Genomic DNA, 259038 nt, shown 5'->3' with positions numbered 1-259038 from the left:
ACACCTGGAATAACTCTTTGTTAGCATGCATGTGTCACATTTGTCATTCATGTAAAGTGTTGCCCATTATGTCCTTTGAGGACTGGGAAATTAGTTTCTCATCAGGGGGTCAATTTCAGTAAGTAGTCTCACTCTGACAGATAATGATTGAAAATAAACATGTTTTCTATGGTTCATATATTCACCAGGAGGGGGCAATATGGGCTAAGCAAAAATGAAGCTGCAATTCTTTTTCAACTGCTTAAGCTGCTAAACCAAAGAGGCTATAGATGCGTTTCATTTTATCAGTCTTTTCAGAAATATGGTTCTCAATTGCTTTTCATATGCTCCATTGATTTTCATACTCTGTGACAGCCAATAGACTGAAACGTATTCTTTTTTTTTAATATTGTGTGAGGGTAAGCCAGGTTCAGTGAGTCAAGAAAGACTCGGCTTCCTTTGAAATCAAACTTAAAAAATGAGGGAACCTGGGCTAATGCACTCCAGGGCTGGTTCCAACTCTCCCACATGTTTTTTCCCCTCCTGTACTACACTAAACCACATATAAACACACACACACACACACACACACACACACACACACACACACACACACACACACACACACACACACACACACACACACACACACACAATCATATAAATTTGTGGTACAGACAGTCCCTCCAAATACCCAACAATAACGCCCTTCACAGAGTCAGAGCCTCGTATTGGGCACGTTGTCATTGTTAATATGGATATTTCCACTTCATATTTGCTTCTGTCAGATTTTGTCATAATATGTGCCCACACACATAAATACAAGTGCATGAGAACACTAATGTGGTCTGGCTGACTAGCATTTAGCTGGAAATGCATAGTGAGTAAACACTGAGCTCATTCCTTAAAGGGGTGGACAGATTGATTGGCACTGCAATATAGGACCATACATCATGACAGCCTTTTATTTGCCTGCCAGACAGAGGCATGGTCCACATCCTTCTCCTGTCTCAATTCCGGTGCAGATGTGCTTGAATTGAAAGAAAGAGAGTGTAAGACAAATTGGTCAAATGAGGATCCCTGGCTCACAGTTTCCTCACCTGAGTGATCTCTCTAGTGATCTCTCACACACATGCTTCAGCTGTCATAGAAACACAAATAGACTTTTTTTTTTTAGACATAATTTGTCTTAAATGTGTTTTGCATAATGTATTTTTTAGATTTTATGTAACACAAGTAATGTACTGAAAAGAAATGAACAGCGCTCATGCTAAGGTTTTTTATTTGTATATTTCAGGTTTATACAAAATCTTCACTGGCCCCAACACAAAATAGAAAATAGCTGTTTTTACCATCATGCATGCTTTAAAAAATTTGTCTGAAGTTAAATATTTGTAATATTTATTTTAAAGTTAATTTTCACCAAAATTGTATCACATTTATAGTTGCAAGTTGAATGAAACACATACAGTATAAGCAATTTACAGACATGAATTCATAAATGCATGATATAACCTCAGCCTTCCTGACATTTAAATGTGTTTTTCAGCGAAGAGTTCAGTGGTTTAAATGATGGGTTTTCAGTCACACATGTTTTCACAAGCAGGATTTAGTCTCTGAGTTAAAAAAAAAATGTATTTGCTGAATGTAATAAACATTCAAATTCTGAGAGAGGAGAACTTGCTACTAAATCGGTTGAGACGTGTAACATGTATAGGGTAGGTAGATATAAGGCCTAATCTATGAACTATGACAACACAAACAAGACCAAAACAGACTGACGCACAAAGCACAGAAAGAAAATACCTGTACAGTCCAGAAATTAGACATGTAACAGGTATTTTATAATGATGATATAAAGAAGACTGTTTTAAATGTCATGAAACCGTCATGTACCGTGCAAACATGTCTGTGGATGATGCTGTCAGTATGGGACTGTAAAGATCCTAATTGTGGACTTCAGTTCAGCCTTCAATACCATCATGCATCATACCTGATCTTCTCTCAACCAAACTGACCCAGCTCTCCGTGTTGCTAACTTATAATGATTTTATTTAATTTGGCGGAAAAGAAAAGAAACAAACAATTCAGTAAACAAGAGCTGGATGTTCTTGTTGAGGAACTAACTGCAAGTTAAATGTTATCCTTGGGAAGCTTGATAATAATGTCATGTCAGAAAATAAGAGGCGGGTAAATGGGAAAGGGTGAATGAGGCTGTCTCCGCTGTGCCCAACTCCAATAGGGATGGGGGGTTTAAGCATTATTAGTCACCACATTTAAAAGCTTCAAAACAACGTTTATTGTTTGAATTTGGTGATAACCTTTACATGGTTTACAAGCTGAAAATAAAAATATAATTAAACACAAAACAGTCAAAAATATATATTTTTTGGTCTAAAATCACATTTCTACGGAGCCCCTGAAGTGACCTGTGCAAAAAAAAAACATCACAGAGACTTTCGCGTGTGCACGAGAAACTTTAGCATGCGCACATGAAACATTTCTCGTGCACATGCTTTACAGTTTCCGGTGTGTGTATAGCTCTTTTCCGATTGTGTCATTGCCATCATTAATTTACTCAAAGATACTGAGAGCATGGATGCGCATGAATTTATAGAGATATATTTTAAACTTGGCCTTCAATACAAAGACATTACTGTCCATGACATTTGTAATACTATAAGTGTAAGTATGAATATATACATTTTATATATGGATTTCAGATAAAAGAAACATGCTAAGCACAGTTTATAATAAGGTTAATATCTCATTCCTTAAATGCAAGTACAAGTCTATTGTTTGATTAGTGTCCTTTGGAAGATCAAAGCGTGTCTCAGCCATGACAGTATTACAAATGTCATAGACAGTAATGTCTTTGTATTGAAGGCCAAGTTTAAAATATATCTCTATAAAATAATGCACATCCATGCTCTCATGCAAACGTTTTTCGTGCGCACGCGAAAGTCTCTGTGAAGTTTTTTTTGCAAGGTCACTTCAGGGGCTCCGTACATTTCTATGTAACCAGCCCACTGCGACTTCAGACTCAACATGAAAAACCCAGTAAATTCATTAAACATCTTACCTTTTAGGATTTAAGACAACTGTTAGGTTATCCTAACTTTAAGATGTTATTTGCGACGATATTTAAGAAAAAAAAATTCCAGACTTTCCAGACAGAACAATCTTAAGAAAAAAGATAAGAACATTCTTAAGAAGGTTATTCGGGAATACAACATATTCTTAACTTTTTTCTCAAGTTACAAATTAAGAAGAAAATGGTAGTTAAGAAGAAATTTCTTCTTATGAACATTTTGTGAATCTGGCCCCTGGGCTCTACCATCTCTCAGGACCTGAAGTGGGAGACCCACATAGACCCCCCATTGTGAAGAAGGCTGAGTAGAGGTTGTTCTTCCTTTGCCAGTTGTGAAAGTTCAACCTGCCACAGGAGCTGCTGACACAGTTCTACTCAGCCGTCATTGAGTCTGTCCTGTGTACATCTATAACTGGCTGGTTGACAGAAGAAAAGTACAACAGACAGTCAGCACTGCTGAGAGGATTATTGGTGCACCCCTGCTCGCCCTCCAAGTCCTGTACGTCTCTGGAGTGAGGGCATGTGCAGGTAGAATCACTCTGGACCCCACACACCTTGCACACTCCCTTTTTTAACAGTTGTCTTCTGGCTGGCGGTACTGAGCACTCAGCACATGGACAACCATGTAAACTGCCTCAGGGCTCCCCCCATAGTGCAATAATGTAAACATATATCTTATGTACATATGTAAATTCACATATTTAATTCACTAAATGTACATACCCCTACCTTGCACATACATTACCAGTTGCACATGTGCATACGCCATTCTGTTACATTATATATCCTATTATTTGTATGTCTATTTATACTCTTACCTTGTTTTATATTCTGTGTCTCACTTTAATATTCTGTGTGCACTTGTTTCTCCTCTCACCTTGTGTACGTGAGAACACTTGGCAATAAAGCTCATTCTGATTCTGATTTAGTGTACACGTCAGATTTCCAGCCACATGTATAACTGAGGTTTGACAGAGTTTATTACTTTTCATCCAGCACATCATATCTAAAGCCAGATTGTTAGTGCTCTCTTGCTGGTGGTCCGCTTGCACTAACTTGTAGTACTGTCCCGATCGGGCAAGTGATAGTTCTAGTAACTGTCCTGAATCTCTCACACAGTGACCCCGGGCCATCAGGCAGTCCTTATTGTCAAGTCAAGCCCTGTAACTTAATTAAAATTCAGCAACTGTAATCGGAAGAATTGAAATTGTTATGAGTTATAATACTTTTTTATTAAAAAAAGTAATTAACTTACTGTAATTGTTTGGATATCTTTACTCCAACAGGATAAAAATAATTAGGAAAATGATTATTATTATTATTATTTTACATTGTGATACCTATAGTCACCTGCCTCACAGGTTCCATTTGTATTTTTTAACATTTTTTAATCTAACACAGAAGTATGCATATTCAGACATGGTTGTGGTCAGACAAATAGGTCATAACAGAAAAAACTGCAAAAATGGGAAGGGGTTGTTGGGTTTGTGAGTGAGGCTCCATTTCACTTCCCCATGACAAAAAATTATCTGGTGGCTGGCACAAATGCCCTGGGCTTCACCCAGAGCCTTTTAAAACATGTTAGCTGTGTCATTGATTTTGGATCAACCCAGCATTGATTGAAGTCCAGCCCAGTCGGCCTGCATTTGCATAGATATGTCCCATCAATTGTTAATTGGTTGTTTTCCAGGAATAATGGTTGAGTGATGAGAACAACCACTTTGAGCTGATGTGAGGCTATTGTGGTTTGTTTGCTGTAAAGGGATATCCATGTCAAATAAAATATCATTGGTATGTTGCCCATGATTTTTGCTTATATAAGTCACACATTTATTGCTGTGTCTAATTGAATGCTCAAGATTCAGCGCAACTCTCTGTCTCTTAGTCCAAATATATCTGAGGGAAACACAGCCATGCATATCATGCCACACCTTGGTTTGGCAGTGTTAACAAACACGTTCTCACTAATTAAACCAGAGAAAGCAAGATATAGGGATGAAAAGAATGAACAAATAAATAAATAAATGTATTTAGAGTTTAAATAAAATATTTTACAGGCCATAAAAATGGGCAACACTGCAAACAATTTCTTAATCAGCATTTTTCTCTTGTTTTCAAGTAAAAGTATCCCAACATAATTAAAACAAGATACATTGACTTGAAGCTAATTGGTTATTGTTTTCTGAGAATATGTCTTAAATTAAGTTTTTATTTATTTATTTATTTTTTTTTTTTGCTTTAAGCACCGTTTTTACTATGTTTAGTTTGATTTGTGCTTAAAACAAGAAAAATAAATTTGCCAATGGGGTAAGAAAAATAAACTTGCAGTAATTCAAGATATATTCTCTGAAACAAACTGATCTTACCAGTTATAATGTATCTATTTTAAAGGATGTTTAGTTATTTTTTTATGGAAAACAATACAAAAATTCTGATTAAGAAAGTGATTTTGTGCAGTAAAATATTCCAATTCATTCTTATTAAGAGTCAAATTCAATCTAAATTGGATCTATTCTAATTGAGCTTAAATACAGCCTGCTCAGTTGCTATGCAATTTCTTAATTTGAATGTGGAAATGGATGCTCTGCTGTGTAAAGAAACGAGGTGTACACTGGCCAAGCCACTATTACGTAGCGAGGTAGGCAAGAATGAATTTGAGCATTTATGTAAGAATTCCGTAATTTCTGCTGTGGTTTTAGCCCTGTTCCCTATACAGGATTTTTAGGGCACAAATGATCGAAAGCATCTGGGCAGCACAATTTTTAGGTCCCTTTTAAGGAGTTTCTCAGTGAGTTCATTTGACCTTTGCTTTCTTGCAGAAACCGTACAGAAGAAGCAGACAGAGAACAGAATGCATAAGGACTCATCGGTCAGCCGTTGTGCTCATTCTCCAGAACATCTGGTTCTGAGCAAGCTAAAAACAGGTACCCAAACAAGCCCTGCCAGCCAAGGGGGGCTTGTTAAGGAAAAAGGAGACATTTAACATGAGCTAGGGAAATAGACCTGTATCAAAATGTAATGGGCCAGGTTGTAAAAGCATTAAATTGTACTCAACCTAGCCGTAGGATACGTAGGCTGACCCTGAAATGAGTAAGTGCAGCCACGCAGAGTTATGTATATAAATGTATAACTGTATATATATAAAATATAATATAGTTTTTTTTACAGTTTTTTTTTTATATGATATTATTTATTGATAAAGTTGTTTCATTGCAATGGATATGACAGGTATATCATTACTTCATTGTAGATAAAAAAAATATCTTTATACATTTTTATAAAAGGTTTTGAATCACTTTCAATAAAAAAATGGTTTATCCTGATATATCTCAAAATCAACAAAGAATTTCAAGAATATTGCAATATAATTGATTTCTTATATCAACCACCTCTAACTCAAATGAGCTTGACTAGCAAAGTCGACCAGCTTTAACAGAAAGACAAGCAAAGGTTTTCTGGCAAACATCTTGGCTATTCTGTTCTACCAGCATAAACCATCCTGGACAACATGGAAATTCAGGGCCTGGAGATTGTTGGTGATGTTATCAGCCTCGTCAAACTTGTGATATGTGATACTTTCAGCAATCGGCAAACAAAACCATTATACCAACCTACGCAGAGCACTAAGGTCACTCAAACTGACCTCTTTGTTTTAAGTGTGTTGAAAGTTTTTGACATCAAAGTTATGACATCATCTACATTATGTTATAACTTTTTGTTTTCTCAATGCAATCAGGCCAATCCTTTTTAGGGCCTGCCAGAATGTGTCAGAACATTTCTACCACCACACTCGTTAAGATTATGTTTACCGCAACACTCCACACAAGTTAGCACACAGTTAATTAATTATACAAACATATAGGCCTGCTGCTTAAGTAAATGTGTAAAAATGGAAGAGACAAAAATAAAAATAAATCCATCTAAATGTTTTTGTTATGTGCAGCAGGGTCAAACTGCACAGGACTAACAGTGTTTTGTGAACAGCGGTCTAAAAGATTGTTGCCGAGAGGTTGGATTGAAGATTTATAGCTGTGCTGTTACCCAGTCACACCCATCAGGCTGGTAAGATGCATGTTGCTGCATTTATGAGAAGAAAAAACAGAAAACGAAACACCCACTGTTCGTGCTATAAGGTGCCAGCATTATCAGAAGTAAATAACCTTAAAAAAAAACTCTTCTAAGCACCCAGTCTTTGATCCATATTCGTTTGCCTACCTGTAAATCATCTGTCATGATCCATACGTATCAACAGCATGTCCAGTGTGAAAAATGTATTAGCTTTAAGCCCCACAAAAGCATTCCACAGTGATGTCGTTGCAGTAAATTATAATGCAGTACATTTTAAAATTCTTTATTTTCCTATATGCCTAGTGTGATTTAAAGCACTCTTATTTTAAAGATATTTTTGTGCCCCTTTATGTGAGATTACTTTCCTCATTTTATTACTTTATGGGCTAATTTAAGCTCTTTGCCCCGCAGTACATAATATTCAGTCTCTTACCTGGAATTACAAACCTTTGGCTGCAAAACCCTGTCAGTTTCCTTAGCCAGCATGTTTCTCAGCCAGTATTGTTGCACATAAACTCGCCGCCGGCCAGGATGGAGTGTGTGAATGTTTTGTGCTTGTTTAACCATATCTCCAACACCCTGTTTTTTCCTGACAAACACTTATGAGACAAAAGCACTTTTTGTGTAGAAGTACTAAAGATTCATTCAACTGTTGAGCCTGTATGGCTGTGCCGACTGCAGCAAGTCACGCTACCTCTATCAAGGAAGATAATCTGGGGAGGGAAGGTGACTATCATTGCCAGTGTTCCAAGCTTTCCTCTTCCTTTCCCTTTCAGGATGTGAGGCCAGTTCCCTCTGGCTGAACTACACAGGACTCAGCGTGGCGGGCCGATCTTGATCCCACCGCAGGATAACATACTCTCTTGTGGTCAGATCTCCAACGCTGATATGAGTCAAGTCAGTAAAAGGGCATTTTCTCTGCACAACACCTCCAACAATTAGTGCTTTTCACAATGGTGAGTGTTGCTAAAGCAAAATACACCCTTTGAAGTGCAAGCAGGTTGATGAGTGCAATCTACTTGCTGATGGAGGAGATTCACAGAAAATAGGAAGATAAGTTTTGGTAGAGCACCCTCAAATAGCTGATAACACACCCAACAAGATGTTTGTTGCTGTTGCCATGCACCCTGTTTCTTTGATCCGCTGTGTCTGTCTTTGCACTCCAACCCCATTCATGTGTGTTGTCACCCAGTCACCGCTGTTTACCCTGTTGCTATTGCTGCCTATGTTGTTGTTGTGTCCCTGTATTTTAAGAGCTCTTTAATGAGAAGGTGCAATGCTTCAGAACATTTTATAAAGATTTCCAGCCCTGGCATGAATCACTTCAGCATTTCAAACTAATTCACAGAATCCAGGCCCCATTATGGGGGGTGTGATATCTTTATTTTTTCTTATGGGAACAATAATAATGGAAAACATGAAAAAGTTCACCATTTAGTGAAATTCCAGATTCAGTATTGGATGATGAGTCTGTGTGTGTTTGTGCAAATTAATATATATATTCATATATATACATATATATATTATATATATACAGTATATAATCTTGTACTAAGCTGTTACCAGCCTTTTTAATCAATAATCAAAAGAGTGTGATATTTCAAACATGTTTTCCTTGCAATAAATCATCTTTTTTAAATGGAATAATATTTTTCACACAGTTTGCAAATATATGACAAGTACTTAATTTCTCACCTTTAATTCCTGAAACATTCAGTAATCTGCTTGAGATAAGCAATTTGTTTGAGTTACATATTTGATTATGTGCCAAATATGCTTTTCACTTTGGCATTCCCAGAAATAATATGGCAATTATCCCCCCTCCCACACAGACACACACACACTCACACAGGAGGCAGAAATGTTTCATGTGTCATAAAACTTAAGAAGCATGTTATATTTTAACATAATCAATCTCAGGAAAAGACAATGTTTAAGGGACTTGCATTCAATAAAGTCCTCTAAAAACCATTGAGAAAATGATTATAGCCATAACAGCTTTCCTGTTTTTCTAGCTAAGAAATGTTTTTGGTAATGAGCAACTCCTTTGTAATAGCTCAGGCTGTTGCTGCCAGAAAATTGTCTGCATTCTGCAAAGTGAGTTGTGCCAATCAATTACAAGTTGTTAATTAAATCCAGTCATTGTCCACATTTAATATGACAGATGTAATGATATCATAGAATGCCATTCTTTTTGCAAAGATCCAACAAAAATATCGGAGACACAATCAAAACTTGCTCTTTCGTGAATTTCTGATTACGTTTATGGCTTGATTAATTCTGATTGATTCATATACTAAAAGTGACAAGTAATAATGCATACAGTAAATCAAAACCAGAATTTACACAGAAGTGTTGGAATTACACAATACCAAAATGCCTTTGTCAAGTTGAGCTATTTAACAAACCAAGGCTCCATTCCAGAGTGGTGAGACTGAGATTGATGGCCAAGATTTCCAAGCCTTTCCATGACTCCATGGCCTATAAAAATGCTGACATGCTACTTTTTTCAAAAGTTATCTGTGTAAGGAGGAGCAGGGGGCTGGGAGAGGTGGCATCCTGGTCCCTGTGCATACCTCCTGCAGTCTAGATGACTGTTTCCACAGTCTTTATCTTCACCTCACTTCTGCCCATTGTGATTTAAGGGAAGCATTTAAGCAGAACTGTGCGTCTTTAACAAAACAACAGTGTGGCAAATAGCAAGTGTCTAGGCATGCAGTGAAAGTATTCTGAAATATGGTGCCGCAGGAGGTTGTGGTGGATTTCTGACCAAACAATGTTAACATGCCTCAAAGGGTAAAAAATGTCTGGTCAGTTGCCAAATTGAATGCTATGTTGATTTTGGGGAAGATCATTTATTTTAGACCACAAGGAGGCAGTATGATCAAACAGGCAGCTTTGAGGCCCACACAAAGGTGAACAGGTATTTCTCAACAAAATCATTGGCTAAAAAAATGTGTAATGTGTGTATTGTATTTTCAATTTTTAAAGGAAATCATTCTACTAAGCAAAGTGCAGTGTTATCCCCACTTTTTAGTTAACTTCACTCTATATCCGTATCTGGATCCATTCATAACATTTCACTGTGAAAATACTTTTTTTCATTACAACATGTTTCTATGCACATATGTGTTTGTCAGAATATCAGAAATCAGAGAGTAAAGGAGTGGCCATTTGGGGAAATTGATTTATACAATCTTGCTTTGGAGCTTGTTTGACTATGTTGGGAGTAGCATATTAATACTTTTGATATTTCTAGTTTTCTATATGAATACTGTGCATAGTATTTACATTTTCTGTATGCATGGAATTTCCAGATGACCTACAACCACATTTTTATTTTCCAAAGTTTGCAAAATAAATAAAATTAATAATTGGGATTCAAGGATGGATTAAGAACTGAAAGGCCCATGGACCAGTACACCATGGAGGCCCTCCATGATGTGTAATTTGACTATGTTGACTATGTACTTTTATGCTCTACGGGACACTTGGCAGATTTGGTTGGGTTTTTCAAATTGATGGAAGAAAAGTTTAGAGCAATGTCTTACACAGCCAGTTATATGTATTTTAATTATGAACCGATCCAAAATCATGCGTTACTAATAGGGATGTGTATGGTATTTAAATACCAAAATCACTATTCGGTTATTCTGTTCGTGTTTAGAGGTCTTCCACCCAATTTGAGTCTAACGGTACTCAACAAACCTACAGGTTTTGGGCCAGGTTTCGGAACAGTTCTTCAAGTAGGCTATAGAGCGAGTTACGGGATGTTCACACGTGCGTCGAGGCCATGTAAACACGCACTGGATGGACATCTTTGATCATAAACTTAACTCACTGTTAATTTTAAAATAAGTTAAATATTAATAAAAGCATCTCAAGACACCTGCTGTCTATTTTACAATTTGTTGTGCAGGACCATAATTTTTTTAGGAATAATTTTAATGTTATTAACGCATCTCGAGACACCTGTATTCTGTTTCAAAATGTTTTGCTCTGCTTCAAGCTTTTTCAGCGCTGGTGTCACAAATCGAAAATCAGAAGAAGTTCAGGTTGCAAAGAGGACTTAATGTGACTGTTTCACATAATTCCAGATGCTGAATCATTTAAAAATCAAAGCATCCCAAATAAGTCCTATAAACGATAGTGTTTGCTGTCTCGTGGAAAGTGAATCTGCCCGGGCAGAATTACAGATTTGTCATTTATTAAGAATAGGCCTACTGTGTTCAACTTTAATGTAATTTTATTATTCGAAGATCTATGTATTGTGCCATATAGGCTCATTGCTATCTGTGCTCTTTATTCACTGCTATTTGAGATTGAGTCTGACACATTCATGGCAATAAACGTTATTTATTCCCTATAACACAAAAACCTTTCGTGAACTCTCGTGGTTAACCAAATATTACAAAATGATACCGTGCACATATTTATGGTATTAAGGCATCTTTCGCATTATCATTAATCATTAAATGTGTGCAGGACTTAAATATTTTAAAGTCCTCTACACTGTTGAATTGACAATGAATCACTCTACAAATGAATTTTTACCATCAACTTTGTGCACAGCCAGGGTAAACTTCACCTTATCTTTGTGTTTGGAAGTGTTATGTTAATCAGACGCTGTTCTCTATAGTGCTTAAAATAAATGTGCTGCACCTGTGAGATGCAGATTTCCCGAACATGCACTCGAGTACCTGTGCTCGCACTGCTGTCGTCCAGCACACATTCAGCTGAACTAGTAGTATTTCACATAAGGCTGACATTTACGTGAATTTATAATAGGTATCGTAAAATAAATAAATGATTTTGAGCTCGGGGCCCGTTGGATTTAGAGGCAACTTGTCAACGGCCCAATATATATATATACACTCACCTTCAGGATTATTAGGAACACCTGTTCAATTTCTCATTAATGCAATTATCTAATCAACCAATCACATGGCAGTTGCTTCAGTGCATTTAGGGGTGTGGTCCTGGTCAAGAAAATCTCCTGAACTCCAAACTGAATGTCAGAATGGGAAAGAAAGGTGATTTAAGCAATTTTGAGCGTGGCATGGTTGTTGGTGCCAGACGGGCCGGTCTGAGTATTTCACAATCTGCTCAGTCACTGGGATTTTCACGCACAACCATTTCTAGGGTTTACAAAGAATGGTGTGAAAAGGGAAAAACATCCAGTATGCGGCAGTCCTGTGGGCGAAAATGCCTTGTTGATGCTAGAGGTCAGAGGAGAATGGGCTGACTGATTCAAGCTGATAGAAGAGCAACTTTGCCTGAAATAACCACTCGTTACAACCGAGGTATGCAGCAAAGCATTTGTGAAGCCACAACACACACAACCTTGAGGTGGATGGGCTACAACAGCAGAAGACCCCACCGGGTACCACTCATCTCCACTACAAATAGGAAAAAGAGGCTACAATTTGCAAGAGCTCACCAAAATTGGACAGTGGAAGACTGGAAAAATGTTGCCTGGTCTGATGAGTCTCGATTTCTGTTGAGACATTCAGATGGTAGAGTCCGAATTTGGCATAAACAGAATGAGAACATGGATCCATCATGCCTTGTTACCACTGTGCAGGCTGCTGGTGGTGGTGTAATGGTGTGGGGGATGTTTTCTTGGCACACTTTAGGCCCCTTAGTGCCAATTGGGCATCGTTTACGGCCACGGCCTACCTGAGCATTGTTTCTGACCATGTCCATCCCTTTATGGCCACCATGTACCCATCCTCTGATGGCTACTTCCAGCAGGATAATGCACCATGTCACAAAGCTCGAATCATTTCAAATTGGTTTCTTGAACATGACAATGAGTTTACTGTACTAAAATGGCCCCCACAGTCACCAAATCTCAACCCAATAGAGCATCTTTGGGATGTGGTGGAACGGGAGCTTTGTGCCCTGGATGTGCATCCCACAAATCTCCATCAACTGCAAGATGCTATCCTATCAATATGGGCCAACATTTCTAAAGAATGCTTCCAGCACCTTGTTGAATCAATGCCACGTAGAATTAAGGCAGTTCTGAAGGCGAAAAGGGGGTCAAACACAGTATTAGTATGGTGTTCCTAATAATCCTTTAGGTGAGTGTATATAGTAGGTAAAAATTAATGTATGAAATGCAGTCCCTTTCATTTGAATGGAGAAAGACCAAAATTCTTTCATGCATATTTCATGCTTTCACATGTCTTACACTGAGGAGAGGCTTCCATCTAGCCACTCTGCCATATAGCTCAGATGAGTGATGGTTGTCCTTTTGCAAGTTTATCCCATCTCCACACATGATCTCTGGAGCTCAGCCAGAGTGACCATGGGGTCTTAGTCACCTCTCTTGCCAAGGCCTTTCTCCCCCGATTGCTCATTGAAGCGTCCTGGCTGTTCCAAACTTCTATGAAATAATTATGTTTTTGAAACATTGTATATAATCATACACATTTACTTAATTACTAATTTTAATCACTAATAGTTCTGAACATAACTAATATATGCATTATATTAATTGATTTTCTGTTATAGCATAATTTCATGTACAGCAGCTTTGAAACAATGGCTGTTGTGAAAAGCGCTATTCAAATAAATTTAACTTGACATGACTTATAAGATTGAAGTAATGGAGGTAGCCTACTACCCAAGCAGGTATTTGACACACAAACACAAACAGAGACAGTACTGGGTTGAAGTGGTGATAGTTTACGTGATGAAGACTGATGCTGATAGAGATGGTGACTTTCCTTGAGGTGGAGGGTTTGCAAAAACGAAGCTTGCATTGAGGAGATGGGCACAGGACTGCGTAGATCGGTCCATCCTCAAGGAGCTGGTATGTGACTGGGTTGATCTGTCTGGTGTTTGTGAAGGGACCAATGTAACGGGGACTTAGCTTTTTGCAGAGGAGATGCAGCCTGATGTCCCTTGTGGAGAGCCACACCTTCTGTCCAGGCTGGTAGATAGGAGGAGATGATCTTTGGGCATTGGTGGGGAATCTCTGGCAGTGCACTGCCCGTTGCAGGTGGTGGTGAGCTCAGTCCCTCTCACTTTCTCTGAACCAATGGTCAACTTCTGGGACGTCAGATGGTTTGCCGGACCAGGGGAAGAGAGGCAGTTGGTAATCGAGTATGCACTGGAAGGGTGTGAGGTTGGTGGAGGGTTGACAAAGGAAGTTATGCGCATACTTGGCCCAGGACAGGAAGCGGCTCCAGCGATGCTGGCGGTGATCACAGAAAGTTCTAAGGAAATGGCTTACCTCCTGAATCTTCCTCTCTGTCTGCCCATTACTCTGCGGGTGGTAACCAGATGAGAGACTGATGGACAATCCCAAGAGAGAGAAGAAGGCTCTCCGACTTTGGAGATGAATTGGGGACCACGGTCAGAAACAATGTCTTCAGGGATCCCATAGTTCCAAATTATGTTGTTTAAGAGGGACTCTGTTGTCTCCAGAGTGGTGGGCAGACCCTTGAGGGGGATCCATTTGCAGGCCTTGGAGAAATGGTCTATAGCTACCAGCATGCATGTATAACCCTCAGAGGGAGGAAGGTCAGTGATATAGTTGACCCCTAGATGTGACCAGGGTCAGTGAGGAACAGGCAGTGGAAGGAGTTTGCCAGCCGGTAGTTGTCATGGTGTTCTGGATATAGCACATTCTGGGCATCCTTGGATGAACATTCTGACATCTTGAACCATGTGGGGCCACCAGAACCGGTCCTGGATCAGCGAGAGGGTCCTATTGGTCCCAGGGTGGCCAGTGCCCAAGGAGGAGTGTACGGAGTCGATGAGTGTAAGACGTTGAGAGGAGGGTACATAGGTCTTGTTGGTAGGGCATCCCGACGGAGCTGGTTCAGTGGCGGAGGCTTGCGGAGGCTTCGCGGATGCTATCGTCCAGGGACCATTGGATAGGACTTACTATGACATGTGGGGGTAGAATGGTATGCAGTTCCTCTGAGTCTTCCTCTGGAGCAAAAAGTTGGGAAATTGCATCTGCCTTGGAGTTCTTGTCACCTGGCCGATAGGAGATGGTAAAGTTAAAGCGAGTGAAGAAGAGGGCCCATCTCGGATGCCGGGGGTTTAAGCGACGAGCCTCTCGGAGATGCTTGAGGTTCTTATTGTCTGTGAGCTCCAGGAATGGATGTTGAGCTCCCTCCAGCCAATGCTGCCACTCCAAGGCCAGTTTAATTGCCAAAAGCTCTCAGTTCCTAATGTCATAGTTCTACTCCACCGGGGAGAGTTTCCTGGAGAAGAAGCCACATGGATGAAGTAGCGGCTGTTTCCCCTGCTGCTGAGACAAGACTGCTCCTACACCATTGGTGGAGACGTCTACCTCAACGATAAATGGATTATTAATATAGATTTATAGGGGTGGGAAATGTAGGCCACTAAATATAGCCTATGATAGAAGGAATAGAATTTTATAGGAGTGGGACTGAAAAATTCACGCAGAACACTGCCTACAGACAAAACATGAAATTTGCAGGTGGGAGCAGGACAAAATATTACATGTTTTTTTGCGGGACAGAATCTCTCAGGAGCAGGTCTAAAAAATCCATCCCACACAGACCTCTACTTTATAATTCAGGTCCAGTAGTCCTACTTAACAAAATATCTCTTATTACTTTTCTAATTTGGGAAACATCTCAGACGCTTCTTGAGTGTGTCGTTGCTTTAGAAAATAGAAAAATACTACACATTTCTGGTGCTGTTTTGTGATTGACTGGGCAGTCTACAGCTCACCCCAATGTTTGCAACACACAGCCTGCCCACATATTGCTTTTAACTAATACACAAATTGGAAAAAAATTATATTTTATATATATATATAATATATAAAAACTTGGTTCCCAAATGTTTGATTGGGTGGGCAAGACTCAGCCCACACCTGCCCATGTTGATGTGATTTAAAAAAAATATATATATATTTTTTAGCATAAGGCAAAAAAATAAATTAAGTGGTCTGAATACTTTACCTGACAACAATAGTGTCATAAGTTGTGCTTCTTTAGCTTAGATCATGCTAAAAAATGCTATTTTTCAGGCTGGTCCAGCTACTGAATATGCACGTTCTGGAGTTGACTGACAAGCGAATTCTCTTTCTAAAAGGTGATTGGCTATTTGACCTGTAGGAAGTACTTCCATTTCTACATCCGCCATATTGGGTGTTACTATTTCTCCAATTCATTTTAATACAAATGCTCTTTCTTGGGCTGAATAGTCTCTTGAATTTTGCATAGGCAGTATGATAGTTTTCCATTCCAAGCATAGATTTTGAACAATCAAGCTCAAAACTCCCATCTTTTTCCTATTTATCAAATAGATACATCTACAAGTTATATCCATATTACGAGACTGGAATCAGTAAAAAACCAAGGATTATTGTGAGAAGAGAGTTTATTCTGGAATCTTAGAGTTAGAGTGGATTTCTACTGAGCGTCTGAACATTCTTGTGAAATCCAAGCTGTGGAACATGAACGAGGGCAAACAAATCACGGCCATCGGATCGCACACTAAGACAAATAAACGCTGTTTACAAAATAGCAATGTGATCCAAATATATTTGGGGGATCCAAAAATGACAAAATCATGTCAGCTACTCTTTAAGTGGATTTATAGCAATGGCTTTCATTGCAAGTCATGCTATACAATTATGTGGTGGTTTGCGGTTGCATTTATGCCTCCAGGCAACTACGCCAACCCCATTCTGTTTAAACAAAGCCTAATTTTCTCTGAATCTTTAGCCCTAGACTTGCTTCTTCACTGAGATGAGCTATAGAAGAGGCCACGGTCCAGGGGAGCAATGTTTAAACAATAGAATTGTGTCTACAGAGAGCCCTGAACATAAGCCATATTTCTTTTTCCATTCATCTCAGCTACAACCAGTTCAGCACCTCTTGATTTTGGTCAAATGTTTCAGGATGAGGATCTTGGCACAATTATATGTAAAGAGCCTTGGGGTAAACCTGAATGACATGTTTTGATATAAGCTATTGAAACCTTTTTGGTCTCTCTACGCCCATATTTTTTCTCACTAATGCTAAACTCTCATCCTTGACAAGGTCCAGATGTTGCCTTTAGAGGTGCTGGAGCGAGACTCACTTTCTCTCCGCCCAATAAAATGTCTGATATCTGTTGACCAGGTCAGCATGTCTACATTGATCATTTATTACTAAAGGCTTTCCACAGCACGTTGATAGAAAACAATCCGTGCGGGAGTGCTGTGTTATGTATTATAGAATATATAGAGTGATATATATGTAGCCTATATACCTGTACTGCACTCATAAACTGTTGCTTAAATTAAGGTGTAGCTAAAATGACATGCAAGATCTAAATGTACAGCTTATTGAATACAACAGAGAAATTTCTCTGCCTTTTTGCTCTGTTGACCAGTCTTTATCCCTTCACAGTTTAGTGGTTTGTGGTTGTACGATCCATCACTCAGTTTTGTTATCTTGCTTTATTATTCTAAAGAGACAACAGCTGGCTCAAACTATATTTGATGCTGAATCACGAATTTGGAATTCTTCTGAAACCTTTCAGCCAAAGGATGAAATGTCAGACCAAACGAGACCCTCAATGATGCTTTTCTTCATCTTTCTGACCATACGTTTTCACTGGTGTGGAAGAAATCCACTCTAAAACACCCAGATCACCAGAAATGTATTGCTTTGGAGGATGCTTGTAAAGTGTACAGCAGGTATGGTTGTCTTCACCATTGTCAATAAAGTCATCATATGCATGATTATGGCTGGAAAAATAAAACTTTATTTCAGAATGCTTAATGAAGAAATCCTTAATGAAAGCATGTGAAAGCATTTGAAATCTTAAAGGAGTGATTCACCAAAAAATGAAAATTGTCATTTCTCGCCCACATTGAAGTCGTTCTTCACGCCTTTGGGCATCATACATTAGGTTGCAGCTAACTAGTAATACCAATTGACATTTTAAAAACACGTCCACGCACGAAAGCCAGAACTTGAAATGACACTTAATTCTCAAGCAAGATTAATTTTAACTGCAGCATGACTGTTTTGTGAAATGAACGGCTCCCGAACAGACATTCAAAAATCATTATTTTTTTCTAATAATATTTGCGATTTAAATTTTGCTTGCAATACATTTAGTTTCGTCAGGGTACACGGTTATGCTGAATTCCATTCAAGTTGGATGTGAGATATTTCTACTTGATATCTCCGACCATAAATACATTCCCTGATATTCGAAACTGCAATGCTCCCGTTAGCTTAGCAGGGGTTTGAATCTCATAAGAGATGTCTCCTAGCAACCCAACTGATAAACAGTGCTGCAGCGGTAACATTTGTGCTCCAGGTGTATGATTATCAAAAGATTACAATGTTTTATACACCTGTTTCTGCAGGCATAAACAAGCTTTAACATCATGAAATGTGGAAACTAATTAATTGCTCAATATTACTTAATAAAGTGAATGTTTATCACTTACTTTGTTTATCTCCCTGAGTGTCGACATGTTTGTTTGATCATGCCCCTGCATCTCGGCGAAATCAGAGTTGAGAATTTCTGCATGAGCCTACGAGTTGTAATTCTGACTACACTTTTCCGAGTGGAATTGAATGCAGCACTACTTTTCGACACTGAATGCTCAAGCAGCCTAATTTATACTTAGAAAACTCCTGATGTTGCTATAACAATGCAACTTGTACATCACTTAAAGCTTGTTTGCATCACTCAAGGCCAGCTAAAAGGCCTCGATCGGGACATATCCTAAAGATCACACAAAAAAGAACAAATAAATCAATCTGATTTGCTGATGAATCTGACAATCTGACTTTAGTTGCCCTTTCATTTGCACTGTTGAGGGATTCTGTGGAAATTCTGAAGGCCTGACGGGGTAGAGCTCAAACTCACACGCTGCTTCGGGCATGTCATTTGTGAAACAGTTGTCAGACTTTGCTTGTAAGCATCAAGGAATAAATTCTGACTGGATACAATTTTAGTTTTTTAGTTTGTAGAATTCATAAGAGTGGAAAGTGATTAAAAATACAAAGGGAAAAGGGTGATTGAGAATGAAAGGATGGGCTAGAAGAGAAGGCTTTGCTAGCCCTGAGAATTTGCCACTGACCAGAGTAACATTGTATTACCATCTGATACTATTGCTGAACCATGCTGATGCCACTGTTTTTTTTTTTGTTATTGTTTTTTAAGGGTCTTTCTCTAGCTCTCTATCTCTGTACCAGTCTATTTATTCTGCTGATTGTGCTATAAGTAATACTTTTATGTTATGTATGTTTCAAGGAAAAGTTTTGACCTAGTTTATTTAACCATTTATTATTTATAAACTCCGGAGAATAGGTGGAAAAACAAATGTGAAATTTGGCTTGAGGCATGCAGCTATTTGCTGACCACAGACGCATATAGGCTAGTACATTCATTTAAAACCAACAACAGAAGTACAAAGCTACTGCAAAGGAGAATATGCTGTTGCTTTCTACTGTCTTACAGGCCATAAGTGCTGAGGCATCCACGCCTGTTTAATTGCATGAGGAAGCCGTATGCGTTTGTTTTTCACGCCACTTCTTCCTTAACTCAAACCAGTCCAGATTTGGTTGCCAAAAGAGTGGTTTTGTGGGGTTGGTTATTTCCCTTTGGACCCTAAGAGCTGGCGGTCATAGATACTACAGGAAGAGAGATTTAAAATGATCCTCAGGAGCATTTTAAAACATTTTTATTTTTATTTTAGAGAGTACGTGTTTTCCACTGCCAAATGTGTTTTTGGCCAACTGTGCTCCTGCAACACCATTTGGCAATAAAATGTGCAAAAGAATAAATGTTGGGCTCTTGTGGGCGCAAACAGCGCTAGGCGGGAGTCGCAATATGGACTGCTTGAATGGATTCCTGAGGTGCTGCTTAACAATGGTAAACAACTAAACCAGCAGCAGAGGCAGCTTCTAGTCTAAGCTCTTTTTCAATGTGAACAATTTATTTTATGACTTCTAAGAGACAGGCCGATTAAAAGCATGTTACTAAATGTATGCTTGTTAAATAACAAGTTAATGCGTCCAATAGGAGGACGCAGATTCATCAGAGGGTGGACTAGCATCCAATCTCGCTTGGAAACTGACTATTAGGGGTATTTAATGTTGGCCCCAAGCAGAGGGGCTTCTGGAAAAGCTCAGCAGGTGTGGTGCTGATTATGATCTGACACCCCAGTTTTAAATAACAAGAATCGTACCATACTCTGCTATAGCCATTTCAGCAAACACACTGGAAGCGTTAGCTTCCTGAACACACATGAACTTTCTGCAGTTGTCCGCCACAGGTGGTGCTGTAAATAGGAATTTAACACAGCTTCTTTTTGTTTGTAAAATCTGAGACAAAGGATTTGCTTAATCCTTTCAGTTTATTTCTATGATAGTTGGTAAAGTTACCCAGTCACGAGTGTTGCAAGATGTTCTAAATTAAGAAAAAACATAATTAATGTCATATTTAACTTTCAACCAGATTATCCTCCCCCATAATACCAGTTGTTGACATCTCCCTGTTGTCAATCTATGGATAAGGTTATGCAGTAAAACCCAATCTACGGCAGAACAGTAGAAACCTTTCATCCACAATGTCGTTTTCTTCACTTTGAAATCTGGGAGAAGGGAAATGCAAGATAAATATCTTATCACGCCTCTGTTGGCATGGAGTGCGTTTTCTGGAGTTTGATGTCTGGGTATTTCATACTCCCCCGCCAGTTGCGTTGCCACTGAAAGCCTGTTTACAAATATCAACCAACAAGATGTTATCCCACCCCCAGCAGATCCATCAATAATAAAGTGGGTAGAAATAGCCCTAAAATTTGCTTTATCTGTAACGCAGACCAGATGAAAGCACTGGGAGGTGAAGCACTGCAAGGGGTTCGGGGTCTCATGATAAAGCCTGGCTTTTGAAGAAAATCTGAAATGAAATCCGTACGTCTTATCTGCAGTTGCGTTGGCTCTTTGATCAGATCGAAGCAGCATGGGATGAATGCAAACGTCTGCTCCACAGGACATTACATTCGCATTCTCTAGCCCCTGGCATGGCTCTTTAACCCAGATGCCCTGGTCCTAAACCTTGCTTGGTACGCTGGCAACCCCTTCTCCTGAGCCCAATATTCACATCTGAAAGCAATTCCTGGTTTGTGTGTGGGGGGGGCTGCTGGATTCCAGCAAGACCCCCTCATGGGCAGAGAGGAGGTAAAGCATTGGGAAATACAGGCACGGCAATTAAACAATCGCTGGCCTTTTGATCGAATTTGAGTTAGTCAAGTGCCATTAATCACGGGACTGATCCTGGTTATCCCACCAAATATCTTTTTACAAGCTTGTGCCATTTCCTCATTATTATCCTGGGAAAGGAAGTCTATAACAGATCATGAAAACTGAAAGTTTATGAAGGTATAAGAGGGTTTTTATATAACCCCATGTGTTTATGCTATAGGCATTCCACTCAGATTTTAATTCAATAAACTTTGCTAAATAATTAAAAACTTAAACTGAAGTTAGGGACAAAATCAAGTATTAGGAATTACCACTGCTTAACTGCCCAAGTTATCAGCACACATCAAGCATTCTATTACAACCAGCAATTTAGTTTACATTCTACCCATGAAACTGGATAATTACATAGATTTATATTCAAAATGACTACTTTCCCATCTGTAATATCAAGATAGATGCATTTTCTTTTTCTGTGTCACACAAATTTTACTAACTGTACATTCAAACATATAATTTTTCCTGTTTAATGTTACTTCAGTAAAATATTAAAAACTCGGAAGTTTCCTGCTTTTCAAACACAACATCATTTATCAAGCCTTTAAGATGGCGTGTGTGTAATTGTCGGATATGTTTTCAGTGACACACTCAGACAGACACATATGGCTGTGATCACTCGTTTGTGTGTGTGTGTGTGTGTGTTTCCTCAATGGTCTTATGTGGCTATGAGTCAGACAACAGCACTGATGTTTTATGATACAGATCACCCAGGCTTGGCAGGAGTAGAGACAGAGCAATACGCAGGATGAATGTTTTACCTCATGTGCTTTACAGCCTCATTTGGAGACAACAGCTTGTACCATGACCTCAAGACAAACTCCACTCCAGAGGCACCCCATCTTTAGACAGAGAGGGAGGGAGCAAACTTTTGAGAGAAGAAAAGAGGATGCCCCAATAAAAAAAAAAAAAAAAAAAAATGTCACACCTGGAGCTGAGACTGCATGGAGACATCCGATACTATAGCCCTGGTTTCCCCCTCGGCCTGTTAGAGTGAAGTTCTCTCAGTGGCCAGACTTCTGCTGTAAGTTAAAGCAGGTGGTGAGATGCAGTAGCCCAGTGCTGGGACCACTCACTGTTTATGAAAGGGGACGGTTTCATTTGATAAAAGGAGTTGGAGATTAAAGGGACCTGAATGGAGATCCTCCTGTGGCAGGTCCTGATTTATGCCGGTAGGCTGAGACGGCAGTATGACAAATGACCTGCTGAGGAATTGGAATGTAATTTCTCTTCTCCCCGAGCCTGGATGCATTCGAAATAAGGCGCCATGCTCTCAAATATTGGACTGCAGAGATGAGGTCACTGTTACTGCAAAGTTCACTACTTCTACTCAGTATATTCTGAGTTCCACCAACAAGGAACCTGATAACGGCAGCTCTGTTTCTAAACCATGTGAGCTGCCTGCCTCACTGCCTACATAGTTGGGGTTGAACCAACTAGCACAAACGCATAAATGTGCAAAGAAAGAGAGAGTGAAATTGCACATATACCACGTACTGTACAGTAAAACTTGTAAAAATACAAATTCACATGCTATGGTTTAAATGGCATTCTTGCTTGTATTTTATCCATCAAAATTATGGTCATTGTATGGAATTATCCATCAATGTTTAAAATAGCAGAAACAATTGGTTAACATAACCTCATTTAGAGTCATTTACATAAGGTAAACATTGACTCACTGAGAAACCGCTACTTTTCTGATCTGGCACTAGACTATTAAAAAAATCTTAGCTTTGAAACCATTCTACATAATAGGGGTGTGCAGTGAAGCATTATCATTATATGTATCTGCATCTGTTGCAGTGGCAAAATGATCTGTTTCTGTATTGGGGTATAATCAGATGTGGGTGGATTCTTCATCTTCTTCACTGTTATTGTATTTGAACTTTTTTGGCCAAGAAAATAGCCATGGAAGCATATATTGTTTTAAATCACAAACAAACAAACAAAAAAAACACATTGTCTGCCTTAAATCTGGGCACCTTAGGAGAAATATTCTGTTAGAATCAGAATCAGAAAAAGCTTTATTGCCAAGTACGTTTTTTTAAGCATACAAGGAATTTGCTTTGGTGTTGTAGGCGTGTCACACATTCTCTAAATATAAGAAACAAGTATTAAAATATAAGTAATATAAATATAAATATAAATATATCCACACAGTATATATTAAAAGTAAGAATAAAAATAAAAGAGAGCAGTACAGCAGAGCAAGTACAGTAGCATGTAGAGCCAGATGTGGAGTGTGGAGATTGTCAGGGTGGGTACCTGGCCTTGTTGATAAGGCAAGTGGTGGATGGGAAGAAACTATTCTTGTAGCGTGAGGTTTTTGTCCTGATGGACCTCAGCCTTCTGCCAGAGGGGAGTGTCTCAAAGAGATTGTGGCCGGGGTGGGAGAGATCAGCCACAATCTTTCCAGCACGCTTCAGGGTCCTGGAGGCGTACAGGTCCTGGAGCTGTGGCAGATTGCAGCCAATCACCTTCTCTGCTGACCGGATGACACGCTGCAGTCCACCCTTGTCCTTGGCAGTAGTAGCAGCTTACCAGATAGTGATGGAGGATGTGAGGATGGACTCGATGATGGCTGTGTAAAAGTGCACCATCATTGTCTTTGGCAGGTTGAATTTCTTCAGCTGCCGCAGGAAGTACATTCTCTGTTGTGCTTTCTTGATGAGGGAGCTGATGTTCACAGAGGGTGATGGGGGCAGGTGCAGCTGAGGCTGAGTTCTTCCTGAAGTCCACAACCATCTCCACTGTCTTTAGAGCGTTGAGCTCAAGGTTGCTTTGATTGCACCAGGTCACCAGGTGGTCAACCTCCCACCTGTAGGCGGACTCGTCACCATCAGAGATGAGTCCTATGAGGGAAGTGTCGTCCGCGAATTTCAGAAGCTTTACGGACTGGTGACTGGAGTAGCAGCTGTTAGTGTACAGGGAGAAGAGCAGAGGAGAAAGAATGCAGCCCTGGGGGATCCAGTGCTAATGGTCTGTGAGTCAGAGAGGTGTTTACCCAGCTTCACATTCTGCTTCCTGTCAGACAGGTATAGTCAGGCACACTTAGCTGGGAGAGATTCACCTGGAGCAGAGCCGGGATGATGGTGTTAAAGGCAGAGCTGAAATCCACAAACAGGATGCTGGAGGATGTAGTGGAGGGCCAAGTTGACTGCATCATCTACAGACATGTTGGCTCTGTATGCAAACTGCAGGGGGTCCAGGAGGGGGTCGGTGATGTCTTTGAGGTGTGAAAGCACAAGGCGCTCAAAGGACTTCATAACCACAGAGGTCAGGGTGATGGGTCTGAAGTCGTTAAGTCCTGTGGTCCTTGACTTCTTGGGAACAGGGATGATAGTTGAGGACTTGAAGCAGGCTGGCACATGACATGTCTCCAGTGAGGTGTTGAAAATGTCTGTGAACACTGGAGACAGCTGATCAGCACAGTGCTTCAAGCTGGATGGGGAGACAGCATCCGGTCCAGCAGCTTTCCGGGGGTTCTGTCTCCTGAAGAGTTTGTTAATGTCCCTCTCATGGATGGAATGAGTCGTCACTGAAGTGGGTGGGGGGGTGGAGGGGGGTACCTTTAAGGTGGGCATTGGTGGGGATGCCCAGGCCCCTGCTGAGGTGGGGGAGGTGGAGGTTAGGCAGAATGCTAGGCTCAGTCACAATTCACTTTCATTGTATGGAAAAAAGATGCAATGTCTCTGTCTCTATCATTCTGACTAACATCTCCTTTTTTTTCCACAGAGAAAGTCATGGTTTGGGACAGAAGCTTTTATCCAAAGCGACTTACAAAAGAGGAATACATTATAAGCGAATCATCTTAAGAAGACAGTGGTATGAAAAGTGCTGTATTACAAAATTTCACTAGTATCAGAATAGTAGTATAGTCAAGATAGATTAAAGTGCCACAATTTTTTTTTTTTTTTTTAGTAACTGCTTAAGTGCTCATGGAACATATGTGTTTTTAGCCATTTTTTGAGACAGAAAGTGAGTCAGCTTCATGGGTGGAGTTGGGAAGGTCATTCCACCAGTGTGGTACGAAGAAAGCGAAAGTCTGGTAAAGTGTTTTGGTGCCTCTTTGTGTAGGTACAACAAGGCGCTGTTCCATAGCCTTCTGGTGGGAACGTAGCTCTGCAGAAATTATTTTAGGTATGCTGGAGCAGACCCAATGACTGTCCTGTATGCCAGCATCAGAGCCTTGAATTTGATACGTGCATCAACCAGCCAGTGAAGAGAGACAAGGAGTGGTGTGGTATGCGCTCTCTTTGGTTCATTAAAGACCAGGCATGTTGCTGCATTCTGGATCATTTGCAGATGTCTAATTGCATATGCAGGGAGGCCTGCAATAAGAGCATTACAGTATTCCAGTCTAGTTATGACAAGTGACTGAACAAGAAGATGTGTGGCATGTTCAGAGATTAAGGATCTTATATTCCTGATATTGTAGAGTGTAAAAATGTCTTTAATATGTAGTCTGTAAAACATTTACATTTATGCATTTGGCAGACGCTTTTATGAAAAGCGACTTACAGTGCACTTATTACAGGGACAATCCCCCCGGAGCAACTTGGATTAAGTGTCTTGCTCAAGGACACAATGGTGGTGGCTGTGGGGATTGAACCAGCGACCTTATGATTACCAGTTATGTGCTTTAGTCCACTACGCCACCACCAATGAAAATTTTCTAAAATTTTGTTGGTTATCTATGCTTACCCCTAGATTTCTGACTATTTTGTAAGGCGTTACTGTAGTTGAACTCAGCTTCACGGTGATGTTGTGAGCAACAGCAGGGTTGGCTGGAAAGACAAGGAGCTCAGTCTTGGTTGGGTTAAATTGCAGGTGATGTTCTTTCATCCAGGTAGAGATGTCTGGCAAACAGGCAGAGATTCGAGCCGTTAGCATGGTGTTGTTGGGCTGGAAAGACAAGTTGAGCTTTGTGTCATCTGCATGGGAGTGGTAAGAGAAACCATGTGCCTGAATGATGGATCCCACTGATGTTGTGTATATAGAGAAGAGAAGTGGCCCAAGCACTGAGCCCTAAGGTAGCCCAGTATGGGCGGTTGTGGCTCAGTTGGTAGAGTGGGTCGGCCACTAATCGCAGGGTTGGTGGTTTGAATCCTGGCCCACACGACTCCACATGCCAAAGTGTCCTTGGGCAAGACACTGAACCCCAAGTTGCTCCCAATGGCAGGCTATCACTTTACATAGCAGCTCTGCCGCCATTGGTGTATGAATGGGTGAATGAGATGCAGTGTAAAGCTCTTTGAATACTGTTAAGGCTTAAAAAGGTGCTATATAAGTGCAGACCATTTACCATGTAACTTGGACACGTCACCTCTCCAGGCTACCTTGAATTACCTACCTGACAGATAGGAATTAAACCAGTCATGTACAGATCCTGTGATGCCCAAAGTAGAAAGGTTGGGGAGTAGGATCTGATGGTTTACTGTCTCAAAGGCTGCAGATAGGTCCAGTAGAATGAGGACGGAAGATCTGGATCCAGCTTTTGCCAGTCTCAACGACGCAGTGACAGAAAGCAGGCCAGTCTCGGTGGTGTGTCAGCCTGACTGATTGCCATCCAGCAGCTTGTACTGTGAGAGATAGGCAGCGATCTGATTGAAAACTGCCTTTTCAAATGTTTTCACCATGAATGGGATGAGAGATACTGGTCTGTAGTATTCTACTTGTGTGGGGTTAAATGCAGTTTTTTTTCAGCAGCGGGCTTACTCGAGCCTGCTTAAATGTAGAAGGAAAAATGCCTGTAAGTAGAGATGTGTTAATTATGTGTGTGAGTGCAGGTAGGATGGAGAGATGGCCTGGAGAAGGTGGGAAGGAATGGGGTCAGGGGAACAGGTGGTGGTGTGGTCCTGAGAATGTATACATACAAGTGACATTTTTTTGGTAAACTCTCTTTAAAATGCTTCTCATTAGATGTTGTAACAGATTATTGCGCTGGTGTGTTGTCTGTATGTCTGTTTTGATGTGTCAGTGTGGGTGTTTACAAGAGTGCTACAGAAATAAGCTTTTATTGTGCTTCAGCAGCTCTTTCCAGAAATCCCTCATTCCCAGACTACTGCAGGTGCTCTGTACTGAATCCCACACAGCACTACATGTTCAATATCCGTCCAGTGTTTGTCTGAAAGCCCCTTTTGGCATAGTGCATTAGAGTCAGCTGAGAAGTTCATATCCATTACTCATCATTCCCTCCAACCTTAGAATCCAGTACAAGTTCCTGTCTGATGGTTTAATTACTCATATGAGTGTCCGTATCACTGACAGAGATTGTGTCCGACATTTGTGTCGGTTCATGTGCTTGCGTGTATCAGTGTTAGTGTGTGTATTAGGGATTCCGGTCAAATGAAAAAGGGATGGGCTTCTGCAAGGCATCTGGTGGGTAGTGCTGATTACATTCTTTCCAATCTTATACAAGCTCTTATCGGTCTGAAATGGAGGTGCTAAGTAGGAGTTATGTGTTGAGCTTTATAGTAACATCAACACATTCCTACACATTACTCACAGCCAGTGAAAACACTGCCTGTCCAATAACAGAAAGGACAATCAAAACAACTATAAATCGTGCCGGATATAAAGAGCAGCTAACTAAAACTTTGAGGCTTCAAACAAATACTTTCACTGGCACTGCTTAATGCCTGTAATACCCTCGACTGGGGCCATTTCAGCTTCACTGACTGTGTTTTCTCGGGTCTTTGTCACAATGTGCCGTTTCTAAACCCTGGCTGGGTTACTGGAAGGTCCTCCTTGGGTCTGTTCTAAAACCTATTGAGCTGCCTCCAGAGGGAGCATTTTAAGGCACCATTAGCACACTCCTGATGTAAAGACTGTTTCAAAAGGTTCCTCACTTTGGCCAAATTGTAAGGTACCACTATGTATCCTTTGCTAGTAAGACAATCCCAGAATGCATTGATGGGTTTAGTGAAATATAAATCAACGATAAAATAAGCTTGTAATCCATTCAATACTTCAAGGAATGTTCCCGGTTATATATAAATTAAGCTCAATCAACAGCATTTGTGTCATAATGTTGATTACCACAAAATATTGATAATAAAAATAATAATAATCATGTTTACAGTAAGGCACATACAATGGAAGTTAATAGGACCATTCCAAAAAAATTGAAAAAGAAATTGTTTTAAGAGTACAGCCACAAGAAATAAACAATATGTGTGTAAACATGATATTAGTGCTATAAAATCACTTACTAACCTTCTCGTTGTAAATTTATATCCAATTTTACAACTCCGTTGCCATGACGAAATAACAGCGTAAACAATAAAATTACTTTTAAAATGCAGATTTAACCATTACAGCTCAAATAATTTATAATTATTTTACTCAAAAAATAATAGAGTTTTTACAAAAGAGTTCATGTAAGTTCTTTTAGAAAATTACAAGCTTCACATGTTTGCCATTAAACCCTCCAAAAATTGCCTTGATATATATATATATGTATATATAAAATGATGGATGAGTCAAAATGCATTGTATGTTTAAATCAACAATATGCTAAAAATGCTACCGATTAACTTGTACTGAACCCAGAACATTAACGTAAAATTTTTGTTAAAATAGTACAACATTATATAAAACTGACCCTTCTACCCAGAATGTGTGTGCTATGTACTGTATATTTATACTCAGAAGAGTATTGAGCCATTCCTCTTGCACGTGATGAGCGCTATGGCGGTCAGAGTTGCTGCCTATGGAAAGTGAATAAAAACGCTCACTTGTAAGGCTCCATTTCTGTTAGGATGCTGTTATAGAAGGCAGCTGCCTAAAGTAGTCAGTAGGTGGCGAATCAGCTCAAAAGATTTTGAAACAGACATCCTGTCTTATCATTGACTACTGCTCAGCCTGTCCACTTCCTAAATGACAAGGCATACTGTAGGACTATCACTGCTCCAGAATGTAGAGTAGAAATGAGGGCTTCCTGGCCCGACTCAACCTCTTGAACTCTTTTTGAAATCTTCCACATGGTCACTATGACTGATGATCTGGTTTATTTGGAATTGATACGCTGCCAGTTTGTCATTGTTCTACAGATGTGTTTTCATTCTGTTCAGACTCTTTGATACACAGTTCTATCCATTAGCATGGAGGGGTCTTAATGTCAAGCTGCAGGCCTATGCTGGTCTCATGTTCCCTCCCTCCTACGTTGGGCCAGGCCAGTAATGGGGATCAGTGGGAATAGGTCCGTGACAGGAGAACGATGGCTTTTCATTGATCCACCATCTCCCCTCCTATGCCACTCCCACTTCAAAGGCACATAATGAGAAGCACCTGCACCAGCCGGCCCGGGGAAGTCTTTAGTAAAATGTGTAGATTGAGATAAAGGACAGGAAATGCTGAAAAGCAGGAGCTTTAACTGAGCTCAGTGGTGATCAACAAGCCGGGGAGATGCACGGTGAAAGCAGGAAGGCCATAGACGCCTTGTCTCGGCAGAGGCTCAGTGGAGGTCTGGTGGAGACCTTGCAGAAAGCCCTGCTCACATTAGATTAGTCTGGGTTCAGACACCTATTGAGCCCCTTTCATCTTCTTCTGCACAGCCTGTGAGGGGTGTTCGCTTTCCGCTGATGATCCATTGCCTTTATATGTGCCACAGTAATCAAAGACAGTTTTCTCATGAGGTGGACTCTAAATAATGTGGGGATTTCAGCATATTTATTCAGCATATAATATTCATAGCACTAGATTCAATGGGGTAAAAACATTCATAACATACAATTCTAAATGTCAATACACACCTAAGCTGATGGAAATTAGCATATATGGAGATTATATGGCACTCAAATTGTTATTTGATATTCTGGAGGGAAAGAGTGTATAGATGGAAACAAATATAGAGATAAAGAGAACGCGTAGATAGTAGCATGTGTGTGTTTGGGTCATTTTTGGAAGTCAAAGGTAACATAACATTATTTTTATAAGGTTACAATATATATATATATATATATATATATATATATATATATATATATATATATATATATATATATATATATATATATATATATATATAAATAAACATTTTTACTTATAAATACAAGACAACCTCTCCATACTTATAACTTCGTCATATAGGCCAATGCATGTGACATGATGCTATAAAACAATGCTCCAATAAAAATGAATGCATAAAGGTGAATGATGCAACAATGTAACATATTTGGTCACATCTTTTAGGGAGTAATGCAATAATGTAAAATGCTCCACTGGTTGTGAATCTAATGAAACACTGGCCATTGCCATTTCATTACATCTCTGTTCACAGCATCACACAAAGCTACAGCTACAAAACCTTGCACATACACAAAGGATAACACTTTGACTTTGAAATGTTGAAAAACTGAATAGTTGGTGCACAATTAACCTTGATACTTTGAAGATCATTAAACCTCATGCTGGAACAGCAAAATTTATTTAGAATTTTAGTTTGAGATTTGTAAGCACGCTGTCTGGTTGTGCAGCTTTCTCTGGGTTTGCTCTCTGATTTATCATTTACAGAATTTGGAGTGATGGCGAACCCCAGAAACAGTCATAACCTCTGACTCTACTTCATGACTTTATGGGCAGTAACCTATTCACAGACCACACTCACAGTGATATGGCCAAGTGTAATTAACAAGACTGTAACCTTGACCAGGCTGCAACTCTAAATCACTGATGTCATCATGTGGGGATCCAGAATGTAATAGAAGATATGTGCTGAAGTGGCCAGGAGCTTCTGAGCAGTTAAAGGGATCATTCACCCAAAATTGAAAAGTCTCTCATTATTTATTGCCATCATGTCATTCTAAACCCACTAAAATTATTCTAAACCCACCCTTAAAAGTTCACTATGTTCCTCACGCAAAGCTATCGAATGGCTTCAGAAGACTTATACGTTTTTTATACTGTTGTAAATAAATAAATAAAAACATCACACACACAATAAATTGGCTATGGGAGTAGGCTAAGAAAAATAAACTTGTTTTCTCATTTTGTTCATTCAAAAAAAATATATTTTTTCTCCTCATTTGCAAATGTATTTAGTTTTAGGCAGTGCTGTCATTAAATGGAAAAAGAGTGACCAAGATGTTCTTCAGAAATTCACCTTTTGAGTTCTACAGAAGGAAGAAAGTAATACATTTTTGGACCAACATGAGGGTAATGGAATTTTCAGTAACACTTACAGTTGTGAAAATTAGTTAACATGAACTAACAATGAAGAATACTTTTACAGCATTTCTTAATCTTTGTTAATAATTTGTAATTGTAATTTAATCTAATATAAACACATTTTTAAATCAAAAGTTGTATATGTTAACATTAGTTTATGCTGTATGAACTAACATTAACTAACACTGAGTAATTGTATTTTTACTAACTATCATTAAAGATGAATAATTACTGTAAAAATGTATTGTTAGTTCATGATACCTAATACATCATTTTTATTGTTTGTTCATAATACCTAAGGCATAATATTTATTGTTAGTTCATAATGTAATGCTGTCGATGGCAATGACAAATATGATGATGTGTGATGAACCCAAGTGCGGTTTTATTATCAAGATTTATTATCATAGAAACTCCCAACGTGAACAAAATACAAAAACATGAACTTCACTTGATTAAAATTGACTTGACATGAACCATTCATCAAAGTTACACTCACAAAAAATGTTACATTAACAATACCTGACAAAGAACAATGGCAAACATGAGGCTTAAATACATGGAAAGGGAGAAACATGAAAATGATAACCAATGACAAGACAGAACTGAAAAAAAGGTAACAAGACAATAAACCAATGAAAACAAGACACATGAAGATGGAGGGAAACATGAAATCACATGACCAGGGGAACACATGACATAAAACTCATGAACAAACACATTAAACATTACATATAATACCTATTGTATATAATTTATTGTTAGTTCATAACACCTAATGCATTTACTAATGTTAACAAATGTAACCTTATTATAAAGTGCTACCGTATTTTTATTTTTGTGTGAGCTATGCATTACAATTTTTTATTTACTGTCATTTAATTTACTAGCTTTAGTCACACCAAATTAATACTGTTTGATTTAAAGACTTTACATATTATGAAGAGTGTCACAAAGGCAGTGGTGGTTTAGGTATTTTACTGAAAAAGGTTACATCAGTATCTAAAACAAAAAATTATCTGGTCACCAGCTATGCTTGTCTTTTCAGCAGTCTCCTCAATGGTTACTGATAACCACCTCAGTTTGGTGAAGACCAGACATAAGCTATCATTCAACACCACACGACCTCCAACTACACCTGACCCACTTTTAGTGCCACCATTGTGACCTTTGTTTCCGTGGCCTCCTTGATAAGTGTAGGAAGCTAATTGCTGTGGTTTGTCTCTCTCAGAGTGTGAGTAGGTGGGCCAGTTTCACTCCTTGGTATGTGTGTTGTATAAAGTCCCACACTCCATCACTGCCCGCTACACACAACACTAACACGCTAGCATAACAGGTTAAGAGCCGAGTACCTGGTAATATGGAGCCACACGACAGCAACTTCTAGAGTCATTCGAACTTGGGGGTCATGAAGTAGCTTGTGACTCTGGAATTATAGTGATAGTTCACCCAACAAGCAAAATTATGTAATAATTTACTTACTCTCATGTTGTTCCAGTCCACACCTGTATGTCTTTCTTTTTACGTGGAACACAAGAGGAAATGTTAGGCAGAATGACAGCTTCAGTCACCATTCACTTTTATTGCATCTTTTTGCAAAAAATAAAATAAAAGTGAATGGTGACTGAGGCTAACGTTCTTTTTAACTTCTCTTAAAATCTTTTTTTTATAAATATATATTCCATGGAAGAAAGTCACACAATTTTAGTTCAACATAAGGTTGATTAAATTCATTAAATTATGATTTAATTAAACTGATTTTCTTTAATTGGGTGAACTTTCCCTTTAAATTACCATGGACATGATACACTCTTCTTTATTTAATCAACACTTTGACAAAGACTATGGACAACTTCACCTAAATCCGCATAGATTTCACTCAACTTTCTGTTGGAACAGCACTTTGAATCTTTACATACATTCGGAGAAACATTTACAAGCTAAATATGGCTATAATACACTATTGACTATAATACTTATCCCCCTCTGTGGCGTTTGCACCTATTGAATGTGTTTCTTCCTCTTGCAAGTCACATCCATCACTCAAAACAATGCTTTTGGGAATAGCATACTTATTAGGGGCACTCAATGGATAAGGAAAGACACTGTTATTTCAGGAACTAGTGAATGACAGCTGGGCATTAAACAAGGGTCTCTGGGAGCTCCATATCCCTCTGTGGTTCTGCCATCATACTACAGAGGACCTGAGTGGAACTGGCAGTACAAACATGGAAAGAACAATTTTTTGCTGGCCCCTCTTTCAACTTGGAGAAAGTGACATGTGTAAATGTGGTTACAGAGCCTCCATTTCTTGCTGTGGCTATTTCCTTCTCTGCATTGAGAAAGGGATTAAATGCCAGCTAGCTGTTGGAACCCTGGCTTAGAGGTTGGTGCACATGGTCAGACACATTGAGCTGTGCTGCTCACATTACATTACAGCATTTTTTTTGAACTGCACCACCAAATTGTTACCCTTAAATATCACTATGATGCAGTTTTTCAATACTTTACCCACCATTTACTAATTGCTTAATTATTTGAATTTATTTTGTTTGTGGGGAACAAAGGGTATTTTTGGTTTTTAGAATGCCCAAGTTGAGGCTAAAAAAAGCAGAAAAGCACCATGAAAATGATCATAACAGTAATCTGTGCTATTCATGCACTGTATTCTGGATCTTTTGAGGTCATGGGATGTCTTTGAGTGAGGACTATGTCATCTTTTGATATTATTGACAGTTGGTTAGGTTTAGGTGTAAGCGTAGTGTTAGGTGTTCAGAAATGTCCACAATAATGTAATAGTGTAATAATGCTGCATAAATTATCATGACTAAATGAATCTGCCTTATATTGCTGATAAGTGTTATCGATTATAAAAAGGATTGGGTTAGATGATCTAAAATGTTTTACAAAATTCTCTGGACAAATGTGAGAACGGAATGACACACATTTTCATGATACCTTCAAAAACTCGCCACAGTGACACCTCAGTGTGTTGAAATTTGATGCACAAAATGTCCATATTTCTCCCTTTTCATTTTTTCTCTCTATACTGTACTATAAATACAAATGGAAAATCTACCTAGATAGATGATTAGGCATGCCCCTACTCATAGTTTTCATTTTGAAATTTGGCCCCTTACACCTAACTCATTTCCTGAGCATCTCTTGCCAATCCAAGTTAAACAAAGCCAGTCCATGAATTCTTAGAAGATTGGTTATTTACACACTATTTGGATTAATCAAAGCATGGGATGGGCACAGCACAACAGAGAGTGTCCCCCCACTCATAGTGATGATACTGAGTAGTAATCAAGTTTAAATTCAGCTAAAACACATCCCGACAAGTTGAAACAGCCGTTGATAATAATCTCCTTCACCTCGCCGCCACATCCAAAATGCACACAAGCCTTCACTCAAGAGAGAAAAAGATAGAGAAAGAGAGAAAAGCAAAGCTATCACATGAGACCAATGCAGTAGCAGCACACAGCTTGCTGCACAAATATTTAGGCAAGTGGAGTATTTATGAAATCAGCCCTGTAGATCACACCACCAATAATCAAAAGCATATCTAGCCCTTTCAGTGCAATGGGGCTGCTTTTATAAGCCACACTCGGAGCATCCACAGTGAATTGGCACATTTAACATCCTATGGAATCCTGTCAAATTCCTGTTTCCACATATGTCTCACAACACTTGTGCCATTGCTAAAGTGCAGTGTTTGCCAAAGTTTAAAAAAAAAACTTTCAAAAGCACTGAGATCCGCACACAGTTTCCCAAAGTAGGCCAAGCGATCTGGTTCAATCAGCCTCAAGACTATTGCTTCAGTGGCACACAATTGCGGTGTTATGGCCTGGACTCCTTCCCCAGTCATTTTATTCACCACACAGTGTTGCGTTTCTCATCTGTTTTCTCCCCTATTTGTACAGTGAAGCTGCTGTAAACATAATATCAGGCTTGATTTAGCCAGAGGTTCAGTGTCGATGTCGGTGACTGTGGCCCGCTTGGTTGCTGAGGGATTGAGTTCCCACTGCCAGTTCAGTGCTGAACATTGTTTTTGGGCCTGGGCATTTCCAGCCCATTTAAAGTAAACAGCAACACAGCTGCTAAACTTTCCAGTCAATGAAAAAGTGCTTGGCATTCGACCTCCACCTTCCAGTGTTCTCCTCATAATGCAAAGTATTTCTAATTTTCTCATGTTGACAAAGTCTGAGTGAGAAAAGGAGGTCATTGTTCAGCCTTGTTGAGTCTTTGTGTGATTTCACCCTCTATGAACTGTGAAGCTTTTTTAACCAACCTCTCACTGCTACCAACAGAGACCTCTTAGCCCTCTGTCCAAAATCACTTTTTTCAGAACGGGTTAATTAAAATGCCTTGCTGGGGATTTCAATCCTTGCTTTTTCTCAATGGTTTGTTCCACACACACCCTTTCTGCCTTGCAGAAAAAGTTGTTTCTTTGATTTAAATCTGTGAAACCCTCTAAAGGTCCACTTGTGTTGCAGTTGGCTTCATATCGGTTCTCTGAAAACAAAACAAAACAAAAATCCAGTTGGGGAGGAAATGGTGAGGCCAGCCAAAGAGGAAAGTGATAGACTTAGCAAAGATGTGACAATTAATAGAAATTTCTGGTTGGATAGACTTTCTAGAGAGACTATAAAACAGACGGTCAGGTAATCACATTGCTGTGAGAGATGGATGCTGGCCAGTGCAAGGTCAGCTCTGTCGAACACAGTCTCATGAAGACCGAAGGCTACATTTTCTACGGGCCTGGCTGTGATGTCTACAAATAGCTCTCTAATGGCCAATCGCTAACGGTTGCTCCTGGCAACATTTTTCAACTCAACAACTTCAACCCAAAATGTTCTAAACCCTCCCTATAGAGAGTCTGATGAATGCTAGTAGGACATCCGTATGTAAACAGCTCAGAGCTGAAGTGCTGGATGAGGTGGAGGTCAGTGCATCTGGCCTGCATGTGCTGGACTTAATCAGGATGGGTGATCTCAGAGGCTGGTGTTAATTGCAGATTATTAGTGAACCAAAAAAGCAGCTTGGGCAGTGCAGTTTGGCCAGGAAGAAATCATAATAATGAGTGATAGCTCTGCAGTGTGTGAGTCTTAGGGCTATGAAGTCACAGTTGGAAATGTCCAGAATTTTTTTTTTTTTTTTTGGGGTGTTGTTTTTGCATTTGATTAGATTAAAGCACCTTGTGATGAGTGAGACCATTAGCCTCTTGCTAAGACTTCCACTCAAGTTCAGCCTAGAATCATTCCATCACAAAAGCCATATTCCCCTGGATGGATATTGGTCTAGCCCTGAGTATGGCTCTGGGAACAGTCACAGGGAGGAGTGTAAAGTTTATTAACTGCACCGAGAGATGTGCCTGACCACACCAACATTACTTTTCCATCTCCCTGTATGCAGATGAAATTCCGGCCGAAGGAAAAATCGAAGCAGAAGAGCCAACAGCTGGCCGCTCTGCATGGCTCTTTTGAGTATTTGGGTCCATGATAACTCACTAGTAAATTGTATCATCAATCTTCCAGTCATACTAGGGGAAAAAGTCTTACATTGTAGCGTCAGGGTTAGCCCTACATATGGAACTGTTTATTGGCTAATCCTGATAGAAGCTCGAGGAGCGGAAGGGCACAAGATAGATCCCAAATCCCACCCATCCATTCCTCATCCCATTCTCTGAATAAGATCAGCCATATTAACCACTTCCAAATTATAAAACCTTCTGATTGTAGCACTAAGCCCATCTAATTGTGCACTTCCTACAACTGGAATGAGGAGGAATTCTGAGCTTGGATGTTATTGTTGGAATTCTTCCATTGATTTCCATTTCCATTGTTTCTGTTGAGCAGCATTACGCAGGACACGCACAGTTTTAAACATTCTTTTGCCTGCCAGCCGTGAGTAATTGAAAAGGAAGGAGTGAGAGTCTTGACATCACATGTAGCAAATTCTGATATCAGAGCCAGGTCAAAGATCAACTAAGATCAAAGATCAATAAAAAATGCCTCAGGTTTGGCATAACCAATGATGTCTGCAGGTCTTTAGCTGTTCCCATGGAATGTGAGCTTGTAGAATTACAAACAAATCATTTGAAAAGCTGTGGCAACATCTGATGATAGTTTTTTCCATGTGTTTGTTTACTAAATCCAAAGAACTGAAATAAAAAGAACGAACATACAGATAAAGATCATTTACTGTTCTGTGGATTCAATACACGGCCTGAACTGAGCATTTCTGGCACTCTGAAACACACAGGGACACAGCGTGTGTCCAGTGGACCCCAGGCTGTTGTTGTTGGCAGGCCCCTGTCACATCTCTCCACCTCCAAAGATCTCTCCTTACCACTCTGGTTTCTACAAGCTAGGACAATGTGCATGTAATTAGCAGTTGTATGTGGCAGAAGCAGGTCTTGCTGCCTCATGGGCACATGTAGAGCCCGCTCTAGAGTCTTATGCATATTAAAAATGGTCCTCTGGTTGAATTGACCACTGTGCAAACAGCAGGATTCTACAGGGTAGGTCCTCATTTCAATTATCACCCAGCACCAATTCACCGAGGTGCCAGACAACAATGCAAACTGATGCCTGAGAGACTTAAGCAATTTCCCATTCATGTTCCGTTTGCCCAACTCTTGTGGGAAAGAATTAAGATCCATAATGTGGGTTAATGGCTGTTTGCTTAGCTGCAAACAGGACAAAAGTGGGAATCTGTGACCCATAAAGTAAATTTTGCTGTGGAATTAAATGTTTGACTGTTTTTCTCAGTCCTGGGTGTAAGTAAGGGAGGAAATTTCCACCCAGGAAGATGAGAAATCCTTCTCTGCTCTTTTTGGTTACAAAGCTACTGAGTAGGGCAACAATGTAAAATGCATACAATCTGACAAAAAAAAGGAATATATAGACTGAGGTAAAATCCCCCCCAAACATGACAAAAGGATATGCTGGGAGATTTAAGTAATTGCTGATACGTTTGGATTTCTCTTTATGTTCAATTGTTCCATTAAAAATAAATCTCATGTCTCATGGTATGCTAATGGATTTTTTCCTCTGACAGGTCTTTGGCAAGGCCTTTCCCATCCCTTCACTGCCAGAGGCGCTGTTCTACACAATCCATTCCAAGTTTCTCTGTAATCTGGCCATTCGATTTCCATTGGGTGCAATACCTAAAATGGAAAGGTCAGTATAATGTCAACTGTCCAGTCTTAACTCACAAAACTTATATCGTTTTACAAATAAGATCCTTTGTTTTGACATTTATAGTGCATATTTCACTGCTATTTGTAGTTCAATGAAATTGCAGGTCAATTTGATTTGAATAGTAACCTTATAACTTGTTTCAGTGTTTTTCAGCACAGTGAAGTGGTAATGAAGATTGCTGTCACAATCTATTTTCTAACGCATTATGACATATTTGTAATGTGTTATGGGCTGTTTTTTAACATGTTATGACTGTTTGTTTTGCTAAACATGTTATGCATAAGGGCACCACTTTTTTCTGAATTCTAAAGCAATGGTTATCCAAAAATTATTTACTCAAACACATGTTGTTCTAAATTAATTTCTTTCATCCATGGAATACAAAAGGAGATGTTAGGCAGTATGTTAGTCTCAGTCACCATTAACTTTCACTGCATAATTGTTTTCAGATTCATTGAAAGTGAATGGTGACTGAGACTAGAACATTTTGTCTAACATATCCTCATGTGTTCTACTTAAGAAATAAAGTCACATGGTTTTGAAACAACACGAGGCTGAGTAAATTATCAAATAATAATTATGTCATTGTCATTTTTGGTAAAACTATTGCTTTAAAAGGCTCCAGGATTCTGTCTACAATCTAACTCAGAGAGCATCAGAAAATTTAAAGAATGCAATATAATGCCCTATCTTAATGAAGACATTCATCTGAGTGTCAAAGACAGAAATGCTTTTCTGCTGCTGTTTTGCCTGATCTTGCTCTAGAGTACCGTATGCTGTTTGAGGGTCACTCTGTCGGTAACAGTTCTTTGCTTAAAGGTCTGACCCTACAGGAACTGATAGACAGCTCAGACACATGCGGAGTAATGCTCACCCTAGCACACTCATTCTCCACAGTGTTCCACAGGTGTAAACTGTGTGGACATTCCTCACTCCTGACGCAAACAAGCGAAAAGAATGAAGCAGTCTTTAAATCTGGCACATCACCCTTATTGACACAAATCACAGATATATGGACTCATGGCCATGTGTGTGTGCATTAAATGAAGTGATAAGCATATGAGTGTTGGTGGGATAGTGGGCTAAAGCACAGAACTGGTAAGCAGAAGGTTGCCATTCAATCCCCACAGCCACCACCACTGTGTCCTTGAGCAAGGCACTTACCTCCAGGTTACTCTGGGGGGATTGTCCCTGTAATAAGTGCACTGTAAGTTGGTTTGGATGCAAATGTAAAATGTTTTGCAGCTTAACCTCATGCACGTACCTGCTGTCTTCCAGCCGGTGTTAATGGACCTCACTTTGCTTTCAGGAGGAATAATGTAAGTGAATTACACTGGCAGATGGGAGCTGATTCTATCTACTCGTACAGCGTTAAACAACATTATTGAGTGAAGGCCCACATTTTCACATCTGTTGTCTTCTACTGGCTGTTTATCAAGCTCACAGTGCTTCAAAATCTAATTTTCTTGTCACATTATTTAACACTTGCTTTACTTAAACTTAAAATCAAAATTGGAGACTTTTGGCTTTAAGTTCATGTCTGTTAGCTTTAAAGCCATAATGTGCTAGCATATTTCTAAAACTTGGATAAAATAATCTGTGTAGTGCAACATGAGCTGTCAATATTTGGTCCACTCTTGCAGTAGAGAAAGGCTCTACATTTTAAACTAATTGTTAGCAGATATATGCATTTAAAATGTAGAGCCTTTCTCTACTGCAAGAGTGGACCAAATATTGACAGCTCATGTTGCACTACACAGATTATTTTATCTAATCAAATGCTCTCTAAAGTGTGAATTTCCCTCCCTTTAATACAATCGACAAACCTTCTGTGTCTATAGCAACTACAACAACACACAAAGAAAACCATGCTTGTCCAAAGTCCCTTTTGCAAGGGAAGTCCATTCTCGGCCATCTTTGGACTCCAGGGCAGTCGCATAATGGGACTTCCATTTCAATTACATTATTTACAATTTCTCCCATGCATTTAAATGGAAGTGCTCCATCTCTGCTAAATAGTCCCTGGCTTGTCATACAATTTCATGTCTTTGATGCCTTTATAAAAAGCCTTGTTGTTTGTATTTTCTTAAAACATGCAAATGTAATATTATGCATGAATATGCAAAGAAACCTCTCTGGCATGACAAATAAACCATAGCTCAAACTAATTAAACCCTAACCATACTAATCTTCTCAATGTGGTAAAACCGGTGGTCTCTCATCATATGGAAATAGTCTTGGAATTAAGATTGAAGTTAGAATACATTTCTCACCAGACGGGGGCACCACGACTGCAAAATGGGGACCAAAAATTATGGAGAAAAAAGAAAAGGTCATATGAAAGTATCAGGACACACATTATCCACACAAAAATATATACTTAGAGGACATTTCTATACTCTGTGAATCATTGGATGCTACATTTGAATATAGTGTTAGTAAAACATGCGTCAGCATGGATCAAAGTCACAATAATGTTTTATTAACTATTATTAACAGAATAAAAATACTACAATTCATCTATACACTGCAAATAGTTAGGCTAATGTTGGCTACTTTGCTCATTTTACACTTATAGTTCATTTTTTATTCGTTAGCTTTATTTTTATTGAATTGGGCTTTTCATTTTCTTTTTTAACAATCACTTTAATTTGAATAAAAATCGTCACTGCCAAAATATAAAATCTGATCTCGTCTTATAAAGCCGTCTGGATTTTTTTCATCTCAGAGTGCCCATGACAAGCCTGTCTCCTCTTTTAGCACTGCGGTTTCTAATTCATAACTCTGTGTTCGTCCTTCCGATTTAACGAGCATTTTGTGTGGGCTTGAGCGGAGTTTTTTTTTTTTTTTTTTTTGAAGCAGTCCCAAAAACGTCTCCTCGAGACTCCAAATATCCCTGAATGACATCACTCGGATGAACCAGTAGGAGTGCGGAGCGCAGAGTTTGGGGGCTGGAAATCAAATAGGTACAGCTCCGCTGAAGTTTCTCAATCACTATCAATGAGGATTAGCATGCTGGACCTAAAAAAGCGGAATTGCAGAAGATTGAGGGCGAATCACTTTTGACATTAATGGCTTTTTGGAGGATTTCACTGAGACTTTCATGTTCGTCAAATTAGTGTGTTCTTAACTTTTGATGCGCATCTGTATGTTTCAATGGTGTTGAGACATGCAACTCTACATTTGAACAAACAACGCTTGCCTCCGATGTATTTTGAGAAGTTTTCAAAGTTGGAACTATCTATTTAATACTTTGTGTTCGCGCTGTTTCATATTTTCCACGTCTCACCTGGAGAATTTTGCGCTCACGACTTCATTGGCTGCGGATAAGACGCGGATTACTTTTGTTTTTCATATAGCTTAAGCATTAGTTTGTTTTATGATAATTTTGTATTATTATTAAAATAAGGCTACTATCAGCATCAAAGGATATATCATGCGGTGGGTGAAGTCGTGGGGAATATTGGCTGTGGTGCTGTTCTGCGTCTCTGTGAATGGATGCCCACATAAGTGCAGTTGTTCGGGCTCTCATGTGGATTGTCAGGGTCAAGGCTTCAGGACTGTTCCCAGGGGAATCCCGAGGAATGCAGAAAGACTGTAAGTACCCCGGTTTTTGTCTTATCTTACTAACAGAACTGACAGCAACAGTGTTCATGCAGTGACACATCGCCGCTACTTTTCAGTCTTAGAGCGAGAGAATTAAGTTTATTCCAGGGACTATAGGCTCCTAAACTTGGTAAAACTTCATTATACATGTTGAACATATTGCATTCTACTATGACTAAATATTGCATTCATAATACACGGTAATTACATGTAGGCAAGTGCTTTAGTATTATAGTATTCTATAGTTATTTAGAGTGAAGGTGATAGGACGAAATTACAAAATGTGTCATTTTCATGCTGGCATATTAATTAAACAGGGTTTCTGTATCTTGGATTAACACTTGTGAGATGCAATCATTTAGGTTGTTAAAGTCTTTAGAGTACACAAATGTAGACTAAATCAGGTGTTCAAAATGTTTTTAGAGCTTTAATATCAGTGTCAGTATGGGACATTATTCATATTATTCTGCAAATGTATTACATTATAAATAAGATTAAATTTGCAATTGTTCATATCTCATAAATAGTCTCATTCACAAATAATTTTCCTATTTCATAGATTAGATTCAATATTTTTTAATAATTGAAAAGTTGTATATGTTTGAAGTCAAGTAATACTACTTTTTAAACTTACAATAACATAATTCATATCATATTGTCTGATGCATAAAGAGTAGATTTCATAGATGCAGTATTTTGTATTAATTTGAGATTTTGAAGAGTTTATAGTCATGTAACGTTGCTTTTTTGTTTTTCGCATATATAATTGATAGAATAAATAGTCTCATGCAGGAATTTTTAAATTTTTTACTTTTTAACTTTCTGCATTTTGTATTGCGTTGAGAATTTGAGAGTTTGAAGTCAATGCTTTCACACGAAATAACATTTCTCTGATTACCACAAATGACTGTGTTCAGTTGTTAATGCCTCTTGATGTTATACACTGCATTGCAATACTGATTTAATAAGTGTACACAAACATTTACATGAATAATGGCCATATGGTGTTAGTGTGTGTGTGTGTGTATACCTTGTCTGCATTAGTTGGGGAACTACAAATCCATTGAGGGGCACACTGCAACTGAAGCGCAATTGCGCTCTCTTAAGTGCTTAGATTACATACCATTGGTGGATTTCTCTGTGAAAATGTTCTTAATATCCTTGTTTCTACCTGCAGCACATCTGTCACAATAAGCCATGACAGTTCTTAAAATAACACTTCCATCTGGTTTAAGAACAAGAAAAGTAAATATAATGATTTCCTTGGACTTGTTATGAAAAAGACTCTGTTCAATAGCCAGAGGCAGTAGTGTAGTCTAGGGCATACACAGGCATATGCCTTATGCCAACATATCTTTCTTAGAATTTGGCATATTCCCACCTGAAATAATTGATGATACATATGGTCGCCAGAACAAAAGAGTAGTCTTTTGACCTTGAACTTTTTCATTTACATATATATATATATATATATATATATATATATATATATATATATATATATATATATATACACACACACACACACACACACACATTCTGAATGTTATTGCGCACCTGCTAGTTTGTAATGCTCTTTTTTTGCCATATTTCTAAATAGGTAAACAATTTCACTATACACAGAAAAGCGTATAATAGTACACAAATAAAACAAATAACCATAAATTTTTATAAATAACCATTAAGCTTTCATAAATTCACAGTATGCCCACCTCATCAGACACTACTACACCACTGACCAGAGGTCTGGTTAAACCTTATAACCTTTGAACCCTAGAGGGCTTTTCAGTGGGATCTTTCATGTGGAAAGAAAAATAAATAAGGATCATGGCCCTCGGCATAATGAATTTGTTTTAAAATAAACCATGTCAGGTTCTGTCCTGTTTGAAGTAGGCATAGCTGCTAGCCATTAAATGTTTCAAGTATTTCATTAGTAGTTAAATTGCTTTGAAGATGGAGTGACAGATTTCTTCACTGACAACCAAGTGAAGTTCTGTCTGAAGTTGCAGCATCCATATTATAACAGCAGTTTTTCGCAACTGCTTGAAATCCAGGTGGAAGTGTCTCTAAGTCTCCTGGGTATGATTAACATGCCACCTGCATTCCCAGAGCACCCTGGAGTATTGATATAAGGTATTGATTTAACTGTAATGACTGCACCTCTGCCCTAAGCAAGGCCCATTTACCCACAATTCCAGAGTCCAGGCCCATTTCCCTCTAATAAATTTGCCTTTATTTGAAAGGCTTTTCTTTCTTTGAAAGCTTATTTCATTTTGAACTCATTACTTGCTCTTGTTGCAACTGTAATATCCCCTTTCAGTTACTCTCTCTCTCTCTCTTTCACTCTTTCATCTCTCTCTCACACACACACACACTGTAGAGTTTAATAGCAAATTCTGTCCGCCGGCGTCTTCATAGCATCAGACCCTCTTGCAGTTAACACTTCAGGAACAGAGGTAGCATGTTCTGTCTGATGGTTCTTATCAAGCACTGGATCATGATAGAGAATGGTAGCATTTCCTTCCTCTAAGTTTCTCCTAATAGGAAAACTCTAACAAAAACCTGCACCTCATTTACTAATCACCGACAGTCCAGTTTAACTAAGTGACATCTGCAGTGGTTCATCACAATCACGCCTCCTTTCCAAGTAAAAGAGGCTTATGAGAGTGCGCTTTATTCACAAAAGGCATCAATACTTGTCTGCCGCAATTAATGCTGTACAAAAAACGCCCATGGTAAGCAGGTAGAGAACTGAATTTTACTGGGATAAAAACTCCTCAACTTTCTGTGAAATTTGCCATTTTTGGTCACTTTTTTGCTTTGATGCCAATTTGTGCATATCCGCAGTGGCATAATAGCACAAGCAGCAATCTGTAAGTATTCTGCATTTTTTTATTTGTTGACTCTAAAATTGAATTGAGCAATTTAAGGAGCTTGGGGATGTTAAGGGGTGCGCCACGTTGAAACTTGCCTAGGGCACCAAGTAAGCCAGAACCGCCACTGACCTAGTGGCATCTCCAGGAAGGTTCACTAAACTAATCAGTTAATAAAACAGAACAAATTTGTGAAACAGAAGCAAGCCACACCAGGATACTGTTAATTTTTTACAGCTAATTCTACCACAATAACACAAAAAAAAATTGGATGCTTCCCTCATGTTTGAATATTCTTTGATCAGCATCTTCTGAGCCTCTGACAGAAGTTTAGCCTGTTTTTATTATGCATAATGCTTGCAGAGACTCAGCGGGACTGTGTGTGTGTTTGTTGTGTTGGTGTTGGAGCGAGTCGGGAGGTGGGTTTGTGGTCTCCACTGCCCTGTTGACCTCGCAGGGCATATGAGGAGCATATGTGAAGCCTCTCACTCAGCGAGCGTTCACACACTGCAGCCTGCCAGACAGCTGTTGGCACTGCTTGTGGGCAAAGACTTAAGGAAAAGATCCGCCACCCAACCTTAAAAAAAGAAAAGAAAAGATTTTTACATGTACGGAAAATATTTCATGTGCCTCTTTTCAGCCAGTACATCAAAGCGTAAATCTGGCAGAGAAGGACATGCACTGTCTTTGGGGAGTCTGGGTGCCAGAAGACCTCTCGTCACAAACGTCTCGAAGAGGTCACTTCTAGGACAGGGACACAGAAGTCCACAAATCTTCCAAGTTTGTGTCATGCGTCTATGGTAGACTGGAGTTGACAATGTGCACGCCTCAAGAGTCGTTTCAGGTTAACGAGGGCTCTTGTTTTGGGGGCTTTGTCACCAAAGCAACACATCAAGGGCTTCTCATCAGCACATCTTGTTAGTTACAGCTGAATGTAGCTGAAAGTGACATTGTTTATCCTAAGCTAACAAATATGAATAAAACTGCGTATGGTTTTATGCTTTTGTGGCTGTGATGTAATCCATGTCAGTAACCCAAACACTGGGTTGTAGTTAGCAACCGATAAACAAAAGAATTGAGCCATAGTTTATGAATGATTTGATCGAGATTTTACTAGGCCTTCGGTTTGCACATACAGAAGTAAAGTGGAGTAAAAGAGTAAAAGATAGATAGAATATTAACTCTTGGGCGAAAAACAGTCTCTATAGTTATCTGCACGAACAGAAATTTTGAAGGTCGGTGACCTTTACACATGAACCAATAGGAAGTTGCTTGGTTTGGCAGTGACCTCTGTGTTTTCTTTTTGAATCATTGGGATGTCAGTTTCATTTTAGTGAATCGGTTTGTTTGGATGGTTTTTGTAAATAGAACTGGGAAAAAAATGATGAATTGAGTCTCTGCATTGGATTTTACTTTATAGCAAAACATTTAATTAAATACTGCATTAACAATATTTTTGAGTGATTTATATAAAGTAGAAGGACGAAGCTGGATCCGGGTTGAACAGTACACAGGGGCATATGTTGTTGCACTTTTCAGTCGCACACAATAACACACTGCTTTACGCTGACACGTAGACACACACACACACACACACACACACACACACACACACACACACACACACACACACACACGCCACGCGTGTGTCTGTCTCTCCCTCTCTGGCGTCCCCAGCTCTTCCTTATCTCTCTCTCCCACTGATTGGGGCAACTCAGTGCCAGACGTGCACCTTCCCAACTGGCCATCCCTCCTCCTCGTCACATACCCCCTAAGCCCGATTCAGGCCATAAGGAACCAACCTTACTGGAGGGGAGGAGTTACCCCTTCGGTAGTTATGCTGCTGGCTGGTCTTCCCCGCCTCCTGGAAACATGAGTAGGAAGAGGGGAGGGAGTGGGGAGAGAGAAAGAGAGCGGGAGAGCCCCAGAGAGAGAGAGAGAGGAAAAAAGGAAAACTTCTCCAGTTCGCCAGTCCCCGAGCACACTGTCACATGGTCCTCAGCCAGCTGCACTGCCTCCCGACGGCAGCGTCGAGGACTCCCTGACAGCACATCTTCCTCATTCCCGGGTTTCGGCACCAATTTAACAGGTTTCGCTGGTGTGTGGGAAGGAGGAAGCTGGGACTGTGTTGAACAGTACACATAGACATTTATTGTTGCACTTTTCGGTCGCACACAATAACACAATGCTTCACGCTGACACATAGACACACACCGCTGCATGTGTCTCTTTCTTTCTTTCTTTCTCTCTCTCTCTCTCTCTCTCTCTCTCTCTCTCCTGCTGATTGGGGCAACTCAGCGCCAGGTGTGCACCCTCACGGCCCAGCCACTCCCTCCTCCTCGTCACAATAATGTTTTATTATGTGCAAATGTATCTGTTCAAATGCTGTTTTATTTTGTCAGACAATTTCTGATTGATTCTAAGCTATTCTTAAATAGCTTCAAAGAAGTTTTCAAACTGCTATTTGTTTGCAAAAGTTTAGCTTTACTAGTTTAACTACATGAAATTATAGGTAGCTTGTAGATTAGGAAACTACATTAGGCCTCAGTTACAACACAAAAAGATTCCCTTTGATGTTCAAATATGTACAGTATATGCCACACAGTGTAAATAGTGCGGCACAGGTTTAAACACATCCAAACAAATAAACCCATGGTGGCTGGGCACAGAGTTCTATTGTTAGATATGGACAACATTCAGTTGGGACACTCATATCTGACTGTTTTTCCTGGTAATGACGTCTACAGACAGACTTGCTGGGTGGAGGGTTATCCTTGGTTACCCCTGAAGTCCAAGATGAGTGTGATATGGATGAGCATTTTGTAGCTTGGCTGTCATATTGTCTTTCACACTGAAGTGATGAAGATGCCCTTGTCACCTCTCAGCCAAGCGTTACTCTAGTAATTTAAGAAGTCATAAACTGTGCAAGAACACCAGACTGTCTGCGCTATTAGCTGTCAGGCTTTGAAAATAAACAATCAAGGGGGTGCACAGTCAGAAAAGAAATATGAAATCATTCATTTTTGCCCGCTCTGCTTTCTGTGAAGTAATAGCCCTTCAGTGGGGAAAGCATCCAGACATGGGCGTAATGAAAATATTTAATAAATGAAACTCTCCCTGAGATGGAACCTGCCAACATTGCTCATAAACAATGGAAATACCCCCCACCCTCCCATCACTGGATTTTGCCTTTACCCCCATGCAAATCCAGTTTTTGTTTTTAATCCCAAATGCCATTTACCAGAGATAATATACTATCATCACTAGCTAAATCCAAGCCAAGGTAATAAGGGTAAGGATTTTTGTGCTTTTGATTACTAGCATTCTGAGTTTTATTACAAACTCTGAAATATGTTCTGTATTACTAGGTCACTTGCAAAAAATAGGGAAAATTAGTTTCTGTATCGAACCTTTGTGACAGTTTCAGTGTTGTTCAGTTACATGAACTAGTGTACAGAATTGATAAGAACTTTAAGTTGGTAGTTCAGTGTGCCAGGGGGTACCCATAAAAATGTCTTGAATAAGACTGCATGTGTCCAGTAGAGATGTGTGGTAGCCACATGGCTGTTGGTTTCATGGCTCATGAGAGATGAAAGACAAGTGTGCGGTAATAATCCCAAACCCCAAAATGAGACATCAATGCATTTGATACACACAAAACAACATGATAAAATGCATTAGCGCGCTGTTTTATGCATTTAGAAGATGCTTTCATTCAAATTGACTTACAGTGTATTAAAAATACACACTATATTGGGAATGAACCCAAGGAACATTCTTTTCAAATAAAGTAGAAAGTGCTATCAACTATTGTCACAATCAACCAGTTGAGATACAGGAGACATGCCCCAAACATTCTAAATAGTGATTGGTTGATCAATATGGGGGTTTAAAGAATTGATTCTTAGACTTTTAGATTTGGTCCCCCAATCTTTCCTTGATTAAAATCTCCCCATTTGAATCTACGGTTTAACATCTGCCTCATAATATTCATTGATAGTCTGATGCCTTAGTGAATTACCTCAGTGATGAGAAATCATAATTAACACAATAATTTAATGAAGAGATAATAGGATAGAGAAATTATTGAGTTGCGCCACTGACAGTTATGACAGCGAACTTGTTAATTTAAATGCGAACACAAGCATAATTTCATGATATGCTTTGATATCCGTGAGTCGTTTAGCTGTAATTAATCAATCAAGATTAGAAACATTTGCTCTTAATGATGTATCCTGTATCTGTTCTGATGATAATTTGTGCATCGTTTGTGGTGAATATTAATGTGTGGTTAGTGTCAAAGTTCCTAAAGTCCTTCAGTAATGGAAAAACACCCATGAAAGAACTCCTAACCAGAGTTCCAAGAGGAAAAAGCTCATTTAAGATTCCAAACAGTGATGAGAGGCTTTCAAAAGGAAATGGAGCATACCTATCAGCTTTTGTGGACTGGACTAGCATAGCTTTAAGGAAAATAGCAGAAGATTACGACAGGAAATGCATTGTGAAGAAGAGCATCAAATGGGAAAAGAAAAAGCAACTCTTTGATTTTCATAAACCACTTTGAAGGTTAAGGGCACCTCTGTCACCTGTTGTGTCACAATTTCAAGACTTTGCATCACTACACAGTCAAAATATCCTCCAGCCGAAATTGCAAAGATGTTCTCTTTGTCTGATGCTGTTCTGTAGTGCTTCTGTTAGAAGAAAAAGTGCAATTTGGCAGAGTGGTCTGCAGGCTTATGACCTGGATGAGTCGGGCCGAGGAGTCTAACGCCATGTGTGGGTGGGGTGGGCCTCCAAGGGGGCATATTGTTAGCAGAGAACACCTGCCGTTTGAATGACCACATTATCCCCTCAACAAATTAAAACAAACAATAGCCAGCAGGGGGCTGCCATATCTGTGAACTCCACCTTGTCAGTGTGACCGGAGGTTTGATTGAGTTTCTAGAGGAAGTTGGACATAGTTAGCTCCCCAGGCTGTTAACAAATACTGTAAAAGTTGTTTAGCCAGAAGGGCTCCCAAAATGAGCCTTTATTATCACAAGGTTATTTTTTTTCTTCATTAACCAACATCTTTTATAGTTTTGGGAGGTTCTTTCTTACCAAAGTGGCCTTTGGCATGCTCACTGGGGGTCTAAATAAAAAATATTATTTACTTTTAAGGCAGAATATAAAATCACATATTTATCAAACAGAACAAAATAAAATGACGTGACTAGACTTGAAAAACTGGCAGGGTGAAAGATGTGTAGAATGAAGTGCAGGATAGAGAGAAGAGGAAATGTGCAGTGTTATTATTATATTGTAAGCAGGTGAGATACAAGATGAGAAAATGTGAGAGAGAGTGAGATACTGGGAGATAAGGACAAGCTGCTGGAGATTGAAAAAGAGAGAGAATTTGTGGAAAGGGGATAACAAGTGGGTTGGAAAGAAAATGAAGGTTGAGTATCAAAACTTAAGCCATATCCATACTAACACGGTTACTGTTTTCTGTTTGCTAACATCAAAGCATGTTGTACTAGAGAGCATTTTATGGAGGAAAAAGCTGTTCCATTGTGGAAAAATTTCAAAATCAATGTATTTCCCAGCCTTTCAATGCTATATTTTGACATCTAACCACTTTTAGTATAACGCAGTAGCGGATCCTGGCATAGGCATTATAGGCAGGCGCATAGGGTGGTAACACTCTCTGGGGCGGCACAACAGGGTACTTTCAGCATGAAGTTATAGCGTCATTGTGGGCCACTGTTTGAATTAAGTTATGAGACAGACAAATCTTCCACATCACAACTCACACCCAGCCTTCGGAACTGTCGAGCTTTAAAAAAGACAAGCAAACAGAAATATGCATGTATTTACAGTGAATGTGTAATGGGGAAAGGAGAAGTGTGCAGTGGAGCCAAAAATAGAGGAGCCACCCATGGTGTTTAAAGACCAGCTCTTAGTTCTGACGGGAGTTCAACCAAAAAAGACAGAAAGTCACGGTGAAAGGAGGAACACTGAAGGATGACGAGTGGGGAAATATCAAGCTAAAGAACGGGATGACCCTTCTGATGATGGGTTCTGCTGATGCCCTGCCTGAAGAGCCAGCTGTACAACCCATGTTTGTAGAGGACATGACGGAGGAGCAGCTAGCATCTGCTATTGAGTTGACATGTGGATTGACAAATCTGGGCAACACGTGATGCATGAATGCAACAGTGTTGTGTCTGTACTCTGTGCCTGAGCTTAAAAATGCTCTCAGGAGGTATTCTGGTGCCGTGAGGTCTTCTGGAGCTAACGCAGCCTCCCAGTACATCACAGCGACTCTGCGTGATTTGTATGAGTCCATGGACAAGAACTCCACAAGCATTTCACATATCATTCTGCTGCTGTTCCTGCACATGGCCTTCCCACAGTTTGCAGTGAAAGGAGACCAGGGCCTGTACCTCCAACAGGAGTCCTTCAGCAGAAATTAGAACTTCTAGAACCAAAAACCCCAATGGAGACTCTACAAAAAATAAGAACTTTATTGATCAGTATTTTGGTGTTGAATTTGATACTAATATAAAGTGTACTGAGTCAGAGGAAGACGATCCAACCAAAGGCAAAGAAAGCCAACTGCAGCTCAGCTGCTTCATCAACCAGGATGTCAAATATCTCGTCATTGGACTTGTGAAAATCAGCCGTACCTGGTGGTTCAGATGGTCCGCTTGAAAAAGAGTCTGGCTTACTTGAGGTCAAAGTTCAAGGAGGTGGAGGGTAAGAAACTGGAGTAGCAGCAGCAGCCGAGAGTGAATCAGAAGGTTGATGCATCTAAAGAAACTAAATATGAACCTTTCTGTTTTCCTGATGACTTGTGCTCAAACAATAGCGGTTACTATGACCTGCAGGCGGTTCTGAGCCCGGCACAGAGCTTTCAAGATCGCAATGGGAGAAAGGTGCCCCGAATTGTGAAGCTACTCAGTATAAAAAGCTCTTCATGTTTAGGATTATAAATGTTCATGATGCATTCTTACATTCTGAACAAAAAAAAGATATATATATCTTTTTCTCTAGCAGCGAAATTACACTTTATGTTTTGTGTCCTTCCAGTGCGGATGCTACAGACTTCAACTTTGCAGCTTATTCCATTACCAAGCACTGTAATATCTTTAACAACAGTAAACGAGTGAACAGTCTGTATATGTTAACGTGAATCCCTTTCTCACTAAAGGCAGCGTGTGGACATTCAGTTTCCACGGCAATCCCTGAATAGATAATTACATAATCGCACACATTTTAAGGTTACTGGGCTCTAGCGCTCTCTGCACATTCCCTGTATTTGTGTGTAAAATAGAGAGAGAGAGAGAGAGAGAGAAACAGGCATACAGCACGCAGAGAGAGAGAGAGAGAGAGAGAATTCACGTATATGATGCACTAGATTTAATTAAGTTGTTTTGTTAAGCAGTTCAATATGAAAACAGCCAAATCGTGGGCATTTATGGAATCTTGAATTCCCGACTGATCACTTTTTAAGGTTAAAAAAAAAGAGGAAACGTGAAAAGAGGACGTATAGTCATAATAGGTTCAATTGAAAATTCTTCAGATTTGAGGCATGTAACTTTGCATTATTTCTGCATTAACAAGTGCCTTCTCCCGCACTCTGCCGAGAACAACTTGGTCTCTCCCTCATTCACATACACTCACAGAGCGACATGGGATATGAACCTAGTAAAATTATTAATGAAACAAAGGCTTTGGGGCCTGGGTAGCTCAGCGAGTAAAGATGCTGACTACCACCCCTGGAGTCACGAGTTTGTATCCAGGGCATGCTGAGTGACTCCAGCCAGTTGTCCTAAGGAACCAAATTGGAGGTAACGTCCTCGTGGTAGCTATAATGTGATTCTCGCTCTCGGTGAGTTGTGCGTGGATGCGCATGAGAAAGCTTCATGTTGTTCTCCACAGTAACACGTTCAACAAGCTACATGATAAGATGCACGTCTGAGACATGGAGGCAACTGAGATTCATCCTCCACCACCCGGATTGTGTCGAGTCACTGCGCCACCATGAGGACTTAGAGTGCATTGGGAATAGGACATTCCAAATTGGGGAGAAAATAAAAAAATAAAACAAAGGCTTAGTTTAAATGTTTTTCATCTTTGTTATCTTCCAAAATGATGGACAATGTATGGAATTTTGAAATTGGCCAACGTTTAAATAAAAAAAATGGCAAGTGACGGAGAATTAGTTTAATGCAACCTCTGATTATTACATCTGGTTTGACTCGGATATAGATTAATATAGAAATTAAGTAACAATATACGTATATTGTTACTTCATTTCTATTTTCATTTTCTAGTTATACACAAAAATGAAAATTCTCTTATCATTTACTCACCCTCATGCCATTCCAGAAACATGGTTGTCTTTATTTTGTAGAATGCAAATGAAGATTTTTATAAGAATATTTCTGTTCTGTAGTTCCATATAATGAAGTGAATGTTGGCCAGAACTTTGAAGCTCCAAAAAGCACATAAAGGCAACATAAAAGTAATTCATAAGACTCCAGTGTTTAAATCCATGTTATTAGAAGTAATATGACAGGTGTGGGTGACAAATAGATGGATAATCCCTTTTTACTCTAAATCTGCACTTATACTTTCAGATCTGAAAGTGAAGCTAAACAGGCATCAAATAAAATTACTTAAATATGTATCTGTTTCTCACCCACACCTATTATGTAGCTTCTGACGACATGAATTTAAACACTGGAGTCTTATGGCCTATATGGGTTTTTTGTAGCTTCAAAGTTCTAACCAACATTTACTTGCATTGTCTGGACTTACAAAGCTGAGATATTCTTCTAAAAATGTTTTCATTTGTGTTCAGCAGAAGAAAGAATGTTGGGATTGGGAAGTTGGGTTGGGAAGTTAAGGGGGGTGCCATGTTGGATCTCATCTAGGCCACTGCTATAACGTATGGCGCTTTTGTGTTTTTCATGCTACGTTTGCCTTTTATGACACTATTGGTCAGGTTTAGGTTTGAGGGTTTAGGGTAGGGCGGTTGGTTTTGTTGATTTAAAGCTCAATAAAGTATTAATCTTAACTTTATTAGCTTGAGAGTCTTTGAGCATTACTATGGACATTTAATGTCTGAACTGCCACAAAAAGGAACCACGTAATAATGTGTGCATGGCTTTAGTGAGCTGCCTACATAGACAGATTTCTTTAGCATCATGTGCAACTTTCAAACATTAGTGAGTTACCTATTAAGAAAGCATTTCTTTGGATATCTTGGATATTCTTTTTATGTGCCTTTGATGCCTAAAATGCTGTCTAGGTGGGCAGCTCACAAGATTTTGAAACATAGCTGAACAGTACTGAAGAGTAGGAGAAGATAATGTTAGAATCCAGCATTCGTAAATGGCCTGTCCCCTGTAATACGTTTTCTACTATGGCTCATGTTAGTCTGCTTGATGTGCGTTTTGTGGTTCTGGGAAAATCTTTTGAAATCAATAAAAATTTAAATCAGATGTATAGATTTGTATGTATATTATGAGAAACACAGTGAGACGTGCATAAGTGTATGTGTGTGCCATTATTTGTCTGTGTATATTCCTCAACATTAATTTTTTCAGTGTGGTGGAGATTCAGTAAATGGCACCCAACAAGAAAGTTGGTTTATTTCCATAGGCACACATTTTTGTGAAATGTATACATTTATACACATGGTTGAAACTGATAAGATAACAGTCTGGGAAAAGGACAAGAGTTGCGTGGAAAAATACTTAGTTGGGTAAAATGTATTCAGATGCCAGGAGAGATGTTTCCCAAACAGAATTGTTTCCATGCAATCTGTCTCCCTCAGACAGTTTATTCTTACAGACTAGTTCACTTATGCACAGAACACGATATCAGGCCTTGGGTAAACATGCCACTTTGAAATTTTGAACATTTAGCAGTCTTGTTTTTCAATGTGGACAAAAATGTCCCAGACAAACGAATAAAGAAAAAATTATTGGATTGGATACATGTTATTGTACAACAGTCAGGTGTACAACTATGTGTGCGTGTGCGTGTGTGTGCGTGCGTGTGTGCGCACACGTGCATGGGAACATTTAGAATCAAGGCTGCTCAATAGCAGCTTGCTGAAAGGGAGTCGCTTCCAGCACAATTAATTCAAGGCAGAGGAAAAGAGGTAGATCTGAAGTTGGCTTCTCATATGCAGTACTCCGCAGCATGGCACTATGGCTCCCTGGCAGTCAGCAGCTTTGAATAGTGTTGCCCTGCGGGCATCTGGTGAGGCCAATGAGGACTGCCAGGCAGTCTGCGTATTTAAACTCTGTTTACTGAGTTTGCTTACAGCAACTGTGAACTGAGACTTTAAAAACAATGTTTGAAAGATTAAGCAAAATGAAAACTCTCCCACAAATGAACATTTTGGTCATCATTTGCTTACCCTCATTTTATTCCTAAACCCATATGACATTCTCTCTTCCGTGCAACACAAAATGAGATGTTAGGCAGCATGTTAGTCTCAGTTGGTAAGGACATGAGGGTGAGTCAATGATGACAGAATTTTCAGGATGAACTATCCCTTTAACTTTTTTTTTCTCTGTCTCTCGTTCTTTTTTCTAGGGATCTGGACAGGAATAACATCAGCCGGATCACCAAGGTGGACTTCTCTGGCCTCAAGAACCTCCGCGTGCTGTAAGATGTCATTCTGTATCTTTCACTCTCACACACGGTTAATCCTGCCTTTAACTCCCAAGTGCCCCTCTTCTTCCATGTTGTCTTTACAGTCAAATCCATTAAAGCATTCAAGGCTAAAAGCAGGGAGGATTACAGCACAAGTCATAATAAAACAAACAGATGTTTTAGACGAGTAAATCCGACACATTTAACTCAACCCCTTTTACTGAACCTTGCATTGGCTTAGACTCAAACTTTAAACTTGTTCTCAAGTTTGAAGAAAATGTAACTGTATATTCCACACTAGAACTTCATTACCAAATCCTAAAATAAACAGATGATGGATGAATGCTCTGAAAGGTGAAGAGAGGCCGTGATCTGGTGTCATATTTTTGAGGGTTTGGCTATGACAACTTCCTTTTTTTAAATATCTTTGAACACAAAAAGAGATGTTAGGCAGATCGACAGCCTCAGTCACCATTCACTTTCACTGTAAGGAAAAAGATGCAAAGAAAGTGAATGGTGACTGATATATTTCTATTAGGCATTTGTACATTCTATACCAGAAATACTAAACCTCTCAAATGAACCAACGACGGATGACTGCTCTGAGCGGCTCAGGGCGGCCATGATCTGTGCTCTTCTAGAGAGAAAGTGTGCTAGCCACTTAATGACAGTAATCATGTATTTCTCTGTGCTGTTTTCTTCCTGAATGAGAGCCTGTAAAGAGAGAGAAATGGAGTTAAATATAAACAAGTGAAAAAAAGAAGAAAAAATATAAACGCCCAAGAGAGTAGTAGTAAGCAGTGGCAGTGGCTGGCGGGCAGCGCTGAGGCAGTTTAATGTGGTTTGTGATTAACAACCATGGCATGCACCAAAACCAGCATCTCCCTGGGCCTCCTGAATAGCCTCTGCAGCCCCTTATCTCTCTGGAAGACTTACATCATGATCCCCTAAGTCTGATAGCACAGAACAAGCCTCCAATCACACCTCTGCACTCTCCCATAAAGGGGCTTCACCCAGGGAGGTTATTCCTGTAATGCAGAACCTTTTGAACTCTGGATCTTTTAAAAATAAATATATTTGTAAAGTATTTCTAAAAAGAGTACAAGGGGACAAGCTCACGCAGTTTATTATATGTATCCTGATTTTTTATAAAGTAGCAATGAAATTAACAGGCAGGAAAATTAAAAGCATGCAGCCATTGCTCAGTGAGGGAGTTATATTTAATAAGTTCATTAACAAATAAGATAAATACCATTTTTATCGTTTTTAACCAGCAGGGTTCCCACGGTTAATATTAGGGGATTTTAAAATTATGTTTTCCTGGCCAGGAAAAGTAATACAAAATTATATAAATCTTAAATGCGAATGGGTGAATATCATGAATATCCAAATATAGTAACTAGCCATTTTTGTTCTAAAATAATTAATTTGCTAGAAATTGCTCTTTTACAGTAGAAATCTTGCTCGCAAGTCATTGCGATTTCCGATTTGTCAGTGAATCGTTCTTTTGAGTCACTGTTTTTAAGTGAATTAGATTAGAAATGATGGGAACCCTGTAACCAACATTTGAAATTTTGATAATATCATACAGTTTTTGTCATTTTATATAATTGATGTATTATTTTAGAGTTAGACAAGCCAACTGATACCGCAATACATCGCAGAACTCATAAAATCTATTACAAATACTTACTGACATTTCTGCCGTTGTTTTTCCACCAAAAATGATGTCACTTCCTGGAGGATAATACCAATAATTTAATCATTTTATTAGTTAAATGGACAAAAACTAAAAGTATGGAAAGTGATATTGGGGACAAAACCTAAAGACTGATTGCCAATTAAAACAATATTCCCAAGAAAACATTTTTTGTTGAAACAATTTGATTAGAGAAAAGACAAAAACGTAATATTATAAAAGAACCCCCGGAATATTTCTTATCAAATTGGTTTTCATGTTAGAAGTTAGTGCATAACACTTGGACTTGACAAAATTGGCAACATCCACTTACCAAAGTAGTGAAATTATTTAAAATTCAACCCATATGCACTTTATTTTCATATTCTGAAATAATTTAAAACTAAATATTAAGCTGTCCATCTTTAAAAAAATATGAGTTAAGTACCTCATCCAATGTACAGTATTACTACATACAGTGGGCCTATATGATGGGGACATGAAAATGTACTGCATAACTGGACTGACCCAGAAAGATACTTTCTTACCCACTCTATGGAAATCCACAGGGAAATGGTTGCTGCAGTGACCTGAGCACTGCCTAAAAACAAGCAATTGGTCAGTGCTTAAGGCAAGAATAACAAAGACTATTCCAGCAATACTGTGTGTTGCCGCACCCCTTTAATTGAGAGGTCTTCTGCTCTCCTTGTCAGCCCCTGTGAAATCATAGGTATTTGCCTGTGTCCCATATGTTTCTATGAAAAACTTCAAAACATTTCTATAAAGATGAGAGAGACGAAGAACAGAGAAGAGAGAGAGATGTTGAAAAATGAAGACCAAGAACCATTATTATTCATCAGCACACACCGAAAACCATCTGGTTGGGATTGTACGGGATTACTTTTAATGCAAATACATAAACCTTGGTGGAGTTGATCCCCCAATTTAATGAATGAACCAGATAGTTACTCATACTCAAATTTTTGTGAGGCACAGGCTATATGATATGTTTGTTATCAGCAAAGAATGCAGTTATTACAAACAAATTAATTTAGGTGTAGTTGGACATGTTGGTGGCCTCACCAGGCTGGATCATGCCTCAAAGCAGTGGTGTTCATAAAACCGCCTTCATCTAGTGCCTCACTGAACATAACCAAGTGTGACAAAAATATAGATTAATGGCTGTAAAAAAAAACATTACATGTCTAAACATTTGCTTTAAATAGATTATTGTGGGACTGCAAAAGGCAAATTCCACTTTAGAGGCACTGGATGTTTTTTGGTCTAAGTTCACCTCTTTTTCAGAGGGTTGCTTGTATTATCTGGTGCCGAGTATCAGTTAGTGGCCAAAATGTGTCCGTCCCATACGTGTCACTGCATATTTGCACTAATTCAAAGAGACAGAAATATAAATAAGAAATAGCCTGGACATGTGCTCTCGTTGTAATGCATCTGGAAAATTTTCAGAGTCTTCAGAGTAGAGGAACTTTGTCGCAGGCAAGCTGGACACAAATGCATGCCTGCTGAGGCATGCTCCTTCAATATCAGTTGAAGGAGCTGATTGGATAATAAAGTTGTTATTTTTATCTCACAGGCATCTGGAGAACAATCAAATCAGTGTGATTGAGAGAGGAGCATTTCAGGATCTCAAACAGCTGGAGAGAATGTAAGCATCTGTTCATAAAGATAGAAGAAATGATTGTCTGAACAACTCCCTGTTGAAAAGACAGCATATGTTGTGTTTTGGATGCTGGGGCCAGATTTTTGAAATATTCTTCCTATTTACTTTTTTTATTAATATGATTATTTTCTAGATTTTTCATAATAGTTTTATTCCGGAAAATTCTTCTAAGAATGTTTTTCTAACACTCTGTCTACACCGGTTGTGTCGACACCAATGTTCTAAACCGTTAATGACTGAAGTGGCGCCAGTGCGTTGCAGTATCCTACCTTTCCAAGAGTATTCCTCAAATAGTCCTTAGCCTGCATATATTGTAACTGAGGAAATAAATTCCTAGCTTAAATATGAATATATTCATTTGGGTGTGCAAGCTGACATTTTGGGTGGCATTTGTACACCCTGGCACCCAATTAGCTACGCTACTGTTTATGACAAAGATCTAGTTATGACAAACATGCTGGTCTTTTCAGCAGGGCTAACATGCATGCCCTCACAATACAGTACATATCTTTCAAGTTTCTCTGTGTGTATGCATATAAGATAAAGAGACTGAATTTTATGAGTCTAAATTGCCTTCGCAAATACAAAAGGAACTCTGAGAATTTGAAGGTGACCTTCATAACGTTCATCTCAAGTCAAATTGGTTTTCAGATGCTTGTTTGCCCCGTAACATCTGCAAAGCAGCCATTTGCTCTTTTCTGGTGAGAATATTCACACTTCCCAGTGAAACTGACCACTGAGTCAGACCAAACACACAAGCTATTACTGCAGTTGGACAAGGTCAAGGACTGTCTGGACCGTGGTTTGTCTATGTTAGCAGCCCTGAGATTGTTTATGTGTGAATGTCGCAGAATGTTTCTTTCTTTGTAAATATTTGCTTCGTTTTGTTTAAATGAATCTGTTGGCAGCTCCCGCCACGTGTTGGTGACGAACCACATCAGAATTAGCTGCCATTGTGTAGGAGACCAATGTTTGTCAGTCTGTTTACCATGACTGAAAAGTCTGTCTCCATCGCAAGTTTTGCAGGTTTATGAGTTTATGGTTTTGGTTTATCCGAGTTGTAAGATTGGCATTCCTCGTTGTCACTTGAATTCAGAATTTCACAGAGTTCACCTCATTGACCCACTTTTAAAAGTGAGATGGCCAGTACATCCAATTACATTCCCTCCATCCGACACCCCAGTGTGACTTTTTTTGGTTGTTATATCCCAGCAGACACATAAACATAAGTAGCTTGTCTGATCCCACTTCCAGAGTAAATTGCTTTAGAATTAATGATACGAGAACAGAAATGGCGTGAGGTTTTCATGCTACTTGTGACTTTACGTAATGCTTTGTAACAAAGATTAATGTTGGAAAAGGAGGAGGCGGGAACTGTTTGAACAGTCAACTGTTCTGAACCCTCTGGCCCCGCCTGCATGTAGGACAGAAAGCAGAGCGACAGCGAGAGAGAGAGAGAGAGAGAGAGAGAGAGAGAGGAATAACCTGGTTCGCCAGCACCAAGATACGCTGTCGCCCGGCCCTCAGCCACTCCCCAACCTCTGGTGGACGACAGTTCGCTCCTCCCCCGGTGGACGATCACACTCCTCCCCCTCTTTTCTCTCTTTTCTTTTTTTTCTCTATTCTTTTTTTATGGGGAGAAATGGGAGCGTGACGTCTCTGTTCCCGGGCTGACGGCCGCGGATACTCCTTGATTGGCTGGTAGTGGCAAGGACTCCACGACAGCGCATGCTTCCCGGGCTTCGGCATCAATGTAACAATAGTTAAGGTTGGGAAAGGAGGAGGCGGAAACCGGCTGAACAGTCAAATCAATATTTAATTTAAACAAAAAGACACAAACTCAAATACACACACGGCAGCTGCATGTGGCACTTTCACTCTTGAACTGCCGTGTCCCGCTGCACTTATCCCGCTCCTCGACTGATTAGCCCGAATGAGGGCTGGGCATGCATAGTTAAGGCCCTGCCCCAACCTCCTCCTTGTCACATGCTTATAACAGGAAGGCCTCTAAATTTATTAACCATGGTTCAACAAGGGTCGAGTTTTGATGTTAAACTTCCTCTCGGTACCTCAAACTCTAACATCAAAGCATGTGTTCAGATTTGTGTAGTGTCTTTACAAGATTCCACAGCTACAAAGTCATACAGAATGGATGGCCGTGGTTATGTTGTGTCTAGAAGGATCAATCTGGAGTTGAGTCCTCCACTTTAACTGATAGTGCTGAGAAAGGCAATACTGTATACTGCAATGAGAACCCTTTCTCTTGTAGAACAACTTACTTTTAAAGACTAGAAGAGTAAGGAAATAAATGTCATGGGATTGAGATCTTCAGCCATGCTCCTCCTCCGCATACCTTTGGTTTGCTCCATGACACTGCATACTACTCTTAAAACCCCTACTCCCGTGATAAGGGTCATCCTATGAAAGCCCACAATCCGTCTGGCCAGTATCATGTGCTCTGCTGGAGATAACCTATTTAATCTTCAGAGGAAGTGCCCTTTTTTCCCATCAGGCCCGGCACAGCTGTGACCTCTGACCCCAGGATGTAACTATTGGCCAGTCTTGATACTGCCAATTGTGATAGCAATGCTTACCCACCTCATTGCTCTAATCAGAAAGATGGAATGGTCTGCCTTTGTGTCTTTTTTGTTTACCCTGTCATCTCATTCATCTAGTTGCTTCGTACCAGTTCAGATGCTTGTGTATGTGTCAAGTCAAACAGCCTTTCCATCTTTGTTTCCCTTTGTTGGTTTGCACTCTAGCTTTCTGCCTCAGATACTCTAATCTAACCACCCACATGGAGACAGTTGCACACAAACTCGTACCCATACATCATTAACTTATCTTTATGTCATTCCAAACCTCTATGACACAAAATTTAATTTGCTGAAGAATATCCTGGTCGACTTTTTTGAATACAATAAAAGTGAATGAGTATTGGGGCTGTCAAGCTCCCAAATTACCAAAAAAAGTTCTGTAAAAGTGGACTTGTACACTCTGTTCTGATGTCTTCTGAAGTAATTCAATAGGTAGAGTGAGATTCAGACAGAAGTTATTATTTACTGACAATCTTGACATCCGCCATCACTTTTGTGAGAGTTAATGAGGGCAGTAGCGTGGTCAAGTTTGCAAATGAATTATTCTTTTGAGTCAGATCTCTTCTATGAATCAATAAATAAGACTGGTCTGAATTATCCATGAATCAAACTGTTTTGGTTCACCCTCATGCCATCCTAGATGTGTATGACTTTATTTCTTCTGCAGAACACAAAGATTTTTAGACGAATATCTCAGCTCTGTAGGTCTATACAATGCAAGTGAATAGTGACCAAAAGTTTGAAGCTCCAAAAAGCATATAAAGGAAGCCTAAAAGAAAAATATGACTGCATTGGTTTAATTCATGACTTCTGAAGTGATCCAGTCAGTTTTGGATGAGATCAGACCAAAATGTAACTACTTTTTCAGTTTAAATCTTGACATCAGCAGTCTCCTTGGCGATTTTGATTTCAAGCTCGATTACACTTCCTTGCGCCATCTAGCGCAGGCTTCGAAAATTAGGAAGTATAATCAAGCTTGAAATCATGACTGTGCCTAGAGACTGCAATGGCAAGATTAATAGAGAAAGGGAGTTACATTTTGGTCTGTTTTAACCCAATATCAATTAGATCGCTTCAGAATACATGGATTAAACCATATGGAGTCATATGGATTCGTTTTATGTACAGTATGGCCCTCTTAGTTCTAAATGTAAATTGTCTGCTGTATGTCCCTCTTGGTTCTAATGTAAATTCTTATCTTTCTATTAATAAGTAACTTGAGGACATTAAATGCTGAATGACAAGAAATGTTCTCCAGTTAAATGAGAGCAAGACAGAAATTGTTGTTTTCGGACCCCCTAGTGATGTCTCTGGTGTCACTTGCAACCTAGGGACTGCCTGGGTGACAACCTGGGTGTGATTTTTGACTCAGGCTTAAGTTTTGAAAACTGTGGTGAAAATCGGCTTTTACCAACTTAGATTAATTGCTAAATTAAAACCTTTGCTCTCATTTAAAGACTTGGAGATAGTTATCCATGCTTTCATCCTATCCCGGCTTGATTATTGTTATGTTTTGTATACAGGTCTTAGTCAATCATCTTTACATTGCCTACAGTTAGATCAGAATGCAGCCACGAGTTTACTGTCTGGAACTAGGAAGAAAGAAAGTATTACACCTGTTTTAGCCTCACTTCACTGGTTACTAGTCAAATTCAGAATTGATTTTAAGGTATTATTGTATGTTTTTAAAGCTATAAATGGCTTGGCCCCACTTTATCTTTCTGACCTCCTTATTCATCATCACTCCTCCTGGAGTCTCAGGTCGTCTGACAAACTTCTCCTACATATACCACGCTCTGTGCTTTTTCTGTAGTCAGCCCCAGATTATGGAAAAATGTACCTTTGTACATTATGTCAGCTTCTTATCTGTATTCCTTGGCTTTTGAGTGATAGCGATTTATTTTATTGATTGTCCTTGTATCTTGTACTGTATTATTCTGTCTACATTATGTGCTTTGTTTTAATTGTATGTGAACAGCACTTTGGTATACACTTGTTTTTTTAAAATGTGCTTTATAAATAATTTGACCTTGACATTATGCTTCCTTTATATGCTTTTTGGATCTTCAAAGTTTTGGTCACCATTAATTTGCATTGTATGGACCAAGAGAGCTGAGATATGCTTCTCAGCTCTGTATGCACATCTGGGATGGCATATGGGTAAATAAATGATAAGAGAATTTTAATTTTGGTGTGAACAATTCCTTTTATTATCTAGTTGCAGTGGTTATCAGCCAACTTGCGGAAAAGTTTCTCAGTGAATTTTGACAGTCTGTCTATCGAATGGCTTCAAAAGACTTGGGATATAGTGCACAAATCATATTGACCATTTTTATTTGAACTTATAGTGCTTTTTTGTCATTTTGGAGCATAACAGCCCTAGTCCCTATTCACTGTCTTTATATGGGAAAGAAAGTTGCAGTAATATTATTTGAAAAATTCACCTTTTGTGAAGAAAGGTTTGGCACCACATAAGGGTGAGTAAAAATTACAGAATTCATTTTTGGGTGAACTTTACCATTAAGGTTATACCCTTGGCGCTGCCCTACACTTTTTATGTATGTCTCACATTTCAGTGTTCTTCCTGACTGTGTTTTTGACCACACTAACTCATGCCCTTCCCCTGTCATCTCTCCCTCACAGCCGCCTGAACCGGAACCGGCTGCAAGTTCTGCCGGAGCTGCTGTTTCAATCCACACCCAAGTTGGGCCGCCTGTAAGTCACCGATTTTCTTTGATATCATTGCCTGTAAAAGCTTGCGGTCAAACTTCCCACTGTTTTAATTTTGATCATTGTACTGGAAAGGATCTTGCTTAAATATTTGCCTTTCCCAAACACTGTTTAAAGAGGACGCTGTCAGTGTAGGAATATTCTCTGTGTTATTCCAGATGTGACTCTTTTAAATGGCCCGGGGGTCTGCTCTGAGCTTAATGCGACAGAACCTAGTTCTGTGCTCTTGATGGGGAGGTGAAATTGTACTCTAGGAAATGTTTTGCTTGGACAAACTACATTCTTATTCTTGAATATTTTCCTGCTCTGTTTTGAATCACAGACCAGGCTACACTACACTCTTTGGCCTAGCAGTCAGGGAAGACTTAATTTATGAATTTACAATCGTCAGTGAAACTATCGTGCTCAGGTTAGGTCCGAGCTGGGCCAGGGGTTAAGCTTTACAAGTGTTTATTTTGGGGTGCTCCTTACAAGTGAAGGGTAATGTGACACGGGAGTCACTGTAGGGCACCATTAAATTGAGCAGTTTTATGTTTCTGAAACTTTTCCATGATGCAGCTGAGATTAGATTGGCTAGCCCTGATATCGGCATTTAAAGTTGTTTGAAAGAATACACAGACACAAGCTTCTTCGGTCTTTATTCACAAAATGCAACAGTGGCTGTATGTGGCTCAGTGTTGGGTAAGTTACTCTAAAAAAGTATTTAATTACAAACTACTTATTACATCTTCTACAATGTAATTAGTTTACTCTACTAATTACTCTGCCTGAAAAGTAATTGCATTACTTATTACTAATTACTTTCTCAAACCATTATCAACCTCGACCAGATGAAAAATACAAGGATAGACATGAAAATGTTCTTTTAATTCTTTCAAGTAAATCATATAAAATCAATAAATTAATACATTTTTCATGAACTGCCAAAGAATATAAGGGGGCAGCATTAAATTAGAAAATGTATATTCAGGGTTGGGAGGGTTATTTTTGAAATGTATTCCACTACAGATTACAGATTATTTCATTAGATTACTCAAGGTCAGTAGTATTCTAATACTTTGGACTACTTCTTCAGCACTCTGCAGTACAGTGAGACAAAATACACATGTTAAAAATACATTCTCTGAAAAGCCTATATATCTTATGCAGTGTTGTTTCTAAAAGGACTAAATATTAAATGAAACAAATTACAATAAAATGCCAAGTAACCTCTTCAGTAATCAAAATACATTTTGAATGTAACTGTATGCTAAATACCAATGATTTAAATTGTAACTGTAGTGGAATACAGCTACTTATATTTTGGATTTTAAATATGCATTCCCATTAATTGTATTTCGTTACTCCCCAACCCTGTGTATATTTTAACATTAGACGTTAAATTCCTATTTTAAATTCACTATTGTTTTATATAGAATTGCTCTATAGCCTGAACCAAATTATCAGTAAATCTGACATTAAACAATAATCTATAGAAAAGTGTAAAAGTGTGAACATTGATAAAAATAAATAAATAAAAATAAATATCTCTAGCATTGATATTCGTATATTACAGATCCACGTATTGGTGGAGTGAACAGGTTGAGGCAAAATTCCAAAAGTTTACACTAAATCTTTACACTAAAACATTTTTAATTACAGTTTATAATGTTTGTTCCCTCTCTTTTTTGTTGTTTTCTAAATGTAAACTGGAGTATGCTAATGAAGGTTGTCTGGGCAGGAGTGGTTTATGGTGGGGTTTGTAACTTTGCCTTGTCAGGGTTCATTAGGCTGGTTGACGTTAGTCATATGAATGGCCTCACCCGTAACCTTCCCATTAAAAACCACAAACCCGGCCAGCTGGGTAGAGCAAGCCAACCATGTCACACACGGGAAGGGTTTGGGGCCGACTGTGGCCAGCAGGCTTGGAAACACCGTCAGGGGTCAGGGAAAGGTAAAGAGCACATTTTAACGCTGAGTAAGACAGAGGAAGTAGTGGAATGAAATGGGAGCAGAGGGCATTGTGGATTAATCATGGAGGAAAGAGTGAGGATGGGAGCTGAGCATGGCTGGGTGTTGTGCGATGGAGGCTGGGATGGACAGACAGGTCTGTGAGCCACAGGATAAAGCCCTGCAGAGACATGTGCAGTACTTCAACTGTAACGACTGGCATTTGTGGTCGGCAGCCTGGAAAGATTGTGGTTACAGTTACAGATTTCACTGTGTGGGCTTAGAAATGTACCTCATACTAAATGCAAACACACGCGTGCTTACTTTATCTGTGGTTTGGTCCAGCTCAACTCAACGAAAGTTTGCCCTTCCTTGCCCTGTTCTTAGAAGGATAGATCATTCTGTCTTGCCATTTAAACCTCCTCACTGATGGATAATGAAAAGCGAATGCAGAATTGGAAGGCATGCCTGCTTCTATTTATTAATGGTGTAGCTAAATGGGCCCCTATATTAACTTCAGTTCCTGTGCAGAGTCGGGCCCCAGTGTTGGTAATGCAGGATATTTCGGTCAGTGATACCCATGAGACCCGGACACTTCCTGCCATTTCTCCAAGCTCAGGTTGCACTGATTGGTTCATTAAGACAAATAGGGAAGCTGAATGCATCATCTTGTCTTATGTCCCCTTCCCCTTAGCCAAACTGACGCTTTCTAGTTCTTTAATCTTCCAGGCGCAATTAAATCCACAGCGGCAAGCATTTAGTCTGCATAAAATGACCAGTGGAAATCAGTGAATTCCCCTCAGAACTATAATCATAGATTGACTAGATCTCGAGTTTGCCTGATGACTTTGTTTTTAATATTTTAATTAGTATGCTTACAGAGTGCTGTGGTTTAGCTGTTAGAAGGTTTGCTTGGTAAAACCCTCTATGAAATGTTGCATCTTTAAATTCATCCACTTTAAAGCACTGTTGCTTCAACTATACATATTCAGACAGACATCTTTTTTTGTTTGTCTAGGCATAAGCATTACGTTTTTAAAGTTGAAGTGTGTAATTTTTGAGCCACTTGTGTCACCAAACAAAATCTTGAACAATCTTACTTTATACTTAATAAGCCAATAATGAGTGTGTTCACGTTAATGCCTTAACTGGCTTTCCTTTATTAGGGTTTGGTCATAAATGGTTTAATCCCAGTTCAAACCCAGCCTGATTTTAACCCACTGACTTGTCAATTTTTAAAATAATTAGTTTTCTATTTATTTATGTGAAACAAATCAATATCCCACACATCAAGCTCGCTCCCCTCATGCTTTGCCCCGCTCCTGTTGGCCCAATGTGGTGAAGTTCAATGCAACAGATGGGAGGGGGGTCTGGCCCTTTCAGCCTTGCAAACTCAAACCATCTCTCAACTCCAGCCTAGATCACGAACATGACTCCAGAAGTCTGCAGCCACTCTCAAACCATTCAGCTCATTGGTTGCCCTAATGAGCTCCCCATAATGCTTTCCAACATGTTTCAAAACAATTGCTGTTTTTACTGAGTGTACTGCAAGTTCAATGCCTTGTAATGACTTACTTAAGGCAGAGTTAAATGATTGGTTAATGGCTTATTAACCCTAGTTGTAGCTTCACCTAATGAACTTATTTAAGAATTTGAGCTAAGAAAAGAAAGTTGCTCTAGTGCTGCTGTACAATATAAATGGTTATTAGCAGGTAATTAGGATCATACTGTAACTCAATGCCATTATATTGCTGTGCAAAGCAATGCATAGTTTTTGTACCCACAATAGCTGACTAATAATTCAACATGCCCCAAGCACATAAACCATAGAGCTATGGCTCAGAGCTTTCAGAAGTGGCCTACTGATTGTTTTCAGAGAAATGAACCCTCACAGAATCCAGCCAAGTGTCTTCCAAAATAGGGCTGTGCTCAGCCGGTTTCAAAAAGCTAGACAGCTTTGTGATTTACTCCAAAGACATATTTAGATAAATACAAGCTACAAAGACTTTGGAGTCCTGACAGAAAGCCAACTATATACAGAAAGCTCAACTAAAAACTTAATGTTTTTTTCTTGAATGATGCTGGTTTCCAAGGGTTGTTAGCTGATTGATGTACATCTGGGGAATTTGAAATTCACAGTTTGTAATAGATGAAGTAACTCCCTGAAGAAAATGAATCAGACAAGGCTAATATTCCAAACTAATTTCAGCTACTCAGAAAACTGTCAATTACTCACCATATACCTCAGTACTGTTCTTAGAATCAGTGGCATAGCCTGTAGCTTCCTTGTCAGACATGGGGAAACCAAGTTCATGTAGGTCAGACAAAAACCAAAGCAAACATCTGCCCAATTCACTTCCCAAACAGCTCTTTTTGTTTCTGCTGACAGGAGGAATGCATAAATAAACCTGTTTGCACTGTTTTGGAGAAGGCATTGAGTTGCTTTGCTTTTTCTTGTGCTGTATAGAGAATATCAAGTTCGGAAAGTGTAAAATGTAGAGTCAGCCGTTCATTAAATATTTTGAATATGTTTTATATGTAAATACATGTACACTAGTATCAAAGTTAGTTGATCCAGCCACATTATAAGTGGACCCTTTTTTTTTTAACTCTTCTATGCATATGTGCATTAGCTGGACTAATGTGTGAGTTTAGCTAAAATTAGCTCAATTTATGATACCACTGTTGTCATATTTTATAATTTATTCCTGATTTAAAATAGGTTATTGGAATTTATCTTGACAAACAGCTTTGGACATTTTAACAATTAAAGTAGATAAGAGCTGTATGGCTGAAAATAACTGCCAGAGGGTGATGCCAAGATGGTTGCTGAGTAAACTAACTTGCTGAGATTTAGTTCAGAAATTCATCCAATATGCTGATTTGTTACTCGATTCCAATTTGGAAGCTCACACAGCCTCAGGATAAAATACATACAGGTACCTGCCAATAAATTGCTACCAGGAAGTTTTTCGAACTTCTGAAAATTGTCCACATGAGGATTTTTATGCAGATGTGCTGTGTAAGTCAGCAGCCAGATTCTCACCTCAACCGCATTTTGTACTTTTCAGCTGAAGGCAAAATCTAAAATGCAGGCTATATATTTTTTTGGACAGGAGGTTTATGTGTTTGTTTTGTGCACTGAAATATCCCATTACATGTGTAAGCAATTTAGCATCCAAATAAAGGAAAAATATTTGCGTTAGAGGGAACTTTTAGTTGTTAAAATGTAGATATAATTTAGGCCTCCTTTGCACATTGTTGGCAAGAGATTACAAATAAATGTGTTAGCAAATGCGTGAAAACGATTTTGTGAAGTATGTTTATTTTCCTCTGTGGCTTGTTAAAAGACAATCCAGTGGCAGTTTGTTTGCCGTTGTGAAACAGTGGTAATTTAATATCAGACTTTCATTGCTAAATCTGTAAGGTAAAAAAAAGTAATTGCATTTTACAGAAGGTTATTGGCTTGTAGTCTTATTATATATTTCACAGCATGTTTTGGAATCCTGTCATCTCCCTGCACTCTATTTATGCCTATATCAGACACATGAGACCAGGTGGAGGGGATGGTTTTCTAAAAGGCCCAAATGACAAGTTGACTAATGTCAGATAATTGGTGGCCTGTGGGAACACTGTGTGCTGTATTTATGGAAGAGATGGGGTTGGTCTGTAGCATGAATAAATCTCCAAAATTGTGTGGGGCCTACAGAACCACCCAGTGTTCCAAAAACTGCACTGCTGTGAGTGTTGCAGTAAAGGGATTCTTCTAACGTCTTCTACTATGGGTGCAGAGCAGCCCTTTGTCACTCATACAAGCCTGTGAGGTCTGCTGTACAACTACACAGCGCCACCAGAGAGAGAATGAGAGAGAGAGAGAGAGAGAGAGAGAGAGAGAGTTATAGATCACTGAGTAATGTAGATAAACAAGTGATTTATTTTGTTTTAGAAAAGTCTGATTGTTAAAAATTAACCTTGCAATCTGTGCTGCTCCATTATTGCAATACCAGATGTTTTTAATACTAAGTATTATAAGATAAATCTATACAGTGTCAGAGATCGTTGTAGAAAATGGTGTTGTACAGCAGTATTAATGTTTAAAGATTGTGTGACTTCCTGGTTATCTGATTCGTTCTCCTCATAACTCTATTAATCAGCTTAGCTAGAGGCAGGATTAATTATTACCATTATTATGTTATAGATTTCTTGTTACCCCTCATAAACGTTGTTGATAAAATGTCTTGTTTGGCTGCTGAAGAATGTTAGAGTAAAACTGGAGGGAAATGCATGTAATGACGATTAATCAGTGTTGTTTAAAGTATCCATTTGTTATTCTTGAGTAGAAGTAAAGATACCTTCATGGAAATTGACTCAATTAAAAGTTAAATTAGCTCATGAGAAACCAACTTAAGTAAAAGTATTAAAGTAACTGATTTTAAATGTACTCAAGTATCAAAAGTATAAGTAAATTACATAAATTATGGAACAGTTCATTAAACCCATGGAAACATATTTGATTGGTGGTGCTCATCATTTAATCACACCCAGATTCAGTCAGTTTTGGGTGAGAACAAACCAAATTGTAACTCATTTTCAGTGTACATCTTGCCATGATCATGATTTCAAGCTTGATTTAATTTTCTAGTGCTTGGCATGCGCAGAGCCCTAGATGGTGCTATAGGAAGTGTAATCAAACTTGAAATCCTGATCGCCAAGGAGACTGTTAATGACAAGGTTTATAATTAAAAAAATATATATTTTGGTCTATTGTCACCCAAAACCAACTGGATCCATTCAGACGACATTGATGAAACCACTGGAGTCTTATGGACTACTCTTATGCTGCATTTATGTGCTTTTTGGACCTTCAAAGGTCTGGCCACTGTTCACTTACATTGAATTGACCTACATAACAGCGATATTCTTCTGAAAATCTTTTTTGTTCTGCAGATGAAGAAAAAATGAGAAAGTCATACACATCTAAGATCAAATGAGGGTGTGAAAACTATGAGAGAATTTTCATTTTTAAATGAACTATCCCTTTCATGGCTCATTCAAGTCACATAAGAATGATCACTTTAGCAACCACCAGAAAACTAGTTTTGCTTAGGCGAAGACCATTCACATCTTCATAAAAATAGATATTGTTGGACATTTTAATGAGCGCTGGAATGAATGTTGGACATTTTTTACACATCGCACCTTGGTTAAAAGTAATATGTGAACACGTGATTGACTTTTATATGAACAGGTCTCCTGGAAAGGTGGGAGACTGATCGACTGAACTTAATTATTTCACAGCTTTCATAATGCTTATGACAGAACACATAATCTGGCGTGCGCTTCAATTGTTATTTTGATTCAGATTCATGATTCCGCTTTTTGCATTTTTTTGTTCAGTTCAAATGAATACATTTGAAAAGATTTGACTCAAATGATTCTGTCAACGAATCACTTATAATTATTGCTGATCTGCACACATTTTCCACGTACAGCTTTTTTTTTTTTGCGGTGTTATGTTGCTAAAGTAATGAGTCTGGAGAAAAATATCGGAGTAAAAGTATCAATTTTCTCTTCAAAATGTAGTGCAGTGAAAGTAAAAGTCCAAAGAAATATTTATACTCAAGTAAAGTACAGTAACAAAGTATTTGTACTTCGTTACTATATACCTCTGCGATTACTCAACCACTCGGAGACCCATAAATGTCAACATGAAATCACAATTGACCCCATTTACTTTCGTAAAACATTTTCCTTGTTTTATTGTACACATATCATCAGTGAATTATTCTGAAGACAAAAATGTTTGTCAATGTTTCCTGCTAGAAAAAAAAAATTGCTTAAACCAGCCTAGGTTGGTTTGCTGGTCTTAGCTGGTCTACCGAACTGGTCAGGCTGGTCTAGTCAGGCCAAACAGCTAAACTGTTTTGTTTTGTTTTGTGTTGTGTTGTGCTCTTTTGTTTTTGTTTGCCCTCTTACTTTTCAATCTCTTCCATCAAACCCCTCTAACTCTAGGAATGAAACATCAACTTAAAATAAAGTCCAACCCTTTTTATCACTGTAAATCCTGTTTCAATACATTATGTATTCAAAATAAAGAAGTAAAATGGGTTATTTCATATACAAATATGGAAGTAAAATGGGTTGTGAATGCTGTTTCATGTTGGCTTTTAAGAATAACTGCAGGCCAAGGAAAAGTTCTTTCACATGCTGCTTTAAGGCATCTTGTTTCAAGAAAGAAAAAGTGACAGCATTTGCAGAAACAGCATAGAGAGAGAGAGAGAGAGAGAGAGAGAGAGAGAAATTCCATTGAAATGCTCAGTTCATTTCAGTTCAAGACCTGTGTGTCTGTAATTGCTAACATGTAAAAAGATCTGTTTATTGGTACTTCATTCACAGTGTCTTTACAGTGATCTGTACTCTGGACTCTACTCAGCGAGAAGGGTCTCGGGAGAAATAGCACTAAGTTGGAGTATACTGCTCAACAGAAGCACAAGAATGGTGGGGGGAATAGGCCTAATTCGCTGTGTTGATTGAGGGCACCTATTATTTGGGAAATAGTTTGGGGCCATTATGTACTGGGGTGTTTATCACAGGTGGTTCCCATGACAACCAGTTGAGATTGTAATTGGATTTAAATGGGCAAAACTGCTTGCACATGTTCAAATGCACTGCAGTGACCACGCACTCGAACTTTCCTTCTCTAGCAGCACAGCCTCCAAATGAACTTTTAGTCTCTTCCTGTGATTGAAAAATGAAAGAGCCTGCCACTCGATCATTCCCTGTGTTCCATTAACATCACCCAGACACAAGTTAAGACACTTTCACTGTGTAGATTTAATATTTTTGGCAGAGATCACTAATATATTATGCTATTTACTAAATGGCAAGGCTTAAAGTTACAATATTTATTTATTTTGTAACTATTTATGCTGATCTGACACATATGTGCATGTTAGAGAGGTAAATTACATGTTCTGCCACTACTAGATACCCAGCTAACAAAAAAAACAAGATTAAACCAGCCTAAGATGGTTTGCTGGTCTTAGTTGGTTTAAACAGGCTGGCTTGTTTGGTATACTAGCAGAGTACTAGCTTACTAGTGTACTAGTACTAGTGCCAGGCTCTGAGACCAGATAGATCAGAAAACAATCTTAGGCTGGTTTAAGCCCTGGTTTAAGCCCCACCACTAAGCCCTGTGTCAGGCATCCCGGTACATTTAGAGTCATTAGAGTAATTGTTTAAATTAGACTTAACGGTTTTATTTAGGTTTAAAGTTTCCTCAGGTTTGTTAATCTGTTGAACCCATCCTGGTACACTAGACGGTAAACTTACTGAAAGTATTAGCCATGCTGCTTTTTACATTTGTGAACAAAGCACACAATGCGCCCAATTAATGTTTTTCATGCGAATGTGCGCATCTTGGAAGAGCCAGGGTGTAAAAGAAAACAAACAAAACCCTATTACTGCAGCAGTGCTCATGTTGACTGATTCCTCCAGCTGCCAGCAGTACTGTTGCCCTTAACACAAGGCTGTAAAAAGATTTCTGACAGGCCAGAACATTTTTGCCGTTCTGCTGTGTTTACAAGAACATCTGAATCAACAGCAACACAACCCTAGCTTCTGTTCTTGGCTCTTTGATAGAAGCATTTGTCTTATGGAAATGTCAAGCACCCAGCACTCTGGTCAAATGTCAGTTCTCTCTTTGACTTGCCTGAGCTAGAATAAAGTGGCACAGTCAGTAGGTAGTTAAGTGGGAGAATGGGTGATTACAGGCAAGTTAGTCATTGACCCGGCCATCCGGAACGGGATATGCAGCTTGCCCGCTTTCATAAACTCAGTGGCTGGTTTACAGTGAGAGCAGCATGCTAAACAAAATGCTCTGGTCACTTTATGAGAGTGAAAAGAAAGCTAACTGTTTGGGTTCACTTCCAGGCTGCCCTTCTTTTATTATGGACTCAATTGTCACTTAGCTAATTACATCTTCTTTTTATGATCCAAGGCGACGCTTGCAGCTAGCTTCTTTCAGGCAACAATGGGAAGGTCTGTGGAGCATAGGGACCTAAGTGAAAACAGACTCCTCGACTGTGTCGTTGTTGTTTTTCTCTTTTATCTTCCTGTGCGACTCCAGAAAGCAAATTCCGATATTCAAACCTCCATTAGTCATTCTGGCCACCGCATCATGAGGAGTTACTTGGCTAAACCTAAATGCATGTGGTTGGTCATTACGCACCCAAAATGCACAGTTCGGCAGTTCTATGCTGCTCACTGAATATGCATGCCTCATTGCTATATATACAACATGCTTGGGAAACTCTGTAACAACATGTCTTTGGACATCAAATATGAGAAGTATGCACTGATAAATTGTTACATTATGCCGTTTTTTTTCCTACTGCTTTGTCTGTGTTGGCTCTGTTTTAATCGGCACGCCAACATAAACTGGGCCCCAGAAGGAGTTCATCCTAGATTATGATGTGTGTACATGTTTGTGCGTGTGGTATGCTTTGTGTTGTTTCTGGCAGGGGTTCTGATGACGCTTGTGTATGGTTGAGTGTGTTTGTGATGTGTTGTACTGTTTACCCATGGCTGGATAGGTAATGGTTTAATCAAACGCAACGTAGAGAAGTTTGAGTCCAGGATTCAATGGGACCGGCTGCAACGAAACGATAATAACCGCTACAGTCTCAAGACGTATTGTACCAGTGTGTGGAATGATTTGAAAAGTTAGGGGCAGCACATTAGGGAAAAGTAGTGATTATCACCAAAAAGTAGGGGGATGGATGTGAAATTTATAGAATTGAGGGGACTTATCTGCTCAACTAAGGCAAAATGCTGTAATTAATTAATTAAAAAGCTGTAATTAATGCAGGCCTTCCTGCATGTGCTATTAGACCTCTCCAAATGATCCAGAATGCAGCAGCACGTCTGGTCTTTAATGAACCTAAGAGAGCCCATGTTACACCACTCTTTGTCTCTCTCCACTGGCTGCCGGTTCATGCACGTATTAAATTCAAGGCCCTGATGCTGGCATATAAAACAGTCACTGGGTCTGCTCCAGCATACCTAAAAACATTTATGCAGAGCTACGTTCCCACCAGAAGCCTGCGGTCGGCTAAGGAACGTCGCCTTGTCGTACCAAAACAAAGAGGCACCAAAACACTTTCCCGGACTTTCAGTTTCATCATACCACGGTGGTGGAATGACCTTCCCAACTCAATCCGGGAAGCTAACTCACTCTCTGTCTTCAAAAAACGGCTAAAAACACATCTTTTCCAAAAGCACTTAACCGGTCACAAAAAAAAAAAAAATATTTACACTTGTTGCACTTAAATCTGTTTTGTATACTATTCTGATGAAAGTGAAACTTTGTAATATGGCACTTTTTGTACCACTGTCTCCCTAAGATGGTTCGCTGATGTTCTTCCTCTTTTGTAAGTCGCTTTGGATAAAAGCGTCTACCAAATGAATAAATGTAAATGTAAATGTAAATTAAGTCAACACTTAAACTGAGAAATTATTGAAGAATTATTTCGTTTTAGTGTGGATTTTGTTAAGCCAAACAAGTTTGGAACAAAATGAGCATAAGTGATGATAGAATTTTCATTTTTGGGTGTACTATCTGTTTTATCAAATAATCTTTGTAAAATAACACCAAAAGAGCTGCCCACCCAGTCATTCTCTGGTGACCTTCATCACAGTGCAGATCTGTGCCTAGGAAAACAAAACGAGAGCCTACTTTCCTCCTATGGTCAAAAACACTTGAGGATTGTAAATAATTCACTATCTTCCTACACGCTTGGCAAGCAAACAATATGAGACACACTATGGGGTGACAGCCACGTGTCCCAAGAGGGCCCGTAATCATAAGTAGATCATTATGCCATGTGTCTTGGAGACGGCAAACGTCGCTTCGCTTTCTAAGATGAAAATAACAGAGATGGAAAAGTATGGGCCCCTATTAGCCTCTTGAGTCTTTATCAACAGTGGTTTAGAACAATATACAAATAACATGAACAAGAAATACACAAACAAAATGAAAACAAATAGAGTCCACATTGAAGTGGCCTACTCTCTCTACAGAAGTTGCATGAGCTTGAAAGGAAAAAAGGGAAGATGATTTCTTACAAAGATATGTTTAACAGGACAGTTTAACCCATAATTACATATTTATCATTATTTACTCACCCTGATGATGGAAGGAGTGGGTATGCCAGCACCCCATCTAATAAAGTAGCCATCTTATTTACAAAGAGCAAAAAAAAAATGGAAAACAAAAAATGGCTTCATTGCAAGAGCTAATGGGAAAAACATGGTAGCACAAGTTAAAGAAGAGGTTCAGCTGATTCCTTCGCACCCAAAGGGTGGGCTGGGGTGAGGTGATATTGAGGTAACCAGATGGAGATGATTCCAGAACAACTTGTTTCTTGTTTGTTTTGGGCACAAACCACCACATCATTTTCCCTCTCTGTTTTCTCAATTTCAGAAAAATATATTTACTTGCACCTATTAAACATGGAAAAAGAAAAGTAATGCGAAGTGAAAACTGAGATCCCTAATTCCTAATTCTCAGGGTCTTGATGACAGTGTTGCAACCTTGCAAACCAAAGAAAATTTAAGTTTATGCTTTTTTTTTTTTTCATTATTCTGTAAGCCGCAGAAATGTATTTAGCTGTGAGCTCACTGCCACAGATTTGCCACTTTTTCTTTTTTGTTTTAAGTGTAATTGGAAGAGCAGTCAGTGTGTGACATTACACTAAAAGTGAATTGGGCTCTCCTCAGGCATGAATCTGTCTTCTTTTAAGGCAGCCAAGAAGAGGGGAAGAGAACAACAGAGTTGTATTGGAAAAAATACATTGTGCGTAAATATTTTGCTTACATTTATTTTAAATATATATAAAAAAAAATGGCTTAAACCAACCTTAAATGATTTACTAGTTTAAGCATTCCTTAGGTGGTCTACTTGCTTGGCCAAGCTGGTCTCTAGCTTCGCTCTGCTGGTCTTCCAATCTGACCAGCTCCAACAGACCAACCTTTCCAGACCGGGAGAGCAGCTAAGACCAGCAAACTTTCTTAGGCTGGTTTAAGCTGTTTTTCTTTCAGCAGTGCAGTCATGAGTTAAGAGCTGGGACTGAGAACCATAGTCTGGTCACTACAGCCCCATACACACTCTGTGCCAGTGCACTGATGAAATTAACAGTTGGATGTGCCAAAACTTCCTTCAGTTATACAACGACAAGACAGATATTGTATTTGGCAACAAAGGCGAAATTCCCAAGGTGAATACATACCTTGACCTCCAAGGGTCTAAAGACAAATAGTCAAGGAATATTGGTGTCATTTTGGTGTCAGACCTTAGTTTAAGTATTCACATCAAATCAATAACTAAATCAGCCTACAATCCTCTAATAAATATAGCCAGAATTAGATGTTTTGTACCCAGTCAAGACTTAGAGAAACTTGTTCATGCATTCATCACCATTAGGTTGGACTACTGCAATGGACTCCTCACCGGCCTTCCCAAAAAGACCATCAGACACCTGCAGCTCATTAAAAATGCTGGAGCCAGGATTGTTCTTAATTGGTTTTAAAATTAATTATATATTGTATTTTCTTTATCATTTATATGTAAAGCACTTTGAATTGCCATTGTGTATGAAATGTGCTAGATAAATAAATTTGCCTTGCCTTGGTTAGAATACCGGTTTAGACTGGTTTAAGATGTTTTTTTAGCAGGATAGTCAAGAGAGGAGGATAGACCACCTGAGTCTGATTAGAATAAAAAAAAAAACACACACATTGCAGCAATACACTGCTGTATGGGAAAAAATAAACCAGTCTAACATGGTTTGCTGGTTTAAATTGGTCTGGCTGGTCTCCCAGCCTGGCCAAGCTGGTCTTCAACTTGCATTTTAAGTCAAGGCCTTCAGTGCGATTCATGCCATTAAGAAAACACAGTTTAACAATGAATAAGATGCTGTCATCATACATTACGTGGCAGTCAATTAATAATACCAACTGACATTTTAAAAACACACCCACGTACAAAAATCAGAACTTGAAACAACACTTAATGCTCAAGCAAGCCTGATCTTAACTGCAGCATGACTGTTTTGTGAAATGAACATCATAAATCATAATTTTAATATGAATCTACCAAGGAGGTCTATAATACCTGGAAAAATCTATCTAATAATATTTGCGATTTAAATGGTGCTTGCAATAAATTTTGTTTTGACAGTGTACATTGTTATACTGCATTCCATTCAAGTTGGATGTGGGATATTCCTACTTGATATCTCTGACCATAAATACATTCCATGCCACGATATTCGGAAGATGACGTTTAAGGAAACAAAACTGCAATGCTCCTGTTAGCTTAGAAGGGGTTTGACTCTCATTAGAGATGTCTCCTAGAAACCCAACTGATAAACAGTGCTGCAGTGCTAGAATTTGTGCTTCAGGTGTACGATTATCAAAAGAGATTATAATATTTTATACACCTGTTTCTGCAGGTGTTTTTTTAAACATGCTTTAACATCATGTAATGTGGAAAAAACTTGTTTATCAATATTACTTAATAAAGTGAATGTTTATCACTTACTTTGTATATTTACATTTACGCATTTGGCAGACGCTTTTATCCAAAGCGACTTACAGTGCACTTATTACAGGGACAATCTCCCCAGAGCAACCTGGAGGTAAGGGCCTTGCTCAAGGGCCCAACAGTGGCATCTTGGTGGTGCTGGGGCTTGAACCCCCAACCTTCTGGTCAGTAACCCTGAGCCTCAACCACTGAGCCACCACTGCCCCAATATATCTCCCTGAGTGTCGACATGTTTGTGTGATCATGCCCCTTCATTGGGAATTTCTTCACGAGCCTACAAGTTGTAATTCTGACTTTATGATGCATTGCATTGCACTTTTCCTAGTATGAAGTTGCAAAATCCGACTTTCCGAGTTGAATGGAACGCAGCTCTTTTTTTTTCAAAACTTGATCCGACACTGAATGCTCAAGCAGCCTAATTTTTACTTAGAAAACTCCTGATGTTGCTATTACAATGTAAAAAGCACTTACCAATTAACTTGAAGTGAAAATCAGTCCTCCTTTCCTGTTTAATAAATTAAGCAATCACACAGTCCTGCAGAATATTTTGTGTTTTAAGAACATCTCAATGGCGATAGCGGCAGTGATTGACGATCTTGCGCTCTGCGCTTTCAAATTACGTACATCACTTAAAACGTGATTGCATGACTCAAGGCCAGCTAGAAGGCCATGACCGGGACATATCCTAAAGATCACACCCACCAAGAACAAATAAATAAATCTGATTGGCTGATAAATATGACAATCTGACTTTAGTTGCCCATTCATTTGCACTGTTGAGGAATTCTGTGGAAATTCTGAAGGCCTGACGGGGTGGAGCTCAGACTCATGCACTACTTCAGATTTGGGCATGCGATTTGTGAAACAGTTGTCAGACTTTACTTGTAAGCATCAAGGAATAAATTCTGACTGGATAAACTTTTTGTTTTTCTCTATTTGTTTGTAGATTAATTAAGAGTGGAAAGCAATTAAAAAACATTGTGATTGAGAATGAAAATATTTATTTATTTGGCATGTTAGGCCAGCAGAGAAGACTTTGCTGGCCCTGAGAATTCTGTCTGAGAATTGGTCACTGTTTAGCTGGTTGTCTGACTGGTCTCCCAACCTGACCAGCTTACAAGTCCCCAAAACCCCAACAGTTCAGCTGAAGAAAAAAAGCTTTCTAAAGCTTTTTGCTGTTTGAATCTGGTCTTTCATGTTCTCCCAACCTGGCCAAACTAGTGCTTGACTGATAAGTGACACAAACCTGTATTAAACCATCAAAAAAGATCAGCCTGACCCAACTAGAAAACCAGTAAACCAGTTGAGGATGGTTGAAGATGTTTTCTTTAGCAGGGTATTCGAGAGTTTCTCAAAGGCATGTGGAAGCTAGAAAGATCAGTGTGAATAAAATGAGAGGTGACTTGCGAATTAAGAAAAGTTGCAGTACACATCACAGATTTCAGCCGTGTCACTCTTATCTTCCTCTTAAGACTCTTCCAGCACTGAGGAGTACATGTGTCAGCTTTTTATTAGGTGTGCCCCAATGTAGATTAGCTGTTGGCTGAGGAAATGTTGGGGAGGTTCAGCTGAGCTGCTCTGTTGATAGGGGTGTCCCTTGACTTAACATCATGTATGTCACTAGACAGATTGGCATACATATTTACAAGGTGAGGCAAACAGGGAGTTAAAACACTGTCTGTTTGCTTTTGTCTCCTATTCCAGAAGAGTTAGCCAAAGCTGAACATGACGTTAGTGATTTGCAGTGATCTAGTGTGAACTTAGTGACCTCAGAGAGCGGTCCTCAAAGGACAAAAGCATAGTTTGCATTGCTTCCTTCCATTTTTCCAGGGCTGCAGCAACTCTCCCTCACTTATGAGAGCATGTGAGGTTGATTAAGCTCTTTTGTAGTCGCTTTGCACAAGGTGCTGCAATGTCTCCAGGTGATGCACCCTCACATGGTCAGACTATTTTATGAAAGGTGTCTGGGCACTGTAATTTTGGTGAATGTTTTTCTTTGTGTATATGAGTGTGAGTTTGTATGAAGACCTCTTAGAAAAGTAAGGAGCCATGAGAGCACAGTCGATGTGGCTTTAATGGTCCATGGAGTGGGGGACATGTCTGGGCCACAGGCTCCGTAATTACCACTGACCCTGACCGGTAAAGTGTTTTTACTTTGGGTGGTTCAGCTGACCTCGTCTATATATAAAGAAACAAATCTCAACATCTCATTAGGTTTCAAGCATTTGTTTCTGTAAGTCTTAATAATTGCGGGTGATTGGCACAAGCCATGTGTCATTTGGGATTTACTCTGCTCCGAGATCAGACCCAGGCCCCATGCTTATCTCAATGCATGGCCGCATAGTAACACTTAAGTCTTCACCATTTCCTGTGGCCCCCACAATTATCCCCCAATATTCTCGACATGCTAATTGAGTCCATGTTCCACCTATAACACTCTTTTAACAAACCCTTATCAAGGCGCCTGAGTGCCCAGTAATGCACGTGCAGCTGATTCACTTCCAGGGCTCAAAGTGACTGGCCCACTTTTTAATGTGACTGGAGAGAGTTATGAGCTCCAAAAGGAGGTCCGGGCAAAGTGGCAGACGCTGTTTTTTTATGACGTGTCAACAGAGTAGTTGACAGATCTCTGGTTTGGGGCCTCTGTTCTCACCCTTGAAAATCAGACACAAATTCTAATCCCAGATTATTTAATCCTGTTTGTTTTCAACCTGGATTCCCAAGGGAAGTGAGCAGTTTGGTGCCATACTTGGAGATCCCATCTCTCACCAGTGCCAGCCACCTCCCAGGGGAGCTTTTCCTGTGAGCAAGAACAACTGAGGCAAAAATTAGTATGGGGGAGTGGAATGTGCCATTGTCATGTCACAGCAGCGAAAGTCACAAAGGCAGGAGGCGTCCATTTCTGTTGGCTCGCTGCAGTGAAAGCCACTATGGGCTGTTGCCAGGTCTCCTTAGGATAAACAAGTCAAATTACATGGTGGGACTGTGAACCTCACTCTGCAAAGGCCTCTCTGATTCTAGTTATGACATTCATTAACGCCATGATTCCTGGAACAAGGACTTTTATCCTAACATGGCCCCCAAAGCAGTTTTAATTCTGTGGCCAGGTCTGGAATGGGGTGCCCTTTCTTAGTAGACTAGTGTGGTTCCTGTTTCCAAATCCTTACAAAGTTAGTGTCTCTGGTAATTACACAAAATTAAAAGACCGTCCCTAGCCATTTTGTATGGATTTACCATTTCAATCATTTGGAACATATATTAGTATGAAGTTTTTTTTTTTTTGGGATTGATATTTGTAATTAAAAGTAATTGCAGTAATTTACAAGCATTTAATGGTTTAATTAAACCAACAACAATAACGGAGGGACAATTCGCTCTTATACATTGTCAAAAAAAAATATTTTATTTTACTTACTCTTTACTCTCTTGTTTTCCAGAACAAATATCAAAACATGTTTAAAACAAGATACATTTACATGAGAAGCAAAATGATAAAAGACCATATTCCAAAAATGTTAGCTTTTCTAATTATTTGTCTTTATGACTTCAATAAATTTGGGATCAAACTCTTAAATATCTTCTCTCAAAATAGACCACAATTATTCTTGTAAACCAAAGTAATTTATTGAATTTTTGTTCAAAAGGTGGGTACTGAAATGAAATGTAACAAACATTAATTAAGTGGATGCTTAAAACAAGAATAAACTCATAGCCAATGGGGTTATAAAGATAAACTTTATATTTTAAGGAAAACATTATTTTTGTTACCCCATTGGAATATAGTTTTTTTTCTTGTTGTAAGCATATCTCTTATTTTTCTTATTTTATTAACATTTTTTAAACAAGACTTAATGTCTTCAAAATGAAAATAGCTATAGTTGGCCTCCCAAATAAATACATCTTTTTTGAATGATGTTTAGATAGGGAAATTTTGGTCACCTTCCTAAATTTCCACAGAACATTGTGCACACCAACAACCCTCAACTAAACTGTTACCCCAACTATATTGTGGCTAAACCGTTGTTTAGAACAACACCAGAAACATTTTCATAAATCTCATGAAGATTTTTTAAATCGCGACAAATCTGCCAAACCATACATTTCTGCAAACTCAATTTCTTGAAGAACCTCCCTTGCCTCTAGGATACCCAAACATGGTTGCTGAGGAAACCCTAAAGAATGCTTGACATTGGCTCGGGTGGCAAAACTGTCACCTCGTTTTATGATGACTCACACGTTTGATGATTTGCTGGAACATTCCATTGGCACACAGACGGCTCCAAGAAGGTCACTCCAATCTGGATCATTTTTAAAGTCTCGAGCAAACCATTTTTGAGGGAACATTCATAAAATGACTTTGGAACAACTACTGCTTTAGGACAACATGAGTGACTTTGACAGTGTGAGCCGATATTTGTTTATCTTAGCCTTAAGCATTATTTTGTCATTTGTTTGAATGATTTCATACTCAGGGTGTGCAAGTTCAAGGGGCTGTGCCATGTTTTTGTTACTTCTGGATGTTTTCGCTACTTTGAAGGAGTACTTTACATATTTGTCCCAAAGGGTTTCCTGATAATGAGATAATGTGCAGCACCCAGTCATTTGATTGGAATCTGTGCTTTCTCTATGTAAATGGCTCTAACGTAGCGGCATTTGTTTTTAGAATGGCAACCCTTGTTACGAGCCACAATGTCTCATTGCCTTCAATTAGCATTGAGAGTGTCCTGACTTCAAAATTTCTCACTTTCAGAACCCATTAGCCAACTCAGACTGACTATAGATATAAGTTCTTATTTACAAGAATTCTACTCTCTGATGCAGTCTTGCACTCCCACACACACACACACACATTAATCACCTGAAAAATGCCTTGGGTTCCAGTAATAATGGAACGGCATTCTTAAGTAGCACAGCCCCACTTCTTAATAAATAAGCCCACTCAGTCCGGAAGAGCTTTTGACTGTGGAGATGAAAGGCTCTTTGGGGAGCCCGTATTAATGAAATTTGCTGAGTGAAAACTGAGCCGCCAGGCCCTCACCTGGTTACACTCGCTCCTGGCCCAAGGTCACAGAACTGGAGCCCTGACTACAATTCCTCCCAACCTCAGAAGCACAATGCACACACGCGTTCATCAAAAGGTAATCTAATTCCAGTCTTCCAAACAGACTGGAAAAAGGACATCCGCTTGTGTTGTTACACTGAACATATGGTTTGTGCTGATATTTGATCTAATATTAATGTTTGTTAACCCTATATCACTGGGGATTGTACCCAATTATACATATTTCCAGAGCAACCTAGCGTTTTAAAGTGTGGTCACACTAGTCTTCATGCTCCTTTCACTTCCATTTATATGCACATGAATGCAGGAGCACAGAACTAAAGCACATGCAAAGATGTTTTTTACAGCATACCAAAGTTTGGTGGTCTCTGATTAGCAAATTCTCAAATCAAAAAGGCGATTGACCTCTTGACTCAATGTTGACAATATGAATTTTTTAGCTGAATGGTTTGCATTGTTGCCAGGAAGTGAAGTAGTGGGGTATATATATTTTAGCATCCTAAATGTATTGCCTTAACTTTTTTTTTCTGGTTTAAGACATTCTTCCTGTCTGACCAATATGGTTTAGCTGGGTGCTCAGCTGGTCTCCCAGCCCGATCAATGCCCTCTAAAACCTGCAAAGAGAACAGCTTGACTAGGCTGAGAGAATGGTTTAAACCATCAAACCAGCTGGTTTAAGATGGGTTTTTTATTCTTTTCAGCAGGGCTATTATTTATTATTTGTAATAGGATCGTATTTATTAAAAACAGAAGCCCTTGAGCATGATATCCTGTCTTCTTGCTGATATTCATAGAGGTGTGATTTTAAAGTAAGTAGTAAGTAATTTTGCATGCTTAAAGTCTGGTGTTATCGCACCTTAACTTGCCATTATCTCTGTTTTGCTTGCTGATACTATTCGTACATTCAGAGTCTCTGTGGATACTTCAAACTTTCAAGAGCAAAAACTAGATTTTAGTCGCAAGCTGCTCTAGCAGCGTGAGTTTGTAAAAGGCAGTCCTTGCATTCGGTTATAAATAAATCCTATAATCAGAAAGGCCGATTACCCTGGAAACCTAATTATCCAAATCACATCTTGCAGTTTGTTGTCGTGCCAGTTGCTACAGTTGTTATGCGACGCATGGTCCCAGCTGCTGCAATGCTAATTTTGTTTTGTTATTATTTTTTCATTTATTGAGAGACACAAAATACCCTGAACTGTTTTGAAACTCCCTGACAGCTCCCTCTTCGTGCCATGCACAATTCATGATAGTTTTTTAAACTGAAACACTCTAATGTGCGAATTTTCCGAAAAGGTCAACGTTAGCTTAGCGTGTCCTCGCACTGTTTGGCAGGTATTGTGGTTTATTCTCAAAAGACCAGCAGTGCCTAATGTTGTACAAATGTGAGAGTTATATACACTCGAGTGAGACTGCCAGGACGGAAACTTGCACCAGACCTTAACAGTATGAGGCTCTTATGCTTTAGTTGGTCTAAAGAGCTACTGAAGTTGTCAGCAATTGAACATGAAATATATTAATAGGGGTCTCCATGAGAGAGATACAGAACCCTGTTCTGGGTATGTTACTCAACAGAGGAATGACAAAACATCTCTTCCTCCCTTATTGGAAGCGTGACCGTTCCGCCAAACTGGCTGATAAGCTGGCAGTGTTGAAAGCTGAGGGAGGCCCGGGAAATGAGTCTCCTTTACTTCTCCTCAAAAGTAGCAATGAGGGCGACAGAGTTGCATAAATGGTCCGGGAGGTGGATTTCCATGAGGGTGAGGGCCCGGCAGGTCAGCCATGCGGAAAGGCTTGAGTGCTGTTTTAGGAGCGAGGTCAAGCACGGGTGGTGGAGGATTTGACAGGAAGTAAAATAGGAGGCCCATAAAGCTCTCTGCCTGATGTGACCTGTGGAGACATTTGCTATGAGTGCTGAGTAGTAAAAGAAACTATCTGTGGTTGTGTAACTTTTTAATATTTGGGTTAAATAAGCTCTTTTTTTGTTTGTCATTGCATTATTGTAGGACCGTTCAGTGTATTATAGCAGGTGAGTGCTAGTACATACACACGCTTATTTCAAACACTTTTTCTGGTTGCAAGGGAACACAACCTCTTCCTTGCTAAGACCATCATCCCCTGACATTTATGTCCAATCAAAACTCCAATTCCCCTTTTTTTTCCAGTTCAGAAACCTGCAATAATAGAGTTAACCTTTGAGCTGTTCTCTGCTCACTCTGAGGCACTGGCTTAATGCTGAACCATACCAAACACCAGCCTATGGTAACCATTTTACTCAGCTCTGAGCTTAGGTAATAACTGTTGAACGGCATTCCTCCAGTCCTCTCCATTGCTTTGTGCCTCACCTGGACCCTCTTTTTAACAAGTGACGTTATTGTCCTCCAATTATGCTGTTCAAATTGCAAATGCAATCCCAGAAGAAGCAAGTAGTTTGACGTGCTTTGTTAGATCCTAGAAGTAATTTCCGAAGCTGAAGCTCTGTTAGATTTTTTTTAAAAGATTAAAGGAATGTTCTAGTTTCAGTACAAGTTAAGCTCTCTCAGCAACACAAAACCATTATTTTGACTTGTCCTTGGTTACAAAAAATAAATAAAAAAATGAAATGCCATTATAGTAAGGCACTTACAATGGAAATGAATGGGGCCAGTATCAAAAGTATAACCACAAGACCTAAACATTATACATGTTAACATGGTTGTAGTGTGAACAAATCAAGTGTTTATCAGCATTATGCCATTCAGGAGAATTACCATCACCACGTCGTTATGACAACAAAGTCAAATGTTGGATTTAACTTTACAAAGACGAGGTTATTAAACAATGTTATCACTCTAAAATCATGTTAACATGTACAATGTTTATTTTTTATTATTTTTTTTGTGGTAATCAACATTATGCAAAAAATGCTGTCAATTGATCTTAACTTTTATTGAACCCAGAACATTTCTTTAATTGCTCTAGGAATTTACAGGTGAAACTCGAAAAATTAGAATATCGTGCAAAAGTTCATTAATTTCAGTAATTCAACTTAAAAGGTGAAACTAATATATTATATAGAGTCATTACAAGCAAAGTAAGATATTTCAAGCCTTTATTTGATATAATTTTGATGATTATGGCTTACAGCTTATGAAAACCCCAAATTCAGAATCTCAGAAAATTAGAATATTGTGAAAAGGTTCAGTATTGTAGGCTCAAAGTGTCACACTCTAATCAGCTAAACACCTGCAAAGGGTTCCTGAGCCTTTAAATGGTCTCTCAGTCTGGTTCAGTTGAATTCACAATCATGGGGAAGACTGCTGACCTGACAGTTGTGCAGAAAACCATCATTGACACCCTCCACAAGGAGGGAAAGCCTCAAAAGGTAATTGCAAAAGAAGTTGGATGTTCTCAAAGTGCTGTATCAAAGCACATTAATAGAAAGTTAAGTGGAAGGGAAAAGTGTGGAAGAAAAAGGTGCACAAGCAGCAGGGATGACCGTAGCCTGGAGAGGATTGTCAGGAAAAGGCCATTCAAATGTGTGGGGAGCTTCACAAGGAGTGGACTGAGGCTGGAGTTACTGCATCAAGAGCCACCACACACAGACGGGTCCTGGACATGGGCTTCAAATGTCAAACGCCTTACCTGGGCTAAAGAAAAAAAGAACTGGTCTGTTGCTCAGTGGTCCAAAGGCCTCTTTTCTGATGAGAGCAAATTTTGCATCTCATTTGGAAACCAAGGTCCCAGAGTCTGGAGGAAGAATGGAGAGGCACACAATCCAAGATGCTTGAAGTCCAGTGTGAAGTTTCCACAGTCTGTGTTGGTTTGGGGAGCCATGTCATCGGCTGGTGTTGGTCCACTGTGCTTTATTAAGTCCAGAGTCAACACAGCCGTCTACCGGGACATTTTAGAGCACTTCATGCTTCCTTCAGCAGACAAGCTTTATGGAGATGCTGACTTAATTTTCCAGCAGGACTTGGCACCTGCCCACACTGCCAAAAGTACCAAAACCTGGTTCAATGACCATGGTATTACTGTGCTTGATTGGCCAGCAAACTCGCCTGACCTGAACCCCATAGAGAATCTATGGGGCATTGCCAAGAGAAAGATGAGAGACATGAGACCAAACAATGCAGAAGAGCTGAAGGCCGCTATTGAAGCATCTTGGTCTTCCATAACACCTCAGCAGTGCCACAGGCTGATAGCATCCATGCCACGCCGCATTGAGGCAGTAATTAATGCAAAAGGGGCCCAAACCAAGTACTGAGTACATATGCATGATTATACTTTTCAGAGGGCCGACAAATCCTTTTTTTTATTGATTTCATGTAATATTCTAATTTTCTGAGATTCTGAATTTGGGGTTTTCATAAGCTGTAAGCCATAATCATCAAAATTATATCAAATAAAGGCTTGAAATATCTTACTTTGCTTGTAATGAGTCTATATAATATATTAGTTTCACCGTTTAAGTTGAATTACTGAAATTAATGAACTTTTGCACGATATTCTAATTTTTCGAGTTTCACCTGTATTTTCAAGACTGAGTAGCTTGGTACTGGTTTGGCATTTTCATTCATTAAAATGTATGAAATGGCTCACAAAGAAAGATATCTGTAATTATTTCAATAACTTAACAGCCAAGCGTACTAAGTGAACAGGACACTTGTGGGCCAAATTCATGCCTTTGGATGAATATAAATTTTGCTAAATTAAATCAAACCTCAGCAGTTCATTTATTTCTGAAGTACAACTGCCAAGGGTGATTAATCTGACACTCCATGGAGTTGTTGTTAGCTGAATTTTTTTATATTTTCGTTGTTGCCAACTGCTGAATAATAGGACTTCATTGCTCATTTTAAACACCACGGCTTGTTTTCACAAATGTATGCCCTCTAAAAAGGCCAGCTTGTTTGACTGCCTTTTAAGAGCTAAATCCCATGTCCATTGTGTCCTTGTTTTGTTATTGAACCTGAAGAACAGGGTCTTTTTTGTGTTTTTGGGCTCTGAGGGCAATAGGGTGGCGGTGGTCCAGAGGAGGACAAAGATCTGAGGCGCTAAACAAGGCTTGGTAGGAGGCCTGCCTTTCTCCTCCCCGTTTCACAATCAGCGTGTGGGCTTCAGGGTGGCTGACAGCCCAGCAAGCTGCAGCCGCTGAAATATGGAGCCTTGTGGCTTTGAAGAAAAACAAAGGCCTCTGTCTGCATGATCTAGACAAAAAGCTGCATGTTTACCACGAATACACCACCATTGTTGTTAGGCTCTGCGTGTGTGAACTTTAACTCTAAACTGCATGTATACATGCATGTTAGATGTTATCTGGATTAATAAACATAAGGAGGAATGTAAGTTATTGTAGTTTTGAATTTTGAATAAATTTTTGAATTTTTATTTTAAATTTGTCTTTGCAATTTAGTTTAGTTTTCGTTGGTTACTCGCTATTAGCACCACTTAGTGGACGTTTGATACTTGTAAAGAGCCAAAGAATAGCATTTTGCAAAAATGTTGCCAAAGTCATGTTTACCCTGTAGAGGTTTACTTCAGGGTTTGTGAAAAGGGTCCAGTTTTCATCATGTTAATGAAGGTGGGTTGTAAATGTTTTAACATACTTAAACAAAAATTTATTCTTGGCAATTTTTTAATCATATTATATTAACTACTCAATATTACAACTTTACCAATATTTATTTAATCTAAAAAAACAAGTTTCTTTACATCTGAAAGTGTGTGAGAGTATGTGTACGTGTGCTAGCTGGCTGCTACACTGGCCCACATGGAGAAAGTTAACCCACTGCAGTCTGGGCTCTCCTCTCAGGATTTAAACAGATGTCTGTGTTTGCCAGCACATCCTCCCTGGCTCATTTCTGCACTCTGTCTTGCTGCAGTAATCACAGCTCTGCACAGGGCTAAATGGAGGGGTTGGGAGAGAGCACGCAAGCCTGTGGTCCCTTTGCAGGACTCCTCGGCCGGCCTCATAATGCTCACTTAGACTTGCTAGCTCCGTATGCATCTAAACACAAACACAAGCCTTGGCAGAGACACGCTGTCAGTTAACTCACACGCACACACGCACACGCACACTCACACACACACACACACACACACACACACACACACACACACACACACACACACACACACACACACACACACACAGAGGATTCACTAAACACCTAGCGCTAATGGAGACGACAGCTTAATGTATGCAGAACACAACAGTAGATTTAAGGCAGAATGTTAGGGACTAACTAACTGAGTTTCCATTCACTTTTAGGGTATGGAAAAAAGATGCAATGATGCTTTTGTGTTCTGTGAAAGAAAATTATAAGGGTTTTGAACAATATGAGTGTGGGTAAATAATTACTTTTACTGAGGAGGATTTGTCTACTGAGGCGGAATGCTTTGTCCTCCAAGACATGGGCAGAACGTTGTTATGAACCATGCACAGACAGGTTAAGCTGTTGCACACCATCTCCAGGACGCGAGTGGGGTCCGAGTTGGGGCGGCAAAGCTCATTTTCTTTTCCACCTGGTACTACGGTAATCAGACTATTAGAGAATGGCCATCTAATGTCTTTTGATCTTGTATCTTAAAGTTTATCTCAATCAACAGAATTTGTGGCATAATGTTGATTAACCCAAAATATATATACATTTTAACATTTCCCTTGTTTATAAAAAAAAAAAGGAAAAATTGCAGTTACAGTAAGGCACCTAAAATGGAAGCGAATTTTTGGCCACAAGATATAAACATTATATGTGTTACTGTGATTTTAGTGTGTACAAAATAGGGATTTATCGGCATTATGACATTTACCATATTACAGGACTTCCCTGTTCCCTGTGTTATGTGTAATATTTCAAATAACTCTAAACAGATACAGTTAGTACATGTTCATAGTATGGAATCATAGTAACCTGTATAATGTTTACGTCTTGTGGCTACTCTTTTGAAGTATTGTATTGTATTAAAAGTTTTATGGATTGGCCCACAAATCTGATCAGTCCATTTACCAAAAGGCAGAATGTGAGACTGTTGTCTTCAAGATGAGGGGTGATGAAGGTTACATAAACCAGCGGTTCTTATTTCCAAAACTTACCTGCATCCTGCAGACTGTGTTTGCATATCACGCTACAGAGCAAACCATGGGATTAGCATGCAAACAGCCAATAACATTTAGAGCAAAACCTTTCTTGCTGTGAAGGAGAGTTATTGGATGCCTTACAAAGGCGTTCCATTTACCTTAAGCATTAAAACCCTTTTGTTTGAGTTCCTCCCATGACAGTAGGGCACTAGTTACACAGCTAGAGCACAAATCCACACACAAGAGGATAGACTGCGTTGCGTAGAGCCCATCTCTGCAGCTGTGTCCGCACTGAGACCTGATTGGGACTCCTCAGTCTCTTCTAAAGAGGGAAAACAAACTGCTTGTCAAAGGACTGAGTGGCTTTTTTTTTCTTTCTCACCACTTGTTTGTTTTTGGGCTCTGGGGCTATAAGGCCCTGACAGGGCTGTTTGAGTTCTCTCCACTCTAATGAGCAGGAAAGGAGGCTGTTTCTTTGTAGAACACAGAGATTTGTTCACCTTGCTACTCAACCCCTGCAAAAATGTCCATTGTTCCTCTTTGCTCTGAAAGCATCCAGCTCTCAATGGCTTGGGGTTTTCAATATGGGAGCAATCCTCCTCCTTCAAATGATTTTCTAGAAGATGGAAAGAGAGAAAAGAGAGAGCACACCCTTATTTGCAGGTCCTCCAGACTGTCAAGCCTCTTTTAGGTGGGCATGTCTCAACAGTGATTGTCCGGACCTCATAAATACTGAAGCAGGACAGTCCAGGTGTGTTCATTGTGCCCGTAAGCTTGTATGGTAAGAGACAGTTGTTCTATGCTAGTATCGATTTGTCTTGCACAAAAGCATGCTTACTAGTGCGGTTAGGCAACAAAAATGGAGCAGCTTGTTTTTCACATGATCTGTTGCACATTACTGTGCACTACACACCCTCAATTGTATAAGCCCTAATGTGGGAGGAAAAGTAAGGGCAGCCATCTTTGTGTTTCATTTGTAATGTACTGTCACTCAAGCTGAAAAGCTACAATTTAAGGAACTTCTGTCTGATTATAATTTCACCAACAGTAATTCTGGATTGCATCCACCAAACAAGTAAATAGGAAATAAGCAAATCAAAACACTGCGCGCCAAAACATATCATGCGCGCAAGCGTGAGCCACTAGTGTTTCTTCTTGCTGCGTAACTGCCACTTCAACAAATTTCTCCCTGAGGACCAGAGTTCGGTGTCGTCTTACTGGCAACTGGTGAGATCACTGGAGGTCAGGATATTTTTGATTTATAATGTTATATAATCTACTAGTCATGTAATTTATTAAACATTTCAACAATGCCTATTTCAATTGGGTAGGTAATATGTTGTGTGTGTGTGTGTAACCTACATATATATCGTTTTAGCTAACGTTATATCAAGTTCACCTGTAAAAGACCTAAAGTTAATGCTTGTTAGCAGATCAAATTATGGATGGCTGTAGCTACATAGAAAAGGTTGTTCGCCTATAATCATGTTCGTTTGCACGTTATGCATTTTAATATTAAATTCCTGACTTGGCTAACGTTACTATCGCCTATCTTGTACAGTAATATTAAACCCTACTTTACTGATTTTCCAATGTTGTTGTTAATGCTAGATTAGGGCTAATGCTAGATAAATGCTGCATGCATGCCCATGGATTTACTATGGTTAATGTGTAAGGAATAATTGACGACAGGCTGTTGAATTATTATAAAAAATAATGCACACTCGAGGTGGTAATGCGGTCACGTTTTTTTAGAGTTAGGAACAGAGGTTTGAGCCACTGATAGCAGACTAATGATGGGGACACACTTACGACTTGCTGAAACATTTAAAGACTGACTGTTTCCATCGACTGTAGCAGGTCTTAAACACCGACTCTGAACACCGACTGAACGCGCTGAACACGCGTTTGGGCATGATCAGTCATAAGTATAAAATTACATTCATAACTGGCCTTAGAGTAAGTGTGTGCCCGGCTTTTATGCAGTTATTAATGCAGTTATTAGAGAGAGAGAGAGATGTTGCAATAATGAGACAGAAAAGCATGTGCGTCAATATTATTATTTATGTATTAATTCAATTCGTTTTAATTAATTCTTTCATTCTTGTTTTTCTATTATTGACAGTAGATAACCTAATAAATGAAACGCACAAAGCCCTTTTAACAAGTAGGCCTATCAATAATTATTTATTTGTTATATTATCTGGAATAATTACGAAAACCCGTGCAGCAGGACTATTAATTTATTTATATATTCAGTTTAATTTTCTATTTATCATAGATAGGATTATATACTTTATTTATTAAAATTAAACTACATGTGTCCATTGATTGTGAAGTTAGACATAGAAAATTGCAGATCAAGGGCATGGGGCTGCATGTTTTTTCTTGTTATAAATTGTATCCTATTTTCCGTTATTACAGTTAACAACGCGCTGTGATATGGAACTGTAATGCGGTCAAACCTACTTGAAACTATAGTCGTGCGTTTCCCTGAAAATAATTGCACACCTTAGAACGTTCTCAACCAATCAGAATCAAGCATTCAACAGCCCCGTAGTATAACTAGACATATTGCCCTTGACTTTGCTTACTGTTGGTTAGCTAGCAGCATTGCGTCAAGCATTACTTCTCATAACTTTTTTGAAATATGTCCTGAGGTCTAGGGGCAAGACTGGCATTGGCATGTTCAAAAGAGATGACATCAACATGGGGCCAATTGATAAAACTCTCTGCCGGAACATTAGGGCTGCAGGGAGAAGGGACAAGACCGACAGAGAGAAGAGGATGGAGGCAAAGCAGAAGAGGCAGGCGGAGTATGGCTGCAGTGCTACATGTGAAAGTGCCGAGAAGGCCAAGACCACTGCTCTGGCCAAAGAGAGGCAGACACATCTCAAACATGTTGAAAAGAAAATGAATGCAGCCAGACGGAAGGCCCTGGATACGTTGCAGGAGGTGGCCAGGAAGAAGAGGAAGGAGGTGTAAAGCAAGAAAATAAGTGCTAGATAGTTAAATAAGAGTTTATTGTTCAGAATTAAAAAATGAAATTGAAATTCCAAATTTGTGTCGGTGTATTTGATTTTCAGTATTTCATAATACTCTATGTGCCTATAGGGGTGGGCCGGGGATGGCAGGGGTTGGTGGCAATGTAAGTATCTGGATATTTTCCGCGGGGCGAGGGCTTCGATTACCTCTATCTTTTTGGACCATACATGTGTTTGCATCCCTGGTTTAAAGAGATTGAGGTGTGTATGTGTGTGTGTGTGTGTGTGTGTGTGTGTGTGTGTGTGTGTGTGTGTGTGTGTGTGTGTGTGTGATCTCAGACTCACACTATACTGTATCTTTGTGCAAGCTATGGGATAGATGTAGTTATATTAGGCCACGTCCACACTAATACATTTTTGTTTGAAAACGCATCTTTTTCTCTACGTTTTGGCCTTCTGTCCACACTGAGATGGTGTTGTTTCAGTGAAAACAGAGCTTTTTGAAAACACTCTCCTAAGTGGATAAATATAAAAATTCGTCTTTATGTTGTAGCGTGGACTGTGAAATCGGATATATCTGAAAACGATGATGTATTTTGTTGTTATGTGATGCAGTCATGTGATCAATTCAACCAAAACATTCAAGATGGCGGCCCATGTTATAGCGGCGATGTTGTGCCTGATATTCACTTTGATAGCATTGTTAAAGATAGATGTTACTTTTACAACATTCACATTGCATTCCTACAAAGGCGACGGGAATTATTCTTGTAATAGGTGTCCGGCGACGGAACACTAGGACAATTGCGTTTCACATGGTACATGCAAAGGTGAGTTTTCGCATGCTCAGTAAGGGGATTTTAAATGTTCATACTTTTCAGTGTGGACGAGCAACTTTTGGAAAAAGCTTGAAAAGAGCAATGTGGATGGAGAGCGTTTCGAAAACGAAAATGCCATTTTTGCATGTATCCAGATTAATGTAGACATAGCCTTAGATCAGTGTATAACATCATTAAACAATCATTCAAACAAAATATCAAGCAGAGACCAGGATGTGATGAGAAAACCTGTTCTGTAGCATGTTAAAAAAAAAAACACATCTCGAGATGTACAGCTGTGACATTGTGAAAAAGGAGTTTTGAGAGGTCATGAGTCATGACCACAGGTTAACTGACTGGTGCTCCCAACAAACACTAGCGATGAGCAGTAAAAGTCCCAAAGAATTTAGAGTAAATGTGAAATTTTATTGAACAACATTTCTGATTCACACATATAAAATGCATGTCAAGGAATTGTGACTAAGGTTATAATTGTTTTTACATTTTAATTTTTCCTCCAATTTAGTTTTTGTTTTGTTTGTTAGTTCTGTGTTAGCTTTAAGTTTTGTTTTTTTTATTTTCTATTCTAAGATTAGTTTTAGGTTTTTTGTAGTCTTACTTGTTGTCTTGTAGTTTAATGTAGAATGGGAGAAGCAGGGATTGTGGGTTGTGTGGCTGGATTCCCCAATGTCAAATTTGTAAATAATATAAAAATAAAAATCTTCATTTAAATATGACCAACTGAATTTCATCACTGATATTAGAGTTAAACAAAAAAAATATTTTTATAGGCTTCTTTGTGCATGATATGTAAGTGTACAGTACTTTTAAATTTGTTGGATTCAGCAACAAAAAATATTATTTTTATTTTTACTTTCAGAGGCATGAAATGTATTTGAGATTTGTTTTAGTTTTTCCAATTACATTATTATAATATTATTTTTATTTATTTTTTTCAGTTTACGAAGATGTTTTTTACAGTTAGTTTTCATCTTATTTTTGATTTCAATGATAACCTTGTGTCAGGGTTTTGCAGAGAATTAACAGAGGCTCAGGACTCAAATGCAGAGTAAAATAAAGGGGATTTATTCTTCTAAAAATAAAAATAAACAGCACAAACTACCCTGTAGGGGAAAAACACAAAGTCCAAGGCAGTGCTGACTGAAGTGGGCCTGAGGCAGACGAATAGGGACCAGGACCGACCGGAACTGACAGACAAGATCAGGTAAATGGAACAGGACCGACATGAGACATGAAACAAGACAAACTGGCCCTGGACAGCACACACGAAGAGACTAAAATAGGGAGAGAAATCAAACAGGTTAAATGCAGGGCAGGTGAGACAGATTAACTAATAATGAGCAAACAAGGAGGTGGGTTATGACGCGAGACTGAGAGACACGCTGCAACACAGAAACTAAAACAAATCCACATGCTCTCACAACACCCGAATAGCATGAGTGCACAACACCAAGACAATAAGGCAATATATGCTCATGCCAACTAACAGACAAGATGAGATTCCCATACTAGACAATGCCTGAGTGTACATCGTGAGGCAAAAGTCACGCGATGCACACAATAGGTGACAAAACGAGACAGGACACCAGTGTGAGAGTTCGGCAGCACACAAACCCAACACCTCAGACCGAAGTGACCAAACCTCAGCAAAACGTGAAGACAGTTCGTGACACAAGCACAGCACAGCGCAAGGCACACCACGAGAGACAGACATAAACTATTGATGCGAGTGCATGCTGCCAAGATGATATATGCTCAAAGCACTCACGTAAATAACAGACAGAACATGGAGCATGAGTGTCCGGATCCTGACACAGACCGAAACTGAACCAGAAAGGGAAGTCAGGATCCAGACAACATGCTCCGGACATGAAACAAGACAGACCGTAGAGTGTTCGGCAGAGAAATAAAAACCGAAGCGGTGCACACTAAAGGAGACAGACAATGAAACACAAGACAGACATAGGATGATGATGTCATGAACCTGTCACACAAAACCCAGCCTGACAGGATGACAATACCATGATACCATGATTGAGAGTAAAACATCTGTAAAGGCAACATGAAATGGCCTTCATAAAGCATTTATATTGGGTAATGTGATGTTTTTTTTTTAAGTGAAACAGAATGTTCATCTTTTTTGGAATGGGACTTTTTCCATCCAAATTTGACTGAATCCTAGATTTTAGGCTTTGTTATTATTATTTTGGCTTGATGAAGTCAACATAATAATTATTATTAAGAAATGGTTTAGAGTTTTTTCTGAAATCCCTTTACCAAGACAACAAATTCTCAATTGCAACTCCTCCTAGAGCATTAAAGCTACATCCACCAAACTCAACACAGTCTATCAGATTGTTCTGACTTGGTGTGCTATGTCTTTTCTTACTGACAGGACTTACTGTTTTTTCATAGCAGACAATTGAAAATCCCCAAAATCCAATTGACTTACATTTGATAATGTTCAAATGGTTTAAGGCTGTAAGGTCTGCATAAGCTTCAAAAGTTTCAAACTATTTTAAACATTCAGACAAGGCTTTGTCAAGCCAACATCTAGTTAGTTATTATTTCTTATACACTCATATTCCTTGGTTACTTCAACAGAAAGAAATTATATTATCAATTAATATAATAAAAAAGCTAGTGTTTCTGTCTAATTCCATGAAGCTTAAATCAGTCTGAAAGGATTTCACCTTGCTGTTCTAAGTTTTGATAGGCTTGGTCTGGAGTTGGAAAAATGTGCGTAGAAATTGTGTAGATCCCAGTTCCTGTGCCCAGTGATGCATGGTGAAGGCAGCTGACCCCAAGTGCCCTGCAGGTGTGCTGGGGACGAATTGACTGGAATCTGGCCTCACGCTGAGAGATTCCCATCAGCACGGCATTCCTGAGATGGGGAGGGGACAAAGGGGCTCTTCTGTTATGGTGCACCTCACTGAAGCCCCCAACACACCTCGACTGACTGTAGATTTTTGGTCTACTTGGGGGAAGATGGGAGGTGATTTTCCAAAGCACTGTTTCCAAAACACATCAAGTGGAAACAGGTGTATTCTTTCAAGTTTAAAAATGTGCAGTTTGGCATCTGTAAAACTTGTTTTCTGTGACCTCGTTCTGTGTACTCTCAACAGCACAGACATGAAAGGAAGTACAATGTGTCATTTTGCTCCAAACCCAGATTAATTTCTGTCTTCCTTGGAGCACTAAAGGAAATGTTAGGCAGAATGACAGCTTCAGTCACCATTCACTTTTATTGCATTGAAAATATTCAATGAAAGTGAATGGTGACTGCTTTGGAATAACATAAGGTAAGATTAAAGGGTTAATGATGACAAATTACAAATTTTGACTAAACTATCCCATTAAGTGAAGAAGATACCTCATCATTTTCAAATCATCTGATAACAAGTTAGGTCATGAAGCGAACTACACCTGATTTATGTCTTGGACCGCCTAAGTGTCCTCTTGTTAGGATTATGGGCTGCAGTGTTTCGCAAAAGAACTAGTTGACCTCTAAACATTCATTCTTCTTTTAAACAATGATGAAGGATTTTAGGTTAACTGCCACAAAATCTCTGGCATTGGATTAGCCTATGACCTAATCTTCTCACTTCCTCTGAACAAGACCTCACAGGTTCTCAGAGGTCAGAAATCTTTGGGTTTTGCTCATATGAGGCTGATAACATCGGATTTAAATCATCTTCTACACAATATTTTAAACTGATTTACTTCTGATTTTATTCAACAAAGCCAAACAAGCTAATTTCTAAACTTAAATTATTCAACTTTGCTTTCAAAATGCAGGTCACACCTGCAACAACGACACTCCATGTTTGACGTTTTTCAGTTTGAATGGATTGATCCAACGGTGTTCTGGATATTTTTGTCTCGTATTTGAGCCCTGAGGTATTGGCGGAAGGCTCGTTAAAATTAGCCCAGAGTGTTTAGATTACCTGCTGTGACACCAAAACACATCACCTCGAACAACAAAAGAGTTCAAAAGAATGTGAGCAATGTGGGTTATGTCGCGGTTTACAGCCCATTCTCCTACAATTCCCCATTGTTGTGGAAAAAACAGTGATGTAGTTGAAAGGAATGAAAACAGCCACACATTCATTACGTTAATGAATAAACCATCACATCACATTCGTGAAGACATAAAAACCATAAATAATAAATAGACCTCACTCCATCTCTCAAAGCACATGTGGTGTATCATAAAACTGACAGTTGGACTGAGGAACTGTGTTAAAAATATGTCTTTTCTCCTGCCAGAAAGACTAAAACATCATTCACAGGAAACTGCAACATCATATCGCTAGATTGTCTTATTTGGTGGAAATGTAAATATTCACAATAAGAATGGATTTGTGCATTGCATGTAAGAGATATAACCACATTTACGCCTTGCTCATTTCTCTGAGGAATTCATTTAAATATTAGCTTTGGGCAAAAACAAACAGCATGGCGGAGAGATAGGCCCCCTGTTGACTGCAGAGATGGGCGGCTCTGCAAAGACACAAACATTTTCACCAACGGTTTATTTTCCTGTGAGAAAACAAACACTGTGTGGTGTTGCTACGGTGAATGGTCCTGAGTAAAGAGCGTTGGCAGTAGACAGAATTGGAACAAAAATGCTACGAGGGTTTTTCATTACTTCAGGGGTGGGAGAAGAGCATGAGACTCTGGCTTGTCCTGGAGGACTGTATTGAATCACATCACCACTTGAGCCTTTCTATTAAATGCTAACAAGTAAATGGAACCCATAAAAGTGTTACATTTGCAGGTATTTTCAGTGCAATTGTGTACATTTGTATGAGAATGATTGAAATGAAAATTTAGGATCATGAAAATATAAAATTATTTACATATATAAAAGGATAGTTCATCCCAAAAATGTAACTTCTGTTATTATTTACTCATCTTGATGATGTTTAAAACCCTATTACTATTTTTTTCTTCTGAGGAACACAAAAGGAGATAATAGGCAGAATGAATGTTGAGTGTCAGCCTGAATCCCTATTCACTTTCATCGTATGGGACAGCAGCGTCAACATTCTTAAACATTCCTCTGCTTGTGTTCCAGGGAAGAAAGTAAGTCAAAACGGGTTTGGAATGACATAGGGTGAGTAAATAATGACAGAATTTTCATATTTGGGTGAATTAACCCTTTAATGTACGTTACGTGTCAGTAGTGCACAATGACTGAAACCAGTAAAATTAATGTAGTTTTTTTTCTACCCCTCCCCTCCAACTATATGTTACACCCTGCTAGCTTTTTAGTTTGTATTGCCCATTTCTCACTATCCAATCAACCAAATCCCATTTTTCATTTAATATGAGAATTCAATTTCAATTAAAAATATGACACATTATGTAGGTGCATTTAGTGTTTACTTTAAGAATCTTGTTGCTCGTGGGCAAAAATTGTGATTGTTCTTGTATCAGCCCATGTCAGTTTGAAACTGCAAACTTTTGGTTATGGGCTGAGATAATTAACCAGGCTAAACCACTCAAGTTCAATTTCAAAAGTTCCTTATTTCCAGGTACATAAACACCGCACAGTCATTTCTGTTTCCTAAAATCAACACATTTTACTGAAATCACCATTTTTGCTAATCTCACTGTTGTCAATGTATGCATGCCAGACATTTTAGGACATTTTTGTCGGCTAGTGTTGACTTTTTCATTTACTTTCTTGGCTAGTACATTTGTTTCAACTGCGGCAAGAAATAATAGAGTTGAGTATCTGTGTTTAAAGATTTTTCTATCCTCTTGTTGAGACTAGATACACAGATGTAACTTTTTAAAAGAAATAATGTTGCACCATGGTCAAATGGTCATACTGTATATACTTGCCCAATTTGAAAAGAGTCACATTAAAACCCTGGCATAAACATCTATTACAAATGCACTTCCTTGTTTCAGGACACTAAACAGAGTTTCAGGGTTTTATGTTCTCTTTCACAAACACAAGTGTGTATTAATATTCTTTCTCAGCTGATTGTCCTTTTCACTGGATTGGCTGTTTCCATAGCACTAGGAGTTGGAGGGCCACACACACATGATTTAATTACATCAGTGCTCTAAATCAGATTGATAATATCTCCATCTGGGAAAAAAAAACGTAATTTAATAAATGTTTAATTTTTGCAGTATAACTTTTAAAGGGAGCCAACAAAATGAGGAAATCAGTGAAGAACTTCTATTTGCTATTCTTCTGGAGGTTTGGTTGCATGGGGATTCATTTCAAATGAGATGTTGCATTCCTGCTGTTAACTAAAGTTACAAGTTAATTATTAGCTAGCTGGATTAGCTTCAGGCTATATTAATTTATCTGGTTTGTAGATCAGATTGTGTTGCACACACAGTTTACATTTAGTAATGCATTTCAAAAGATATTGTCCACTTATGCCTTCTATGTATTTAGCTTCTTTTTTATTAGTGGTAGTAGCTTGTAGTGTAACTGACTACTTCTTCTAAAGGGTAGCTATAGATGAACTACTTTAAATCATAAACAGCATGTAGCTTGGCAAATTGCAGTTTCAAAGAATCTTCCCCAAAACTGAAGAGCATAAAACATCAATATGAATATCATAGTTTATCAGCCTTTTGAACTTCACAATAGAGTAAAGATGACACTCAGTTCTCATAAATACAACAATCTGAATTTACTGAGGTTTGCTTAGATGAGATCTACAGATCTCATAGGGATGCTGCGAAAGTCTTGAGTGAAAAACTTGGCAGATGAGAAGATCTTTCTCATACCCAGAATGCTTTATTACCTGTAAAAGACAGCTCACTCAATTCACTCAAAATAGAATGCAAGTTTTACAGCAGACTGTGGTTTCCAGACCGTACGTGTCTTTAAAAATTTAGTGAAGAGTTTTGATGGAATTATGTCTCCTGTGCTCATGCTGCGTGGTGTTGTAATCTAGTTTGACTCTGATCTGCCAGGGTTTTGTGAGCTCAAAATATTCCTGTGTGTGTGTGTGTTTGTGTTTGTGTGTGTGTGTGAAGATGGATTTGGATTGTTTTCTGCTCTGGTGTATGCTAGATCCTCTCCCATCAACACCAATCTGTTAACTTCTCTTCCACACTGATAATATATCCAGATTGGTTGTGTTGGCCTTTCTCACCATCAGTAAATACTGTACACTCACCGAGCTCTTAGGAACATATGTACACCTACTTATTCATGTGTCTAATCAGCCAATCATGTGGTAGCAGTGCAATGCATAAAATCATGCAGATTCTGATCAGGAGCTTCATTTAATGTTCACATCAACCATAAGTATGGGTACAAAAATGTTGGTGCCAGATGAGCTGGTTTGAGTATTTGTGTAACTACTGATCTCCTGGGATTTTCACTCAGAATGGTGCCAAAAACATCCAGTGAGTGGCAGTTATGTGGACGGATAACAGAGAATGGTTAGACTGGTTCAATTTGACAGAAATGCTACGGTAACTTAGATAACCGCTCTGTACAATTGTAGTGAGCAGAATAGCACCTCAGCATGCACAACAAGTCGAAGCTCGAAGCAGATGGGCTACAACAGCAGAGGACCATGTTGTGCACTTTATTGTTATGCTTATGTTCCTAATAAAGTGATCGGTGAGTGTATATGGCCACTCTTAAGACAATAAATACCTCTATAGGCAAAATAAAAGCTTAATGTATTCAATCCAGAAACTTGTATTCCTATAGGGTAAATATCACAGGATTGAGAAGAGAAATTACCTTTGCGTCATTGAATTTGCTTTGGATGTACTGTGTAGTCCATAAGTGGGTGAATCTGTGAAGAGTATGTATGGTATTACTTGTATTACTGTTCAGTTTTTTACAGTTTATACAGTTAAATTACTGTATTACTCTTATTATAGTCATATGTGAATCACCAAATAGTTATAAATGAAAATGACACAATAGTTCAAATGCCGCCCAGACACATTTAATTAATGAGAATTTTTGAGGAATTCTGCTGCTTTTTATAATCTAAGGTTGATTTGTGAGTTTCTTTTTTGTGAGTTTTGTTTTTTTAATGGGTTTTAGTGGGTCTGTTGTACCTAGCATGAGTATAGGCTGTAAGCAGAGATAATTTGGCTTTTTGTGTTTTTATACTGTGAGTAAATCAGCCTCTCGCCTTAATGAGAACTGCTGAAACTGACACTTGACTGACACAGGGAGATAATGGGGCAGGGGGAGCTTTGAAGCTCTGCTGAGGGCTGCCTGACGAGCGTCTGGGCACCCTGCGAGTGATCTGGTCACCTTTGACCTCTTAGCCCAAGCACAGGCATAGCTGAGCGTCACCAGGCGACCTGTTTACACCCATGAGAACAAACATAGTGGAGCAGTACTAATGCAAACAGAAATATTTTCTTGAAATAGTAAAATATTTTCATATAGTTACTGTTAAACTCTATAATTGGTAACCAGATTTGTAGCTATGCTAGTTTGATATCTCTTTCATCATGAGTAATTTAAACTCAAATTAATATATAATAAATATTGTATTTATTGTCTTGTTACAAAGCCATCTAACTAGATGGATCATGTAGTCAGCCAAATATTTAACCCAAAGATAAACCCCTCGAGGGTGATACAAGATCACCTGATCCCTCCTTCTGGGTTTAATTTTTGCAGTAATTACTAGCTGACTGTACATTATCCTTTACTTAGGCCACATCTTAATACATTTTGTCTGAAAGCGCATTGATTTTGCAATGTTTATGCCTTTCATCCACACTGGAATGGCTTTTCATCACCTTTCGAAAATGCTCTCTATTACCACATTTTAAATACTATGCCGATAGGAAACAGAAAACAGATTAGTGTGGATTTGGCCTTATTTTTAGATAAAGATACAGGTGGATGTCCACTATAGTTTGTTCAATAGCTGAAAATTCAATTTCACCATACAGTCTTTGATATCGTATTTGTTAATAAGTGTACTGTAAGTCTAATACATTAATAAGACTGTATTTGTCTTATTTTCAAAGAGTTACACTCCAAAAAGCATTCTTGAATATTTTTACGATATAAAATACTATTTGACAATAGAGAATTTGCTATCTAATTTATTAAAAATAGATCCAATCAGGGACTAAAAATGGTTCAAGGAACGAAAACGAAAACCAGATATGAACGACATTTTTAGCAGAACACAACCGAAAACCGGAATAATGTAATTTTCAATTGTTCCGGAGTGAAAACTTTATTTTTAAATGCAGATAACCGGTTATAACTGGTTAATTTTGTTCCAAAAATTTTTTCCTGAAACAAAAGGCCAATGGAAATTATTTCTAATTTTCACATTTCTTTGTCTAATTGCCCATTGTGGATGTTGCATTCTGTGAATTAAGACCTTTTTAATAACTATGTATGATTACTATATGCATACACAGCTAATTCAGATACAAGGAACACATTATTACAAGTTTATAAAAAGTTTATTTCTCAGTTGTTTCCATGTCTTGACTGAATTATTGTTAGATATGATGCATTGATACAGACTTGAGGCTGCTGGGTTTTGACTGAGAAGCAGGTCTGTAAATAACATTATAATTAACTGTTAATTACCTGCTTGCTATGATCTCTATGCCGATAAATCCACTACACAGGAAAAAATATATATTTTTGCTTATTTTGGTGAGGCAAGTAGCTTATTTCTCTTGTGAGATCTGTCAACACTGCAATTGGTATTTCACCCACCCCTTAGCTCAATGTACTGTCATTTTTAAAAGAACGTTATCAACCATTCTTCTGTTTTGTTCTAAACGGTAACCTTTTGGAAAGGCGGCTGTGGAACTTTTGAACCAGACAACATTTTTTAGTTTTTCTCAGAATGAACCGAAATGAAAAACATTTGTTTTTATTCTCTCGTTCCAATCTAACTGTGGCAATGTTCAGAACCATATTCTGCTCACACTGTAATAAATAAAATAAATAAAAGTATAGATAAGAAATAAAAATTAAAGCAAAAACAATTATGTATATATATATACTTTATAAACTATAAAAATGTGTCTTTTCCTGTGATAATAAGCACAGGATTATTAGCTGGAATTCTGTACTGAACAGCTTTTTTCTGTCTGTTAGCTTTAGCATTATTGTTTTGCAGCTTGATAAAGTGAACAATCTCTGACACCCGCTTTCTCTGACACTCCATCAAGTGCAGAGATTCTGAGATGTGATGAAATTGTTTGACAATGTGGTGACACACACAGCATGGATAGTTCGGTAATTCCGCCACATAACAGCTGCCGACTAGCTGACAGCTAACAGCCACATCCGATCAGCAACTCTGGCGACCTCGCTTACATCCAGTTCCCCCTGTTTTGCCTCTGGAATAACAATTAACTTCCCTTCTCCCCTACTCTTGCTGCTTTATTCCCCAGGTGACCACCTCTAAGATGTTTTTGAGCTCGCATCCAACTCCATTACAGCAGCAGATATGCTTTTGGTCTCTTAGCATCACAGTGATTTAGGAGCTTGTGTGCCCATTCCTGACAAGCAGACATGATTTTAAAGACAGGTAGTTTTAAATAATTAACTTTCCAGATCAAAGGGAATAGGAAGCGCTTTCTTAAAGGGATAGCTCGTCAAAAATGAAAATCCTGTCATTATTTACTAACCCCTATAATGTCCCAGACCCGTATGACTTTCTTTTCTTCCATGTAACACGAATGGAGATTTTAGGCAGAATGTTAGGCTCAAAACCTCTATATACTTCCATAGAAGCATGACTTCTTCGTTCAGGGGTAAAAAAGAAGTTATAAAAAGGCTAAGCAACGGTATACTGTTTCCGAACATACAGACACTAATGTAGGAGGCATTTAGAAGTACATTGAAATATGAGGACACTACATGTAAAACATTAAAAATGTGTTATCAATGACTTTATGCCTCATTCTATGAGTAGAATTCACATACGGTCAGTAAAAGAAGCTGTTTTAACCACTCGATTATGACTTAAAATAATATATAGAGTATGCAGTAGAAAATGTTTAAATTGACTTGTTTACATTATGAATCATGACGCTAATGCGCTAATATGCTGCACGTGGCCATAATATGCACCGGTTGCGCTCTGTTATTGTCATTTATTATGACACTGATACTATTGCAAAGATGAGTGTATAATAGTGTTAATGTGCACAACAAAGATAAAACAATGATGATAGAGGCATATCATACTTTGGACAGATGTGTGAATGGCTTTTGCTGCAGATAGCACATGAGTGAATGGGCACTTGAGAGTATTTGAGTAGATTTGTTTCCTTTAGTAGACAAAAAAAAAATCACATGACTTGGTCTTGGAAAATGTCTCTTTGCGAACGACCGTAGGTACATTTACACCAGCTCGCTAATAAATCTGCACATCGATGTGTTCATGTTGACTGATTTTGACTCACTGAACATTTAAAACAGAATTAGCTGTTGGCTTCAAGGTAGGCAGAGCTCCAGATCACACGATGATGTGGCCAAGGGCAGTAAGAAGGTTTTTAGCAGCCGATAAGAATTTTCCCTTAAAGTTAGCCCCAGCAAGCTGTTACAAATTACCGAAACGAATGCAAAAACACCTTAGTTTTGGCCAGAGTTTGTTCTAAATGACTTCACACTTATTCATTCTTTGATTTCATAGGAAGTACTGTATATCAAGGCCTTCAGTCACCATTCACTTTCATTGCATGGACAATTTCCACAGAAAAATGAAAGTCATACTGGTTTGGAACAATATGAGGTTGAGTCAACAGTGACAGGATTTTATTGTTGGCGAACTATCACTATAAAATGCATCAAATAATGGAAGCATAATGGGTCATTTCATATTTACTCTAAGCTCCTATTTCCAGTTGTCCAATAGATGGCCATTTGTACAGCTCTACCTACTACCAGCTTGTAATACCGATAAAAACATTGTCTAGGGAAAAACAGCTGGAAGCTTCCTGTGTGACTACATCCTCATCTTAATTAGAAATGTAATGACCTTAATCAGATGTTCTTGGAATAGCGTGGCTCCCTTACTCTTCCCGGCTCCCATTAAATCCCTACTAATCACTTTGACCCAGCCTCTACATGGCTAATTCTTCCTACATCTTTTATCTCCTTAATAAGGAAATAAGACATGGAAATTGATTCATCTCCTCTCACCATATAGAGTATTAAGCAGATTATTATTGTTGTGATAATTACTTGGCTGTGCCACTTGCCACTTTTATTCTGCATGGTGAGTGGGTTTTTTAATAGATCAGAAGCTGCTTTTTGCCCTCAACAGGACTTAATAAGACTTAGATAAATCCAGAGAGTAATTTAATAAATTATACTAGTACATTTAATTGCCAGGTGTTTGCTCAAGAAAAAAAAGCCAAACCACTCTTTTTCAGTGTTTTATGTATCCGTAATTAAACATATTGATCTTTCAAGAATTCATTCAGCAGAACAAGGAGAAAAGAATGCAACAACACCTAAATTCCTTTTCAACATTCTCCATTCCGCATTCCATGGAAATGGGAGTAAATAAATTAACAAAATCTGACATAGACTATGATTGCTCAATTATGCAGTGTGTATTTCCTTTCTTGTAAACAAGCCAAATTGTTTTCTTTTTTTACCATTTGGGGATCATTTTGGGTAGTCTCACCCACAGAGTGTAGGGAACCTATATGTCTGTCAGTCTCTGCAGTTCATTTGTGTTGTATGTATCAATTAGAGACAGTGTCTACCTCACTCAAAGTCCTGAAATCCCCTTTCAGCACAGGGACGACAGCGTGTGGCTTAATGTTTCATTCAGAAGCATTTTGAGTTCGAGCAGGCGACGTTGAGTCTTAAACACCTTGTCCAGAAGCTCCCGGCATCACTCATGTTGAAGCAGCTGCCACTTGTTCGCACCACGCTGTGGCTGAGTGTCTGACCTCCCTAAATCCGGTCCATGACGCCACATCTGTACATCGGTCAGAGCAGAACAGGATAACCCACCGAGGGCGGTTGATTTGTTAGGTGTGAGAGCAAAGATGGAGACAGCCCATTTCCTAGAGCGATATAGAGAGCCATTCTCTGTATTCGCATTCTGAAACCTGTCGAGAAAATGTCCTGGTCCTATTTTACTAAAAACAAAAATAAGCAAATAAGCATGTTATCATGTTCTGAATTTCTGAGTTATAAGTAATTTTGATATTTTTTTATGGAGCTTATAATAAAACATAAAAAGTAAAAAAAAAAAAAAAAAAGTGTAATTAAAAGTCTCATTAAAGCTGACATTTAAAAAAATCATTTGATCATAGTTTTTCTTAAAAAAAAAATTAAAAAAAAAAGCAGTAAGTTTAGTTTTAACCAGATCTAAGCACCAAATGGTGGTGTAACCAACATGTTGATTGCCATTTTGTTGTTCATAAATTTTATGAACATTTTGTTAAAGTCAAATGGAGTAACCCTGAGAAAACCTCTCGATATTCTTGACTCAAAAATGCATGATATTTATAATTTCAAATTTGTATCATCTTGGTCAACCTTATTTGTCAATAACCCATATACAGAACATTATAGTACTCCCTAGTAGTGTTTATTTTTACTGATTTGAATAATAATACAAAAATCTTTGTACAGCCTATTTTTTTTATATTTTGTTTATTACTGTAATACATAAACTTATCTCTGAGAATCATCATTGAAACCAATGGGTATAGTAAAAGAAAAATGTCCAGATGCATTATGGTAATGAAAATATGAGGCTAAAATGTGCTTTGCCCTGAATTGCACTCTAGTAAGCCTTGTGGGACCACTGTTTCTAAAATGGATATGTAATTCAACATTTTCAACGGATGGTTCCATTTCTTTTTATTATTCTTTTTTCTCTCACTCCTTCAGGCTCTGCATGTTTTGTGAGGTTTTCTCTGGTATGCTGACATTAGTCACTGTTCTAGGTCTGTTGCAAAACATGCCAGGTCCATGATGATATATTTGTTTCTTTTTTTAATGTTGTAATGCTCTTGAGTGTGTATCAAGGAATGAGAAACATATGGCCCCTAAAACGTAGTTGAAAACAAATGTTCGCTTTCAGCTGTCACTGGGTACCTTTATGGGTACTGTTTATGGGGTAATAATTTACAAAATAATGGGAGCTGGGTGCTAATATCTGGCATTTCTTCCTAAAATAACTCACGATAGCACCTGAGGCAACAGGGATGGAATTTATAAAGGTGAAGTACAGGACCACCCAGCGGCAGAACCCCACCTGTATTAAGGTATTGCACAGGTCATATCATAGAGTACCTGGAGTAGCCACTTTGTCTTGTCAAACACCTCCACTGTCAGACCTTGTGTGTCCTTATTTAATTGATCCAGACACATGTTCCTTCAATCCCCTTTGAACATGAGATGTTTCCTGCAACCCCATGCCACCTAATTCCATCCAGATTCAGAATCTGATTGAACCAACCAAAGCAAGACTCCTGCAAAAGGAGACTGCCATTGATTGCCATCCAACTCCATGTATCATTGACCTATGACCTCAAGGGTAGAGGTTTTAAATGGTCTTCCAGGAGGCATCTCATTCCCAGAGAATGGATGGCAGAGTCAATTGTCAATGCAGATGGGTCAGGCCTGAGCGTGCAGGGTTAAGAAAACTCACAGCTGCTCTGTGTCTGCCTTTGATCTGAATGCATTGTGTTAAAAGGTGGATCTCATCAAAGCTCCTCACGTATTCCAGAAGTATCACACAACAGTAGGAGGCTGAAGGACGCCTGAGAGCTTCAGTCTCCTTGAATTTTATTTGCGTTTTATGAGTGCTGGTTTAAATGTTGCCACAGAGTCTGTGTTTACGATGAGATCATATCAAAGAAGGCTCAAAATATGAAAAATATAAGTGATGTTTACGCCGCCATTTGTGATTGACACATATGGTTGTGTTTACAGTCCGCATATGTGAGGCAAATATCAAAAGAATGAGTATTACTTCAACGATGTGATTTTGGAAATACCATAAAAGAGCAATTTTTCCAAACAGTTCGACTATTGATGAAGACGCCAACTCTGATTAGCTGTTATCATTCATTCTAACTTATTTATATCAATTTTTCAGCCAGAGGAATTTCTGACTCCCATCGCTTAGAGGGTTAATCCAAACGAAAGACTTTTATGAACAGAACGCTTATTACATAATTTGTAAAGGTGTTGACTTTATTGGAAACAGCTGTATTATAAGTGTTGAAAGAAAGTCTACATATTATTTATTCGGTGGTTTAAGGGAAATCATGAAATTGTACTGGATGTACAGTAAATTTAAATGAATTGCAGCTGAAATACTTGCCATGCTGGAAGATCTTTACCCCCTTGAGCACCATACTTGCACTTTCGTCAGATTTAATGTGTCAATTGTCTTTCTCTTACCTAGAGCTTTCAACAGTTTTATTTCGTATGAGCCCATGGATTATCATGTTGATGGTATACAGTTTTAATGCAAGACCATACTCTGTTGCCCCTAAAAGAAAACCTTGGGACACCTCACCCACATAGTGAGAAACAAGTTAAAGTCAGGAATTTTCCCTGTTTCTTGAAAGTCTGAGCGAATTATGTGTATCTTTATCAGACAGTATCCACCTCTAACAAATTTCATCAGTGAACAGATCAGCTGCATGTAAACAAGTTCACTGAAACTGAGGTAAGATACAAACAGGCATATTCAGATGTATTTATTGTGAACATCGAAGTGTTTGTTCAGAGTTACTTGTTTTATGTTTTCATCAAAAAGTGCCTTGTTCTCGCGGTCACTTGAATAAGAGCGGTTTAAATGGCAAATGAACAGGTATTTATGACATGCATCCATGAATGACTACAGAGAGCACTTCAATATGAAAACAGGCAAATCCCGGGCATTTAAGGCGATTTAGAAATCTGACTTTTTTAAAGTCCCTCTTGGGGGGTAAGGATGTATTGTCACCCTAAACAAGCATATATTACAGCTCTTCCTACGTACATTACAATTTATGGACAGTTTTCCTGCTTCCTTTGGTGATCGTTGTGCTGCACTGATAGACTGAACACCGATCCAATGGTCCCTCATAACTAATATTATCCATAACGAGCAAATTAAACATTAAACATGATTGTCACTACAGGACGAAATGCCACTGTCATATCCGGAGGTCAGAGATTGTGAAACAAGGTTGTTTTCTCCTGGTCAGTCATTGACGCTCTATGACAGATTGGCCATACCAAAATGGCCGCTCAAACACTTAACCAACCTCCTGCTGGCAGTTTAACGTTGCGTCAACGATCCAGTTCTATATACAGTATATTATCAATGGTACAGGCGTATCTCCCTGGTCCAGTGACCAGAATGTCCAGACTCCTTTAAAACACTGAGATTAATTAAGGGACAGGATGCTTTTCATTCTTTAGGTTATGCCCAAACTATCTCTGGACATTGAAGCTTGGTCTTTTCCATAGCCGCTACACTGGCTACTGTACAGACGTATCTCCCTGATTCAGTGCCCAGAGTGAGAAACTGAGAGCTCTGATCCCTGCCTCATGCTTAATTGAGAGAGCTTGGAGGTTTACTGGCCCTGTCACTTCTGATAACTGAAGCTGGGCAATCCCAGACTCTACCACTCTGCCCGTCTCGCTCTCTCCCTCCACCTTAGGGGGTGTTCTTTGGTGTAGGCACTCTGAATGGGACCAATATATGGTTGTTGGCAGCTGGGGCCCAGATGTTCCCTAGATAAATGCATATGATAAATGCATAATTTTTTGATAGAGGGCACTATCCTTGTCTAGCAACAAAGCAGTAGCATCTCTCCATAGGGGCTGTTCACACCAAACTCTTTTTTTTTTGTCCATCTGCAGAGTTTTTCCATTGTTTTCAGTATAAACATGCAGTAGATGGACATCTTTGACCATTGCACTGTGTCTTGGTGTTTTTTCAGCATCTCGTGCAGGGGCTTTTGAAAAGACGTGTATCGAGACACCTGAGTTGTGTTATATTCGTTGCACAGCAGTTACCCTTATTGAAGGCAAATCAATTCTCCTTCCTCTATAACGCAATCAAGACCCAAATTAGCTCACCTTCATGTTGAATTGGGCCATATTAATTTGTCAGTAAACAAGATGTATTGGGCTGGACAAGGCAGATGGAATGACTGTCACTTCCTGCACAAATCTCCCCTTTCTGAATCTGCAATGCTCATAAGAGATAGACTGGTGTAGAGAATGCAGGCTGATCAATTCAATATGACTGGAACTAAAGCACACCGGGTCGATCAGCGATCCATTCCTTGACTAAAAGAGACATACTTAAAGTGCCATCAGAAACCGATGTGTTTTGCTTGCTGCTTTATTTCAGACATGAAATAAATAATCAAATATTTCAGTGATTGGGAGGTATTGAAAAGCAGAACATTCGTGCATTTTGATTGAGCAGGTGGTTCTCATTTCATGAACAATACAGAACATCTGTGGCTAGGTTGAAACGCATTTCAACACCCCCAACCCCACCTAATCCTCCACCAGCACTCCATTCCTCCCACAAAGATCAACACCCTTTCGTTTAATCTTTGTTTTTGCCTCCAAACATTATTATGCTTAAACAATGGTATGTGATGTATGGAATTGAAAAAGATAGTAGATTTAAATCACATTGAGGTCTTGTGGAAACATTAAGCATTTCAGAAACAATGACTTCCCTCATTATGGACCTCTCAATGGAAAAGACGTTTGATACAAATACTTTGAAATAATGGGAGGAGGCCCAGATCTGTTTCCCTTGGAGCGGTTGCTATTTTGCAATTCCCTCTAACTGTTTAATGAAGTTTTTCAATGTGTTGCATTACAAAGATGTACATTATTCTTTGGCAGTCTGTTCAGTCCAACAGGGATTAGAAATACATTGTATTACTTCTATCTGAGAAACTAGTATTACACTTCATTCTAAATACTGTTTCAAGAGTTTAGGGTTGCAATAGTTTAAAGGCCTGCTCAGAGTGGTGGCTTTATAGATTTGCATGTTTCCCCAAATGCCTCAATTAATCCTTTCTTGAAATCCTTTGATGGTTTTGATGCAGACCTCACAATTCACCCCATCTCAATTACCTCAGTTCTGTGGTTTGATTTTAATCATGCCAATGGCCATTTAATTCACAGTGTTCCTGATTGGCCTGTACATTTCAATGTAAGCTGGATCAAAAGATGAAGGTTCAACAGTGGCCTACAATAAGACCGGTTATCAGCTTTCACAGGGGAACTGAGTGAATTTTAAATGACGACTTAACATCCATCACAAACCTTATTTCTTAAATCCGGATTAGAAATTCTTGTGAGATTGAGGCCAGCAGGAGGGAATATTTTAAACTAAAATATGAACATGTCTCCCCGTCTAAGATATTCTTTTGATGGTGATTAGTAGCAGGTGTTGGGGAGCAACTTGAGAAAATGGAGAACCCTCCACTGCCAAGCTAAAGCACTGACTACATGATAGAGGGCTGGTAGAGTGATTTATGGGGTGGAGATCCCTATGTTTGCACAATATATACACTCTCTTTCCCAGATAACCCAAATCAAAGCAATGTCTTTATGGGTCTTATTAGGTGTTCTGAATGCAACCACAAAACATGACAAGGGCATTAGTGTATCAGTATAACAAGGTATAACAACTGTTTAACATACAACTATTTGAAAAACACAACTTCATTCAAATGGGATCAATGAGGCCTTGCCCCTGGTTCACATAGCCTTTTTAAAGATCTGGGTTATTAGAATGTTTCATAAATGTTCAGCACTTGATATGCAGGTTTGGGAGGGTTACTTTTGAAATGTATTCCACTACATATTACAGAATACATGCTGTAAAATGTCATTTGTAATGTGTTTCATTAGATTACTCAAGGTCAGTAACGTAGTTATTAACAGATTACTTCTTCAGCACTGGGAGATTTTTTTCACTTGTTTTGACTATAAAATCTCTGCCAGTACAGTAAGACAAAATACACATGTTAAAAATACATTCTCTGAAAAACCTAAATATCTTATGCAGTGTTATTTGTAAAACAAGATAAATCTTGTTTTAAGCATTTTTTAAGGAAAATAAGAAAAAAATATTATCAAGAATACGATTTTTACATCTTACTAGAAATGTTTTTATTATGAGCCAACGTGAATTTTCTTGATAAAATAAATATGATCGTGCCTGGTAACATGTGCATGTTAAATGGCTAGAAATCGCATTTTAGCTTAGCATAAGCTGACAATTTACACAAGGTTTATTTCTATTTCTTCTGCTCCAGTTTTACTTCAAACTTACTTCTCTGTCTGCTCGTATGAATGTAACACTTCATAAGAAAGTGTTTCACCGCTTTTCAAATGCACTTTGGATCACATCATTTATATGTATAAATGTCTTCCTTCTGAAAGGACTAAATATTAAATATTAAATGACAATAAAACACAAAGGAATCTCTTCAGTAATCAAAATACATTTTGAATGTAACTCTATTCTAAATACCAATTATTTAAATTGTAACTGTAGTGGAATACAGTTACATATATTTTGTATTTTAAATACATATTCCTGTTACATGTATTCCGTTACTCCTCAACCCTGTTGATATGATATCTGTCGTCCAATACTGACATGCTGTGCATGCAAGACATCGAAAAGCAGAAAACCTAGTAAAAAAAATAAAACAGGCCTGGTGTTTTAGACGTTTTTTTTTTTAGATTTAATTACCAGTGGTTTTTAAATTCTGAGCAGCCTTATTATTTTTCATCAGTAAACATACTCCCTGCCAACCTCTCAACCGCCCACCCCCTCCCTCCTGAATCCCCTGATTCTGATTTATTAATTGCTAGACTTTGAGCAGCTCTGTGTAAACAGCTGTAAATTAATAAAGTACTATGTTCATTCAAATCCTGCTATTACAAGCCCCTCACTTTTCATTGCAATTTGGCTTCCTCTTTACTGAAACACTAGACTGCTACTGCTAAAATCTGTTACTGTTACTGTCCTGGTGAAATTGCCCATGTCCTGCTGTGTTTACAGCAGCCTTTGTGTTGTACACTGGCATTGTAAGTAAGCAGTTTTATTCTGTTCTTCTTGTGCAACAAGCAGTAATATTCAATGTCAACAAAGTGGCTTTTTCATTGATTCTGTTGCACAATCCAATCATTCAAATACGGTCCTGTTGTTTCTTCATAGAAAGTCAGCTTAGGCTGATGATTAAAGCACTAGATCATGTCATTCACTTGTTGGTGTTTTGAATTTGCCTGCCACTTCCTGTTCACCCAAGCCTAGATGTGGTTTCAAAGCCCTGAGGACCGCTCATCAAAACCAGCCTCTGGTGGGCTCCATCCGTTGGCAATATTTGCAACATATCAGCTGTCATGGGAGTGTTTCCTGATTCCTCCTCTGTCATTTCCAGACTTATGAAAACCTCCAGTTCTGGTCTGTAAAACATTCAGAAAGCCAATCGGTGTTTCGTTGCTTCTGAGGGGTTCCCTAGTGGTAGTACACTGGGTGCCACACCCAGAGGTGCATTAAAACACAGGCTTAGAGTATATGTGTTGAAGCCCAGGGGCCTACTACTCCCATGGGGCCCAGCTAGAGGAGCAAATTTTAATGCTTTCAGCGGGAGACACAGTTGTTGACATGGTAACAGTGTGCAACAGTTAAAGGTGTCCATGCAGTGCTTTTTTAATGCACAGAAGTCCACTAATTAGTATCACCAGTCTGATTAAACTAGAACTTTTACATAAATTGTACATTTTAAGTCAAATCAGAAGTTGCGCCATCAAAGGAATGATTCTGACAGAAGAAGAAAAAAACCTGTGCTCCACTTTCCTTTTACCCCTCACTCAAAGACAAATAAAGCTTCTATGAAGGAAAGGCATGGAAATTTCCATTTGGGACAATTAGCTGTGCTAATGAGGCTCTCATTTGTTTGCTACTATGTTTGCATAATTTACAGGTCATTAAAACTGCACTATGTGCATCAGATTGTGCAGAATTTGTGGGCCCTTTGATGGCAGTATCTTGATAAAGGCTTGTTTGGAATGGAAATTTCAAATTATCTTTTGACACGTTTCACACTTGTTTTCCCAGCAGATGTGTGCATTCTCCAAAGTGGTTACAGTTGCATACTACTTGCTCCATATCAACCAAGTTGTTGGCAAACTTAAAGGGATATTTCACACAAAAAGGAAAATTCAGTCATTATTTACCCTCCCTTGACATTCCAAAGCCATATGTCTGTATGTTCTGCGGAACACAAAAGGAGAATTGTAAAGGATGTCCCATTTGCTAATTTCAACAGAATCTTCATTTTAAAAATGAAAAAGGACCAAAAAGTGTCAAAGTAGTCCATGCGACTCATGCTCCATATTTGAAGTCTTCTGCAGATATACGATACATTTTTTGGCAAATGTAAATAAAAATTATTTGACTAAGAAAAACTTGAGTAAAAAGCTAATATAAAACCAAAAAGCTCTGTTTTTGTTTTTGCTTTAGCTATTTATCCTTGAATGTGTAAAGGGGTGCTATGGCAGAAGTCAAGATTTTACAATTAACTTAAATTAGGGTTGTTATTATCTATCTATTCCTTTTATGAATGTGTAAATGCTGAATCCTCAATTTGGTTACTAAATCTAACCATTTTGTTCGCAGAGTTTATGGTCTCGTTGAGCAATCTTTATTGCTAGACCACTCACCGTGTACTGTATGCCAAAGAAAAAGGCCTTTCCAGCCAGCTTAACACATCCTTCTGGCATTAAAAAAGCATGGGATTGGAGGATACACTCAACTTATGTGCGTAGGCAAATATCCAGGAAGGAGAAGTCAGCCACAGATGTGATGCATGAGTCCGCCTGCCTCTCCGGGCTCCAATTTACTAAGTAAGGCAGAACTTCCGCCAGTCCCTCACCTCAGAATCAGACCAATCAAAGTTTGTTTTATCAGCAAGCTGTCTCAGATTGACAGGTTTTGCCTTTTTGCTTGGTTTGCAACCTTGCATTCTAAAAGGACTAATGCGTTCCTTTAATGTGTAACCAGGACACACACACATATGACGAGACAGTCACAATGGAAGTCAAAATACTGCTTTTTATTAGTAAAAAAGCAGGCGAAGGTACAGTAGTTAAAATCCAGAGGGAGAATGGTCGAGGAATGCGTAGGGTCAAAGCCGGGGTAAACAGGATGTATACAAGAGGGGACTAGAGGGAGCAAAAGACAGGGGAACAAGAGGAATAGGGGGCTGGCAAGCTAAGAGGGAATCAATGAGGAGTACAAAACTAGGCGAGACTAGCAAGGGGCAAAACACGGGAATCTAAATACAATAACCAACCCCCAACAAACGAAAGGATAGTGAGTTATATAGGGGCGAGTGCAGGTGTGAACAATGACAGGTGATGAGATGAGTGCAGGTGAAACTAATGTGTGGAGATAGGAAGCGCGTGAGTGAAAGTGGTCATAATGTTCAGGCTGATGAGCGGGAAGTGAGCACGCTCGCGGAGTGCATGTGTGTCATAGGGGGGAGATAGTTTACGAGCGAGAGCTCGTAATAGAAAAACCGGGCGTGGAAGCCTGAGGGAGGAAAAAGAGCGTACGAGCTCAAGGGGGCGGAGCGAGGGAGAGAGAAGTGAGCACGCTCGTGGAGTGTATGTGTGCGTGCTCGAGGAAGCGGCGATGGGGCAGAGGAAAGGGGTTCGTGACATAATGAGGCTTGGCTAGTGTGCTCCCTTATTCCCAGTTGCTTATATAGCACTTCTCTTGGATTGGATAGCTTGTTTTGCTACTCTGTTCTCTGCCCCCTGGTGTGACTGCCACGAGCCGAGGAATGGTGCCAGACCTCCGGCAGGTTGTCCTTGGAGAGAGTAGATTGTGACTTGCTGTCTGAGTCTTTCTGATAAACATTAGTTTGGGGGTTGGCGTAATTTTTACACTTCTGTCAAATTTAGAAAGATTACTTGAGTAAATCTAATCCAGGACCTCTCTGGAGTTTGTTTAGACCAAGACAATGTGCCAAGGTACATGATACACCACAGGCTTGTTGCTCTGTTGGCCACCCACTATCATGTCAGGAGCTTGTTGAGATAGCTCACTGTAGTCCAGTGCTCAAAACACTGCACAAATACTTCCAGCCTCATCCAAGTATTCTGGATCAAACTGCTTAGTTACTAACAATCCACCATCTACCAATGTTAGGACAAATACATTTTTGGACCTTGTGTAATAGTTGTGCAATCAATTAATTTTCGCAGTCTTGAGCCCTGGTGTGTGTGAATGTCTGTGTGTGAGAGTGTAGGTGAGAGCAAAAGAGAAGGGGAGCGTGAGGGTGCTACCACAGATATTAAAAATTATTTTTGATAATATAGAAACTATTAATCAAGTCAGGGGTGTGCATTTATATCAAGGCTCTGTTTGGTGATCGCAACTCGAGTCTCTATGTGTACACACGTAAGTATGTGTGTGAGTGTCGGTGTTGGTGAGAGCAAAAGAGAGAGAGAGGCAGTGCAAGGGCGCTTTTAAACAGAAATGTAAATAAATGTAGCATATTATAATCATTGTCCTCCTTATCTGATGTACTTAGCCAGAGTGTTTGTTTTAATTTATTATTTTGCTGTGGTAGCCTGTACTGCTCTTTGAAATAACTGAAGTATTTGACAAAGAAATATGGAACCGTTATGCGGTCAAGACCTGCAACTATTCATAGCCATGCGTTTACTGAAAAATAATTGCACACCGTAGAACAGGGGTGCTCATTACGTCGATCGACTGGTTGATCTCGTTAACAGATCAAATGGTAAAGGGAGTAGAGAGAGACGTCTGACAGACGGCCTCTTTTTGTGCTCATGTGTGTGTGTGTACGTGCCTGTGTGATGGTCTTGGCGAGGTATCGATAGAAACACAGTCGATTATGTCTAAAGTAAGCGCAAGAAAAGCAGATTTCTATCAGAACATAGGATCTGTGCATTAGGAATTGCAGTATAAATGCAGCCTGATAGACCCGCTACTTTCTCCAATCAGAATCAAACATTCAACAGACCTGTGGTATAAATATAGGCGTGAAAATGTTTGTATATATATATATATATATATATATACACATATGGTGATCTGCTCTGCTCTCTGGCGTGCTCATGCGGTGCAACAACCGGGCTCTTTTGATATTGCTGTGTGCAGACCTCATAACTGATGTGATCCATTTGAATTCTTGGGTGAATTTTCTACTTTAAAATGCCATGGAGGATATATAACATCTCAAACAGTAGGCAGCCCCGATATGATAAACAGCACTGAGGACATGTACACTGAGCACTGTACATGTGCCAAAATAAAGTTGTTTTTTTCCATTACACATCTTCACCTTTACACAGTGTTTTCACAATTTTACAGTGCATATTTTGATAAAAATTTTATAGTTTCATGTTCAATAATCTACTAGGTCAAATACATTAGACCTCATTTTTATAGCAATAGTGGCAGTTGTAGTTAAAATTTCGAAATGTGTTTTTTTTTTTTTCATAAATACTATAATGTTTTCATTTTATTATTATCATTTAAGACTAGCTTCACTGACATACCCACGGTAATGAGTAGCCATTACCACGGTAATGAGGAGCCATCCATGGTCTTGCATGTGCTTATGTGATTACATTATATTACATCAAATTATTACATTTTCCTGTGTAATATACTGTGTTTTATTTGAATGAATGTAACTTTCAGTATCTTTTGTTGTTGACATCAACAACAAAAATAATGTCACTTGATTCATGCCCTTATACTTGAAAACTATGAACAAAACTAATACATATAGGTTACAATTTTTACTATGATGGGTTGCCACATGATGTCCAATGTAAAATCCAGTTGAGAGACACTGCTTTACAGTATATATATATATATATATATATACATTTCTCAAACCTAAAGTGTGTGAGGTTTGAGAAATGTCATTTTAAATTTAAATCTGTAAAAAAATTATTTACGCAGTCTTTTTTACTTTCTGAAACTACGCGATAGGATAAAGGTTCCGGTGTTTTTCTTTGCAGGTTACTCAGCCTTACAGGCTCCAATTAGGGTGGGGTGGGCAGTGTAAGGGGGGTCTGCTGCCTGCCAGGAACAAACCTTTGAACAATGGAAGAAACTTCACTATTGTTTTTCCCCACTTTCTATGCACATCCTGGCACAAAAACTGATGGTGTGGAGTAGTGCACACTTATTCATTACACACAACGCATGTTCCAAGCAAAATAAAAATGGGAGCGGTTTACTGAGTGGAGAGTGGAGATTTCACCCGCAAGCGGTTGAACCAGGCATGCAAGAGATACAGGCTGAATCTCTTCGTATTGCCCGAAAATGATCACTGATTTTCATCTGAACCACTATCAAAAGCGAAACAATGAAAGAGAGATTCGGCATGTGCATGATAGAGACAGAAGGAAGGATACAGCAAGCTGAAGCCAAGGATACTTGCAGAGACTGAATGGCAATCAGAAAAAATCTTCCCATGAGAGCAAAATCTGTACATTATTCCAAACTTTTGGCGTGTGTTTTAATGTATCATGTACCATAATGCGATTGTGATTATATATACAGTACTGTACAAAAGTTTTAGTCACTTTTGAAAAATGTTGCATAGAGAGGATGTCTTCATAAATAATCCCATAAATAGTTTTCATTTATCAATTAACAGCATACAAAGTCCAGTAAACATAAAAAAGCTAAATCAATATTTGGTGTGGCCACATTTGCCTTTAAAACAGCCCCAATTCACCTCGGTACACCTGGATACAGTTTTTGGCAGATAGGATGTACCAAGCTTCTTTGAGAATTCACCACAGATCTTCTATCTATTTGTCTCAATTGCTTCTGTCTAATATATGTAATCCCAGACTGATTCGATGTTCAGAGGGGGGATCTATGGGGGCAATGCCATATATATATGGGATCATGGGCACAGATGCCACTGAATTATTTTCCAGTCTTTCAATTGTGAGCGTGCCAAGTGGCCACAGGGAATGACTCTTGCCACTGTTCTGCCATCTTCCCACCTACAGAACAACATTTAATCCCATAATATTGCAGATATCTAGTAGTTTCAGTTAATTGTCTAACCTCTTTGAAATCTTTGAGATGGCCCACAGCTGAAGATGGGGGCCTGGTGGGTTGACCATAGACAACATCCCAGCTCAGGCAGCTTTAATTGGCTTCCGGCAGCTTGATTACCTGTCGCATCTTAATTAACCTGTCTGCTGGATTGGGCAAATGTAATTGCTCACAGATGTTGCAAAGGCCCCTGTTGACACCAAATACTGTCCCTTTCTTAAATTTTGAACAAACATATGGTGAGGAGCTTCAATTATATAAAGATATACATTGTCAGAACAAGCCACCTATTGATGATCTGCAGTCTCTCAAAAGGGGAGGAAGGACCCATTTCAAGGCTGTAAAAAGAGGTAATTATTCAGGCATGATCCTGATGCTTTTGATGTGCTAGCAAGTAGAAGAGACCCAGACACAGAGGGTTCGAGAGGGTGTTGTTGTCAGAGCCACGTTTTTGATGTTTTTAAAAGCAAACTTGACTGAAACGTGGAATCTCATCTGGGCCTGAGCAAAAGCAGAGACATTTTCCTGTGTTTCTTGGTGTTCAGAAACAATAATTCACTCAGGACATTTTGATGAGCTGAGCTTAAAGTCAAATCCAGCATTCTGGGCTAGCTCTGCATGGGACACTTTTTAATAATCTGTGGTGCCAGATTACAAAAAAGATCCACAGTCAGATGATTTATTTCACCTTGCGCCCTGTCCAGTTCAAAGCTACCATGTCCAACAGAAAGGAGACGGTTATAACATATATTTTACTATTGGGCATGGCTTTCCCATCATCCTCCAGGCTTTCTAATAATCTTTCGGTCAGGTGCTTTGTTCCCATAAAAAGGTTGAAGCTTTACTTGTCTCAGCCAATTTATTAAGATCACACAAGAATGAAAAGGAGTAGGAGCTCCTTAGAGAGCCTGTTAGCAAGGACCACTGGTCCAAAGCTTTATAAATCTTCAGTGAAAGTCATTATGCTAATCCTTGATCCAGAAGCTCTCAAGAACCTGGCCAATTACACTGGCTCTATCCGGTCATCAGGGGGTCGTACCTGCAGAATGTCATAGCGTATCAACAAAAGTAGACGTCTGAATTTATTGATCGATATCAACGTGCATCAGTCTCTATAACTCAAAGAAGAAGCCAAGACAACGTTAGAACTGCTATTGTCATATATGGCATTTATCAGATTTTCCAGTCGTTATACTCAGATTGGTCTTTTGTTCAGCCTTTGCCCCAGCAGTCTTTAATGAGTGTCTTTCTGGCAGAATTATTACAGCAGGGTTTCCCTAAACACTAGGGAGCAACTATATTGTTACATTTTGTCAGTTTATCAGTGTGGAATTACTTGTGAGTATTGCAGCTCTGCCCCGGGGGTAAAGGAGAGTCCACGGTTGTGGATGGCAAATTGAAAAGATTGGCAAACTGCTGATATAGTGTGTCTAGGCTTGTTTCTTCTCATGTAGAGAGAAAGTTATGCCTACCCCGAGTGTCTAGTTGGCAGATTACAAACCATCCTGTTACACAGGCCCGACATGGTGTACACATTGTAGACACAATTGCAAATCCTCCATCTTATTGTAATCATTAATCTTTGGTTTTAATTTGGCAGCTGCCAGTTTAGTGAGGATAATTGTTTATGAAATGTTATTCGGAACCGAATGCTGTACGTAATCTTCGGCAGCTTTGTTGAGTTAAAAGAATAATTCACCCAAAAATGAAAATTCACTCATCATTTACCCTCATGCCATCCTAAATGTGTATGACTTTCTTTCTTCTGCAGAACACAAATTAAGATTTTTGAAGAGTATTTCAGCTCTGTTGGTCCATACAATGCAAATTACACACAACAAATTGTGATGCTTCAAAATTCACATACAGGCATCATAAAAGTAATCCATACAACTCCAGTGTTTTAATCCATATTTTCAGAATTGATATGAAAGGTGTGGGTGAGGAACAAAGCCGCTGGAATTGATTTTGAACAGGGGGTGCTGGCAGATGGACGGACGGATGGGGGTATGGGTTGGTTAGGGTTGGCCGCTGCTGCCCAATAGGGACTGTATGCACGATGAATGTGAATCACCAAAAATGCAAGAAGAAGGGGCTTGGGTAGCTCAGCGAGTAAAGACACTGACTACCACCCCTGGAGTCACAAGTTCAAATCCAGGGTGTGCTGAGTGACTCCAGCCAGATCTCCTAAGCAACCAAATTGGCCCATTTGCTAGGAAGGGTAGAGTCACATGAGGTAACCTCCTCGTGGTCGCTATAATATGTGGTTCATGCTGCAGAGAATAGTGTGAAGCCTCCACACGTGCTATGTCTCCGTGGAGGCAAGTGAGATTCATCTTCCGCCACCCAGAATGAGGGAAGTCACTACGCCACCACGAGGACTTAGAACGCATTGGGAATTGGGCATTCCAAATGTGCAGCCTGACTGAGCAAGGAGGCGAATTTACAATAAAAACTGGCTTAAATATTGATCTGTTTCTAACGCATACCTATTCAATTGCTTCTGGAGACATTGATTTATCCACTGGAGTTATGGAGTACTTTTATGCTGACTTGTGTCAGAAATGTTGGCACCCATTGCATTGCATAGACTGAAGAAAGAAAGTCACACACATCTGAGATGACTTAAGGGTGAGTAAATGATGAGATAATTTATATTTTTTGGTGAACTATTCCTTTAAAGGAAGATTTTAAAAACAATTGCTAAACAAAGGAAAACAATATTTGATAACTGCAAAATTTTTGCTAGATTTTTCCCTATAAAACATGGTTAACTTGAAACAGCCTAAGCATCTTTGTGAGAAGTATTTGTTAGCGGTGCTTACTAAGTGTTGTTTAAACAGCAATGCGGCTAACTATAGGATCATGACATCTAATTTTGCATAGGAAAGCAACTCTCGCATTTTCTTTAGAGAATGTAGATATCAAATTTTCCATGTTATGATGCTTATTAAAGTTAAATTAATGCAGTAGGATGAATAGGGTGTAAAACACTGAGACGTAATCTGAAGTACTTTTATAAAAGCTTAGTTTGTCACTTTTTTTTATGGGAGCAGTATTTGTTAGGGCTGGTTGCTAAGGGTTGTTTTAAACATCAGCGTAGCATTATGATGGCTATTTTTGCATAGGAAAGCACCATTCACATTTTCTTCTGTAAAAAGATAACTTTTCTATGTTATGACTTTTGACTAAAAAGAGGAAAAATTAATGTAGGACAAATAGGGTATAAAAGACTGACACTGATCTGAAGTTATAAAAGCTTTATCCTGGATGCTTCAGTATGGGACAGAGGTCCTCCTTAAGCGTTTCGTGATCTGACCAGGGGTGAGGCCACCCTAGAGCGACAATAGGCATCATAATTTTAGCCAATATGGGACAGTTGGCAGCCCTTCTTCCTGTCTATTGATGAGCTTTTACAAGATAAACATACAAAAAAAAATAGATAAGATATCTTGAATTGATTTTTCTTACCCCATGGAAACCTTTTTTTTCTTTTTCTAAGCATGAACCTTTGTCATTTGTTCTTATAATTAGGCTTAAAACAAGAAAAAATCTGATAATAAATTAAATTCAAAATATCTCTAAATACAAATCTTAATATTTTATTATATTTTGCATCTCAAGTAAATTTGACTTTAAGGTTTTGTTTTGATGCTTAGTTATTTTTTATAAAACATGTACTGTTGATTAAGAAAATTATATTTTGCTATGCACTGCTTCTGTGTGTGTGTGCGCGCTTGCGTGTGTGTGTGTGATGAGGTCTGGAGGGAAGGTGTTGGACAGGTCAAGATGAGAGGTTCTGTTGGGACACCAGCGCTGATGAGAACCAGGTGGCTTCAGACAAACATTTTCATCCTGCATGTCAAGGCAACCGTGGCCCTAAGACATGGGGCACAGGGTGCACATCTGGGAAATAGACTAGAGCAAGATGGGATATGTTAAGTGTTTAAGTCTTACTCTGAGATATTGATAGACAAGGGATGTCCTGTGAAAGATCCGAATTGATTGAAGTGGAGGGGAATGTGCTTTTTCAGGATACTCATTCACCATGAGTTTTTTTAGAACTGTGTGAAGCATTAATGTCTGCTTAATGTCAGATTATGTGTGTGTTGGGGGCTAACAGATCTGTTGGCTCAAGACAATGCTGAAATCATTACATGGAAGCTTGCATTGTTTTTGCTTTCTTTCTTTCTTTCTTTCTTTCTTTCTTTCTTTCTCTGGAGCCAAACAAAATGAATGTTACTCCTAAATCTGGGTAATATGGATCCCCTAGAACAGCAGTAAAGATGGAAACTAATGCTGTAGACTAATACCGCAGCAGTTAATTAAGCAAATGTGCTTTTGCTCTGCAGCCAAAGGCCTGCTGTAGCAACATGTTTAATATTATACAGACCCAGCGTCAAACTGCCGTGCCTCACAAAATATGTTCTGAAAAACAGGGGCTTATTTGGTTTGGTAATTGTTGAATACATCTTAGCAACATATTTGTGGCTCTCAAGCTGTCTTCTTTCTCCTTTTCATTCTATCTTTTTTCCCTCATGTCTGTTTTTTATCCATGTACTTTCAAGATTCATGGCAGATTATGTCCTGCATGACATTGAAAAGTGTCTCTCATGAATTTCGTATTTTGTTGCGGGCTCCTTTGCAAGCCCAACAATATACTGTCTATTTTTCATCTCTTTTTGTAAATCATATCTCAGGACCTCTGAGAAAGGCATATCCTCAGAACCTGGGGTCCGGGGATACTGCAGCTTTCCGTCATGCCCTTAGAAGCATGCCGCGGCTTCCTTTTTTATATTAAAGGTTTTAAAGCAAGGCATGCTGATTGAATCAATATGAAATTGACCAGTGACAGATGGCGGAGCTGATATTAAACTGGGCAGAACCTCACCTAATCCAGCATGCATGTCCCTTTCTTTTCCTTTGTGAGTGTATAAAACCATCTCAGCAGTAGATAAATCAGATGGCCAAGCCAGGCCACATTCTTCCTCATCACAGAAACATTTTTGGCATTAAAGAGCTAATCCAGCAATTGGTCGGCATCAAAGGTGAAATGAGCCACGAGTTGTAATTGCTGCAGGTGCATGACAACTCAAATTAGCATTCAGCATCATAAAGAGTGGGAATATGAATACATTGCTGCAAGATTCCCTTTTGCACACTATCAGGTTCTAATGGAATACTGCAGTTCAGAACTAAAGAGCCAACCTGTGATGCATCAGGTAAAAGCCAAGAAAGCCAAGCACATTTTCTTTTCTTTTTATTTTCCATTTGTGAGAGAAACCGCAGTAGTAGTACTGATAGTACCACCCTAACCAGCCCCTAATCAGCCATGTTTATATAAGAGTATTATTTATTAATATTATTGGTAACACTTTACAATAAGGTTATATTTGATATAACAATAAACATATTGCTTATTTAGTGGTTGTGGCTCAGTTGGTAGAGCGGGTTGGCCACTAATCGCAGGGTTGGTGGTTCGATTCCCGGCCCACATGACTCCACATGCCGAAGTGTCCTTGGGCAAGACACTGAATCCCAAGTTGCTCCTAATGGCAGGCTAGCACCTTGCACGGCAGCTCTGCCATCATTAGTGTGTGAATGTGTGTGTGAATGGGTGAATGAGATGCAGTGTAAAGTGCTTTGAACACTGCTAAGGTTAAAAAGGCGCTATATAAGTGCAGTGCAGAAAAATATAACAATAAACAATATTTTACAGAATTTATAAAAATGCATTTTCTAATGTTAACATATACATCTTTTAATGTTTTAAATATACTCACATTAACCAAGATTGATAAGTGCTTTAAAAGTATTGTTCATTGTTAATTCATGTTAACTAATCCTGTAAACTTTCAGTCTTAATAAATAGAACTTTATTGTAAAGTGTTACCAAATGATGTTATGGATCATAATTATGTATTATTTAAGCAATTATAAATTAAGACAGCCCAAGTGTTCCCCCTTAGTTCAGGTTTATCACCTAAAAGCCATCATCATCATTTTTAATATCCTTTGTCATAAAGGGGGCATTTTCATATGCCTAGAGCTCTTTGGAACACATCACAGAAGGCTTTCAAAATCACACATAATGCCGCATGTAGAGATGCCACACTGTCAAAAGTGTTCAGAAAAGCTCTTTGCAGCCAGCCTGTTTTGAACACACAGCTTCACGTGATGTCTGACAAGAGCAATACTATTTTAAGAGTCTGTGACTTTTCTGGCCTTTGGAGCCCCGCTAATATCAGACTATGGCATCCTGTCAAGCTTTAGTATTATCAACTGCTCTGAGCCACAATCTGCAGCATTAGCTTTTTAAAAGACTGACCCATTAACACATTGTCATGTAGAGTCTTAGATGATTAATACCTTAAGTTGGAAGATGACTACATTTTTATCAGGTGTTAAGTTACAATTAGAAGAAACCTTCAGTAGCACAAGTTAATTTACAGAAATTAGACTTAATACACAGTATTATGTGTAATTGGCGAAAGTCCAATAATGTCAGATGATTATGTCAATATTGTTATTTCTGGTGGTGTTAATATATAATAGAATATTATATATTATAGAATATTAGCCTCACTCACCTTTCAGTGTAACTGTATGAATATAAATGCACACTTCAAACAAAAGATGTGTTTGTGTCTTCGCCACTGACAAACTTTTCTACACTGAAAACACTAATAATTTCATTGCACTCATTTGATTGAGTTAAATCGTTCCCTCAATTCCATTGAGCAATGGGGTCTCCCAAAACTTGAGTATTTAAGTTCAATTAACTTGGTTTTCAAGTAGAGTGAATTTATCTATTTAAGTTGAGTTAACTACATGCAAGTAGACTTAACTCAGATTTGAATGTAAATATTGTTGTTTCTACTGTTGTAACAACAGCACAGCTCAAATATTGATGATAACTGATTCTAGGTCAGTTATTAAATAATTATTTACAGAAACACATATATGTACTTCGGCTACACATGCACAAAGAGAACTGAGATAGTGTGACCAGGGTCCAACTTGACCAAAGAGACACAGATCACCCTAATGGTTACATTACACCAATCATCAATTTGCTACAAAGCATAAATTATACAACAAATGAGCTAAAACAACTATGAATTCTTAATAACAATTATATAAATTCCCCAGTCTGTTCCCACTGACCAAGGAAACATAATTCAAGCAGCAATGGATTGTGGGTACTCCCCGTAGCCTCAGTTTTGTACTCAATTCTCAAATTCACTTTAATTCAAAAGTCTATGGATTTTTAAGAAAAATAAGTTCAATAAACTTAAATATTTCAGTTATCCAAAACATGACATTTCAATTAATACTTGATTACAACTTGATTTTTACAGTAATGACAACTTTTGGTTTTTACAGTGTATACACATATGGAAATAACGGAGGTAAAATGACTGTTAGAAGATTTGATATTTAGACTGAAACAGGGGCAAACTGGTTCTTGAGACCAGTTAATTTGTTCAATGGACCAGACGATTTATGATTGGATTTTATTAGGTTTCATTCCAGGCAGAGTTCCTGAGATTTCTAGCCCATTTGACGATTCAGCTAAATCAAGGGCCCTGGATTTCATTAGGGTTATGCCATGGTATCCTTACCTGCAGGGTCTGAACCATAGAGAAGCTGACTCCCCTGCCCAGATCTGACTCCACGTGTAACTGTGGCTTCAGAGCTCTCACGTGTTTCTTTGTGAGTGTCTTACTGCCTGAATGAAGCTTGTTGCTAATTGAAGCTTCTTTTGTTTAGTGAATCAGGAGGAATTACCCAGAGTGCTCTGTCTTTTTGACATTGTCCTGAGAGTCACTCAAATCACTGGATGTGTTTCAGCACTGTGAGCCCATTTCATTATGTTGATGCACTTGTGTCTAGACTCAGGGCCTGCGTTTACACAAATCTTCAGGTCCCGATCAGCTCTTTGGTTGTGAGTGTCCAGAGTTAACCCCTTTTCTTCTTGATTTCACACCCTTCATGCCTCACTTACCCCAGCTATCGATTCCCGGATGCCTGCAGCCCCTGCGGGTTGGGATCATAGATAGCGTCATGCTACACTAACCCCATCTCTCACTGTGGCTAAGTTGAACCAGCTTTAACTGTCTATTAAGAGAGATAGAAGTAGTTAGGATAAGAGGGGTAATACCAGTATTAAAAGTGAGACCAGACTACGTGCCTATGGCAGGAGAATAGGGCGCCACCATCTCCACCAGAGACAACCACAGAACAACCTTCCAGCTATCTTGAATGGAAACACCTTGACTGGTTTGTACTGGGGGAAACAGGTGCTGAAACTGAAAGTTTAAGCATCCCTTTGTTTTCTAAATGCAGCCACTGATTTTGTTGTGTTAGGTTTTTTTTTTTTTTTTAATCACCAGCACTGATAGCATCATTTGGAGCCTCTCCAGCTCAAATGTCTCCTTCCTTGCCTCAACTTCCTTTCTGCAATACCATATTTTGAAAATGTTGTGGATACAACCTCTCATTCTGCCACTGCCCTCCTCTCAACCCTTTAATGTGTCCAGAGAAAGACTAATGACTAGGCTTTTATGTACAATCGCTATCATTTACCAAAGTCATATCCACTGGGGATGCTGCCTCGTGGAATGCTGTGCTATTCTTACCGGTGTCATCCATCAAACAGCTTGGCAGCTTTTGGCTTATTGCTATACACATTACTCTGGGACCACGCAGTCCCTGGGAAAGGCTAAATGATGAGAGCAGAAGCTCTGTGATTGGGGCTCCAGGTCTCTGGGCTCACGGGGCAGCCCTTAGACAGATGGAATGTGGGGTTTTAATAGTTTAAGAGGCACTTTGCAGAAATCTGAGCGACTTATGTTGAACAGGTTAAGTGGTGGTGTCGCCACAGACCAATACTAGAGCAAGGGCACCATTTAACACATAAACTTCTCTGTTCCAATCAAACAAACAAGCACAATGCTCTGAGCTCATTAAAGTGTTTGTCCTGAGCTCCAAGCAGGAGGTGCCTTCCTCCGGCCAGTGACCATGGCCACAAAAACCTCCAGCTTTTGTGTTCATGCAGTGCAGTCACCACAGTGTTGAGGCAGGGCAGGGGCAGGGTATTACTTGTGGAGGAGAAGGGAGTATAAATCTTTCAACCATCCCAGTGATGGGAAAAACCAACCCACATGTAGTCTGCAGCACTTGAAAACTCCACTAAGATGCACCACCCACAACATGGAATCTCAACATGTTGCTACTGAATGTTTTGGTACTCTGACATTGACGCCATTTTGCAGAGTTACTGACTAGTGCCATCTCCCATCAGACATCGTTGCAATAATGCAAATGTGTTTACCTTCTCCTGTGGTGCTACTGATAGCATGTTACATGAGCAGACTCATAGACATTGGTACTGGTCCTATGGAAAACAGAAAGTTATCTTACTCGCATAATTAGTATTGTGTGTAATTTGGAGTTCGAATTTTCCCTCTATGATTAAATTTTGATTTCACTTGCATTTAGGTTTAGGGTTGGAGGCTGGGTTAGGGCATATGGTTAATGAAAATTGAATTCCTGTAGACAGTGTTACATAAAGTACAACTCGCTTTTGGTGCCCTTCTGTGGACAATTCCCTTGGAAACTAGAGCACAGTCAGCTTTGTCCACTGGGACAGTGGTTAAAATTTCGGTAACACTAGCCAATTTCAGCTGAAGAACTTTTAACCTACTGTTGCCGAGTGAAATCAGTTAGACACCGAAATCTGGAAACATGTTACGCTGTGCCACTGGGTAGACAGTGTGAACCGCCTGAGTTCAACTAACAGGGCACAGATTTATTTATTTCAGTTTCCAGTAAAAGCTTTTGTGATGTTTTGATTGGCACCCCCAGCACTCATGTCTATGTCCAGGGCTGATTACTCATCTTTTGGAGATGGAACGACCTGTGAATGTCTATTCCAGGAGGAGCGTGTGAACGGATTGACGGGTGTGTGATTGATGGGGTGGAGAGAACTGGACAATAGAGGCGGCGGGAAAGCTTGGGGTTTCAGCTGTAGTTGTGAGGTATTTAGAGACCCGACAGACTGCACTAACAGGATAATAGCACCATGTTTAGAGCTCTATGGGTGGCTGTTGCCCCCCACCCCCTTCCCCCCACACGCAACTTATATTTTTCTTAGCTTGTTCTGCTCCATAATATAATCATCCCACTGTCAGGTTGTGTAATTTGGCTAATGTGTAGCTCAAGGGCAGGGGTGACCTCGGAATCAGCCATGAGGCAGGACCTGGGTTAAATCAGTTTGGTCATGAAAGCATGTATTTTGTGTTATCAGTGGGGTAATTGTTGTATAAACAGAAGAAACTGTGGTACGTTGACTAGTTTTCCTCAAGTACAAAAACGTACATACTGTATAGTACACCACAAGTGCTTGGTGTTATTAATAATTTTGAACACACACTCACATACACACACAAATGTGTCAAACAGAATGCACCTTATAGCACAAATCATCTCAATCATTGGAGACCCACTGACTCTAATCTCAGTACTAATGAGACATGGCAGAATGGCTCAATTTTCCAATGGCCTGGAAAAATGAGCGGAGTGTTTCCTTGGCACAGACTCTCATTATGTCTGCTCAATAGGAGGAGAAGGAGGAGGAGAGCGAGACGAAGAGAGAGAGAGAGAGAGAGAGAGAGAGAGGACAGTACTGCCTTCTAGGGACAGACCAACAGCAAGCCTTACCATGCTGGTATTTTAATCACATCCTGTCATGCTTCATTTCTCTGTGAATATAATGTCTCTAACAAAAAAACAGACACACTTTCATAATTGATACGGCCATGAGCATAAGGCAGCTATAATCAGCACATTGTCCACCTCAGCCATATTCAGACATGGCCTTATTAGTGTAGTCTGTGCCTATGGTGAAACATAAGGGCTGTATATATTATAGTTTGTATATTTTGGATTTGTATGCCCTGTGAACTGGTGACTTCTAAGCATTAAAAAAAAGTGTGTTTGGCAACCTCATGCTATGTGTTTATTTGTGCAGGACAGTTGCATATTAGGCACATTAGGAGCTTTACTTTATACCACTACATGCTATATCATGTTCATGTTAAACAAAGCACACACACACACACATTAGTGTGACATTTTGCAGAAATACAGTGTATATACAGACTGTATTTGTACTGATTCTGATATGTAGTGGCCCCAAAAAGTATTTGGGCACTTAAGCCATACTTTAAATGTATACATTTCATTGCAGTAGATAACAAAATATCAAACTAAGTCTCATCTGTTAACAAATGATGCTTTGATTTGAAGTAACTTCACTACTTTTAGCTATTTTCTGTAATTACTTTTAATAAGCTGGTTCTTTTTAATATATGTATGAAAGTCAGTTTACACAGGTGTCCTTGCTGAGTAAATGTCAGACAACACCTGGTATACTTGCATTATGTACTTCTGCATAAAGCATCCAAATACTATTTTAAATTTGAATATATTTATTATTTTATCCTTTAAAACCTAACAAACCTCTTTTCTGAAATGCTTTGTTTGAAAATTGGGTAGTTCGAATGACCCCCACTCCTCACTGCCAAAGGTCCAGAATTTTTTTTTCTTTTCTTTTAATTTTAATTTAATTTTTTTATTCATTAATATGAACTCCTTTACAGGAGTTACATGTGCAGCAACTGACATTATGCACTCATAGCAAAATCTGTGAGCACGGTAAAGTTAGTTTGATGTTCGACTTTTGTCGGACATTCGGTTTTGCATATGTAAAGGACGTCTGAAAGCTCATGGGATGTCCACTCATTCAATTCACGGGCAAGTTATACATGGAAAACATTTTTTTAAATACATTTTCACATTCAGAATGTTCTTATAACTTCCCAGAGGACAGACAGACATTCTACAGGTGATATTATTACAGTATGATCAATTATATAAGTACAGTAAACTATTATTTTAGGAAAATATTCACTAAAATTCACCAAAATTATGTTTTTTCATTTAAAAGTCTGTGGTAACTTCCCAGAGGATATATTAACTTATGGCAGGTAAAATTATTACAGTATCATCAATTATATAAGTACAGTAATCAATTCTTTTAGAAAACAAAATCAATAACATTCACCAAAATAATCTTTTCTAATTGTAAAGGCTGTTGTTTAATTTGTTTTTATATATTTTAGTGATTAAGTAGTAAGTCCTTCTATCCTCTAAATTTGATTACTGTACTTATATAATTGATCATATTGTAATAATATCACCTGTAGTATGTCTATCTGTCCTCTGGGAAGTTATAAGAACATTCTGAATGTGAAAAAGTATTTTATAACTTGCACGTGAATTGAATGAATGAGTGGACATCTCCTATGTTTTAGCGTAGTGTGGAGTTTTCAGACAATCTGCGAAACCGAATGTCAAAGGTCAAACTTTAACGTGCTAAATCAGTGAGGCCAGCGACATCCAACTGGATAGTGAGTATGGGGTGAAAAGAGCAGGAGAGACGGAAGAGAAAGCAGACAGCAGCGGCGTCATTGTCGCAGAATATTGAATATATGTTCAAAAGACTGCCAAACGGTACGGTTGTTATACTTGGTAAGCAATTTGACAAATTGTAGTAAATATTTTCAGTGCATCAAAACGTGTGCTCATTAAGATACCAGCAGACATAATTAAATCCAAAATGAGGGGAAAAACTGCAAAAAGCTCCACTTTTTTAAAAAAGAACCCCCCTTCCACTAGGCTGGCTACAGGATGGATACTGTATTTGTTTTTGCAACTTAAGTACCAAATACTTTTTGTGGCCAATGTATTCTGATCTCCTGTTTAAATAAGATTACATGCTCTATAATATCAATTAATTTTGCCATTATGGGCCAAGATTATTTAGCGCTCAGTAAATTCAGATACAAAACAATCCTGTAGAGGCAACTGACATGCTGTGTTAAAGAAAATGGCTCCAGTCGCATCCAGCCAAGAATGAAGGTTATTAAGAGGAAATTCACTCTTTTGTGAGGAAAAATCAGGGTTAATCCTTTGGTCTGGCTTAATCGGCAGTCTCTGTGGCAACATTATTACACATTATCTCCTGTTTATAGTCAGAGCTCAGCTCTGTGAATATGGTTTGTGTGTTTCCTGATCAGACCAGGTCAAGATTTAAAATTCAACTTAGCTCAAATTTATTTTTGCCTATATAAAAAGTCAAATGTCAGACAACACCTGGTATACTTGCATTGCTAATATGTCTATCCCTAGGCCTATATACTGTGCTTGATACCAGCGTACTAAGCTTCAAGCCTAGTAATACATTTATTGATTTCACTTACTTACTGTGATCTAAACTTACAAAGAGTACCAAAATGTTCCTCGGTATTACCATGTTTTTTGGGGAGGTATGTACAATTGTAATTTCATGATACCTTGGAAAACCATGTTTGTACCATGAGAATATGGTAATCATTCAGTAGAACCTTGGAATGTATCAAAATAGCATGGTATTAACATCTGATACTATCACTGTACCTACTAAGGGTAATCTACTTTACATATTTGCAGCACAATTGCTATTATAATATTGAAATTACATTCACATTTATTTGGACCATTCTGTCTTGACATTTTCAGCATATTTCTCTGCTTGGTCCTTGGAGTTTCAATCCAAGCTAAGTTCTGGACTTATGTGCACATTCTCAAGTTTTTGAGTAAAAACTCATATTCCAAGATTTCATTATTCTTGCATAAATTTACCATCATTGTATAACAGTTGTAACTGCAGAGCAGTACTGAGTATAATGTGCATTGATATTGGATAGAACTATGGGAAGCTGTTTGTGGTACATTTGTCTATCAAATGGCCATGAGCTGTGAGAGGATCTCCTCCATCAAGTTTCGTCACATTTTGATTTAAGGGTAGATAGTATTTACAGTGCAGACAGTCTCTTAGTCCATTATTCCCCACAGACCCACACAGACTTTCACCCGCTTGTATATTAACACCCACACTAGCATTGACATGCAAACTACTATTTATTCACATATGGTCTCAGTTCTACTTGATGCAAAACCAATTAAATAATCACAATACCACTATTAGAGCAGCTGGTGAAAGCTTATCAAGTCCAACACATATAACACTTGTAATAAGAATAGACATGTATATGCTTTGTACATTCAGCGGTGCAGAACTTCAGACATTTCTAACGAAATGTATCATTCCATATTTGTCAAACATGCTTAAGTCTTGTGAGGATGTCTAGGATTTGTGTTTATCCTCAGAGCACTACAAAATGCCCTGTTTTAGCCTCTCGGAAATCCAGGATACTCTTGAAAAATGATTGAAAATAAATTGAGGGTTTATGGCTGTTTTTTAGGATATGGAGCTCATCTTGAAGCTGGAAAAAGTGGCACCCTGCTGGGTATGCATAAGGGAAGGAGATCTTTAACACTAAGCAGATGCCAGAAGTCCATATCTTGGAAAAGTGCAACCATGTGATGAGGATGAGGAGAAGAATAAGGGGGGAAAGGAAGGGGTCATCTCAAAGTAGGAGTTCTCGACGGTGTTGTAGGCAAAAGCGGTTGGGCTGGCATGATGGGCGCCTCGGGAGAGCAGCCAAAGCGATAAAGAACAGGGTAAAGAGGTTCAACCTGACATCTCTCAGCTGTAAAGCTATGTGGTGGAAACTATTAAAATGCTTTCAAAGCTTCTCCAACTGCGGTTGGCGAACACGGCAGGATAAAAGAAACCTGTGCTATTGTGATGAAGTTGGAGGCTAAGTGCATCGGGCAGAGCTCTGGTTTGGGGGTTATTATGGATGTGATCCCCTTACGGAGCTCTCCTTAACCAATTAATGGTGTCAAAAACATTAGAGCCAGGGAGACTTCACTACTCAGATGGACTTCTACAGTCTCCCCTGCACATCTTGCAGCTATCTGCTGGTTTATTAGCATGGACTGTTTTCCCAGGCCCCTGTTATCATGTACTGTATGGCCTTGTACATCACCTCTGGATTACAGTGCTGGCAAAGCAGAGGGTTAGTAACTGAAACTATTGCCGTTGAAACTGCACCCATTGTTCCCATAAGTGCCGATGATCAGGAACACATGGCCTGGGGTTAGCACTGCGCAACTTACATGGATCAACTTCATTATACCGACCATGCCGGCTTTAGCACAAATGAGCGAATGTGTCGTTCCTAAGCTTACCTCACCAATGTATTAGGAGCTTGCCTGTAATTTCCTATAAATATGTCCAGTTTTGCGAGGAAAAACAAGTCATTTGGAAATTATTTCTGTTTGTACTGTTATGATTCTTGTAACTTCTAATGGTTTGCATTGATGTTTGGGCAGGTTTGCGCATTTGCTGTTGTCTCCAGCTAAAAGAAAGCAATCTTTCTTATTGACCACATCAATGAGGCACTGCAGTGCATAATCCCACCATACATCTTGTGTGTTTCATTATCATTTCAAAGGTGTTTGAAAAATTAAGCCTCTGGCCCAATCCTGCTGCCAAGTGAGAATGGAGTTAAACGATCCGACGACCTCAATTACCGCAGAGTTAAGCAGCTGATTTTGTAATTATTGGAAACAAAATCCCACATGCACTCATGCACAGGTTGGATCAGCAGCAAGAGAGTTTATTTATATCATCATTCCAATTACCAGTGGTGAATCAGACCCTATGGTGCTGGAGGGAATGGTTACAGCAGTCATAAACAAGCATATTTATGCTTATGTATTAAAAATGAGAGCAGAAAAGACTCAAAGGCAAATGAGACGCTCTGTGAAAATCATATCAAAACTCGAATTTTGTTATTTTATTTATAAGAATCAGCTACTTCACATTTCCTAAACTGAATGGTTAAACACACAAGGACCTGAAATTCAAACAGACTAAAATGCACGTGGTGGAGCTTTGAGATCTTTCAGAAGACAATCGAAAAGAGGGCGATCTCAAGGTTTCGGTGTCTGTTTCAAATCTGCCACAGTTAACTTGCTGGAAAGTGTTTTTAACAAATTGTGTGGTGTGAGAGCACTACAAAGGAAGGACCAACCAGGCAGCCAATGCTTGGCTAAAGCAAACTTCCTTATTTTGTTTCAAATTGTATTTGGTGAATCTAAAGTTGATGTTCTTCAAACTTTGTGTTTAAATGCTTTTGGCTTTTTTTTTGTTTATTACACATATAAACATAATATGGATGTGTGCAGACCATTCTAAGAGACTTTTACACATAATCAATAATGTTTAAAGGGATAGTTCACCCAAAATTAAAATGTTGTTGTGATTTACTCACATTTTACATAATATAACACAAAAGGATATGTTTGTTTAGGCATTCAGTGTCCATTCACTGTCATTGCATGTTGAGACAACATGCTAAAGAGTAAATGATGATAGAATTGTCATTATTGGGTGAACCATGCCTTTCATTTTACATCTCTTTAGACAAACACCAAAGATTTGAGCAAGTGCAAACCAGACAATGGGTTTTTATGTGAGTGTTGGTTTTAACTGCATAACTTTGCATTAAAAGTTTGCCCAATGTTGACACTTTGACTTGCCTTTTATTGGTTTTCTTGAAGAGAGGTTTTGTATATATCATTGTTCCTGAGAATTGCAAAATAACATACTTCAATTTAAAAAACAGGAAGACCTTGTAGTGAATTTTTTTAATTACATTCATCGGTCATGCCGATCAAGGGAATCCATAAGTGAATGTGACTGGAGGCTCTTTTTGTAACAGCTCATGTTTTGTCATGTAAGAGATGGTCTCTTTTCGTCTTTTGTAAAACTACAGTTGCTATTGAAGGGGGTAGTTGGGGGGTTTCGGGGAATTGGTCAGGCAATGTGAATACTGTGGCGAAATCCTCTTGGCTAAGATTGACATTAGCTTGCATGCTGTGGTTAAGGGACAGAAGGGGGAACCAAGAGAGAAAGACCCTCTCCTTTTCACTTTGGTCAGGAGACATGGGTAGCTGTCTGTCATCCCTATAAGTGCTAACAGATCCTCGATTTGCTTCCAAAAAAGGACGAAGACAGCAAATTTGATCCCCAAGGAATTTGAAAGGGCCCACTCTTCAATGGTTAGAAAAGTGGACACTTGAAAATTGTGTGTGGGGTGTGAGTCACCGGGTGTGTGTGGGCAGTTGTATGTGTGAGGTTTGGACTGGTGGGAGACAGTGGCAGGGCTAGGGGTGTCAATGTTACAATGACACAATAGACTGAATCACTTCGGTCCATTGTGGCCACGGCCACCCCATTGGCCACCCCACTCAAAATGTTTTGGTCATTTTTGTCACAATTTAGTTCTTTAGAGGTGAAATCATCTCTGTACAAACTTAACATTTGCACACACCAAGGTCGCAAAACCTCTCCATCCGGGGTGACATTGTGTCCACTCATTCACCCCCTTGCCCCCACAGTCAAAGGACATAAAAGTGCTGCCCGAACATTTCTGTGCCACCACAGACTGATCACTTGCCCCTCCCTGGCCACCCCTTTGAAAAACTCCTGGTTCAGCCCCTGGTGGGAGATTTGCCTTGGATGAAATTTAAATTAAATTAGCCGTTTTGATGACTTTGTTAGCAAAACTCTGCAAAGCCATCTGGCAAAGTGCACCAGGCCCTGGAGGCAGTACTGAGGAGGTCTGTCCCTGTGCCTGTACATGTGTCTAGACACACTAAAACCTCTTTAGTTTCACACTAAAGCAACTTGTAAAGGCTCAAGAACTAAGCTCTTTTCAGTTGTGATCATACACAAAGGAGAAGTGTGTAAATTCTGCACCACTAGTGGCATTGAACAGAATTGTAAAAAATAATGACTATAGGGCTGCCAAACAATACCCCAGACATCCATTGTTTTAACTTGCTTTGGGACCTAATGCGTCTCCACAAGCGTTTAACATGCTCAGGGTTGCCAGATAAGCAACGCAACACCCCCAGTTTGAGATTTATACTTGCGCAAATTGGAAATATTCCACCTAATGTTATACTTATTTTGTGCTTTTTCTATCTATTGCTTTCCCCTTTGAACAAACTTAGCGATCTGTAGTGCAATATTCTGCTCAAGGAAAAGTGTTATACAGCTACTCTGTGTCCATTCATGAGGCTGCTTGTGATGTTTGGTGCTACTTTGCAGGTAAACCTTCTCAATGATTAAATTAAATATAAAAGTAGATCTCGACATCATTGACATGCAAGCAAAAGCATGCCAGATATGAATATGTATATGTATTTTTTATTTGTGAAATTTAGTAATGATGAATTCCCTTAGTGCCTGTATGTTAATCTAACTCTTGCAGTAAACATTTATCATAGTCATGCAGCCTGTGTTATTCAGTTGTGTGCTGAAAGTCAAACCATTGAGGAGACATGCATCATGACTCTTTTAGCCTGTAAACGGGTAATGTTTTAGAAAAAAATAAGTAAACGCGCCCGCTTTGCGACAGACATTAAAAGTTCTATAAATAAAAAATAAAAAACATTGTTTTAACTAATTGAATAATAAATTAACAGGGAAGTAGAGATGATAAAATAAATGTATAAGCGCAGCATTTATTCAGTTTTTTAATGCCTGATAGAAAAGTATCTACCTTTGTAGAGCAATACAATGCTTTGGGCAATTGCAGAATAGTCTCACTAGTCACAGATACACTTCAGAGTACACAACTATTTCTGAGCTTTAAAGATACAAAAACCAAATCAATGCAGAACATTGTATCTCAAAAGGAATACAATGTGGCCCACTATGCACTACTTAAAGCCCGATGTGGCCCCTTTACCAAAATAGTTGCCCACCCCTGGTCTAACATCTCATTTAGCGTTCCACAGAAGAAATGTAGTCATACGGGTGTGTAAATGATAAGTAAATGATGACACAGTTGTCATTTTTGTGCGAACTGTTGCTGTAAGTTGTATGTAAAATGTCTCTATTAGTGAAGGGAGAGCAGATTTGTGTTTTTCTCTCTCCTCGGCCAAATGGACAGTTCTTTCTTTCTTTCTTTCTTTTTCCTTTTAACCATTTTTATTGACAGCGATAGCAGGAAGCTGGATGCTGGTGTTGTGATCATGGATAACCTTGACTGCTTGACTTTAGCTATCAAGAGTGCTAATAGCAAATCAAATTTTCAAGCTGCTACAAAACCTAAAAGGCGCTTAAGAAGTCCAGCAAAGTTTTTAGAGTTTATAGGAATAGTTCGCAAAAATTAAGAATTGTGTCATAATGTACTCACCCTCATGGCTTTCTTTATATCTGTGGAACACAATAGGGGTTGTTAGGCAGAATATTAGCCTCAGTCACCATTCACTTTTATTGTATGGAAACAAGATGCAATGCAAGTAAATGGTGACTGAGGCTGTCATTCTGCCTAACATCTCCTTTTATGTTCCATTAAAGAAAGAAAGTCATAAGGCCATGTAAATGATGACAGAGTTTTACATTTTGGGGCAGACTACCCTTTTAACCTGTGAAGTTTACATCTACTCCATCATCTAATTTAACTCTCTATGGGCAAACACTTATGCCACTCAATGTAATGCACACACACACACACACACACACACACACACACACAATCATACTTATATATGCTTTCTACATTATGCACACACACAAACAATCCTACCTCCTTTGTCATTATTTATACTCACAAAAACGGCATATTCCTAAGCTATTATTAATTGAATTCCAATATTCGCTCACCATGAGAACACCTATATAAAAAGCTCACACTCATAGTAGTCAAAGCATGGCAACCCCCACCAGCGAGATGTACCCACAGCATTACCAGATGTCCTTGGAAAAAATGGAAACACAAAATATATAGTCACATTTCTAATGTTGGGCAATAGGGACACTTGTTGTTACATACCGACGGTAGGTCCAGATTGCTCAGCCCCCTGCCACCGGAAAGGCAGAATATGTAGAAGCTAATGGGGTCTAAGGAAGGTGGAAATGAGGCCTGAGGGGCTGCAGCCGGTGTGAGGGGGCCCTGATTTATGATCCAGCACATAAAATGCTCAGTAATGCCACGCCACAGCTGAACTCAATTTAAGCCCGGGCCTGGGTGTTAACAAGGGTAGACACGCTATTTAGCAGAGGTTTAACACCACCATGGGCTGTTGTTCTTACAGTAATCTGCATAGGTGATTCGAGAACACCCTCCCCCACACACACACACACACTCTCCTGCACCGACACCTGCTTGAGATCGTCATGGGGCAGAGAATTTCGAACAGGGGCAAAGTGTTAAAGTCATTGACTCCTTTCTCGCTAAAATGAATCGACTTGACTTCGTACTTGACCCCAAGCCCCCCCCCACCTCAACCAGCCAGCCCATGTGTAAGCCCCCAAGGGAACCATATCTTTAACTTTGGAAAGGATGCTGATGTTTATTAAAATACTTAACCAATCATCCGGCCTTCATGATGTCATAATCACTGATATCATCCCCTGTGTAGAGGTCAAATTTGCCATCTATGATGATGTACCATTTAGGCTCAAACACAGAGGGGGGTTCACTTACAGCCCTGGGGAGCATCCACAGAGCCACACACAGATCGAAGTGGAGTATGGTGAAATCAGACAATTAAATATGAATTCCGCCACAGTCTAATGTCATGTTAACCAACCATGCCCCTGTGGATGGAAGGCACAGAGATTTCTTTGGCTGCGCATTACCTCATTGTACCACAATACACCCATTAAGTGCAACAAAAAATCTGTAACTTTGTGATTAGTTTATATACTAACAATTTCCACTTTCCAAGTCATGATATAAAGGGTTTTCATCAGTTGCTTTTAAAATTCAAATGATAATTTATTTTTCTTTGTATACTTAAGAGACCAATTTATTGCTTATCAGAGCCATAATAGAAGGATACCTTTAGCTTTGCAGGGAGGCCAAGTAGAGTTGGGCCTCATAGTCTGAGGTGCTGGCAGAAGCTCATGGTTCACTACAGAAATAATCATCACACAGCCTTATATTTGATCAACTCTAAAGGTCCAAGGTTCCATGTGTAATTTCTTATGGTTTATACATTTAGTAGCTGGAGGGCTTGTGTGTAGGACCTAACCATCCTGTAGGCTTTAGATTCTTGTCTCTTAGAGAGACACAAACCAAAGCAGACCAGTTATTATTGGAATGTGTAGCATTGGAAGGAATAGCTTTGGCTCTGGAGTGAAGCTTAGAAAACAAACAATAACCATGATGGACGGATGATAGCATATCACCTACACTGGACAGCCAGGAACGAAAGGCAATGAAAGAGGAAGCCAAGATGGCAGCACAGGAAATCTTGTGTTTATGTACGTAGAAGGTGTTTTACATAAATTAGGGGGTAGTAACTGCAGAGCTCTTTAGGATAGCGGTTAAAGCACAGGAAATATGGTCAGTTTGATCTAACAGTGAGACCAGACTGATCTCACAGTGAGATCGGAAAGAGTAGGTCGACTTTTCTTTAGCTAAAATTGGTGTATACTTACCGAAATTCGTAACACTGTCCATATATAGGTGCTAAAAGCAAGACGTGAAGCAAATGTATTTTCAGCTGTACAGGTATTAATTAATACAGTGAAGAAAAATACCTATTTTATAAAGTCTACCACCCTACCCAAACCTATGTCTAAACCTATTAATGGAGTAGAAATGTAATTTTAGAGGTGAAAATGCAATGTCTGAATCGTGCTTTTTTTATTATGTGATCACGATTACTCCCTGGTCTCGATGCAGGATTTGAACCCTTGTCTTCCCTGCTGCTGACGCGACATGCTTCCAGATGTGACACGCATATTTGATTGGAGATGATGGCGTGTACCCGGAGCGGCTGTGGCTCAGTTGGTAGAGCGGGTTGTCCACTGATCACAGGGTTGGTGGTTCGATTCCTGGCCCACGTGACTCCACATGCCGAAGTGTCCTTGGGCAAGACACTGAACCCCAAGTTGCTTCCAATGGCTGGCTAGCGCCTTGCATGGCAGCTCTGCTGTCATTGGTGTGTGAATGTGTGTGTGAATGGGTGAATGAGATGCAGTGTAAAGTGCTTTGAATACCGCTAAGGTTAAAAAGAAGCTATATAAGTGCAGACCATTTACCGGAACTATTGGAAACAACATGCCAACCTCCCATGTGATCATGTTCACTTGATAGCAGCACAAGTTATATATACATATATGAGGCACAAATAGAAACTGGAAATAGACAGAGAAAACCTCATGATACAGTTGAATTGTAATTTCATTTCCTTGCTTAGTGCAGGACTTTGTTGGAAACATGAGTGTTGGTGTGGGAGATATTGGGACATAGTAGAGATGTTCAGTGTCACAGAGAGCACCCAGTTAGGAGAGGGTTGCTTGGTCAGCATGTGGCTGATTTTAATAGGAAGTTGGATAAACTGAGTTTTGACACTGATCTAAGAAAGCAGTTTTCACTGTCTCCATAATGGAGACACTATTGACAATAAACATTTATTTCACCCATTCCCCCAAAGTACATTTGTCCCGCTGTGAATAAAAGGAAAGATCTGCCAATTGCGCTCACCGACTTCCTTATAAAATGGAAATTTCAGTACACCTTTTTATGAAATGCCTGTTCCTTGTGATGAAACTTAGTGTCTCACATGGGCAGTCCATGCTAAAGAGCCTACTGCATAGGAGGGCGGCAATCTGCTCTCCCCCGCTGATTTCTTGTTTTTAGTGGCCAGATAGCGAACAGAAACTCAAATCTTTGTTTATCGTCAAATTGGAAGGAAAACGAGAGGGAATGCTTTGCACTCAGCAGCAGGTCAAATGAAGCACAGACAGATGAGTTATAGAAATAAAACGTAAATACTATATAAAACTGGAAGGAAGCGCCTTTGAACTTCAGTGCCACATACACCTTAATGTCAGTGTTGGACAATGTCATTTCCCATGTGTAAATTTCAAGCAGCAGAGTGTTTTCGGAGGTTTTCTTGGTTTAGAATTCATTGTGACATATTCACTTTTGTTTTTGCCTGTTTGCCGTAGCTAGCTTGGCATATCCTGGTTTTCCTGACTACTGTGATTAGGAAAGCAGTTCTAGGACTCGCTGCATTCCCTGCAGATACCACCAGTCATAATCGCTACTTTCAGACTTCAGTGTACTAATGTGTTCACATTTAAACATGTGGGGCAAGGTGATGGCTGCTTGTACTCTCTCCTACACCATTTTTCTTGAGATTAATTTATTTATTGGTTGGGTGAAGGGTGCAGAGAAGCCTGGGGGCTCCATCTTGTGGTAGATAAGGCATCTACATTTTTGCTTCTCACTGGCTGTCTCTCTGCCCCCCACCCCCCTTCACTGCCTCTCTTTATTGTTCTCTCTGTCAGACACACATTCTCATGTTACTTTCAATGAACTTTGCAGAGTAATAATTGAGAGACAGATTCAAATATACTGAGAGATAAAGGTAAATGGAACAACTCTGACCTGCACAATTTGTATAAATTAAACCTTCTCAGAAAAAAGAACTGTAAATACATTTCTTCTCCAGTATTTATCATTAAGCATTTGAACTAAGAGCTTAAGTCATGATCTGGCTCTTTTCTCTCACTTTGGAGACCTGGAAACCTTTGTTTATCATTTTCTGCTTGGTGACCATTGTTGGAAAGCTGGACATATAATTGTTTTTAACATGTTAAAAGAAATGAATGCTGATTGGGGCCTCGCGGGCCCTGGCCTCATGTACTCTCTCCATGTTGTTCTCTCTGGTTATTTTCCTCTCTATGGACACAATTACATTTTTCTCAGGTTAGGTTACATGTTAATTACGTGCTGTGTTGACCTTCTTAGACTCATATGTTGAGTAATTACATAGCACGAAAGCCTATTTGACAATAGAGCTCTGCTTTTTCACTATTCAGATCTGCGTTAATTTGAAACATGGAGGTTTTCACATGGAATCCATGGTCTCCTACTTGCCCCCGTAACCCCTCAAAATATCCCACCCTTTCCATTTCCATGTTTCCCATTATTAGATTTAGGAGGAAACCTCCTGGGCCCAATAGACTTAACAACCCCCCATTTATACCACATAATCATTCATTCCTCCCTGCAACTACAAATGGCCAGGCACATGATTTGTGTTATTGCATATGAGAATTCTGTTCATTTCTTTAATTGAATATCGGTGAATGTCATCCCTCTGTATATATTGACTCATCCACCACTTTGTCACAGGTGTGTGGTCACATGATTGAGAGCTCCTAAGTCATCAATCAGTTTAATTTAACACTATGCAGGTCTCGCATTTATGCCGGTTGATGTTGGCCAGAGATGTCCGACTAAACCAGTTTTGCTGCTTATTCGATTACCCAGACATTAGCCATTTACCGACCCTAACTGGATTAGTCTAATTTTAAAGAGCTTAGGCTTATTAGCTCAGCATATGCGAGCAGTTACCCATCCATCTATTCAGCTACAACCCAACGCATTATGATAAATCTGATCTGGGTGATAATTTTGTCATGAGTTGCTGGGAGGAAGGTGTGCAGGTGGAGTACATTTTTGATTTTTGTTTGTTCCCAGATTATCTTGTAGTCTTAGAAGAACACTGAATTGCTTGTTTTACACTTCAAAGCTTTTGCACTTACCTGAGCTCTTTTGCCCAGAAACAGAAACAAGTGGTATGGATGGATGGATGGATTTTTTATGTAATTCTGGAGATGTTTTAGCTGTGTTTTTGATTTACAAATATATATAAACACCATTTCAGCATAGGATAGGAAGTAATCCTTTTCACATGTGAAGATGGAAGGAAGGAAGGAAGGATGTTTTATGGTCAAAACACACACACAAAGTGCCCCCTCACCTGTGTTTTCATCAAAGAGGACAGTGGTGTACTGCTGTTTGGTAATTACACTGTCTCTCATCATCCGTCCACCTCCTTAGTGACTTGTATCTTGCTACTAAGAGACTGCATCGCTGTGGAGTGCGTTTTTCTCTGAGCTCTGATATATTTACGTAGACATACACATACAAAGCTTTGCACTCAATGCCCCTTATCACCACCACCAAGGCACCTGCACCGCTGGCCCCAGAGTTAATTGGACAGCATGGCTCCTAGTCTCCGTGGTAACAGTGACCTGCTGTAAGATGGATGGAAACTTTTGCCAAGAAAGTCCCCGTACCTGCCATTGCTAAAAAAAACACCCGTTCCCAGCCAATCTCCTTTTTCCTAGTTTTATTTATGTGTTCAGAGAGGTCCCCAACCATAGATGGAGATAGAAGAGACGAGTCAGCTGTTACCTCCAAACCACTCACTTTAAAAGGTCTTAAATCCTATTGTCTGATTAGCAGCTTCATCCTTTCTTCAACATTTCCAGTCTAATTTTTACATGCCTTTTGCTCTCAAGCCTTTTATGAGGACTTGGTAAAGGACATTAGAGAATCTGTATCTCTAAAGATGCTCCATTTCAAAATCAGACAGACCGATAGGTCTGCACGTGCTCTCCTCATCTCTATAACTGACATTTTATTGCAACTATAAATGATTCTAAAAGCTTGCCATACATCTCTTGCCCAGTTCAGGGTAAGGCAATGCAGAAGATAGATAATTAAGCCAAATGGCACACAATGAATAAAAGTGAATTAGCCAATAACAAATCACCCTCTGTGCCCAGCCTCTCCCCTTTTCCTCACTAACTCATCTAAATTTGTTCGACATTTTTTGGGCCACGTGCCAAAAAGGCTTTTAGAGACATAAAGTGTATAGATCAGGATAAATTACATTACACAATCCAATTTAATAAAAGCATTGACAAAATATAATAGATACTGACACAGTGGGGGAGGGGGGGGGGGGGTTTCTATTTATAATATCCATACACAGATTCCTTCTCGGAGGCAGCAGAGGGGAATGTAGAAGCCTAAGGAAAGCATTAAACACCCAAGGGAGCATTTGAGCTCATTTACTTTGATTTAGAAGCACCCCCAATAGAGAATCCAACCTCACCTCCTCCCTTGCCATCAAAAAAAGAAGTGCAGGACAGTGTAATGAAACGAGCAGTTCAGCCTGTGTCAGCTCTCAAGATGATCAATAGTGAAATATTTCTATTCATAAAGCACAGAGTTAATTAAATCAAGGAGTCTTTGGGCTACATGTAAGACACTAAGCAAGGGCAGTTATAGGACTGGAGAGGAATACAAAGCTGACGCTGCTAGACACTGATCAGCGCACAAGGGTGTTATGTTCATGTCCTTCTACTTCTCTTTCATTTTAATTTTTTTTTTCCGACAAAGCCTGACATCAGTGTCATTGTTACGAATGGAGGCAGACGAGGAGAGCGGATCTAAATGCAAACTTACTTTTATTAACTGAGACAATCAAGAAACACAAAGGAAAACCCTCAATGGGGAAATGAACATAACACTGAACACACGATGAAACCAAAACTGAGAAAACGGGCAGTGAACACATACCAGGCTAGCAACATTCAACGATAGACAAGGACTGAACCAAAAACCAGGGTATATATACATGAACATAGAACTAAGGGGCCAATGAACAAACAGAACACCAAACAAGATAACGAGGGAAGAAACAGAGGCAAGTGGCAAGTTAACGAGGGACAGGTGAAAGCAATGACGGAAAACACGAACGCTAACAAAAAGACTATGGAGTTACATACGGGACAAAAGTGAAAACTATGGAATGCAAAAAGTGACAAAAATGGCAAACAAGAGGAAACGGTGAAACAAGACGAGGTATGCCTAACAGTCATGATGTTCACTAGCTTCACTGTGGTCATGAAACATGTTAAAATGATGTATCAAAAGTTCAGCTTTCAGAAGTGTAGCTTTATCAGGAACAAGCTACTTTTCCAAACAAGTAGTGTGATTAAAAAAAAAAAAAAAAATATATATATATATATATATATATATATATATATATATATATATATATATATATATATATATATATATATATATATATATATATATATATTATTATTATTATTATTGTATACAGATTTTTACAAATGCAGTCTCCTAAAATGTCCTCTTTTTCTCATTTGTCACATTGTCACATATGGATGTCCATATCATTTTAGTGAATCATATAAATGAAACAGGTCAAGTAAACCATTTACCAATTTGAGTTCCCAGACCCCAGTTAAATACTGCTGGTCATTACATAAGCTTTGGATTCGGTGGAAGGTATATTCCAGGTTCAGTACAAGTTAAGCTCAATTGACAGCATATGAGGCACAATATTGATTACAACAAAAAATATTTTGACTTGATCCTCTTTTTCTTTAAAAATGTTTTTACTAAAGCAAAAATATGGGTATGGCAGGGTGGAGGGCGGGCCAGGTCGTGATCATACACACCCGTTTCCTTATCATCCAAATTAAGCCTCCGAGAGGGATAAAGGCCGATGACAGATGGTGGTGCGACGAGAGAGAGATAGTTTACAGACATGTCCGTCATGTGTGTGTTTGTTGTCTTTTAAGTTTATAATTAAAACTATTATTTATATTGTCAAGCCGGTTCTCGCCTCCTCCTTTCCATTGACTACGTTACAATGGGTACCAGTGAGGAACTTACAATGGAAGTTAATGGGGGCCAATTTCTGAACATTAAAATACGGACTATTTCAAAAGTATAGCCACAATATGTAACAATATGTGTGTTAACATGATTTTGATGTGATAAAATCATGTACTAATTATAGCCAGTTTTACACATTTGTTGCCATGACAATGTTGTCAACAAACCCTAAAACCCTAAATGACTAAATGTGCAGATTTAAAAAACTTTACAGCTCAAATAGTACATGAGTTTTATCAGAAGAATTCATGTTTGTGCTTTTATAAAATTATAAGCTTCACATTTTGGTCTTTAAACCCTCCAAAACTCATTTTTTTCAAAGAAAAGGAGGGATGAGTCGAAAGTAATTTTTGTGGTAATCAACATTATGCCACAAATTCTGTCAATTGAGCTTAACTTGTATTAAACTCAGAATGTTCCTGTGTAGTATTTTTATTGTTTTATTAGTTGTATTCAGTGTAAATTTATCTGTTCAAATGAATGTTGTTACCCTGCTTGAAATCTACATTATTTTTTATGCTAGATAAATACTGCTTTGATTGTAATATTAAATTATATAATCTCATAATGATAGTTATACAGTATATTTAACAAAAAATGATATTACCCCTTTAATAGCTTCAATAGAATTCCATTAATTTGGTTTGAAACTTACAGGGTAAGGGTTTTTGTTTGACTGTACTTGGGTAGCTTGACTGTTTAACTACCTTAAAGCAGAAGTGTGTAATTTCTGCGACACTAGCATCACCAAACATAATTGCAAAAAGAATGTAATTCTTCCCCAAACTCACTCAATTGGTTGAGTCAGGCCACTCAAACAAACCAATTTTGAAAGCATATAGTGTTTACACTTTTCAGAGAACTCAACCTGCTAGTAGCTTATGTAGAGTTATGTAGAGTTATCTCTACATATTAAGACGGGATAGGATAAAGTATTTGAACATTGACAAAATTACACATATCAGCTTTAAACTGTACCTTAGTACACTCCAGAAGATGATGTATGATTTGATTTAACTAGCAGGCAAGTATTAACCTTCACAACCATTTTCCCTCCCCCATCCTCCACCCAGCAGGTGGAACTTCCATCTAAAGAGCGGTAATGTGATGGTGGAAATATCCGCCACGATTTCAGTGAAGAGCGGAGTTTCACATTTACAGCCAGCATGTGATTCGATGCTGGCTCTGTGCCACCTGCCAGAACGCAATATTTGCCTTCGCTCTTCTCTGTTCAAGAGATATATTTCAGCTTGAAAACTGCAATCATAATTTCAATTAATGTAAAGCTAGGAAAGTGAACAGTATATTAGTTCACACAGAATGAGATTGAGTTATCGAAAGGGAGAGGGGGAAAGAGAAAGAGAGAGCATGTACTCCCTCCCCCCTGCACTGCCTAGATCAAATGAAAAAGCTCCTATAGTCAGTGTAATTAAAAACTTCTGTCATCATTAAGGCCAATTACACTATACAGTCTTTCAAGGCTAGAAATCCGTAGTGTTTTAATTTGCCTCCATTTTTAAAAGTGTCCATAAAGCAGCAAAGAGATGCCAGCCAGCAGTAAGAGAAGGTTGTCCATCATAGCCATAACTGTGGCTGTAAAAGAATGAAATGTGTGGCTGCAAAGGGGTCAGTAATTATTATGCACAATTCTATATATCTTTACCAAATAAGTGTTACATGAAATGTTGGTCCAGTGGGGGAAAAAAATGAATAAGGCAAAGAAATGGGAAAAGAGTGCATGCGTAGTGGCATACCACAAATTTTTGTGGGCCATCCTGTTAACCATATCGGGTCCCACCCACAAGTATTTGTATCGGAGTTGAATGTATTGTGAATGGAAACAATTTAGCACTCTCTTTTTGAATAATTTTCTATTTTCTGTGCTGAAATTTCTTCAGTTCATCTTTCTAGAATTCTGTAATTTAGCAAGTCTACAGCTGTTTTGCAGACAAGATTTAAAGGAATGTTCCAGGTTCAATACAAGTTCAAGCTCAGTCAGCAGCATATAATTCAGACTTGTCACTTGTTTATTTAGAAACAAAATGTGGTTACAGAATGGCACTCACAATGGAAGTGAATGGGGCCATAAACAGAATACACACTGTTTTAGAAGTATAGCAACAAGACTTTTTATAACAGATATTATACATGTTAACATGATTTTAATATAATTAATCATATCTGTAAAAATCATATCCAATATTCTAAAATCTTAACACGTATAATGGTTACGAATTTAGATGGTAACGGCTATTCTTATATTTTATTGTTTATGTTAATGGACTGGCCCCATTCATTTCCATTGCAAGTGTCTTTTTTAACGGTCATATTTTCCTTTTTTAATATAGTTTATATAGTTTTTTTTTATACACTCCTTTAAATCTGCTCCAATAGCTTCATTACAACGAAAAACTACTGCACCTCTTTCACAAATCTAAGCATGAGTCTTATTTTCTCTCCACTGTGCATGTGAATCAGTCCTGTTTACCGCTATTGTATGTCTGTATAAATAAATGTGCGCCTGCTATGTGCATCTGTGTAATGTTTGCAGCTAAGATGCAGCTTCTATCCAATGTAAAAACAACTCTTGTTCAGAAAATATAGACATAATAATATTAGGCTCATGATGCTGTGAGGGGGCCCCACATTGACTGTTGAAAGTGGTTGTACAATTGTGAGCTATTTCTACCTTACCTTACCAATTAAATAATACATTTTTATGTGGGTGTAAGCTAATTCTGTATATTTAGGTTGAATCAGTAGAATTTAATAATATTCTTAATTGGGATTAAACCAGTTCATTCAGACAAAATTACTGAATATTTTAGTATTATTTGACATAAGGTGTTTACAGTGTAGGGTCAAGGTCCCAGCAATATCAGTTTTCTTAGTCTAGATGCAGCTCATCATGTGAGAGCACTGCTGAAGTGGACATGGACTGAGAGCATCTCAGATTTCATAAAACAAAATGCTTATGGAGACTCCAAAGGGGGTATTCTTTCTCCCCATTTCTGTCTGTGTCTTAAATGAAAGAAATCAGAAATGTGCTTCTCATAACCTGAGAAAACGGCATCCATCCTGGCCAGGTTGCTGTCTTAACCCTTTGAACTTATGGAGTCAGAGTTAGGGCCTGATTCACCATGACACCCAAATGAAAAACAAATATGCCTCTAGACTCTGAAACATCAAGCCAAGGACATATTATAATTCTTTCCCCTTGTGTGTAGACTTGGGTTTTACTTCAAAACAGTCACCAGCCATGCTTAACAGATCTCTGGATGTAACCCCTCACACACACATCAAAACACACCTTTTGTAATTGGTCATCCCTGAAGCAGTCTGGTCAGTTGTACAGTAATATGAAAGTGATGTGATTGGCCCCAGTTATGAGTGCATGTTATAAATGAACCATTTAATGTAATATATATGGCGAGATCAGCCTAAGGGTTTTAATAACCTTTCATCTGACTCTTTGTGATCAGGTGTGCATGAGCAAACGTACAGTATTCGGCCCATGTGTTTGTGATCATATGAGCGTGTTCAGAGCAGATCATTCAGAACTGGCAGGGATTAACACAAGCAAGAAGGAACCCACTGACAGGCATCAGTGCCTCTTCAAGGACCTAACTCTCCAGATTCTATCTGGCATGTAGATAACGGCCCTGCCAAAAGTGAGAGCGAAAGCAAGAAATCGGTTGATAGATAGTGAGAGAGGCATGGGCATGGTAGGAGACATATCAGAGGTCCAGTCACCCAGCTGGGTTGTGGTTTGTTCTTTAAAACGTAGATGGAAGGAGACAGATGTCTGTTTTGACTTATAGAATTTACTTTCGAAGAAAGAAAGAAAGTATGGATTGTTGGATGGAAGGAATGAATGAATGAAGGAAGGAAGGAAGGAAGGAAGGAAGGAAGGAAGGAAGGAAGGAAGGAAGGAAGCTCATTGTTTCCCTTAGGATTTCTTTCAGCTGTATTTATGCTCTGTAGAGTTATAGCTTAAAATGACTTTAGAATAATTAGAAATGGGTTATTCATCTTCTTCTTGTCATGTTTGAGACACTCATCCCACGTGCGCGCTTGCTGCAGTTAGATTATAACGTGATGGCATAGTGAATCATAATATATGTCAAGGTGTGTATTTTAACGTGAAAATCTGCGATTCAAGCTCTATTAAGGGAGAGTTTGTTTTTTGTGAATTAAAGATAAATCGAAATCAAGTAAACTAAAAGTGAGAGGGTGTAGTCTTGGCCCATTATACAATGCAAAAAAAGTAGCTATGCTGCAGAAGAAACATTGTATTGGAGAATGTTGAATCTATTATTTTATATTTAAATATTTTAAAATATCTAAAAATCCTTAAAACAAGATACATCTAGCTGAGAAGCAGCATATATGATATTTAGACTTGTTTTCAGAGAATGTATCTTGAAAATGAGTATATTTTGTCTTTACAAAAAACTTTAGAAACTAGTGAAAACACAAAATACACTAATATTTAAGATACATTCTCTTAAAGCAAGCCTAATTATCTTCTACATTGCTTCTCAAGTAAATGTATCTTGTTTTAAGGATTTTTAGATCATTTTAGGATTTTTTTGCAGTGAATTTTTTAAAGAATTAAACAATAAAAGTATTTTTTTCCCTTGTAATTCAGTGAATGTCATTTAGAGGGGTTTTTAAAATATGATTTTGTCCTCTTTATTCTTAGTTAGCATGTTTAATACAACCTTTTAAGTCAGGGCACAAGCTGAGTAGTTGGTTTAGAGCTAATTATTAATCATTACAATAATCGCCTGAATAGTCGAATAATCGTTCTAATAATCATCAGAGAAGTCGATTATCAAAATAATCGTTACCGTAATTTCCGGACTATAAGCCGCAACTTTTTTCCCATGCTTTGAACCTCGTGGCTTATACAATGACGCGGCTAATATATGGATTTTTCCCGCTTTCAAATTTTATAAAAAAAAATTAAAAAAAAAAACATTCTGTGACGTGCTCAGTTTTTTGCGGCGTGAAGCTTTCATTAGACCAATGAAATTGCCGAACGGGTTAAGGTCAAAACACGTTTTTTGTTTACCGTTTAGATTAAATGGAGCGCGCTCAAACTTCCCATCATTCTGATTACGGTAGTAATTTTGTCACCCTCACCATGGCAAAGACATGGAGAAACGCATATGATGCTGCTTTCAAGTTGAAGGCGAGTGATCTGGCTGTTGGAAAAGGAAATAGAGCTGCTGCATGGGAGCTTGGTCTTAATGAGTCGATGATAAGACGCTGGAAACAGCAGCGTGAGGAATTGACTCAGTGCAAAAAGACAACTAAATCTGAGGCTATTCAACTCCGACACCGGAGGAGATGACTTCAGTGGTTTCAGTGCACAGGACGAGGAAGATAGTGATCAATGACTTTCTTGGTAGGCTACTGTTTACTGCAAATGTTTTATTACAAGCCGTGTGTGGCAGCGGGGGCGTGGTCAAGCGCCCATCCGGGAGAGAAAAGCTGTAAGGGCGCTTAAATTATGTCTAACACCGGTGTCTAATTTCAAGTGCCCTGCTTCACGTGTCCTTCTTGGGAAAACTGTCACACGGGCACCAGTGTGACAGTTTTCAGCAGGGCACTTGACGTTCCAGGTAAGGCTTTAATGGCCACAGCAATGTTTACAATCAATTTTATAAAGTTTCTCAATTCTTCTATGCGCCAACACTAGACTGACGTGTGTCACTCTCTCAGCTCTGTGGCTGCTGCCTTTTATACCGCTCTCCCCATGCTTACTGAAATTAGACACCGGTGTTAGACATAATTTAGCTCAGGTGTAAGCGCTCTTACCGCTTTTCTCCCGGACGGGCGCTTGACCACGCCCCGCTGCCACACCGTGTTTCGTTAAAGCCTATTTATTTTTGTTACAAGCCTGAGTAAAGTTCATTTGGTTCAATGTACCGGTAGGCACCTGCGGCTTATAGACAGGTGCGGCTTATTTATGTTCAAAATAATATTTTATTTAAAAATCAGTGGGTGCGGCTTATATTCAGGTGCGCTCAATAGTCTGGAAATTACGGTAGTTGCAATCGTTAAATCGTTAAACAGTGAGTGGCAGTTCAGCGGACAGAAACACCTTATTGATGAGAGAGGTCATCAGAGAATGGCCAGACTGTTTCGAACTGACAAAGTTTACGCTAACTCAGATTACCGCTCTGTACAATTGTGGTGAGAAGAATATCATCTCATAATGATATTCTGTGATGCGAGTTGACGCTGTTATGGCGACACGGGGGGGCCTACACAATATTAGGCAGGTGGTTTTAATGTTGTCGGTGATCTGTGTATATTTAAGAGAAAGACTCCAGTAATCCAAAAAAATGAGACCTCATTATGTCTCAAACTCTGCTCAGATTTGTCAGAGAATACAATACTGTATCTGAGCTCTGCTAACTGCATTCAATTTCTAGCTCTATACTAACAGACCTACTGCATGTCAACAATTGTCTCATTTGTGTCTATTTTTGATTCTCCTAAGGAAGTGAAACATCAGAGCATAAATAAGAACTTTAAAATTAATTTTTTTTTACTGTGAGTTACAGCAAAGTGATGTTTAGTTTCCTTAACATAGGCAGTCACACTATTCCTTTGTGCTTTAGACAGATAGTGAAAGCAACAAAAGCAGAGCAAACAAACTAAACCTCTTGTAAAACTGCACAATTCCAGTTTTCAGCACATAGATAAGAGTGGCATTCGAAAAGCGTGAGTAGAAATTCAATTGACAAACATACCCGGAATGCTTCTATAAAATGTTTGTCTGAGAGTGAGAGTCTGTGAGCGGATGTTCTCTTATGTGAGTCTGCGTTTGTGTGTGTTTCAGGATAGATCCTCCTTTCTGCTCTGCTCTCATATCCTTGTGTGTTGCTGAGTGTTTATCTGTAATATGTTTTGGCGTTGCCAGGTTGTCTGGACATGGGAGCTGTAATGGAATCAAAGGGAGATTTATGGCAGGCATCCTGACAGCCAGAGAGCGCAGGGCCAAAGCCAAATGAAATTAATGAAATTTGCAAGCAGATTGCGAGAGGAGGGGGAGCAATGCAGCTCTCTGCTTTAACAAACACTATTTAGGTGCCTGTCTGGTTTGAATCTGTATCTTTAAATAAAAGCGCTCATTCCTGTGTCTGTTAAGATGGTCAATTTGACTCTAATGATAGCAGTGTATACCAGGAACGAGTTCAATTCAATTTAGCTGTGAAAGTCAATATACTCCTCCAAGTGCCTTAGAAAAGGATGAATTTATACAGTGAATTGAATGGCATTGCATCCCTACAATTATCTAAATTGAACAATTGACCTGTATTTTGTAGATTCTTTGCAGAGCTTTGTTATTTAGACATAACTGAAATATCAGCAATGCAGATGGAATATGTCCATTGCAACTTTCCCTAGCACTATGATTCTCATATTTCATAAACCTCTTTATAGTTGCAAGTAATTCTTCATTAGAAATCATCTAATAATTCGACTCAATACCCATGGGGCCTTGATTTCTTTAGGTATGGAGTTTTTCTCCGTCACTTTTCCATAAGAGACTGATTGCGTTTCATAAGTATCATTATTTGGCTGGGACAATTTGCCTTTTTGTAGAAATAATGAAAAAGGTTCCGCTGAGTAAACAAACCAATAAAACATTTATTAGCAGTGAAAGTGCTGTAAAGCACTGCACTGCTTTTTGTGAATGCTGAGGACGTATGAGGACAGTGCTTTGCCATTCATGAAGAATTAAAACGCAAAGCCCACATGAACTCTCATAACCCTCACTGAATTTTGTCTGTTTCACATTTAAATCATCAAAAGTGTCCTGTTAACGGCGGGGAGGTTACATTCGAGATACATTCGCTCATGCCCAGCATGATGATAGTATAAACAGTGGACCTATTTTACCCCTCTGTGGCATATGATCATGGGATGTTATGAGTTTGCTCTTCCAATGTTTGCCCTCCTCTGTACATGCATTGCATATTTTGACTTGAAGGATACACAAAAGATCTGAAGCACCCAGAGTGCTATAAAGAAAAGAAAAGAAAACGCATGATTGCGGAACATGTCTAAAACCTTTAAGAGCAGTTAGATGAAATAACATATCTCGTTATTGCAATGCAATGCAACATAGTTATTAAGAGTTTTTGCCATACTAAAACTTGATTGGTTTAAGAAAAAAGAAAAGATAACACATATTCAGTTGTGGAAGAGGGGCTTACTGAGGGGAGAGCGCAATAACAGCAGTTTTTTAATGTACCTAAGAGGAAATTGCTGGCAATACTGCAGCTGAAACATCATTAAGTCCCACGCACGAGCTCGGGCAGAATTCCTCGCTGTGTTTGGATCCATGCCTGATTGTTTATCAGTGAAATTGGTTGTAGCAAGGTCAGGGGGGTTAACCCACATGGTAGTCTCTTCATGTTATGTGAAGGAGGCATGACTCTAAAGCAGACACTCTGATTAGCTGGGCAGATATTCCATATCTCATTTGTTTCCTTCTTGGCCAATAATTGCATTCTGGTTTTCAAATTATGTTTGCCAGCATGACTCTACAAACAAACAAGCTTAATAAAGTTAAGCAAAACCATTGACATGTCAAAAATAATTTGGCTCATAAGCATGCATTAAAGAAACCAGGCATTAATTCCATGCTTTTGTGTGTAGGGGTTCTTTTTGCTTTCTCAGGTTACTTAAAGTGCATATGATTGCTATGTTTTCTAAAGGAGTAAAGGAAGACTGGTGGGGTACACTTCTATGAAACATTTAATTGCAAAGTACTGGTACTGGTACTTTTCATTAGAGACACACAGCACACACACAGAGTGATAAAAGGCCAGACAAATAAAGGAGGATGTGACATTTATGGTCAGTAGAACAATTTGGTCTTTGAATTCAAAACTGAGGCATATCATTCCAGAGAGGCGGCAGCGAACCGTCTATCTTCTCTGAGATGCTTTTTTCATCCTACAGTAAATGTGAAGTGGCTTCAAACAAAATCCTCATCTCTCTCTTTCTTTTTCTCTCCAGGGACCTGAGTGAAAATCAGATACAGGCTATTCCTCGTAAGGCTTTCCGAGGGATCACCAACGTCAAGAACCTGTAAGTGTTCCTCCCACATTTCCCCTGGCAACCATTATGTTAATAGCCAGTATGTCATTGGTTTGCATGATTTTACGTACGTTAGTACAAATACTAAAGCTTCGGTAAACTCTCCTTTTCCCTGAACTTCTAAGATATGGTTTTGTACTCCCACATCAAACTGCAAACGAGAAAATTGTCCTTTCCATTTAATGAGTTTTATTTGAAAGACAGATAACTGAAATGAAAGATAATCTCTCACAGTGAAAGAGGTAAATGTTCAAAATAAATGTGTTTGGTGTCCTACATCTATACCCCTTGATTCATTTGTCACAACAGTTAAGCTTAGCACTGATGAAAATTCAATTAATCAGTATGGTTCAATAAGATGAATATCTTCAGGAGACTGCCCGTGAGGAATGTTCCACAGTCATTTGCAATTACAGTAATGGCTTTTGATCAACCTCTGTAACAGATTCAGGGGCCGATCTCACAACTGTGGTCTACGATTTAGTCGCTTTACATTTTTACAAGAAAACCAATCAATAAATCAACGATGTTTTTTGTTTTGTAAATAGTTACATTATTTCAGTTTATTTATTACACTTTATCCTGCCATTGGCCTAATTTGGGAAACAAATAAAAATCCCATTCCAATCCCAGGCCAAAATATTTCAAGCAATAGTTTTTCTGATATAATAGTATGCAAATAAGAAGCCAACACTTATTTTTTCCAACGCAAGGCACAGTAAGTTTACAATGTATCCAAATCCTCACGAGTAAACTGAGGTTAAATGCTGGCAATGGTGATGTGGGTCATAATTACCCATTGTGGGATTCGAAACTGCAATCACAGGTAAACGTATACATACTGTACAAACTTGTGTACGCACATATATGCCTTTTTTGTGAAGCATGTTTTCCCCAGACATTATTGCAGTCTATGCTGTTATACAGTGTTTGAGCACCTATCACATCACTGTCATGTATACCGTCACACTCCAATGGATGAATGATAGGCACAAGTAGGCAAGACTAATTTATTCAGCCACAGGTTTTAAGAGAAAAGTACTAACAAGGATTGAGAGAGAAAACAAATTCTCTGCAAGGTGACTCTTGATTTAATTTCTGAAAAAGTCCAGCCCTCAGTGTTTAAACGGCATTGAAGGAGAGAAAAAAAATGTACAGGCACTGTTCCAGGAATGAATTGATTTTCTCATATGTTTTTTCTACCTTAATGTCCTCTGTTTGAAAATGGCTATGTACGGTTTGAGGGCAAGTTGAGTCTCTCTTTCTCCGTCTTTTAAATTGTCCTTTCTTCTCAACAATAGCTATCTTTCCATCCAAGTTGCTAATTTAATCTGTACGGAAAACCATAATATCTCAAAAACTACATGCGAATAAAGCCACTTTTCCATCTCATGTGTTCAAAAGAACAAAATCGCCACTTTCTGAGAAATTATAGCCAAAGTGACTTTTTATTAATATAACACATGTGGTTTAGAACATGTTGACAAAACACTAAAGAACTTTGTCTCAAGCTTGTATTTGATTTATTTGCTCTGAAAACTCCTTGCAGGCTTTGGATTTTCTAAACATTATTATTTCAGGATGACCAGAGCAACCTTTCAGATGCGATGATTGGTCTGCTGGTTATTCAGTCACATGACTGATGTGCATCTTGTATTCCTGATAAATTAAAAAGGGGTGTATTCTGTAAATGTGTTTCCATCATAGTTTATGCGCATATATTTTCATCAAATAGAAAAATGTATCCACCTCAAGCGAGCATATACGTTTTTGTGTGCGCATTTTGGAGATTCGCATCTGAGTTTTTCCATCAAAATGTGCATAAAAATAGGTTGATGGAAACAAAGCTACTGGCTACAGCATGTTGGAGTCAACATCCCCCCTCAGCAACCAGCCTCAACCTTTTACAGAAGGGCCATCTGGTTAATATGGTCAAGATGGGTCCTCCAGCTAACTAGAGTCTATGTTGCACCTTATTAAACCAGACACAATATCTCTGTCTGAGTTTATGGCCTTAGCTGTACCCTCCTACTGTTTGCCAGATATGCTATGCTGGCCATGATACCGTCAGGTGCAGGTGTTGTTGTAGATTCACTCATCATATACAACATGAGTCCTTTGATGAAATCACACAGACTCTCGCCTGATGATCTCTATGCCAGCAGGTTATGGGTTTCATTATATGGGGTTCTGTATGAGCGACAAATTCATGGGAATTGAGTCTCAAACACAATCATTCAGTTGACATTGTTATTCATAGCAGATGAAAAGGTTGGACTGCTCTACTTGTCGGCACATGTAGAGTACACAATACTATATCACCGGAAGCCAAGGTTTAATTAAAAGAGCTCAGTGGCTTGTTGTCAAAAGGATATAAGGACATAACTCTGGCAGCAGTGCGCACAATTCGGTAAACCATCTTTAAGAACAGATTCATGCACAGTTTAATTTTTTGCCTTTGTGGGAGGCGCTCATCTGGGTGCTAATAAAAAACCTGTCCTGCTTCATGCTTCTCTATGCAGAATGTCGCACTGTCTGTGCGTGGGTTTGAATTATGGGCAAAAGGGCGAGGAGCAGACGCTGGCTTCTTTACGAGCTCCTGCACCTAGCAGACGGGTCTCTGTAGACGGCAGAGCTCAGCTTTTGATGTGCTTGCTGGTGTTGAAACGCAGTGCACCTCATGCTCAGAGCAGTGAGGAAAAGCTGACCCCACAACAGCCAATCAAATCTGGCAGATCTGGACATCACTTCGTCTCTGGGACACCTGTCAAAGATGAAGAGAAGAGAAGAGAAGAGAAGAGAAGAGAAGAGAAGAGAAGAGAAGAGAAGAGAAGAGAAGAGAAGAGAAGGAAATTATCATCAGTCTGCAGGGCTTTTCAGACTAAGCGCGATAATGAGAGGCGAATCGCCCACAAATGGCCCTTTTCCATTGAAAGCGAAGCGAATGATCACCGTTAGCACATTCACCCCTGTACATTAGGTAGCGCTAACCGACAAGCAATTTTACCCCGGTACGGTAGGTGCCGTAAAGCACCTTTCAACTGGTTTGCCCTATGCCGAATGAGAAAAAGAGGTATTTTACAAGCAGATCAAAAAAGAAAACGGATTTCTCTACAAGCTGCAGAAGTCATGAAGAGTTTGTTATTGAGCTGCTCAATGAGAGAGAAACTTCACCTGCTGGATGAATTGACTGGCAGTATTATCATGTGTACTCAGTCTGAGGGGTGATAACAAAAAAAGTGTAAAAATGTATAGTAACAGTTAAAAGATGTTATCATTTGAAATAAGAGTGATTATATGCCACTGCCTCACATGTATGTTAAGTTGGAGAAATGGATCTTATTGCATGTTGTGGCAGGGCAGAGGGCGGGGCCATGTCATGATGCTACACACCCAGCCCCGCCCGCCGCCTTGCCACACATGTGTATCTAAATTTGCTTAAAACATGTTACCAATTAAACGTGACTGCATTTAGAAAGAGTCTATAAAATGCAAGAAATACAACACCTCACCCAACAAAACCATCTTCAGTCTGACCTATTGTCAATGGCAGCCGTTAATGACTAACAATTGATGCAATTAATCAATGCAGCTCTGATCATGCATCGTCTTGGCTGTACTGATACTCAGTTTTGAGTCATTTGTTGCGTTAGCTTTCGAGTGTGAATAAAATACAGCTGTGTGGCTGCTGGTTAGCAGACTGACTATGACAGTTTAATAGTCTGGTAAAGGGAAGGAAGACACATACTCTATCTGTCTCTGGTCGCATTTCTTTTTCTTTTTGTCATTCACTCCAGATGGGACACTGGCAAGACGGGAACTCTAAAGTGCCAATATGTCTCATGACTGAGTTGATTAAAGGCCAATATAATTAGAGCAGGGAAATTAAAACTGGGACTTCCATTACCCACTACTGCTGTGTCCCACCTTACAAAACACTCACCAGACACACACATATATGGACACACGCTGTACACTCATGTACGTATTTCAAGGCAGCTATTCATCCTTGACTATGATAATGATTAGCTTTGTTAAGAGTCTCTTGCACAAGATCAAACTGATTTCCCCTAGAGATCAACTCACACTTCGACATAATGCTCCACACTGCAGTGCACTTTTATTATCCTGCAACAGATTTCTTCCATCCATTGACTGTTTTGTTCTCAAGAGGAGTGGTTTCTTAAAAGTCTTGGTATATCTTAAATTTTAAAAAATGCAAACATCATAAAAGACTGGCGATTAAGTTGTGCGCACACAGGTTATTTAATTTACACATTGATTGATATTGCATCCACAATGGGTGGCTCCTATTTAGCCTCTTATGAAGACAGATGCAAGTCTTTTAAAACGGAGGGATGGAGAGAAATGAGAAAGGGGCGGCAGAGTTGCCCAGTTCTTCTTTATTACCCATCTCTAAAGATGCAAATGCATTGTGTCTGTCAGATGTCACCGGAGCCCTGTGTGCTGAACAAGTGACTTAAGAAAAGCATTCAGAATTCTTGTTCTTTACTCAAGCCTCTTTTAAATCTAAAGAACACAGCGAGAGGGAGGGGTAACTAGAGAAAAGGAGGGGTGGATACCATAGTCTGCAAATTAGACTAAAAGGGAAAAGAGTGAAAAAGGAAGAAGTGCCCCTCACGTCTGCTCCCCATCTCTGTGACCCCGGCTGATTTATGAACCCCCTTCCTTTAATGAAATTGTTTCTGTGACAGAGCCGGTAAAAGCTTGTAATGGATTGGGTGCTCTAATGTAATGAAATTACTCCCTTTCTGACTTTAAAAAAGGAGAGGGGGGTGGACGGGAGGGTTGGGGTTGGGATAGAAAATGCAATTAATATTTACAGAGAACTGACAGACGGGGTGGGCTGTGCACTATAGCCAGCCTCCTTCTGCCTCTTTTTCTCTCTTACCTCTCTTTGCCCCCACATTCAGCAGTGTGGAGAGAGAGAGAGGTTGTGAAAAGGAGGTGAGATAGAAGGAGAGAGATAGAGAGGTTATAGCCACACAGGCCACTTTGAGCCAGCTGGTCCTTTATCCTGACTGCAGTGAGGAGAGGGGAGTAGATATGAGATGTCTACCTCCCCTCCGCAGCCCCCTCCACTCCCCCCACCCATCCACCCCTCCCTCCAGCCCCCACCCGTTCGTCTGCAGACCTGCCGCTGACTCCTGTCTCTCATCTGCAGGCAACTGGACAGCAACCACATCAGCTGCATCGAAGATGGAGCCTTCCGAGCCCCTGCGTGATCTGGAGATACTGTGAGTCCCACTCCCGTCTCCTCTGCGGGGTCCTCTCCTCACCTCTCTGTCTCTCTTCACTCCAATGCTGTCTCTTTCTCTAACTCTGTCTCTGTGTGAGTGTTTCTTGATTGTTTGTGAAGGACAAACTGGACCTGTTACCATAGCCTGTCCGGTCACTGCTGCCTGTGTTTGTGAGCATGCATGTGTGAAACTTGCTTGTTTGTCATTCTGTGGTGCATTGTTGCCACTTCAAAAAGTGTTTTGACTTTTCCACCTTTAATGTGCCTCACCTTTAAAAGTATCTGTCTAGAATGTCTTATGATGTGTTCAGATTCATCTTTCCTAATTTAATCCTAGTGTTAGACCCACTTAGGCACGCAGATCTCTCCTCTGTCACCTGCTGTGAAGTCTTTGGTGTTCTGCGTTTTCCTTCAACTGTAACATTTATAAGCTAGTAGCTTCTCTCTGAGCTCAGAGTCTATATAGATTCAACAGCAGGTTTAGTCAGTCCAAAGAAAATGCTTGATAGCATAAGAGAGATTTTATATTTTTGTGAGTGTTCATTGGTTGACCACCACATTGTCCCAGTCTAAACTGTAAACCATGTAAACTGAAGTACAAGGCATGCGGGGGTCTAACCGTCACATCTCTATCAAGCCAATTGGCAGAGCGCTAAGTGCCAAACTCATCCTCCAAATGAGCTCTGCTCACTAGATACTCAGAGCCAAGCCACCTCCTCCATGAATTCCTGGCTCTGGAGGACACGGGAGCACAGCGTTATATCGTCGTTAGACAGGGAGAAGTTTCCGCCAGTGTTAGTAGGTTATGAGGGAGGTGAATGGAGAGACTGAAGAATTAGAGATTAGGGATTAGTGTGAAAGAGAGATAGAGAGAAGGAAAGGGAAACATTTCATTTTGTGTCCTGCGCCCTCTCCTACACTGTTCATATGGCCAGAGCATAAAATTACCTTATAAATCAGAATCCTGGACACGGGAAAGTGTGAGTACTCTAAGTCGGGAATCTATTTTCATTAATAATACAGAACGTACCCAGATCCTACCAAAGACGTTTTGGAGCCAACGAGCCAAGGAGAGCAGCAGAACATGAATACACATCACTTTCCTGCTCATTGAGCCATCTCTCCACCACACTGGAGAGGCTGCAACACACATGTCTGCAAATGAGACTGTATCACCAATAACCCACTGCACTGTAATCAAGCTCAACATATAGCTCACATCCAGTCTGAAAGGGGTTATCAGATTTAACATATAGCTAATTGAATGTCACAGGCAATTGTGCTATAGTGCTCAGGGCCAGTTTGTAAGAATATGACACGTCTAGGTAATTGATGGTGAAATTAGGGTATGGATTGCACTTTAGTCCAGCCTTTTAGCAATTTCACCAGTATTAATGCTTCGGTGAGTCTCAATGTGAGTGTAATGATTTCCCCTGTTTTATGGCATGAGGTGTATTGCAGCCTGGGTTAACCTTTATCTACGACTGTTTTATCAGCCCAACCTCAATCTGAACGGCTGCACAGCAGATGCATAGTATCGGCAAAAAATATAATGACAGTCAATCATGTCATAAAATGGTAAAAGGGATGTCATAACGGAAAGGGAAAACAATTTTCAGTTTTATGCATTTATTTCCATTCAAGAATTTTCAAGGGTTCAGATTTAAAACATGTTCCAGGTTCAATACAAGCTCAATTGACTGCTATTGTTGCAAAATGTTGATTACCACAAAAAATATTTTGACTCCTCCCTCATTTATAAAAAAAAAAGTAAGAATCATTGCAATGGAAGTGAATGGGGCCAGTTCATAAACATTAAAGTGCATACAGTTTCAAAAGTATAGCCAAAGGATGTAAACATTATCCATGTTAACATGATTTTAGTGTAATGAAATTGCTTACAAACCTTACTTGTGACATTTTTAGCCAATATTACAACTTCGTTGCCCTGACACCGTAACACCGGTAAAACTTGTAATCTGGTAAAAGCCTTATCGCTGGTGAATCCTTGATTTTATCACAATAAAATCATATTAACATGTTCAGAGTACTTTGAATATTTTTTTACATATTTTAGCGTGTCTGCACTGGCCACTAACAGCAATGTTTGCTTTATAAAAAAAATCTAAGATAGGACAAGATTAAATTATTGTTATTATTAGTAGTAGTAGTATTGTGGTAATTATCATTATGCCACAAATGCTGTTAATTGAGTTTAATGTATTAAAACTGTAACATTCCTTTAAGAACAGTGTTTGAAAATAGAAAACTGAGCATGTGACTTTTTTACAATGTTGATTAGTATAATGTGATACTTGAGTCATAACTGGAAAATGAATGAGAAATATTTAAAAAATGTGATGTTAATATGTGTTTTTTTATTTATTTATTTATTTTAAAAAGCCTTATGCAATACAAAACTCCGAAGAGTCCAAATTAAAAGGTCACATTTAATGCATTGGGGATTGTGGTTTGTTAAGCATCTCCAAAGGCCAACCAATTCCTTTAATCACAATGATCGTTAAAGGCCTATTCAAATAGATGGTGCACTGCAGCATAATTGAGATGTTTGAGTGTCCTTTCCCATGCACATTTTTGAATATATCAATGATCACTGTAAATAACAACTAACAAAATACCAAAGCAGAGAGCTTTTTAAACACTTCCATCAGATTTGGAATTGGTGATCAGAGTGAAGACCAGACTGAGTGATTCCTGGCTAACCCTCCTCCACTACTTAATGACTGCCAGTGATTTAATGCCTGCCAAACTACACAGAATTAATGATCGGCCCTTTCTGCTGATGAATTGTAATTTATATTTAACATAACTGTTCTAATGACTGAACTAATGACTTCAAAGCTATCTCGGACATTTTCTCACATAGTACGTGACTTGCATCCCAATGAGCCTAAGGAAGTGCTGTAAGCAGCACACTGATGAGCTCTCCATCTGCAGAGCACATAAATCTGCCTAATAGGGAGCACCCTTTTTGATTATTTTACATTTAATACTTAGGACAAATGAAATGAGAAGGTAGCGCTGAGTGTTTGCTCTAATTTTGTAAAAGAATTGGATCGCTTTGTAAAAGATAATCAAGCCCTCTCATCTCTCTATTCACGCTTTAAATGTTATCCAAGTTTTACGGAACTGTTCATTATAAGGTGTCAGCCTTATCTTTTGTTTGATTATATTCATGAAATTCAAGCTGGTGGTTTTAATAACTGAGAACGTTGGTGGTGTTTTCCCTTTCTAATTTCCAAAGACAGATCTAATCAAATTTAAAAAATAATATGTACATTATATTTCAAGAATTGTGAGAATAACTGAATTATTTAAAAGTTATGTGCCTCACACACACACACCACCGTTAAATATAAAGAACACCTTTTATTTGGTTGAGTCCAAAAATTTAGTTAATAATAAAATTGTAATGCCACATAAATTCAGGAGAAAGACGATATTCCTGCATAAAACTAGGGGAAAGGGGCATTAATGCAAGAGGAACTTCGTACTTTTCAACTTTTTAACCTATAATGAGAGCAAAAATCGAACAGTATAATTTAAAATCTTTACGTTCAGACTGCAGTTCTATGGCCAAATAATATATAAATACTTCTATGGCCAAAGAGAGCATAAAAACTGTCCAACTGGTCATGTATTTGAGTACATTTATTTTTCAGCGGTTTCAGCGGTTGTTAAAGTCTGTTATAAACACAAAATTAAAGTGCAAAATTCACTCTTTTTGCAAATTGCCCAAAGACAAATGTGTATGCATTTCATGCTTCTTGCTGGCTTTTTTTTTTTTCGTTTAAAAATAGTTTGAATTGTCTTTTTGGGCTATTTTGCTAAATGTGGTTTGATTGTGACTTGGGAGTTTTTAATGTTGTGAGAATCAGCATTTTGGAAAATCCCCATAACCCGCTCAACCCTGTCTTTACGCACATTTATACACACACATAGCACTCTCTCAAGCTCTGGTGCCTCTGCATATTTTATAACCACTTTTGTACAAAAAAATTTGGCTCTGAATCAAATGTCAAATCATGTGACATTTTTTGTCCCGCTGTGTCATTTTTTATGACCAGGAAAGCGCAGAGACATTTTCATGCCATCTCCTGAAGGTGACTTTCCTCTCCACTATGCCTTGATAAGAAGGCCCAAATTTTCACATTAGCTCAATCCTCCCCTCCTGCCTAATTCTGTCATTTGTCAATGTGGGTGCTGCGCATTTTTCTCGACAGCTTGGCACAGACAGCTCTGATCGAACTAAAGCAAGTTTACCGTGATAGCACTGGCTTGCGCCCCAGAGGGGATGTCTTTGCGGTTCACCAGGCCTTGTCGATATGAACCACTCCATACTTGAGTCTCACCAAAGGCATTCTTCTCCTTTTGATTTCACAGATGTACTCCTAACCAAAACTGCAGTTTAATGATGTTTTCATGCTTATATTTAGACTCTTTCATTTGTAGTTCAGTGGCATACCATAAAATACCAACAAGGGGGCCATAATGTGTTGTTAGACTCAATGTCGATTGTGTAAAGAAGTATGAAGAGGCAGGAATATTAATCCTGGTTAGAAAATGCCAGGCCATCAGACTGAAGATGTTGGAAACATCCTGATTGGGAGAGGCTATCACATTTCTATGGTTACATTGATGTTGAAGTGGGTGTTTGAGACCTAAAAGTATTACAAATGCAATATCATGTATTTCATATGGAAGGGGTAAAAAAAAATAATTTCTGCTTCTCTGGGCTTTTGGTTTGACTGTTTTCTACCTTCGGAATGTCATTTTCTCAAAGCAAAGCCTTTTGAATGTTCCTCTTGGCAACAATAAAACTGAGCTTTGCTCTGTTCCGGCCCCTGCCACCCCTTTTCCTAATCATTTCTATCCCCTTTGCTCGCGTAAAAAAACGTTAGTTCTTTTCAGGTTTAACAAATGTCCTCTAGAATTATAGCTACAGTATGCTTCGTCTGTCCACTGTGGGAGAACACGTTCCCTTGAATTAGATATTCCATGCATCTTCAATTTCTAAAACAGCTTCGCCTTTGGACAAATCAGTCTTACTTCTGCAAGGCCTGATTGAAAGGTTGTCCTTAGTCAGTAGACGAGTCTTTATATGACAGACAACAGGCAGGTGAAGGGGGGGTTGGAAATCATGCGGTTCAGCAGTCTGGACCCTTGCACACAATTAATCATTCACTCCTTGTTGGTCAGAGAGAGGAGGGAGGATGACGGAACAGCTTAGGTTCAATCTGTCCTCGTTTGCGCCATAATGGCCTCATCAATGGCAAGGGAAGCGTGTCTATATTTGTAGTACCTGTTTATTTTACCTCTCCTTTCCTCCCATCCTAACTCTGCATCCTCCCTGCACTCTCGTCGGAGGTTTATATAGATGTTAAGCTTCTCTCCATTTGGTGAAAACTTTTTTCATTCTCAAATGCCAAGCGCTAGTGTAGTCTTATTTTATCTCTTTCCAATAAGCCTACACTAAGACGCAAACCACATGGACGGGATATTGTGTGGCAGATCGTGTTATTTCTCTGTTTATCCTCGCTGGGTTTATTTGAATTAGCAGAGTAGCATCTGATTGCAGCTTTGTGCTGTACCTGAACTCTCGGCGCTAAGCAAAACAAAGGCAAACATTTTTATCCCGCTTGCGTGAATTCCATTACAATGCAACAAGTGGAGGAGTCTGAGCATTCATAATGAAATTAAGCCCCATCTTGAGGCACTTTGTTCATTTATTTTGACTCAAGGGACTGATGCGGGACTGCCTGTAAACTTACGGTTGCTCGGACGGACGCTTGCATGCAAACTCACTATTGTACTTCAAGAACGGAAATACTTTCCCATGGAACCATGGTGACATCTACAAGTGTCCTAACATCAAAAGACAGCCAGGGAACAGTAGAAAACATCAGTGTTGTGGAGTAACTAACTAAAAGTATTGATGCTTCTAACCTAACTACATTTTTTCAGTTGCATGACAGTTGTTCAGCTATTTACTAGAGCTTTTCCAGTAACAAGCTACTTTTTCCAACGAGTAGCAGTGCAACATCACATATTTGTGTCACATGGTTTCGCTCATGCTGCAATGAAGCTTTGCGAAGCAGTAATCAAACATGCTCACCTAAATGTTCCTTTCTCAAACAATGTGTATAGTTGAGAAGTCTAAACATAAGAAGTGAATTAGTTTGTTCTGATAGTTCCTAGCAGAGCATGTGAGCGAAGTGGAGCGGTGTGACACTCCGCTCAGTAACCCGCTCCATGCACGTGCGCTCCCCTCAACTGCTCACTGCCCAAGCGGACACTCCTTTCAAGTACCTCTCACACTCACCGGTAAAAAAGCATTTGCTCAAATCCCGCTTCGACATTCAATTTCTCTGTAGTATACTTGGATCCAAGCACGTACACAGGGGGGCACAGTGGCCCAAGCAACTGCCCCTTTGCCCATATGAGCTGAGTTTTTAAATGATCAAATTATTAGTAATGTACACATCTGAAAATATGTGATTGTATTGTTGTGTTTTAGTATATAAAATCTTTCTATTAATTTTTGACTGGTTAACATGTAATGGCTGTTAGATAATTGGGTCTACCAGACCTTTGTTATCATTTGTAATCAGTCAAATATTTCTCTGTTAGCACATATGTTATTGAACATCTTCAAATAATGCCTTAAAAAACATGCTTCTACGAGTGATAAAACATATGTGCGTTGGCACAGAAACTCGCATATGTGCAAATTTGCACTTTTCAGTTTAAACTGGACCCGAGTGATACAACTGACCCAGAAAACCACAATCTTTTCAACTTTAAAGTTTGTTCGACTCGTTTATGTCAATAATGAAAACATGGACTGGTACCAGGAAAAATGTTACAGGTAAAAGTGAAATTCATAATTTTTGTCGACTTTTTCAGTTGTCTCCACGGAATTATTATACTGTAGATTTCATACATTAATGGGTTTCTGATTTAATGCCATCAGTCTTTGGGTCTGTAAATTAAAATGAGTAATTTCTTATCCTAATTTTGTGTTCAGTTTTAAAGTGGTTTAGTAAGTTATCCAGAAAAGAGCAGTGAATGTTTTTCTCTTTTTCAGTGTCGTTGCTTTATTGATATTCCCTACAATTTTATATGTACGAATCATATGCAATCTAAAGGATTGTGGTTATTTATATAATAATTATTATATTAGTAGAGACTATGTGCCCCCTTTGTTTTTCCTTTATATTTTTAAAGCATTATAAAGTGAATCTGAACTTTATATGTGTCAAATGATCACGTCTTGTGCATGTGCTCTTTATATGTACAGCAAGGTTTAACCATGGATTTAACAAATACAAAATATTTGTCCTGCATAAATGCAGTAAGAGATGTTGAAGATGCTACCACTAATCTAGAGTCATTTTTTTTTACATTTCACTTATTGTAAAGTTGTGGATATGGCTTTGGGTAACTGACCAGCAATTATGTGTAATTTTATCCCGAAGCAGAAATCGAAAGACACAGGCGGTCGATTAAGTGAGATAATCCCGCTATGATATTCTCTATGTGAGAGCAGAAAGCTTTACTAATCAAATGCTCACTTGTACAATAGAGGCATGAAAGCAGAATGCTGCGCCTGCATATTAGGACACACTGATCTGCAAGATCATGCTTGTTTATTGGTTTTGAAGTAGGGTTTTTTTTGTGTGTGTTCATCAGGATTCAAAGAAAAATGATTTGCCAATATACAGTATTATTAAGCTTACATATTCAATTGAGATTGCTCTGACGTTCGCAACCCCGCAGAACTGGGCCTGCATCTAGCTGGCAGCTGCACTGACATGATGGCAAAACAAGATACATTACATATCTATTCATTTATTATCAAATAGTAATGTAGCCTACTAGCTCAACTTTTGCTACACTACCATGTTCGCGTAGCACATCCTTGTGCTCTCTGGCAATGTGACACGTACAATTCCAAAAGGAATATTTGCTAATTCTCATGGTCTCTCCACAGTTCCTTTCGATTTCCTCGTTCTTAACTTTGATTTATATTTTGCATTTATTTAGGCAATTAGGTTTTCAACTTCACTAAAACAATTTTACCTCAGGCCTGTTGCTTATTTCATGGATTCTCAAACCAGCATATCACGAAGCGCATTCTGGGTTGAGCGAGCAGCACAGAGAGGCCTGAGCAAGCGGAGCGGAATCTTCAAAAAGGCATTTTCCGCTCAAGTGGAATTTTCAGCACACCACGCTCCGTTAACAAGCTCTGGTTCCTAGTGAATCTGTTAATAGAAACGATTCATAGATTAACTTGTTTGTAGCGTTGAAAGTAGGGTTGCCAACTGTCCTGTAAATACATAGTGTCCAGTATTTAAGACCCCCCAACAGTCGACACACCCTAAATGTCAGATTGAGAGGATAACACTAAAGAAAATGGTAATTTGCCAATGTAAAGAATCTTTAGTCAACTCACTTACTCCTACTTCAATAAACACACACACACACAAATACACATAAACACAAATGAGCACCTGTCCATGGTGATTAAGAGTACTTGCATGGTACAAGACCGTGGGAAACTTCACCCCTACAGTAGGTGCCAATACCACATCACTCCCAACCTTCTTTCTTTGAGGAGATTAAAAGGTTCTTAATGGATGCAAGTGAGAAACATGGGGCCCACGCACACATGTATATTACATTTACACAATCTCATCTATGTTATTAGCAGATGTTTTTTTCTTTTTTTTACCAAAGTGATTTAGAATAAAGTAAAATTTCCAGGACAAGTACCTGAGAGGTTTCATGATGAAAAGTAATGCTCTTCCTTGAGCATGTCATCTCAAATAACAGTGTCTGTGCCCCCTGTTTTCTCACTTGTGTTAGTGAATGACACTAAGTCAGATGGCGGGAGCACTTAGCCATTTCCCTCCTTCCCCTGCAACCACCTAAACAACTGTTCTCTTATTTTAAAAGGCCATTCCTCTGAAAACTCAGCCATCTTTTTAGAGTGAAGTATCCAGAGACCCTCTCCAAGTCCCCCTAATTAGGGACTAAAGTAAGCCCAAGAGTACTCAAGACCCCACTATCGAGCTTTTTATGACTGTGGGAAACCTTTCTTGACATGGTTGGAAAAAGAAAAAGTAGCTAAAAAGAAAAAGTGTTTCTGTGCAATCTAAAGGCTAACCGTTATGAGCAATTAACAGCTGCCCAATTCTATTGACTCCTGTATCATAGAGCCTTAAATAAAATCATAATGTTACACAGTCAAGCTTTACAGCATGATAGTTGTCAGGATCCAGCATTGATTTAATTTTGTTTCAGCTTGGATGCACTTTTCTCTGGAGATGCCGTGGATGCGGTCCTCCTCCTACAGCGGTTGATTTTTCTTAACACATTTTTGATTTATGTTCAGCTATAAGGCAACACAGGCAGAGTAACTTTACAGTGCCTGCAATGAAGACAAAGGAATTAAAACGACACAAGGTGATCTTCAGTTATCACAAGTGGGTTTAATCAGGGCCAGTCATGCCGTGCTGTTATTTGCTGAGATCCCACGCTGCAGCAGTACGCGACTCTCTGCAGTGCCAGATTGAGGGAAGATTGACAGTCTTGGGCTAACTTTATATAAGGTAGTATCTCTCCGGTGGGCTCATGATGAAAGACCCTTGCTCCAATGTTTTACCTTCTTTTCTATGGCAAGGCTTAAAGGGATATTTCACCCAAAAATGAAAATTCTCACATCATTTACTCACCCTCATGTTCAGTGGCATAACTACAGGGAGGTCAGGGTGGGCTGGGCAACCTGAGGTAAAAGGGGACCCATGATGGCCGACCCATAGGGAATCTAATAAATGACGGGAGAATGGCCCGTGTTAACAGTTGTGGTCTACCTGACACTAATTTTCATTGCTCTTAGCAGGGAACACGTCAGTTTTAAGCCAACTTAACATTACTGCAGCGTGCAATCCAGTTCCAGATTGTTCAAATTACGATTGCAAGAATGAAATCTATATGAGATTATTTTGACTCAGGGCTTCTAATCCTGGAAACCGAATGGCTGAAATATGAATGAGCAAGAAGTGCACTACCACATCAAACACAAGCTGTTCAGTGCACTGTGTGCATCCTTTCCCCTTTTAAAGAAATAGTTCACCCAAAAATGGAAGTGAGTACATAATGACAGAATTTTCTTTTTTTGGGTGAACTATCCCTTTAATAGTCAGGCTGTTCACATGCCTTCCCTATTTCTTTTCCTGTTCTCAGTGTGGTAAATATTTTCATTCTGTTCTTTGCTTACATCACCTAACTTTGGAGGACACTCCCACAGAACAACGTGGGGTTAGAGACAGGATTTAGTCTTTCCTTGCCAAATTGCATTTTCCTTTGGTAATGGTTTGGTATTAAAGGCTTTTACCAGGGTGTTACTCCCTTAGGCTTGCCTAGACCTTCATATATTAACATCTCCCCAGTGCATAAGAGAACAGCAATGCAACCTCTGAGCCACAGTGGCCTTGACAAGAGGATAATTTTCTGGTGCGGATTTGGTCAATAGCTCACAAGGGTGATTCCTTCACCCTGTGTGTAATTTTCTGTGTATGTATGTGTAGAATAACAATAATTTTCCATTCCATTTAGTTCGTTTTCTTCTTTCCCGCACTCGTAATAAAGCGTTTCACCAGAGATCTAAGCCAAAATCAATATTCGGATATCATTTAAAGTTCCACAAGAATGCTATATCTTAGAGGGATTCGTTTTTCAATGATTTGTGCAATTTTATTGCACCCTTCAAGAAATGGACATCGGCTAAGGAAGTTTCCATTGTTGGAATTATTAATTTAATAACACACTGAAACTTGGTTTTCCTTGTTTGTTTACCAGAATGTTTAGATTGAATTTGCTGGCCAGGAGTTAAATGCAAGGCCAATAATTTGGCCCAATAGCGTGTCAGCATGGGTTGCGATCAGCGCAAATGTTTTTGCAACTTTTGGTTAAACGTGTATGCACTCTAAATCCGAAAGAGCCTTTTAGAGGGTTTACACTAAAAATGCCATTAAACCTTTCACGAGGAACACCCCTAACCTACGCTGTAAAACTGAGCTGGCATAGTCGGCAAGATTTAGCAGTTTCTTCTCACCAGGCAGAAACCATTAAAGTGCTAAATTGAGAAATTCCAGACCTGCTTTATTTTTCCAGGAGGTGGAGATGTGTATGTGTGTGATACAGGGTGGGGTGGATTGATTACAAGATTAGGTCTGCTAAGTGGCACTAATCAGAACAGTGCCCGGTTTGACAGGAAACAGAGAGGTCTGTCGTCAGTAATGTGCACATCATTGATGAAATCATACTTATAAAGCATATTACACATTTCTATGAACACAAACCACACATTTTTGTCTGTGTTAATTCAAAAAGTTCACCCAAAAATTAAACTTCTTACTGCATTTTCTTTCTTTTTCAAACTTTACTTACATTCCTCCATAGAACACAAAAGGAGATGTTTGGTAGTATGTTAGTCTCATATTATTTCCATACAATGAAAGTGAATGGTGACTGAGGCTAACATACTGCCTTCTGATAACAGAATTTAATTTTGTTCATTTTTCCCTTTAAAGGAATAGTTCACACAAATATGAAAATTCTATAATCATTTACCCTAATGCCATCCCAGTTGTGAATGAATTTCTCTCAACTGCTGAACTCAAATGAAGATTTTTAGAAGTATAATTCAGCTCTTTTGGTATATATAATGCAAGTGAATGGGTGCCAAATTTGTGAAGCTCCAAAAATCAAAAAGTATAATTAGAAAGTAAGACTCCAGTGGTTTAATCACTGTCTTCAGAAGTGATATCAAAGGTGTGGGTGAGAAAAATATCACTTTCTCATTCTTCTTCTTGTGTTTTTATTGATATATATTCTTCATGCATACCACCCCCTGCTGGGGATTGCAGAAGAATTTCTAGCAAACAAACAACATAAATATTCATCTGTTTCTCCACCACACCTATCATATAAATTCTGAAGACATGGATTAAAACACTGTAGTCATATGGATTACTTTTATGATGCCTTTATGTGCTTTTTGGAGCGTCAAATTTTTGGCACCCATTCACTTGCATTATATGGACCTCCAGAGCTGAAATATTCTTCTAAAAATCTGGAATGGCAAGTGACAAGAGAATTTAAATTTTTGGGTGAACAATCCCTTTAACATATTTTGAAACGAGGCAAATGCTATTTTTAGTTTTTTTTATATGTGCTTCTCTTTTTTCCCTAGCACTCTCAACAACAACAACATCACCCTTATCCCGCTGTCAAGCTTCAACCACATGCCAAAGCTGCGGACACTGTGAGTACTAAGAACATTCTTTTCCATTGCTTGCTTTTACAGTACTGTATAATACATAAGGGGATTGTCAAAAGAGGTTATCCAACCATTTTTCACATGGACTTACACACTCAGACATTCACACATCCACATTCAGTGATGTTAACGCTAAAACTTAAGTCTTATTGTGGGGATTTTCTCCTTTATGGGAGCCCCTTTCCAGGCTCTGTGTTGACGCAGTGCCAGTTTTCAAAGCGACAGTTTGTTCGCGCAGCAGGCTCTGTCTTCGTTGAAGATGGCAAGATGGCTCTCTTACATATAGCCTGTGTCGCTGTATAATGGTAGCCAGCTAGTAAGTAGCTGTGCAGAGTGTAAACCTCCCTCCCCTGGCCTCAAGAGGCGCATTAGCGACTGACGTTAGAGGCTGTGGCCTTTAGCATCATTAGTGCACCTGCCTCCCATGCCAGAGACGCCGGTTCGAATCCCGCTTGGAGCGGGTCTAGTAGGACCAGTTACTGTTGTGCCGTGACCCCGATGGGACTAAGGATTGGGGGCGTGAGTGTAACAGTAGCCTGCTTGCAGGTAGCTGTGCAGTATGTAAATCTCACTCCCCTGGCCTCAAGAGGCGCACTAGTGACTGACACTAGAGGTTGTAGCCTTTAGCCTCAATCTGGAGTGGGTCTAGTATGACCGGTTACAGCTGTGCTCCGTTTGCACTGTCAGACCAAAACCACAATTGATACAAATAATTACACAGCCCCTAAACCTCGCCTGAATGGCTCCCATCTGTGGCTGACCTATGGTATTTAACACAAACTAAGAGATGCTTTTGTTATTATTTGAGTGTGGTCATTATTGTCAGAAATTTGGGTCTAGCATAGGCCGCATAAATAAAGAAAAATGCCTGCAGTAAACACTAGTAATGCTTGATTTTAGAGGCTGGATTGTGGAAAGCCATAAACCGCTTGAAATTTTGTTGAAACACAAGGGTTTGGGGTTGTTGTGACCCTGTTGCAGATGTTAGGAGCTTCCTCCTCCAATCAGTCATTTGTCTTTCCATCTAACGCTCCTTTTTCTGTCGTGGCTGCCAAGCGTTCTCCCTGGAGTCATGCATAGCACGAGCTCCACAGCCAAGCAGTCTGGTCTCCCTCCCATCAGTCAGCCCATCAGACAGTCCAGCCCCCTCATGTGGGATTGAATTTGCTGATGCTCGGATGGCCGAGTGCGTTGCTCCCTGGGCAGTATTGAATTATCCACAGCGAGACTCTCATTGCTACCCACTTCCTTTGGATTGAATTTTCTGTGTGTAATATCCCTGATATATCTGTATTGAATTTGTTGCTCATAGAAAAACAACTTATTAAATCAAATGTTTAGAGATGTCGGTAATCCATTTACTGTAGGAGTATGGGGGATGGTCCAGGTTCCTGGTGAAATAGTCCAGTTTAACTCATCTTTCCTATCCCTTCCCCTGTTTTTTCAGAGTTTCTATCTTTGTCCATTCAATTAGATCAAATTATATCACCCCCATGGTGCTTACCATTCAATAACTCAAATAAATGAAAAGCACAAAAAGACTCCCAAAGCTAGACAAGTGGTAATTTTCTGTGCATCACAGTCGATAGGTGGTGTGTATGCGGATGTGCCCCACTGTGCCCATCCACACCTGAGGCAGTCGTGACCCTTTTCCGCATGTCATCCATCTCTGTAATCCCACTCAACTGTAATTAATCCGCAAAGACAGGGGGCCAGATACTGGATTTGTAATGGGAAAAGCTCTATTAAACCATCACTCCCTGCTGCAGTTGTCAATGAGCGTTTTTGTCGCCTTAACAGGATTTGCACTGTTATTTCATTTACAGACATCAGTGACCATATAGCTCCACCTTTTGATTTGCTGACACTACTCTTCCTTTCAGCTGTGTCTCTCCTACCCTTCGTGTAATGGCCCTTGAGAGATTTATATTAAGATGTGAAAGGTGTTATTGGGAATTGTGCCATATTCTTGAAGACCTTGATGAAATGAGGGTTTAAGCTTGGGGGAATTGTGACGGTTTACGATGGTCTCGGAGGTGGTGATGCTGTACAATAGAATGACACAGTAACGCTTATATTGTCACTTTAATTTAGATGTGTTATTCAGAGTCTGCATTACTAAAGATTTATAGAGATTCTCTGTAAGAATATTTACTTGATCTCGGCAGCTATTTCCTTCGCCCTATGCATTTAAATGGTACATGCCATATACATATATGACATATACACATATACAGACTGCCTCTGTCCTTTATCAGATACTATCTCACAATCTGTCCCTCCTTATCTTTTCTCCTTCTCTCTCTCTCTTGTCCAGTCGTCTGCACTCCAACAACCTGCACTGCGACTGCCACCTGTCCTGGCTCTCTGATTGGCTGCGGCAGAGAAGGGGGCTGGCTCCTTTCACACAGTGCATGGCCCCCGCCCATATGAGAGGTCTCAATGTCCCTGATGTACAGAAGAGAGAATTTCTCTGCACAGGTATGGAGCAAAATTGACATTCAATGCCATTCTGTTTCTCTCTCTATTGCGTTCTTATTTTCTCCAATGCTCTTTCTCACCCTCGTTCCTTGCCATATAGCACTCTTTGTCAGTTTTCTTCTCATCATCTTGTCTTGGTGAATGAAGAAATCTGAAATAATTCAGCTCAAAATCAAATGGAAAAAATAAGAAATAATAATTTGCATGAGGAAAATGAGGATTGTTTTAGTTCCATTGAAAATGTTTGGCATTGTGACATTATTTCATGACAATTAAGCACATTTTCCCTCAAGTTATTAATTTTTTTTTTTTACTGTAATACAGTTATGAAAATCATCCTCTCTGGATGCAATGGGCCTAATTCAAGAAACACCAGCAGAATTAATTTAAATAATGAATTCAATAAATTTAAGCAATAATATTTTTAAAAACAATTTACATAGAAATGTAATCATTAAGCTCATGCTTCATGATTTAGGACCAATAATATATATTTTTTTGTATTAAAAAATCATAATTTAAGTATCAGTACATGAAATTCTAGCATGATGTATACTTACAATTTTACTTTCTAAATACACTTTATATGTTAATAAAAATCATAATTAATCATTCCCTCTGACCGTAATAAGGGATGTTCCTATCATTAGAGCAATTCAAGCTTGAGAGACTGTACCATCTTAATGTTTTTACGATTCCCAGTCAGCAGGGGGCAGTAAGTGCAACTGCAGCTGTACAGGCAGCAAACCATACTTCACAACAGCAGACAGCACAATGTGAAGATGCGTTTTTGCATTAAACCACAGCTGGACGGAACTCAAGTACAAATGCAGGGGTCTCGAGATGTGTTTTTCTGTTTCAAACTATATTTTACTTGGCTCAGCACCCTAAAAATGCTGTGTTTATGATGCAACACAACCAAAATGTAAATACACATGTACTTAAAAAGCCCTTACAATTTAAAACAAAGTCAATTACAGTACAATATGGAATGCTGTGGACTGTAGGCCAATAATGATGTACACCGATCAGCCACAACATTAAAACCACCTGCCTAATATTGTGTAGGTATCCCTCGTGCCGCAAAAACTAGATTTTGTCAACTGGAACCAGTCCACAGAACTGCCGCTCACTGGATGTTTTTGGCTCCATTCTGAGTAATTCTAGAAACTGTTGTGCGTGAAAATTCCAGGAGATCAGCAGTTACAGGAATTCTCAAGCCACCCCATCTGGCACCAACAATCATGCCACACTCCAAATCACATTTTTCACCATTCTGATGGTTGATGTGAAAATTAACTGAAGCTCTGTATTATTTTATGCAGAGCTTCAGTATCCAGTATCTGTATTATTTTATGCAGTGCACTGCTGCCACACGATTGGCTGATTAGATAATTGCATGGATGATTGTTGGTGCCAGACGGGCGGGTTTGAGTATTTCCGTAAGTAATGATTTCCTGGGATTTTCACGCACAACAGTCTCCAGAATTTCTATAATATGCTGGTGGTTATAATGTTGTGGCTGATCGGTGTATGTGATTAAAAGCAATTAATTTGATTATATATAGATATATATTTTTGTTTATATTAATATATTGTTAATGTATAATTAACTGTGAAGTACCTTTACATGTGCATAATTGCCATTAAAAGAATTTCATGTTGCCAAAAATATGACTGGTCTTTCAAAAATGCTCAATTTCATTTATGCAAAATATAAGTTTTTATGAGAATTTTCAGTCTGCCGTGCCTCTATATTCTCAGTTGTACTAATAATTAATGTGCCAATATTTGCTTTTTAAAACAAGTAAACACAGAGGGCCTTTTCATTTTGTTGTTTTATGAAGAAGCCCATTAAATACACTGCTTCTTAATGGATCTTTGAATTTCATTGGTGAAAAAGTTCACATTCAGCTCTTGTTTATTAAGGCCCATCTGCCTCCCCCTCTGATAAATCAACTGTTGAATGAATATACTGCCACACAATTACTAAACACGCTGCAAGAGAAAGCATATCTTAATTAAGCTGCACATGCAGGAAGACAATAAAACAGCAGGGAGCCTGTTCTTGCTGATTATGTACTTATTAAAAACTATTTTCACCAGTCTTGAGTCATGCTGTTATTAGGACCCAAGTTCATTTTCATAGTCTTGAATGCAAGCAGCATAATAGGCATATAATCAGTTCTTATTTGACTGAAAATGGTATTAAATCGATGTCAATGTTCTCTATTTGCTTTCTTCCCTGCTGAAAAAAAAAACTGCTTAAACCAGCCTAAACTGGTATGCTGGCCTTAGCTGGTCTTAGCTGCTTTAAGCTGTCTAGCTGTCCCAGCGTAGCCAAGCGGACAAGTCCCCAAACCGTTCTACAATCATCAAACACACCAGCCAGACCAGGCTGGAAGACCAGCTAAAACCAGCAAACTAGCTTAAGTTTTTTTTTTTCATCAAATCTTTTGCTGTCTTTAGTCATTTTACCTCCTCTTTTCCAGGTCCTGCTCAGATGGAGCCCAGGTCATGCGCCCCTCAGGCATCAATTTGTCCTGCCGCTTGCACCTGCAACAATAACATCATAGACTGCCGAAGAAAAGGCCTGACTGAGATTCCTGCCAACCTGCCTGAAGGAATTGTGGAAATGTATGGATTCCACTCCTCAAAATCACTCTCTCAAATAATTTCCCCCTCTTTATTTGTGTAAAATCTGCCTGTGTGATAAGTACTTACTGCTGGTTTCCTCAGTGCAGTGATCTGACTTTTTCTCCTGCCATGTAACAAAGGCCATTAGCAGTGCAGTGGAGCAGTCTCATTAGCAAGCATGTTAGCGCTGTGCTGCATTTGAAGATATATCTGAGTGCCGCTGGTCTAGCGATCTGTCTTCAGGGTTTAGGCAATTAGACGGCCAGTCAATGGATCAGAATGAGGCAAGTTACATTGAGTCTGATCTAAAAATCCAGCAGTGTGTCTTAAGATAATTTAGTTACAGATTCAAGCTTGCTCAACTGATGACTTCTGTGATTTGATTTGAAATACTTAAAACGACAGTGCTACATAGTTTCACAACAAAATGCCAATCTAGCGAAATGGACATTTTAACCACATTTCAAAGGATTCCATAAAGCCTTGGTTATCTTTGGATGATTTTGACGGCTGCAAACCTCAGCTTGCATTGTAAAAAATATTTTGTCAGGTTAATTAGTTATGCTTTATGTGATTTTTTTACAAAGTAAAAGTGAGTAAACAACAAATATATTACTATAATTCATACTGTAGGCACTTCAAATGTCTGACCTTGTAATCGTTCAAGTTAGTTCTGTATTATGTGTCCTTTGCACACATCCATGTCATCTTGGTCAGACTATTTGGTATCCATATTAATTCAGAGATCCTTGTTTGCACTAAAGGACAGGTAGGTAATTGCCCTGATATGTGCTGTTCCTCTGCATTGTTGTTATGTCAATAGTGTATGACCTTTGCATAATAAATGTATATGCAGGCTAGGACACATTAGCTCAACCGAGTCCATGGCCAAAAACAAATTGGGCTAATGAAATGATGTATAACCTGGAGCATGCAGAATGGTTGTGCTTATTTCTTAGGCAGTGTGCGGTCTGATCCCAGAGCCAAAAAACAAATTGAACACTCAATGTACAGACTAGCCATAAACCATTTAATGGTTTTCTGTGTAGAATCCTAAAGGAGCATTAACTTTCAGAGTATGCACACTACCTGCCAGGCCGTATCTCAGACAGGAATCTTTATTTTAAGTATGCAGGTCTACTCTCAGCACAAAGATGTGTGTTAGAATGGATATACACAGAGACATGAAACTGCCAGATGATCTGTTGTAAGTGACATATATGCTCCATGTGCATTTGAAAAACACATACAGTAACATTAAATTGGTTTCTTTTCTGTGCTGTGCCATATTTGTTTTGTAATGTTATGTACATTCAAATGTAATGTAAAATTACTAATGTAATGGAAAACTCAGCATTGTGTAACAAAACATATATGTCTGTTCCCATGCAGCCGTCTGGAGCAGAACATGATCAAGAGTATCCCAGCTGGAGCGTTCTCCAGCTACAAGAAACTAAAGAGAATGTAAGCATGAATTTCTGCACACAACATAAGCCTAGTGTGTTTTATACTTTTAGACTTTTCACCTTGTTAGTGAACTCTGTACTAGCTGCAAGGGGTCTCCTGTCAAAGAAGTTGCAGAATTCACAACATGCACTGCAGTTTTTAGAGGGATGTCACCCTGCACAAGGAGAGAATCTGTATTTTAGACATGAATTTAGACATTTATAAAAACTTCTCAGAACCTTGTGTCAGAACATATGCCTTGACATAAGGGGCTCAGGAGGCTTTTGAGGCATATACTCTAACAAAACTAGACTTCCTGAAGTAAACACACCTGCATTGATGCAAATTAATTTATATGTGTGGATATTATATGAGGGATAGTTCATCCAAAAATGAAAATTCTCTCATCATTTACTCACCCTCATGCCATCCCAGATGTGTATGACTTTCTGTCTTCTGCAGAACACAAATGAAGATTTTTAGAAGAATAGTTCAGCTCTGTAGGTCCATGCAATGCAAGTTAATGGGTGAAAAAATTGTGAAGTTCCAAAATGCACATTGACACATATACAATACATATTAGATGCTAATGGTGGCCGTCAATCAGTTTCTTTTTTCTTTTTCCTTGGTAGATATTTATGGAGTATTGACATCCTGTCAGACAAATGTGCAAACTTTCCATTTGCTGGTCTAACAGTCTGCCGTAATATCTATTCTATTACAGAGACCTGAGCAAAAATCAGATTTCTGAGATTGCAGAAGATGCATTTAGTGGCCTGCGCTCGCTCACATCTCTGTAAGTGTTCAATCTGTTACACATGCACACACACATAACCCTTCTGAAAAGACCAGCTAAGACCAGCATGGATTTCCATGCCGGTCAAGGTTGGTTTATGCTGGTTAGTGCTGGCTTGGTGCTAGTCTAGCTGGTGGCATACTGATCTCACAGTGAAATTAGAAATAGTAGGTTAACATTTCTTTAGCTAAAATCTGTATTTGCATACCGAAATTCGAAACACTGCCCCCAGTGGCCAAAGCGGTAAGTGTTGTTGGGCGAATGGGCACGTATGAGCTCTATTATGTTGTATCTAATGTCCACAGAGGGGCGCCAAAAGCAAGTTGTGAAGGGAGTTGTTTTCAGCTGGACAGGCTATAATAGACTGAAGAAGAATGCAAATTTTACAAACTGTACCCCCAACCAAAACTAAACCTAATCATGTTAGAGGGAAAAATGCTAACTTCGAATCACGCTTGTCACTGACGCTACTACTCTGCTGATGCAACACATTTCCAGTCACACTACAAGGGAAGCTAAACACACTGGAGCTGGTGCAAAAATGTCAGATTGGAGATGCCGTTTTTCAGTGAGTCTGCAAAATGTGACTGATTGTAAGGTACCGGAACTCTCAGAAATAGCATGCTGACACCCATGTGATCATGCTGCTGGTGGACCACCATAACTTTGCTGTTTACCAGCAAAACGTATCTACTGAGCAGGGCTGGTCATCCCATTAGGCAACATATGTGAGCGCCTATGGCGGCATCACTTCTGTGGCACCGATCTACCGAGCCAATACGTATGTGTTCAATCTGTGTCAAACAAAATGTGCCCTGTGTGTTCCGATGACGTGTTGTGGCACCCCGCATGGAACAAATAGACTGTGTACTAAATGCCATACTAACATTGCCACTGCCATTGTGAACATGTCCATAGACTCACAAATGCAGGGCTTGTGAATCAAAGTGATACCTGATGTGTGAATTAATCAGTCTTTTGAGTCGGTTCTTCTCAAAGTATTTGTCTAATGTGTGGGCTGAATCGTTTGAAGCTCTTTGTCATGCAGTAAAGCAGTAACAGGATGCTTTAGAAGACAGAGAACAAAAGCTATGCTGAATGAAGTGAATATTTACTTAAAATGGGGGGTGCAGCATGAAGCATTTACATGTTTCCATTGGTCATGGTGTAAATATTTGGGGGGTTGTACTAGCTAAGATTATTGGGGTGTGGGGTTACCTCCCCCCACCCTCCCTGGAATCTACATGCTTGAGCCTTCCATATAAGTACCATGATATAGGCCTACTGTATGTTATAAAAATACCATCACTGTACCATGATACTGCAACAGGAGGCTTTTGAGAAAGATAACTTTAATAAACTTCATCTTGTGCTGTGTAATGTGAAAAGGTGACAATACGTTTTTAGTAACACAGCCTACACTTCAACAATGATTTTCTCTTTAAGTTTTTTTCTTTTCATCTTGCTTTCCAGTACAAATATCTACACATACTTAAAACAAGCTTGAGATGTATAAGCCTCACTTAGATGTATGCTAAAACAATTTGTTGTATGTAAAATACTTAGTTCAAGACATATTTTCTTAAAACAACTCTTATTATCTTGCTCAAATTAGCTTTAAAAGAAAATGTGTCTTGTTTTCAGGATGCTTAGATATTTTCTCTTAAAAACAAGATGAAAATACTGATTTAGATTATATTTGGTCTTATCAGCAGGGAAGTATTTCTCAAATAATGAAGAGATATCAAAATGCACACACCTGAGATGCATAATACATTTCTAATTATTATGCAGTGTTAATGATAATGGTGATGCATAAATGTTGACAGTCAGGTGACAGGACAGGTGTCAAATAAATCAACTGACAGGAGACTGACAGAATGGAGACGAGACACCCACTGTCTACCTGTGTGTGCGTGCCTTTTGTGTATGTGTGTGTGTGTGTGTGTGTGTGTGTGTTTGCTGACATCTGCAGCAGTGTGAACACAAGGGAGGACTTTCATTTAAATCACCTTAACAAGTCAAAAAGAGACAGAAGACTCAGCGTGTGCATATGAATTTGGTCAGATCTATCTTGCTGCGGACGGCCCACACAGCTGTACACGAGACAGAGCTCAGCCCGCGGCCAGCTCATTTACAAACACTGCATGATTAAAGACACACTGAGGAAAGATGGGCTACATTCTCACAGGGAACAGGAATAAAGTGAAAAGGACACACAAGAAGACGCATAAAAATAAACACACTTTTGCTCAGAAAAAAAGAGAATATTAAGATGCTTGATGAGTTCCACATCGATCACAGATATTGAGACATCATGGTTTGATTCACTGAACTCTATTTTAGGAATAGTTCACCCAAAAAAATAAATTTCTGCCATTATTTACTCACCCTCATGGTGTCCAAACCCATATGATGTTATTTACATTTTTTAAGGATCTTTGTGCAGCTCTTTTCCATACAACAACTGTTCTGCTTTCAAGCTCTTAAGTAAACATAATAATAATATAAAAAAGTAGTCCATATGATTCATGAAACACCCAAAGCTTGTTTCCAGCCCGCATTGACGTCCACAATACAAAAATGCTGTTTACTACACTGTAAAAATTAATTATTGTAATTGTCTTGTTTTCTAGTAAAAATCAGTAGTTTTAAATAAATATATAATATATATTTTATAAATATATATTATATATTTTACTTGACAAGCAAAATGAAATAAGATAGTAAGTCTTATTTTAAGAGAAATCTGACCAAATTTAGTAAACTAAAACAAGAAAAAAATAATCTGCCATTGGGTAAGAAAAAATTACTTGTTTTATGTATTTATGTATGTATTATGTTCAGTATTGTTATGGTTTCAGTATGGTTCGCTTTTTTAACGAGAACCGTTACACTCATATATATATATATATATATATATATATATATATATATATATATATATAACAGTTAGTTCAGGTCCTCAAATCTGATTGGACGAGAGACATTCCATGAGCACTGATGGTCTGGCAGGATCAGCACTCGGATGCTTCATTGTGTGTGTATCACTCCACTTGTGTTCTGTGCCATTCTAAACTAAGGCGTAAGAGCAGTACATATCTGTTAGGAGTGAAATTACATATGTTAGCCAGCACGTGGTGGCAAAAGATTTTTATGTGTTTTTATGACCTTACTCGGTTTTTCAATGTTTTTTTTACATTTACTTGTTCGTTGAACTTTTGTTTATAAGCAATATCACACTCGCAATCGTGCTATATGGCCCTTCATCAGCACTGCTGTAATTACCTACGACACTCGGCCTGCAGCCGAATCACAGTAGTGCTGATGTAGGGCCATATAGCACTCTTGCGAGTGTAATATTACTTCAATATTTATATATATTTATACACACTACCGGTTAAAACGGTTTTTGAAACACTTACTCGTTCTTTATTATACATTTTCTTCTTCACATTTTAGAATAATATTAAAGGCATCAAAGCTATGGAATAACGTAAATGAAACTCCAAGTCATACATTTCAAAAAGTTTTTTTTAATAAAATTTTATTTTTATAATTAAATAAATTAATATGGTGGCACAATTATAATTTTGTCTACAAAACTAATTTCAAACATTTACGCATACGCATTCAGATCAAAAGATTTTAAGATCATTAAAAACATTTCAGTCAAGTGTTTCAAAACTTTTTTCAAAACTTTTTTATATATATACTGTATAAATCTTATGCCATTTTACTTGTCAAGAAAATGTATCTTGTTTTAAGAGTTTCAATATTTTTACAGGAATCAAGACAAAAATACTACAGTAGTTAAGAAAATGATTTTTTGCAGTGTATTGTTCAGTCACTACCCATGCAAGAACCAATGCTGGTCTGGCGCCAATGGTGTCAACGTGGTAGTTTTATATCTAGACTTAAATGCAGGATAAGTGTAAGCTTTGGTGGAAGTGTGGAGTTAAACCCAAATTTTTGTTTGTTCCTCACAAAATCCATTGTTAGACTTCAGGGGCCGGTTGCACCAGTTATACGTAAGTTACAACTTATCCTAGATGTGGCGTAAATGGGCACTAAGTCACAATTTACGCACTACTAAATATTTGAGTGTTGCACCATTAACCTTAGTTAGGACGTAACCCTACGTGTGAACTAATTATTTTCATAAACAGAATCCTGTTTGTGTGAATTAATCCTTTAACATTGTATCTCTCTATTTGCAGGGTCCTGTACGGAAACAAGATTGCTGAGATCCCAAAAGAACTATTTGATGGCCTGGTCTCTCTGCAACTGCTGTGAGTACCGCATACAGTGCTCAATAACCTGCAATGTCAAGAATATAAAGCCCTCTGTGTGTGACTAAATGTGTGTGTGTGCGGGGTGTGTGCCCCCCACAATGAGAATAAGTGTTTGCAGTACAGTTGGGCACTTTGGGCTGCGGGAGGTAGAACAATTCCTTCTTTCCTCGTAAAAGGAAATCAAGCTCAAAATGAAGCGAGGTGGGTGTGTTCTGTTTTAGGACAAAGTGGTACCAAGTTTTATTCTCGGTTCCTCTGGGGAGCACTCTTAACATCATTAGCATGCCAATTGGACCTGAGTGCTAAACATATCCCTCTCACCTAGTTATGTTTGTGCAGACATGGGAACATCATTTCTATATTTAATGGGCTAAATTGAGGTGAGTCTGTCAGCTTTAATGGACCTGTTTGGGCTTACTCTAATGATTTTGATCAATTCCAATGGCTTGCACTCTTCCTCACATAAGAATAGTGGAAGCATATAAATAAGCTTGCATCCTCAGTTCTTAAACACCATAGATTCACTGGAGTGGCCGGGCTCATGTTTCTGCTGCCAACTGCCATAATGACACAAATTATCTATGTTTTCGGCAATTAAGATTTCTTCATCGCTAATAGATTTTCTTAATAAGGCCTCTTCAAAGGAACACCTGCTGTAAGAGTATCCCAGCTATTCTGCAAAGCTATTTGGGGGTTTTTGCATGTTTTTGTTGTGTATGGATTTTATTCACTCTTTGTTATTTTGTACTTTCTTTTTTATTTGTATTTTTTTGGATATCCTCAGAACTAATTAGTTCACCCTGTGAGTAGACTAACGATGAATTTGTTTGCTCCCAGACAAAACCTCATTACAATGGCTTTCAGTAATTAAGCACATGACTGCGTTAGTCAGTTGTCAGACGGGCTGAACAGGAGAGAGGCAGAGGTGGTAGGAAGTCAGGGAGGAACTCATGACATAACAGAAGTGATGGATCTAACTCAGCAGCTGAATACTACAGCAATGCATCAACAGGAAAAAAACATTTAGTGCAGAGCTGTGAACTGAGTAAATTACATCTATAGATTTTAATGTGTGTGACAGTTGAATGATTATATGAATGACTTCTGAGCACCTTGAACACGAATCCCATTCTGTTCGTTACTGTAGCACCAAAAAGAATTTGGACTATTTTGGACACTTAAATCAAACTTACAAATGTCATTGTATTAGATAACATAATGTCAAACTGTGCAAATTATGCAATGATGCTTCATTTGTACCATTACCTTCAACTGTCTTGCACCAAGGTCATTTAAATTATGTTTGAATTATGTAAGAGGTTTAAAGCAGTGGTGTAGTAGTGTCTGAAGAGGTGGGCATTCTGTAAATTTATGAATTTACAGCGCAAATTATAGTTACTCTAGGATTGCTTGTTCATCAGCATTAGACACTGTAAATGTCCCGCCCCTTACTGAAACTTAAAATATGATTGGTTAGCAAATATCCAATCGTGTCTGAAATGAACGTTCTGATTGGTGGATCAGCGTAGTCAAACTGTCTGTCTTGCCAGTGCCATCAGTTTCTCTCCCGTTGCGCTGTGCGTGTTTTTTAACACTTTTTTTAAATAATAATAATAATAAAAACACACAATTCACACAATGGTGATGCGGCATCACATTATAAGATTGAAAAATGTCCAGGTCAAAAGTCTACTCGTTTCATCACTTATTTTAGGTGGGCAAATGCAAAAAAGAAAGATTGGTGGGCATACGGCGTATGCATGCATATGCCATAGAATACACTACTGGTTTGAAGTCAGCGCTGCTCAAGTTCTTTCTCAAGTTCTAGCAGAGTTCTCGCAGAGTAACCACAGTTGTACATAATTAATCCCATTATCCAGGGACTTGTTTCACTATGGTTAGCAACCAGAAAGTGCCTTAATACTTTAGTCTTTTGTACAATATATCTGTTGTTTTATCATTCGAAAACAAACAAACTTCTTTTTGAAATGTTTTGCCTGGTAAGTGTGCCTGTGCTCTCCTTCTTAAAAACACTACTTGGTTTGATATTTTGCTATACAGTATACTGACACTTTACCTATTGCCTTTTGTGGCATAGTGAAATCTTACTGATACTGAGTTTACTGCAACCATCATGCTGTCCACATGAGACTCTAAACCAAAACATGAAAGTTTTCAAACAGAGCAGCTTTTAGCTCACTCAGGCAGAGTGAAAATAAAAAAGTCCTTGTTGTCTCTTAAGGAAGGAATTGTGCCCTTGGACATGCTGCACTACCTTACAGAAAAGAAGGTTTTATGGGGTGGAAGAAAATGGCCAATCTCTGTATAACAGCCACACACACTTAGAAGTGGCAAATGTAATAAATCAAAGGTCCACATAGGCTTTTGAAGCATTTACAAGAATACCATACATGACACAATGGCAAAATTACAGTAATTAGTGCAGCTTTGATTTATTTCACTTCACATTTTGTTTTTGGTTTTGGTTTTGTCTTGTTATTGTTTAGTTTTTTGTTGTTGTCGTTTTTTTTCTTTGTTTTGTTTCGTTTGCATAATTTTGACAGTATCAACGTTATTTTCACATGTTCTAGGATTCTCGTATTCTTTTTTTTTTTTTTTTTTTTTTTTGGTTTTTGAAGTGTAACCTTGCTTCCCCTCCTGGTAATTTTCACTTAGGCCTTTTGTCCACACTATAATGTTTTCGATAGAATATTTATTTTGCTACATTTATGCCTCTCATTCACACTGTAACAGCATTTTCCTGCACCAAAAACATAGACTTTTAAAAACACTCTCAAGCTCTTGATACTTTGAAAATCTGTAATTTTAGGGAATGGAAAATTTTGTTTTTAACTGAAATCATATTAGTGTGGGTGTGGCCTTAGACGGTAAGTGATATGTAGTTCCCTGTATCAGAATTAACACTAAGGATTGGGTTGTGCAATTAGAATAAAACCTCTGTTTGATCTTCCAGACTGCTCAATGCCAACAAGATCAACTGTTTGCGAGTGAACACGTTCAAAGATCTGCAGAACCTCAACTTGCTCTCCCTATATGACAACAAGCTCCAGACCATCAGTAAAGGCTTGTTCACTCCTCTGCGCGCCATCAAAACACTGTGAGTTGCACACACACAAACAAATGCTACGTCCTTCACACCCACACTCAGTGCAGATGCCAGTCTCTAAGCAACTGTTGAGCAGAGCTGACTTCACCTCATAATTAATTAGCAGCAAGTTGAAGGCAAAACAACAACACCATTAATAGCAGTGAGATAAATGGAATCTAAACAAATGAAAAGCTTACACTGAAAATAGAAGACCTTTATTAATGCATGGCAATTATATTATCACAGTATATTACTGCTTGATTGTGTAGCCTCTCTTGACTCTAATTAAGAGTTGTTATTTATCATTGTTTTTGCTCTCCGCAGGCATCTCGCTCAAAATCCCTTCATGTGTGACTGCCATCTGAAGTGGCTGGCCGACTACCTGTTTGACAACCCGATTGAGACCAGTGGAGCTCGATGCAGCCACCCACGGCGCCTCGCCAACAAGCGCATCAGTCAGGTCAAGGGCAAGAAATTCCGCTGCACAGGTAGAGTTTATCACACACAAACACACATTTGCAAACTTTTTAAAGGGGACATATCATGCAAAACAGGCTTTTCCTTGCTCTTAATGAAATCATTTAATTAAAATATATACTGTCATTTTTCACCGCAAAATTCCCTCACCAATCCACCTATTATTTTTTTTATTTTGGTGACTCTAGCACACCATTATCTAAAATATTACATTTGGTACAGCACAAAGTTTGTCATCTGCTATGCTGGTCTTTTCAGCAAGGACTTAACAGATTTATATAATGCATCAGTGTGAGTGTATTTTGTGCGAGGAACCTTGTCTGACATTTTATGTGGAATTCAAGAAGAAAAATAATACAAGAACAATGTAAAATATAGCCCCTTTAAAATGCTCAGTCAGATCAGGTGATCACAAACACCTGTAGGATGCACGAACTCATTACACAATGAGAAAGAATGTTTAATCAAGTGAATGAATCAAAGCTCAGCCACTGTCGCCCACCCATCTCGTCCACAGTGAGTCTTATGCAGTTTGATCTGATACACTGTGACTTCGATGTCTTAAGAGTTCCGGTCCACCAACAGTTGCTCCACAGCACACGCTGCTTCACACTCAAAGGCATTCCTCTCCATTTCACATATTTTGTGTGTGTGTGTGTGTGTGTGTGTGTGTGTGTGTGTGTGTGTGTGTGTGTGTGTGTGTGTGTGTGTGTGTGTGTGTGTGTGTGTGTGTGTGGCATAGTCTGGCCTGGAGCAGTTCTTCTCACACACTGCCAGGTTTCAGAGTGCTAATAGGACAATGTTGACTGTTCTGGACCAGAATGAAGATGCTTTGTAGAGGAAGCTTTACGAGTGTGAACCGGGGCCCCCACACGCAGTCAAAAGCAGGGGCCCCAGAGGGGAATTATTTGGTGGGAGAAATGTATGAAGTCTGCCGTTGATGTTTGCTTTGATATTAAGCCACAGGTTTTTCTCATTAAAGTTCAGTCAGTGTAGCAGCACAATAACAAGTGCACAACAAGAGCACACAGACACGCTACTAGTCCCTAGTGTGTGGTTCCACCAGCAAAACAAGTGTTTGCACTCAAAATCTGTGTTTTATGTGTGTATGTGTATACATGTTGTGCAGAGGGCTTTGCTCCACTCCTTTTCTCCTCTGCAGTGTCTTGTCTCTGTGTGTCTGTCTGTCTGTCTGTCTGTATTTTCTGGCCCTGTGTTCCCAGTGGGGCTGCTGTCCCAATGACCATGCTAGGACAAGGGAAAGGGGCAGGCCCGCCCTTGTGCATGGTGGCCCAGTGTTATGGCCGGCTTCCTGGCTGCTGTGTCCCGGCTGCTCCCTCCTCCTCTTCCTTCCCGCCTCTCCGTCCCGCTCCGCTCCTCCACTCTGGCCTCTGGTGCAGCTGTCTCTTGTGCTTGATCTAACCATGTGCCGCCGCCTACACAAGCCTCACATGGTTCCGTCAAGCACCATGGACCGCTGGACACACTCGCACACAGCATGGCATTCTCTTTGCCACCATGAGGAGAGAAGGTTGTGTTCTTTAACCCAGGAACAATGGAACGTTTTTGAAGAGCTCTAGCTATGTTCCCCCACCTGCATCTGCGTTTTTCAAGGGGCTTAAGTTCAAACTGTGGTGCTCCTGTAGTCTGTGGATATTTGGCTGGCGGCGTCAGAGCGGCCAAAGAGAGATGTTGGCAATAAGATAAACAGTTGCATGCAGGTGATGGCTGATGGGAAGCAGACTTATCACAGGCGGCCAGAACCCTTGTGTTACGCAGAAACTGCCTGTGTTTTCCTGTTAAAACACATCTTAGTGCCAGACCTCCAATGCCTGACCTCTCGCTAAACTGTGCCGTTGTCTTCAAAGAAATATGACGAGTGTTTAAACATGCAGACATGAGTGCCTGTATTTGTGTTTGTGGTAGGTGTACAGCACAATGATTTTGAACTCATTATTGTAAAAGATTGCTGTGTGAATCTGTTTATTTCATGCTTATGGTAAATTTCACAAAGAATTAACAGAAAATATAAGAAATTATATTTTGTATGAAGAAAATGAAGTCCATTAGGACCATTTTAGATATTTTGTGCTGTGACATTATTTTACACTTTACCATTTAAATAATATACACTTTTTTTCTTCTAATTACTGTAATGAGAATTAGATACAGTCAATTGTATAGTTCTAAATGGGCTTCATTTCTTTAAAGCAAATATAATTTTTATTGCCAATATAAAATGTCTGTTTATTTTATGCGAATGAGACTGTGTGGGTGAATCTCACAAAAACATGCCAGGGTCATATTTTCCTGCTTAATGAAAAAAAAAAAAAAGGAGATATTATATTTTATGAGGAAAATTTTACCTATTTTTAGGACAATTTTTGTTTTTTGTATTTTAATGACAATTACGCAATCTTAAAACATCATTACCATAATTTTAGTTTGAATTTAGAATTTTTTGTTTTTCCCGTTTTAGTGTACAAAAAATTATTACTGTATTACAATTTTTGTTTTACTTTATTTAAATGAGCATAAATGAAAGGCAGTACAACAAATGCTCTTATGATGTATAAATAACTTTACAATTGATAAAGAGAAACTTTCAAATTTAACATTAACGTTATAAACATTATAATTCATATTACAAAGTAATGAGAATTAGATTTTTCTTGCATTACAGTGATGATAATTGGGGGGAAACTGTCATGAAAATAATGTCACAATGCAACAAAACGTATTGGTTCTAAATGCAATAATTATTTATGCCAATATTAAATATAATTATTAAAATATATAGAGGGGAGGTTTCTTGCTATTTACCAATGTTATGATGTCTGAATAAGCTGTTTGATATGCTTTCATTCTCTTGACATGTTTGTTAGGTTCAGAGGACTACCGCAGCCGTCTTAGCAGCGAGTGTTTCCAGGATCTGGTTTGCCCCGAGCGCTGCCGGTGTGAAGGGACCGTTGTGGACTGCTCGAACCTCAAACTCACCAAAATTCCCCCTCACCTGCCTGAACACACCACCGACCTGTAAGAACACACTCACTATAGCTTACAAATGCACCTACTGTCCCCATTGATCATTCCTGAGAACATCCTTTGTTACAAACCTCACTATTTCTTCTATGTCCCACTGGCTCAGAGGCCTCATCTTGTTAGTCACGGTGACAATGCATTTGCCCTTGTGTTCATGTGTAGAGGACACATCATGGTGTTCCCTCTGCTGTCCCATCAACTCAAGTCATCTGTCACATTCAGACTTTCTCTCTCTCTCTCTCTCTCTCTCTTTATTTTGCTCAGTGACTACAGCTTGTACCCGCTAGCACAGTTGCTTATTTATAGAGTCCTTGCGGGAACGCTAGCAACCAGGAACTAGCACTTTATGTCTGATGTGCTTTCCCATGGCAGGTCCCACTGGGGAAACCAGCCCTGGGGGGAAGCAAAATGACAGCCATGCATTTACTGTACCACACTCTTCTCTTCCTTATGTTTGAAGAGTTGCTCTCAACCTTGTCTAGACCTTATCTGCACCAGCCTGTGTTACTCCAGCTGTGTTCGCAATGGAATGCTAGCATGCTGCTTACTGATGGATACTCTCTTCTACTTTTAATGAGGGCTGGGAAATTGAACTAATTAAATTCTGTGATTAATATTTTAATATTGATTAATATTCAAATTAACGATTTTTTTAAAAAAATTAACGCAATTCATACAGTATCCATTTTTGTTTACTTCCTGAAACTATATGTGATAGGAGAAATGTGTCCCGAGTTGTTCCTGGCAGGCTACTCAGCCTTACAGGTTCCAAAAACCCAAGCACTTTTGTACAATTGGCAAAACTTCACCAATGTTTTCTCCCATTTTCTGTTGCTAACACTGGCATATATACATTATCAGGAGGTACTCGCTTGACTCAACTGCACATCCTTGCATAGAAATGAATTGTGTAAAACAGTGCATGCTTATTCATTGCGCATGATGCATGTCCCCGGCATAATAAACACTGGAGTGCATTTACTGTACAGAGAATGGAGATTTCACCCGTAAACGGACGAGTGATACGAGCAAGCTGCTCTATCTCTTCACATTGCACGAAAATGCTCACTGATTTTCATCTGAACCCATTTCAAAAGCAAAACTGCCCGCATGAGACCCAGTGTGTGCGCAATAGAGACTGAGAAGGATGTGGCCTCTCAGCAGGTTACTGCCTGAACGGCAGCCAGAGAAAATAATAGTTTTGAGATTTTAAACTTCAGCAAATTAAAGTTTAGCATTCAATATGTTTTATATCCCTATGTACAGTGTCTAATAATGCATTGGCAAGGTACACTTAAGTTTCTCTTGCCAGTAAAGTTTGATCTGAATTGAATCTGCCAATTTCATCCTAATTCATCCTAGTAAAAAAAAACACACACATTTATTAACATGTACATATTTATATAATTAAAATAAACAATGCTAACCAATTTCTCCAAATTTCTTTGAAACAAAATATAAAATGTATAATCTATCTAATATATAAATATAATTATGATAATTTTTTTTATGTTTGTTGTAATGTATCTTGTACCATAATGTAATCGTGATAAATCACAGAAACAAATGTGAGATTAATTAGTAAAAAAAGCCCTAGTTCTAATAAAAAAAGACATTGAAAACATGGCCAGGCCGCCAATGCACATGTTCCATCACATTCTGAGGAGATGTTTATGTGCGGGCAACCAGAGTTTTTTCCCAATCCCTCCCCCATCGCTTCCTGTCAATTCTTTACTTCTACCTGTCCCAATAAAGACAACAAAAACCCAAAATAAAAGAATTAAAAAACAGTACATGAAACACTATGTAATTATAAACGTTTCAAACAGTGCTGCGACTACGGTTGTCACATGACCTCACCTCTGCAAGTGTCTCCAAGTATCATCCAGTTATTTTGCATTTTTTTAACACAATCTTGTATAACAATATCTTAATCTTTAGAAGACCAAGGGCAATGTTTGGTGTAATCTGATTATAAATTAATTATTTACAGTACAGTACAGAACAATACAGTTTATTCAAAAAGTAGTTTAACACATTACATTTTAAATTATTGTAATCAGTTTACAGTTACACTCTTTCTATTAATTAAATTACTTTTATGTATATTTCTTGGTTGCACAAATGTCTAAAAATATTATTTATATAAAACACATTTAATACATGAACTATGTTAATATGTACATCCGTTTGACAGTTTAAGGGTGTGTGCCCCCTAACTAGTCATTGTAAGTGAGAAAAATGTGTGTGGCTTGTGTGCAACTGTGAGCGACCAGAAAATATAGACATCATTTCTGTAAAAAGTGTTTTCAAAAGTAACTAAATGATAAAGTAATCAGTAATGTAATCTAACTACAATTTTAGAGAGGTAACTAGTAATTTGTTGTTACTTACTCGTTAATTACTTTAATTGAGTAACTTGCACAACATTGTCCATGAGTCAAGAAAGATATGTTAATAATTGTAGTTGATATCACTTCTGGCATTATGTTGTAGGAAGTGCTGTATTGATTACTTTTCAAATTGAATCTGGTACTAATTACAAATTACTTAACTAAATTGTAATCAGTAACATAATCTTTTGGATTACACATACTGTATGGTAATTAATTGTGGATTAATCTACATTTTAAAGTATAATCTAGTCGTTTTTTATAATCAAAATATTTGATTTTGTCATTTGATTCCATTCCATTCCTACCCAACACTGGTTACGGGATACGCTATACAGTGCAGTGTGTATACTATTATACAGTGTGTATTGCACTTTTTGGCAAATGCATTACACAATTTGGGCATTCCATGCAATTTTCATACATAATATACATACTGTGTCGTGTGAGCATTATAGTGTTTTACCATTCCTAAAACATACCCTCTATTTTTATACTGTCATGTTCTTTTTATTTTAGGCCTGACTCTCCACTTCAATTATTCTTCACTGATCATTATCCCCGCTTCCACATCCATTGCTATTCTTTGCATGTCTATATGACTGGTGATGAGGTCCAGAGATGAATGTGTATTAGTCACATATCAACGGCTCACACTTTGAGACCGATACTGATTTGTTATTATGGCATCACAATGTTGATTATACACCATCCCTTCATAAAATATTTGAGTTGGGAATGAAACACAGTGTCTGAATGAGAATAATTTGCCATTATTCTCAGCTCTTGTCTGGTCTTCATCTCACTCTTACATGCTCCAGTGAGGTTTGTCCTTATTATGCTTTGGGAGTACTCTTCTTACTGCTGAACTAGTAACCTTCTCTATCTCTCTTTTTCTACACCAGACGGCTGAATGACAATGAAATCTCCATCCTAGAAACTACAGTGTCCTTCAAAAAGCTCCCAAACCTGCGCAAGATGTACGAATTTGTTTATTTTCTCCTAAAAAAAAAGTTGGATTGCTGAATTAATTTTGTGTATTTGGGATATTCAGGTCAACAGTTTTGTATGCAGTGAATGCAATGGACAGCAAGGACAGAACAGGCTCTAGAATATTCCATTTTAATGCAAAGACATGCAGTGATTTACTGTCAGACAATATTTGCAGCCCACTCCAAGAATGGAAAAAGCTGTGTTCGCTGAGGAAGAGAGCCAGTGATTTAGTGTGCATGAAATTGCTTACTATCTAGCACAGTTATAAATTGGGCAGATCTAAAAGTCTGACCTTACATTTTACTGAACCTCGATTTAAAATGTAGCCGTGAATCATCATAAATGTGTGTTTAGAATGCAATGAAAACATATTCATTTGCGATCATGAAACAAAGACATTTGCACACTGTAGTAATGCCCAGCAGCTTTCTGTCATTTGTCAAAGTAATACATGTGAAATATGTGTCTTACTTGGTTTATAAGAAGTGCATGTGTATCAGAGCTCAAGGGGAGTTGATGTCTTTTTCAATTCCATCTTTGCAGAAACCTAAGCAACAATAAACTGCGGGACATCCGTGAGGGGGCGTTTGATGGGGCCGGAGGGGTTTTGGAACTGCTGTTGACTGGAAACAAACTGCAGTCAGTCAACGGACGCATGTTCAAGGGTTTGAGTGGCCTCAAAACACTGTGAGTATCACCACCATTTCACCTTTGAGCCTTTTTCAAAAAAGAAAAGGATGCTACTGTTGGATTCTGAATATAAACCCACAGACACTGGGATGACAGGAATAGTTCACCCCAAAATTAAGTTTATGTCTTCATTTACTCATACTGTTCTAAACATTAATGACTTTCTATCTTCCTTGGAACATAAAAGATGTTCTGCAAAATGTCATCCCCAGTCACTATAATTTTTCCATACAATGAAAGTGAATGGTGACCGAGGCTAACATGCCTAATTATTGCCATTAGATTTCCACAGAAGAAAGAAAGTCTATGGGTTTTAGCAAGACATGGGAGTGAGTAAATTTCAGAATTTACATTTTTAGGTGAGCTATTCCTCTAAAGCATTGTAAATGTTTTCCAAACAAAATGTTTAGAAAAATCAAGATGTTGACCGCATGAATGTCGTCTATGATGGTGTGCTATCGGGCCCAAAGATGATAATACAACGCATATCCCGAAGCCTGGTGGTTTCAAAAGAGCTTTCCTAAGGTCTGCTCTTTCTCGAATTAGCTTAATTGGAGAGAGAGGAGTGCATGGGAGCAAATGAATGGAATCATGGTCCTGCAATATTGGATTTAGTGGCTTTCAAATCCCAGGAGTATGTGTCCAAATTGAGTTTGCTCATCTCATATCCCTATTTGTCAGAGTTTAATGCCGAATTTGCTGCTTTCGGGTTTTCATCAGTAGGCTCTGGTTTGCGTTTAGCTCGTTTGTGCTGCTGAGGGCCTTTAGGAGACCCTGATTGTTTTGGGCACCTCATCCCTCCCCAACCACACACACACAAACTCTTCTAATTGGATCTCATGTCAAGCAGCGAGCTGCCTCAGCGGCCTGTGCCTGCTTCACAGACAGAATCTCAGAGAGCAGATGTACATGGTTAGAGCACAGGCCACTCTCCAATGTCATCATTCAAAAAAATTATAATAATAATATTTTTAACTTGACTGTCTGATTGACTAGAAAACCGTAGACTAAACAAAAGACTTCTAGTGTTTGTAAATAAAGCTGATTATAATTACCACACACTAAGTAAACCCTAACATTAAAAAAAACTTTTTGCATAATTATTTTTTTATATATATATATAAAATTCCAAATTAATTTATTAAAGACATTTTTAGCAATTATGTTTCCAAGGATCATTTGATTATAAATGCATATACAGGGAATTTCCATTGACTTATATTGAGCTAATTACATTTTTTATACCCTAACCCTGCCCTTATCCCTTAATCTATGCCTTACAGAAAACCTTTTGAATTTTTAAACATACTGTACAGTACGTAATTATTATTACGACTGACCATAACCCACACCCTAACCTTACCTTAGAAAATGTTAGATTTTGCTCAGTTTCAAAAAAAAGAAAAAAAAACTTCCCACATGCACACAAAATGTTATTAAAGGGTTAGTTCACCCAAAAATGCTAATTCTCTCATCTATTAATCACCGTCATGGATTAACAACTAAACAAAGATTTTTAGAACAAGTAGGTCCATACAATTCAAGTGAATAGGGACCCAAAAAAGTAATCCATAAGACTCCAGTGGTGAAATCCATATCTTCAGAAGCAATATAGTAGGTGTGGGTGAGAATAAAATAAACAGATAAAAATATAGGTCCTTTTGTACTCCAAATCTTCACATTCACTCTCTCTTTTACATCTGAATGTCACTTGTGGTGCCTGTTCAGCTTCACTTACACATCTGAAAGTAAAAGTTAAAGTGGAGATTTAGAGTTAAAAAAGGACTTAAATATTGTTCTGTTTCTCACCCACACCTATTATATCGCTTCTGAAGATATGGATTTATGTGATACTTTTATGTTTCCTTTATATGATTTTTGGAGCCACAAATGTCTGATCACCATTCACTTGCACAGTATCTACCTACAGTATGTATAGAGCTGAGATATTTTTCTAAAAATCTTCCTTTGTGTTCTGCTGAAGAAAAAAAGTCATACATATCTGGAATGGAATGAGGGTGAGTAAATGCTAAGAGAATATTCATTTTTGGGTGAACTGTCCCTTTAATATAGTTTGTAGTTATGTGAATACACAGTAATACACAGCGAATACACATTTTTTCCAGAATGGCCATCTGCTAGCAGTCCATTAAATTTTCCTCCTGTTATTCGGCCACACAATGATCGAAATCACTGCCAGTGCATCATGCAATCTCATTCTAGACCCCTGTCTCTGTATGAATATACTGTACTTTCCCCCCATATGAAACAACGGTGTGTGTGCACACATGCGCTCACCCTCTGCATGCTTTCCACATTCTCCCATAATAATGCTTCCGAACAGGCATGTTTGCAATCATACCCTAAAACCACTATATACTGAATGCATTACAGCAGCCATATAGCCTAATACACTCTCCATTTCCCCCCTCCCTACAAGCTCAGTGTGGCTCTCTGTCAAAGTGAATGTGTTCCGACCTGCCTATGTGTTCCTGTTAGGATGCTGAGGAGTAATCAGATCAGTTGTGTGGATAACGCCACCTTCACCGGCCTGAGCTCCGTGCGCCTGCTTTCCCTCTATGATAACCGGATCTCCACTATCGCCCCAGGAGCTTTCAACACCCTGCATTCCCTCTCTACCATGTGAGTCCTACAAGCACACACACAAATGCACTAAGACATTGGGTCATTTCATGCTCCACGGAATAATGGGCTCAGTCCATCAGTTATGCACCCATAACCAACTGAAATACTTCAGTGTTAAAAAAATGGAAATAATAGTACTTCATTATGAAGAATGTAAAGCGAAACAATCACTGCCTGATAAAACTATCCATCAAAGTTGAAGAGTCTTCACCAAACCCACAAGCTTAGGTTAAAAATTCAATTCATTTGTGCACAAACACGCAGGAAATCAAACACAGCTTATCGCCACCAATCAGTTGCATATTATTTCTCCATATGGAATGCTGATGAGGCTGTGGTTCAAGCAAAAGAATCAATTTTTTTCTAATGCGTTATTGTTTGCAGATGTTTTTCAAAATTATAAGGTTATGTTTTCTTGACTTGGTTGAAAACAGTTGTTCTTGAACTTCAGATGAGAAAGTTTTGGCTTACCCCTGAGGGCAGGGAGAATTATTCAAAAATGGTTAAAAAGGAAAATTGCTGCACTGATAAAAAATTCTGAACGATGATAATGTCCATGCAAAGGCAAATTTACTGAATACACTCTACCTCCATCACATTTTTGTTTTTGATTATATGCTGTAAAAAAAAAACAATTGGGAACAGTTGGACAGAATGATGTGCAATAACATTTTAAGACAGATTAATACCGGCATAGCATTTTGCAGGGGAAGTAAACAAAGAACTGCTAAACAAAAATGAATCCTAATCATAAGAGTGTATTACAGCCTTGGGGGATGACAAGAAAGAGAAAGATCAACAGGGAAAATTGAAAGAGATCTCACAGATATTCATAGAGAAACAGATGCTATTAAGCATTTAAAATAACCAAGTGGAATCATAATTTAAAAAATGATGACTGCCGACAGAGTAAGCATCTGTAACCAGTTGAATTATCATATATGCATTCATGGCACACATCACAACGTGCACCAATTCACATGGTTTGTTCGCTTTTTTATTCAGTGAAACCTCCCAACTAAACAAAATAGGTGAGCAGATTCATAGGCTTGTTCTTATTTGCAGGAGGTTTTCGTTCTGCGCACCTAATCAGGTTTAATGCATAAATATCAGGGAGAATTTACACAATGAAAACATATAACCAGCATAATGTACATTTCCCTTTTAATATCTTCATTTTTTTGTTTGTTTTGTAGCTCATGGCTATAGAACAGCTTAATAGTCAGTAGAGTTTTGTTTTGTTTTGCTTGAATAATGGTAGGGAGAAATGAGGTGAACAAAAATGTTGAGTGCTGTGCCTCAATGTGTCAGAGCATGTTATATGTTAGCATGTTAGACCACAGCTCCAACAAAGTTGCAGTTTACATATCAAGTCAAGACATTTTTATTTGTATAGCTCTTTTCACAATACACATTGTTTTAAATCAGATTTACAGAATATCATGGTGTAATGTTAAATGTTCTAAATACCCCATTGAACAAATGACATCACCATATCCAACACAAAATTAAATTGTATCATTTGTATACTTCTGGATTCTTTTTTCATTAAATGATTGATAGGAAATCTGTATGGAAATGTATAACAATGTGGAAATTTGTATACACTCGTCCTCCAAAAGACAACTTATCCAATCAATGTGTTGTGTTTTTACTTTGAGACTTAATCACTTTTTCTTTTTTATTCTCCCTTTGCTTTGCCAACTCTCTAATTATCCAGCGGCTGACACAGCCATGTCCACTACAGAACAGGGCAGCTAAAAATATCTAGAGATAGAGATAGAGATAAAGATAAAGAGAGAGAGAGAGAGAGAGAGAGAGAGAGAGACACTTCCCAGCTGTTCTCTTCCCACAGTAGTGCTGCAGGAGCGATGAGCACACATTCCCTTTTTCTTTGTCTCACTCCATCATTCATCCCTCCACCTCTGCTGAAATTAGAGCAGAGTGGATGAGTGTTTCCTGTAGGCAGAGAGTTTGCAGGGATGGAGAGGGCAGTTGGGACAGAGGTTACTTTTGTGGATGAGATTTGTGATTATCACCATAAAAATAGCGGTTTGTTTTTTCGGCTGCATCCTGTTTATTCAATTTAGATGCATACATTTATTCATAAAACTTGTCAGTCAAACAACATTCAAACTTGTGACCTCTTGCACTTGAAGGTAGACCCAAAACTAGTAGTTCTGTCATCCTTTACTCACCCTTATGCTATTCTAAACCTATATGGCTTTCTTTCCTCGCTGGATCACAAAAGCAGATGTTTGGCAGGGTGTCAAAACACAGACTGTCACCACATTCATTGTATGGAAAAAAGATGCAATCAAAGTGAATAGAACTGATACCAGCATGCTTGTTGGTGCAAACATATATATTGTGCTCTATAGAATAAAGTAAGTCATATGGGTTTGGAACAAGAGGGTAAATAAATAAAGACTTTTAGGTGAGCTACCCCTTTTCGGCTGAAATCCTAAAATGGCCCTACATTTGGCAGTAGTACTGAATACTACAGAAATTCTTTCTCTCATTCACTGTCTTGCTTTTTTGCTCTTTATATGCAGTCATGTGTTTAGAAAGTGGTGTAGTAATAATTAAAGGTAAAAACATTGCTGGAGTCAGATAGAGGGTGGTGTTAACATGGACCCATGCCCTTAAGCTGCAAAGCATCTATTGGCAAAGCAGCGGAAGGTCAGCACACATCATTAATTTATCCCACAGGCTATAGTGTAGCAGACACTCTCAGCCACTCTATTTCCTATACTGTATTAAAGAGCTCTTATGTGCCTTTATATCTAATGTGTTTCGGCAATGTATCAGTCAGACGGGCATCTTAGTGGGCCGTCAACTGCTTCCCTGGTGGGCCTTCTAGAGTCATTGCTGGTGGCGTCTACTTCTCAAGGCTAAACTTTTACGATTTAGGACTTTGATCCACTGCCTGAACTTTCAGAGCTCAGGGAGGATGCATTAAAAATGGAACAATAAGTTGGTTTCGAAGCCTCTACACCAGCGGTCCCTATAGAACTCTGTTGATGGATTACTCTGTACCTAAACTAGATAAAAATGTGTCTGTGTCTCATTCCTCAGCCCTCATCTTATTTCTGAAGCACTTTGCTCTAAGTGGCTGTTATAACCATGTTATTACATATTAACAACAACAAAACGTTGCAGAGATTTCAACAAAGATTGTCAGCAGGTTGCATTGCAGTCATAATATATAATTATATTGTTCTTTGAATGCAAATCCAACCATGATGATTTCCCTGCTGTGTTAAATTGAAGGAGGTTAACCCTTGTGTGACCTTTGGGACATTTTTGTCTTTTTCATTTTTGTTTTTCTATCATTGTGGCTGTGTTAATGCCAACAGCATATATTTTGCCAAAGGTGTGTATTTTTGGGGGAATTTTGATATTTCAACCTCAGTTCCTATAATACATCTATAGTACACTGTGTTCACTTAAGGACCTTAAGGACAATAAATTCCCCATTGAAAATGGCAATATTTGATCCCAGTGCCATTAAATCATAAAATCATGAATTCTATGATATTATGCTTTCATTCCGGAGCCCTGGCTTCCAAAAAAAAAAAAAAAATGTAAAATATTTTCCACAGATGGTGCCATTTTTCTTATGTTTAGCCTATGGAGCAAATGCATGCTTTTTTACTATTTTCTGTTTACTGTATTATAGAGCACTGCAGGCCAATTGAATAAATGATGCAGCTAAAATTGTTTGGGTGTGTTGGTATGGATGTCAGTGTGTTTTGTATGTGTTTATTGAGAACCCCCCCATAAAAAACAACAGTGACATTATATAATCAAACTGCCGTTTAAAGGGTTAAAATCCTGAAAATGAATGAATATTTGTTAGTTATGATCAGGACTGATGTTGATTAAAAAAAATTACTAATTGAAAGTAGTAATTAATATATAATATTGTTATGTACATTTTTTGACGCTGAGTAACTTTTTTTAATTGATGCACAAGGGTTCAGTTGTTTAATTTTACCCTGCTGATTGCTTTCCAATGTAATTATATTGTAATGAGATTTTTGTTTTCTCTCTGTTTGTGTACAGTAACCTGCTGTCTAATCCCTACATGTGTGACTGTCACTTAGCCTGGCTGGGACTCTGGCTGAAGAAGACCAGGGTGGTTAGTGGCAACCCACGCTGTCAGAAACCTGCCTTCCTGAAGGAGATCCCCATACAGGATGTGGCCATGCCTGATTTCACCTGTGATGGTATGACACTTTTTTATACCACATCTTCCTGTGCAATATCTTATGCATGAGATCGCTCTGTTGATGGCTCAGTAACTGTGTAATTACCTGCACCAAAGAGAGTATTTTATAACAGTAAGCGATGACAGTTTGTGCATCGTACATGGTAAAATTTGGAAGTGTGTAGTTTAAAATATTTAAATTATCGTATTATTTACCCACCCTCATGTTGTTCTAAACCTGTACAACTGCACACAAAGTGCAGCATATTAACCTCGGTCACCTTTCACTTTTTTTGCGAAACACAAGTGAAGATTTTTAGAAGAACATATCAGCTCTGTAGGTGCATACATTGCAAGTGAATGGTGTCCAGAACTTTGAAGCTCCAAAAAGCAAATATAGGCAGCATAAAAGTCATCCATACAACTCCAGGTTTAAATCCATATCTTCATAAGTTAAAGTATAGGTCTGGGTGAGAAACAAATCAATATTTAAGTTTTATTTTTGCTATAAATTACCACTTTCACCCACCCTCCTAAGTGCTTTCTTCTTGTTTTGTTTTTGTTTTTTGGCGACTCGCATTCTTCGTGCATATCGCCACCTACTGGGCAGGGAGGAGAATTTATAGTAAAAAAATACTTAAATATTGGTGTATTTCACCTTCACACATGTCATATTGCTTCTAATAACATTGATTTAACCAACAGAGTCGTATTAATGTTTATGCTGACTGTATGTGCTGGTCACCATTCACTTGCATTTACTGGACCAAAATCGTAATTTGTGTTCAGCGGCAGAAAAAAATCATATGCATCTGGGATGGATAGTAAATTATTAGAGAATTTAAATTTTGGGGTGAACTATTCCTTTATTTAAAATGTCTGGCTCATCCAATGAGTATTAAACTATCCTTATTTTAAATGCAAAAATGATATTAGCATTTATTTACAGGCCAATCTACCCATCTCTTTACCCATTTTGTAATCCATCCATTCTCCCATTTGTCCAACTTTCTAGTGTTCATTCTCTTCCACACTGTTCCACTCCTGTTGATACTGACCAAAGGTTTTAAAAACACTTTTAAAGTAGTTCCTGAACCAGAGGACCATTGCCTGGGTATTAATACGGGTTTGCAGACCTCAGCTACTTTGTTCTCTATAGCCTGTGTCATTTCACCACATCCATCTCCTTTTCCCATGAAATCACACTCTTCAGATCAGGCCACAAATTCCAGATTGAGGCTCGCTCAGTACTCCCTCTCCTCAGATTTCCCACACCTTCATCCCACTCTCCCTGCTTCAAGCATCAGGGTAAATCACACAGGGCCAACTTTGCACAAGGTCGCAATGAGACTTGTGTCCATAAAGACAAAGTGGGAAACAGAACCCCTTGAGACCGTCAAAATGTTTTATAGAGAAACAGGAACTGCGGTTTGGCTTCTTTCTAGCCAGGGAAAGTCCTCCCTGTCAAAACGATGGTGCTGTGGGTAGAAACAGCTCTTTTGCTCTTTTTAAGAGAGCCTGCTCAGCTGTAGACAGCAAAGCACTTTGAAATACAGAGGTTCAAAGTGTGAGAAATCACTCTAGATTGAGATGGTTAGAGGAGCCTGTCAGTCAGGGCGCATGCGCTGTTATTTCGTTGAGCAAGGCAAAGCTTAGTTTGCTTTCTTCCTTCTTGAGCAGGGTTGAATGCACCATCACTTCAGTTCCAAAAATCTCACCACCACAACATCCAGCTATTTCAGAACTCTGCAGTTACACTTAAGACTAACAAAGTAAAGCTAAACTGATATACGGGAAGATATTTTTGGTAGGTTGAAGTCCAGTTATTGTAAAACAAACCCACGGCCCCCCTGGCTGTTCTATGTTTGCAGTTTCAGGTCCAGTTTTCTCCCTGCCAGACTTGATCTGTGTGTTATTGTCGGAGCATTTCACAATCTCCATTACCTCCCATTTATGGCTTAATTTGCTTTTTGTTTCTTTTTAATCTGCAGATTTAATCTGCTATCTAACCTGTTATAGATAGCATTTAACAGACCTTGGATGAAAGCAGCTCGGGCAGAAGGCTTCAAGCATTGCTTGCAGGAAATGGGGCCAAGTGGGGCCAAAATCAATATTTAGATGCTGATTTTAAACTCCTGTGCACTGTATCACTTATTATGAACAAGTTTGTGCTGCAATAATGATACCCGGCTTGCTCCTGCAGCTTATAGAATTTTTACAATTTTGAGAAAGTGTCCAATACAATAGTGAAATTTGGTTAATTTTTGCAGGGTGCACAGAGCACCTGTGCTTTTTCATCCATTCTGACTCTTTTCCTCTGTCGTCTATTACTTCCTTCTGAAGAATTTATGAGTTTCTATATTAGAGCTGTTAGCAACACATATTACATTTTTCTCTTGCATGATGTAAAGGATCATAAAATATTTAAATTTCTCTCTCTCAGGTATTGAAGAGAATGTCTGTCTGCCGTCAGCCCCTCGCTGTCCGGATTCCTGCACATGCTCAGATACAGTGGTGCGCTGTAGTAACCGGGGGCTGCGTTCCCTGCCCAAGGGTATCCCGAAAGACACTACCGAATTGTGAGTTTTTCCTTCTAGATGCTTTTTTTCGGACTCTCCTTTTTTGTCTGTCACCGTTTCACAACTTTATTGTTTTATCTTATTCCATTTAGAGTGAAATATTTGTTATCTCTGCACAACAAGTGCTGTTAAAAATTCACCAAAAATGTTTTTTTTACTTGATTTCAATAGTTTCATAGTTTAGAGTAATGTCATTGCTTAGAGTATTATTTGCTTAGCAACATGCTAAGCTAACGTTAAACTCTATTGGATTGGATTGTGCGTTGTGTGTCCACTTGTCAGTTGAAAGTCTATTTGGCTGGTTTCGACACATGTTTTAGAATAAAATGAAATTAGGAATGAAGTCTGGTTTTGCTTTTTAACATGTCTAAGGATTGAAATCTTGACTATTTGTCTGTAAACAGGTTTTGCCTTGTTGTTTCAGATATTTGGAAGGAAACCTCCTCATATCCGTGCCCAAAGAGCTGGCTAATCTAAAACAACTATCACTGCTGTATGTATTTTTCCTATTTGAATTTACATTTATTAATTTGGCAGTTGAATGTGTGATCAAACTCATGACCTTGGTGTTGCAACACCTTGGTCTGTCAGTTGAGCTACAGAAGCACATCACCCTACTGGTAAAAAACAAAGTTCAAACTAGCCTTAGCCAGTTTTGCTGAAGTAGCCTGGCCAGCTAAAAAGTTCCTCAAACCCCTCTAAAACCAGCCAACAGACCAGCCTGTCCAGCTTAGTCTGGTTTTAGATGTTTTTTCAACAGAATTGGTCAATTAACACACAAATTAACAACTAAAAGATCAATACATTTGAATAAATTTTCCTCTCCTTTAAAGATTTCGAATTTGGTGAGGGTCTGGAACACATAAATGTTAGGAATTTTAGGGATTTTCATAAATCAGGAAATAAGGACCACCTGTGTACAAATCTCAAAACTGTGTTTAGTTATGTTTGCTGCAAATGTAAAGGAATTTTGTTGCCATATGTCGAGTATCAAATCAAATATACTTTGTTTATGTGTGTTTTCTCTGTTCTGCAGAGATCTCAGTAACAACAGCATCAATGTTCTTGCCCCTCTCACCTTCAACAACATGACACAGCTTGCCACTCTGTAAGTTAACTTGATAACCCAACAATCTAACACTGACATGGGTTTGTATGCAGATGTATGTTTGTCAGTGTTGTCATCTCTGTCTCTTCTCTCTTTTTTGCAGTATCCTGAGTTATAATCAAATCCGCTGTGTCCCGGTTCATGCATTTGATGGCTTGCGGTCTCTCCGCCTGCTGTAAGTCTCCCTATTGTTTTTACCTGATGGACAAATTATCTGTTGCACAGCCATATAAATCACACACACAAAGAAACTCCCAATGCTCTTAACACCTCTCTGAGATGAGTCATGATGGTCAAATAATTGATTATTGATGTCAATTAGTTTTGTTTTTCATTTATATATATTTTTTTCTTTTTTTTGCATGTTTTTTTCAAAGACATCCACATAGCATGCTTACATAGAAAAAAAATAATAATAAACTGTGCATACAGATGAAAAAACGTTTTCGTCTTGAGCAGCCCCTTGGACAGTTTGTCTTGCGACATGAAAGTTACCTTTTTAAGAGGATGAATTAAGTTAAAAATAGTTCTCCCTGTTTTGTTTTCCATTCTGTTGCTTTCTATCAAGCTGTTTTTGAACACAAAAAAGGTGTCTTATTTGACCACCCTCTAAGAAACTGATTGGGTTAGGTGAACCAGCCTAATTATTTTGTGCTTTCTTTAGACGATTACTCGACTAGTTGTGTAGACAACCCACTGCTGACTTGATTTTGAAAATGTGTTTTCTTGCTCTACCAATAAAGCAAGCCAACAACCTTTAACCTTTTGAAGTTAAAGGGTTAGTTCACCCAAAAATGAAAATTATCCCATAATTTACTCACCCTCATGCCATCCTAGCTGTATATGATTTTCTTCTTTCAGCCAAACACAATCAGAGTTCTATTAAAAAATATCTTATCTTCCAAGATTTATAATGGGAGTGAATGGTTCCTTAGATTTTGAAGCCCCAAAAAGCGCATCCATCCATCAAAAGAAGTAATCTATATGGCTCCAGGGGGTTAATAAAGGCCTTCTGAAGCGAAGCGATGCGTTTTTGTAAGAAAAATATCCATATAACTTTATATACTATAATCACTGACTTCCGGTAACGTCCGTCAGCACTTTCACAAGAGAGTCGAGTTCCAGTTTATGACGTAGGTGTAGCGTAAGCTCCAGTGAGAAGTGACAAATGTCTAATAACGTATTGTTTACAGCAAAGGATAACAATAAAAAGAAGTGAGTTGTTTTAGCTATACTGTAGATTTTTATTAGTCTTAAAATGGTGCTATCGTGCGTAGTCATTCCAATTGTCCATTCATGGCAGTAAACACTCTCAGCCTCTGTTGGCATTACCTCACATTTCCTGCATGAGCACCACCATGTCTCCCGTACTCTCCGTCTACCAGATTCTTTTGTTTGTGCCGCTGCTGCAGCCTCCTCCATCTCCCGAAGTTCCTGGTTGGTGTACTCTGGTTCAAACAAATAGGGCTGTGAAAAAAACTCAGGTACCATTCACTCAAATTATAAAGCTTGGAAGAGCCAGATATTTTTTTATGTAACTCCGATTGTGTTTGGCTAAAAGAAGAAATTCATATACACCTAGGATGGCTTGAGGGTGAGTAAATTATGGGATAATTTTCAATTTTAGGTGAACTAACCCTTTAACTTCAAAAGCTTACTGCTTGAACAGAACAACTTAAGCACTAAAGAACGCCATGTTCATTGTGTCAGCCAGTTCTGACAGAAGAAAGCAGTAGATATACAGTTCCTTTGTATAAAGCTGGATTGTGTACTCTGCGGCTCCAGGGTAGGTTATCAACACCCTACGTGCATAGATTTGTTAAACAGACAAAATTACGCCCACCTTATTCCAGCCCCTTTTAAGCCAGGTCTGCTATGCAGTCATCATTGTCACTTTTTAATTTCCAAGAATGCCCCAGGGCTGTCACTGCCGTGGCCTCAACGGGATGCAGCTGTCCAACCAAGGGCTCAGATTGTTGCTTGAGTGTACAGTTTATGTGTGGGTTGAGCTCCCCGTTAAAGAACAGGAGAAATTATTAAACAGAAATGACACAAAATGCAATAAAATCTCAATGCAAATCTAGCATCCCCATTGATGTTTCATAAAACAGCAGCACTTTTTTTATAATCCATGGTAAATGCTGTGAATGACTCTCTCTCTCTCTCTCTCTCTCTCTCTCTCTCTCTCTCTCTCTCTCTCTCTCTATCATCATTTATAGTGTGGAAAACAATGAAGCCAACTCCCCATGCTTCATGCTTTTTTCAATATCTTTTCTGTCTTTTCTTTAAGAACCCTCCACGGAAATGACCTTTCAACTATTCCGGAGGGAGCCTTCAGCCACTTGACATCTCTGTCTCATCTGTAAGTGTGTGTGTGTGTGTGTGTGTGTGTGTGTGTGTGTGTGTGTGTGTGTGTGTGTGTGTGTGTGTGTGTGTGTGTGTGTGTGTGCGCCAGCCAGTGTAAGTGTGTGGTCTCTCTGCCTCTATTAATGATGGACTCCCATCCTCAGCCTAAGAGACCATCTCAGGTCTTTAGACTCAATGTAGGTTTACCTCATTACCAGGTGCAACCTGTAGAGAGAGTGCAGCTTTGCTATAGAATGTGTGTGTGCTCTGAGCTCTGAGACCGAGGCCCACAGGAAATCTTTGTAAATTGTATTACTGCTAAAAGGCATCTATTATAAAGGCTTATAGCTGTGTTGTTTTGTTCCCTTCTGGCTGTAGTTCTCGCTGGCATTCTGGAGTGGAGCTACTGTAGTTCCTTGTTATTTCATCGAAAAAAGCTTTAAGGGAAAAAAAATCACCATTGAGAAATAAAGGCTCTGTTTTTCATTAGAGACAGAATTGAAGGAAAATGCATTTGTTTATCTGTAATAGTGATTAATTTGCTAATATTTGGTCATTTTAAGAATTATCGTTAACATTTTCAGTAATCAGGCACAGTTATCGTCTGATTAATGAAAGTGGTCCTTCTGCATTGTGTCCATTCCAAAATCGTCCGACAAATTTGTCAATGAGTAGTAAGCATTTTTTGTTTTAAAATATTTTAGTTAAATTAGAGGTAATACTGTGTTGAAGAAGTGATGATTTAAAGGGATATTTCACCCAGAAAAATTATGTCATCATTTACTAAACCTCATGTTGTTCCAATCTCTTTTCTGTGAAACACAAAAGGAGACGCTAGGCCAAATGCATTGGTAACTATTCACAGTCATTGTATGAAAAAAAGGCAATAAAAGTGAATGGTGACTGAGACTAAAATAATTCCTAAAATCTCCTTTTAAATTCCATAGAATAAAGAAAGTCACTTGGGTTTTAAACAACATGAGGGTGAGTTAAATGTGCTCTCAATAACTTTTTGTTTGTGTCATCTTTTACTTACGGTGAGTGACACCTAGTGGTGTGAATGCAGCATCATTCAAAATCAATAGTTTTCAGTTGCAGATGCCATTGTAGAAATTCACTATTCACAATCAGCCATGATTCATTTAATCCAAGAGTGAAAGTACAATAACAAGACAGTTACTGAGATTAAGCGAGTAGTATTCAGCTGGTAGTGTGATTCTAAAATGGCAGCCTCCGTGAGGGCGCCCCTGCACCATGTAGACTAAAACAGCTTTTATAAGGTTACTGATATGAAAAGACTCTTCATCTCATGTTAGTGGTCATAATTTTATACATATGCTTCAAAATTACAGTTCATTTCTTTAGGAGTAAAATTCTGTGTACATCTTATTAGCTATTATTAAATAATGTTATACATGGTGGATTTAAACCAACCATCGGCCCACCATGCTCACTGGAGTTCAACACTAGCAAATAAAAAGGTAGCCTATATTAAGTCTTTAGAAACTGAAGAGGTATCCTGAATGTGTGTTTTTGTATGTGACACTCATCTCTTCCCATGCAGGGCTCTTGGTGCTAACCCTCTATACTGTGACTGTGAGCTACGCTGGTTGTCTCAGTGGGTGAAGGCTGGGTTTAAAGAGCCTGGAATCGCCCGCTGCTCTGGACCACCTGATATGGCGGACCGACTGCTGCTCACCACCCCCCTTAACCACTTCCAGTGCAAAGGTGACTCTGTCCACCTTGTCTTCTGCAAACTGGAGTAGCTAGATATTTTACACCTCTGTCTCTTCAGTAGCCAATCAGAGACTGATTAAAGATCATGTTAGGTTAGAAAAAACCCTTAAAATGGAGTCCGTTTAAAGAGAGAGTGAGAGCGAATATGGCTTCAATGAGACTTGCCACTCTTAGTAGTTCTTCTACAACATGAAATCAAAATTGACCTTATTTACTTCCTTACTAAATGCCACTGGTCTAATATAGTGCAAAATTCTGGTCCCAGATGTAAAAAATCTTATTCATTTTCTCCATAGATTAATAGATTTTTAACAATAATTCATACACCTTTGAAGACAGACCCACCATGAGCTCTGAGGTTGTTAATCGATGGTATTTCCTTCTGCAGAATCCATCAGCCTGCAATATTTTAACTTAGTTTTTAAGAAAATATTTGTAATAGCAGAATTTCTGGTTATAAACTAAACCTGCTGAGGAAGTTCTCACTCGTTCACTCACACAGATACGTGCAAACGGTTGAGGGGCCGTTCACACTGAACATGTTTTTGCATGCTTCTACTCTGTTTTTCCATTGTTTTTGTATGTAAATACGCACTGGACGAACATCCTTGACTGCTGTACCGCGTTTCGCTGTTTCTTCAGTGTTTCACGTAGGACCGGCACATTTTTAGACACTGTGTCAAGTTAAAAATAATGAACTTTTTAATTTTTGTTCATGCCGAGACACCTGCGTTCTGTTTTGGTCATTATAGACAGTTTTTAGTACAGATGTCACAAAGATTTAATGTTCTGAACGAGTTCAGGCTGCAAAGAGGTGACTGTTACAATTTTTAACATTATTCCCGATTATTCTGCACCAAGCAAAGTTTCAGCACTTGATAAACGGCAATGTTTTTGTTTTTTTGTTGTTGTTGTTTTATTCTCTAGTGTGCTTAGGGGCCACCATGGCTTGTATGTTTACTGTTAAAAACACTGTAACGAATGTTGCCTACGATGCTTAGCCTACAAAAAACCTTCTGCATTTTTACATCGTTTAGTATGTTTTTTTTTTTAAGCAATTTCAATTATTGGGACACTAAAAAAAAAGTCATTGTAAACCAATTAAACCTGCCCACACACACACACACACACACACATGCAAAGTGTTTTGTAAACATATATGTAGGTAAATGTTGCTTTTTTTAATCACTGGATTGTGGAAAAACTGGAAAACATGCATTAATTATCTTTAACTAGATTTGTATTTAATTTTGAATGTACTTGGCTACAACGGCTTCCAGGAAGAATTTAACATTTTGATTTAAAACAAATGTTGTCATTTCTTTCGAAATAAATTTCTCTCTCTTCAAAATGGGGTTGGTTGTTTGACTGGGGCCTCAGAAAACATAAACCTGCCCCTTATATTGAATAATAGTTGAAAACTGCCCAGTGCCAACAACCGACACCCTGGGCATACCTTTAGGCAACAAAACTCGAGAGGATGTCGACAATGCAATTGAGACCCTCAACTGAAATAAAGCACCAGGCCCAGATTATGCAATGATAGCCGAGGTGCTAAAAGACGGAGGCGACTTTGTGGTAAACCAACTACAATTCATCTGTCAGTTGGTATACAGGCAGCTTACGGCACCAAAACAATGGACATCAAGTCTGATTAACCCAATTCCAAAGAAAGGAAACTCACAACTTATGACCAACTATCGAGGCATCAGCTTGATATCAATAACAGCCAAAGTCTTCAATCGAGTGTTACTCATTCAAACAATCGATAAACTGCTCCAAAACAACCAAGTAGGCTTCAGAACAGGTGTAGGTTGTGCTCAACAATTCCACATTCTTTGCAGAATCATGGAGCGAGCAAATGCACAAGACATCCCAATGTACAACACATTTATTGACTTTAAGAAAGCCTTTGACTCAATCGACCAAGAAATTATGTTTGCCATCTTGCGTCATTATGAAATACCAACTGAATTTGTATTATCAATCAGCAAGTCAAGTGTACGTTGGAGGTGAGCTGTCAGAACCTTTCATCATCACAACAGGAGTCCTACAAGGAGACGTTCTAGCACCGTTCCTCTTTATAATAGTCATAGATTATTTCTCCAAACAATCTGCAAGCGATTTTGGTTACCTAACACACAAAGAAACATCTCTACCAAAAAGTCAAGGACCGCAACGATCTTGATTGATTGAAGTTTATTTCGAGCAAAATAAAATTAAATAATATATACATATATATTAACACACACACAAAAATAAAAAAATACAAATAACATAGCACAGCTTATCTCCCATATACATAGATATAAATATATACACATATTCACACATATTATTTACACTTATAATAATAGTTGCTGGAAAGGGAGTGGAAAGGAGTATAACTTATTTGCTCCCACCCCCAATTCCTTCCCATATATTACCCCATATATCCGCTGCCATTAACAGTTAAATAAATAATAATTTATTTGTTTTGATAATATTTATTTGATATTATAGTTTCTTACCATTACATTATGCTATCTCAATAAACACTATAATGCTATATGATAATCCTCATTATCGTAAACATTCAAATATATATCCCGATATCTATAATAATCACATCATATATAACATATAACCATATCCTAGCATATTGTTTAAACATAGTTTTACAATAACAGTAATATCAATAATAATTAATAATAATCATTATCATTATTTACTCAGCTATGTACACATATCCCACTCTTTTGTAATTGTGTCACCATTTACAATATCAAGATAAATAAATAGGAACCGTTTATAATCCTAAATACTTAAGTTTATTTTACCATAACCAGTACCCCTCCCAATCACAAACACAAGAGCACCCAGATCCCTCACTCAGTCTCATGTTTTGTCAACACCATTTCTTTAAATTTGAATTTGAATTGGTGAATATTTGCACAAATAAAATGGAAGAAACACCTGAACGGAAGCTAAACGATCTTTCATTTGCGTACAACATTGCACTTTTTTAAAACGACAAAACTCAGGCACAACAACAACTTTCTACCAACCAGCAAAATGCTGCCACGCTTGGGCTTGAGATAAATGTAGAAAAGACCGTCCAAATTCAACTTAAAGACAAATCCCGAACTCAAACGCAACTCGTCATTGATGGAAACAAAATCACGATTGTCGATGACTTCAAGTATTTGGGGTCTTGTGCAGTATCAACCAAGAAAGATGTCGAGAATTAAATCTCCCTAGCCTGGGTTGCTGAGATCACCCAGACCGAAAGTGAAGTTTAAGATGCAGCTTGCATATCTGTGCTGCTTTATGGATGCAAGTCTTGGGCGCTCACTGAGGCACTGGAGCACAAGCTCGACATCTTTGCCAGAAAGTGTTATCGGATCATGCTGGGCATCAATCAAGCTGAAGCTCATATGACTAATCAAGACCTTTACAGGAAAACTGGCCAAATTCCAATCAGCTCAACTATTAGATCGAGACAGCTGCAGTTTATCGGACACAGTGCGAACCAGCAAATATCTATGCCCTCTAAAAGTCAGAAGTAAAAAAGTTTGTAATCTTGTGATTCTCCTGGGAGCTGGTTGGTGCGAATTACTGTTTATAACTCTTTTATTAAGGATATTATGAAATCCTTATGGGGAAAAATTAATAGGAAAAATACTTCTGGAACCAAGATAGCAGAAAATGTGAGCGGGCATTGTTGTGCTCTATTGTGCATAATTCAATCCAGGTTGTTCCAAAAGGAGACTTTTTTTTTTTTTTTTCATCTATATTTTAGAACATTCTCCACTTCTGAAACAACTTTTGTTTTCTGATAATGTAACCAAGGCCAAGTGGATGGTGAAACAATAGTCCCATCCTATGTTTCTTCCAACAGAATATTCTATTTCACTCAAAAATATGTTGCATTATGGAAGTTGTGTGATGAATAAATTTTTACTTTTTGGTCAAACCGCCTTTGAAACAGCAAAACATTCACAACTTTATGTTTCACTACATCTGTGGTGTTTGTCTTACAGGTCCTGCAGATTTGAATCTGATGTCCAAGTGCGCCCCCTGTCTGACAGCTCCTTGTCAGAACAACGGAACATGTGTTAGTGATGTCACCGGCTCATACCACTGTACCTGCCCATTTGGCAACAAGGTGAATAAAGTTTTCTTTCTCCAGAAGCATCCTGGGATATCAGTTGTTTAAAGGCTAGCCTATCCTCCTGCATGTAAATACACAATGTTCCTCTGAGTTATGCACATCATTATATGCAAGACATCCCCCCTCATCCATCTTCCTGAGCTAGTATATCACAGCTTTTATGATTAGTTCTCTTTATAGTACTTTAGTGTGTGTGTGTGTGTGTGTGTGTGTGTGTGTGTGTGTGTGTGTGTGTGTGTGTGTGTGTGTGTGTGTGTGAGCGTGTATTTATCACTTTGTGGGGACCAAATGTCCCCATAAGGATAGTAAAACCCGAAATTTTTGACCTTGTGGGGACATTTTGTCGGTCCCCATGAGGAAAACAGCTTATAAATCATACTAAATTATGTTTTTTGAAAATGTAAAAATGCAGAAAGTTTTCTGTGAGGGTTAGGTTTAGGGGTAGGTTTAGGTTTAGGGGATAGAATATAAAGTTTGTACAGTATAAAAACCATTATGTCTATGGAAAGTCCCCATAAAACATGGAAACACAACATGTGTGTGTGTGTGTGTGTGTGTGTGTGTGTGTGTGTGTGTGTGTGTGTGTGTGTGTGTGTGTGTGTGTGTGTGTGTGTCCTGGCTGCAGCATGCAATCATTAGCCTTTTGTTTGGTTATGGGATTCCTGTCAGAGTTGTTCTGTTGAAGAACAGATAAGAGCTTGACCCTTTGCCCTCTACAAGACTAAACCAATGGTCTGTCTTTTAATTAAAATCTCTGCTCCCAAGGTCAGTGCAGGTGTGTTTTTGTGCAAGTCTGTCCTCAAAGTGAAGATTAATTAGAATGTTCAAGAATACTGAATTTGGAGGGTGAAAGATAGATAAAACAGAGGGACAGAAAGAGATAAAGTTGAGGCATATGGAGGCTTTGGGAAGAGCGCAGGAAATAGGCATATCGGTGGCATAAGCCTTTGTTTGAAATTGAAGTGTTAGTCATGGAAGTGTTTGAAATGTTAGTCATAGAAATTCAGCCCAGTGTAAAAAGAGTATGGGTACTTCTATATACCTTGATATTGCACAGAAGTCTTCTTTGGACTGCAATATAGCAACTGAAAACAAATCACTGGGATCATTAGTCAATGTTTAACCTTGTTTGAAAGGTCAATTGCAATTAACATTTTAGTTGTCATTTTGTTTACAACTCATCATGTTAAATTGTAGATTATCTGCATTTTATTCATTTTAAAACTCAAATTCTGACATCTGTGGTAACCATTGTGATTGTGATCTTTGACCCATGATGTAAAGGTCTGATAGGAGCACTCTGTGGCTTTGTTTGGAATAGCATACTAGCTTACTACTCTTAGTATTGCTGCAGAATATAGATAGTCTGTATACTGTCTGCATGTCAATTTTCTACATTTGCTAAAACAAACATTACAAAAGCGCATATTACATGAAAAAAAAAAATATCTCACAATGCAATGCGCTTGACTTGACCTTCCATTTCCAATGCGATGGATGAACTGAAAGTAAAATCAAGTGTTATCTTTTTTGTGACAAATGTTTTGATCAGACTACCAAATATTTACTAAAACACTTACTGATTTAAATGTGTAATGTGACGAGGTCATGATGTGACAAATGTAGTTTGAAAGATTTAGCGTGGAGTTACACCCACTACTATACTTACTCTTTTTTTATAGTAAGTAGTATACAGTGTATACTAAACAGTAGTCAGTACCTAGCCTGTGTTAAAGGGATAGTTCACCCAAAAATTTAAATTCTCTTATCATTAAACTTTCTTTCTTCAGTCGATCACAAACAAGATTTTTAGAATGATTTCTCAGCTCTGTAGGTCCATACAATGCAAGTGAATGGTGATCAGACCTTTGTAGCTCCAAAAATCACAAAGGAAACATAGAAGTAATCTATAAGACTCCAGAGTTTAAATCCATATCTTCAGAAATGATATACTAGGTGAGGGTGAGAAACAGAACAATATTTAAGTCCTTTTTTACTCTACACTTTCACTTTTACATCTGAAAGTCACATGTTGTGCATGTTTAGTTTTACATTCACATTTGAAAGTGAAATAGGAGATTTATAGTAAAAAAGGACTTACATGTTGATCTATTTCTCACCCACACCTATTCTATGGCTTCTGAAGTCATGAATTTAAACACTGGAGTCATATGGTTTACTTTTATGCTGAGTTTATGTGATTTTTTGGAGCTACAAAGGTCTGATCACCATTCACTTGTATTGTATGGACCTACAGAGCTGAGACATTTTTATAAAAATCTTTGTTTGTGTTCTGCTGAAGAAAGAATGTCATACACATCTGGGATGGCATGAGGGTGAGTAAATGATAAGAACATTTCCATTTTTGGGTGAACTATCCCTTTAAACATGATCTATTTTGTTCTCTCATTTCATGCTCATTGCCTCTTTTCTTTCTTTCTTTATTCTCAGGGCCGTAACTGTGAAATCCCTATTAACGCCTGCATCAGTTTGCCCTGTAGTAACGGAGGAACATGCCACCTCACACCTGGACAGGAGGGCCAGTACAGGTAGAGTATCTGTTATATTCTGTCAGCCATCAAAAATAAATTCATTTGTTGGAACCGTAGTTAGGAATGCATGCTTCAAAATATTAAAAAAATATTTAAAAGGCCATGTTGCTTATGCCAGTGATGTGGGTTTGAGCCCAGCTTACATCAATTTACATCTTCCACTCTTCTCTCCTTCATTTCCTGTCTTGTCTCTGCTATCCCTATCAGTAAAAGTAGCCAACAGGTCAAAATAATATTTAAAAAGCCTGTTAATTTGATTTGAAAGTTCAGTTTTAAAATGCACATCTTGACAAAATCTGTAAATTGAAATTTCAAAGCTTGTATTACCCAAAGACATTTGAAATAAGCAAGTAACAAACAGACCATAGTAAGGGAACAGTAAACATCCCCTGTGTCTTATATACAGTATAACCCGGCAACTTTTGGAATGACGCTTTAAGCCTCTATTGTAATTGAAGGCAGCCGCTTCACATGCTGTGCATCAGGAGTGGTTCCCAATAACATAACAAAAAAAAACAGCAAATGAGTCCAGAGATTTGACTGGGCTGGCCCAGAGAAGTGATGTTGTGTGCGTGTTAGTGTCGAGGTTTGTGTGTTTTTATGTATGCGGGGGTGATATTGATTGGTTCTGGCACAGCCCCTGAGAGATGGCAGGCAGTGGGCAGGAACAGGGCGGACGGGTAGAGCCAGGCGTGGGACTTTCTACAGTGTGAGATAAGTGTTACTGCCTTTTCTCAATCATGGAGTCACCATGTAGATGGAGGTTTATCAAATACTGGGTTTTCTCCAATCTGTGAGACTTTAAAGAATTGAGAGAGAACGACAAAAACAGAGAGGGGTGGAAATGAAAATAGAGAATAGGAAAATCATATGAATATCAGTATAGCGTCATCACATTATCGCCTATGTCCCACTTCTGCTTTCAGTTGTAAGGGATATTTTACCCAAAAATCACAATTCTGAGATAATTTACTCTAAAAGAACAATAATAAGCTTAAAAAATAACATAAATCTATCATTAAAGTCCATAGTACTTGTGTGCACTGTATTTCCATTCTTCTACAGCCATACGTTAGCTTTGTGTAAGACCAAACTTTTTGATTAGATTACAGACTTTCTTTTTTCAGGTGAACAATACCTTTAATGTGGTGTTAATGTTGTTGTTTTGTGTGTTAAAAGCAGAAAACCATGTTTTGACCTGTTAGCTCAAATGAGCAGCATGCTAATGATGGGTGTTGGTTTGAGATTTAGAGACTAAACAATGAAAGATGAAATAGACAAATGATATTGTACTGGCTGTGGGTCTGATGAAAATTACTCTTTCTTAATGTCAGGGTGTCAGCCAGCAGAGCTGAATCACTGAAAACCATGTGCATTGTCTTTCTTTTTGTTCCAACATTTGAAGTATTGATCATTGCTTTCCTCCTTCCCATTCCTCTAGCTGTGTGTGTCCGCCTGGGTTTGAGGGCCAGCAGTGTGAAGTGAATCCTGATGATTGTGAAGACAATGACTGTGAGAATAACTCCACCTGTGTGGACGGCATCAACAACTACACCTGCGTCTGCCCCCCTAACTACAAAGGTACTGCTCCAACTTGAAAACAAAATTTAATAAAACTAACAGTTGTTGAGTCTCTAAACACATTCAGAGTACTTCAGATGGTTTCTTTCCATTTCTTTTGTCATATTGCCCTCTTTGTCTTTCTCAGTTGCACCGCAATGAGGTCATTATACTTGTCCGCTTGTGACAATTGTATTTATGTCCACTAGCCACAACTAAGTAAACATTAGGAAACCAAAATAATATACATCTTAAGGCTGGTAGTGGGCAGTTTTACTAAACAAACCAGCTTTTGACATAATTCCTGACTCAGTGCAGCTGTTGTTAAAACCGTCTGCTCCTTTCTACTTCGCCTTAGCCAAGTGCGGCCCGGTGATTCCACTGCTCTTGTCCTCTCTACATTTCTTCTTCTTCTTCTTAGGAAGACAGGAAGTGCAAATGTTCCTTGCCGGCCCTGTCATTAAAGCTGCATGCTCCCTTGCCACCTCCCTTGAAGTGGGTATAGTTGGTGTAGAGTGTGTGTGTGTGTGTGTGTGTGTGTGTGTGTGTGTGTGTGTGTGTGTGTGTGTGTGTGTGTGTGTGTGTGTGTGTGTGTGTGTGTGTGTGTGAGCGTGTATTTATCACTTTGTGGGGACCAAATGTCCCCATAAGGATAGTAAAACCTGAAATTTTTGACCTTGTGGGGACATTTTGTCGGTCCCCATGAGGAAAACAGCTTATAAATCATACTAAATTATGTTTTTTGAAAATGTAAAAATGCAGAATGTTTTCTCTGAGGGTTAGGTTTAGGGGTAGGGTTAGGTTTAGGGGATAGAATATAAAGTTTGTACAGTATAAAAACCATTATGTCTATGGAAAGTCCCCATAAAACATGGAAACACAACTGTGTGTGTGTGTGTGTGTGTGTGTGTGTGTGTGTGTGTGTGTGTGTGTGTACTTGCTGCGGTAGAAGTTTGACATTTTGGGCCACATCCTTATACTCGAAGGGCACATTCAGCATTAGTATCTAGCTGCCAAGTCTTAAACCATCCCAGAGGGGGAAAATGCATTGCTCAGAGGTTACTCTAAAAGGAATGTTCTGGATTCATTACAAGTTAAGCTCAATTAATAGCATTTGTGGCATAATGTTGATTATCACAAAAAAGTAATTTCTACATTTAAAATGTAAGTGAATGGGGCTAGCTCTTAAACATTAAAATACTCACTGTTTCAAAGGTATGGCCACAAGATGTAAACATTAATCATATTAACATGATTTTAGTGTGATAAACCCAATGTTTTACCAGTGTTACAGCATTTATAACAATGAACGTGTATAGTATCCCTCAGATAATTTGATATTGGACTCTTGTTGAAATTTATATAGATTTTTGACTTTGGTATCTTGGCAAATTTGAGCAGAGTTTGTGATATTGTTGAGATCTCTTCTGAAACGCTCAAGAGACTCAAGTGAGAATTCCTAGATCTAAGCAGGAAATTTAAGCAAAAACATAAATTATTTCTGTTATCTCATTGCTGCCTAGAAAATACAAGTAAGATATCTGATTTGTAATTTTTCTTTCCTGTGGGAAGCTGTCATTTTTAACTGGTTCTCCTTTTCTTTTTCTCTGCCTCTATATGCCACTTGTAAAAATAAAATATGGCAAAGAGCTCATCAAATACTCAACTGTAAAATGTGTAATTGAGGGCAGTGGTGGCTCAGCGGTTAAGGCTCTGGGTTACTGACCAGAAGGTCAGGGGTTCAAACCCCAACACCACCAAGACACCACTGTTGGGCCCGCGAGCCAGGCCCTTGAACCTATCTGCTCCAGGGGTGCTGTATCATGGCTAACCCTGCACTCTGACCCCAGCTTAGCTGGGATATGTGAAAAATAAATAATTTCACCATGTATATGCAGAAATGTGTGACAATTGATCAATTTATTTATTATTATTTATTTGTATTAATTATAGTTTGTGGTGAGATGAAATAAAGAAAAAAGTTCTATAAGGAAGACTCGCAGACTTGAGTTAAGTTTTAGATTACATTTATTTGATGAATATAAAACAGGAATGTGAAGTCTCTCTTTCATGTAAGCCCCATTTGTCGGTCGGAAGAAGTTGTACTCGGATGGTGGAGGTTGCTGTGTTAGCACTTTGAAATAACAATGTGATAGATTGTGAGCAGATTTATAAGCGATGGCTTACATGTGATTGGCTAGATGTTACCAAGCTAATGGTGCAATGATGTGCAGCTGCTAGTCTTCCTGCTAGAACTATGCTGCACTTACATTTCCAGCAGACTAATGAAGTTTTTCTCTGCATTTTTTACTTAGTACCCCAGGGCACACTGGGACTTGTATTTTTAGGGTGCCCATAGCTCGCTGCTAATTTATGAGTTATACTGTACTGAGATTCATGTTATTTGGCTGGAGATGTCCAGTATGTGATCTCCAGCTGTGTGAAGACATGGGGCTGAGCTTCATCCTTGAACAGTGAAAATGTTTCAAAATTTCATTAGTCATGTTTTCATCTAAGTAGCTAATTTAATTTATGTGCAAAATCGGAATATCAAAAACAATTTTATTGCGAATAAAGCAGTGTTTCTAACACATGTGACACCTCTGGGGAAATGTATGCAAAATATAGATAGATAGAGAAAAGAGAGCTGAAACCACTGTGTGGTTTACTGTGTGTTATGTTTTCTAGCGTTCAACGGCAGATGGCTTATGTCTGAGAGCGAATAAACTTTTTAAATAGATTTAAACTTGTGTCATCATATTACAAATTATTCCAACTAGCTCAATTGGTAGAGTAATGCATCAAAAGTTTCATGATTTTGATTCCCATAAAGTGCACATACTTAGAAAATGTATGACTTGAAATTAAGTCTGCCATATGCATTTTTGAAGTGCCATCTCATAAAGATTTACATTTTAGCCCTCCTTCATTGTCAAATCATCACAAATAACACTGTGACAAAAGTTTACTTTTTGTACTTTATGTACTTTAAAACCTTAAAACCCTATGTTGCTGTTGAATGTTCTACTGAGGATTGTTGCTTATTCAGTTCAGTCAGTACAAGTCTTACCACCAACAAACATTTTTTATTTAAAAACCCACAGCCTAAGCTCTTTGCCAGAATCCAGACAAATCTTGCGAGGTGCAGCAGTCCTGAATGAGCTGTAGACACCTGATTGCACTGATTCCCCTAGGACACACAAACAAACACAGTTGCTCCAGGAAGGCTCCAGAGGAAATTGGCCTGGCAGCCATTGCCTAAACCCAGTCTCAAGGGCCAGAGCATGGAGAGGGTACATCTGTTTTTGAGCAGCTGTTGTGCCATACAGCAAACTAGACCAAAACACAAAGCTCACTTGGTCCCTGTTCAGGAAGTACTGACAATTGGGTGAATGAGTGTGAGATGTGTGTATATTTGGGGTTGATGAGGTAGAATCAGACCCAGTACGGCCTATTGCAGAGCCGGACATCCTACAGCAGGTGGACAGGAACAGGGAATGTATTGAAGGTTCTGGCTGGCAGTGATTTAGTGTCTTCATATGGACCCCGCTGAGCTGCAAGTTCTACAAGGGCTTTTCCATCACACAAAGATGTGTTTTCAGTAAAAGCCACACACGGTCAAACACTGGCAGATGGGAAAAGCAGCATAAATACCAGTGGATTGCAAGGGGGGTTGTGACACACATGCTGTATGTTCTAACAAAGATTTTCCTTTAATACTGAAACTCAAAACCTTGACCTCAGCCAGTCAAGGTTTTGAGTATTTCACCATAGGATTAGCCTCTGATGGCTGTGAGAGGGCAATTATTGAAGCAATTTGACAGTGTGTATTCTTTCATTTTGTGTGTCTTAGGCGATCTATGCGAGGAGGTTGTTGACCCCTGCCTGCCTGGGTTTGACCTTTGCCAACATGACTCCAAGTGTGTTCCCCTCAGTAAGGGCTACAGGTGAGTGTGTGAGCTCCATTGGGAAATAGGAGAGCCTGGTATATAGGTCAGAACGTTTGAGAACTTCACTGGAAAGACAAGCACGACCTCCTAGACACCATAGCAAGATAATTTATCATAGTAGAAGTTACCTTTGGCCTTTTTCAATGTCTAAACTGTGTTCTTGTGGTGTTATTGTCAGGTGTGAGTGTTTACCTGGTTATGTTGGCCAGCACTGTGAGCAGGATTACAATGACTGTCTGGAGAACAAATGCCAACATGGGGCAGAGTGTGTTGATGCCATCAATGGTTACACATGTGTTTGCAAGGAAGGATTTAGGTAAGACACGCATTATTTACAGACACACACACACACACACACACACACACACACACACACACATCTTTAAATAACTATTTAACTGGATGCTTCCAATTTAATTATATTGTTGTTCATTTAGGCTAATTATATTACTATTATAAAGACATAATTCCTTAATTTATGTAATAAATAGTCTCTGTCCTGTACTCAATACGAATGATGAAGGAACACTAGTCCATGCATTAATTTCTTCTAGATTGGATTATTGAAATTCACTCTTCTTTGGTTTACCAACTAAGATCCTAAATCACCTACAATACATCCAAAATTCTGCAGCTAGAGTTCTTACTTCCTGTAAACAGTCTGCACACGTCTTTTCCATTCTGCGACAGCTCCATTGGCTACCAATTACCTATTGCATTCAATACAAGATATTGTTGATATCTTTCAAGGCTCTTCACACACTTGCTCCTCTCCTCAATACGTTACTGAGTTGCTTCGCCCATATATTCCCACTCGCACTCTATGGTCTACTGGTGCAAATTTTCCCGTTTGTCCCAAAGTTCAGGTTGTCTTTAATGGGAGGCAGGTCATTTATGACTGTTGCTCCTAGACTTTGTACGCTCTAACACACCTCCTTCGTGTGTGTGTGTGTGTGTGTGTGTGTGTGTGTGTGTGTGTGTGTGTGTGTGTGTGTGTGTGTGTGTGTGTGTGTGTGTGTGTGTGTGTGTGTTATCTGTCGATTTGCATTATTTCATGAATTTGCTCTCATGTAAAGTGACCTAGGGTTCAAGAAAGGCGCTATATAAAATAAACGTATTATTATATATTTTATATACAGTATATATAATTTGACAATAAAATAGCTTAACCCTAACTGTCTTTTTGTTTTTTGTTTCTTTTTGGTTTGGTTGGATTTGTTTTTTTTCCTGTCCATATTTCCTATTGAAACAGGAAGTTATTAATTTGTTACTTGTTATTACTAGTCAATTGCAGGTGGTATTAGGGGGAGGGAAAATTAAAAGTAAATATCTGATTTAAGTTATTTTGTAAACCTTTTACGAGAACACTACCATATAACCTCAAAGCTATACAGACATGGACAACACTCCTATTGTGACTTCATGGGGCTTAATATTTTTCAGATAACCAGAATACATGCACACCTGTTTTCATTATGATTATGAAGCGCTTGATAAATTGAGTCAACACACATACATACTTACACCCCAAGCTTCAGACCCACGGTTGGCATGCTTAATTATTTGTCAGTGTACCGTTACATCTGAGATGCACAGGAGATGAATCTCCATATGGCTAATTATAACACTTTCTCTGTGTGTTTGTGTGTGTGTGTGTGTGTGTGTGGCATTGAACAGAACAATAGCTCTCTACACATCATCCTTCACCCCACCACAGCTACTAATTAAGGACCTGATGGCGTCTTGAGCGCGGCATTAATCTGGCTTACCATCTAACCTCAGACACTCTATCAATATTGTAACTCTATCTCCACCTTCTGTGTGACGTACATTTATGAAAGAAAGAAAGAAAGAAAGAAAGAAAGAAAGAAAGAAAGAAAGAAAGAAAGAAAGAAAGAAAGAAAGAAAGAGCTCAAATCTAACAAAATGTATTCATGTTTATGCTTAAAATGTTACTAAAACAAACAATGGGTCACTGGGATAAGAAAATTAAAAGGTAATTTAAGGAAAACAAATCTTTATCTAACACAGTTTTGCTTCTCAAGTAAATTTATCTTATTTTAAGGATGTTTACATATTTTTACTGAAAAAAAAACACACATAAAAACAATCATTAAAATATATATATTTGATGTATATGTATGTATGTATTGCAATGAAAGTGACCTCTTTATCTCTCTTTCTCTTCCCGTTCTTCATTAGTGGGCTGTTCTGTGAGCACCCTCCGCCAATGATATTGCTCCAGAAGACAAGTCCATGTGATCATTCTGACTGCCAGAATGGAGCCCAGTGTCTGGTCGTGGAGGGGGAGCCTATGTGCCGTTGTCTGCCTGGCTTCTTTGGCAACAAGTGCCATAAAATGGTCACTGTACACTTCCTTGGCAAAGATACCTATGTGGAACTCTCTGGCGCCAAGATCCGACCACCCATGCACATATCCCTCCAGGTACGCCTGCAACCGCTTTCTGTAATGCTTAACAATGGATCCCAGATCGTTTTTTTCTAACTGAAATATAGACTTCACATGTCAGAATATCACCCAAATTCACAATAACCCCTAGAAATATATATATATATGTATATATATATATATATATATATATATATATATATATATATATATATATACATATATATATATATATATACATATATATATATATATATATACATATATATATATATATATATATATATATATATATATATATATATATATATATACATATATATATATATATCGAAGCCATGAAAAGTGATCTACCCTGTAACATTTGTTTTCGTCTGCGGTGCACAATCCAAGCCAGCTCTGGCCTCACTGACATTATGAGAATGTCACCTCTTGTCCAGCAATATGAATAATGCCTCTCCTGAGGACATATTAATGGTAATAGAGGTTGAGCCGGGATGTTATCTGTTGCAATCAGGGCCCTGCGTCACTGCTAGATCTGCTAGAAATGAGCCCATCGGCTCGCTGTCTGGAGGGCACACTAATGTTAATTAAAGTAGGAGAAATTAAAAAGAGCTCAATAACTGTTCATCTCTCTGTGAATGTAAGCAAGGAGCAAATGTCTTTTTGCATTTCATGCCCGCAGTGTTGGGTGTAATGCATTACTAAGTAGTTCATTACTGTAATTAAATTACCTTTTTATTGAAAAAAGTAAAGTAAGGGATTACTCTTCATTTTTCAGTAATTTAATTACAGTTTCTTCTGATGTAATTGTGTTAAATAATGTATAAGACTAGAACAATTCTATATAAAACAATAGTGAATTTAAACATCTAATGTTCAAATGTTAATGTTGTATGTTTTCTAATTTAATGCAGCGCCCTAAAATTCTTTGGCCAGTTCGTGAATTATTTATTTGGTTTTATGCAATTTATTTGAAAGAATTATAGTTTCATCCTTGTATTTTTCATCTGGTCGATGTTAATAAGGTTTTTTTTTTTGTTTGTTTGTTTCTCCCCTTTTCATTTGGAATGCCCAATTCCCAATGCGCTCTAAATCTTCGTGGGGGCATAGTGACTCGCCATAATCCGGGTGGCAGAGGATGAATCTCAGTTGTCTCCTCATCTGAGACCGTCAAACTGAGCATCTAATCACGTGGCTTGATGAGCGCATTACAGCATTAGCGCGTGTAGAGGCTTCACGCTATTCTCCACGGTATCCACGCACATCCCACCACCGGCCACTCCTAGAGCGAGAACCACATTATAGCGGCCACGAGGAAGTCACTGAGCATGCCCTGGATTCGAACTCACGAATTGCAGACAGAGTAATTAGTGCAGTAATCTAATTACACTTGTAATGAGATGTAATTAGTAGTTAGTAATTAATAACTTCTTTTGAGTAACTTTCCCAACACTGCATGCCAGTGCAGCACATCTGTAGATTGAGAGGCCTTTCAGAGTTAAATGACAGTTTTAATGAATCTACAAGCTCTAGGAATGGTAGTATTCAACTTAGCTTTCTAAATGTTTGTTTACATTAATTCAGATTTTTTTTTACATGAAAAACATGAAGTAAATAGTATGTGTAAACACCTTCACACCAAGTTAAAAATGTACAGCAATAATATGTGGATGTATTTGTTTTTTTCAGAGACTAGGTCGATTTCATTTTATTGTTTGGGTAATGAAATCTACTCACGAACATTTATAGAATGAAAAAACTTTAGCACCAGATTTTGTGCAAATATTTTTGGTCTGCAAAATTTTGACTGGTGTGAACAGGCCATAAAGGTAAGACACATAGAACAGGCACAATAAAAAGACAACTATTTTACCCAATGTTTGTGTGCTATGTATATCTATTAGGGCTGTCAATCGATTAAAATCTTTAATCAAATTATTTACAGGACATGCTGATTAATTAAACACAATTCATTGTAAACATCTTTATTTGCTGCGAAAGGCCCCCAAATGAATATAATTCATATAAATAATGCATAATAATTCAAATATTATACATATAATATGTAGGGCCTATAATAAATATATCATACGGATTAAAATTCTGTTTGAAATAAATTGCATTATTCTGTCAGATGAATAAAGCATTGATTAGTCAATACAAATAGTGCCTTAAGAACTCAATGTATTGTTTGTTTTATTTTCATATCATTGAAACAAGCCTACAGATGACTGCAATCTGTTTGTCAATGTGTCCAGTTCTCACAGTATGCGTTCTTGCGTTCCCTCTGCACTTTTTTTAATTGTTGTTTTATGTACAAGCGCATGCCTTGGATGCATTTGGAGCTTCTCACTTGTATCCAGTGGTTCTCATTCTGTAGCTGCCCTGTTTGTGAGGTATGGGCCCTTTTCACAGACCTGTAATGACACATTTCCACCTCCTTTAACAAAGTAAATGTAGCAAACTTTTTATATTTCAAAATTAAAATGTATAACATTGTACTGTGTATTATATTACCCAGGAATACGCTTTTAAAAATTAAAAGAGATGCAGCTTTGATGGGTCGTCTAAAACAGCTTCTGAGTAAGTGACAGACAATGTGGCCTATTTCTCTCCTCTTACTGCTGCTATCCAGCTCTCTAGATTTTTATCTTCATTTGGAAAGTTGTGAAAGCATAGTAGTTGATTATTTCTTTTGCTGTTGGAGCAAACGGGTAAGCAAAAATTACATTGGCTGTGGTCTCCCATTCACTGCCATTCAAGTTTACCCTTCTACATCAGCTCTCCAACCCAGAGATGTGAAAAGGGTCCGTAGATGTAAGAACAAATTAACTTCAAGCTTGAAGTGCTCATATGGTAGGAGAATCTGTACTTTTATTGCAGAATTTATGTCTGCATCAATGGGCATGATTAATTTAGTTACTTTTTAAATTGACAGCCCTAATAGTTATGCTTATTCATGTAAGCTGTCGTGTAATTAACTTGGCTACATGATTATATCTATTAAACTATTGAAATGAGTTGATCCCCCTGTGCACTTTACATGTTTTAGTCACATCAGACTTGGTGTGAACAGGCATTTAAAAGCAAGAAACATAGAACAGACACAAGGGAATGGGAACTATTATATAAATAAAGTGCTAAAATTGCGCTAACAATTATAACAAAAAAGTACCGGTAGTCAGTTAGACGTAATTTCAATAGGTTAAATTTCAAGTCTTCTTTTTGCACACCCTGTTCATTTACAATAAAAAAAAATCTAAAACAACTTGTAGGTAAATATTGCTTTTTTATTACTTTGTTGGAGCATATAAATTATATTTATTATCTGGAAAACATGCATTCATAATTATATATGATTAAACATTTTGAATGGTCTTGGCTACAAATTGTTGTAAAATTATAATATAAAATCACTTTTATGTAATTTCCCCTGATTGTATGTCAAAAGGGGGCCCCGGCTGGACGGTTGCTTGGGGCCCCGCAAATAGTAACCCCGCACCTGCATTTTCATGTCCTTTAGCAACATCAGACTTGGTGTCAGCAGACAGGTCTTTAAAGGCAAGACACAGAGAACTGGCACCTGGGAATAAAATTTGGTTCATTTCCAGCATACTCAGTAAAACTGTGCTTAATAGCACTAATGATTAGGCCCTCCCATTAAATTCCCACTGACAGAAACAGGGACTTGTGTATGTGCTGAATGTACATATACCTCCAGGCAATTCAACACAAGAAAGCAGTCAAATCTTTTCCCAACTGATGTGCAAGCTTCCACTCTCATAACCCATCAACTGCTCCTTTTCTTTCTCGTCCTATCCTAGTTCTTTTCTATCAACGTGAGCTGTTTGCTGTCACAATTTGCTTGCAGGCATACCATTTGATACCTTCGACTAAAAAGAAAGCTAAAGGCTTGGCCTACAGCCATTCTCTCTTTTAGTGTGTGTGTGTATCATTCCCAGTATATGGAAAAGGAACGGAGTGCTATCATGTACTCTCGTTTGTTTTGGGTATTGTCAAAACTCCTTTTGCAGTTATCCTCGACTGATATTTCTCTCCTTATCTCACTCTCACTCTCCCTCTTTTTTCAGGTAGCCACAGATAAAGACAATGGCATTTTGTTGTATAAGGAGGACCATGACCCACTTGCCCTGGAGCTGTACCAGGGACATATCCGTCTGATCTATGACATTGCCAAGTACCCTCCTACTACCGTGTACAGGTGAGGATATAGACATACACACTTGCTTAGTTCCACAACCTTAAAATGCTGCCTCAGTTGGCGTCATAGGAACACTTTCAACATGAATGCTGTTCCAAAAGGTAGACAGCATATTTATGCATCCCTTTAAGACACCTAGTTTTGGCTATATTCTAAAGCATTGTATATTACATGCTGCGGAAAAAATAAATACAAATCCAAGATGGCGGACTCAAGCTAAATGTCAATTATAAGGACTTTATACGTCTTTCCGAAACATATTTTAATACTGTTAAACATGGACTATTTTACCCAATATCACTGTGCTGTGTACATTTATGCTTGTTGCTATCATGTCATTAACTTAGCCTTAGCAACATGCTAACTCTCTTGAAATGTAAGCTGAATCTCCTGTGAACTTTGTGTGACGAGCTCTATTTGTATGAGTTGTATGAAATGCAGACTTTCGGAAACACTCTCCATAATCACATACTTTGAAAAACAGTGATGTTAGGAAACTGAAAATGGAGGTTTCAAACTTGGGCATGCCCTGAGTAAGGATGCTGCCTTTGAAGGCATTTGGCAGCAATTACCTCTGTTACCTCAGAGCATACCTTTGTTTTCACAGTAAACATACATAAAGTAAACAATTTTAGCTGCACCATAATCTAAACACACAGATACCAACTAAATTATTTTAAACCTTCTAACATACAAACTCGTTCATCTTTCTTATAAATGTCTGTGTTTTCAAAGGAGACCCCCTACTTTTGCTCAGAATAGGTCAGGGTGAAACAGAAGTTTTTGCGGGTACGTTTTCTCCCCGTTCTCAGGAAAGTTTAATCTCTGTAAGCTCATGGCACTTCATAAAACCATAAAGGAGCCCTGGGTTTACATGACCTGCTTGAATCTGCCTCAGGCGATGGTTTGCGTCTCTCGCTCTGTTCCCATGCGAACACTTCTACGTTGCATCCGGTGTGATTTCATTGCTCATTGGAGCCCACATAAACACAGAGCTCTTTGCCATCACCCCCTGCCCTTCCAGCAGTCAACAAGCTTGTTGAGTCTGGAGCAGATGGTGCCTGACTCCGGCCTAGTGGGTCAATGCAGATGTCATTAAGCTAGCACAGGCTTCTCTGTAATGGGTTTCAAGAGCCCAGATTCAGGCTTTTAGAGCAAGTTTACACACAGACCTAATGATAACCTAGTTTCAAAGGATTTTAGATAGAGATCTGTGTCCATGCACTTGTTTGGTTGGAAAGGGAATGTGGTGTTACGTTGGGTTCCCTTGGAGCCTCTGTTTCATCTGGGTCTGTAGAATTAGAGCATAAACATTTGTGATTGGCAGCTGTTTTAGCAGGCAGGAAAGGTGAACAGCAGTGTGCTGGGTGCTCAAGCGCTGCCTGCCTGCTTGCTTGATGACTTTTTATTGATCCAGTTAATCTCGTTCCCGCTTCAGAGCTCCCCTATTCCCTTCTGCCTGCAGTGAGGGCCCAATCAATTAAGAGTCCATTCAGAGTACTTGCACAGACTGTTTGGCCTTTAGACACTTTTTTATTAGTAAAGGGGGAACAGGATCAGGACACAGCTGGATTCAAACCTGCATTTCCCACATGAGCACCACGACTCAACCTGTTTGGAGCATGTATGACTACCACTAAACCATGGCTCTGATTACCTGGCTCTGTTTTAATGACTATATATTCCCTAGACCATCTATAATGTGATGCTTCAACAACTGATATTGCTCTAACTGCTAGGCCATGACTCCTACTGTACTTGCAAACTCCTATGTGTACTGCATTTGTGGCATAATTTTGACTCTTCTCTAATTTTCTTTAAATAAAATAAAAAATAAATAAAGCAAAAGTCGAGTTTACAGTGATGCATTTACAATGGAAATGAACGGGGCCAAAGTTTATAGGCAAAAATGGGGGCTGCCATTTTAGAATCACATGACCTGCTGAATACTACATGCTGAATCTTAGTAACTGTCTTATTATTGGATACATTACTCTTGGATTAAATTAATCATGGCTGATTGTGAATAGTGAATTCCTACATTGGCATCTGTAACTGAAAACTATTGATTTTGAATGATGCTGCATCCAAACCACAAGGTGTCACTGTAAGTCCAAGATGACACAAACAAAAAGTTACTGAGTGCACTTTTAAGATCAAATAACATATTTCAAATCAGCACTCAAATCCCACAATGATGGTATCATAAATTGCGCTTATTTGTTAAGATTATGCAAAAAAAAAAACGCACAAGGTTTAGACAAAAATGCACTTGACCCTTTTAGCTGTAATGCAAGACTTCCATTCCTACAGCTGCCAAATTCAGCATGAAGATTTCATCATATACAGTCTGAAAACGACGTATTCATTGTATTACCTTTACGCCTATTCATCCACACTAGAACTGTTTTCCTCTACCAAAAACTGAGTGTTGTGAAAACACTCCATTAAGTAACTTTTTGGAACACAATGACATTTGAAAAATGAAACTGAGTGGTGTGGATGTGGCCTGATAGTCACCCTCTTGTTAGCTTTTCTCCTCTAGTGACATTGTGCTGTGTGGCTTTGGCATGCCTGAATCCCATTGTTTTTGGGCTAAGAATGCAGTTCACATTGCCAGAGCAAGTGTGAGGGATAAGAAAGGACGATTGCCATTCTTTTAGCTGATTTTAGCCATGTAATTGCACAACACACCCAAGTCTGGCAAAAATACTTCTGAGGTCACTGTGCCATTATTAGCACTAACTGTGTGGAACCTAGGGATGTGCATCTCCATAACTGAGGCCGATGCGATACGCATCTCAATGCATAGCCTGCGATACGATACATTAAAGATACATATGAAGCAGCTACCGATGCAATACGATTCACCCCTATTACGATGCAGTGCGCTCTGATTTCGATTAGATTCAGCACAATGCGATTCAATGCAATACGGTGCAATGGGGAAAAATATGATGCTATGCAATCATAAATTAACTTAATTGCCTTCTGACTTCTAATTCATGTACCTTTCACAAAAAGGCCATTGTAGTGCAAATCCGAATGCGATGCGAATCGGTGAATCTTATCATCCCTAGTGGAACCAGAGTGGGCTGAGCTCCTGCAGAGCCTGGTTCTCAATTTGTAACCTGTACACATGCCACAATGCTTGGACATTGGTGCAGCATCTGGGTAGCTCACTTGCTTGGGTTTTCCCACCATTGAAGCTGGGGTTTTGAAACTGTGGTTGGAGCATTCCTAGACTTGGTTTGGTTCAGTGGCTCTGTAGGTGCTTGACTTCAAATGTGTAACTGGGTCATAAAGACTCTGTGGGGTGAAGATCAGAGAGAAATACTTGCTAGATTCCCATACCATCTACAAGTCCCACTCGGTTCCTCTTACATGTTGTCCCTGCTGAACTTCGTGAAAGAAGGGATCCCTCCCAGGGAAAACAAGGAGAAATGATGTCACCATGTGGAAGTATTGATGAAGGACGGAGTGATAAGAGAGCAGAAACATGAGAGAAAAGAAGTGAGGTCACAGAAGACTGGAAAAAAGACAGATCAGACCCCAGAGAGACCAAGATGCCAATGTAGAGTGCAAGACACTTATCTCTGCAATGTGATCCTGCCTCAACGGAAGGTGTGGGTGAGGGGAGGGATGGAGTGAGAGAAAGATGCACTGGGGAGGAGAGCAGAGGAGGCTCTTCACTAGCAGTAATGCCTCATTACCATGAGACGAATGCTTGGGCCCATGCAGCGTGTTAATGTGCTGCCCTTTACTAAATGTCATGCTAATCTGAGTATTAGTTTAAGCAGCCGCGTGGGCAGCTCCTCGGCAGAAACAGTGCTTTTTGCAGGAAATTTAATGAGAATGTTTGAATTGACGTTTTCCCTCACCCGCCCTCCTCCTCCTCTGTCCTGCTCAGTGTGGGCTCACCATCCTGCACCACGCCTAATCACAACCCTCCAAAAGCAGCTAATGTTTGGCATGTTAACTGGTTTTAATGCTGAACAGCACTAGGGTGAGGGAAGAGATGTCAGGGTATGATTTTATGGCCTGTTTTCGTTCCCTCACAGTCCCTGAGTGAGTAGAGCATATGAATGTAGTAAAAAGGAAGTGATGCTGTAGGGATAGAGTTTAAAGGAACAATTCATCCAAAAATGATTATCACTGATCTCACTGTGAATTCTGTGCCACTGAATTTTTCGGCTTAAATCAGTCTGTTCTTACCCGTGGCAAATTTTCAGAGCCAGCATAGCCTTCTCTGCTGGCCTAACATGCCAAATAAATAAATATATTTCATCTTTTCATTCTCAGTCACCTTTTTGCCTATGTATTGTTAATCGCTTTCCACTTTTACTTAATCTACAAACAAATAGAGAAAAACGAAAAGTTCATCCAGTCAGAATTTATTCCTTGATGCTTACAAGCAAAGAATAACAACTGTTTCACAAATTGCATGCCCAAATGCGAAGTCTGCAGTCTGAGCTCCACCCCCTTAGGCCTTCAGAATGTCTTCAGAATCCCTCAACAGTGCAAATGAATGGGCAACTAAAGTCAGATTGTCAGATTCATGAGCCAGTCAGATTGATTTATTTTTCTTGGTAGGTGTGATCTTTAGGAAATGTCCCGGTCGAGGCCTTCTAGCTGGCCTTGAGGGACACAGTCACGCTTTTAAGTGATGTATGTAATTCAAGAGCGAAAAGCGTTAAATCAAGCTGTCTGACCATTCGGCTGTCATCACTGCTGTTATTGCCATTGAGAAAGAGATAAAACAAAATTTATGTTCTGCATGACCGTGTGATTGCTTAATTTATTAAACAGGAAAGGAGGACTGATTTTTACTTCAAGTTAATTGGTAAGTGCTTTTTGCATTGTAATAGCAACATCAGGAGTTTTCTAAGTGTAAATTAGGCTGCTTGAGCATTCAGTGTTGTTCAAGTTTTGAAAAGTAGTGCTACGTTCCATTCATTTACATTTACATTTATGCATTTGGCAGACGCTTTTATCCAAAGCGACTTACAGTGCACTTATTACAGGGACAATCCCCCTGGAACAACCTGGAGTTAAGGGCCTTGCTCAAGGGCCCAACAGTGGCATCTTGGTGGTGCTGGGGCTTGAACCCCTGACCTTCTGGTCAGTAACCCTGAGCCTCAACCACTGAGCCACCACTGCCCCCATTCAACTCAGAAAGTCGGAATTTACAACTTCCTACAAGAAAAAGTGCAATGGAATGCATCTTGAAGTCAGAATTACAACTTGTAGGCTCGTGCAGAAATTCTCAACACCGATTTCGCCGAGATGCAGGTGCATGATGTCACACAAACATGTCGACACTCAGGGAGATAAACAAAGTAAGTGATAAACATTCACCTTATTAAGTAATATCGATAAACGAGTTTGTTTCCACATTACATTATATTAAAGCTTGTTTAACAAAGTCTGCAGAAACAGGTGTATAACACATTACAATCTTATATTAATCGTACACCTGAAGCACAAATAATAGCGCTGCAGCACTGTTTATCAGTTGTTTTGCTAGGAGACATCTCTAATGAGAGTCAAACCCCTGCTAAGCTAACGGGAGCATTGCAGTTTTGTTTCCTTAAACGTCATCTTCCGAATATCGTGGCATAGAATGCATATATGGTTGGAGATATCAAGTAGGAATATCCCACATCCAACTTGAGTGGAACGCAGCATAATCGTGTACCCTGACAAAACGAAATTTATTGCAAGCAACATTTAAATCACAAATATTATTAGATAGATTTTTCCAGGTATTATAGACCTCCTTGTTAGATTCATATTAAAAATTATGATTATTGAATGTCTGTTCGTGAGACGTTCACTTCACAAAACAGTCATACTGCAGTTAAAGTTAGGCTTGCTTGAGCATTAAGTGTCGTTTCAAGTTCTGGCTTTCGTGCGTGGACGTGTTTTTAAAATGTCAGTTGGTATTATTAGTTGACTGCCATGTAATGTATGATGACAGCATCTTATTCATTGTGAAACTGTGTTTTCTTAATGGCATGAATCACACTGAAGGCCTAGGCTGTAAATGCACAGCCCGCCACTGGTTCTTGGTTAGTAACCGATTACATGTAATCTGGATTATGTAATCAGATTACAAATATCAAGTACTTGTAATTAGATTACATTAAAAAATTGTAATTGTACTACAGTTACTTTTTTATAGATTACATGATTACATATTAATAAGGCAACGCAGTAAATTTGTTATTTATTGATTATCCTAAACATTCTCTTTTTTCAATCTTTAAAATGTTTCTTTCTAAATAAGCACACCACTGATTTACATTCAGTAAGTCTTCGAGTATTTTTAGAAGGGGGTGGTTGTGTGTATTACACTCAGAACTGATACCCACTACTAGCCAGCCAGGTGAAGATGGTGCGGTTTACCTCAGCATTTAACCACTGCTCATTTTTAAGAATGAAATTACTCCAATGGTGTGCAGTTCACACATTGAATTTAGTTGCTTCAAAGGATCTAGTGGATACCATGTCTAAGTGTGCTAACAAGTGTGCTAACTTGCAGTTCAGCTGCAAAATATGCAGCAATATGAAACAAAGCCCATCGCTCTACTGTGAATGGCTTAACCTCCAGTGTGCTATCTGTCTTCAGTGGGCTCAGAACTGTTTGAAATGCAATATATTTTCATCCTAAATCTGTATACAGCCATTTTCTAACTTTTGGATGAACCCATTCATTCTCAATGTGATAATGCACTGTGAATGTAGGATTTCTGTGGTCCTGTTCCTATTGGTTATAATCTTGTTAATAGTTCTGTTATGTCATTGTTTCATGGTCATTGTCTTGTTATCTTGCATGAAACTTGATGCAATTGTTCCTTGTGTGGCTTGGTAGAACGCTTCTGTTTGAAAATATTCTGCTCTTTTTGATTATTCTTGTTGTTCAAAATATTATATCTTGCATCTCAGCTTTGGAAAGGTGGTGGACTATCAGTAAGCAGTAAGGTTTAAAAGTGTTTCAGTGTTTTTAGATGAAAGCTGTCACCTAGCACCGTTGTTGTTGTTGCTGCTGATTTGGTGGCAAAAGCGGGTTGTAAAGCAAGTTGTTTTTAGTTGTTAATTATGTAATGTAGTCAACAGGAATGGATATTTTTCTAAACATACAGTACTGTGCAAAGGTTTAAGGCATTGTGAAAAATGTTGCATAGTGAAAATGTCTTCAAAAATAATGACGTAAAAAGTTTTCATTTATCAATTAACATCATACAAAGTCCAGTAAACATAAAAAAGCTACATCAATATTCGGTGTGACCAAAAAACAGCACCAGTTCTTCTAGGTCACCTGGACACTTTTCTTAGTTGTGGGCTGATAGGCTGTTCCAAGATTCTTGGAGAATTTGCAACAGTTCTTCTATCTATTTAGGCTTTCTCAACTGCTTCTGTCTCTTCATGTAATCCCAGACTGACTCTTTGTTCAGTGGGGGGCTCTGTGGGGGCCATGACATATGTTGCAGGGCTCCCTGTTCTTCTATTCTATTTGCAAAAGGAATGTTCAGGAGTTTAAAATTGATATGTCCTATTGACACACTAAAGCTGAAGATATATATAACCATTTTAAGACAATTTTTTTTTTTGTTAAGATTGATATTATGTGACTAAGACTTTTGGGCAGTACTGTATACCATGAACAACCATCAGTGGAGTAAAAATGTAATCTTAGGGAAATGCAACCTCAAAATCTCTCTCATCATTGACTATGTAAATATGATGATTACTTGGTTTCCATGGGACCAAAATGCACAATGCGCTATCAGGAAAAGGTAATTCCCACCCACCTGCAAAGGTTTTCATGTTGCCTGTTAGCTTAAGTCCCTTACAGCTTGGTCACACTCCATGACATCTTAGACATTAAACAATCTTGTTTAGTTATTCACGTTTCAAAGATACATAATTGACTTTACAGCTGCAGCTTGTAACACCGTCAGGCTGCTTGTGCAATAGTACTCTTGTAAGCACATGATTGTGCTGCATAATTGAATCTGTAAAACGTAAATATGTCTACAGGTTTGCTGATCTAGATAACTCTCCAAGATGAAGGAACGGGTAATAGCTCCTAACTTTGTGTATGTGTCATTTATAATGCAGTTTCGCTCAAGGAAAAACAGAGTATTTTATTTTCAGCTGACAGGAAATTGACTTCCCCTCATGCAAGAGGGTGACATGAGGTTGCTGAAATCTTCCACGGGTTTCTATTTGTTTTTATTGAGTTCCAGAATGGGCTGCTTGAAGCTAATATGCAGGCTAGGCGCACATCAAAGACACTCCACCTTCTCGCCCCCTATTTAAAAAATATTATGGCCTCAGGTCATTTTCTGTCTGTCAAAATACAGACAAAAGACCAATGGTTGCAAATGCTATGCTGATCTCTGGCGCCCCTTAGTGGTGCTAGCACAACATTTGAGAACATTTAGCCAATTCCAGTGATTTCGGCTCTCCCCAGTGGGAAGATTTATGTTCTGATTTTGTCTGTTTTCATTCTGATAATACAGCCTTATTTTTTGTTCCATTATATTCCCACCATCGCCACCTTCTCCGCAAAATACTCTTCCCATTTCCATCCCAGCCAGCAAGTAGGCCCTCAGACCGACTTAATGAAAGACGGCTGTCAAAACCAGAGACTGTGGATGAAAATATCCTTATATTATAATAAAGCCTGTCATCCATGGTGGTACTGATGTATCAAATGGACGGGTGGGAGATGTTTGGGGGGTCTAGCCGACAGACTGTAGTGTTTGTTGCAAAAGCCTGTTTTAAAACAGGAATTGAATTATGGGTCTGTAATGCAAACCACACGTGTTAATGTGTTGGGTCTTTGTTCAGCCAAGACCTCAGTGAACCGTACCCCCCCTATATCTGGGGACACTGATCTCTATCCACACATATGGCCTCAGCATTTTTGCAATGGAAAATACAGTTGTGAGCCAGTGCAAATATTAACTCACTGCCCACAATGAAAATTTTAATGTTAGTCTGTTTGTTTGCTTTACATTTCTGTATAGCTATGTTCATCGGGTGGATGTTTGAGGTGAATGAAAAAAGGGGACTTCACAGTTTATCTAATGTGACCTATAGAGTTTTCCCTATTTAGATGCCTGTATTTTTCAGTATTCTATAGTATTTTGAGTTTTTAATTGAAAAGATGGTTTACTCGAAAATAAATATTCTGTGCTCATTTACTCACACTCATGTTGAACTATCCCTTTAAGTAATGAGGTAATATGGAGTCAAGCTTCCATTGGGTAAATATTACATACCTGCCTCATAGAGAGATTTACACATTTTGACAGCATGTTGTCATTGAACTTAGTCTCCTCCCTTCTTAGAGGGAAGGAATTACTTGATCTGTTTTTCGGATGTATGTGTTTTTTCTACTCTACCAAAGAAAACCTTGTTTTAGGCTGAGGTGAGGATTAAGATACACTCTACCCACCACAATATCATTTCTCTCACCCTCTTCCCCCCTTCTCTCCCTGTCTCTATTGGTCTCTGTCCTCCTTTGCCAAACCACTGTCTCTAGCTGTCTGTAACTGCTTGTGTTCCATCCAGCAATAACTACTACAATACAGAATGGGGGTTTCTACAGCCTGACAGAACTGCTTTCTCATGATCTGGAGTTGGTTCAGAGGATACTGATAAGTTCATAACCCTAACAACTGCAGAATCACCTTTAAACAGCTCACAATTCCAGAAGTCAGCAGAGTCGGGGCCAATCATCATGCTGCATGCAGTGCAATGCAAGAAACTAAGAAAGAAATGGGCGAAAATCATCTGGCTGTGCCGGTGTGAGCACACTGTCACAGACAACGAGATGTGTCATAGAAGTTTTCAATTGTTCAAACATGAGCATGTGAAACGGAATCGCTCTCAGGAGTTCACACAGCCACTGTGCCAAGCTCAGCAGGATGTGATTTGTGTGCGCTAACTCAAAGAAAGAGAGAACTCATGGCCAACACAAGCGTTCTCTTTTCCCACAACTTCAGCTCTCCCCACATCACTGCCAGACTATGGCTCACTGAAAATACACCTGACAGAAGCTAATGTGGAAACCATGACATTTTTAGACAGTGTGGATGGAGATTTTATACGGCACATTAAGGCTTTTGTTTAATCTTAAAATGTAACTTTTAAAAGTCCATTTACTTCAGCAGTGGCATTTTGCAATCAGTCAAAACAGTCATTAACCAATCAACCTGCACTATATTTACCCAGAATCGCTGCATGGTCGAAAGCATTTTACCTTTAAAACAAAGTAATTTTGGCTACCTCATTTATAAGAAGTGGAGATTTAATATATATATATATATATATATATATATATATATATATATATATATATATATATATATATATATATATATATATACTGTATATACAGTAACCTCCTTAAACCCCTGCATGACTGCTGTGCATTTTTCCATTTCCCTTTTTGGTTTGTAACAAGTAGCACCTAATTAACAAGCAAAAAAATTAAAAATATTCTTGACCAAATAGTTTTTCTAAATATTGATGTCCACAAATGTGGACAGTGGGATTAAGTTGTTAAATTTTAAGTAATTTCCATCTATAGAAAGTCAGAGTTTTTTTCATCAAACAGTTTATAATTTTCCGGGAGTGTTGGTTATTCATGTTTTTGAGACGTTATAGACATTACAGCTGATTTTCTATAAAGCTGAATAAACCATTCTGATTAAAAATAATAGAGAGCATCATCAAATCACTGCCAACCATGTTAAAATACAATTTTGCATTATACAATTCTGAATCTATGTACTGATTATCATTGTCCCATGTCTGTCAAACATGTTGAGTGGTCCAAACGTCATCTACAGCATGAAGCTAAACTTTTGACCAGATGTTAGAAGTGAATGCACTAGGCTGCAAAGGAAAGCTATAAGATGCTCCCTTGCTCCCTAATTAGTAAATGGCTTAACCTCCAGTGTGCTATCTGTCTTCACTGGTCTCAGAACAGTTTGAAATGCACTATATTTTCATCCTAACTCTGTATACAGCCATTTTCTAACTTTTGGATGAACCCATTCATTCTCAGTGTGATCATGCACAGTGAATGTAGGATTTCTATGGTCATTGTTTCATGGTCATTATCTTGTTATCTTGTTTATTAGTTCAGTCTCCTGATTGGTTGTCTTGTTTACTTGTTACCCATGTCTGTGTATTTAAGCCCTCATGTTTGCCATTGTCTTGGGTCAGGTATATTAATGTAATGTTGTTTGGTTTTTAACGTCATGTTTATGTTCTGTTCATATTTTAATTTATGGTTTTTGGATTTCACATTTATAATAAACTGCACTTGAGTTATTCATCATCTCGTCTTCATCATCATGCCAGCCAATCGTTACATTATATTTTGTACCGATGTATGTTTTTTGAATCCCACAATGTGGGTTTATGTTTTCTCTTTTAATCGTTTAATATAATTTTGAGTGTGACAATGGTTTAGAGGGTGTACATGTATGCTAGGTTGGAAATCTCAAGGATTAATAGTGGTGTTTTTATTACATGATGTATTGTTCTGAAAGCAAAAAGAAACAAATTAAACACTGAACGTAAGCTGTCATCCACGCAGACTGACCGAAGCAAAGCGGGCCCGTTTATTCACACGATTAACCGAAAGTGGGAGTCTAGTCACATTTATACTTTTTGTTTAGCCTCCCATTCAGTTCATGAAAACATGCTGCATGATCATGAGGAACGATTACATCAAGATGTAGATTGGAATGCAGGTGTGGGGTTTATATAAATATAATAGTCAACTCCTCTCTCACCATTGCTGGCATGCCAGTGATTACCCCTCACGTGCCAATGCTGGCACCTGTGCCATAGGTTGTATAGCGAAGCCAATATGTAATGGCTACACATGTGGACGCGGGGTCTCACGAGATTAAATGTGAATTTAAATGGGACAGTTATCCCAAAAAATTGTATTGTCATCATTTAACCTCAGGTTGTTCCAAACCCGTATTATTTTATTTCCTGGAACAATAAAGGAGATGTTAAGATGTTAACGTTCTTCATAAAGTCTCCTTGTGTTGTTCCAGTGAACAGTTTTTTTTTTTGTTTTTTTTTTTATGAGTGATAAACCTGTACTGTCTCTTTGTTTTCTCTCAGTGTGGAGTCGGTGAATGATGGACTTTTCCACATGGTGGAGGTGCTGATCCAGAATCAGACCCTGAGCTTAGTGGTGGATCAAGGAGCACCTAAAAGCCTGGGAAAACTCCCCCGCCCTCCTTCAGTGGATCTCAATACACAACTTTATATTGGTGGTAAGATCAAAGCTGCTCTTAATGTGTATCTAAACTAAACTGAATTTCAGAAGTTTCAAAGCATTTCAAAGCTATTCCTGTAGATCATGTCTCTAGTAACACCACAGCTATTGGTTCGATTCCCAGGGAACATGCATTGATTACATCTTAATTACATCTTTGAATGAAAGAGACTACCATACAAATAAAGATATGAAATATGATAATGCTCTCAACAAAAGTGATCCTGCCAATAGTATTTGATATTAATTTCATAATGAAGAAGCTAAAATCCCTTACCGACTGTGTAAAGGAGTATAGGTGTCTGTATAAAATGTGTTTGAATTAATGATGATTGAAAATTAAAGACTGCATATTGATAGTAATTGTATTACATGTTATTTCTCTACACTTGAATGTAATAAATATATATTTGTTTATTTTTTAGGTGTCCCCTCTATAATTGGCACTGCAGGTTTGCGACCGGGTCCAGATCGTCCGTTCCAGTCCTTTAACGGCTGCATCAATAATGTACGGCTCAACGGGGAGCTTCAGGACCTAGGCAGTGGACTGGCAGGGGTAGAGGGCATCCTCCCGGGCTGTCACTCCTGTAGTGTTTGTGCTCAGGGTGCCTGCAGACAGAGAGGAGAAGCAGGCGTGACCTGCGAGTGTCCCACTGGCCACAGCGGCCCACTGTGTGAACAGAGGAATTCTCAGAGACCCTGCCAGAGCAACAGGTACACAAACAAACACACACACAAACAAACACACACACAAAAACTTTTAAAACAAAATATATACAGTACTATATTCCAACTATAACACCCATTCGCTTTCAAATTGAACTGAAACACAGAATAAATCTGTGCTAAATGTACAGGTTTAACAGTTATAACACAGAGTAAGGCTCTCTTTCTCCTTTGCAGGTGTTTGCATGGTGTGTGTGTACCAAAGGGCTCCTCCTACAGTTGTTCATGTGCAGAAGGATACTCAGGTCAATACTGTGAGAAGCGAGAAGAGCCAGCTGCCTGCAGAGGGCAGCACTGTGTGAATGGGCAGTGCAGAATGACGGCGAGTGGAGAACCGGTGTGCCACTGCCTGCCTGGATATACCGGGCTGACCTGTGAATCAGGTGAGATACCTTAACATTTTAATAATATAATACTTAATGTATTATAATAATGTATTATATTGATGCTTTATCTGATGCCTTGTCCTCCGTTCCACACAGAGCTGACGTGCCAAGGGGAGATGGTTCGAGAGCTGCTCAAGCGTCATATGGGTCATAAAAGCTGCACCTCCACCAGTAAAATCCCACGGGTGGAGTGTCCTCACGCCTGCCACTCGGGCCTCTGCTGCGCCCCCACCAAGAGCCGGAGACGGAAGATCGGCTTCAAGTGCTCTGATGGATCTTCCTTTTCCGAAGAGATGGAGACGTCTGTGGAGTGCGGCTGCACAAAGTGCCCATTGTAATAATAGCCCCAATCCCAAACCACAAGAAGATAGAGCGGAAAAGAAAATATATTGTAAAATAAACAAAACACAAATAGAACTTATTTTTATTAAGGGGTGTTTTTTTAAGGAAGAGACTGTTTTTATGATGACGTTGTCATATGAAAAGTAATTTTGTATCATCGAACAAAAACCATACAGATTAACATTCCTGAAAATATATGAATTATATAAATATGTATAAATCTATATAAGACCTAACCTTCAGAATTTATTTGGTATGTGTGTTGCATGTCTATTGTGAAGTGAGAGAGCGGAGAGACACTTTGATTGAGAAGTAGGTGGGCACAAGACTGAAATTAGCCCATGAAGCCAGGGAGGAAAAACCATAGACTCTGGTGAGCCTACTTCCTGTGCTCTGGTGGCGAAAAATGATCTGCTTCCTAACCCACCTGCCTTGTAATGGACCTCAAAGAGTTTACCTGCAGAATCCAAGGATTTGAGCCGTAATCCACAAAGCTTCCAGTGGCATGCAGTGTTACTTTTGTGCTCTATGGATCACTTTAGTGGTTTTTTTTTGTGTGTGTGTGTTTGTTGTTTGCTTTTGCCCATTCCAGAGAGGAGAAGCTACTGGTTTAAATGCTGCAACTATGAGTTTGAATCTTTTTGCATGACTGCATGGAAAAGTTAAATGTGAACTTGTAACATGCTGTTGTCAGGCAATAAAGCCATTGTAGGAACTATGATAGTTCACCTGCTGTCTACCTGTTTTAACTTGTACAGTTGCAAAATCCAAATGCATTTTCCATGATCCCAGCATCGGCAGGTGAAACAGTTGACTGCATCTCTAGTGCAAAGCACTTCATACTGACATAGTATTCCATCATATCCGCCCTTTATTAAAATATAAAATGCAAATATATTACACCCATTACTACTGTATTGTTTTATATATATATATATACTCTTTGTTTTGTTTTGTTGATGTTATTTTCATTTGTGTGAAGTAACACTTTATAGATGTCTTAAAGTAAGAGAGAGAGAGATAGAGAGAGAGCAAGAGGTCTATAGGTTTTCCAAAGGAAAATTAAGCAGTGTTAATGAATATTCAGCCTCATTCTGTCTCACCTTGTTTCGTCACATACTGTTAAAAAAGGTATAAGCAGAAGTTGGAATCCCCAGTGCAAGATGTTATGTTAGCACCTCTAATCAGAAGATTGGTGGGTTTAAGTTGTGTTTTCGAATAATAATTTGTTAAATATGAATTAGAGGGTGATTATTAACTTACAGTGAATGTTGAATTAAACTTGTAATGAAATACGGGATTGGATTTTTTGGAGTGTGATTCTTTTTTGTGCCTTGGATAAAATTACACTTTTAAAGAATGAAGTCTAGCATACAGGCAGCTTTAAAGGGATAGTTCACCCAAACTTTGGTTGCATCTTTTTTGTTTGTTTGTTTTTTCTCCATGAAATAATGAAAGTAAATGGTAACAGAATCTATGATTCTACCAAGCATCTCTCTCATTGTGTTCCACGGAAGAAAGTAATATAGGTTACGAACATTGCTGGGGGGGGGGCGGTTGTCATTGCTCCCCTTGATAATCCTTGCAGCCCCTAGAAACTTCTACCACCACACTCCAGGTTCAACGAAGAAACAACCACTTACCCACCCTAAATATCTAAATTAAAAATACAATCTATCCTAAATAATATCTAGCCTCATGAGGCGCTGTCTTATTTACTTTAGCACGGTCAAATTCCATGTGCAAAAAAGGCATGAGCGGGTGTTAAAACAACCTAAACTTAACGCTGAAGTTAGAAACTCACAGCTAAAACGATTTCCTTGTACATTGTAAATATTCAGTGTAGTTTTGGATGAAAACAGCTGCCAAATTAAGTAACTTCCAAATTTAAGAGCCAAAGTTCACCAAACTTGAACATTATGCGAAATTCCAACCCGATCTCATGAAAAGTAAATCATTTGCAAGGTGGCTATTTCCTGTGATGTCACACGATTTTGTTCACATAAACTTGCGACTTTATCACTTGCAAATTCCCAGATGTGTAATGCGGAAGTAAACGTGAGTTTCGTCCACAAGGTGTTAAGGACATACTTGGAAATTCTTCAGCAGATTCATGCAGATTTCCATTGAGATGACTGTAATGATTCTGAGGCCAATCCTTAAAGGGATAGTTAAGGCAAAAATGTATATTCTGTCATAATTTACTTACCCTCATGTCACTCCACACCTGTATGGATTTTGTTCTTTTGTGGAATACTGTCCCAGTGTTTTTTTTGTTCACACAGTGAAAGTCAATAGGGTCCAGTATTATTTTGGTCCCCATTGACTTTCATTGTATGGACAAAAACAATAGACACATTCTTCATAATATCTTCTTTTGTGAGTGACAGAATATTCATTTTTGGGTGAACTATCACTTTAATAAATCATGAAAGAAGTCACACTTTTGGGTGAACTATCCATTTATAATCTGTGTAAAGAGAATATGCATTTAGTTGTGTAGTCCACTAGATGACAGTAGATTGTTTTTAATGTCAATGACTCTTGCAGACACTAAGGGGTTTTTGCCTAGATACCATTCATCATTTTGGTAAGGGTTAGAGCTTGGCCTTGTCTGAAAAGCATACAATGGAAGGCTCCAATTACAGCCATGTTCTTGAGCCACAATAGGCGATTCTTTCCATACTTATGTTTTATAATTTCTAATTCCATGCATTTAGTGAATTAAGATGTTGGTGTATCACAGCACACCAACCACAAAACATCTGTGACCTGTTGTTTTTGAATAACTTGATCCACATCTTTTCTCTCAAGGTTAATGAAAATTGATAAACTGCAAGTCACTCTATGCAGAGCTCTGGGAAATCACAGTTAACGTGAAGATCAGGATGACCTACTAGTTCTATTATCTCTCTTAATAATCCACAGAAAAAGAGGGATTTTAATAGCATTCAGATTAAATGGAAAGCATCCCAAATTACCCATAACAATATGGCAGTAATACACAGCTGCATTGAGTGCTTGTGGCGCGATACATCCACTTGTTTATTGAAGAGGCTAATCTTTCCATAAGTCTAGTCCTCGTGAGAATCTGTGTTTACAAAAGGACGGATCTGCGCCTCTTTCATGCCATTCAAATCCTTTCAAGTGCACAGTCATTATGTTCAGTAGCTTGCCTCTTAACCCTGGTTCTCTCACATGCAGCTCTTCCTCCTGTGAGTCGAGATGAAGAGGTAAACTGCCGGGGCATGTCACATTATTGAGGCAATATAATGCTTACGATTCTTCCACATTAGCAACACATTGCGGTCATGTGAGGAAGAGCTTCTTAGGCAGAAGAATGGAGGAAATTGCCTCATAGTTCAAACACAGATGTATTGTAGAAAATGAATGGAAATACTTTTAAAGTTGTGCCAAGAACCAACTCCAGGCCTGTTTGCATACATCCTGAAATTCCTAAATGTTTTTCTTCTGATATTTACTTATTGTTGAGTAACATTTTTAAATAACTGTCATACTTTTTATTTTTCAGAGGATCTGCCTTTTTTTTCATAAGATGAGGCTATCTTGACCACATTGGATGTGATGTGCAATATGGCATTGACAGATAGCATGACACTGTGTGAAAGAAAGTTCCCACCACACAGCAGGTTATAATCATGCTGAGATAACAGACAGATGGTGCCCAACTGCAGGGAAGCTACTTGCCAGAACGTTCTACATTGTCAAACAGAATATACTTACCAGTGTTGTATAAAGTATCCATTCTTGAGTACAAGAAAAGAAACCTTCATGGAAATGAATTCAAGTAAAAGTTAAAGTAGCTCATAAGAAAACGACTTAAGTAAAAGTATTAAAGTAACTGATATAAAATGTACAAGTATCAAAATTACAAGTAAACGGCATAAATTCATAATGAACAGTTCATTAAACCCATTGCAACTTATTTGATTGGTGGTGCTCATCATTTAATCACACCCATGCCATCCCAGATGTGTATGGCTTTCTCTCAGATTCAGGTTTTTTCAGATTCAGCTCTATGTGTCAATTCAATGCAAGTGAATGGTGGCCAAACATTTCAAGTTACAAAAAGCACATTAAGAGAGCATAAAGTTATCCATACTACTACAGTTGTTAAATCCATGTCCTCTGAAGCAATTTAGTTGGTTTTGTAAATACTTTTCACTGTATATCTTGCCATTGCAATCTCAAGGCATGATCACGATTTCAAGCTTGATTTCACTTTCTAGTGCTTGGCATGCGCAGAGCCCTAGATGGTGCTATAGGAAGTGTAATCGAGCTTGAAATCCTGATCGCCAAGGAGACTGTTAATATCAAGATTTATAGTCGAAAAAGGAGTTATATTTTGGTATATTCTCACCCAAAACCAATTGGATCTTTTCAGAAGACATTGGTTGAAACCACTGGAATCTTATGGATTATTCTGCTGCATTTATGTGCATTTTGGAGCTTCAAAGGTCTGGCAACCATTCACTTGCATTGTGACCTACATAACAGCGATATTCTTCTGTAAATCGTTTGTGTTCTACACCTAGGATCGAATGAGGGTGAGAAAATTATTAGAGAATTTATGTTTTACTTTTTCTTTTTGTATACCATGTAGAATAATGCTTTTTCAAATACAATTCATCCAATATAAATTAATTGATTTAGCTTTTATTAGTGTCTATTTCTAAGAAGAATTTAGTTTTGCAAGAAATCTCCACACCTCAGGGTCTTATAAGACCCTTATATCTTAAGTTGTTGGTGTCTATATATAGGCCACAAAGATGGTCTATGTTCCTATGTCCACTTCCGGATCTTTTTGACCCTTTTTGGCCTTGTGCAACATGGAGAATTTCGTCATAGAATAGATTATAAAATCTTCTTTAGAGGATGTTGATTCGAGTCAAACTGAATAATGTCCTAATGGAAAATGACTACTGAACCTGAACAGAAAAATTCAGACAATTTCTTTCAGTCGCTTCAGTGGTCAGGCTGCATAAAGTCATTGGAGAAATTTGGTATTTTTATTATTTATTTATTTATTTATTTGTATTGTTTGGAGGACTGTGACATTAGAGATGGCAGTCTGTCCTGGCATTGTCCTGGCACTTCTGCACTTCTCTCAGATCAAAAATTGTGTCTTCCAACAGCATTAAAATCTCAGCACAACATGATCTATTCAATTTTACCTGGATTGCCACAGGAAAAAAAAAACTGTTAATTAAAGTGTTGCCAAGTTGAGAAATGTAATCTGTCATGTAATTTAAATTGGACATGGCCCCTTTAAGACTGGAATTGTGAGACACCCACTTTCCAGACGTGAATACGGGCATTAAACATAAGATCTCCTGGTTTTGTTCATTGTTTGAGAGTTCTTTGGGTAAATATCTAGATTTACTCAAGATGCTTATATTGCATTACATATGTGTTCAGAAGAGTTGTATGTCAAAATTGAGTGTTATTTTTGAAGGATGCATGTAGATTGCATGTGTGGAGTTTGAGCAGGTTTGGTGCACACATGTGAGAACTGGCTCTGTAAATTTCTCAATTAATGATATATAGCACCAAGTGTTTTCCGTTTTAGTGAATAATTGTAATATGTGAGAACATGTCTAATGAGAACTCAATTTAAACTCCAATTCATCTCCTTAAAACCTGGTTAAAAATGCATAAAATGCTTTTGAGTGATTTGAGCAAGTGCAAAATGTTGTGAATGATTATTGCATGTATTAAGGTGATGTATGCTTAAGCATACCTTGTTTGTGTTTTCTTTTGGTATTAGCCTCTACAATATTTTTGCTCTCATTTGGGACATTGTTCTTTTTTAGTCAATTCTAAAATTGTCAGAATTGGATTGTAATAAAATTTTCAAAAATCACAGTTTATATATCTTTTTATTCCCTTTTTCAATACGGCACCATCGACCGCTGTCCTTTTTTAATAAACAGTCTCCTGTGTTGTTTATTTACAACCACCGGCTACAAGAGTAATTTAGACTAGTTGTTCTCAACTGCTTTTGCTTCAGGACCTAGATTTTACATTAGACGTCAAGTGGTGACCCAACACATTATTAAAATGGCTTATCATAAAACTTTTTATGGTTTTATGCTCTCTTTGGCAAATAATTTGTTTTGTGGTTGGCACAAACCATGGTTTTGCTTGCTGATGAACCTTATGGGTCTTATTTTCTTTTACTGTAACTTGAATAGTTTTCTTCATGGTTTTCAAGGATGAGGGGATGTTATGCCACCTGTCCATGTTGGCATCTGTGTAATTTGGCAAGCTTTTACCAAGTGACTGAATTTGCAGCAACATACCATAAAATATGATTGGACGTACAGACTTTCACATTACAACAAAAAAAGTGTTTTTTCCACCCTTCTAAAATTTGAAAAGCCTGTTTATTTTGCTTTCCTAATCAGGATTATTTGGTTAGTTGTATTTTATCATTTGCATTTAGCATTGTTTTTATCTATCTGAAGCCCTATTAAAACATGACTGGGTCCCATTTTTTGGTCATGACCCACCAGTTGAGAAATACTGATTTAGACCGTTTAGAAATTGCTTAGACTGCAAGAACATGCAAATGGAAGTGATTTTGACTTCTTGTATCAGCCAGATTGTCTTGCTGGACATGAACTTGGAAAGTGGGCCTCAAAGTTTTCTAATTGAAACCCAAGGAAGACCGAGCTGTCCCAGCGGGGTTAAGCTCACCTGCCTGCAGACAGTTTGCCGTGAAGTCACCTAATCACATCCCCACAGAACACAATCTGCCCTTTTCTGCTCCTCCGTCACCAACCCACCTGCTGTCCGTCAATCTCACAGTCCAGCACACAACGCCTGGGCATCGCTGTGCATTGCAATCTTAATTTTCCTGGAGATTTGGGTCTGGGAAGAAGTAAAGTCCTTGACTGTAAAGTAAACATGTCGGCAGAGAGTACTTTTCAACAGTCTGATTGTGCTGGATGACCGCACTTTGTTCTGGGCAATTCATCATTCATTCACAGCTCCCTGTCAGTGATGAAACACTTGAGAGGTCATGGGGAGAATGCTTTGTTTAAGGAGGAAATCCCACAGTGATATAATAGACAATTTGAGCATGTGGTCTATTGGGTCTTTTGATCCCATTGTAAACAGCCAATCCTTCTCACAACCTGTAATGAACTATGGAAAAAGCACCAGCAATTTCGTTTTGGCAATTTCTGTCTTGGCAAAATCCTTTTGGGGGCAGATGAGTGATTTCAGCTCTTTCTATACAAACAGGAAGGGTTGTTTAAACACAAACCTGATGTTTCTATGGATGCCAGTAACAAATTCACAGTAGCTACACTTTCCTTGAAACCCATTCGCAACAGTAAACAGAGGAAAAGTGATTTTGTTCAGTTTTTATTCATTCTCAGGAAATGGTGCCAGTTGTGAGCTATGAGTGTCGTCATGATGTACTACTACTCACCACAATTGTACAGAGCGGTTATCTGAGTTACCGTGGACTTTGTCGAACCAGTCTGGTCATTCTCTGTTGAACTCTCTCATTAAAAAGGCGTTCACAGAACTGCCACTCACTTGATGTTTTTGTTTTGTTTTGTTTTTGGCACCATTCTGAATAAATTCTAGAGTCTGTTGTGTCTGAGAAATAATCAAACCAGCATGTCTGGCACCAACAAACATCCATGCAATTATCTAATCAGCAGAGCAGTGCATAAAATCATGAAGATAAGGGTCAGGAGCTTCAGTTAATGTTCACAGCATCCATCAGAATGGGGAAAAAAAATGTATCTCAGTGATTTGGAGCGTGGCATGATTGTTGGTGCCAGACGGGCTGGTTTGCGTATTTCTGTAACTTCTGATCTCCTGGGATTTTCATGCAAAACAGTCTCTAGAATTTACTCAAAATGGTGCCAAATACAAAAAACATCCAGTGAGCAGCAGTTCTGTGGACGGAGATGCTTTGTTGATGAGAGAGGTCAACAGAGAATGGCCAGACTGTTTTTTACTGGTTACTATCTACAACAAGAAACAGGTGGTAGAGATAATGACAATTCAGGGTAGGAGCCTTACCACTCTCTCCCGCAGACAGACACATGACCACGCCCCCATCACCGCAGCCTGTGTGGACAAATACCCAACAGGCTGATGATATTAACAACAGTTCAAATGCCATAATACTACAATATTTGCTGAAAGAAATATAGCTGCTTCATCTCTTGTTATCTTCCTTAATTGTTGGTGAAAGAAGTGTAGTGTAGAAAACATCTGCCTAATTAGAAATATTCTACTTCTTTTGAAGGTCACATGCATGACAACTTTAAAACAGTGAAGTGTCACATGACTAAGCTCATAATACATCTAGAAGTAATTACAGCAGTTCAGGTCCTTGAATATATGTCTTAATGACCACTGCAGGGTGGAGATCTAGGTCACTCACATTAATATCTTCACAGTTCACCACTCATGGGCATCAGCCGGCAATTTTTGAGCGTTTTATGACTTTTTACCATAATTGAAGATCCAATATTTCTCTCATGATCCTTTCCCATCATACTTCCTCATTTCCTCTCTCTTGCTTCTAATGATCATCCTCCTTTTCTGGCTCTTTTCTTTCATCATGCATTAGTTTCCCTGTAGTTCAAATAAACATCCTTAAGGAATGTTTTCAGGATATACTAAGGATCCTAAAGGATCCTAAGAGAATTAAACAAGATCCTAGTTCACAAACAAGTTCTCACAGTTTTGTTTGAGCCCAGTTGGACATAGTGTAATCCGTATCACAACCATATATGTATTGTATTGGAAATATGTCCTGAACTAGTTTCTTACAAATTTTCGTGATTTCCTACAGTAGCACTTTATCCTGTTTGGACCCTAATAATACTTTTAGGAGCAACTGTATTTGTTAGAAAATAACTAGTTGTTAGTTTGTGTTCTGTTGGAAGCCTATAAAAATGATTCCATTAGGATCCTTAAGGATTCATTTCCAATAGAATTCTAATAGGATTTTTTAAACAGAGCTTTTCCACTGATGACTGGCTGCTACTACCTCATCGAAAGGCTTTTGCTTTGGTCTTAAGTCTTGGACATGTTTTACAGATCAGTGTGAGAAATTATTTCACATTGCATTCCTGTTGAAAATTACGGGTCTCAAATTTTCTCTTATGAATAAAGGGCAGCCCTTTCTTCAACTGACCTTTTGCTAACATTATCATCTAGACTGAGCCATAGGGTGCTGGCTGTCAGTAGTTAGAGGAGATCTGAGGACAGTTAAGCAACAGGTATGACCCTTCCTCAAGGATACAATACCCTGTCTTTGTGAGTGACCTCGAGGCACACGTCCCCTTTGCTGATTATTAGTTACCCCTCATCGTTTTTCTGATTTATCCTCTAATCCCTTTAGCTGGCTGTCAGGCATCCATCCAGCTGCTCTAACATACCAACCAAGGTTGTCATGGGTCATTTTAGGGATATAAAAAAGTTTTCTCAATGGAGAGATGCAGAATTACTCACACAATTCTTTGATTATCACTTGTTAGATGCAGCAAAAATGTCTTTAAGCCACATCAATTGCAACTGTACACGTTATTACACACTAAGGGGGCTTTCACACTTGGTTCGATTGCCTGTTCCGAACCCGAGTTCGATTGTTCCCCCCTCCCCCCTGCCCCCGATGGACTGTGTTCACATTATATATTTGTATCTGAACCGCTGATGCGCTTGCGTCATCAAGCTGCAGCTGGTGCGTAATCGTGTTGCTTGATAACCGCTGAAATGAAAAGCGTCAAAATTCAATGAATAGACTTGCTCGGTTCACATTTGTTCTTCTTTTTTAACCTTTGGTTTTGTTTTCAACATCAAGATACAGAAACACACTTGCGTTTCTCTGCCGCAAAAATACTGAAATCGTTCAAAAGACAGCGGGCTGTCCGCCGAAGACAATTTTTGCGAAGGCAAGCAGAAATCATCTCTCTGCTTGCAGTGCGTAGTCGCTCAATCCCGCTTTTAGTCAAGGTAAGTGTATACACACACACACATGCACGCGACGCACGAAAGTAAACCCTTTCCGCTCATTTTGAAAGTGACGCGTGTGAGACTGGACGACCACATTATACGTCATCAATAGCGGTTCACTTCCGTGGTTTGGTTCGATTGCGTTCATATCAGCAGCGTAACCGCATTGGAGTTCACATGAACCGCACTCCAGACCACCTTTTAAGCGGACTCGAGTACGGTTCGCGGGTGCGCAACCGAGTTCGGAAGACAGCGTTCACATCATCCAAACGAACCGAACTCTGACGTCATTCGAACCGGGGTGTGCACCAAAAGTGCTAGTGTGAAAGCCCCCTAAAACACATTTCAGGTTTACATATTCAAATAATTTGTTTTAATGATGTAACGACCAAACATGCAGAGTTATGTTCCACAGTGTTTGCATTTCATGCTCGTAATGAATTAAGATTTTGGGGATTCAAATATCTTTCCAGGTATTAAATCTGCGCTCCAGGGTGTGTTCCAATAAGGCTTTTAGGGTTGCAATTCATCTAATTTTCTGTGATTGACTTTTCTATTCCAAACGTTACCTGACATAACCGCAAAATAACTTTGAAAACATGTTTGGGTTGTTAGATCCAGTCACGTCACCACTGCAGGGCTCTGCTCTGTTTGATTTGTTGGCCTGACTACACTTATTCTGTTAGGGAATTGGCATGAAGGGGAGACCTAAAATTATCGTCTACTAAATTATCGTGACTTACAAGGTTTATGGCCCACAGGGCTTACAGATCATAGTATAAGTCATGGGTCATTCTTCAATTGGGGTGGCAAATGAGAGGCAGAAATTGTAAAAATGCTTGTTTGTTTTCTTTTAATAAAATGTATTGCTATGCATTTTAAAATTAGTTTAATATTCTATATCAATTAAAATTGAAGCTTAATAACATTTAGATTTTTAAATAATTTGAATCAAACACTGGTGAAACAACCACTTATGTCTATGGTGTTACCAATATTTGAAGTAAAATTTCGATTTATTCTAAATAAACAGGCATATGCAACTTTAGGTAATAATTAATAAATAAATAAATTACTTTAAGGACTCAGTTTCATTGATAATTTAAATATCATTTTTTGAAATAAATGTTTAATTGTTCATCTTGTCCCCTATTTTTGCCAAAGAAGAGTTGTTTCTTTTTGTTTTTAAAATTGTATATACATAAAAAAGGCAGGAAAAATGGTCTGTGCTACCTTTTATAGTCTTCTAAAATATTAAAACCATTTTACAGTCTAAAAACATTAAATTATAAGATTAAATGGCTCTGAAGGAAAGAAATGTCAGATACGTTTTGAAGTAACACCACAGACATAATATAACAACACAGACATAATATTGCATAAAAGGTTTAACAATTAAAAGTTTATTGAGCAAAATAATGAAATTAATCATGAGCAGGATTACAAGTAATTGCTCTGATAAAAGAACATTTAGAGAACATATTCATTTTTAAAAATACAACATTACTGGTATATTGTCTGTGGAGTTACTATAAAGTCTGTGGTGTTACCAGGAAAGTACACCACAGACAGTAACACCACAGACAAATTAGCCTAAATCCAGACTTTTCTAAAATGGAGGCTGCAATCATGATGATTTCAAGATCAGAGGACATTCTAGAAATATTAATAAGTATGCATTTATCAAATTTTTGATTAAAATATGTAAAATCTGCAAGTTATCAACATAACACCACAGACACTAATAAAGTGCGACACATGAAATTGTCAGGAATTTAACTAACTTTAAGAAAATGAATAAGAAAGAATGTACTCACCATGCACCCCTCAGATCAACCAGCACCTGCAATGACCTTTACACACAGGAAGTACCGGTAGTCCAAACAGATTTCCCCCTTTTCTTAAAGGGGCGACATCCATTGATGTAACACCACAGACATGAATTTGGGGATCACTACTTTTTTCGTGAATATTACAAAATATGTATTTTTTAAAACAATTTAATAAAATTGTACATGTTAAATAAAAACTATATTCATAATATAACCACTTTTTTTTGTTAAAAATGTTATACTGTTGTAATTAAATTCCATGATATCTCTCTGAGATATGGTGGGAACATACATATTTTGTTATAAATGCAATCTCTCAAACTCAATTAAATATGTATTTTAAAACTAAAAATTATCTATTAATAGTGCACAAATTGTGTTTATCCTACAGAATACAAAAATGAAAACATTTTAGAATGTATTGGTATTTAAAGTTAATTTCAACTGTTGTAAAGTAGAGGGACACCACTTGCCACCACAAATGAAGAATGACCCTCATACTGGATAAAAGTATCGCCAAATGACAAGTAACCATGTGATCTGAGTGAGTTGAGTAAGTTGCTGGCTAAAATACATTGATATACGTCAATTATTTGTGTGGGAAAATGTTTGTCTTATCTAAGTACTCAAGCATACACAACTTTGACTAAACAAGACTTGTCATGCAGCCCTCAGGATATCTGCATGCATCATAACCAGCTTTCCAAGATCAAGATCCAAGAATTATGCACTGGAAAATTCCATCAAATTCATTTTTACCAGATTTCCATAATTTACACAGATAATGCTTGCAATAAGCTGTGCACTGCATAACAGAGGTTCTTTAATTTGTATATTTACATAAAGTTTTTATTCTACATAAGAAGCTACAGCTCTTCCTGAATTAAACTTATGATAGGCCTATATCTTCGACCACTAAAGTGCCCATAGGTCGTTTTGGAGCAACCACCTCTTTTTAGCAAGTAGGTATAGTTGCAGGCTATATGGGGCGGAATCTCCAAAAGGGGTGTGGTTACTCCAAAAGGGGGTAGCACCAACTCCAAAAGGAGGTGTCACTCCCACTCATGGTTAAGGTTAGGGAAAGGGTTAGGTAAGGCGCTTCCTATATTTTCATTGGCGTTTGACCGCCCCTTTTTGGACCTGCAGCTATTCACCTTATGTGCAAGAGAAACTAGTGCCCAGCCATTTTGAACTTTTTCTCAGAACTTCCATTCTAGCAGGTCTATATAGATTTCTATGGTGTTGATGTCAAATTGTAATTAGCTAGCAAAGTGGGTTTACAGTTTATATAGATGTCATAAGCTATCATGAGTATTTTAACGTTTTAAAGTTTTCAGGGGATGTTAACACAACTGAAAGCAGAGTGGGGAGATTTTAAAACAAGAGTACTTCATAAATACACAAGATCCTACCTTCAAGCTGTGGACGAGGCCTACTGATCATGAGGCGCATTAAACTCCAAGAGATAACACAAAGTCATTAAAAATATCTCATACAACACCTCTGACCATCTTCATATGTCATTCACCCATTACGTTATAGTTAAGGTAAGCAGATTTTTTGAGCGTTAAACCAGGACGGGGATAGGGTTGCAACTATACTAATACACTCACACACTCTGTCTGCATGCGTGCGGGAAAGTGTTTTATTTTATATTCCATTTACAACAATTTAAATCACATTTAAGCCTCTAAAAAATGTAGGCTGACAAATTAGTTTTAAAAAGTACAATTATAATTTTCTTTAATGTTGAACTTGCATCTGTAATAATACGAGCTGTCACTGTTGAACATTTCATATCAACTACACATTTTAACACATATTAACAAGCTGAAAGCTAAAAATGAAGAAGAATTATTTGTATAACAATTAAACGCTTGTATTATGAAAAAGTGCAGTGTGTCATAGCTGTCTGAACATGATCTGCCAGGTCCAATTTACCTGCAAAACGAACATTTAGAGTGACAGAAAAAAACATCTCACCAACATTTTCACACAGTAAATGAGTGCTGTAGACTCACAGCATCAACTCTTGGTGAAAAATACTTTCTGTGCTCCCACACGTAATCCATTTTGGTCGACTCTTCTTAGTATCT

The 259038-nt window shown here is 38.7% G+C and overlaps 1 protein-coding gene across 1 annotated transcript; it reads left to right on the top strand.

Annotated features, from left to right (window-relative positions):
- The first annotated feature begins 41744 nt into the window (after nt 1-41744).
- On the top strand, nt 41745-245828 carry LOC127663495 (slit homolog 3 protein-like). Its single transcript, XM_052155095.1, is given in 37 exon segments — nt 41745-42383; nt 55862-55933; nt 59194-59265; nt 64521-64592; nt 157781-157852; nt 163047-163098; nt 163100-163119; nt 175402-175473; nt 177806-177969; nt 180462-180606; nt 181999-182070; nt 182777-182848; nt 187069-187140; nt 190118-190261; nt 190577-190740; nt 193615-193765; nt 197070-197144; nt 197701-197844; nt 200347-200490; nt 204562-204725; nt 207150-207285; nt 207710-207778; nt 208322-208393; nt 208497-208568; nt 210684-210755; nt 212304-212467; nt 216499-216623; nt 219081-219178; nt 220623-220762; nt 224595-224688; nt 224870-225007; nt 226894-227137; nt 231196-231326; nt 243492-243646; nt 244074-244362; nt 244552-244757; nt 244857-245828. Coding segments are annotated over 37 exon segments (4551 nt in total). The 5' UTR covers nt 41745-42222; the 3' UTR covers nt 245099-245828.
- Nucleotides 245829-259038: the final 13210 nt, after the last annotated feature.

Source organism: Xyrauchen texanus, chromosome 23 (assembly GCF_025860055.1).
Source record: "Xyrauchen texanus isolate HMW12.3.18 chromosome 23, RBS_HiC_50CHRs, whole genome shotgun sequence".
Classification (NCBI taxonomy): Eukaryota; Metazoa; Chordata; class Actinopteri; order Cypriniformes; family Catostomidae; genus Xyrauchen; species Xyrauchen texanus.
The sequence above is the reverse complement of the archived record's forward strand: the minus strand, read 5'-3'. Positions and strand labels throughout refer to the sequence as shown.